At 46.2% G+C, this 287,710-nt stretch overlaps 8 protein-coding genes, 2 long non-coding RNA genes, 4 other non-coding genes and 3 pseudogenes across 17 annotated transcripts; 12 read left to right on the top strand and 5 right to left on the bottom strand.

The window, feature by feature from the left end:
* Positions 1-6,479: 6,479 nt before the first annotated feature.
* LOC144273198 (olfactory receptor 6B1-like) lies at positions 6,480-7,463 on the bottom strand. The gene has a single exon (XM_077831730.1). The coding sequence runs from the start codon at positions 7,461-7,463 to the stop codon at positions 6,480-6,482; it is 984 nt and encodes a 327-aa protein (XP_077687856.1).
* Positions 7,464-12,066: 4,603 nt separating this feature from the next.
* LOC144273197 (olfactory receptor 10A7-like) lies at positions 12,067-34,314 on the top strand. Its single transcript, XM_077831729.1, has 2 exons — positions 12,067-12,771; positions 34,213-34,314. Exons 1-2 carry the CDS (start codon positions 12,067-12,069, stop codon positions 34,312-34,314), a joined length of 807 nt encoding a protein of 268 aa, XP_077687855.1.
* A 3,067-nt stretch (positions 34,315-37,381) lies between these two features.
* On the top strand, positions 37,382-38,350 carry LOC144273196 (olfactory receptor 6N1-like). The gene has a single exon (XM_077831728.1). The coding sequence runs from the start codon at positions 37,382-37,384 to the stop codon at positions 38,348-38,350; it is 969 nt and encodes a 322-aa protein (XP_077687854.1).
* Positions 38,351-48,473: 10,123 nt separating this feature from the next.
* LOC144273195 (olfactory receptor 5A1-like) lies at positions 48,474-52,511 on the bottom strand (annotated as a pseudogene).
* A 16,901-nt stretch (positions 52,512-69,412) lies between these two features.
* On the bottom strand, positions 69,413-221,317 carry LOC144273194 (olfactory receptor 4M1-like; annotated as a pseudogene).
* LOC144273616 (uncharacterized) lies at positions 115,235-124,373 on the top strand. Of its 2 annotated transcripts, none has more exons than XR_013347777.1 (5): positions 115,235-115,321; positions 118,655-118,736; positions 121,172-121,303; positions 123,145-123,222; positions 124,185-124,373. It is a non-coding gene; the product is annotated as an uncharacterized LOC144273616 (long non-coding RNA). The 2 variants fall into 2 exon arrangements; XR_013347778.1 differs by lacking the exon at positions 115,235-115,321 and adding an exon at positions 115,990-116,633.
* Positions 122,786-122,863, top strand: LOC144273937 (small nucleolar RNA SNORD126). Its single transcript, XR_013347825.1, has one exon. It is a non-coding gene; the product is annotated as a small nucleolar RNA SNORD126 (small nucleolar RNA).
* On the top strand, positions 123,764-123,911 carry LOC144273935 (small nucleolar RNA SNORA79). The gene has a single exon (XR_013347823.1). It is a non-coding gene; the product is annotated as a small nucleolar RNA SNORA79 (small nucleolar RNA).
* On the top strand, positions 128,741-137,994 carry CCNB1IP1 (cyclin B1 interacting protein 1). Of its 2 annotated transcripts, XM_077832291.1 has the most exons (5): positions 128,741-128,774; positions 130,234-130,613; positions 131,819-132,152; positions 133,141-133,343; positions 137,773-137,994. In XM_077832291.1, exons 2-4 carry the CDS (start codon positions 130,317-130,319, stop codon positions 133,338-133,340), a joined length of 831 nt encoding a protein of 276 aa, XP_077688417.1. In that variant the 5' UTR covers positions 128,741-128,774; positions 130,234-130,316; the 3' UTR covers positions 133,341-133,343; positions 137,773-137,994. The 2 variants fall into 2 exon arrangements, with proteins under 2 accessions (XP_077688417.1, XP_077688418.1); XM_077832292.1 differs by lacking the exon at positions 128,741-128,774 and having other exon boundaries at positions 130,081-130,613.
* Positions 149,755-161,795, top strand: LOC144273421 (uncharacterized). Of its 2 annotated transcripts, none has more exons than XR_013347756.1 (5): positions 149,755-149,846; positions 156,230-156,311; positions 158,589-158,719; positions 160,567-160,644; positions 161,607-161,795. It is a non-coding gene; the product is annotated as an uncharacterized LOC144273421 (long non-coding RNA). The 2 variants fall into 2 exon arrangements; XR_013347757.1 differs by lacking the exon at positions 149,755-149,846 and adding an exon at positions 153,566-153,737.
* LOC144273936 (small nucleolar RNA SNORD126) lies at positions 160,218-160,295 on the top strand. The gene has a single exon (XR_013347824.1). It is a non-coding gene; the product is annotated as a small nucleolar RNA SNORD126 (small nucleolar RNA).
* LOC144273934 (small nucleolar RNA SNORA79) lies at positions 161,186-161,333 on the top strand. Its single transcript, XR_013347822.1, has one exon. It is a non-coding gene; the product is annotated as a small nucleolar RNA SNORA79 (small nucleolar RNA).
* TTC5 (tetratricopeptide repeat domain 5) lies at positions 175,973-183,327 on the top strand. Its single transcript, XM_077832261.1, has 10 exons — positions 175,973-176,102; positions 178,303-178,435; positions 178,681-178,892; positions 179,195-179,345; positions 179,846-179,937; positions 180,047-180,103; positions 180,569-180,715; positions 180,810-181,024; positions 181,289-181,433; positions 182,467-183,327. The coding sequence occupies exons 1-10, from the start codon at positions 176,052-176,054 to the stop codon at positions 182,584-182,586; spliced, it is 1,323 nt and encodes a 440-aa protein (XP_077688387.1). The 5' UTR covers positions 175,973-176,051; the 3' UTR covers positions 182,587-183,327.
* LOC144273390 (olfactory receptor 14A16-like) lies at positions 201,866-202,816 on the top strand. The gene has a single exon (XM_077831925.1). The coding sequence runs from the start codon at positions 201,866-201,868 to the stop codon at positions 202,814-202,816; it is 951 nt and encodes a 316-aa protein (XP_077688051.1).
* Positions 221,318-230,336: 9,019 nt separating the features above from the next.
* On the bottom strand, positions 230,337-231,268 carry LOC144273193 (olfactory receptor 11G2-like; annotated as a pseudogene).
* A 19,781-nt stretch (positions 231,269-251,049) lies between these two features.
* LOC144273508 (olfactory receptor 11L1-like) lies at positions 251,050-251,988 on the bottom strand. The gene has a single exon (XM_077832129.1). It carries the CDS (start codon positions 251,986-251,988, stop codon positions 251,050-251,052), a length of 939 nt encoding a protein of 312 aa, XP_077688255.1.
* A 16,668-nt stretch (positions 251,989-268,656) lies between these two features.
* LOC144273712 (olfactory receptor 5AR1-like) lies at positions 268,657-269,583 on the top strand. Its single transcript, XM_077832404.1, has one exon. The coding sequence runs from the start codon at positions 268,657-268,659 to the stop codon at positions 269,581-269,583; it is 927 nt and encodes a 308-aa protein (XP_077688530.1).
* Positions 269,584-287,710: the final 18,127 nt, after the last annotated feature.

The raw sequence follows: 287,710 nt of genomic DNA, 5'->3' as shown, positions 1-287,710 counted from the left end.
ATATCATATTGCCTCTATATAAATCCATGGGTATGCTCTCATCTTAAAGACTGTGTGCAGATCTGGTCACCCCATCTCAAAAAAGATAAAAGCTGGTTCAGGAAGCTCTGGCTATTTTTAAACAGCCAGGCTTCCCTGAAACAAACAAACAGACAGCCCCAATGCCCTCCCCCTGCAGGCTACCAGCCAATCAGGCACTCACTCAGGCTTTCACACTGCCCTCCAGCAAACACACACTTGGATACTTACTCAGCAAACACGCACTGGGATACTCACCAATCCCAGGCAAACTCCTGCTGTGTGCTGCTCTGCTGTTCCCCGCTGCTCAGCTGGTTCGCCGCCGCTCAGCTGGTTCGCGAACCTCTGGCTATTTTTAAACAGCCAGGCTTCCCTGAAACAAACAAACAGACAGCCCCCAATGCCCGCCCCCTGCAGGCTACCAGCCAATCAGGCGGGTGGTGGTGGTCGGGGACTCTCTCCTCCGGGGGACTGAGTCATCTATCTGCTGCCCTGACCGGGAAAACCGAGAACTCTGCTGCTTGCCAGGGGCTAAGATTTGCGATGTGACGGAGAGACTGCCGAGACTCATCAAGCCCTCGGATCGCTACCCCTTCCTGCTTCTCCATGTGGGCATCAATGATACTGCCAAGAATGACCTTGAGCAGATCACTGCGGACTACGTGGCTCTGGGAAGAAGGATAAAGGAGTTTGAGGGGCAAGTGGTGTTCTCGTCCATCCTCCCCGTGGAAGGAAAAGGCCTGGGTAGGGACCGTCGAATCGTGGAAGTCAACGAATGGCTACGCAGGTGGAGTCGGAGAGAAGGCTTTGAATTCTTTGACCATGGGATGGTGTTCCATGAAGGAGGAGTGCTGGGTAGAGATGGGCTCCACCTTACAAAGAGAGGGAAGAGCATCTTTGTGAGCAGGCTGGCTAACCTAGTGAGGAGGGCTTTAAACTAGGTTCACCGGGGGAAGGAGACCAAAGCCCTGAGGTAAGTGGGAAAGCGGGATACCGGGAGGAAGCACAGGCAGGAACGTCTGTGAGGGGAGGGCTCCTGCCTCATACTGAGAATGAGGGGCGATCAGCAGGTTATCTCAAGTGCTTATATATGAATGCACAAAGCCTTGGAAACAAGCAGGGAGATCTGGAGGTCCTGGTGATGTCAAGGAATTATGACGTGATTGGCATAACAGAGACTTGGTGGGATAACTCACATGACTGGAGTACTGTCATGGATGGTTATAAACTGTTCAGGAAGGACAGGCAGGGCAGAAAAGGTGGGGGAGTAGCACTGTATGTAAGGGAGCAGTATGACTGCTCAGAGCTCCGGTACGAAACTGCAGAAAAACCTGAGTGTCTCTGGATTAAGTTTAGAAGTGTGAGCAACAAGAGTGATGTAGTGGTTGGAGTCTGCTATAGACCACCGGACCAAGGGGATGAGGTGGATGAGGCTTTCTTCCCGCAACTCGCAAGAAGCTACTAGTTCGCACGCCCTGGGTTCTCGTGGGTGACTTTAATTTTCCTGATATCTGCTGGGAGAGCAATACAGCGGTGCATAGACAATCCAGGAAGTTTTTGGAAAGCATAGGGGACAATTTCCTGGTGCAAGTGCTAGAGGAGAAAACTGGGGGGGGAGCTTTTCTTGACCTGCTGCTCACAAACCGGGAAGAATTAGTGGGGGAAGCAAAAGTGGATGGGAATCTGGGAGGCAGTGACCATGAGTTGGCTGAGTTCAGGATCCTGACACAAGGAAGAAAGGTAAGCAGCAGGATACGGACCCTGGACTTCAGAAAAGCAGACTTCGACTCCCTCAGGGAACGGGTGGGTTAGTCCCCCTGGGGGACTAACATGAAGGGGAAAGGAGTCCAGGAGAGCTGGCTGTATTTCAAGGAATCCCTGTTGAGGTTACAGGGACAAACCATCCCGATGAATCGAAAGAATAGTAAATATGGCAGGCGATCAGCTTGGCTTAACGGTGAAATCCTAGTGGATCTTAAAAATAAAAAAGAAGCTTACAAGAAGTGGAAGGTTGGACATATGACCAGGGAAGAGTATAAAAATATTGCTCGGGCATGTAGGAATGAAATCAGGAGGGCCAAATGGCACCTGGAGCTGCAGCTAGCAAGAGATGTCAAGAGTAAAAAGAAGGGTTTCTTCAGGTATGTTGGCAACAAGAAGAAAGCCAAGGAAAGTGTGGGCCCCTTACTGAATGAGGGAGGCAACCTAGTGACAGAGGATGTGGAAAAAGCTAATGTACTCAATGCTTTTTTTGCCTCTGTCTTTACGAACAAGGTCAGCTTCCAGACTGCTGCGCTGGGCATCACAGCATGGGGAGTAGATGGCCAGCCCTCTGTGGAGAAAGAGGTGGTTAGGGACTATTTAGAAAAGTTGGATGTGCACAAGTCCATGGGGCCGGATGAGTTGCATCCGAGAGTGCTAACGGAATTGGCGGCTGTGATTCCAGAGCCATTGGCCATTATCTTTGAAAACTCGTGGCGAACAGGGGAAGTCCCAGATGACTGGAAAAAGGCTAATGTAGTGCCAATCTTTAAAAAAGGGAAGAAGGAGGATCCTGGGAACTACAGGCCAGTCAGCCTCACCTCAGTCCCCGGAAAAATGATGGAGCAGGTCCTCAAAGAATCAATCCTGAAGCACTTACATGAGAGAAAAGTTATCAGGAACAGTCAGCATGGATTCACCAAGGGAAGGTCATGCCTGACTAATCTAATCTCCTTCTATGATGAGATTACTGGTTCTGTGGATGAAGAGAAAGCAGTGGATGTATTGTTTCTTGACTTTAGCAAAGCTTTTGACACGGTATCCCACAGTATTCTTGTCAGCAAGTTAAAGAAGTATGGGCTGGATGAATGCACTATAAGGTGGGTAGAAAGTTGGCTAGATTGTCGGGCTCAACGGGTAGTGATCAATGGCTCCATGTCTAGTTGGCAGCCGGTGTCCAGTGGAGTGCCCCAGGGGTCGGTCCTGGGGCCGGTTTTCTTCAATATCTTCATAAATGATCTGGAGGATTGTGTGGATTGCACTATCAGCAAATTTGCAGATGATACTAAACTAGGAGGAGTGGTAGATACGCTGGAGGGCAGGGATAGGATACAGAGGGACCTAGACAAATTGGAGGAATGGGCCAAAAGAAATCTGATGAGGTTCAATAAGGATAAGTGCAGGGTCCTGCACTTAGGACGGAAGAACCCAATGCACAGCTACAGACTAGGGACCGAATGGCTAGGCAGCAGTTCTGCGGAAAAGGACCTAGGGGTGACAGTGGACGAGAAGCTGGATATGAGTCAGCAGTGTGCCCTTGTTGCCAAGAAGGCCAACGGTATTTTGGGATGTATAAGTAGGGGCATAGCGAGCAGATTGAGGGACGTGATCATTCCCCTCTATTCGACATTGGAGAGGCCTCATCTGGAGTACTGTGTCCAGTTTTGGGTCCCACACTACAAGAAGGATGTGGATAAATTGGAGAAAGTCCAGCGAAGGGCAACAAAAATGATTAGGGGTCTGGAACACATGACTTATGAGGAGAGGCTGAGGGAACTGGGATTGTTTAGTCTGCAGAAGAGAAGAATGAGGGGGGATTTGATAGCTGCTTTCAACTATCTGAGAGGTGGTTCCAGAGAGGATGGCTCTAGACTATTCTCAGTGGTAGAAGAGGACAGGACAAGGAGTAATGGTCTCAAGTTGCAGTGGGGGAGGTTTAGGTTGGATATTAGGAAAAACTTTTTCACTAGGAGGGTGGTGAAACCTGGAATGCGTTACCTAGGGAGGTGGTAGAATCTCCTTCCTTAGCAGTTTTTAAGGTCAGGCTTGACAAAGCCCTGGCTGGGATGATTTAATTGGGGATTGGTCCTGCTTTGAGCAGGGGGTTGGACTAGATGACCTCCTGAGGTCCCTTCCAACCCTGATATTCTATGATTCTATGATTCTATGAAAATGGAATTGGAAAAGGTACAGAAAAGGGCAACAAAAATTATTAGGGGTACGGAACAGCTTCCATATGAGGAGAGATTAATAAGACTGGGACTTTTCAGTTTGGAAAAGAGACGACTGAGGGAGGAATATGATAGGGGTCTATAAAATCATGAGTGGTGTGGAGAAAGTAAATAAGGAAGTGTTATTTACTCCTTCTCATAACACAAGGACCAGGAGTCACCAAATGAAATTAACAGGCAGCAGGTTTAAAACAAACAAAAGGAAGTCTTTCTTCACACAACACACAGTCAAGCTGTGGAACTCTTTGCCAGAGGATGTTGTGACGTCCAAGACACTAACAGGGCTCAAAAAAGAACTAGGTAAGTTCATGAAGGATAAGTCCATCAATGGCTATTAGCCAGGATGGGCAGGGATGGTGTTCCTAGCCTCTGTTTGCCAGAAGCTAGGAAGAGGGGATGGATCACTTGATGATTGCCTGTTCTGTTCATGCCCTCTGAAGCACTGGCATTGGCCACTGTCAGAAAAAAAGATAATGGGCTTGATGGACCTTTGGTCTCACCTAGTATGGCTGTTCTTATGTTCTCTTTGCTCCAAGAACTTGTCAAAGGTCAGATGTATTATTCAGGGTGGGTGTCAGAGACCCAAAAGTGAATATTATTGGTTTAAAATGAATGCTTATTGCTAAAATATTGAACAGCTCAGTCTGACCTGCCTTTCAGATCAAGTTAACATTGGTTTTTTTTATTCCCATTGTAACAAAGACCATTAACAATTATTTTATTTGATTATTATACAGACAGAAAAGGAAGGAGACAGTTAAAATATTTGAAACTTATAAAGTTAATGATCATTTCATTTCAACAATCCCCCTTTTCTCATTTTCTTTACTTTTTAGAGGGTCAGCGTTCTTCAAATGAAAAGTGTCTCACCTGAATTACAAATGGTCTTTTTTTAAATTAAAACTTTTAACAAAAACTTGCTGACTGTCAATTATTTTTGTTATTTCTGTCAAATATTTTATAAGATTTGTATTCACATTTTGGAAACAAGTCTTTTTAAAAATATATATATAGTTTTAATGAAAAACTATCACCAAGTTTGAAAACTTTAATTTCCTGCACAATTGATCCTATTTCAATCATTTTGAAGATTTCATAAATAAAAAAACTTTTATTCTTTATTCACTTACAACTCGATTTTTCTGTAAACAACAAAAACTTGAAAATTTTTATAACGTTTAAAATCTAAATATTGGGGTTTGTGTGTGAAAAAGTTCCAAAAATAAATGAAAATGGTGGCGGAGTAGGGAGTTATACTTTAGTTTTAATGGTCAAATCCCCAACTGGAGTAACCAACAAAGATTAATTAAAGTCATTTGTACATAAAATCATTTATAAAGGAAATCCCTGCAGTGACAGTCTCTGTAGATAATATTTAAAGCTCTTACAAGGGCAATTTTTGATACTAGATAGTATTGTAATAGATGATCTTGGATTGTTTTTTAAGCCCATGCTTTTAAAATTACAGCAGTTTTGTAATGGTGGAGTTGTCAGGGTAGCTGAAACAGATGAAGAGGGATTCATCACTGATATGAATAACAAGAAGATCCAAGTATTATGGTGGAGCTGGTTGTGATGCTATAGTTATGATGGTGGTATGGATTTCATTTTGGCAGAGGAAAGAATAATGGAGATCTGCCATTCCTGTGTTAATTAAAAATAAACAAATGTGTAAAATAAATTTGGAAGAATGCAGGAATGTTTGGTTTGTTGGTTTCATCATTTGAAGTTTAGGGATGTTCCTAATAAAAGTTCTAACAATTGCTGCATCATAAGATTCCAATGGGGCGTTAGGCTCGTAATTTGCTTAGCTGTTTTTAAAAAACCTGCCAGGTGCCTATCTGCATCCTTAGGTGCCTAACTACCTTTGAAAGTCTGGATCACAATTCTTATTAGTGTTCATGGGGAACAAGTCTCCTAACTCCCTTAGGCTCATTTGAAATCCCAGCCAGCATGCTTCTGGATCAGGATAAGTCACACCTAGTGATGTTGTGGAAGGGCTCAGTGTCTGAATAAATGGTGTGGACAACCTTGCTGATGAAGTTCACCACTTCTCCTCCCACCTCATCCATCAACCAGTTCATTCTTCAGACTTAAGCCAGTTGCCAAGTGACCCCAGAAAAGAAATGTCCAGAGACAGGTGGCAACATCACCACATCCAATTTAATTAACAAAAACAACTATCTAATGGTTCCACTTATTTGCAGTTGATGCAACTCACATTTTGGATACTTACTACAGTAACTTTACGACCTTCTCAGAAGTCATGAAAACCTCTAACCAAATCTACTAGGTCAAACACAGTATGTACCAGTTTCCTTGTCCCCAACTTTAATTGATTCCATACACATATTTATCTAACCAGTACAGCTATACTTTTATTATGTTACACCCGCTTTGAAAAACTTACAGTAAAGGACTCTGAAAACAGACCAGACAGATTCTGGTCCAGTGACTGAATGTCATACATCATACACTCCATTTCACGTCACCCTCCATAAATGAGCTCATGAAAGCCACAGCGTTCCTGACAGCTTTTCTCAGGGCCTCCATGACTTCTTTGTTTCTCAGGCTGTAGGTGAGGGGGTTGGCCAGGGGAGTCAGGACGGTGTAGAAGACAGAGAACACTTTGTTAAGCTCTAGCAGCATCTTGGTTTTTGGTAAAATATACACAATGATTAGCATGCCATAGAAAGTAGTAACCACAATAAGGTGAGAGGAGCAGGTGGAAAAGGCCTTTTGCCTTCCAGTGCTAGAAGGGATTCTCAGGATGGCAGTTATGATACAAACGTAGGATGTCAGGGTTAATAGAAATGGTGGTAAAGTGAATAGGAAGGAGCCCAAGAAGGTCACAAGTTCCATCTGATGGGTGACACTACAGGAGAGTTTTATCACTGGAGTGAGATCACAAAAGAAATGGTCCATTTCATTGGGGCCACAAAAAGTTAATTGTGACATTAAAAATATTATTATGGTAACAATCAAAAATGCACTTAGCCAAGACCCAGCTGCTAGGTGGAGGCAGAACCTGTCATTCATATGGGTTGAATAATGCAGTGGTTTACATATCGCTAAATACCGATCATAAGACATTGAAGCTAGCAGGTAACATTCTGTACCTACTAGAGAACCAAAGAAATATAATTGTACCAGGCAGCCTCTAACAGAAATGGTTCTGTCCCCTGTCAGGAGACTGGCCAGCATCCTGGGCAGGATGGTGGAGGTGTAGCAGGTCTCCAAGCAGGACAAGTTCCCCAGGAAGAAGTACATGGGGGTGTGAAGGTGCTGATTAGCCACAACTAGCACAATGACAAGGATGTTCCCAGCCAAGGTCACAATGTAGATCACTAGAAACAACAGGAAGAGAAGGATCTGCAATGCAGGTAGATCCCCAAATCCCAGGAGGATGAATTCTCTGATGGCCGTTTGGTTTCTCCACTCTGTGTTTGCCATTGTCATATCTAGGGAACACAAACAAATCCAAAAATTCAACTTGAAGAGAATAAACGTAAACCACATCTTCTTTTAAGTTCCTGAAATGTTCAAAACTCATCATTCCCTGCTAATTACCTTTCCAGCAATTGGATCAAAACCCCAGACCATGGCATTTCTTTGCCTGGTATCTCTCATTTTGGAACAAATCATGCATATTCTGCCATCCAAACTACACCAGTAAAAGATCAAATAATGGCTCAAGCTACCCAACTTAGAGGTGGTTGGGAAATTGCTCTTTTTTTTCCTCTGGAAAAAAAGGATGAAAAAAAAATGTTTTCATCTACAATTTTTGCTCATTGTTTTCAGTGTTTGGGGTTTTGGTTCTTCAAAAGGAAAAAAAAAACAGAAAATTTAGCAGAATATGGAAATTTTCACATAATATTCTATTTCATTTATAAGGCCATTTTGCTTCAAAAGATGCACCTCAGTGAAAAAATTTTCACTAGCATTATCATTGAATATCAGGGTTGGAAAGGACCTTAGGAGGTCATCTAGTCCAACCCCTTGCTCAAAGCAGGACCAATCCCCAATTTTTGTCTCAGACTGCTGCCTCAAGGATTGAACTCACAACACTGGGTTTAGCAGGCTAATGCTCAAACCACTGAGTTATCCATCCCCCCTCAGTGTTTAGAGATCTAAGTGTTGTCATAACAGTTCAGATTGTTTGATCACCTTCTGTCATGCACTAAATATAGGAGCAGAAAAATGCTTCCCTTCAGTGAAGAGCCCACTGCTGAGGATGTTCATTATTTGATATTTTGGGGGACTCCCTTATTGCTCTTTAGCGGGTTTTCACTCTTGTAGGTGCTGTGATATGATTGTGATTGGTGTGGGATAGAACAGAATTACCTGAATAGAAGTGACAAGGATAACACCAACATCCGTGTAATGCCATTGTCAGGGATCTAGTCCCGCTCCCCACGAGGGACACGTCTCAGAACGTTGTCAGGGGTTACAAATGCTGAATCACATATGCTCTTAGCTTTCTGGTGCTGGGCCGAGTGTAGGCACTGTCCCTGGCTTTGGGACTCCAGGTGCAGACCTTTTGTCTGACACCCGTCTGGCCAGTGAGGACCCCAGATCCCGTTGCCCAGGCTCTGAAACTAGCACCAGCTCCTCAGGCCTCCCAAGCAGCTCTTGTGCATTCCCCACAATGCCTCTAAAGGTATGAGCCCTCTGGTTTGCAGCGAGAGCCAGCAGATGCACAGACAGATTTTGTTCAGGATTCTAAAACCCCATTGCTCTTTACTTAACACCACGAGAGATACACAGAGTTACACAAAATATTCAACACACCCATCCACATTTCCCTGCCTCAGCTTTCTCCCCACTCTGGAGAGTTCTCTGGGCTTGGGAGACACCCTTTGGGTGTACAGGATCCTCTGCTGGCAGCTCATGACTTCTCTACCCCAGCCAGCCTTCTCTGACTTGGCTAGTCTGCAACTAAACAGGACCCCCCCCCACTACAAAAGTTTTTCTCTCTCTTCTCCTCTCCTACCCAAAGCTTCGTCTTCCTGTCTTAGCAAGTGTCTTCAGTGTATATGTCCCCCTACCAAAACCTGGTTCCTTTGTTCTGCTCCCAGTGTTTTTCCCAAATCCTCCATCACTAGCCCCTCCCCCACCCCGCGCAACAATCTGGAGAAAGTAGCTTCTCCAAGCACAGCCCACTTCCCCAGCATACCAATTGTTGAGTCAGAGTTCAGCCATCAGGGTTAACTGCCCTCCATTGCCTGGTAGGTACATCCTTCAGCCCGTGTCAGCAAGTGGTGGAGTCCACATCCACATAGAGGCATTCCTGGATACATCCATGTTATAGCAACTTCATAGCATCAAACAGAATTCATAAATTGCACAGATAAATTCCCCAAGTCTTCACAGCCATAAATCATGACAGTATCACAGTGAATGCAAATTTGGCCATATAAATATCTGTTTGTTTTGGAAATCCAGCTACATTTCACTTTCAGATGAGAAACTATTTCAAGCTGATACTGTATTGCACACAGAAGCATTTTCTTTTATTGGTGGGTGCCGCAGGAATTAATTTGGGGAAGTTCCAAAGGCCTGTGTTTTGTAGGAGGTCAGACTAGATGTTCACCATGGCCCCTTCTGGCCTTGGAATCTATGAATGGTTGTATTTTTATTTCCTGATCTATTTCTACCATTTCAAATAGGAAGAGGGGGACAAGATTGCTTTACCTTTAAGACTGATCTGCATGATCTTGAATCTCTGATATAACCTCTTCAGTCAGCATTTTGGAGAGCTGGATGCAGGTTGCACTCTCGACCATCAGTCACCATCTTTTTCACTTGTCTTTATTCTCTCAGCAATGGTCCCGATGGCCTGCTTGGTTTCCCGTGCCTTGTAAAAAAGCTTGTGTTTCTTTTGCTTCATTATTTATCCTTCATGTGAGAAGAAGGCATCTCCCTTGGCACTTCGGATGGTAGGTGCTTGAAATGAGCCAAAGGGGAAAAGCTAATCATATCTATACTCTCTAGACAGTATTAGCAGAGGTAGGAATGGAGTCAACTTCTAAACTCAAAAGGGAAAATTAAGGAGTAAGAAGAACTTCTAACTCAAAGGATGTCTTTGTTTTTATTAGATAGATAAGATGACAGCTCAGGTAACTTTGAAGCAATAACTCACCAGACCATGAAGATATGTTTAGTGGTGTGATCAGACATATTTTCTGACCATGCGTTGATTTCTGGGTAAATCTTTCCAGTCTTTCTTTGGAGATTTGCTTTCTTCTCTCCTTTATGCTTCCTTGGGCCAGGATGCACACTTGGCCGTCGCTTGGTATCGTGACCTTTTACTCTGACTGACTCCTCATAGAATTGATGTTATATTTTTCATTGTTAATTTCTTCCTCCAAAGATAGCAGACCTTTCCCTCCATCACATCATTGGATGTACAACCTCTCTACATCTTCCTTGATATTCATAATTGTATGCAGAACCATGGTTTTATATTGTTATTGTTGTTATTATTGTTAATAATAGTAATAATAATAATAATAATACTAACAATAATAATGTAATTATTATTGAATGCATTAGTGCAGGGGACTGGGCTAGATGATCTCTCAAGGTCCCTTCAAGTCCTATGATTCTATTTTCTGTGACCTAATTTACTTACCTTTAACACTTGGGATTGGCCATACTGCCAAAATCAAATATAAAGCAGCAGCAGATCCTACCCAAAGACAAACACACAAAGACACAGTCACATACACACAGAAAGAAACACAACCAAACACACACACACACACACACGGATTGCCAACCCCAGTCATTCAAAAATCATGAGTCAGGCCCCCAAAATCTCATAAGGTTGGTTGAAAATCATAAGATACACAAAAACCAAACAGAACTTTTGGGGGTCGGGGGTGCTTTTTATTTGCATTCTTGTTTCTGAACCTTTCAGTGCATAGAATCATAGAAGATTAGGGTTGGAAGAGACCTCAGGAGGTCCTCTAGTCCAATCCCCTGTTCAAAGCAGGACAAACCCCAGCTAAATCATCCCAGCCAGGGCTTTGTCAAGCCAGGCCTTAAAGACCTCTAAGGATGGAGATTCCACCACTCCACCTTTCTGTTGATGAAGTGACAGACTTTATATGAGCTTGTCTAGAAGGAGAGAGCTGGGCTGTACAAGACGCACGTTTCTGGGGGGAAGTCAGGGACCGGGAATTTGCTGGCGTTCTGCAGTGTAATTCAAGAGTGGCTGGTTATAGCACTCGTACAATATAGCTGGGAGTGATTTACATGCTGGAGATTGTGTGTGAACAGATTAGGTGTGGTGGCTTTCACAGTGAAGCAGTGTAAAAGGCACCCCAGATTGGAGAATGGAGGGGACACAGTTGTTCAACAGTCCAGATTGTACCCTGGGGAATGTCAAGGTAGTAAATATGTATACTGAATTTAGAATTTGGGATTGTAAAAATTGTCTAAGGCAGTTGGGTGCTCATATTCCACTGTGAGGAGATAGGACACCAAAGAAGATGAAAAAATTCTGATGGCACCAGCCAGGTGTGTGGATAAACAGAGAACCTGCTTGAACTCTCATAAGAGGAGATGGGTTACCAGAATTAAAATGAATTTGTATAGTGGGAATTTCAGACATTCAGACTGCTGGGAGCAAAATACATGGTTGGTTAAAATGTCAAGATACCGGAAAGTTCACCTTTCTGATCTGGGGTCTTGATCCACCTGTTGGGAAAGTAAATAGCCCAGCAGTTGAGTAAAGAACCCAGATCCCAGAAGAGAGGTGAGGATTTTGGTATTTCTGGGTTTAAATAAAAGATACTTGGCCAAAATTTAAAAGTATCTCCTTAAATTTAAATGGCTGAGTTTATTTTCTTTCCCCTAGATGCAATCAGTGGCAAACACTGAGTGGGGCAATCAATCGATAATCACAGAATTCATCTTCCTGGGATTTGAGAATATTCAGGATCTGAAGGTTCTTCTCTTCGTGGTATTTCTAGTGATCTACATTGTGACCATGACCGGGAACATGCTCATCATTGCTCTAGTTATGGCTGATCAGCACCTTCACACCCCCATGTACTTCTTCCTGGGGAACTTGGCCTGCTTGGAGAACTGCTACACCTCCACCATCCTGCCCAGGCTGCTGGCCGGTCTCCTGACGGGGGACAGAACCATCTCTTTCATGGGCTGTGTTACACAAATGTATTTTTTTGGTTCTTTGGCAGCGGCAGAATGTTACCTCCTCGCAGCAATGTCTGATGATCAGTATCTGGCAATATGTAAACCACTGCATTATGCAACCTTTATGACAGCCAGGTTCTTCCTTCAGCTCACAGCTGGGTCTTGGATAAGTGCATTTCTGGCTATTACCATAATAGTATCATTCATGTCACAGTTAACTTTCTGTGGCCCCAATGAAATTGACCATTTCTTTTGTGAGCTCACCCCAGTGATAAAACTCTCCTGCTGTGACACAATCGTGGTGGAATTTGTAGCATTCCTATTTGCCTCCATTTTCACTCTGCCCTCATTTCTATTAACCATTATCTCCTATGTTCTTATTATAGCCACCATCCTGAGACTCTCTTCCATCTTTGGAAAGCAAAAGGCATTTTCCACCTGCTCCTCTCACCTCGTAGCTGTTACAATTTTCTACCGGACACTAATGATTGTCTATGTGTTACCAAAAAACAACACACTCAGAGATTTAAACAAATTGTTTTCTGTCTTCTACACTGTCTTAACTCCTATGGTCAATCCCCTTATATATAGCCTGAGGGTATGTCTACACTGTGAAATTAGGTCGAATTTATAGAAGTTGTTTTATTAGAAATCGTTTTTATATAGTCGATTGTGTGTGTCCCCACACAAAATGCTCTAACTGCATTAAGTGCATTAACTCGGTGGAGTACTTCCACAGTACCAAAGCTAGCATCGATTTCCAGAGCATTGCACTGTGGGTAGCTATCCCACAGTTCCCGCAGTCTCTGCCACCCATTGGAATTCTGAGTTGAGATCCCAATGCCTAATGGGGCAAAAACATTGTCACGGGTGGTTCTGGGTACATGTCATCAAGCCCTCTCTCCCTCCCTCTGTGAAAGCAACGGCAGACAATCGTTTCATGCCTTTTTTCCTGAGTTACCTGTGCAGACGCCATACCACGGCAAGCATGGAGCCTACTCGGCTCGTACGTCTCCTGGGTGCTGGCAGACATGGTACTGCATTGCTACACAGCAGCAACCTATTACCTTGTGGCAGCAGATGGTACAATAGGCCTGATAACCATCGTCATCATGTCTGAGGTGCTCCTGGTCAGTCAGGAGCGCCTGGGCAGACATGGGCGCAAGAACTAAAATAGGAGTGACTCGACCAGGTCATTCTCTTTAGTCCTCCCAGCAGTCCTGTTGTATCGTCTTATGGCGAGCAGGCAGGAGATGAAGATGGCTAGCAGTCCTACTGCACCGTCTGCTGCCAGCCAAAGATGTAAAAGATAGATGGAGTGGATCAAAACAAGAAATACACCAGATTTGTTTTGTATTCATTTGCTCCCCCTCCCTCTCTCCGTGAAATCTATGGCTGACAATCATTTCAGTGAGGTCTGTCAGGGGCACCTTGAAAAGTTTAACAGAGATTCAGTCCTGTGTGAAATATCAGGGGGAGGGATAGCTCAGTGCATTGAGCATTGGGTTGCGCATTGTCCTGCTAAACCCAGGGTTTTGAGTTCAATCCTTGAGAGGGCCATTCTGTGTGACAGTTGTTTTTGTTTCTCCTTGATGTAAAGCCACCCCCTTTGTTGATTTTAATTCCCTGTAAGCCAACCCTGTAAGCCATGTTGTCAGTCACCCCGCCCTCCTTCAGAGCAAAGGCAGACAATCGTCCCGCACCTTTTTTCTGTGCAGACACCGTACCACGGCAAGCATGGAGCCTGCTCAGATCACTTTGGCAATTAGGAGCACATTAAACACCACATGCATTATCCAGTAGTATATGCAGCACCAGAAACTGGCAAAGGGAAACCGGGCAAGTGGGCGACGTCAGCGCGGAGACGAGAGTGACGAGGACATGGACACAGACTTCTCTCAAAGCACAGGCCCTGGCAATGTGGGCATCATGGTGCTAATGGGGCAGGTTCATGTGGTGGAACGCCGATTCTGGGCCCAGGAAACAAGCACAGACTAGTGGAACAGCATCGTGTTGCAGGTCTGGAACGATTCCCAGTGGCTGCGAAACTTTCGCATGCGTAAGGGCACTTTCATGCAACTTTGTGATTTGCTTTCCCCTGCCCTGAGGGGCAAGAATACCAAGATGAGAGCAGCCCTCACAGGTGAGAAGCGAGTGGCAATAGCCCTGTCAAGGTTCCTTCCCCACTCTGAACACTAGGGTACAGATGTGGGGACCTGCATGAAAACCTCCTAAGCTTACTTTTACCAGCTTAGGTTAAAACTTCCCCAAGGTACAAATTAATTTTACCCTTTGCCCTTGGATTTCCACTGCCACCACCAAACTTTATCTTGGTTTACTAGGAAATGTAGTTTGGACACGTCTTTCCCCCCAAAATCCTCCCAACCCTTGCACCCACTTCCTGGGGAAGGTTTGGCAAAAATCCTCACCAATTTGCATAGGTGACCACAGACCCAAACCCTTGGATCTTAGAACAATGAAAAAGCATTCCGTTTTCTTACAAGAAGACTTTTAATAGAAGTAAAGGAATCACCTCTGTAAAATCAGGATGGCAGATACCTTACAGGGTAATTAGATTCAAAACATAGAGAATCCCTCCAGGCAAAACCTTAAGTTACAAAAAAGACACACAGACAAGAATAAAGAAAAGGAGTACTTGTGGCACCTTAGAGACTAACCAATTTATTTGAGCATAAGCTTTCGTGAGCTACAGCTGCATCTGATGAAGTGAGCTTTTCTTTTCTTTTCTTTTTGCGAATACAGACTAATACGGCTGTTACTCTGAAACAGAGAAGAATAGTCATTCTATTCAGCACAACACTTTTCTCAGCCATTTAAAGAAATCATAATCTAACACATACCTAGCTAGATTACTTACTAAAAGTTCTAAGACTCCATTCCTGTTCTGTCCCTGGCAAAAGCAGCATACAGACAGACACAGACCCTTTGTTTTTCTCCTTCCTCCCAGCTTTTGAAAGTATCTTGTCTCCTCATTGGTCATTTTGGTCAGGTGCCAGCGAGGTTACCTTTAGCTTCTTAACCCTTGACAGGTGAGAGGACTTTTCCTCTGGCCAGGATGGATTTTAAAGGGGTTTACCCTTCCCTTTATATTTATGACAACCTTACAGGGTAATTAGATTCAAAACATAGAGAATCCCTCTAGGCAAAACCTTAAGTTACAAAAAAGACACACAGACAGGAATAGTCATTCTATTCAGCACAGTTCTTTTCTCAGCCATTTAAAGAAATCATAATCTAACACATACCTAGCTAGATTACTGACTAAAGTTCTAAGACTCCATTCCTGTTCTATCCCCGGCAAAAGCATCATACAGACAGACACAGAACCTTTGTTTTTCTCCTTCCTCCCAGATGTTGAAAGTATCTTGTCTCCTCATTGGTCATTTTGGTCAGGTGCCAGCGAGGTTACCTTTAGCTTCTTAACCCTTTACAGGTGAGAGGATTTTTCCTCTGGCCAGGAGGGATTTTAAAGGGGTTTACCCTGCCCTTTATATTTATGACACGCCACCCAAATCTCAGCTACGGTGAAACGCTGGCTGGGATTTCTTCCTGGAGCTCAGGAAAAAACAGAGTTAATAAGACACATGCACCTCTAAATATACTACCAAGTGCAAAAAGACTAACAATATTTTCCACATCTCAAGGACAATTTTAATCAGTTGATTCTGGGAAACTTTCAAGGGACAGTGCATCAGCCACTTTGTTAGAAGCTCCTGAGATGTGTTGGATGTCGAAATCAAAATCTTGGAGAGCTAAAACTCCTCCGAAGAATTTTTTTGTTATTTCCCATGGCGGTATGAAGCCACTGTAGCGCAGCATGGTTGGTTTGCAGGTGGAAACGCCGTTCCCAAAAATATGGGCGTAGCTTTTCCAGAGCATAGACAATGGTGTAACATTCTTTTTCACTGACTGAGCAGTTGCTTTCCCTCTCAGACAGTTTTTTGCTGAGAAACACTACAGGGTAGAATTCTTGATCAGGTCCTTTCTGCCTTGAAACTGCTCCCACACCACGCTCGGACACATCTGTGGTTACTAGGAGCGGTTTGTCAAAGTCTGGGGCCCTTAGTACAGGGTCAGACATGAGTGTCGCTTTAAGCTGGTTAAAGGCCTTCTGACACTCTTCGGTCCACTGAATGGCATTTGGCTGTTTCTTTTTGGTTAGGTTTGTCAGTGGGGCGGCGATTTGGCTGTATTGCGGTACAAATCGTCTGTAATAATCGACCAAGCCGAAGAAGGATTGAACCTGTTTCTTTGACTTTGGGACAGGCCACTTTTGGATAGCATCCACTTTGGCCTGTAGGGGGCTGTTAGTTCCATGACCCACCTGGTGTCCAAGGTAAGTCACTCTGTTGAGGCCTATTTGACACTTCTTAGTCTTAACAGTTAGTCCTGCCTCCCTTACGTGCTCAAGGACTTTTTGTAGATGTTCCAGGTGTTCTGCCCAGGAATCCGAAAATATAGCCACATCATCAAGGTAGGCGACTGCATATTCTCCTAATCCCGCTAGGAGACCATCTACCAATCTTTGGAAGGTGGAGGGTGCATTTCGCAGCCCGAATGGGAGTACATTAAATTTATACAGCCCGAGATGTGTGGTAAAGGCTGACCTTTCCTTGGCGGATTCATCTAGCGGTACCTGCCAGTACCCCTTGGTTAAGTCCAAGGTAGAGATGAACTGGGCCCGTCCCAGTTTCTCTAATAGTTCATCTGTGCGTGGCATTGGATAGTTGTCTGGGCGAGTTACAGCATTTAGCTTACGGTAGTCCACGCAAAAACGTATCTCCCCATCTGGTTTGGGAACTAGAACCACTGGAGATACCCATGCACTTCCAGAGGGGCGGATTACACCCATCTGTAACATATCCTGGATCTCCCAGTCTATAGCAGTTTTAGCTTGAGGATACACCCGGTAAGGTTGGACTTTAATTGGGTGAGCATTACCTGTGTCAATGGAGTGGTATGCCCGTTCAGTCAGTCCTGGGGTGGCTGAGAACATTGGCGCGTAGCTAGTGCACAGCTCCTTGATCTGCTGTCACTGCATACGCCCAAGTGTCATGGAGAGGTTCACCTCTTCCACACCACCAGCACTTTTCCCTTCGTAGTAGACACCTTCAGGCCACTCAGCGTCGTCTCCTCCCTGGGCTGTAAACTGACAAACCTTTAATTCTCTGGAATAAAAGGGCTTTAGAGAATTAATATGGTACACCTTAGGCTTTCGGTTGGAGGTGGGGAATGCTAGGAGGTATAATTAACAGCTCCCAGGCGCTCCTGGACTGTGAATGGCCACCATGCCATTTGTTTGATGGTGGTAAGGAGTGGCAACTAAGTGATTTACCCCATGAGCTTCCCAGAGATTTTCCATACTTCCTGCCAGGAAATTAGTCCCTGCATCTGTGAGGATGTCGGAGGGCCAACCTACCCTGGCAAAAATGTCTGCTAGTGCTTGGCACACACTTTTATCCCTGGTGTTGCTTAGAGCTATTGCTTCCGGTCATTGGGTGGCAAAATCCATGAAAGTCAGTATGTACTGCTTTCCTCTGGGTGTCTTTTTCGGAAAAGGACCCAGAATATCCACAGCTACTCGCTGAAATGGAACTTCAATGATGGGGAGTGGCTGGAGAGGGGCTTTGACCTGGTCTTGGGGTTTTCCCACTCTTTGGCATACTTCACAAGACCGGACATAGGTAGAAACATCCTTGCCCATTCCCTCCCAGTTGAATGACCCCCCCAAATGGTCTTTGGTCCTGTTCAACCCAGCGTGACCACTAGGATGATCGTGGGCTAAGCTCAAGAGCTTGGTCTGGTATTTAGCTGGAACTACCAACTGTCTCTGAGGATGCCAGTCTTCCTGGTCTCCACCAGAAAGAGTTTCCTTGTATAAAAGTCCTTTTTCTACAACCAACCTGGATCGATTAGAAGAGCTGAGAGGCGGTGGGTTGCTCTGTGCCGCCGTCCAAGCTCTCTGGAGGCTTTCATCTGCTTCCTGTTCGATCTGGAACTGTTGCCTTGATGCTGGAGGCATCAGTTCCTCATTGGATTGTGGACCTATGCTTGGTCCCTCTGGAAGCGATGTAGGGGGTCGGGCTGTTTCCGTTGACTGTGAACCGGTCTCCGCTGGGACACTATGTTGGGGTTCAGGCTCAGGCTGAGCCTCTTGTGTAGGGTTATGGGCTGCTGCCGGTTCAGGTTCGGTGGGGCCCTCTGGTGTTGAGGTTGCAAGTACTGGATTCAGTGCTGGCAATTGGTCTGGTACTGGTTGTTGCGCTGGTTCCGGTTCTGGGACTGGTTCCGTCTGGGTCTCTGGGAGTGGATCCACTACTGCTGTTGCAGATATTGGGCTGGGGTTGGGGTCCATCACCTCTGACTGGGTCCTGATAGAAGTTTCCGGAAGAGAGCTAGGCGTCACGGCTTGTTTAGCCTTGGCTGTGGGTGACCATTCCCACCCTCTTGGTCCGCTTCACATGATTGGCCAAGTCTTCCCCCAACAGCATGGGGATGGGATAATCATCATAGACTGCAAAAGTCCACGTTCCTGACCAGCCCTGGTACTGGACAGGCAACTTGGCTGTAGGCAAATTGAAGGAGTTGGACTTGAAGGGCTGAATCGTCACTTGGATCTCTGGGTTGATTAAATTGGGGTCCACTAAGGAAGCATGGATAGCTGACTCTTGTGCTTCGGTGTCCCTCCACGTGGTGACCTTCTTCCCACCCACACTCACAGTTACCCTCCGCTCCAAGGGTATCTGGGAGGTATTTGGGCCTGCAGATCTCTGGTGTGATTCCGGTGCAATGAACTGTAATCTGTTGGGGTTCTTGGGGCAGTTGGCCTTTACATGCCCCAGCTCGTTACATTGAAAACATCGTCCAGCTGACGGGTCACTGGGGCGAGGCGGGTGGCTGGAGACTGGGGTGGTGGGACGATAAGGGGTCTGGAGGGTTCTTTGGGAGGTAGGTGAGGCCCTGGGTCGCCCCCGGTAATAGGGTGTGGTCTGGTCTCCACTCCAACTGCGACCAGTTTTCTTCTTCTCTGCCACCTCTACCCATCTGGCTCCAATCTCTCCTGCTTCGATTACAGTTTTGGGCTTCCCATCTAGGATGTATCTTTCTGTTTCCTCAGGAACACCCTCTAAGAATTGTTCCATTTTCATCAGGAAGGGCAAATTTACTGGAGATTCAACACTTGCTCCTGATATCCAGGCATCCCAATGTTTCACAATGTGGTAGGCAAGGTCAGGTAAATGGCACGTCTGGTTTCCACCTTAGGGCTCTGAACCTCCGACGAGACTGCTCGGGTGTTATCCCCATTCTGACTCTCGCCTTGGATTTAAACAGTTCATACTTGTTCATGTGTTCTTTAGGCATTTCAGCCTCCACCTCAGCTAAGGGTCCACTGAGCTGCGGCCTCAGCTCTACCTCAGCTCTATGTATTGGTTGGTAGAGATGCTGTACCCAAGGCAGGCCCTTTTGAAGTTTTCTAAGAAGGCCTTAGTATCATCTCCTGCCTTGTAGGTGGGGAACTTTCTGGGATGGGAAGTGGTACCTGGAGAAGGATTGCTCGGGGTTGTTGGTATATTCTGCTGAGCCTTTACCTTCTCCATCTCCAGTTCATGCTGCCTCTCTTTTTCCTTCTCTTCCTCCACGCTTCCTCTCTTTTTTCTTCTCCTCCTCCACATGCTTCCTTGCCTCCATTTCTCTCCTGTGGGCAGCCTCCTGTACCTCCTTCTCCAGCCGCATGAGTTCTATCTGTCTTTCATGTTCCTTTTGTTTTTCAGCAGCCTCAAATCTGGCTAATTCCAGCTTTTGTTGAGCCGTGGAGTCTGTTATCCTAACCTCTCTGTTTTTAACTAACTTTACACCCGAGGTTTAGAAATAAAACAAACAAAACTTGGCTGGTAAAATTTTGCTGTGCTGGAATAGGATACCTATTCTCTGATAGTGATTGTCAGCCTATAGAAAAAGACAATTCCCTTTGTCTCTCTGGCCCCAAAGAAAGCAAAAAAAAAATAAATAAATCACCATCCAACTATTGCCAGTTGGAGACACAAAGCAGCACAAAGATTTATGAATCTAGGTTTAATTGGTCCTGCCTAAGCACAAGGGGTGGACTTGATCTCTTGAGGTCCCTTCCTGCCCAACATTTGTATGAATCTATGAAAAGGCTAGTAGGAACCACTGTGATCTTCTCTCATCTGACCTCCTGTGTCACACATTCCACAGGGCTTTCCTGAATTCATGTCTATAAAACAGCATATTTTTAAGACAGATGTCCAATCTTGTTTTAAAAAAATGTCCAGTGATGGAGAATCCACCACGACCCTTGATAAAGTGTTCCAATGGTTAATTACCTTCTCTGATAAAAATGTATTCCTTTAGTCTGTCACTGTAAGACAGGTTTTCCAATCCCTTAAACATTCTTGTGATGCTTCTCTGAACACTCTCCAATTTATTAACATCCTTCTTGAATTGTCGCCAACAGAATGAGACAAGTTATTCCAGTAGTGGTTACACCAGTGACAAATACAGAGGCAGTATATCCTACTTACTCTTACTCGAGATTCCCCTGTTTATACAGCCAAGGATCATATTATCCTTTAGGTCCCAGCACCACGCTGGGAGCTTATGTTTAGCTAATCCTCCAAGTCTTTTTCTGAGTCACTGCTTCCCAGGATGAAATCCCTCATGCTGTAAGTATGGCCTATGTTTTTGCTCCTAGATGTACCACTTTACATTTGACCTTATTTAAATGTATTTTTTAAAATTGTGCCTAGTTTACCAAGAGATACCAATTTCTCTGCATAGGTGATCTGTCCTTTTCATTATTTACCCACTCACCCAACCTTTGAGTTATCTGAAAACTTTACCAGTGAAGATTTTATGGGTTTTTCAAAGAAGGTTAAGGCTTGCAGGGCACCACTAGAAACACATGCACTAAGTGATGATTTCCCATTTACAATTACATTTTGAGACTTGTCAGTTAGCCAGTTTTTAATCCATTTAATGTGTGCCAGGTTAATTTTGTATCAGTCTCGGTTTTTAATTAAAACTGAGCTGCGAAGATATTATTTACAGGGGATCCTGCTCATTTATATGGCTCTTCTGCCAAGGCTGGGAAAAGACAGATCAAAAGGACAGAAACAGTTTAAAAAAAAAAAGAGAGAGAGAGTTGTCAGGGGCCCTTTGCAGGGAAACAGACTGACACATAGGGCTTGTCTATACTTATGGATAAATCAGCACTGTTGCGATCGATGCAGTAGTGTCGATTTAGCGGGTCTGGTGAAGACAAGCTAAGTTGATGGCAGAGTGCTCTCCTGTGGCTGTCTTTACTCCACCTCCCAGAGAGTTGGAAGGTAAGTGAGCAGGAGAGTGTCTCCCATCAACACAGTGTGGTGTAGACATCGCTTTAAGTCGACCTAAGTTACGTCAACATCAGTTACATAATTTACATAACTGAGGTAGCGTAACTTAGGCCAATTTACAGCTTTAGTGTAGAACAGCCCATAGACAGGCCATTCCAGATGGGGCTGTGTCATATATATAAAGGGAAGGGTAAACCCCTTTAAAATCCCTCCTGGCCAGAGGAAAAATCCTCTCACCTGTAAATGGTTAAGAAGCTAAAGGTAACCTCGCTGGCACCTGACCAAAATGACCAATGAGGAGACAAAATACTTTCAAAAACTGGGAGGAGGGAGAAAAACAAAGGGTCTGTGTCTGTCTGTATGCTGCTTTTGCCAGGGACAGAACAGCAGTGGAGTCTTAGAATTTAGTAAGTAATCTAGCTAGGTATGTGTTAGATTATGATTTCTTTAAATGGCTGAGAAAATAGCTGCGCTGAATAGAATGAATATTCCTGTCTGTGTGTCTTTTTTGTAACTTAAGGTTTTGCCTAGAGGGATTCTCTATGTTTTGAATCTAATTACCCTGTAATTATCTACCATCCTGATTTTACAGAGGTGATTCCTTTTCTACTTCTATTAAAAAAGTCTTCTTGTAAGAAAACTGAATGCTTTTTCATTGCCCTAAGACCCAAGGGTTTGGGTCTGTGGTCACCTATGCAAATTGGTGAAGATTTTTACCTAACCTTCCCCAGGAAGTGGGGTGCAAGGGTTCGGAGGATTTTGGGGGGAAAGACGTGTCCAAACTCCGTTTTTTCAGGAACCCAGATAAAGTTTGGTGGTGGCAGTGGAAGTCCAGGGGCAAAGGGTAAAACAGTCTGTACCCTGGGGCAGTTTTAACCTAAGCTGGTAAAAGTAAGCTTAGGAGGTTTTTATGCAGGTCCCCACATCTGTACCCTACAGTTCAGAGTGGGGAAGGAACCTTGACATGGTGGTAGAGTGATGGGATTAACGTGAAATCCTTTTGAGATCAATTTGAGATTTTTTGAACCAGAAAAACATATTTTAAAAAGGAAATTTTTTTTTCCTTTGGAGCTGCTGGAAAGGAGGTCCAACCGAAAGCAGCTAGTTTTTTCTCTGCTTTGGGGCCAGAGCACAGACAAAAGGGGATTATATTTGTGAATTGCACGTTTTCTTTGCCTGGAGGCAGAGTAGTTAACCTCCTGCAGGGAAATTCAGTCTTCACAAACCTGAGGTTTTTTTCCCCTAAAAGTAAATAGGAGAGTGTTCTACCCATTTGCCTGGAGACAAAAGTGGTAGGGTGTTTTTTTTAGGAGAAGGAGGTACAGGAGGCTGCCCACAGGAGAGAGAAGGAGGTACAGGAGGCTGCCCACAGGAGGGAAATGGAGGCAAGGAAGCATGTGGAGGAGGAGAAGGAAAAAGAAAGGAAGCATGTGGAGGAGGAGAAGGAAAAAGAGAGGAAGCATGAACTGGAGATGGAGAAGGTAAAGGCTCAGCAGAATATACCAACAAACCCTAGCAAACCTTCTCCAGGTACCACTTCCCATCCCAGAAAGTTCCCCACCTACAAGGCAGGAGACGATACTGAGGCCTTCTTAGAAAACTTCAAAAGGGCCTGCCTTGGGTACAGCATCTCTACCAACCAATACATGGTAGAGCTGAGGCCGCAGCTCAGTGGACCCTTAGCTGAGGTGGAGGCTGAAATGCCTAAAGAACACATGAACAAGTATGAACTGTTTAAATCCAAGGCGAGAGTCAGAATGGGGATAACACCTGAGCAGTCTCGTCGGAGGTTCAGAGCCCTAAGGAGGAAACCAGACATGTCATTTACCTGACCTTGCCTACCACCTTGTGAAACATTGGGATGCCTGGATATCAGGAGCAAGTGTTGAATCTCCAGTAAATTTCCCTTCCTAATGAAAATGGAACAATTCTTAGAAGCTGTTCCTGAAGGAATAGAAAGATACATCCTAGATGGGAAGCCCAAAACTGTAATCGAAGCAGGAGAGATTGGAGCCAGATGGGTAGAGGTGGCAGAGAAGAAGAAAACTGGTCGCAGTTGGAGTGGAGACCAGAAGGGACAACCCCAGACCACACCCTATTACCGGGGGCCACCCAGGACCTCACCTACCTCCCAAAAAATCCTCCAGACCCCTTATCATCCCACCACCCCATTCTCCAGCAACCCGCCTCGCCCCAGTGACCCGTCAGCTGGACGATGTTTTAAATGTAATGAGCTGGGGCATGTAAAGGCCAACTGCCCCAAGAACCCCAACAGATTACAGTTCATTGCACCGGAATCACACCAGAGATCTGCAGGCCCAGATACCTCCCAGGTTCCCTTGGAACAGAGGGTAACTGTGAGTGTGGGCGGGAAGAAGGTCACCGCGTGGAGGGACACCGAAGCACAAGTGTCAGCTATCCATGCTTCCTTAGTGGACCCCAATTTAATCAACCCAGAGATCCAAGTGACGATTCAACCCTTCAAGTCCAACTCCTTCAATTTGCCTACAGCCAAGTTGCCTGTCCAGTACCAGGGCTGGTCAGGAATGTGGACTTTTGCAGTCTATGATGATTATCCCATCCCCATGCTGTTGGGGGAAGACTTGGCCAATCATGTGAAGCGGACCAAGAGGGTGGGAATGGTCACTCACAGCCAAGGCTAAACAAGCCGTGACACCTAGCTCTGTTCCGGAAACTTCTATCAGGACCTGGGCAGAGGTGATGGACCAGGACCCCAGCCCAATGTCTGCAACAGCAGTAGTGGATCCAGTCCCAGAGACCCAGATGGAACCAGTCCCAGAACTGGAACCAGCGGAACAACCAGCACCAGACCCATTGCCAGCACTGAATCCAGTACTTGCAACCTCAACACCAGAGGGCCCCACCGAACCTGAACCGGCAGCAGCCGATAACCCTACACAAGAGGCTCAGCCTGAGCCTGAACCCCAACATAGTGTCCCAGTGGAGACCGGTTCACAGTCAACGGAAACAGCCCCATCCCCTACATCGCTTCCAGAGGGACCAAGCATAGGTCCACAATCCAATGAGGAACTGATGTCTCCAGCATCAAGGGAACAGTTCCAGACCAAACAGGAAGCAGATGAAAGCCTCCAGAAAGCTTGGACGGTGGCACGGAGCAACCCACCGCCTCTCAGCTCTTCTAATCGATCCAGGTTGGTTGTAGAAAAAGGACTTTTATACAAGGAAACTCTTTCTGGTGGAGACCAGGAAGACTGGCATCCTCAGAGACAGTTGGTAGTTCCAACTAAATACCAGGCCAAGCTCTTGAGCTTAGCCAACGATCATCCTAGTGGCCATGCTGGGTTGAACAGGACCAAAGACCGTTTAGGGGGGTCATTCCACTGGGAGGGAATGGGCAAGGATGTTTCTACCTATGTCCGGTCTTGTGAAGTATGCCAAAGAGTGGGAAAACCCCAAGACCAGGTCAAAGCCCCTCTCCAGCCACTCCCCATCATTGAAGTTCCATTTCAGCGAGTAGCTGTGGATATTCTGGGTCCTTTTCCGAAAAAGACACCCAGACGAAAGCAGTACATACTGACTTTCATGAATTTTGCCACCCAATGGCAGGAAGCAGTAGCTCTAAGCAACACTAGGGCTAAAAGTGTGTGCCAGGCACTAGCAGACATTTTTTGCCAGGGTAGGTTGGCCCTACAACATCCTCACAGATGCAGGGACTAATGTCCTGCCAGGAGAATATGGAAAACCTCTGGGAAGCTCATGGGGTAAATCGCTTGGTTGCCACTCCTTACCACCATCAAACAAATGGCATGGTGGAGAAGTTTAATGGAACTTTGGTGGCCATGATAAGTAAATTCGTAAATGAGCACTCCAATCATTGGGACCTAGTGTTGCAGCAGTTGCTCTTTGCCTACAGAGCTGTACCACATCCCAGTTTAGGGTTTTCGCCATTTGAACTTGTATATGGCCGTGAGGTTAAGGGGCCAAAACAGTTGGTGAAGCAGCAATGGGAGGGATTTACACCTTCTCCAGGAACTAACCTTCTGGACTTTGTAACCAACCTACAAAACACCCTCCGAACCTCTTTAGCTCTTGCTAAAGAAAACTTACAGGATGCTCAAAAAGAGCCAAAATGCCTGGTAGGATAAACATGCCAGAGAGCGTTCCTTCAAAGTAGGGGACCAGGTCATGGTCTTAAAGGCGCTCCAGGCCCATAAAATGGAAGCCTCGTGGGAAGGGCCATTCACGGTCCAGGAGTGTCTGGGAGCTGTTAATTATCTCCTAGCATTCCCCACCTCCAACTGAAAGCCTTAGGTGTACCATATTAATTCTCTAAAGCTCTTTTATTCCAGAGAATTAAAGGTTTGTCAGTTTACAGCCCAGGGAGGAGACGACGCTGAGTGGCCTGAAGGTGTCTACTACAAAGGGAAAAGTGCTGGTGGTGTGGAAGAGGTGAACCTCTCCATGACCCTTGGGCGTATGCAGTGACAGCAGATCAAGGAGCTGTGCACTAGCTATGCGCCGACGTTCTCAGCCACCCCAGGGCTGACTGAACGGGCATACCACTCCATTGACACAGGTAATGCTCACCCAATTAAAGTCCAACCTTACTGGGTGTCTCCTCAAGCTAAAACTGCTATAGACCGGAAGATCCAGGATATGTTACAGATGGGTGTAATCCACCCCTCTGGCAGTGCATGGGTATCTCCAGTGGTTCTAGTTCCCAAACCAGATGGGGAGATACGTTTTTGCGTGGACTACCGTAAGCTAAATGCTGTAACTCGCCCAGACAACTATCCAATGCCACGCACAGATGAACTATTAGAGAAACTGGGACGGGCCCAGTTCATCTCTACCTTGGACTTAACCAAGGGGTACTGGCAGGTACCGCTAGATGAATCCGCCAAGGAAAGGTCAGCCTTCACCACACATCTCGGGCTGTATGAATTTAATGTACTCCCTTTCGGGCTGCGAAATGCACCCGCCATCTTCCAAAGACTTGTAGATGGTCTCCTAGCGGGATTAGGAGAATATGCAGTCGCCTATCTTGACGATGTGACCATATTTTCGGATTCCTGGGCAGAACACCTGGAACATCTACAAAAAGTCCTTGAGCGCATAAGGGAGGCAGGACTAACTGTTAAGACTAAGAAGTGTCAAATAGGCCTCAACAGAGTGACTTACCTTGGACACCAGATGGGTCAAGGAACTAACAGCCCCCTACAGGCCAAAGTGGATGCTATCCAAAAGTGGCCTGTCCCAAAGTCAAAGAAACAGGTTCAATCCTTCTTCGGCTTGGCCGATTATTACAGACGATTTGTACCGCAATACAGCCAAATCGCCGCTGTTCAGTGGACCGAAGAGTGTCAGAAGGTCTTTAACCAGCTTAAAGCGAAACTCATGTCTGACCCTGTACTAAGGGCTCTAGACTTTGACAAACCGTTCCTAGTAACCACAGATGCATCCGAGCGTGGTGTGGGAGCAGTTTCAATGCAGAAAGGACCTGATCAAGAATTCCACCCTGTAGTTTTTCTCAGCAAAAAAACTGTCTGAGAGGGAAAGCAACTGCTCAGTCTGTGAAAAAGAATGTTACGCCATTGTCTACGCCCTAGAAAAGCTATGCCCGTATGTTTGTGGATGGCGTTTCCACCTGCAAACCGACCATGCTGCGCTACAGTGGCTTCATACTGCCATGGGAAATAACAAAAAACTTATTCGGTGGAGTTTAGGTCTCCAAGATTTTGATTTCGACATCCAACACATCTCAGGAGCTTCTAACAAAGTGGCTGATGCACTCTCCCGTGAAAGTTTCCCAGAATCAACTGATTAAAATCGTCCTTGAGATGTGGAAAATATTGTTAGTCTTTATGTACTTGGTAGTATATTTAGAGGTGCATGTGTCTTATTAACTCTGTTTTTTCCTAGAGCTCCAGGAAGAAATCCCAGCCAGCGTTTTACCCTAGCTGAGATTTGGGGGCGTGTCATAAATATAAAGGGAAGGGTAAAGCCCTCTAAAATCCCTCCTGGCCAGAGGAAAAATCCTCTTATCTGTAAAGGGTTAAGAAACTAAAGGTAACCTCGCTAGCACTTGACCAAAATGACCAATGAGGAGACAAAATACTTTCAACATCTGGGAGGGGGGAGAAAAACAAAGGGTCTGTGTCTGTCTGTAGGATGCTTTTGCCAGGGACAGAACAGGAATGGAGTCTTAGAATTTAGTAAATAATCTAGCTAGGTATGTGTTAGATTATGATTTCTTTAAATGGCTGAGAAAATAGCTGTGCTGAATAGAATGAATATTCCTGTCTGTGTGTCTTTTTTGTAACTTAAGGTTTTGCTTTGTGGGATTCTCTATGTTTTGAATCTAATTACCCTGTAAGGTATCTACCATCCTGATTTTATAGAGGTGATTCCTTTTTACTTCTATTAAAATTCTTCTTGTAAGAAAACTGAATGGTTTTTCATTGTTCTAAGATCCAAGGGTTTGGGTCTGTGGTCACCTATGCAAATTGGTGAGGATTTTTACCAAACCTTCCCCAGGAAGTGGGGTGCAAGGGTTAGGAGGATTTTGGGGGGAAAGATGTTTCCAAACTATGTTTTTTCATCCTCATCATTGCTCTAGTTGTGCCTGTCAGCACCTGCACACCCCCATGTACTTCTTTCTCGGGAACTTGTCCTGCATGGAGACCTGCTACAGCTCCACCATCCTGCCCAGGATGCTGGCCAGTCTCCTGACTGGGGACAGATACATTTCTGTCTGTGGCTGCATCATGCAGTTTTATTGTTTTGGTTTCTTGGCCTGTACAGAGTGTTATCTCCTAGCAGCAATGTCTTGTGACCGGTATTTAGCTATATGTAAACCTCTGCATTATGCAACCCTTATGAATGGCAGAACCTGGGTTCTAGCAGCTGGGTCATGGCTATGGGCGTTTGTGGCTAGTACCATAACTGTATATTTGATGTCACAATTAACATTCTGTGGCCCTAGTGAAATTGACCATTTCTTCTGTGATCTCATCCCATTGATTAAACATTCCTGTCATGACACCAACCTGATCACACTGCTGAGTTTCATACTCACCTCCATAGGTGTCCCTTTCCCATTTCTATTAACCGTGGCATCCTACAGTTTTATCATCACCACCATTTTAAGAATCCCTTCCACCACCAGAAAGAAAAAGGCATTTTCTACCTGCTCCTCTCACCTCATGGTGGTGACAATTTTCTATGGAACTATAATCATTGTCTATATTTTACCAGACACTGACACTCTTAGAGACCTCAACGATGTGTTCTCTGTCTTCTACACTGTCCTGACTCCCCTTATTCAGATATTATTCAGTTATTCAGATCAGATTTTTAAAGGTATTTTAGGCATTTAGTGGGATTTTCAAAAGCATTTAGGCACCTAAAACTCACTGATTTCAGTGGTTGTTAGGTGCCCGGGTGCTTCTGAAAATCCCACTGGATGCCTAAAATACCTTTAAAAATCTGGGCCTGAATAATTTAGGAGCAAGTCCCATGTCCTAAAAGTGACTTCAGGCCAGATTTTCCAAGGTATTTAGGCATCTAAAGATGCAGATAGGGGCATGCTGGGATTTACTAAAATGCCTAAGTGAGCTACACTCCTAAAATTTAGGCAGGTTTGAAAATGTTACTGCTGAATACGAGCATCTAAACTGCAGCTTGGTGCCTAACACTGATTGATTTAAATGGGAGTTAGTCACCTTTGTCACACTTAGGATCTCTGAGAATGTCACCAGGACATATTTGTATCTTTAGGCACCTAAATACCTTGGAAAATCTGGCTCTGAGTCACCTTTGACAATGGGATGGAGGCACTTTTGAAGTTTTTGTGCTAGGGAACTTGCCCAGGATCACATGTGGAGCTTGGCACAGAGCCAGGAACTGATGCCCTATGTCCTGAAACCTAGGGCAAGGTCCTGGCTCCTGGATAACCCTTACTCATCACAAAATCTTTGACCACTTGAGCCAAAGAACAATTTCAATGGTAATGAATAAAAGGGGGAACTCCTCACAGAGGATGCTGGATACAAAGAGACCTATTGGCCTATCCAGTAGTCCATCCCTCCAACCATAAACATTAAAGATGTGGAAAGGCTGTGATAGTGTTGTCTTGTTATTAGAGTACTGGATGGGAACTCAGGAGGTCTGGGTCCTATTCTGGTTTTGCTTCTTGCCTGATGAGGAATCTTGGGCAAGTCACTCTGTGCCTCAGTTTCCCTACCTGTGAAATGGGGATAATGACACTGCCTTAGGGACCTGTTGAAGGATTGGCCTTTTTGGAGCCTACAACGTGCCTGCACATCTGGTACATCACATAAACATGCACTGAATAAGTGAATGAAAAAGAGCTTGTTTGCACATCAAAACCCATTGTAGAGGGGCCTCTCTCTATGGCCATCTATCAGCTAAGATATATTGAAGGCACCTATCAAAATGTATGCAACCAGTGGTTGAACATGACCTTGGGCGACATTCTCATTTATACTGAGGACAAGGGACACTAAAGTGGGAGCAAATCCTATTTATGGCATAAAGAGGCCTTTGTGTGAATGACAGTCAGGCCCCTTATGCATTGACTTCACCTCTCAGCTTCATGTCTTGGTGTCTTGCACATTTCATTTCTGAAATATCTCTGTTTGTCTCTTGTTTCCCTTCATATCACCTAACAAGAAAAGTTAACATTCTGCATTGGCCAGTGGATTTCCCACATGCCTGGAGACCAGGAGACCTGTCTTCTGTTGCTGTCTCCGCCACTGATCTGCTGGCTGACCTTGGGCAAGTCACTTCCCCTTCCCAGGCCTCAGTTTCCCCATCTGTGAAACTGGCATTCACAGACATATAATCAGTACATTGAAAATGTATGGAATAAAATTATTGTACACTGTTTAAGTACAACTAGTAAAGTGATCGATGTTTATTTTTCAGTCACCCGGGCTCCTGACACACACAGGGCATGACAAAGAGGGAGGTTTCCCATGAGGTTGCACTGGCCTCCACATTCACACTGTTTTAACAAGCGACATGGGGTTAATTCCCCCAGGAGGTCCATTTAAAAGTGATCACAATCAGCAGTCTGGGAGGAGACCCGTCTAGCAGCAGAAGACTGTGTGAGGCTGCATTCCCTTACAAACTCTGTAAGAATCTACCCCAGGAAGCGCTGAGGTTCTGTGTAATCCGCACAAGCAAGAGCATCAAGCAAGAGCAGCCCAGGCCAGCAGCAAAATTAAGGTGTCTTTGCTGAGCGAAGGAGAGTGTGTGAGACAATGAGGACAGCGGGTGCCCTTGAGGGAGAGGTTGCCACTGGATGCTGAGAATTAACGGTAAATCAGATCATTCCGATTGACCTCCTGAGGTCTCCTCCAACCCTAATCTTCTGTGATTCTACAATTCTGTTGTTGCCGGCACCTAATGCCAAGATGCAAAACAACAGCAGGGGTTTGTTACGCGGTGTGTTTTACTTAATAATTACAACAGGGTGGAGAAGCAGAAAAATTTATTTGCAGCTGCAAACAAGGTACAAGGAGAATAGAATTTTAAATTCTGCACACCAGAGCAGGTTATTATACACACTTTTATATTTTTAATGCTATTGTACTACATATTAGCCAATTAAAACTTTGTATAAATATTTTGTTTTTTTATATGGGTTATAACAATGTTTATTTTTTGTAATTTTTAACAAGCATTTTTAGTAACTTAAATAACTAGCACATTTTGTTTGGCCTTGTAACTATTTTTTATTATTTTTAACTTGGCGTTAGCAAACTTTATATTATAAGGCATTATTTGCGGCTGCAACATTGTTTTAAGAGCAAAAGAGCTTATTTAAACCAGCCAGGCCTGAATTTTGTTAAGGGGGGTTAAGAAGAAGCCCTTAGGCTTTTAGCAGGGAGACCTTTTTGACCCTTATGGCCTTTTATTTCCTCGACTTAACTAGTGGCCATGCCCTGGGGTTTTTAACAATTTTTTTTGAGAATATTTATTTTTATTGCTTGAGTTTTTTTATTTTTATTTATTTATTAGCGGTCTATGCATAAAATTAAAATTTTTAAAACTATGTAAAATAAGCATTTTTATACAGGACTACATAGAACACAGTAAACATAACATGATTAATACAGGGAAAAAAACTTAAATAATAGGCTAAACAACCCACTTAGCCATGGGGAAAGGCCCCAACCAGAAAATAAAGAGCTTAGCTAATTTTTTTTAGTTTGCTGATGAATGCTTTTTACCAGCTGCTTTAGGCGTTGTAAATTAGCTTTTACAGATGGCCCTGCATTTGTTATATTAAAGCAACACTTGCCTGCAAACTTTTGGCATAGGTGACTATGGCGTAGAAGCAAATAGTTTACAGCTAGCTTGTTTTGTAGCATACTTTGACGTACTTTTTTTAACTTATGTGAGAGTTGGGCCAGGACTAAATTAATGGCTTTTGCCACCGTGCAGGCAAGGTGCTCTCCTGCGTGATAATTGTGCACCACAAGCCTAGGGATACCAACTAAGGAAAAGGCCAGAGCTGCTGCCTTACTTTTTGGTTACTTTAACTTTGGTTAACCTTACTTTAAGGTTACTTTTGACCTACAGGTGGAATCAAGGGGAATAGCATCCCTTTTATGATGGGCATACAACTGCGGAGGGTATGGAAAAATCAATGGAGCCATGCGACCAAGAGAGCAGGGACCCCCAGAACTATTGGCTGGGACATAGGAATACGCATGTCTGCCACATGTAAGGAACCACCCTGCTGGCAATTTTATGCTCCCGTAGGCAAAGGAGATTTTTACACTGTTATTATATTTAAGTTTTTTATTGGTGAGGTTTTTTTTAATGTGAGTAGCATTTACAAACCTCATACAAGAGGGGGCAAGGGTTGTATTGACTAGGTAATAAGAAAACATGGAGGCATTTAACTTATACTGGGCAGATTTAACGGTATATAAATCAGTATAAGTAAATGTTTTATTTATGGTTTTTAACAGGGAATAATGCTGAACCAGGGTTGGGGCTGCACATATACCAATAAAACAAGTTTTTATGATTGCACCCACTGAAAATGTATGTGGCAAACAAAACAACGTTGCGTTTTGCACTCTGGGCCAGTGCCAGCCAGGTATTTACGGGTACAATGCCTGAAACAGCAGTACAGTTAGGCACATGGCCAAGAGGGGGAATAAAATATACTTTTTTATTTATTTTTTTGCTTTTTTGGTGGGCTGCCATTTAAATAGTAATTTTAGTTTAAGACTTTTAGTGGAGGGGGCTAAATGCATGGTCTACCTTTTAGCCGGGGGGGGGGGGGGGGGGGGTTGACACCGCTTTCAGCCAGGTATAATGAATTTAATTTTTGTGTCTCTCGACCTTTGCTGCCGTGTGGGACACCAGCAGGATGGTATAGGGTCCCTTCCACCTTTTTTGGAGGGGCTTGTCTTTCCAGGTACGTACGAGCACTGAATTACCAGGCTGCAGGGAGTGGATGGGCGAATCTAAGGGTAGAGGCTGGGAATTTTTAGTATACCTGTGAAGAGACAAAAGAACAGCAGACAGGGAACACATATACTGAGACAAAAACCCATTCCCCAATTCCCACTCTCCCCCTGACACAACCGGTGTACCATTTATAGGCCATGCCCTTTTAAACATAATTTTAAAGGGACTGAGCCCTAATCTACCCTTTGGGAGAGCACGGATGCGGAGCAGAACTGGGGGCAGGGCATCAGGCCACCATAGGGAGGCCTCCTGGCATACTTTCGAGAGATGTTGCTTAAGGGTCTGATTGGTCCGCTCCACTACTCTACTGGCTTGCGGTCTCCAGGGTGTATGGAGTTTCCAGGGAATCTGTAAGGCGTCTGAGATGCTTTGGACGATTTTTGACGTGAAAAGTGTGTTTTATTGTCAGATTCCATCCACTGGGGAAGTCCAAAGCGAGTAATAATCTCCTTAACAAACAATGTCCTGGCAGTGCAATTGCGACATGGAAAGGCTTCTGGCCATCCGCTGAATCTATCCACTATGACAAGGAGATACTTGAACCCTTGGGTCCGGGGAAACTTAGTAAAGTTTATTTGCCACACCCGTCCGGGGCCTGGAGTGGGTTCCAGGGCTGCTGGTGGTACTGGGTGTTTTGGTCGGGGGTTATTTTTTTGACAAACTAAGCAGTCTGCTTGTACCTGGGCAGCCAGGGGTCGGAGTCTGGATGTTATGAAGTACTTTTTCATTAGTTGGATAAGTGCCTCCCTGCCAGCATGAGTGGTTTGATGTAATTTTTGTAATACTTGCAGAATTAGGCTCTTTGGTAAGAGGACTTTCCCTTCCAGGGAATGAAGCCATCCCTCCTTTTCCTGGAGACCAAGTTTGTCAGCTAGCTAGTTTTTTTTTTTAGAATACTGAGGGGTTGGGAGCTCCCCCACTGATGGGATAAGGGCATGCATATAGGTGTTTTTAGTGTGAGGGGACATTAGGGTGGCAGCATGCTTTGCTTCTTTATCTGCCCTGGCATTACCTCTGGTTACATTTTGATCCTCCCTCTGATGGGCCTTACAGTGTACCACTGCCACTTCCAAAGGGAGTTGCACTGCCTCCAGAAGCTGGAGAATTTGGGGCCCGTACTTGACTGGGGAGCCTTGGGCTGTCAGCATTCCCCTCTGCTTCCACAGGCCAGCATGAGCATGCAGCACCCCAAAAGCATATTTGGAATCAGTGAAAATATTGACCCGTTTTCCTTTGGACAGTTCGAGTGCACAGGTCAGGGCCACTAGCTCAGCCAACTGGGCAGAGGTCCCAGCGGGCAAACTTTTAGCTTCTACGGTGTCATTGAGTGTCACAATAGCATAACCTGCTCTTTTTTGTTTATTTATTACTATGCTGCTACTATTAGTGTACTACTTATAATCTGCATTTGGGAGGGGCACATTTCTTAAGTTTGGGCGGCTAGAATATTGGGCATTCATGATTTTTAAACAGTTATGTTTTTGTTTCTCAGTTTCTGGTAAGAGGGTGGCAGGGTTAAGAGATGAACAAGGCTGCAGCGTGACCTCAGGGTTTTTTAAGAGCTTTGCTTGGTATCTTGCTATACGTGCTTGTGTGAGCCAGAGGCCGCCCTTAACATCTAGTAAAGCGCGTACCATGTGTGGTGTAAAAACCTGTATTGTTCCCCCTAGTGTCAGTTTTTTTGCTTTCGCCAGGGTCAGGGCGGTGGCTGCCACTGCCCGCAGGCACGATGGCCAGCCCTTGGCTACTTGGTCCAGTTGTTTAGAAAAATATGCCACCGGTCGTTTTTATGCTTTTAGCAGCTGTGTGAGTTCTTTTAGGGCCACCCCCTTTTGTTTATATACATACAACTGAAATGGCTTGGAGAGATCTGGCAGACCGAGAGCCGGGGCTTTTATTAACCCCTTCAGTTGCCAGTAGCAGACTCCCTCACTGTGACAAGAGTCACAGGCAAAGATACCAAGTGCCTAGTGTATGCCCCAGCAAAATGTGCTTTGGGAAACAGAACCATACACCATAAGCTAATATACCTCCCTGAATGCCCAACACCGTTGCTGGGATGGGACCTGCTGTGTTGCCTAGGTGCCACCCTGCATTTTACTCAAGATGAAATAACCCTTACCTTACCCCCTGAAAATGCATGGATTATGGCCCTTGCAGTTGAACCCTCGGCTATGCAAGCCCCAAAATGGGACCAGTAAAAAGTCCAAGTGTATCCCCTTGTTCCTGGGACAAGTGCTGGGGGGTTCAGTTAGGAAGGAAAAGTCGGCATGTTGGGGAGCAGAGTGGCCGGAACGCTCACTCAGGCCTGCCCTGTAACCATGCACTTACTGCTCTGTGACACTGCCTGTTCCCTTCTTGACACGTCTCATCACAGCTCCTAATGCCGCTGATCTGAGACGCCGCAGAGCGCGGCTGGGGGGACGGCGTCGCGGCTGCTGTACTGCAGCAGGGACACAGCACCAACGTCCCCTTCAGTCCCCCCGTCCCTGACAGACACAGACGCATCTGCTGGGCTGCTGGGTGGAGCTGGAGGCAGAATTGTCCTGATTTTCGGTTTCCCTTCCCCTCCCCTCAGACAGGCCTGATGATCCCTCTGACATCTCCTCCACCTTCATCCCTTCTGGCCCAGCCCTTTCACATATGCCTCCCCAGATGTTTCCAAATGGAGGAGTGGAGATTTTTCATCCGCTCCTGGGCCCAATCCTTAAGGTCTAGGTGGCCTCCTATGCCAAGCCCTGGGAGAGCTCCGGGCTCTTCCCACCCTACACAGGAGCAGAGCACTGGGGTGACGATAAGTGGAAAGCTTTTCAGATCAGGGAACAGGGCAGCCCCCCTGTATGCCTGACACCCACTGTGAGTCTTCCCTGCCCGGTTCCATTTCTCATTCTCCCCCTGATACGTCTCCTCATGGCTCCTAACATGGCTGAGCTGAGACAGTGGCTGGGAGGACCGAGTTACAGACGCTGTATTGCTGCCCAGAATCCGCCTGTAATTGCACACCAACAGGTGTGCGCACGTTAGCTGGGCTGCAGGGTGCAGCTGGGGACAGAATGTGTGTGAGGGTTTCTAGCTGTCTCGCGGGGTTCCTAAGAGTGTGAGGGATCTGTGTCCGTGTCTTCTTGGGGTGTCCCTTGTGCATGAGGTACAGTGTGTAGGAGATAGATAAATAGATAGATAGATTTATTTGCCCAGGGCAATAACTTATAACTTCCTCAATTCATAGATTCCAAGGCCAGAAGGGACCATTGTGATCAGTTACGCTGAATATCTTTGCCAGTGGTTTTCAATCTGCGGTCCATGGACCCCAGGGGGGTCAGCCGACTATGTCTAAGGGGTCTCTGAAAGGTTGTTGTTACCACAGAAAGTGGCTTTTAACCTGTGTTCTGCAGATCCCTGGGGGGTCCACAGATTATGGCTAAAATTTCCAAAGGGGTCTGCACCTCCATTCAAAATTTTTAAGGCTTCACAAATGAAAACCACTGCTCTAGGCCATAGAACTCCCCCAAAGTAATTCCTGTGTGACCCTGGGGGACCGGGGATCATTTCTCTGCTCCATTACAAACGCCTGTGTAACCTTAGCAACTCACTTATGGCCACAGTTTCAAAGGTATTTAGCCACCTAAAGCAGCAGATACACAGCTAATGGGATTTTCAAAATAATCTAAGGTGTTTAGGCACCTAATCCCATTGACTTCAATGCAACTCTGGTACCTAAACTGCTCGTAGGCTTTTGAAACTCCAGTAAGCAACTACCTGCATCTTTAGTGCCTACATGCCTTTGAACATCTGGCCCTTTGTGTAAAACAGGCATAATGGCATGTTCCTACTTCCCAGGAGGTGGTGTGAGGGTAAGTACATTATAGAACATGAGGTGATCAGATACTTTGGTTATGGGGGCTGTATGAGGACCTAAGAATAAATGCATACACATAATTGCACCAGCTCAATTAAAAATGTACAAGATATACAAGCTTTCATAGTACTGGGCAGGAGGCCAACAATAAATTGCCTGGCCAAACAATTCCCCATGTAGATGCTGTTGCATCAATATCCATTATGGGATCTTACAGCTCCTCTGTAGAATCCGAGACTGCCTACTAATAAAGGCATATTATTAAAGAAACCAGATTAGATGGATTGTTCTGGTGTGGCAATGCCCATGTTCCTTACCAAGTCTCAAAGGTTTCAGCCTTAGAAGACAGTAAATGACCTTCTCGGAGTCCCATTGGTACTTTTCTGTAATCATATGGATGCTGCTTTATCGAGTTTAACAGGAGACAGAGAAAAAAACTCCAGTGTTTCTTGTTTCCTTCCTCCTACTAGATATGTCCCATGGGGAAAGGAGAAGGGGAAAATCAAACGTCCATCACTGAGTTCATCCTGCTAGGATTTGGGAATGTCCCAGAACTGCAGGTTCTTCTCCTCCTGCTGCTTCCAGTGATCTACGTGGTGACCGTGGCTGGGAACATCCTCATCATTGTGCTAGTTGCCTCTGATCAGCACCTTCACACCCCCATGTACTTCTTCCTGGGGAACTTGTCCTGCTTAGAGACCTGCTACATCTCCACCATCCTGCCCAGGCTGCTGGCCAGACTCCTGACGGGGAACAGAACCATCTCAGTCAATGGGTGCTTCATACAATTACATTTTTTTGGTTCTCTAGTAGGTGCAGAATGTTACCTCCTAGCTGCGATGTCCTATGATCGGTATTTAGCAATATGTAAACCTCTGCATTATGCAGCCCGTATGAAAGGGAGGTTCTGCCTCCAGCTAGCAGCTGGGTCATGGCTATGGCCATTTGTGGCTAGTACCCTACTTGTATGTTTAGTTTCACAATTAATATTCTGTGGCCGTAATGAAATTGACCATTTCTTTTGTGATTTCACCCCAATGACTAAGCTTTCTTGTAATGATACTAACTTGGTCATACTGGTGAGTTTCATACTCTGCTCCATAGAGGTGCTTTCCACATTTATATTAACAGTAACATCCTATATTTCAATCATCACCACCATCCTGAGAATCCCTTCCACCACCGGGAGGAAAAAAGCATTTTCCACCTGCTCCTCTCACCTCATGGTGGTGACAATTTTCTTTGGGACCCTGATCATTGTCTATATGCTCCCAGATGTTGCTGTACTGAGAGACCTGAACAAAGTGCTTTCTGTCTTCTACACTGTCCTGACTCCCCTGGCCAACCCCCTCATCTACAGCCTGAGAAACAGAGAGGTCAAGGAAGCCATGAGGAAAGTCATCCAAACTATGCGGCACTCACAAACATTCAGATGGATTGACCGATAGGGGAGTCAACCTGTGTGGTTTAGCCAGCAAGTGAGGTAGCATTGAGGTTGCCCCTAGATCATGTTAATCACATGATCTGTGAGTAATGAGGGGATAATACTAACAGCTACATATTTCCTCTGCTTCTGTGTTCTGACTCTCCACATTTTACAAGGCACCTGGAATTCTGCACACCTCTGTATCTGGGAAGATAATGATAGTTTAGATAATTTAGTCAAGATTGGACTATTTCTTAGTATCTCAAGACTTGATCAATTCTGTCACTGATTGTGTCATTATTCATTAATTATTAATTAATATTAATTATTATTATATCTGACCATGTTCTATAAGTATGTCTTGTATGTGCCCCCAACTAAAATGTGGAAGTTAAATACCTCTCTGCTGTTTGACACATCATTCGTTAACTCTTTCCAGCAGGAGTTAGAACTTTAAAAATAAAAAGATGTCTCCCCTCCTCCACTTCATCAGCTACCCCACTTCGGGGAACCTTTCAAGCCTTCATCAGAGGCCTCATAAGGGCTGACCACTGTTGTAAATATAACTCCTTTCATGCTACATTAACTCACATGGTTTGAGAATACCCCTATGTCAAAAATTTCTGGTCTGAGGTTGGTCAAGGGACCAATTTGATACTGGATGCTAAGCCTTCCCCCTTAAGTTTTATTCCTTCACCTGTTCCTGATACCTGGAGATTACCTGGCAACAAGGCAGTGTGGTTCCACAATGAAGCTTTAGTCGCTAAAAAGTTAATCCTGCAAAACTGGAAAAGTTTCTCCCCACTTGAGCACTGCCTGGCTCAGTGAGTTGGGAGAGGTAGCGAACGAGTGGTGTTCTGCAGAAAGGGAATGGCCGGAAAATTCAAAGCAGTTTGGGCTGACTTTTTAAAGGTCTGTGATTAACCTAGACCCTGAAGATAAATATGTTGCTTCCCCTCCCTTTATCCTAACCCTCTTGATTTACATTATGTGTTATGATGAATCTGGTATTTTGGAATATTTCTTATATTGGGAAAAGTTAATAAAAAATGATAAATACAAATGAGGAAATTTTGAAATGAACAATTAATAGTTTTTGTTCTGAAAATTTCAGACTATCCCATTCTGACATTCTTGAAATGTTTTTTTTAGTTTTCTTACATGAAATGGATATGATGTTTTAAAAACGGTTTAATCAACATGGCATTGTCTGATGGAAAGCATTAGTTTTCCACGCGGCTCTAGTGTTAGGCCATGTAGAGACAAATGATGAAAAGACAGTCTGTGCCTTGAAATGCTCACTGTCTAAGTAAGACAAGAGACAATAGGTGGTACAACAGACAGACAGAGGGAGGACAAGGTAAAATGAGACAGGACAGTTCAGCATGAAAAGATGTGACCACAGCACATCATCTGCCTCATTAGTGACCTCAGGGCCGGATCCTGCCATGGGCTGAGCATTGATAACCCTGAGGGCATCAGCACTGTGCCAGAGGAGACATTTAGAAAGCCCTCCTAAAGTCCTTTCTTACATCCTGAAAACACCTCCTTGTACAGGTAGCCTGGGATTGCCAAAAAAAGCTTAAAGGAGTTGGGCACCCATCTTCCTCTGAAAGTCAGTGGTACTTGGCATCTAAACCCCTTAGGTTCCTTTGAATATCTTAGATGCAGCTGTTACTTATCCCACCGAAGCCAGTGAGCATGCTCACATGAATCAAGGCTAGTAGGACTCGAAGATTCATAAATTTCAAGGCCAGGAGGGACTGTCAGACCATCTAGCCTGACCTGCAGAACACTATCCAGAGAGCTCCACCCACTGATTCCTGTAGCCAGTCCTATCATTTGGGTTTCACCTACAGCATATCATTTAGCACGTCACTCAACAAGACATTAAGGAATGGAGAATCCACCACATCACTTGGGGATCTGTGGGTGAGGCCCTTAGTCCTTTAAAAGCCCACTAAGTTTGTGGTGTACATTGCTGTGTAACCAAAGTTGGGTTAACAGAAGCTCCATGGGGCCTGGGTTCAGAGGGGTTTCATTGACGCAGCTATCTGGGATCCAGTGATCTATGGAGGGTCCCTACTGGGGTCTGCTAAGGGGCGATGGGGGCACCACATGCAGGGAATGGAAGCAGAAGAGGTGTGAAGCATGGGATTTAGAATCATTAGAATCATTAGAATATCAGCGTTGGAAGGGACCTCAGGAGGTCATCTAGTCCAACTCCCTGCTCAAAGCAGGACCAATCCCCAATTTTTGCCCCAAATCCCAAATGGCCCCCTCAAGGATTGAACTCACAACCCTGGGTTTAGCAGGCCAATGCTCAAACCACTGAGCTATCTCTCCCTCCCAAAGTGTCCCAAAGTGTGGACTTTGTTTGAGTTAGCCCGTATCTGTCTTACTCCACCAGCATCACCATTATTCTTTTGTTCTCCATGTGCTGCACCTTTACATGTCAAGAAGTCCATCATTCTGTGAGTGGCAGCTGCCATTTTCTCTTCGGTTCTGACATACATCCCGTGCTCTCCTCTCCTAGACATTCTCGGTGGCACTTTCCAAACCTGCTAAAGGATTTTGGCACCGTCTCCAAGGCAGCATTAACATTTCTTCCCAATAGTGCATCAGAGACTGGGATTTTCAAAGGGCGCAAGGGATTTAGGTGCCCAACTCCTATAGAAATTTAATTCACCCTCCTTAGTGGATGGGGCACTAGCCTAGGGGGAACCTAGGTTCAAGTCTCTGTTCCACCACAGACTTCCTATGTACTGGGCAAATCACTTAGGCCCAGACCCACAAAAGGATTTAGACACCTAACTGCCATGTGAGACCCCTAAGCCTGACCTTTAGAAGCCACTGAGATCCTCAGAACCCCTGCTCAGCTGACACCTAACTCTGGAGGCACCTAAAAGTCCCTAGACACCTAAATTTTGCCCACTAATGTCCCAAAGGTGCCTAAGTTTCTGTCACGGGGCTTGTGCCTTGTTACGTGAGCCCCAATGGCTGGTGCCTATCTCACAGCGAAGCCATAGCTGGATACCCCAGCTCGGCATTGTCCTGTCTTCCTCATCTGGGGGGCATACCCAGAGCATACCCACGGCCACACAAGACAGCTGGGGAGGGAAAGGGAATTAAACTGGGGTATCCTATGTCACATGACACAGGGAAGCACCCTAGTCATTGGGATAAGGGTGTGCTTCCCCCTTCATTCCGCCCCCCCTCCCAGAATTCCTTGCAAAATGGCATTGGCACCCAACTCCAGGAGAGGGGTCACAGCTGAGAACAACAAGCAGAGGGATGTGCCTCCCTCTGGCCGAACCCCTGAGAGGGGAGGGACTTAGGCCCCACCCTCCTCCTCAGCATCTCCCATTGCCTCACTTACGCGGCTCCCTGCCTAGTGTGCTTTCTTTGTGGATCCCATTCTTAGGTGCCCAAACTCTTACCATGCATTTTACAGGGCACCTAACCTGGGACTGGAGATGCCACTGGGTGGTCAGGTATCTAAAACACTCGCCATTGCCCAAGTCCCTTGGTGGATCTGTGCCCAAGTCTCTCTGTGCCTCAGTTTCTCATCGGTGCAATGGGAATAATACCTCTCTGTGGCATTATGAGCATAAACACTGCAGACTCGGAGATGTTCCAATGCTACAGTAATGTGGCCCATAAAAGTAATTTAGAGTGCTAGATTAGTAAAATTGAAAATTTTATCCTTAATGTAGGGTTTTAAATGGCATTTCCTAGGGATTTCTAAAAAGAATACACATATATCAATTGTTATATGTAACAGAAACAATTCCCCACATCTAACACCAGCAGGTTTTGAACCCAGGACTGTCCAATCCACTACACAGCCCTCTGCCACTTGAGCTAGTAGAGGAAGTTAGCACCTTATTGGTAGCCGTTAAACTCTAGTACGTCACTTGCTACCCATAGTAGTAGCTTATTATACCCATTGGCCCAGCCCCTAGAGGGGAATGGGTTTGATGTGCAGGAATTTCCATCTGAGAGGCAGGAGTCTCCCTTACTAAAGATCTGTTTTCTTTCCCAGCTCTGTCCGATGTGACTTTGTGAAACCTCAGCTGTGCAAGGTCTGTAAAAGGGCTAACTATTCACAGAAGTCGGCGGAGACCTGGCTGCATGCAATTGGGAATGTTGAGTGACAAGTTTTTGACATGTTCTTCTGGGCATGTCCAAACGGTGATGCTCTGTGGCTGATCTGACCTGGATGGATTTTGACTGGGACCATGGGCAACGGGTATAAGAGGCCAGGGGAGGCTAAGCCTCCCCAAACAGCCAGTCCACCACCTTTGGAGTGTCCCGTTGCTGAAAGGGCACCCTGGCTGTGGCCCCGCCCACGCTCCGCCCGAAGGCCCTGTTCCTATTCATTCTCCTCCCCCACGAGGTACCACCCTCCTTCTGCCTCTTCCCATCCCTGCTCCGCCCACATTAGAGCCTGGGGATGGGGGAGAAGAGGCGCGCAGGAGCAGTGAGTGGCTGGCGGGTGGGCAGGTGGGCGTTGCCGGGGGATGGGGCAAAGGGGTGTGCATGCAGTGGGCAGGAGGGGCTTCAGGGGAAGAGGTGGATGTGGGGACTGAGTGGAGCCGGGGGTGGAGCACGGGTGGGGGTGGGGCTTCAGGGGGAGGAGACCGAGAGGAGCTGGGCATTAGGGCGGGGCCACATTCCGGATGTGCCCAGCCTCCCCAAATGGACGAGTCACGCGCCACCTATGACTGAGAGCATTACAGACCTCATGCTGACCTCAGGACTGCCCATCTGCCAAGCTTCAACTTCCCAGAGCCAGAGCTGTTCAGAAAAGGGCAGAGGAAAGTGGCCCCACGCCCAGTTCTTGGGAAGGGCAGAATTGGTTTTGCTCAAACTTGGAAAGAACAAATTGAATTTGAGGCAAAGGGCAAACAGGGACAATTCCAACCCCAGCAGTTAACATTATACCACTACAACAATAGTAACCACAGGCGTTGCTGTACTCCACACATGGCCTAGCTCTTCTCTGTGCGCATGGGAGCTACGCTCCCTGTGCCCCAACTTCACATAACTGAGGGAGAATCAGGGGTAGGAGGGTCTCCCTCCACCACACTCGCTGCCATCCCTTTCCCGCCCTGATCCACCTGCTCTACGCCATCCCCTTCCTGGTGGGCAGCACAGCACTGTCAGAGGAGGAAGCAGCAGATGCGGCATATCCACCTCCTTACCCCTGCCAGAGATTTCGCTGCTTCAGAAGGAGTTCTCCAGCTAGCTCACACTTGCTTTGCTCTGTGTGAACTTTGCCTACGGGAGGATCGAGTCCCCCAAGCAGGGGCCCCACTGTATTAGGCGCTGTACAAACACAGATGGTCCCAGCCCCAGAGAGCTGGCAGTCTGCATAGCCCAGACAGATGCGGGGTGGGGGAAGGGGGAGAACACACTAGCAGCAAACCATGTCACAGCAGCAAGCAGCAGGTCAGAGACTTGATGTATTTTTTAAAGATGGCTTTAGCTAGGAGGCGATCAGCTAAGTGGAAAGAAAAGTGAAGGCAGAAGGGACATTCCAGGGAGAGGGGGACCATATGAGGAGAGATTAATAAGACTGGGACTTTTCAACTTGGAAAAGAGATGACTAAGAGTGATATGACAGAGGTCTATAAAATCAGGTGTGGTGTGGAGAAATTAAATAAGGAAGTGTTATTTACTCCTTCTCATAACAAAAGACCTTGGCATCACCCAATGAAATTAATAGGCAGCAGGTTTAAAACGAACACACAACAAACATTCAACCTGTGGAACTCTTTGCCAGAGGACGTTGTGAAGGCCAAGACTATAAAAGGGTTCCAAAAAGAATTAGATAAGTTCATGGCCATTCTTACATTCTTATGTTGGAGCCAACAGACCATCAGAGTGGGGAAAGTCCAGTCAAAACTGTGGAAAGTTCTCCAAATGGCCAGAGGTGCTGGCTTTTGAGGGCTTTGAGAACCGCACCCTACTTGTCCCTGAAGATGACTGAGATGCCCTCAGAACCTAACACCAATTGGTTACGAACACATAGATTCAAAGTCTCACCAAACTATACACTAGCAGAAAATCTGAGCAGTCAACTATCGACACGTCTCTGCTTCTTTATTACACGTTCAACATCATGGTGTTTGGGTTACCTGGGAGCCCGGTGGTTCTTTCCCCCCAGTAGTCTCCTCAGAGCTGCCTTCACCTCCTTTCAGAGTAACAGCCGTGTTAGTCTGTATTCGCAAAAAGAAAAGGAGTACTTGTGGCACCTTAGAGACTAACCATTTTATTTGAGCATGAGCTTTCGTGAGCTACAGCTCACTTCATCGGATGCATACCGTGGAAACTGCAGCAGACTTTATATACACACAGAGAATATGAAACAATACCTCCTTCCACCCCACTGTCCTGCTGGTAATAGCTTATCTAAAGTGATCATCAAGTTGGGTCATTTCCAGCACAAATCCAGGTTTTCTCACCCTCCACCCCCCCACACAAATTCACTCTCCTGCTGGTGATAGCCCATCCAAAGTGACAACTCTCTACACAATGTGCATGATAATCAAGTTGGGCCATTTCCTGCACAAATCCAGGTTCTCTCACCCCCTCACCCCCCTCCCAAAAACCACACACACAAACTCACTATCCTGCTGGTAATAGCTCATCCAAAGTGACCACTTTCCCTACAATGTGCATGATAATCAAGGTGAGCCATTTCCAGCACAAATCCAGGTTTTCTCACCCCCCCCCCAAACCCCCATATACACACAAACTCACTCTCCTGCTGGTAATAGCTCATCCAAACTGACCACTCTCCAAGTTTAAATCCAAGTTAAACCAGAACATCTTGGGGGGGGGTAGGAAAAAACAAGGGGAAATAGGCTACCTTGTATAATGACTTAGCCACTCCCAGTCTCTATTTAAGCCTAAATTAATAGTATCCAATTTGCAAATGAATTCCAATTCAGCAGTTTCTCGCTGGAGTCTGGATTTGAAGGTTTTTGTTTTAAGATAGCGACCTTCATTATCTGTGATTGCGTGACCAGAGAGATTGAAGTGTTCTCCGACTGGTTTATGAATGTTATAATTCTTGACATCTGATTTGTGTCCATTTATTCTTTTACGTAGAGACTGTCCAGTTTGACCAATGTAAATGGCAGAGGGGCATTGCTGGCACATGATGGCATATATCACATTGGTGGATGTGCAGGTGAACGAGCCTCTGATAGTGTGGCTGATGTTATTAGGCCCTGTGATGGTGTCCCCTGAATAGATATGTGGGCACAGTTGGCAACGGGCTTTGTTGCAAGGATAAGTTCCTGGGTTAGTGGTTCTGTTGTGTGGTATGTGGTTGTTGGTGAGTATTTGCTTCAGGTTGCGGGGCTGTCTGTAGGCAAGGACTGGCCTGTCTCCCAAGATTTGTGAGAGTGTTGGGTCATCCTTTAGGATAGGTTGTAGATCCTTAATAATGCGTTGGAGGGGTTTTAGTTGGGGGCTGAAGGTGACGGCTGGTGGCGTTCTGTTATTTTCTTTGTTAGGCCTGTCCTGTAGTAGGTAACTTCTGGGAACTCTTCTGGCTCTATCAATCTGTTTCTTTACTTCCGCAGGTGGGTATTGTAGTTGTAAGAAAGCTTGACAGAGATCTTGTAGGTGTTTGTCTCTGTCTGAGGGGTTGGAGCAGATGCGGTTGTATCGCAGAGCTTGGCTGTAGACGATGGATCGTGTGGTGTAGTCAGGGTGAAAGCTGGAGGCATGCAGGTAGGAATAGCGGTCAGTAGGTTTCCGGTATAGGGTGGTGTTTATGTGACCATTGTTTATTAGCACTGTAGTGTCCAGGAAGTGGATCTCTTGTGTGGACTGGACCAGGCTGAGGTTGATGGTGGGATGGAAATTGTTGAAATCATGGTGGAATTCCTCAAGGGCTTCTTTTCCATGGGTCCAGATGATGATGATGTCATCAATATAGCGCAAGTAGAGTAGGGGCTTTAGGGGACGAGAGCTGAGGAAGCGTTGTTCTAAATCAGCCATAAAAATGTTGGCATATTGTGGGGCCATGCGGGTACCCATAGCAGTGCCGCTGATCTGAAGGTATACATTGTCCCCAAATGTAAAATAGTTATGGGTAAGGACAAAGTCACAAAGTTCAGCCACCAGGTTAGCCATGACATTATCGGGGATAGTGTTCTTGACGGCTTGTAGTCCATCTTTGTGTGGAATGTTGGTGTAGAGGGCTTCTACATCCATAGTGTCCAGTATACCTTGTATACTGTATACCAATGTATACCTTCAGATCAGCGGCACTGCTATGGGTACCCGCATGGCCCCACAGTATGCCAACATTTTTATGGCTGATTTAGAACAACGCTTCCTCAGCTCTCGTCCCCTAAAGCCCCTACTCTACTTGCGCTATATTGATGACATCTTCATCATCTGGACCCATGGAAAAGAAGCCCTTGAGGAATTCCACCATGATTTCAACAATTTCCATCCCACCATCAACCTCAGCCTGGTCCAGTCCACTCAAGAGATCCACTTCCTGGACACTACAGTGCTAATAAACAATGGTCACATAAACACCACCCTATACCGGAAACCTACTGACCGCTATTCCTACCTGCATGCCTCCAGCTTTCACCCTGACCACACCACATGATCCATTGTCTACAGCCAAGCTCTGCGATACAACCGCATCAGCTCCAACCCCTCAGACAGAGACAAACACCTACAAGATCTCTGTCAAGCTTTCTTACAACTACAATACCCACCTGCGGAAGTAAAGAAACAGATTGATAGAGCCAGAAGAGTTCCCAGAAGTTACCTACTACAGGACAGGCCTAACAAAGAAAATAACAGAACGCCACCAGCCGTCACCTTCAGCCCCCAACTAAAACCCCTCCAACGCATTATTAAGGATCTACAACCTATCCTAAAGGATGACCCAACACTCTCACAAATCTTGGGAGACAGGCCTGTCCTTGCCTACAGACAGCCCCGCAACCTGAAGCAAATACTCACCAACAACCACATACCACACAACAGAACCACTAACCCAGGAACTTATCCTTGCAACAAAGCCCGTTGCCAACTGTGCCCACATATCTATTCAGGGGACACCATCACAGGGCCTAATAACATCAGCCACACTATCAGAGGCTCGTTCACCTGCACATCCACCAATGTGATATATGCCATCATGTGCCAGCAATGCCCCTCTGCCATTTACATTGGTCAAACTGGACAGTCTCTACGTAAAAGAATAAATGGACACAAATCAGATGTCAAGAATTATAACATTCATAAACCAGTCGGAGAACACTTCAATCTCTCTGGTCACGCAATCACAGACATGAAGGTCGCTATCTTAAAACAAAAACCTTCAAATCCAGACTCCAGCGAGAAACTGCTGAATTGGAATTCATTTGCAAATTGGATACTATTAATTTAGGCTTAAATAGAGACTGGGAGTGGCTAAGTCATTATACAAGGTAGCCTATTTCCCCTTGTTTTTTCCTACCACCCCCCCCCCAGTGTTCTGGTTTAACTTGGATTTAAACTTGGAGAGTGGTCAGTTTGGATGAGCTATTACCAGCAGGAGAGTGAGTTTGTGTGTGTGGTTTTTGGGAGGGGGGTGAGGGGGTGAGAGAACCTGGATTTGTGCAGGAAATGGCCCAACTTGATTATCATGCACATTGTGTAGAGAGTTGTCACTTTGGATGGGCTATCACAGCAGGAGAGTGAATTTGTGTGGGGGGGTGGAGGGTGAGAAAACCTGGATTTGTGCTGGAAATGGCCCAACTTGATGATCACTTTAGATAAGCTATTACCAGCAGGACAGTGGGGTGGGAGGAGGTATTGTTTCATATTCTCTGTGTGTATATAAAGTCTGCCGCAGTTTCCACGGTATGCATCCGATGAAGTGAGCTGTAGCTCACGAAAACTCATGCTCAAATAAATTGGTTAGTCTCTAAGGTGCCACAAGTACTCCTTTTCTTTTCACTTTAGATAAGCTATTACCAGCAGGAGAGTGGGGTGGGAGGAGGTATTGTTTCATGGTCTCTGTGTATATATAATGTCTTTTGCAGTTTCCACAGTATGCATCCGATGAAGTGAGCTGTAGCTCAGGAAAGCTCATGCTCAAATAAATTGGTTAGTCTCTAAGGTGCCACAAGTACTCCTTTTCTCTTCACCCCCTTGTTTTTCAGGCTGTAGATGAGGGGCTTTAACATGGGCATTAAGGTGCTGTACTGGATGGACACTGGATGGACCCAGAAACAAGGGTTTCTTCAGGTATGTTGGCAATAAGAAGAAAGCCAAGGAAAGTGTTGGCCCCTTACTAAATGAGGGATGCAACCTAGTGACAAAGGATGTGGAAAAAGCTAATGTACTCAATGCTTTTTTTGCCTCTGTCTTCACGAACAAGGTCAGCTCCCAGACTACTGCACTGGGCAGCACAGCATGGGGAGGAGGTGGCCAGCCCTCTGTGAAGAAAGAAGTGGTTTGGGACTATTTAGAAAAACTGGACGTGCACAAGTCCATGGGGCCAGATGCGTTGCATCCGAGAGTGCTAAAGGAATTGGCAGATGTGATTGCAGAGCCATTGGCCATTATCTTTGAAAACTCATGGCGATCGGGGGAAGTCCCGGAAGATTGGAAAAAGGCTAATGTAGTGCCCATCTTTTAAAAAGGGAAGAAGGACGATCCTGGGAACTACAGGCTGGTCAGCCTCACCTCAGTCCCTGGAAAAATCATGGAGCAGGTCCTCAAGGAATCAATCCTGAAGCACTTAGACGAGAGGAAAGTGATCAGGAACAGTCAGCATAGATTCACCAAAGGCAAGTCACGCCTGACTAATCTAATTGCCTTCTATGATGAGATAACTGGTTCTGTGGATGAAGGCAAAGCAGTGGACGTGTTATTCCTCGACTTTAGCAAAGCTTTTCACACGGTCTCCCACAGTATTCTTGTCAGCAAGTTAAAGAAGTATGGACTGGATGGATGCACTACAAGGTGGGTAGAAAGTTGGCTAGATTGTCGGGCTCAACGGGTAGTGATCAATGGCTCCATGTCTAGTTGGCAGCTGGTATCTAGCGGAGTGCCCCAAGGGTCGGTCCTGGGGCCGGTTTTGTTCAATATCTTCATTAATGATCTGGAGGATGGTGTGGATTGCACCCTCAGCAAGTTTGATACCGGCTGCCAACTAGACATGGAGCCATTGATCACTACCCGTTGAGCCCGACAATCTAGCCAGCTTTCTACCCACCTTATTCATCCAGCCCATACTTCCTTAACTTGCTGACAAGAATACTGTGGGAGACTGTGTCAAAAGCTTTGCTAAAGTCAAGAAACAATACATCCACTGCTTTCCCTTCATCCACAAAACCAGTAATCTCATCATAAAAGGCAATTAGATTAGTCAGGCATGTCCTTCCCTTGGTGAATCCATGCTGGCTGTTCCTGATCACTTTCCTCTCATGCAAGTGCATCAGGATTGATTCTTTGAGGACCTGCTCCATGATTTTTCCAGGGACTGAGGTGAGGCTGACTGGCCTGTAGTTTCCAGGATCCTCCTTCTTCCCTTTTTTAAAGATTGGCACTACATTAGCCTTTTTCCAGTCATCCGGGACTTCCCTGGTTCGCCACGAGTTTTCAAAGATAATGGCCAATGGCTCTGCAATCACAGCTGCCAATTCCTTCAGCACTCTCGGATGCAACTCATCCGGCCCCATGGACTTGTGCATGTCCAGCTTTTCTAAATAGTCCCTAACCACCTCTATCTCCACAGAGGGCTGGCCATCTCTTCCCCATTTTGTGATGCCCAGCGCAGCAGTCTGGGAGCTGACCTTGTTAGTGAAGACAGAGGCAAAAAAAGCATTGAGTACATTAGCTTTTTCCACATCCTCTGTCACTAGGTTGCCTCCCTCATTCAGTAAGGGGCCCACACTTTCCTTGGCTTTCTTCTTGTTGCCAACATACCTGAAGAAACCCTTCTTGTTACTCTTGACATCTCTTGCTAGCTGCAGCTCCAGGTGCCATTTGGCCCTCCTGATATCATTCCTACATGCCCGAGCAATATTTTTATACTCTTCCCTGGTCATATGTCCAACCTTCCACTTCTTGTAAGCTTCTTTTTTATGTTTAAGATCCGCTAGGATTTCACCATTAAGCCAAGCTGGTCGCCTGCCATATTTACTATTCTTTCGACACATCAGGATGGTTTGTCCCTGTAACCTCAACAGGGACTCCTTGAAATACAGCCAGCTCTCCTGGACTCCTTTCCCCTTCATGTTAGTCCCCCAGGGGATCCTGGCCATCCATTCCCTGAGGGAGTCGAAGTCTGCTTTCCTGAAGTCCAGGGTCCGTATCCTGCTGCTTACCTTTCTTCCCTGCGTCAGGATCCTGAACTCAACCAACTCATGGTCACTGCCTCCCAGATTCCCATCCACTTTTGCTTCCCCCACTAATTCTACCCGGTTTGTGAGCAGCAGGTCAAGAAAAGCGCCCCCCCTAGTTGGCTCCTCTAGCACTTGCGCCAGGAAATTGTCCCCTACGTTTTCCAAAAACTTCCTGGATTGTCTATGCATCGCAGTATTGCTCTCTCAGCAGATATCAGGAAAATTAAAGTCACCCATGAGAATCAGGGCATGCGATCTAGTAGCTTCCGTGAGCTGCCGGAAGAAAGCCTCATCCACCTCATCCCCCTGGTCTGGTGGTCTATAGCAGACTCCCACCACTACATCACTCTTGTTGCTCACACTTCTAAACTTAATCCAGAGACACTCAGGTTTTTCTATAGTTTCGTACCGGAGCTCTGAGCAGTCATACTGCTCCCTTACATACAGTGCTATTCCCTCATCTGGAGTACTGTGTCCAGTTTTGTGCCCCACACTACAAGAAGGATGTGGAGAAATTGGAGAGAGTCCAGCGAAGGGCAACAAAAATGATTAGGGGACTGGAACACGTGACTTATGAGGAGAGGCTGAGGGAACTGGGATTGTTTAGTCTACGGAAGAGAAGAATGAGGGGGGATTTGATAGCTGCTTTTAACTGCCTGAAAGGTGGATCCAAAGAGGATGGATCTAGACTATTCTCAGTGATAGCAGATGACAGGACAAGGAGTAATGGTCTCAAGTTGCAGTGGGGGAGGTTTAGGTTGCATATTAGGAAAATCTTTTTCACTAGGAGGGTGGTTAAACACTGGAATGCATTACCTAGGGAGGTGGTGGAATCCCCTTCCTTAGAAGTTTTTAAGGTCAGGCTTGACAAAGCCCTGGCTGGGATGATTTATTTGGGATTGGTCCTGCTCTGGGCAGGGGGCTGGACTAGATGGCCTCCAGAGGTCCCTTCCAACTCTGTTATTCTATGATTCTATGATTCTATGATCCAGCACCACAGAAGAGGCCAAATTGGGTCTGAAATACCTAAACAAGCCTGTCCCACAGCATAAACCCACCAAAATGAGGTAGGAGCTGCAGGTGGAGAAGGCTTTACTCCTGCCCTCTGCAGAGCATATCCTCAGGATGGTGGTGAGGATATGAATGTAGGAGCCCAGGGTAAGGGAGAATGAAACCAGACCTATTGTCAGAGCAGAGGTGAGAAACACCTTATTGCTAGTGAAAGTCTCAGAGCAGGACAGGGCCACCAGGGAGGGGAGCTCACAACTGAAATGGTTGATTGCGTTAGGCCCACAGAAATGTAAGGCCGACAGAGGGAGCATGTTGATGAGGGCATACAAAGATCCGATCAGCCATGCATCGGCCACCAGCTGACTGCAGACGTGTTTGCTCATTGTCCTCATATAACTCAGTGGGTTGCAGATGGCAGCGTATCAGTCATAAGCCATCGCTGAGAGAATGAAAACCTCAATGCACCCCAACAAGAGGAGGAAGAACATCTGGGCAAAGCAGCTGCTGACAGAAATGGTTTTCTGCTCTTATAGGAGGGTCTCCAGCATCTTAGCCACTGTTACTGAGGAGAAGCAGATATCTGAGAAGGATAAATGGAAGAGGAGGAAATACATGGGGGTGCCCAGGAGGGGATCAACCCCGTCTCACCAACATGATGGCCACATTGCCCCCTAGGGTGGTTAGGTAAATAACTAGGAACACCAGGAAGAGGAAAGTCTGGAGCTGCGGGTCACTGGAAAATCCCAGGAGAATAAACTTGGTCACCGTTGTCTGGTTTGCCACGGACATTTATTCAGCCAAAACTGTGACCTGTAAGAACAGAAAGAAATCATAGAATCATAGGACTGGAAGGGACCTCGAGGGGTCATTGGAGAACATAAATTTACACCATGTAGAGTTCAAGCATAAGAATTTATTACGTACAACGCTGACAGAGTGTCACCTCGTTTATTAGGCTCAGAGACACTGTCAATCGATTACAATGGAATATATGGATTTTTCATGGGCGGGGAAAGTGACAGGCTAGGCATTCCCACACCCCCGGATAGGTTTAGCTGCAAGACATGATAGCACAGTAACCAATGGTCAAAAGGTTACATAATGTCTCCGCCCATGGTCTTAAGTTAACAAATTGACATTTAGCATTTACTTAGTACTTTAATAAATGTATTAGTGTAGAATATATGTTGGATTCAATCTGGGGTCCATAGGAATGAAGTAGCTCCTTTGATTGTTCAACAGATACATATCTAGGGGTAAAAGCAAAGAAACAGTGCAAGTATATGGCAATAAAGATTGTCTTTTAAGTTGCTTATTTGTGTTTTAAGGCAGGCATTGGTTCTTGGGAAAGGGAGGTGGGATGAGGCCATATCGTATACTGACATGCTTGAACTTTTCATAAACTCAAGGTTGGATGTGTGGGAAGAACATCTCCCTACATAAGAAAATAACACAACAGAAACAGGGCTTCTTTGTTCCATTTGCAACTTTTAATAAGACACAATTATTGCCCCCAGCATTTGGCGTTTTGCTGACCAGGAATATCTTAGCAAAAGCAAGGTTATCTTTGGTTAATTTGCTTTCTCTCAGCTATTGCTAGGCCTCTGACCTCTTGACCAAACTCTGGACTTTGGGCCTGTACACAAATCCATATACCAGGTTATTACATCAGTGTGACGAAGTTCTTAATGTTTCCTCTGAATATTGTGGGAGTGCCTCAGTTTCCTCTATGCAGTTTTAAGTATCTAGGTGGTGGGATAAGGGTGTATGATTGTTGCAGAGCCCTAGAGGGCAGGTGTGTGTAGGGGTCTGGATACAGAGAATGGCCAACACCCTGTTTCATGGCACCTGATGGCCTGGCCCTTTCCCCCTGCAAGGTGAGAGCTAAAGGGTTGGAGAACAAAGGAATCAGGTGACCTCCTGGCCCGGGAAAAGGACAAAACCCAGAGGAGGAGGGGCTGGAGAGAGTTTCAGTTTGGGGCTGGCTGGGGACGAGGAGTGAAGTGCAGACATGGTTGTCTGGTTCACTGCCCCCCAAAATGGACCCAGCTGAGGGGTCCTGTTCTCTGTACCTACAAGCTCTGTTTTAGACCATGTTCCTGTCGTGTAATAAACCTTCTGTTTTACTGGCTGGCTGAGAGTCACGTCTGACTGTGAGGTTGGGGTGCAGAACCCTCTGGCTTCCCCAGGAGCCCGCCTGGGCGGACTCGCTGTGGGAAGCGCACGGAGGGGCGGAGGATGCTGAATGCTCCGAGGTCAGACCCAGGAAGGTGGAAGCTGTGTGAGCTGTGTGTCCTGAAGACAGTCTGATCATGGAAAGGAGACTTCCCCAGAGTCCTGCCTGGCTTCGTAGGGAGCAGCTCCAGAGCATCACCCAGGGACTCTGTGATAATCAGCAATGGATTTTAACCCTTCAGTCATCTAGTCCATTCCCCTGCACTCATGGCAGGACTAAGTATTATCTAGACCATCCCTGACAGGTGTTTGTCTAACCTGCTCTTAAAAATCTTCAATGATGGAGATTCCACAACCTCCCTCGGCAATTTATTCCAGTGCTTAACCACCCTGACAGTTAGGAAGTTTTTCCTAATGTCCAACCTGAACCTCCCTTGCTGCAATTTAAGCCCATTGTTTCTTGTCCTGTCCTCAGAGGTTAAGAAGAACAATTCTTCTCCCTTCTCCTTGTACCAACCTTGTATGTACTTGAAAACTGTTATCATGTCCCCACTCAGTCTTCTCTTTTCCAGACTAAACAAACCCCTGATTTTTTCAATCATCCCTCATAGGTCATGTTTTCTAGACCTTTAATCATTTTTGTTGCTCTTCTATGCACTTTCTCCAATTTGTCCACATCTTTCCTGAAATGTGGCACCCAGAACTGGACACAATGCTCCAGTTGAGGCCTAATCAGCGAGGAGTAGAGTGGGAGAATTACTTCTCGTGTCTTGCTTACAAGACTCCTGCTAATACATCCCAGAATGATGTTTGCTTTTTTTGCAACAGTGTTACACTGTTGACTCATATTTAGCTTGTGGGAAGCACTCTTTAATACCAACACTCTCTTCTCCACTCTTGTACCTCCTCAAGCCTGCATCATTTCCCCGTGGCAACATTGCCAAAGGGATTTAGCCACCTAAAGATGCAGATAGGTACCTAGGGCCACATTTTGAAAGCTCCTAGTGGGAGTTCAGTGGGAATTAGGCAATGAGACACTTTTGAAAATCCCATTAAGTGGCTGGACACCTCTAAAAATGTGGCCCCCGGCTCCCATTGAAATCAGTGACTCCTATCCTGCAGGGCGGGGCCCAGCTCTGGGCATTGCTATCTGTCACTCAGGGTCACAGCACAGCTTGCTAAATGTTTGGCCAGCCTACTGCTCCACCATGAAGATGGAGGGGCAGCTGGGCCAAACCTGAGCAGTTCTGTGAAAAAATGATAAAAGGCAGAAAGAATTTCATGCAGCTCTACCTATCTGTGTCTTTAGACACACCTCTGTCTATATACTTTTGAAAATCTGGTGCCTGGTGTACTGAGGTCCCTGAATGGGGCATGGATGAGAATGGAACCCATGACCTCTGGCTATAAAAGCATGGGCTGCTAAATCTTTAGCTCTAGAAGCAGGTGTATGGGACATAGGCTAGTGGACAACCTCTGTAGAGTCATAGAATCATAGAAGATTAGGGTTGGAAGGGACCTCAGGAGCTCATCTAGTCCGACCCCCTGCTCAAAGCAGGACCAACCCTAAATAAATCATTACAGCCAGGACTTTGTTGAGCCGGGCCTTAAAAACCTCTAAGGATGGATATTCCACCACCTCCCTAGGTAACCCATTCCAGTGCTTCATCAACCTTCTAGTAAAATAGTTTTTCCTGCTATCCAACCTAAACCTCCCCCACTTCAACTCAAGACCATTGCTTCTTGTTCTGTCATCTGCCACCACTGAGAATATCCGAGCTCCATCCTCTTTGGAAACCCCCTTCAGGTACTTGAAGGCTGCTATCAAATCCCCCCCACCTACTGTCATAAATATAAAGGGACGGGTAACCACATTTCTGTATAAAGTGCTATAAAATCCCTCCTGGCCAGAGGCAAAACCCTTTCACCTGCAAAGGGTTAAGAAGCTAGGATAACCTCGCTGGCACCTGACCCTGACCAATGAGGGGACAAGATACTTTCAAATCTGGAGGGGGGGGAAAGGGTTTGTCTGTCTGTGTGATGCTTTTGCCGGGAACAGATCAGGAATGCAGCCTTACAACTCCTGTTAAGTTAGTAAGTAATCTAGCTAGAACATGCATTAGATTTTCTTTTGTTTAATGGCTGGTAAAATAAGCTGTGTCTTTTTAACTTAAGGTTTTTGCCTGGAAGGATTCTCTGTGTTTTGAATCTGATTCCCTGTAAGGTATTTACCATCCTGATTTTACAGAGGTGATTCTTTTACCTTTTCTTTAAATAAAATTCTTCTTTTAAGAACCTGATTGTTCTTCATTGTTCTTAAGATCCAAGGGTTTGCGTCTGTGTTCACCTGTACCAACTGGTGAGGATTTGTATCAAGCCTTCCCCAGGAAAGGGGGTGTAGGGCTTGTGGGGAATATTTTGGGGGAAGACGTCTCCAAGTGGTCTCTTTCCCTGTTCTTTGTTTAAAACGCTTGGTGGTAGCAGCATAGTGTTCAAGGACAAGGCAAAATGTGTACCTTGGGGAAGTTTTCAACCTAAGCTGGTAAGAATAAGCTTAGGGGGTATTTCATGCAGGTCCCCACATCTGTACCCTAGACTTCAGAGTGGGGAAGGAACTTTGACACCCACACTCTTCTCTTCTGCAGACTAAACAAGCCCAGTTCCCTCAGCCTCTTCTCGTAAGTCATGTGCCCCAGCCCCCTAATCATTTTCGTTGCCCTTCGCTAGACTCTCTCCAATTTGTCCACATCTTTTCTGTAGTGGGGGGGATACAAACCTGTATGCAATACTCTAGATGTGGCCTCACCAATGCCAAATAGAGAGGAATAATCACGTCCCTCAATCTGCTGGCAATGCTCCTACTAATGCAGCCGAATATGCGGTTAGCCTTCTTGGCAACAAGGGCACACTGTTGACTCATATCCAGCTTCTTGTCCACTGTAATTCCCAGGTCCTTTTCTGCAGAACTGTCGCTTAACCAGTCAGTACCCAGCCTGTAGCAGTGCATGGGATTCTTCTGTCCTAAGTATCTACCTCTCCCCACAGCTTAGTGTCATCCGTGAACTTGGTAAGTTCTTCCACTGATCCACCATTGATGCAAAGGCAGCCAGGAGCTGCTGCTGTGTGGCCAAGGCAAAAGAGCAGGAGCCCTGGAGCTGTTACTTGTGGAATGTACAGCTGCAAGATTTCTTCACTAGCGACAAAGGACAGGAATATGATGCACCTAAAATCTAAAAAGGCCCGCACATTTCCCAGAGTCACTACCCTTGATAACAGAACATCAATGATTGCATTGGCTATTTGGATCACAACAGCCCCCACAGTAGACTTGCCCACAACAGCTGCGGTGACAGTGAGCTGAGTGGGCTCCCGCTTGCAGTGCTATGGCGTCTGCATGGCTAACCCAGGAAAAAAGCTGCGAAACGATTGTCTGCCGTTGCTTTCATGGAGGGAGGGAGGGGCAACTGACAACATGTACCCCAAACCACCCGCAACAATGTTTTTGCCCCATCAGGCATTGGGAGCTCAACCCAGAATTCCAATGGGCAGCGGAGACTGCGGGAACTGTGGGATAGCTACCCACAATGCACCACTCTGAAAGTCGACGCTAGCCACGGTACTGTGGATGCACTCCACTGACTTACTGTGCTTAGTGGGGACACACGCAATCGACTGTATAAAACCACTTCCAAAAAATCGACTTCTATAAAATCGACCTAGTTTCGTAGTGTAGACATACCCTGAGAGTGACAGGGCCAGCTTCCTTAGGGGTATGAAAGGACCCGATCTTTTCCTGAATGCTGCTTAATTCTTGGCTTCAATTTTATCATGTGGCAGTGAGTTCCACAGGCTAACTGCATTTGTGAACATCAAGTGAAAAAGAATCTCCTTTTGTGAGTGTCATTTTTTCTGCCATTTGCTCCCATTGAACAACTCTCTTCCTCGTGTTGAGACAGGGAGAACAGAAGTGTCTGAACTTTCTTCTCTGTGCCATTTAGTGTATTTTGTATATTTTAATCAAGTGCCTACTTATTCATCTCATCTCTAAGGAGAAGTGAGCTCTGTATTCCACATCAGAACATACCACATTGTTCCCTCCTGCGTGCATTATTTTGTGTCTTTCAATACTGAATTTCATCTGCCTTTTTGATGTCTCTTTATCTAGCTTGGTCAGGTCTCTCTGAAATTCCTAACAGCCTTCTCCGTCTTGACAATACAAAACAATTTTGTTTCATCTGCAAATTTTCCCAGCTCACTTGTTTAACCCCATTTCCAATCACCCATCTGTTTCGCTATCCCTATATGTAAGCGGGGGAAGCTATTGTGGGGAACTTTCCTGGAGTATACACTACCCCAGTGAATTGGGCTGCAAAAGGATCTGAGTCCTCGCTCCCACTTCCTTTACCCAGAGCCCTGCTTGACCTAGAGGCCTCCCCTTCCACTCTCCTGTGTGGCAGAGTCCTAGTAACCCCAACAAGGCTGGGCCCAGGATTCCTGTGGGGCTCGACCCCCAATCTTGTTTTGGTCACTTAGGACAGGGGCTAGGGTGTCCCCATTCCGGGGTGCTCTCTCTGCACTGGATGCTTCCCTGACCCACTGATCATTACATACAGTTCAAAGAAAATACAATTTATTAAACAGCAATCAATTTTAAAAAATAAGGAAAACATGGGAAAGGTTAAAGGAAAACACTTCACCCCGCTCTGTGGCACGGGGGCATCACAACCAGCATCTCTAGAACGTCAGGGCAGTTCAGTCTGTTCCTCACAAGTCCCAGGCCTCACGCCCAGGCCCTGGCTGTGCTGCAGGGATGCTGCGGGTCAGACCCTTGCTCTGGCGGTGGCCCCACGCTCTCAGGCTCTCGGTGGCAGAACCTTGCTTCCCAGCATCACCCCTGCCCCACTGGGGTTATGATCCCCTCCAAGTCTGACCTGCAAGACCTCTTGGCTGGGGATGTCTCCCTGCACTGAGCCCGCTGCCCAGGATCCCCCTCGCTCTCCCCAGCTGCTCACCGCAACCAGCTCCGGACTGCTCCAGCTCCACCCTGCCTCAGCTCCAGCCCCAGCTGCAGCTCCATCTCTCGCCCTCAGCTCCAGCTCCACCCTGCTGCTCTGCCTCCAGCTTCCTGGGCTGCTTCTCTGGTCCTCTAGGGCTGCAGCTCTGCTCCCAACACAGCTCTTCTCTGAGGGCTGCTTCTGTGACTCTGCTTTGAGCCGGGGCTTGGGCTAGATGACTTCCTGAAGCCCCTTCCAACACTGATATTCTATGATTCTATGATTCTAAACTCTGCTCCCAGCTCTGACCTGCTTCCTGGGCTGCTTCTCTGGCCCATCTGGCTGGCCCAGCTCTGCTCCCCAGCCCAGCTCGGGTCCCTGCTCTCTCCTCAGCTCGGTCCCACTCTGTCTGATCCAGGCAATTCTGGGTCACATGGAGGATGGGATCCCCCCTTCCCCCCAGCCTCCTGACTTCCTGATTAGCCGGCCCACCTGATCAATCAGGTTGACCTGGACCATTAGCCCCTCCCCATTGCTCCTGGGGACTGTCAGTCTCAGGGTCCTGATTTCCTATCGACCCTTCCCCTTCCTTTTAGTACTAGGTGCTAGCCAGCCAGAACAACCCCACTGAGTTTTAGTAAGGAGCCAACAGTCACCTTACACATACACACCCATCTCTCTGTCTAGCTCGCTATCCGCAACACTGATCCAGTGGCACCTGAAAAGTCTTTGTAGTGGGCATGCTGAGCTGCACCCCTCTTACCCCTCTCCATGCCCCCTCACTGCCCCCTAGAGCTGGGGCTGGGAGCAGGGCCATGGATCTGGGAGGGGGGATTCAGTCACAGGTAAGGCAGAGGAGGCTGGGGCCACAGCGAGGAGTGGGCGTGGAGACCCAGGCATGGGGCTGGCATGCAGGGCCGGCAACGGAGCCCCCGGGAGCAGGGCTGGTGGCCGGGCGTGTCAAGGTTCCTTCCCCACTCTGAACTCTAGGGTACAGATGTGGGGACCTGCATGAAAGACTCCCTAAGCTTATTCTTACCAGCTTAGGTTAAACGCTGCTACCACCAAAGTGTTATACAAAGAACAGGGGAAGTGCCCACTTGGAAACGTCTGCCCTCCACAAATATCCCTCCAAGCACTACACCCCCTTTCCTGGGGAAGGCTTGATAAAAATCCTTACCAATTTGCATAGGTGAACACAGACCCAAACCCTTGGATCTTAAGAACAAGGAAAAAGCAATCAGGATCTTAAAAGAGAATTTTAAATGAAGAAAAAGTAAAAGAATCACCTCTGTAAAATCAGGATGGTAAATACCTTACAGGGTAATCAGATTCAAAACATAGAGAATCCCTCTAGGCAAACCCTTAAGTTACGAAAAGACACAAAAACAGGAATATACATTCCATTCAGCACAACTTATTTTATCAGCCATTTAAACAAAAGAGAATCTAATGCATATCTAACTAGATTGCTTACTAACTCTTTACAGGAGCTCTGACCTGCATTCCTGCTCTGGTCCCGGCAAAAACCACACACACACACAGACAGAGAGAACCCTTTGTTTCCCCCCCACCAGCTCTGAAAGTATCTTGTCTCTTCATTGGTCATTTTGGTCAGGTGCCTGCAAGGTTATCTTAGCTTCTTAACCCTTTACAGGTGAAAGGGTTTTTCCTCTGGCCAGGAGGGATTTAAAGGTGTTTACCCTTCCCTTTATATTTATGACAAGACAGTACCCCTGGGACTGGTTGTGGAGCTTCCAGGGCCCCGGCTGGGCTGGACCCCGAGCCGGCGGCCAGGACACCACATCGAGCCAGCAGCCAGGACCCTGGAGCTAGCTGCTGGGTGGGACCCCATTTATGGACCAGCAGCCAGGAACCTGGGGCCGGCAGCGGAGTCCCTGGGCAGCAGCAAGAGCAGCAGCTGGGATCCCATGCAGCAGGGGCCAGTGGCTGGGACCCAGGGCGCAGGGCCGGTGCCAGAGATGCCGGGCGCAAAACCTGAGGGTGCTGCAGCACGCCCTGCATGCCTACTTCCCGCACCTATGCACTGGTCTGTGGCACATTGCTGGAATTTAATAAAATGCTTTATAGAATCATAGAAGACTAGGGTTGGAAGAGACCTCAGGTGGTCATCTAGTCCAATCCCCTGCTCAAAGCAGGACCAACCCCAACTAAATCTTCCCAGCCAGGGCTTTGTCAAGCCGGGTCTTAAAAACCTCTAAGGATGGAGATTCCACCACCTCCCTGGGTAACCCATTCCAGTGCTTCACCACCCTCCTAGTGAAATAGTTTTTTCCTAATATCTAACCTAGACCTCCTACCTGCTACTCTGCTGGTTCAGAATGTAATGACCAATGCTGGATTATTTATTTATAAATTAATTTAGTAGTAGTGGTCATACATTTGATTTAACTTCATGTACCAAAGGATGGCTATCCAAAGTTTGTAAACCTTTGAAAAACCTTAAAACACACACACACACAAAGAATTCATGTAAAAATGCCATTCCTCTACAGTTTGTTTTTAATACATATTTTTCTGTATTTCATAACAATTTGAAGAATTCATAAAACAGAGATTTTTATTTTAATTTGGTGTACTCCTGTTTTGAAATTCAGTGCTATGGATGGGGAATTGTGAGTCACTTATCCTGTATTTTTTTAAAATTAATTTTACTTTTTTTAGCTCACCCCTAAAAATCAACACTTCAAACTAAATCTGAAAATGATTGTTGGAGCAGAGTTTTTATGCTCCACTTAATATGTGGGCTGTAAATTTCTGCAATACTGATAGGGCCAGATTTTCAAAAAAACTCAGGGCCAGATTTTTAAAGGTATTTAGTTAGCGAAAGATGTAGATACATGCCTAACTCCTATTGATTTCAATGGGTGTTAGGTGCTTTATTGCTCTTTGAAAATCTCGCTATGTGTCTAAGCCCTGGTCTACACTAGGACTTTAGGTCAAATTTAGCAGCATTAAATCGATGTAAACCTGCACCCATCCACACGATGAAGCCCTTTATTTCGACTTAAAGGGCTCTTAAAATCGATTTCCTTACTCCACCCCTGACAAGTGGATTAGCACTTAAATCGGCCTTGCCGGGTCGAATTTGGGGTACTGTGGACACAATTCGACGGTATTGGCCTCTGGGAGCTATCCCAGAGTGCTCCATTGTGACCGCTCTGGACAGCACTCTCAACTCAGATGCACTGGCCAGGTAGACAGGAAAAGAACTGCGAACTTTTGAATCTCCTTTCCTGTTTGGCCAGCGTGGCAAGCTGCAGGTGACCATGCAGAGCTCATCAGCAGAGGTGACCATGATGGAGTCCCAGAATCGCAAAAGAGCTCCAGCATGGACTGAACGGGAGGTACGGGATCTGATCGCTGTATGGGGAGAGGAATCTGTGCTATCAGAACTCCGTTCCAGTTTTCGAAATGCCAAAACCTTTGTCAAAATCTCACAGGGCATAAAGGACAGAGGCCATAACACAGACCTGAAGCAGTGCCGCGTGAAACTTAAGGAGCTGAGGCAAGCCTACCAGAAAACCAGAGGGGCGAACGGCCACTCTGGGTCAGAGCCCCAAACATGCCGCTTCTATGATGAGCTGCATGCCATTTTAGGGGGTTCAGCCACCACTACCCCACCCGCGTTGTTTGACTCCTTCAATGGAGATGGAGGCAACACGGAAGCAGGTTTTGGGGATGAAGAAGATGATGATGATGATGATGAGGTAGTAGATAGCTCACAGCAAGCAAGCAGAGAAACTGGTTTTCCCGACAGCCAGGAACTGTTTCTCACCCTGGACCTGGAGCCAGTACCCCCCCGAACCTACCCAAGGCTGCCTCCTGGACCCAGCAGGTGGAGAAGGGATCTCCGGTGAGTGTACCTTTTAAAATACTATACATGGTTTAAAAGCAAGCATGTGAAAAAATTAATTTGCCCTGGCATTCGTGGCTCTCCTGGATGTAATCCCAAAGCCTTTGCAAAAGGTTTCTGGGGAGGGCAGCCTTATTGCATCCTTCATGGTAGGACACTTTACCACTCCAGGCCAGTAACACGTACTTGGGAATCATTGTACAACAAAGCATTGCAGTGTATGTTTGCTGGCATTCAGACAACATCCGTTCTTTATCTCTCTGTGTTATCCTCAGGAGAGTGAGATATCATTCATGGTCACCTGGTTGAAATAGGGCGCTTTTCTTCAGGGGACACTCAGAGGAGCCCGTTCCTGCTGGGCTGTTTGCCTGCGGCTGAACAGATATGTTCCCCGCTGTTAGCCACGGGGACGGGGGAGGGTTGAGGGGGTAGCCACGCGGTGGGGGGAGGCAAAATGCGACCTTGTAACGAAAGCACATGTGCTATGTATGTAATGTTAACAGCAAGGTTTACCCTGAAAGACCGTAGCCACTGTTTTATAAAATGTGTCTTTTTAAATACTGCTGTCCCTTTTTTTTTCTCCACCAGCTACATGTGTTTCAAGGATCACAGGATCTTCTCCTTCCCAGAGGCTAGTGAAGATTAGAAAGAAAAAAAAACGCACTCGTGATGAAATGTTCTCTGAGCTCATGCTGTCCTCCCACACTGACAGAGCACAGATGAATGCATGGAGGCAAATAATGTCAGAGTGCAGAAAAGCACAAAATGACTGGGAGGAGAGGTGGAGGGCTGAAGAGAGTAAGTGTCGGGCTGAAGAGAGTAAGTTGCGGGCTGAAGACAGGGCTGAAGCTCAAATGTGGCGGCAGCATGATGAGAGGAGGCAGGATTCAATGCTGAGGCTGCTGGAGGATCAAACCAGTATGCTCCAGTGTACGGTTGAGCTGCAGCAAAGGCAGCTGGAGCACAGACTGCCACTACAGCCCCTGTGTAACCAACCGCCCTCCTCCCCAAGTTCCATAGCCTCCACACCCAGATGCCCAAGAACGCGATGGGGGGGCCATCGGCCAACCAGCCACTCTGCCACAGAGGATTGCCCAAAAAAAAGAAGGCTGGCATTCAATAAATTTTAAAGTTGTAAACTTTTAAAGTGCTGTGCTTAAAGTGCTGTGTGGCATTTTCCTTCCCTCCTCCACCACCCCTCCTGGGCTACCTTGGTAGTCATCCCCCTATTTGTGTGACGAATGAGTAAAGAATGCATGAATGTGAAGCAACAATGACTTTATTGCCTCTGCAAGCGGTGATCGAAGGGAGGAGGGGAGGGTGGTTAGCTTACAGGGAAGTAGAGTGAACCAAGGGGTGGCGGGTTTCATCAAGGAGAAACAAACAGAACTTTCACACCGTAGCCTGGCCAGTCATGAAACTGGTTTTCAAAGCTTCTCTGATGCGTACCGCGCCCTCCTGTGCTCTTCTAACCGCCCTGGTGTCTGGCTGCGCGTAACCAGCAGCCAGGCGATTTGCCTCAACCTCCCACCCCACCATAAATGTCTCCCCCTTACTTTCACAGATATTGTGGAGCATACAGCAAGCAGTAATAACAGTGGGAATATTGGTTTCGCTGAGGTCTAACCGAGTCAGTAAACTGCGCCGGCGCGCTTTTAAACATCCAAATGCACATTCTACCACCATTCTGCACTTACACAGCCTGTAGTTGAACAGCTCCTAACTACTGTCCAGGCTGCCTGTGTATGGCTTCATAAGCCATGGCATTAAGGGGTAGGCTGGGTCCCCAAGGATACATATAGGCATTTCAACGTCCCCAACAGTTATTTTCTGCTCTGGGAATAAAGTCCCTTCCTGCAGCTTTTGAAACAGACCAGAGTTCCTGAAGATGCGAGCGTCATGTACCTTTCCCGGCCATCCCACGTTGATGTTGGTGAAACGTCCCTTGTGATCCACCAGAGCTTGCAGCACTATTGAGAAGTACCCCTTGAGGTTTATGTACTCGCCGGCTTGGTGCTCCTGTGCCAAGATAGGGATATGGGTTCTGTCTATGGCCCCACCACAGTTAGGGAACCCCATTGCAGCAAAGCCATCCACTATGACCTGCACATTTCCCAGGTTCACTACCCTTGATATCAGCAGATCTTTGATTGCGTGGGCTACTTGCATCACAGCAGCCCCCACAGTAGATTTGCCCACTCCAAACTGATTCCCAACTGACCGGTAGCTGTCTGGCGTTGCAAGCTTCCACAGGGCTATCGCCACTCGCTTCTCAACTGTGAGGGCTGCTCTCATCTTGGTATTCATGCGCTTCAGGGCAGGGGAAAGCAAGTCACAAAGTTCCATGAAAGTGCCCTTACGCATGCGAAAGTTTCGCAGCCACTGGGAATCGTCCCAGACCTGCAACACTATGCAGTCCCACCAGTCTGTGCTTGTTTCCCAAGCCCAGAATCGGCATTCCACAGCATGAACCTGCCCCATTAGCACCATGATGCATGCATTGGCAGGGCCCATGCTTTCAGAGAAATCTGTGTCCATGTCCTGATCACTCACGCGACCGCGCTGATGTCGCCTACTCGCCCGGTATCGCTCTGCCAGGTTCTGGTGCTGCATATACTGCTGGATAATGCGTGTGGTGTTTAATGTGCTCCTAATTGCCAAAGTGAGCTGAGCGGCCTCCATGCTTGCCTTGGTATGGCGTCCGCTCAGAAAAAAGGCGCGGAACGATTGTCTGCCATTGCTCTGATGGAGGGAGGGGTGACTGACGATACGGCTTACAGGGTTGGCTTCAGGGAGCTAAAATCAACAAAGGGGGTAGCTTTACATCAAGGAGTATTTCAGGCAGGACTTCACGGAGGGTTCCAATAAGAAATGGTGCACCTAAGTTATTGTTCTTATTGGAACAAGGAGGTTAGTCTGGCCTCTGATTGATACATGGCTAGATTTACCTCGCTGCACCTTCCCTGTGAGTGACTGCAGTGTGACCTAGAGGAATGAGTCCCCTAGATGGGGGAGGGGGGGAAGCAAATGAGTACAAAACAAATCTGGTCTATTTCTTGTTTTAATCCGCTCCATCTATCTTTTACATCTTTGGCTGGCAGCAGACGGTGCAGAAGGACTGCATGCCATCCACATCTCAGGGCTGCTAGGCAGAAGATGGTACAATACGACTGCTAGCCATCCTCATCTCTTGCCTGCCTGGCAGAAGATGGTAAAATATGACTGCTAGCAATCCATATTGCCTGCCTGCTCACCATAAGATGGTTCAATAGGACTGACTGCAGGACTAAAGAGAATGACTTGATCAAGTCACTCCAAATTTAGTCCCTGCGCCCATGTCTGCCCAGGCGCTCCTGGCCGACGTGGCCAGGAGCACCTCGGACATGACGATGACAGCTACCAGTCCTATTGCACCGTCTGCTGCCACAAGGCAATCGGTTGCTGCTACTGTGTAGCAATGCAGTACTGCGTCTGCCAGCACCCAGGAGACATACAGTGACGGTTACCTGAGCGGGCTCCATGCTTGCCATGGTATGGCGTCTGCACAGGTAACTCAGGAAAAAAGGCGTGAAACGATTGTCTGCCCTTGCTTTCACGGAGGGAGGGAGGGAACGGGGGTCTGACGATATGTACCCAGAACCACCCGGGACAATGTTTTAGTCCCATCAGGCAATGGGATCTCAACCCAGAATTCCAATGGGCAGCGGAGACTGCGGGAACTGTGGGATAGCTACCCATAGTGCAACACTCCGGAAGTCGACTCTAGCCTCGGTACTGTGGGGAAGTGCTCCGCCGAGTTAATTCACTTAATGCACTTAGAGCATTTTCTGTGGGGACACACACACTTGAATATATAAAACCGATTTCTAAAAAACCGACTTCTGTAAATTCAACCTAATTTCTTAGTGTAGACATACCCTAAATAACTTTAACAATGTGGCTCTTAGCTCCCACTTAGGCATCTACATGAAGTGATCAGATTTTCAAAAGAGCTTAACCTCCAGCAGGTCCCTTCTCCTGCCACTTCTTAGCAACAGGAAATGCTGGAAACTGTTTTTGAGCCTTGGAGAATCTAGACAAATCACTTAGGGGATCTGGGCTCATTTGAGCAGTGATCTTGAGATTGGAACAGACCAGGAATGTTTTCATGAAAGGTTTTTTCATCAGAAAATAGCAACGCATCAAAACCAGAACGTTTTGCTGGAAAGAGTTGGTTTCAATGAATTGCCCGACTCAAAATAATTTGGGGCGAAAATGAAAAATAAAAAAAGATTTTTTGTTTAGAAATTTAAGCAAATTATACTAAAATATAAAATTAAAACAATCAAAACTGAAATGACACATATTGAAATTATCGAAGCGAAACATTTTGATGGACCTGAACTGCTGTTCAGGGGGATTTTCAGTCTGTGAACATTTATGAGATTTTGACTTTTCATCCTGATTTGGAACGGGAAAAAATGTTGAAATCTCAAAAAATTTCACAGCATAGGAAAACTGTCATGAGCCCTCCTGGAAACAGGGGTGCTCAGAATACACGAAAAAAATGCTTTGAGGTGGCTCAGGTTTGGCACTCACTTATCTAAATTCAAGTCTAAGTCCCCCCCTCTACCCACTGGAACTTTATCCTCAGCTGATGTGAATAGTCCTATTAACTATACCAGCTGGGGATCTGGTCCCACTGACTCCAGTGCAGCTGTTGCTGATTCACACCTTCTGGGGATCTGAACCATTGACTGCTATGGCTGATTTACCCCAGCTGGGTATCTGGCCCTTTATCCTTCCCTCGTGTGCAAATTTTCCTCCATATCGCTGGATGATCTGATTTGTGTTTCAAAGTTTCTTGGTTCCAAACACTGACATTATTCAATTAGGGCCAGATTTTTAAAAGGAATTAGGTGCCTAGTGGGATTTTCAAATGCATCCAGGTGTCTGATTCTCAATGGGTTTTAGGTACCTAGATGTTTTGAAAATCCTACTAGATGCCTAAATACCTTTAAAAATCTGACGCACGTCGCATTTCTGGTCTGTTTTTCCCCTGCCGTGAACCTACTATCATCACTTACACTAGTGCAGAAGGAGTGGAAAATGCTGCTGGATCCCAATACCTGCACTCTGAGGTGGGTTTAATATGCACATATGGCATCAAACCACACAAAATCAGGTACTACCTCTTCAAAAGGAAAACAACAGGTGGAACAGGTGTAAAACAGAATGAAACTCACCTGCAATCCATATGCCCTTTGCACATAAAGTGTAGCGTACCCCCCCTCATGTCTGGGTCACAGATGCAAGAATAAATATATGAAATTTTCCATCTCCTAATTAATCGACAAAAACGGTAACTGAATAATCCAGACCTCAGACAGGCGCGCCCCCTGTAACTGGGAGGAGACAACCATGGTGAATGGAGCTTTAGTAGCACTCTGATCTGTCGCTAACCCCACTAAGGAACTGAAGCTATCTTCTCCATTGGATCTCGGATTTATGGCAGAAGACAGGATGAAGTGTGTCTCTGATTCCTTTGGGACCCAATCCCTGATGTTTCCCCAGCTTAACAACCCAATACTCATTATGGGTCAGAAATTCATTAACAGCTTTCAGAGTAGCAGCCGTGTTAGTCTGTATCCGCAAAAAGAAAAGGAGGACTTGTGGCACCTTAGAGACTAACAAATTTATTTGAGCATAAGCTTTCGTGAGCTACAGCTCACTTCATCGGATGCATGCAGTGGAAAATCATTCATTAACATTTTACTTCCCACACAGCTGACACCACTACATAAAGTTCAATGAGTCATCTGAGTTTACATTATTTTATTTATTGATGTATGTTTAAATGATGTGACTTTAGCTGCATTATAGGTCTGGCAATAGCAACACTGGTAGTAGGTTGTTTAACACTTTCCACTCCAACTCCTGTTTGCAATTGCTTAGTCATTTGCCAAAATTCTCCTACTTGGCCTCTGCCTTGGCTCCATTTTTCAGCTGTTTCCAAGAAGCAGGGTGGTGACACATGGGTGGAAGTTTGCTGTCTTTGACAATTACCCAGGACCAACATTTGAACAGCTCTAATACTTCAAAGGATTCAAGTAGGAAATTGAAATTTGAGGTGGTCTAGAACTTAGAGGTGGCCATAAAAGTGTGTCTTGATTTGGCTGAGTTCTAAGCCATGGAAAATCACCATTTATACTAGCTCAACCAATTTCATTCAACATTTGTCACTAACTGTCCTTAACATTCCAGCTGGGGTTTGTCAGAGGAAGCTAGGAGAGTAAACTACGCTCAACCCTTTGAATATATCAACTCCCAACCATGCTCCTAGGCCAGTGGTACCCAAACTGTGGGGCATGTGTGGAGGAATGTTCGCGGGCCGTGGTGGGGCCCAGGCCAGCCCCCATAGCGGGCGGGGAGGGAGCAGCAGCCAGACCCATTCCACCCCCAACTCTGCTCCAGCCCTGCCCCCTGCCTTGGACCCCAACCACAGCCCCCCAGCCCACCCCCGCTGAGCCATGACCCCGGTTGCCAGCCCTCACCATGGCCCAACCACGGCTCCACTTCCAGCCCCAGCCCGGTCCCCATCCCCTTCCCCATCCCTGGCCCTGGCTCCAGACCTGCCCCCAACTGCAGCCCCAGCCTCAGCCCCATTACCCCTGTCCATGCTCCCCCCTGCCAGGAGCCATGGCCCTGGCTCCTGTGGGAGGGATGCAGACAGGGGTAAGGGGAGGCATGACCCTGAAAAGTTTGGGGACCACTGTCGTAGGCCACACTGATCTTCATACATTGTTCTGAAGCAGACACATAGAACTGTACCTAGAAGATAAAAACCAATGACCATCAGCATCCTTTCCTTCACCAGATTACTCTTTGGCCCAGGGGAAGGTGCACTGAATTGAGAGCCAGGAGCCTATTCTCACTCCTCTGAATGATTGCTGTTAGGAAGTCTGTGCACTCCACATGCCTTATTAGCGAGTAAGATCTCAGAACTCTGCCCCAGAAGAGCGACAAGTATCAGCCACTCCATTTCCCAGATGAATGGAACCGCACTGATTTACAGCAAGTGGCAATCTGGTCCAGAGGACCCCAGAATGGACAGTGACTGGAATGGAGATCTGTAGTGGATAGGGATGAGGAGACCTTGCTAGAGCTGGCTGAAAATTTCCCAACAGACCCATGTTACTGATTCAACAGATCTGACGTGCTCCGTGGGAACAGGTGGATTCTGTCGCAGCTTTCGATGTAACCAGGCCAGGAAGCAGACCAGCTAACCTGCCCACCATTCAGCTAGCCTAGCAATTGGAAGGCCAGCTGACAGGCGACCAGGGCTGCACAGGTCCCAGGCAGCCTGCTCCGCTGTAGCCCACTTGCTGGGTAGACATTCTCCAATGCTCTGAGCAGCAGACTCCCTGGGCAGCCATCACCTCAACTCCTTGAGCAACCAACGCTCGGCAGCTAGCTCACTAGACAGGGAGCTTCCCATCTCCCTAAGCAGCCCAGAAAGTCAAGCGGCCCCATGAGCCTGTGAACAATTTTTAAGGTTTCACTTTTTGTCCCCAGGCTGTCAACTTGGGATGAAAATTTGTTCCAACACCCACAGGAAAGAAATTCTGTTTTCCAGGCAGCTCTACACCCCACCCTTGTTCATTGCAGAAGCTGGAAAGTGTGTAGCCAATGGGGCTCTTCCTAAGGGAAGAGAAGGGATGGTCTAGTTGCCTCAGGCCAAGGAAAATTGTCTTCTAGTCCTGGTTCTGCTACAGATTTCTGAAGCAATGTTTGGAGAGTCACTTCCATCAGGACTTTTGTGGGCGGCCACCAACTTGATAGGCCTGCAGTGTCATTTTCAGAAGCATTGAGTGCTCACAACAGCAGCAAAGGTCACTGGGAGAGCCCAGCCCACCTCATAAATCATGTCCAAGAAGTCTCAATTCAGTCACTAAGGCGGCCAAAACCAATACGCACTTCTGCCAGTTGTGCCCCCAGCAGTGTGCTTATTAGACAAGTCACATTCTCTGAGGACTAGACGTCACTGGGAATTTTTCATTGAAAATTTTTTTTTCCAGTGGAAAATTTCAATTTGTTGAAAAGGAAATTCTGGAGGGAAAGTTTTGGTTTTGATGAATGTTTCATTGGTCTAGAATGGGATCTGAACTAAAGAAAAGAGCCCACTCCAAGAGTCGACTGGGGTTAGGAGGCTAACCTCGGGTGTGTGGGGTCAGTCTACCAGTTGTGCTGGTGGGAGCTGTTCCACTTCGTATAAATAATTCCATATTTAAATCTCTACAGAGCTGGAGGCTATAGCTTGGTGCTTCAGGGGACATGGGTGAGCTGAGTTCGAAACCCTGCTCTCCCTGTTTTGAAGCAGGAAACCCAGACCTGAGCCCCCGCTGGCTTTAGGGGAGAGGGCAGGGACTTGGGGAAGAGCGTGGGTGGGGCCACAGACTGGGTTAGGGTAGGATTAGCCTCCCCGGCCTATTATACCCACTGCCCATGGCTCTAATGATCAGGCTATTCTGGGGTGGGTGAGTCTTGCTCTTGTTCTTTGTGAAAATTTTTAGTAGGCCTTAGATTCATCCTGAGGAAGAACAGGCTGGGAAATCTGTTTCCCACTCAGTGCTAGCGAGGAACCATTTTATGCCACGTATTTCTCTTCAGTGCTGTTTGGATATCCCTGTTCCTCAGGCTGTAGATAAAAGGGTTCAACATGGCAGGCAAAACAGTGTAAAACAGGGAGAGAAGTTTACCACTGTCTGGAAATTCACTAGACCTGGGTTGTAAATAAAGGAGGATGCCAGAACCATAGAATAAAGCCACAACAATGAGGTGGGAGGAGCAGGTGGAGAAGGTTTTCCTCTTACCCTCAGCTGATGGCATCATGAGGATGGTGGCAATGATCCGGATGTAGGACAACAGGATCAGAGCAAAGGGCACCATTCCAAAGAAAATGACCATAATGTAAGTCAAGGATTCATTCATGGAGGTATCAACACAGGCCAGCAACAGCAGAGGGGCCGGGTCACAGAAGAAATGGTTGATCTCTTTGGAGCTACAGAAGGGTAAGGTGAACACCAAACCGGTCTGCACTATCTGGGCCGGGATGCCGATTGTCCAGGAAGTGGCTGCCAGCAGGACACACACCTTCTTGTTCATAATCATGGGATAACACAGGGGGTTGCATATTGCCACGTAGCGGTCATATGCCATGATGGCCAGAAAGGAAGACTCTGTGCTCCCGAAGCAAAGGAAGAAGCACATTTGCATGGCACAGCCGGCAAAGGAGATGCGTTTGTCCCCTGAGATGAGGCTCACCAGCATTCTAGGGATAGTGACCGAGGTGTAACCGACCTCTAAGGCAGACAAATTAGAGAGGAAAAAGTACATGGAGGTGTGAAGGGTGGGATTCACCAAAGTTACAAGGATAATGAGGAGGTTTCCCACCACAGTGACCAGATAAATGGCTAACAGTACCACAAAGAGTAAAACCTCCCTCTCTGGAGAGGTAGAAAATCCCAAGAGAAGAAACTCAGTTACCACCGTTCGATTCAAATTCATCATTGCTTCATAAGTGTTCAACTGGAAGACAAGCAGAGACAGGTATTACATAGTGTATCCACCATCTACAGGTCTTCTATCAACCAAGATTGGATGCCTTTCTTCAAAGGTCTGTGGCTCTAGCAGCCACACAACTATGAAAATGGGATTCCATTCCCTTCCACAGAAGATGTCAAAAGTGGTGGTTTTCATTTGGAATGAAACCCCATTTCAAAATATGGAAATCTTTCATGAAACATTTCAGAGTAGCAGCCATGTTAGTCTGTATTTGCAAAAAGAAAAGGAGGACTTGTGGCACCTTAGAGACTAACAAATTTATTTGAGCATAAGCTTTCGTGAGCTACAGCTCACTTCATTGGATGCATTCAGTGGAAAATACAGTGGGGAGATTTATATATGTAGAGAACATGAAACAATGGGTGTTACCATACACACTGTAACGAGAGTGATAACTTAAGGTGAGCTATTACCAGCAGAAGAGTGGGGGGGAACCTTTTGTAGTGATAATCAAGGTGGGCCATTTCCAGCAGTTGACAAGAACGTCTCAGGAACAGTGGGGGGTGGGGAATAAACTTGGGGAAATAGTTTTACTTTGTGTAATGACACATCCACTCCCAGTCTTTATTCAAGCCTAAGTTAATTGTATCCAGTTTGCAAATTAATTCCAATTCAGCAGTATCTCCTTGGAGTCTGTTTCTGAAGTTTTTTTGTTGAAGTATTGCCACTTTTAGGTCTGTAATCGAGTGACCAGAGAGATTGAAGTGTTCTCCGACTGGTTTTTGAATGTTATAATTCTTGACATCTGATTTGTGTCCATTTATTCTTTTACGTAGAGACTGTCCAGTTTGGCCAATGTACATGACAGAGGGGCATTGCTGGCACATGATGGCATCTATCACGTTGGTAGATGTGCAGGTGAACGAGCCTCTGATAGTGTGGCTGATGTGATTAGGCCCTATAATGGTGTCCCCTGAATAGATATGTGGACACAGTTGCAAGGATAGATTCCTGGGTTAGTGGTTCTGTTGTGTGGTGTGTAGTTGCTGGTGAGTATTTGCTTCAGGATCGGGGGCTGTCTGTAAGTAAGGACTGGCCTGTCTCCCAAGAGCTGTGAGAGTGATGGGTTGTCCTTCAGGATAGGTTGTAGATCCTGGATGATGCGTTGGAGAGGTTTTAGTTGGGGGCTAAGGTGACGGCTAGTGGCGTTCTGTTGTTTTCTTTGTTGGGCCTGTCCTGTAGTAGGTGACTTCTGGGTACTCTTCTGGCTCTGTCAATCTGTTTCTTCACTTCAGCAGGTGGGTATTGTAGTTGTAAGAATGCTTGATAGAGATCTTGTAGGTGTTTGTCTCTGTCTGAGGGGTTGGAGCAAATGCGGTTGTATCGTAGAGCTCGGCTGTAGACAATGGATTGTGTGGTGTGATCTGGGTGAAAGCTGGAGGCATGTAGGTAGGAATAGCAGTCAGTAGATTTTCAGTATAGGGTGGTGTTTATGTGACCATCGCATATTAGTACCATAGTGTCCAGGAAGTGGATCTCTTGTGTGGACTGCTTTCAACTACCTGAAAGGTGGTTCCAAAGAGGATGGATCTAGACTATTCTCAGTGGTAGTGGATGACAGGACAAGGAGTAATGGTCTCAAGTTGCAGTGGGGGAGATTTAGGTTGGATATTAGGAAAAACTTTTTCACTAGGAGGGTGGTGAAACACTGGAATGCATTACCTAGGGAGGTGGTGGAATCTCCTTCCTTAGAAGTTTTTAAGGTCAGGCTTGACAAAGCCCTGGCTGGGATGATTTAGTTGGGGATCGGTCCTGCTTTGAGCAGGGGGTTGGACTAGATGACCTCCTGAGGTCCCTTCCAACCCTGATATTCTATAATTCTATGATTCTATGATTCTATGACTGGTCCAGGCTGAGGTTGATGGTGGGATGGAAATTGTTGAAATCATGGTGGAATTTCTCAAGGGCTTCTTTTCCATGGGTCCAGATGATGAAGATGTCATCAATATAGCACAAGTAGAGTAGGGGCATTAGGGGACGAGAGCTGAGGAAGCGTTGTTCTAAGTCAGCCATAAAAATGTTGGCATACTGTGGGGCCATGCGGGTACCCATAGCAGTGCCGCCGATTTGAAGGTATACATTGTCCCCAAATATGAAATAGTTATGGGTGAGGACAAAGTCACAAAGTTCAGCCACCAGGTTTGCCGTGACATTATTGGGGCTACTGTTCCTGACGGCTTGTAGTCCATCTTTGTGTGGAATGTTGGTGTAGAGGGCTTCTACATCCATAGTGGCCAGGATGGTGTTTTCAGGAAGATCACCGATGGATTGTAGTTTCCTCAGGAAGTCAGTGGTGTCTCGAAGATAGCTGGGAGTGCTGGTAGTGTAGGGCCTGAGGAGGGAGTCTACATAGCCAGACAATCCTGCTGTCAGGGTGCCAATGCCTGAGATGATGGGGCATCCAGGATTTCCAGGTTGATGGATCTTGGGTAGCAGATAGAATATCCCAGGTCAGGGTTCCAGGGGTGTGTCTGTGCAGATTTGTTCTTGTGCTTTTCCAGGGAGTTTCTTGAGCAAATGGTATAGTTTCTTTTGGTAACCCTCAGTGGGATCAGAGGGTATAAATGGACACAAATCAGATGTCAAGAATTATAACATTCATTAACCAGTCGGAGAACACTTCAATCTCTCTGGTCACTCGATTACAGACCTAAAAGTCGCAATATTACAACAAAAAGACTTCAAAAACAGACTCCAACGAGAGACTGCTGAATTAGAATTAATTTGCAAACTGGATACAATTAACTTAGGCTTGAATAGAGACTGGGAGTGGATGGGTCATTACACAAAGTAAAACTATTTCCCCATGTTTATTCTCTCCCCCCAACACACACACACACTCTGTTCCTGAGACGTTCTTGTCAACTGCTGGAAATGGCCCACTTTGATTATCACTACAAAAGGTTCCCCCCCCACCCCACTCTCCTGCTGGTAATAGCTTACCTTAAGTGATCACTCTGGTTACAGTGTGTATGGTAACACCCATTGTTTCATGTTCTCTATGTATATAAATCTCCCCACTGTATTTTCCACGGCATGCATCCGATGAGGTGAGCTGTAGCTCATGAAAGCTTATGCTCAAATAAATTGGTTAGTCTCTAAGGTGCCACAAGTACTCCTTTTCTTTTTGTGAATACAGACTAACACGGCCGCTACTCTGAAACCTACACAAAGTAAAACTATTTCCCCATGTTTATTCTCCACCCCCACCCCCCACTGTTCCTCAGACGTTCTTGTCAACTGCTGGAAATGGCCCACCTCGATTATCACTGCAAAGGTCCCCCCCCCACTCTCCTGCTGGTAATAGCTCACCTTAAGTTATCACTCTGGTTACAGTGTGTATGGTAATACCCATTGTTTCATGTTCTCTGTGCATATAAATCTCCCCACTGTATTTTCCACTGAATGTATCCGATGAGGTGAGCTGTAGCTCACGAAAGCTTATGCTCAAATAAATTTGTTAGTCTCTAAGGTGCCACAAGTCCTCCTTTTCTTTTCATGAAACAGAATCACTTTTCTCCCTCAACTCGACTCATAACTAGAGCTGGCCAAAGTATTTATTCTGAATCGCAAGTGGGCTTGAATGAAGAAGAAATAAAGGACTATGCATCAGATTCTACCCTTCTGGTCAATAATACCTTAGTCACCAATGAGTGCCACTGATTTCAAAAGAGAGGTTCTGTTACCCTCTCTCTCAGGCTGGGATCTTCAAAGGAACCTAAGAGATTTATGCTTCTTAATTTCAATGAGATTTGATCACCTTATTCCTTTATGCACTTGAAAATTCCAGTCTCACTGCTGATTTAAACATGACCATTCAAGCAGTGAGGTATTAATTCAACATGTGTAAGAATGTTGACCTTGTGTGATCAAGATTACTTGAGACAAAAATCCCATTCACTTGGATCATGATTTTCTTGAGTCTAATGCTGGAAAATCATAAATATTTCACATGGAATGTATTCACACTCCATTCCTCAGGCCCTGATTTTATAATCAGATTCATGTGGATTAACCTGTAGCCCATGTGTAGAGAACTGAAATCAATGTTTTGTCCCTTTCCCCTATGTTTTAGCTGACTTCTCTATTTAGATTAAAAGTTCTTTGGAAGAGAGATTTTCTTTTATTCTATGTTTATCCAGTACCTAGCCCTATAGGGCCCTTTCTTGGTTGGCCCCTAGGGAGTAGCACAACAAACATGGTAACTACTACTAACAAGAATGTTACTCTGCATAGGCATAAGGGAACATCTGCATGAATCATTTCAGAAGCAGGGTTATAGCTTCAGTTAGATGCTTTGATTGATGGCAATCATCTTGAAACAAATGACCAGTTAATCATGATTATCACAGTTCAGGGCTAGCAGCACCTCTGACCTCTCTCATGTCTCCCTGATTGCAATCTGTTCTGGTGACAGGCCTCTTGCCTTCACCTCTCTGGGGTGGAATCCTACAGTTCTCCCACTCTCAAACAAGGATACAGCCCATTGGGTACCAACTGTGTTTGCTCCACAGGCCCAGCTGGATTTGGGCTACCCTGCAAGGCTTCCCTTTGGGATCTGGGACTAGTGGTGAATCCAGTGACCACAAAACAGCCTTTTCAAAACAAAGTATTGTTTAATCTCAACAGCAGGAATCAAAGCATAACAATTGAACAACAGAAGGCCTACACGTACCTGTCTTACTTAAAGTTTATCCAAACACCCATGCTTCTAGGACTGGGATTCAGTCTGCTTTTCCCTTCTTCCTGCGTCTGTCTCTGCCAAGCTCCGAGGCTCCGGTTTTCATCGTCTGCAAAGTTGTTTGATTCAGTTTTCCCACCTGAATCTCTCCCCCCACCCTGATATCAAGCTGGAGGTTCGGACTCAGTCACAGGTAAACATCAAAGGAATTGATAGCTAAATTGTCCTGATAAGTATTGGTGAATGTTGCAATCTGAAAATTATACCTTTCTTCCTGCCTACCTGCTGTCCACTTGTGTGAGAGTTTACTTCTTTGTAACAATATAGCAACCAATACCAATACAAGCAAACAAATAAATGAATGAAGAATATTCATAAAATAATATAGACATTATCCATGTCCCTCACAATGATAATAACTTTCTTTACCGCTAAAAACTTTGGCAAATATCAACAATGGAAAATATTATCTTTATATATAAAAGAAATTTAAAAAACCCCAAGCTTTTATTGAATTGATAGCAACAGATTAACAATTACAGCAATCAAACCCATAGAGTTTTCCCATTTGTTTAATTTAATGATTAATGATTAACTAGACAACTAGATAGTCATTATGTCTTAGTGAATTTTCTTTTTCATGCTTTTTCTCCTAATTTTTTGCATTGAAAATAAAAACCAAACAAATATGATAATTTTCATCCTTTTAAATAGTTTTACAGTAATTATCCAAAACACGGCAGCTAATAATAGAGATACTGCAATACTTTTGGCTACTGTTACTAACAATTTAACCCTCATTCCTGATACTGTATCGTTAGCTTTCCATGCCTCCTTTTCACCTTTCCCATGTTATTGATGTTTATATATATCATGACCACAGCAGTCTCTAGAATCTCTCTAGTCTGTTGACTAGAGCTGGATCAAAGTTTTCCAACATAACAGTTTTCCATCAGAAAAGGATGATTCAATTAAATAAAAAAAGAGAATGTACGAATGTTGTTGTATTTTGACTGAAAATTATCAAAATGAATAATATAATATAATATAATATAATATAATATAATATAATATAATATAATATAATATAATATAATATAATAGTTGAAATGATAAAGTCAAAATAAAGGGCTTCAAACTTTAAAAAATGAAACATATCGACCTGATTGAAATACAATGTTTTGGTAAGGTTGTTGCAATATTTCCAAACTGAGGGGATTTTTGGCCTGTTAGTTTCATGGGAAATTTCAGAAATATGAGTTTTTCTTCCAGTTTTGGATGAATGAAAGTTTCAAAATGTAGAACTTCCTGTGGAATAGAAATTCCAAGATTTGACCTGCTCTGCTATCAACTTTATAACAGTCTGCACACAGAGCCATCCTCCATTTCAAATTAAACAAGCCGTGTCAGCAATAGGTAGCATTTTCTGTACGTTTATTTGGAGCCAGATCAAAAACATTCCCAAGGAAGAGTGGGTTACAATACATATGTTTACCCAAAGATCCTGGCCCCCTTCTTGGTTATTCATAGCACAAGAAGTAATTGCACTAGCACTGTAGCATATAGAGGCCTCAATCACCAGCCAGTTCCCTATTGTGCTGGGTGTTTCACACACATGTAGTAAAGAGACAGCACCTGCCCCAGAGAACTTACAAGCAGGATGCAACAGGTGGACAAGAAAAGAAAAGTTCAGTATCAATGAGTAAAGATAGGAAGAAGTCTGCATCTCCCTCACCCTTTTCCTTTGCAACCCCTCCCAGATACACCAGGTCTTTTACCAGCTAACACACACTAACTTTATGGGAAAACATATAAAATATTCCCAGCCCGTCAATCTCTCCTATTCCTTTTTTCCAACTCCTGGATGGACCCAGGTCTACATGGCCACACCACACACCCCTCATCAGATCCCTACCCCATTAATTCCACTTCTTTCCAGGCCCCCTTTATTCCCTTCTCTCACTAGTACCTTTGCACCTTCTCCCAGGCTGCCAGGCTGAGATTTTCAAAGCTGCCTGACAGTTTGGGCACCCCATTCCCATTACACTTCACTGGAAATGGTACCCAAATCCATGAGCTGCCTTCCCTGAACCACTTCTGCACAAACATCTCTGTCCTCCTTCATTTCAGTCTTTGGAACAATACCTAGAATCCTTCCAATAATACTTCCAAGAAAGAAAGAAAGAAAGAAAGAAAGAAAGAAAGAAAGAAAGAAAGAAAGAAAGAAAGAAAGAAAGAAAGAAAGAAAGAAAGAAAGAAACTAGGATGCCTGTGCTACTAGCCAAGCAACACTCATTGTCCAGTTGTGTGTGTTCTGTCCCACTTCATCCATCCATTGCCTGTTATCTCCCCTAGCATGTTGACTTGCCATGATCAGCTGAGTCAATAAGCTCTTAGGAGAAAAGACCAAGTCGTTATTTCCATTGTAAAGCACCGTGCACCCCACCTAGCTCTCAATACATGGCTTAAAGAACAACGTGAGACAATATCATTATTAGTTCTCTAATAAAATCAAGAAAGTCTCTCACCTGCCTTGAGAACAAAGGGCCATTTCTTCAGTGGCTCATCAGGCAGCTATAAGTATGAGCAAAGAACATGTCTGGGGATACGAGGCCCTGTGGATGATCTCACTGATCTCCACAAACAACTGCAGCCTCCCCAGGGCATTGTCTGCCTTGAACACCAGTGTGAATAGTGAGGATTTGTGAAGCTTAACATAACCAGCTAATATTTCAGCACTCAAGTGAGTAACTCTTCCCCTAGCAGTTAGTCCCAGAATTCTCCTGCCCCCCTCAGCAAATATCATTGCTTGTCCAAAAGAAGAAGGGTTGCAGGATTGGGTCCTTAAGGGAATGTCTATATCGTAGATGGGAGCTAGCTTGGTTCCAGCTAGGGCACTAAATCTAGCAGTGTGGACATTGCAGAGATGCAAGGAATCATCTGTGCTTGAGACGCAATGTCTACACTGCTAGTTTTAGCTCACCTGTGGCTAGTGCAAGTCTGTGTGCTCAGGCTGGGGGGCTCACGTCCACCTGCAGTGTTGATCTAGCCCTAAGGGTCTTCTTCAATCCACTGGGTTGTCCATTGAACTTTGCTTGCAAAAGTGGCATCCTCCTGAAGCCCTTACTCACACAGCTAGTAGTTACTCATGCAAGTGCTCATAGCAAAGCCAGCATGGTCACTAGAATGAGTCATGTTTACTCATGTAAGGGTGGCAGAATCAGGCCCACAGAGTGCAGAATTGGGCCCAGGTCAGTTACACAGAATGAATTTGGAGATGAGCCCTGGTTGTGAAGCCAGCAGGAGCTATGTGTGCTCAGCACCTCTCAGGAATGGGCGAACAAAGCTTGTGTTGAGTCTATGCATAAACTACCCCCTGGATTAATGTAATCTGGAGCTCTGCACTGGGCCAACTTGTCACCCACAAAGGGCCACATTAAATAGTTTGAAAACAGTGTGATTCATGCAAGACTTTTGTATCCAAGTGGTCAAGTTCCCATGGGCTGTGAGTGCCAGCACTTGGGAAACAGTGCATTCTCAGGTTTCAGAGTAACAGCCGTGTTAGTCTGTATTTGCAAAAAGAAAAGGAGTACTTGTGGCACCTTAGAGACTAACCAATTTATTTGAGCATAAGCTTTCGTGAGCTACAGTTCACTTCATCGGATGCATGCTGTGGAAACTGCAGAAGTCTTTTAAAATCTTCCGATCCAGACTGGCTGCCTTTCTGGAAGATGCTTTAGTCATAGAATCATAGAATCATAGAATATCAGGGTTGGAAGAGACCTCAGGAGCTCATCTAGTCCAAACCCCTGCTCAAAGCAGGACCAATCCCCAACTAAGTCATCCCAGCCAGGGCTTTGTCAAGCCTGCTTAAAAACCGCTAAGGAAGGAGATTCCACCACTTCCCTAGGTAACCCCTTCCAGTGCTTCACCACCCTCCTAGTGAAAAAGTTTTTCCTAATATCCAACCTAAACCTCCCCCACTGCAACTTGAGACCATTACTCCTCGTTCTGTCATCCGCTACGACTGAGAACAGTCTAGATCCACCCTCTTTGGAACCCCCTTTCAGGGAGTTGAAAGCAGCTATCAAATCCCCCCTCAATCTTCTCTTCTGTAGACTAAACAATCCCAGTTCCCTCAGCCTCTCCTCATAAGTCATGTGTTCCAGTCCCCTAATCATTTTTGTTGCCCTCCGCTGGACGTTTTCCAATTTTTTCACATCCTTCTTGTAGTATGGGGCCCAAAACTGGATACAGTACTCCAGATGAGGCCTCACCAATGTCTAATAGAGGGGAATGATCACGTCCCTCGATCTGCTGGCAATGCCCCTGCTTATACATCCCAAAATGCCACTGGGATAACATAAGTTACTGGGATCGGCTGAAATTATCTGTCCTTTGCTATTCAGGAGGTCAGGCTAGCTGATCTAATGGGTTTTTCTGGCCATCAAATCTATTAATCTATGAAAAAAGCAGGAACAACTAAAATCTTAGGCGATTATTTCCAAAAGTGGTTTCTGGTTTTGGGCCTAAATTCCAGTGTTGCTGACCACCCCCAGATCATACTAAAGCCAATGGGAGCTGAAGCTTCTCAGAAGTTCCAAAAATAATTCAAACCTGATGGCTAAACTTGTGCAGCCTATCCACTAATTTGGGGTTCCTCCATTTTTGGGTGCCTGGTTTGTGAGAACGGAGGCCTGGGTTTTCCGATGTGCTCAGCACTCTGAGGTTGCATGGATTTCTGTTGGGGTTGTGGGTGCGCAGCAATTTTGGGGAGAAAGCCCAGATTGGTTGACGTTAAATTGAGACACCCAAAGTTAGTGGCTATTTTGCAAAATTTGGCTTGCAAAGACCCATCACCTGCAGGGTCCAACTTTTGGTAGAATCAGACCTTTAGCACAATGTCCTTGTGTTGTTACTTAGGACCCTAGTACTTTCTTCATCCTTACCTTAATCTTGTGATTTGTACCATTGGAGCCAATCTTGGAACCATAGGGTTAGAAGGGACCACAACCCCCTTCCAAGATGCAGGATTTGTTGTGTCTAAACCATCCAAGACAGATGGCTATCCAGACTCCTTTTGAAAACCTCCAGTGAAGAAGCTTCCACAACTTCCCGAGGCGGTCTGTTTTATTGTCCTATGAACAGTGATCTGCAAAATCATAGATTAATAGATTTTAAAGGCAGGAGTGACCATTGTGGTCATCTGGTCTGAACTCCCACATAACACACGGCAGAGAATCAACCCAGTGTATCCTGCATCTAGCCCAGCAAATTATGGTTGAATTTGAATGCGTCGTTCAGAAAGTCACCTGTTCTTTGGATAGCCTGGGATTTTCAAAAGATCCTGAGGGATTGGGTTGTCTAACTAATTTAGATTCCAAGACTCCAAGATATGAAGAATGCAGCACTTGTCTTGTTGAGTTCTTGCTCAGGAAAAGGTACCACAATAGTTCTATCGTATATGGTTCTGCAACTAGGACTGAATTAAGGCAGGAGCCAGGGTGCAGCCCTTAGTCTGGAAGGTTGCTCCTGGACCCACAGAGCTATGGAGGTTGCCAACTACCAGAGAGTATTGGAATCTGCTGTGAGGACAACATTAGCAGACCATTGAGCTAGTGGTATCATAAGCATTTTGCTGAGTTGGTGGCCCTATGGCTGGATTTAATCCAGGCCTTACTCCACGTCACATCATCAGTGAATTTGCTTTCTGTGGCCTGTTCTTTACAGCCCCACTTCAGCAAGATATCCAAACATGTGCCTAGTTTTTAAGGATGTTTGTTGTCCCATGGAACTTTGGGAATTCTCTTGTGCTTAAAGTTAAGCATGTCCTCAAGTACTTTGTTGAATTGGGGTATAAACTGCTCAGACGCCGAGGGAACTTTTACCCTGAACACTTAGGCGCCTACAGGGTGAGGCCGCAGCCAAGCAGGAGTTTTGTGGATCACGGTGGAGCTTAAAACTGGGCCTTAAGTGCTGAAAGCTGGGGTTTAGGTGCCTAAATACCTTGTGGCTCTGCGCCTCAAGCCTCATTTACTACTGCGTCATCACTGAGTGAGCACCGTAGTGGGTTGCTTAGATTGTCAGCCATGGCCGGCGGGTATAATAGGCCAGGGAAGGCTTTGCCACCCCTGGCGCTGCTGCAGCCATGCCCACCGGACCCCAGTTCCTGGGTTTGGTGGCAAAGTTTTTGTTTTATTATGCTCCATGCAGGTTCCGGGGTGGCTGAGGAGGCACATACCACCTCTTCAGCCACACCGGAACCTGCATGGGGCATATCAAAAGCATCTTCTAACAGATGCTTTGGCTTTTCCCCGGGAGGGTTGGGTCCCTGGAGAGGAGGCACGGCTTGGCTTCTGCCAGCCCAGGGCTCCTGGTGGGAGGGGGGTACTCAGAGCTTCGGCCAGCCTGGATGGGGAGGGGAGGTGCTTCTGGCTCCGGCCGTCGGGGACCAGGGGGTCTCGGAGCTCTGGCCATAGGCAGAAGGGGCAGAGCCAGGGGCTAGCCTCCCCAGAGGGGGGCTCCACCCATCACCCATGTTGTCAGCACTTTGGGGCATGACTGTCCTTTTGTTCTGCCTTTTGCAGCGCCCTAGTCCATGACAGGGCCTCTGTGCACTATGGCAACAATAATACTCTTGCCTCTTTCCGACCCAAGCAGCTAGTCATAGTTCGTGACCCTGGGGGAGTTCCCTGCTGGAAGCAGAAGCCAGTGGAGGATAGTGTTGGCTCAGATGCAGTCTTGCTTATTTACAAGGGATGTACCAAGTCCTGCTTCTCCAAACACAGGAGAAGCTAGGAACAAAAGGAGCAGTTCCTCAGCCTCTCTCTCATAGAATCATAGAATATCAGGGTTGGAAGGTGATAAGGTTCCTTCCCCACTCTGAACTCTAGGGTAGAGATCTGGGGACCTGCATGAAAAACCCCCTAAGCTTATTTTTACCCGCTTAGGTTAAAACTTCCCCAAGGTACAAACTATTTTTCCTTTTCTCCCTGGACTTTATTGCTGCCACAACCAAGTGTCTAACAAATATAACAGGGAAAGAGCCCACTTGGAAACGTCCCCCCCAGAAAATATCCCCCCAAGCACTACACCCTCTTTCCTGGGGAAGGCTTAATAAAAATCCTCACCAATTTGCGTAGGTGAACACAGACCCAAACCCTTGGAACTTAAGAACAATGAAAAAGCAATCAGGGTTTTAAAAGAAGAATTTTAATTAAAGAAAAAGTAAAAGAATCACCTCTGTAAAATCAGGATGGTAAATACCTTACAGGGTAATCAGATTCAAAACAGAGAATCCCTCTAGGCAAAATCTTAAGTTACAAAAAGACACAAAAACAGGAATATACATTCCATTCAGCACAACTTATTTTATGAGCCATTTAAACAAAACAGAATCTAACGCATATCTAACTAGATTGCTTACTAACTCTTTACAGGAGTTCTGACCTGCATTCCTGCTCTGGTGCCGGCAAAAACCAACACACAGACAGAGAGAACCCTTTGTTTTCGCCCCCCCTCCAGCTTTGAAAGTATCTTGTCTCCGCATTGGTCATTTTGGTCAGCTGCCAGCGAGGTTATCTTTAGCTTCTTAACCCTTTACAGGTGAAAGGGTTTTTCCTCTGGCCAGGAGGGATTTAAAGGTGTTTACCCTTCCCTTTATATTTATGACACTGGGGTTAGCATAGCCTTGGGATAAAACCAAGAGACAGAGCTACTTTTGGACACAGGACGCAATGGAAAGGCAGACTTGGATTGCTGAATGAGGAAAGTGCCCTCTGCACATTCTTTGTAAATAAACAGGATTCCCTACAAACATCTCTGACTTTTATCATTGATCTCTGCTACCTGTGCAGGCCAAGGGACAATGGTGTTTACATTTATTTCCCCATGTTAACTGCTGAAGCCTCCCTGCCCCACTTGTGATAAAGATTTCCCCCTGTTGGGGTATGACCCTATGCCCAGTGAAGACCCTTCACATTGTAAACTGTCCAGGGAAAGGACTTAGTTCATCACTGTGTCTTGTACTTAATAAATAACAAAAGTGAGGTACAGAGAGGTTAAGGGACATACTCAAGGTCACCAGCAAGTCAGAGGTCATCTAGTCCAACCCCCTGCACAAAATAGGACCAATCCCAATTAAATCATCCCAGCCAGGGCTTTGTCAAGCCTGACCTTTAAAACCTCTAAGGATGGGTAACCCATGGGTACCTCCCTAGGTAACCCATTCCAGTGCTTCACCACCCTCCTAGTGAAAAAGTTTTTCCTAATATCCAACCTAAACCTCCCCCACTGCAACTTGAGACCATTACTCCTTGTTCTGTCACCTGGCACCACTGAGAACAGCCTAGATCCATCCTCTTTGGAACCCCCTTTGAGTTCGTTGAAAGCAGCTATCAAATCCACCCTCATTCTTCTCTATCCAACAGATCCACAAGCTTTCATCAGATTTTGCCAAGGTTTCACTGTGCTCACAGGCCACTGCTTGGCTTTGTTGCCTCTGCCTCTCTCTCTGTTCTTGTCTGGTCTCATTTTCTGTGTGTTCTCTCACAGGCCAGGTCACACTACCCAGTACAATCCTGAATGCCCACATGGTGCTACTTTCTGGGTAGAGCTTGTTGGCCTCTTGTCTCTTACAACTATCTTAAATGAAGGGCCCATTGACACATCAGTTTGAATGAGGTTTCACTCAACCTGTAACAAGTTTTCACCCAGCTCATAGCAATATAGTAGGAGTAACCATAGTTAGCAGGAATCATAGAATCATAGAATATCAGAGTTGGAAGGGACCTCTGGAGGTCATCTAATCCAACCCCCTGCCCAGAGCAGGACCAATCCCCAACTAAATCATCCCAGCCAGGGCTTTGTCAAGCCTGACCTTAAAAACTTCTAAGGAAGGGGATTCCACCACCTCCCTAGGTAACGCATTCCAGTGTTTCACCACCCTCCTAGTGAAAAAGTTTTTCCTAATATCCAACCTAAATCTTCCCCACTGCAGCTTGAGAACATTACTCCTTGTCCTGTCATCTGCTATCACTGAAAATAGTCTAGATTCATCCTCCTTGGATCCACCTTTCAGGTAGCTGAAAGCAGCTATCAAATCCCCCCTCATTCTTCTCTTCTGTAGACTAAACAATCCCAGGTCCCTCAGCCTCTCCTCATAAGTCATGTGTTCCATACCCCTAATCATTTTTGTTGCCCTTCGCTGGACTCTCTCCAATTTTACCACAGGAGTGCTGTTCTGCTGGATGTATCTTTTTGATGGATGTAAAATGAAGTCCTGGGCACTTGCTCTCATTAATAAGCTCAGTAATGGACAAAATACAAACATATAAAGGATTCTTTTTTAATGCTGGTCCCCCAAGACATGTACTTAAGTTCAAAAAAATGCTAAAAATGCACAATATTGTAATAATTCCCTTTGGAAGAGATTTTCACAAGATCACTCAGGGGAGGTTTGTGCCTCCTATAAAGAGAATAGGGAAAAGTTAACATAATTTCTAGTTTCAGAGTAACAGCCGTGTTAGTCTGTATTCGCAAAAAGAAAAGGAGTACTTGTGGCACCTTAGAGACTAACCAATTTATTTGAGCATGAGCTTTCGTGAGCTACAGCTCACTTCATCGGATGCATACCGTGGAAACTCCAGCGAGAAACTGCTGAATTGGAATTCATTTGCAAATTGGATACTATTAATTTAGGCTTAAATAGAGACTGGGAGTGGCTAAGTCATTATGCAAGGTAGCCTATTTCCTCTTGTTTTTTCCTACACCCCCCCCCCCAGATGTTCTGGTTTAACTTGGATTTAAACTTGGAGAGTGGTCACTTTGGATGAGCTATTACCAGCAGGAGAGTGAGTTTGTGTGTGTATGGGGGTGGGTTTTTGGAGGGGGGTGAGGGAGTGAGAGAACCTGGATTTGTGCAGGAAATGGCCCAACTTGATTATCATGCACATTGTGTAAAGAGTTGTCACTTTGGATGGGCTATCACCAGCAGGAGAGTGAATTTGTGTGGGGGGGTGGAGGGTGAGAAAACCTGGATTTGTGCTGGAAATGGCCTAACCTGATGATCACTTTAGATAAGCTATTACCAGCAGGACAGTGGGGTGGGAGGAGGTATTGTTTCATATTCTCTGTGTATATATAAAGTCTGCTGCAGTTTCCACGGTATGCATCCGATGAAGTGAGCTGTAGCTCACGAAAGCTTATGCTCAAATAAATTGGTTAGTCTCTAAGGTGCCACAAGTACTCCTTATAATTTCTAGTGCTGTTTTTCCAGAATGACACAGGTTCTGGCCAGTGGCTGGTCTCCTTCCAACCAAACTCTGGACCACTTGAAAAAAGACTTGATGAACTGAAGACAGAGATGAATTGACACGATCCCATCAGCTGCTATCTGCATCATGACGATCCTACATTCCTGGTGAAGGAAAAAGGTAACATTTATGGTATATTAAACTACAATCATTTCCTTCGCCCTTCAGGCTTCCACGGTGCACTGAAAATGCATAGTGAGACAGAGGGTAAAATGTTCAAAAGTGCCTAAGTCCCTTCATCGGGGGTTCCTAAGTGAATAAGGTGCTTTTGAAAATGGGACTTAGGAGCTTTAAAACATTTTAACCAGAACCCCTTACTACTCTATAGGTGACGGAATGGATCACTTGATGATTGCCTTTCTGTTCATTCCCTCTGAAGCACCTGGCATTGGCCACCATCAGAAGACAGGATACTAGGCTAGATGGACCTTTGGTCTGACCCAGTATGGCCTTATGTTCTTATCTGTATATGCAAAAAATATCAGTTGGATAAGGCCAAGATTTTCAGACTTAACTCGTGATTTTGTAAGCCTCCTTTTTTCAGTGCCCAACAGGAGACATTTTACAAGGGCTTGATTTTCAGAAAGTGCTGAGTACCTACCCTCTGAAAATCACTAGTCATTTGCTACTTGGCATAAATTATTCAGTGAAGAACAGCAACATTTGCTGAAGAATTTTTGTGATCAAAGAGCATCCAACCAACTCCGTTTCTAATTGTGGTTGCTGCATTTGCTGTACATTGTTGAGAGGTTTTTTCCCAATTTTCTGCTCTGTGTGGCTCCTTCAGGGAGCAGTATGGCTGGGGATTGTCGTGTGGCCATGTGGATAGTCTTTAAAGAAGAATGGATGCCAGTGATAGGAAAAAACCTACTGGACTATTATTTGTCAAATAAATATTTGCCAGGATTTTAGGGAGCCCATTTGGAGACACTTTAAAAGGGCCTGATTTCCAGAAAGAGCGTGAGAGGCAGAAAGAAGCAGAAAGCAAGAGAGGCAGGATGTCAAGGTTCCTTCCCCACTCTGAACTCTAGGGTACAGATGTGGGGACCTGCATGAAAGACCCCCTAAACTTATTCTTACCAGCTTAGGTTAAACGCTGCCACCACCAAAGTGTCTAACAATAATAACAGGGGAAGTGCCCACTTGGAAACATCTCCCCCAAAAAATATCCCTCTAGGCAAAACCTTAAGTTACAAAAAGACACAAAAACAGGAATATACATTCCATTCAGCACAACTTATTTTATCAGCTATTTAAACAAAACAGAATCTAATGCACATCTAACTAGATTGCTTACTAACTCTTTACAGGAGTTCTGACCTGCATTCCTGCTCTGGTGCCGGCAAAAGCATCACACAGACAGAGAGAACCCTTTGTTCCCCGCCCCCCTTCAGTTTTGAAAGCATCTTGTCTCCGCATTGGTCATTTTGGTCAGCTGCCAGCGAGGTTATCTTTAGCTTCTTAACCCTTTACAGGTGAAAGGGTTTTTCCTCTGGCCAGGAGGGATTTAGAGGTGTTTACCCTTCCCTTTATATTTATGACACTGGGGTTAGCATAGCCTTGGGATAAAACCAAGAGACAGAGCTACTTTTGGACACAGGACGCAATGGAAAGGCAGACTTGGATTGCTGAATGAGGAAAGTGCCCTCTGCACATTCTTTGTAAATAAACAGGATTCCCTACAAACATCTCTGACTTTTATCATTGATCTCTGCTACCTGTGCAGGCCAAGGGACAATGGTGTTTACATTTATTTCCCCATGTTAACTGCTGAAGCCTCCCTGCCCCACTTGTGATAAAGATTTCCCCCTGTTGGGGTATGACCCTATGCCCAGTGAAGACCCTTCACATTGTAAACTGTCCAGGGAAAGGACTTAGTTCATCACTGTGTCTTGTACTTAATAAATAACAAAAGTGAGGTACAGAGAGGTTAAGGGACATACTCAAGGTCACCAGCAAGTCAGAGGCAAAGGCCAAAATTGAGCCTTTTGATACGAGAGGCCTATCCTGGCACACAGTCCCATGCTTTTACCTTGACATAGTGCTACCTATCATCAGTTATTATCCACGGTGTCCCGAATCCTCAGGGTTCACAGCAAAGGTTGGGCCTGGAGTTGTTCCACAATTTGCTGAATGACCAGTTTTCCTCTCAGTTTGCTGATTCAACAAAATGTAAATGTTTCATGGGAACATACCGATTTTGGCACATTTTTTATGACAAATAAGTGCTGTATTTTATCTCTGTAACTTCAAAGCATGGAGATTCGACTATCATCTCAAGTTTAATAGACTAGATAGAACCGAGTAGAAATGATAAAGTAAAAAGGAAGTGCTCCCAACAAAGCACGTCAACATTTTGATAAGGTTCTTTAACTGTCTCTGAAATGAAATTTGTCAGAATTTTGTTGGAAATGTTGCTGTTTCATTATGATCTGGGATGAAAGGCAATTTCAGAATGTCAGGATTGCCCATGGAATGGAAATTCTGAGTTTTGACCAGGTCACATTGTTGAAAGAAGAGAAATAAATGAAGCAAGCTTCAAGATACTTCCTCTTATTCACAATAGGGGTGGAGGGCCAGTACTTTCCCTCTACCTTGCTAAACCCCATTGCCCTTCCAGACATAGGATAGAACCCAGGAGTCCTGATGCTAAGACCCCCTTCTCTAACCCACTAGATCTCAGGCCTTTCTCAGAGTTAAGATATAATCCAGGAGTCCTGACTCCTGGCCTCCATTGCTCTAACCACTAGACTGCACTCCTCTCCTTCACAGCTATAATCACTAGACAGCACTACTTCCCACAAAGACACATAGCTGCAGGTTTTATGGATAGTTTTCTCATTGTCTTATAATTATCTGCTGACTCTCTTTCCCCCAGACCCTCCCTATGCAGGAGATAGGCAGTGGAAACCTCACCACCATCTCCCACATCCTACTCCTGGGATTTGGGGACCTCAAGGAACTGTGGATCCTGCTCTTTACTGGCTTCCTAGCTGTCTATATCATATCCATGGCTGCCAACCTCCTCCTGGTGGTGCTGGTGCTACTGGACCCCCATCTCCAGACCCCTGTGTATTTCTTCCTCTCCAGCCTCTCCTGCCTGGAGATGGTCTCCACCTCCAACATCTCCCCTGTGATGCTCGCTGGTCTCCAGACAGGCAATGTGATGATATATCTGGGTGGTTGCCTTGCGCAGCTCTATCTCTTTGGCGCCCTGGCCACCGTGGAGTGCTTCCTGCTGGAAGCCATGTCTTATGTCTGGTATTTGGCTGTGTGCCGCCTGCTCCACTACCCTTCCCTCATGGACGGCAGGGTCTGCGGGCAGCTGGTGGTTGGGTCCTGGGTGGGCAGGTTCCTGTTTATGGGGATTGTGTAGCTGTTGCATATAGCCTTGAGCTTCTGCGGGCCCTGCGAGATAGACCACTACTTCTGTGATTTCCAGCCCCTCCTGGAGCTCTCCTGCACCGACACCTCCGTGGTCCAGATGATCACGTTCTTCCTGTCCTTCATCCCAGCCTCCCCATTCCTCCTGACAGTCACTTCTTATGTTTGCATCAGCTGGGCTGTGCTGAGGGTCCCCTCTGCCTCGGGGAGGCGCAAAGCCTTCTCCACCTGCTCCTCCCACCTCACTGTGGTGACGCTGTTCTATGGAATGCTGGTGGCTGTGTACATGTCCCCAGGGACGGCACGGGGCTGAACTCCAGCAAGGCGCTCTCCCTGCTCTACACAGTGCTCACCCCACTCCTCAATCTCCTCGTCTACAGCCTAAGGAACCAGGAGGTGAGCAAGGCCTGTGGGAGAGTTGCAAGGATAGTCTAATCGGGGGGATTATGCCACTGGCCAGTCTCCAGCTTTGGCCCACTCAATAGCTGCTACTGCATGAGGGAGGCTTGGGGACACCACTACTGGGAATTCTAACAGGCTGCATTATCCTTATTCCACTGCTCCCTGATCATCATCCTCTGGGCTCTTCTGACCCTGTAGGACTGTAATAGTCTCTGATGGTCTCTACTGCTCTGTGTTGGAGTCTTTTGGCCTTCTGGTCTCCCTCCACCCCTGCTGCTCTCTTTTGGCTGCAGTGGGGTTCTACCAGCCCCTGCCGGTCCTACTGCCCAGCACTGGGTTCTACTAGCCTTTGCTGATCTGTGCTCGCCCCTGCTTCTCTCCATTGTCCACTGCTGGGATCTTCTGGCCTCTGTTGGGCTCTGATTGCTTCTACCTGCCTATGTTTGTAGCACTGGAGCCACTAAGTTCACTAGATCCATTGCTCCCTGCCAAAATCTGGCTGCCAGCTGGAAGCAGTTGAATTTCTTCCACTTGGATGGGGAGAGGGTGAACAGAGTGCATTCCCATTCATAGTGCATCCAAGCAGGAAGCTACTGTAATCCACTGCTCATGCATCCATTATGAGGTGCTTCATAGCCCAAAAGGGGCATGTTTAGGTGTGCAGGAGGTATAGCTAGGACTCCCCCAGTCCTGCATATTCACAAGCAGTGGAAGGGAGGTCCCGTACAGGGCAAGCTGACCTTCTGCTGTAGTTGTAGAAATTGCTGCTGCACCTGATTATTTCCCCAATGCCCTTAGAAGGATTTGTCCTTCACAAGCACATGTCAAAATTTGAGCTGGTTGAAAAATTTCTGATGGGCCATTTCACTGAAATCCGCAGAAGTGTAAATTCTGATAAACATTTATTTAAAAAAAAAAAACGTTTTGCAATTTGTTTTATTTTCTATTCTACTCTAAATTCGCCTCTGTGTTCCATTGACCTGAAACAAAGTTATTTCAAAAATTTCATTTCCAGGAAATGTCAAGATTCGATGGTTTGTTCCAATGCGAAACAAAAGCAGATTCAAAATCACAGGACTTTACGCAAAATGGAAATGCCAGGCATAGCCGTCGACTATTATTTTTCCCTGTGGGTGCTCCACCCCCACTCCACCCTTTCCCCCAGGGCCCCTGCTCACCCATCGCTCGCTGTTCCCCCCTCCCCCAACCCCCTCCTCAAGCTGCCAAACAGCTGTTTGGTGGCGGCACCAATCAGGTGTTTGGTGGCACCACCAATTAGCTGTGATTTTTTTTCCATCAGTGCTCCAGCCCCGGAGTAACCATGGAGTCGGCACCTATAATTCCAGGTCCTGCACAGACTAGTCAGAATGCTTTAAATTGTCATCTGATTTTGGTTAACTTCTTTTTTTGAGTGCCGAAACTGTTGCACTGAAACTGTGCACGTTCACCATCTTTCAAAACCAGGCCTGACATTTTCCAGTTAGGGGCCTAAATTTAAAGCCCTAAATATAGGGCCTGATTTTCAGAGGGCCACTTCATTCAATGGGAGCGGTGGGTGCTCAGCACTTCTGAAAATCAGTATATACCTGGCCAATCAGTATTTAGCGCTCGGCACTGAAGTTAGATACTTCCTCACCAGAAGCCAAAATGTAGCCCTACATGAAGCCCCACAATGTGAACATAGGATCACGTTTGGGGCCTCCAGAGTTGAAAGTTCAAACCCCAAATATATGAACTCAGGTGTTGATGTAATAAATCCTCCAGAAGACTCCCAGACAGCTGCTACTGTGAAGAATGATCAGCCAGTGGCAGAGAGACTGAACAGGCATGTTAACGCTCTGAGTCATAGATACAGTGCTAGGGCAAGCTCCTTGTCTTCACTTTCATGGCCTAGCCCTGCCAGACCAGTTATCTTTAATTTGCTGTTGAGATGTTGACTCCCACCTCCGATTGGCCCAGGATGTCCGCCTCCATCACCTGCTTGTTACATCTTCAAATGAGACCCTTTGTGCTGTCTCTTGTGTTGCCACTCATGCTTGGGAGAAGCGCCTGGTAAACAGCTGAAAACTACCTCATTATCATCTTTCAAATCCCTCCTTGAAGCTCTTTTTTCCCGTGATATCTACAAAAAATGTGACAATGGTTAGGCCACTGGTTTGCCAAGACCACTGCCTGTCATGCTGACCAATACTGTCTCACAGTTGCCTTGCATTCTCCCATCTGTCTGTATCCATCTGTTCTCTCGTCTTATATTTAGATTGTAAGCTCTCTGGGACAGGGATCATTCTTTTGTTTTGTGTTTGTACAGTGCCTAACACCAGGGAGTCCTGGTCCATGAATGGGGCTCCTAGTTGCTACTGTAATACAAATAAATAATAGAATCATAGAATCATAGAATATCAGGGTTGGAAGGGACCCCTGAAGGTCATCTAGTCCAACCCCCTGCTCGAAGCAGGACCAATTCCCAGTTAAATCATCCCAGCCAGGGCTTTGTCAAGCCTGACCTTAAAAACTTCCAAGGAAGGAGATTCCACCACCTCCCTAGGCAACGCATTCCAGTGTTTCACCACCCTCTTAGTGAAAAAGTTTTTCCTAATATCCAATCTAAACCTCCCCCACTGCAACTTGAGGCCATTACTCCTCGTTCTGTCATCTGCTACCATTGAGAACAGTCTAGAGCCATCCTCTTTGGAACCCCCTTTCAGGTAGTTGAAAGCAGCTATCAAATCCCCCCTCATTCTTCTCTTCTGCAGGCTAAACAATCCCAGCTCCCTCAGCCTCTCCTCATAAGTCATGTGTTCTAGACCCCTAATCATTTTTGTTGCCCTTCGCTGGACTCTCTCCAATTTATCCACATCCTTCTTGTAGTGTGGGGCCCAAAACTGGACACAGTACTCCAGATGAGGCCTCACCAATGTCGAATAGAGGGGGACGATCACGTCCCTCGATCTGCTCGCTATGCCCCTACTTATACATCCCAAAATGCCATTGGCCTTCTTGGCAACAAGGGCACACTGCTGACTTATATCCAGCTTCTCGTCCACTGTCACCCCTAGGTCCTTTTCCGCAGAACTGCTGCCTAGCCATTCGGTCCCTAGTCTGTAGCGGTGCATTGGATTCTTCCGTCCTAAGTGCAGGACCCTGCACTTATCCTTATTGAACCTCATCAGATTTCTTTTGGCCCAATCCTCCAATTTGTCTAGGTCCTTCTGTATCCTATCCCTCCCCTCCAGCGTATCTACCACTCCTCCCAGTTTAGTATCGTCCGCAAATTTGCTGAGAGTGCAATCCACACCATCCTCCAGATCATTTATGAAGATATTGAACAAAACCGGCCCCAGGACTGACCCCTGGGGCACTCCACTTGACACCGGCTGCCAACTAGACATGGAGCCATTGATCACTACCCGTTGAGCCCGACAATCTAGCCAGCTTTCTACCCACCCTATAGTGCATTCATCCAGCCCATACTTCCTTAACTTGCTGACAAGAATACTGTGGGAGACCGTGTCAAAAGCTTTGCTAAAGTCAAGAAACAATACATCCACTGCTTTCCCTTCATCCACAGAACCAGTAATCTCATGATAAAAGGCGATTAGATTAGTCAGGCATGACCTTCCCTTGGTGAATCCATGCTGGCTGTTCCTGATCACTTTCCTCTCATGCAAGTACTTCAAGACTGATTCTTTGAGGACCTGCTCCATGATTTTTCCAGGGACTGAGGTGAGGCTGACTGGCCTGTAGTTCCCAGGATCCTCCTTCTTCCCTTTTTTAAAGATTGGCACTACATTAGCCTTTTTCCAGTCATCCGGGACTTCCCCGGTTCGCCACGAGTTTTCAAAGATAATGGCCAATGGCTCTGCAATCACAGCCGCCAATTCCTTCAGCACTCTCGGATGCAACTCGTCCGGCCCCATGGACTTGTGCACGTCCAGCTTTTCTAAATAGTCCCTAACCACCTCTATCTCCACAGAGGGCTGGCCATCTCTTCCCCATTTTGTGATGCCCAGCGCAGCAGTCTGGGAGCTGACCTTGTTAGTGAAAACAGAGGCAAAAAAAGCATTGAGTACATTAGCTTTTTCCACATCCTCTGTCACTAGGTTGCCTCCCTCATTCAGTAAGGGGCCCACACTTTAATACCTGATCAGGATTGTGTGACACAAAGAAAGAAGGACCTCTTGCGACTCTGAGTCCAGGGGGAATTCACACTTGGCATGGTCAGACGGAATAGCGTGTAAGGCCAACCTGAGAGGATCATTTATGGTGGATAAGTGACATTATGGAACCCGATGTGAAAACAAGAGAGAGACTCGCCTTTGGGAAACAGATGTGTTGGCATAATAGTTGTGATTTAGTGTCCAGGAACCTCCAAAGCCTGGGAGATCTTCAAAGAGACTTAGGCACCTAACTCCCATTGGTACTTTTGGCACCAGTGGTGTCCATATTTCTGGGGGCCCAAATTCAGATGACTTAGAGGCCAGATTTTCAGAGGTGTTGAGTGCCCGCAACTCCAGTTCAAGCCAATGGGAGCTGTAGGTGCTCATCACTTGACCAACGTCATAGAGTGAGTTAGGGACTGATCTGGGTATAAAACCCACAAACTGTGGTGCCAAGCACCTTCTGTACTCTCCAGACCTCCCATCCCTTCTGAGCCACAACCGGAACTCAGGAAACCTGCCCCTCAGTCCCATCCTGTAACCCAGTAGACTACGCTCAATTCTCCAAGCTGGAACAAACTCAAGTATCCTGACTCCCTAGTCCCTCACGCTAACCACTAGACTACATTCCTGTCACAGCCAGGAACATAACTCAGGAGAGTTGACTGTCAGTCCCCCTATTCAATAGGCAAATTCTCTTCCAAAATCACAATTAGAATCCAGAGCTATGTAGAAAGTTCAGTGAGCTTAGAGATGAAATGGAGGTGGGGAAAAAAGGACTGTTTGCTGGCAGGCTGAGAGACATAGGTATGAATGTCGTCTAGCTGTCTGAGCCTGAATGGGTCATTAAAAGGACGAACGGAGGCAAGCCCCATATCAATGAAAAATTGGAGGAGACAATATCAAAGCCAATCTCTCCAGGACATTGACACCTAGCAGGCAACAACCCAGAGGGAGGAGATTTCCTCACCTCTCAGCAGGGAAGCTGAGCAAAGATCCCAGCTGGCGAACAAAGGACTGGGAAGGGAAGAGGGTGGGAGAGTCATAAGAGTTGGCTATTGCAAGGAGTCTGGGCTTGAACTGATCAAGGAAGTCAGACTTAGGCTGTGTCTACACTGCCCCTTTCAGCACTAAAACTTTAGTTGTTCAGGAGTGTGAAAAAAACACTCCCCTGAGCAATAAAAGTTTTAGTGCTGAAAAGTGCCAGTATAGTCAGTGTTTAATCGCCAGGAGCCGTGCTCCTGGTGATAAGTGACTACCCCTCATTTGGGGTGGGTGTTTTTTACCGCTGGGAGAGTCTCCCTGTGACTACATTGCCCACGTCACAGCACTGCTGTGGCCGCGCTATATCATGGGCAGCGTAGACATACCCTGAGATAGACAGAGCCTGAACACCGGGTTTACTACAGCTTGGCTGGGCTCTGGGCTAGTGTCATAAATATAAACGGAAGGGTAACCACCTTTCTGTATACAGTGCTATAAAATCCCTCCTGGCCAGAGGCAAAATCCTTTCACCTGTAAAGGGTTAAGAAGATCATGTAACCTCACTGACACCTGACCCAAAATGACCAATGAGGGGACAAGATACTTTCAAATCTGGATGGGGGGACAAAGGGGTCTGGCTGTCTGTGTGATACCTTTGCCGGGAACAGATCAAGGATGCAAGCCTTCCAACTCCTGTAAAGTTAGTAAGTAATCTAGCTACAAAATGCATTAGATTTTCTTTTGTTTTTTGGCTTGTAAAATTCGCTGTGCTGGAGGGAATGTGTATTCCTGTTTTTATGTCTTTTTGTAACTTAAGGTTTTGCCTAGAGGGATTCTCTATGTTTTGAATCTGATTACCCTGTAAATTATTTACCATCCTGATTTTACAGAGGTGATTCTTTTATATTTTCTTTAAATTAAATTCTTCTTTTAAGAACCTGATTGATTTTTCATTGTTCTTAAGATCCAAGGGTTTGGGTCTGTGTTCACCTGTACCAATTGGTGAGGCTCTTATTACCAAGCCTTCCCCAGAAAAGGGGGTGTAGGGCTTGGGGGGATATTTTGGGGGAAGACATCTCCAAGTGGTCTCTTTCCCTGTTCTTTGTTTAAATCGCTTGGTGGTGGCAGCGTATCAGGTTTTTAACCTAAGCTGGTTCCCAAGGCAAGAAAGAAATCTGTGCCTTGGGGAAGTTTTTAACCTAAACTGGTAAGAATAAGCTTAGGGGGTCTTTCATGCAGGTCCCCACATCTGTACCCAAGAGTTCAGAGTGGGGAAGGAACCTTGACAGCTAGCTAGAATGGTCTTGGACTATGCTTTAACCTTCATATCTCTATGCCAACTCAAGGGCTCCCTGTGTACCAGGTAACTAATACACCTGACACTGAGGGCATGTCTACACTACGAAATTAGGTTGATTTTATAGAAGTCAATCTTTAGTAAGCGATTTTATACAGTCAATTGTGCATGTCCTCACTAAGTGCATTAGGTTGGCGGAGTGTGTCCTCAATACCGTGGCAAGCATCGACTCATGGAGTGGTGCACTGTGGGTAGCTATCCCACAGTCCCGCTGCCCAATGGAATTCTGGGTTAAGCTCCCAATGCCTGATGGGGCAAAAACATTGTTGTGGGTGGTCTTGGGTACGTGTCATCAGTCTCACCTCCCTCCCTCCCTGAAAGCAATGGCAAATAATCTTTTTGCACCTTTTTTCCTGGGTTATCTGTGGAGATGCCATAGCATGGCAAGCATGGAGCCTGCTCAGCTGCACACTGCTTTTGTGAGCATTGTAAACATCTCACACATTATCCTGCAGTATGTGCAGAGCCTGGCTAGGAGCTGCCAGCACCAGAAAGATTGTGAGGAGGACATGGACACAGATGTTCCTGAAAGCACAGGATGTGGCAATTGGGATATCATGGCGGCATCGGGGCATGTTGATACCGTGGAACTCCGATTCTGGGCCTGGCAAACAAGCACAGACTGGTGGGACTGCATAGTGTTGCAGGTATGGGATGATTCCCAGTGGCTGTGAAACTTTTGCATGTGTAAGGCCACTTTCATGGAACTTTGTGAGTTGCTTCCCCCTCCCTGAAGTGCAGGAATACCAAGATGAGACCTGCCCTGACAGCTGAGAAGCAAGTGGTAATAGCCCTGTGGAAGCTTGCAATGCCTGGCTGCTACCGGTCAGTCGGGAATGAATTCGCAGTGGGCAAATCTACCATGGGGGCTGCTGTGATCCAAGTAGCCAGGGCAATCAATACCCTTCTGCTAAGAAGGGTAGTGACTCTGGGAAATGTGCAGGTCATAGTGGATGGCTTTGCTGCAATGGGGTTCCCTAACTGGGGTGGGGCGATAGACGGAACGCATATCCCTATCTTTGGCACCTTGCAAAATAATACATAAACCACAAGGGGTACTTCTCAATGGTGTTGCAAGCACTGGTGGATCACAAGGGCCATTTCACCGACATCAGCGTGGGAGGGTCAGGAAAGGTGTATGATGCTCGCATCTTTAGGAACTCTGGGCTGTTCGGAAAGCTGCAAGAAGGGACTTTCTTCCCAGACCAGAAAATTACCCTTGGGGATGTTGAAATGCCAGTAGTTATCCTTGAGGACCCAGCCTACTCCTTGCTCCCACGGCTCATGAAGCCGTACACAGGCAGCCTGGACAGCAGTAAGGAGCAGTTCAACTATAGGCTGAGCAAGTGCAGAATGGTGGTAGAATGTGCCTTTGGATGTTTAAAGGGGCACTGGTGCAGTTTGCTGAGTAGCTTAGACCATTATTACTGCTTGCTGTGTGTTCCATAATATCTGTGAGAGTAAGGGGGAGACGTTTATGGTGGGGTGGGAGGTTGAGACAAATCGCCTGGTGGTCAATTTTGAACAGCCAGACACCAGGGCAATTAGAAGAGCACACTGCGGCGCGCTGCGCGTCAGAGAGGCTTTAAAAAAGTTTCATTACTGACCAGGCTATGGTGTGACAGTTGTGTGTGTTTGTCCTTGATGCAAACCAGCCCCCTCTGGTGAATGTACTTTCCTATAATCCAATCTCCCCTCCGCCCCGCCCGTGTTCTTGGGCATCTGGGTGAGAAGGATATGGAACTTGGCGAGGAGGGCAAACAGTTACACAATGGATGCAGCGGGGGTCTGTACTCTAGTTGCCTTTCCTGCAGCTTCACCAGACACCTCATCATGTCTGTTTGCTCCCCCATTAGCCTCATTAGCATCTCCTCCTGCATGTTCCAATCATGCTCACTGTATGCTTTCCTGACCTCTGCCACTGAATGCCTCCATGCATTCAGCTGTGCCCTATCAGTGCCGGAGGACTGAATGAGCTTGGAAAACATGTCATCGCGAATGCGTTTTTTTCGCCTTCTAATCTGCGATAACCTCAGGGACAGAGTTGATGCGGGGAGCATAGAAACATTTACAGCTGCAGGGGGGAAAAAAGGGAGAGTAGATTTTAAGAAGATACATTTCTGAGAGAAAAAGGAAGACTCTTTCACAGTCAATCAAGCAATTCACAGCAGACAGCACATGTGTTTTAGATACAAGTTCGCATTTTGCCTTTTATATTGAGTGCCTGCAGGTATGTGACCCATCACACATGACGAGCAACAGAATTTGGTTTCCAGGCAGCCATGGTAAGCCAAAAGTTACGCGGGGTTGGCTTCTTCTGCATTCATAATATATGGGAATGGTTTCAAACTGCAGCACCCTCCTTTCCCATAGGAACCAATGCCGGTTGGGTTTGCCATTTAAAAGGAGAGGCTGCGGTTGCCGTTTAAAAGAAGGGGCTGCAGTTTTGGTGTGAATGTGAGCACACCCCTCCTCCCCGCCCCCATGGCTATTCTCCAGGATGATCCCTTTTAGCCAAGTGCAAACAGCCCAGCATGACCAGGGTCTAATGTGTTGGGGATCACCAAACAGAGGGGATTACTGGTCCCTTACAAAAATTCTCCTATTTCAACCAGGTGACCATGAATGATATCACTCTCCTGAAGCTGACACAGAAAGATAAAGACCAAATGTTGCATGAATGTGACCAAAACCCAGGACCATTCACTGCCATGCTTTGTGCTGCAATGATCCCAGGCCACTTGCTACTGGCTTGGCATGGTAAAGTGTCCTCCATGGAGGACACAATAAGGCAGTCCCCCCGCAGAAACCTTCTGCAAAGGCTTTCAGGGTACCTCAGGAGAGCTTCCTGGAGATGTCCCTGGAGGATTCCCGCTCCATCCCCAGACACATTAACAGACTTTTCCAGTAGCACTGGCTGCGAATGCCTCCCAATTGTTCAGGGTCCAGGAACAATATGCCCTGGGAGGGTATTGCCTCCAGGGTGAGGAAAAGGTCCTGGCTGCTGGGGAGAATGGATTTGCCGGTTGCCTGCTGCGCATTCTCCTCCTCTTCCTCCTCCTCTTCCTCATCCACAAAATCCTCATCCATGTTGCAGGTATCCATGGAGAGTTGTGGGGTACCGGTAAGGACCCCTCCTAGAATGGCATCCAGCTGATCATAGAAGCGGCACGTCTCGGGCTCTGACCCGGAGCGATCGTTTGCCTCCTTTGTCTTTTGGTAGGTTTGCCTGAGCTCCTTAATTTTCATGTGGCACTGCTCTGTGTCCCTGGTGTAGCCTCTGTCCAGCATGCCCTGTGTGATTTTAGCATATATATCAGCATTTCATAAAATCATAGACTATCAGGGTTGGAAGGGACCTCAGGAGGTCATCTTGTCCAACCCCCTGCTCAACGCAGGACCAATCCCCAACTAAATCATCCCAGCCATGGCTTTGTCAAGCCTGTCCTTAAAAACCTCTAAGGATGGAGATTCCACCACCTCCCTAGGTAACCCATTCCAGTGCTTCACGACCCTCCTAGTGAAAAAGTTTTTCCTAATATCCAACCTAAATCTCCCCCACTGCAACTTGAGACCATTACTCCTTGTTCTGTCATCTGCTACGACTGAGAACAGTCTAGATCCATCCTCTTTGGAACCCCCTTTCAGGTAGTTGAAAACAGCTATCAAATCCCCCCTCATTCTTCTCTTCTGCTAACTAAATAATCACAGTTCCCTCAGCCTCTCCTCGTAAGTCATGTGATCCAGCCCCCTAACCATTTTTGTTGCCCTCTGTGGGACTCTTTCCAATTTTTCCACATCCTTCTTGTAGTGTGGAGCCCAAAACTGGACAGATTACTCCAGATGAGGCCTCACCAATGCCGAATAGAGGGGAATGATCACGTCCCTCGATCTGCTGGCAATGCTTCTACTTATACAGCCCAAAATGCCGTTAGCCTTCTTGGCAACAAGGGCACACTGTTGACTCATATCCACCTTCTCGTCCACTGTAACCCCTTGGTCCTTTTCTGCAGAACTGCTGCCTAGCCACTCGGTCCCTAGTCTGTAGCAGTGCATGGGATTCTTCTGTCCTAAGTGCAGGACTCTGCACTTGTCCTTGTTGAACCTCATCAGATTTCTTTTGGCCCAATCCTCCAATTTGTCTAGGTCCCTCTGTATCCTCCAGCGTATCTACCACTCCAGCGTATCTACCTCTCCTCCCAGTTTAGTGTCTTCTGCAAACCTGCTGAGGGTACAATTTACGCTACTCTCCAGATCATTAATAAAGATATTGAACAAAACCGGCCCCAGGACTGACCCTTGGGGCACTCCTCTTGATACTGGCTGCCAACTAGACATGGAGTCATTGATCACTACCCGTTGAGCCCAACGATCTAGCCAGCTTTCTATCCACCTTATAGTCCATTCATCCAGCCCATACTTCTTTAACTTGCTGGCAAGAATACTGTGGGAGACCATATCAAAAGCTTTGCAAAAGTCAAGGAATAACACATCCACTGCTTTCTCTTCATCCACAGAGCCAGTTATCTCATCATAGAAGGCAATTGGGTTCGTCAGGCATGACTTGTCCTTGGTGAATCCATGCTGACTGTTCCTGATCACTTTCCTCTCCTCTAAGTGCTTCAGAATTGATTCCTTGAGGACCTGCTCCATGATTTTTCCAGGGACTGAGGTGAAGCTGACTGGCCTGTATTTCCCCAGATCCTCCTTCTTCCCTTTTTTAAAGATGGGCACTACATTAGCCTTTTTCCAGTCATCCGGGACCTCCTCCGATCGCCATGAGTTTTCAAAGATAATGGCCAATGGCTCTGCAATCACATCCGCCAACGCCTTTAGCACTCTTGAATGCAGCACATCCGGCCCCATGAACTTGTGCTCGTCCAGCTTTTCTAAATAGTCCTGAACCACTTCTTTCTCCACAGAGGGCTGGTCACCTCCTCCCCATGCTGTGCTGCCCATTGCAGTAGTCTGGGAAGTGACCTTTTTCGTGAAGACAGAGACAAAAAAAGCATTGAGTATATTAGCTCTTTCCACATCCTCTGTCACTAGGTTGCCTCCCTCATTCAGTAAGGGGCCCACGCTTTCCTTGACCCTCTTCTTGTTGCTAACATACCTGAAGAAACCCTTCTTGTTACTCTTAACATTTCTTCTGCTGGAGCGGAGTTCTGCCTGCACAGATTCTTCTCCCCATACAGCAATCAGATCCAGTGTCTCCCGTTCGCTCCATGCTGGAGCTCATTTGCGATTCTGGGACTGCATGGTCACCTGTTCTGCTCAGCTCACCACGCTGACCAAACAGGAAATTAAATTCAAAAGTTCCCGGTGCTTTTCCTGTGTACCTGGCGAGTGCATCGGAGTTGAAAATGCTGTCCAGAGTGGTCGCATTGGAACTCTCTGGGATAGCTCCCAGAGGCCAATACCATCAAATTGCACAGTGCTGCGTCTACACTACCCCAAATTCAACCCAGGAAGGTCGATTTTAGCGCTACTCCCCTCGTCAGGGAGAAGTACAGCAGTCAATTTTAGGAGCCCATTAGGTTGGCGGAACGGGGTTGGTTGTGTAGACGCATTTATTATAAAATCGACCTAACATGGCTTAATTCCACCTAACTTCATAGTGTAGACCAGGCCCTGAGTGTCACTGCAAATACTGGGTGAGATGCTGAAGAGTGGACAAATCTCTAACAGGAGTCTGTCTCAGTTGAACTCGCTGAACAGAGCTCAGCAGGAGTGCTGAAGCCCTCAAGGTTCAGTCAAGGCTGCATGACCTACCCTGGAGGAGGAGTGAGACCCCGTGGGGGAGTGGCACACTGAAGGGATTCCTCCCAGAGACCATTCCAAAGGTGGGAGCATAGCACAATTCCTGTTCCTCCATGACAAATTGTGCAAAGAAGGTTAATAGGGAAGTGTTAATAACCCCTTCACATAACACAAGAACCAGGGGTCACCTGATAAAATGAATAGGCATCAGGTTTAAAACAAACATGTGGGAGCACTTCATTACACAATGCACAATAAACCTGTGAAACTCATTGCCAGGGGATGTTATTGTAACCCTTCTGCCTGTCAGAGTTGGCAGCAACAAGGGCCGGGTTCAATATCTAGGGGATTCATTCCAATAACACAATGCAAACCGGCTCGAGCCCCCACCCAGTGACCTGGGACAAATATATACCACCCCCGCTGGGCGCCTCCAAGAGGCAATACTTCCCCTCTCGCAAGCACATAGTCTGAGTGTAGCAAAAAGCCTTTTAATAACAGGGAGAAACAATGTGGCATTATGTTGGGGAAACACCACCAACAGGATTCGTAACACAACCCATGAGCAAAAAAAAACCACCCCAAGCAAATTGGGGCGTGTCCTTTCCCTTTGGTTCTTGAATCCAACAACCCCAAATCACCCAAAGTCCCAAAAGCCCAATGACCCAAAAGTCTCTGTCCCTGGTCAGAGCAGCCCCAGAGTTCAAAAGTTTATCTGCAGAGCTTTACCTCCCAACCTGGGTGGAGATGGGGGGTGGGGCGGGAAGAGGTAAGGGGCACCTTACATGATCTGAAGCTGACCACCCCACAGCTCCATAGGCCTTCGCTCCGCCCTGCCAGCCACCCCAAGAACTGCTTCGCTTTGCTTGGCTCCGCTGCTCCACCAGCCGTCCCACAAACTGCTCCACAATATATCTTCAGGCTCCCCCACTACTTAACACAATGCTCAGTGATTTCAGTTCTTAGTCAGTTCAGCTCTTTGGTGAATTCAGCTTGTAGTAGGGGAGCCTCAGTGCTGGGGCACCATTAGCCCAAAGTGAGCTCAGCAGCTTGTAACTAGACTCCTAATGGAATCAAAATTAGCTCTGATATTCCACAGTGGAGAAAGGAGGAATTGCAATTAGCATGTAAGACCCTCACCCAGGGGCCCATGCCACTAAGTATTAATACTTGTCCCTAGCCTCTCTCTCAATTCACAGGGTTTTGGAACCCATGACCCTTGCCTAGCAAGTGCTACTTAGTTGATGGTGAGTCCCTCTATCATAAGAAAAGGCCAAGTACAGTTCCAAGCACAGTTCCCATAATCAGGGTAATAACAATTTATTCTTCCTGCCCCAATAACAGAGACACTGGGGATCCCACAGCAGCCAAAGTGACCATTTGGGCAGCTATGGCCTCATTCTAGGTGGGGTGGGTGTGCCTATGCAAATGAGATCGGCCCCTGAAGTTCTTTTCCACAACTTGCCACACCTCACCACCAGATGTCAGGGTGGAGCTCATCCTGACACTGCCTACATTATGAAGGCCAAAAATACAAAAAAAGTTCAAAAACAAATTAGATCAATTCATGGAGGATAGGTCCATCAGTGCCTACTAGCCAAGATGGGCAAGGCTGCATGCAACCCCATGCTCCGGGTGTCCCTAAGCCTCTGACTGCCTGAAGCAGAAACTGGACCAGAGGCGATGGATCTCATGATAAGTGCCCTAGTTCTATTCATTCCCTCTAATGTATCTGGACACTGTCAGAAGACAGGATACTGGACTGGACGGATCATTGGTCTGATCCAGTATGGCCGTTCTTATGTTCTTATTGTGAGTGGAAATAGCAAAAGGAGAGTGAGAGGCAAAGGAGAAGAGTGTGGGAGGGGATAAGAGTGGGTGCGAGGGAGATCGAGGGATGGGATTACTAGGGCAAGTGGAGGGGTTAGAGGAGGATAGCAGACAAGAAACTTCTGCATTTATGATGGGAGAAGGAGGACAGAGTTGTGAGGGAGAGGGGGGAAAGGAAGGCAGGCCAAGCGGAGGGGGAATATCACCTCTCAGCTTGTCGATTTTTGCGGTTCACACACAGTCAACAAAACAGTTGTCAAGCTGTTGCCCTTCCCATATTGCTAATTGGTACAGGGTGGACCTGTCTAGATCTCAGCTAGTGAGGTGCCGGAGTGGTATTGATGCAGAACAGGAGATCACAGCGTGGAAAAGGAGAACCTATTGGTCCACAGCATATCTAATGTCTCCATCATTGTAGCATGTAGATGCCAGTCTGCAAGGCACCTCCCACTGCTCTGTCCTTCACTGGAGAGAGATGCTACCAAACTCCATCAGAACATCCTGGCCTCCCCATTTCATGGAAAGATCACTGATTCTCCAAGAGGAAGGCTGGGACCAAACTGCACCATCTGTTCAGAGGCCCCTGCAAGAAGAATCAGAAAACTCTTGGTGAATTCAGAGGGGAGCAGCAGCTGGTTACATAGCAGAGGAGAGAGAGGCTGCAGGCCAGTGCAAGGCAGATCCCGCACCCATCAGGAACGTTTCTAACCAATCCCTTGTCGCCACAAGCTGTCACTCAAGCTCCTAACTTTACATACCTGATCAAATAGTATTTTATAGTGACTTTTCTTTCCTAAGCTACAGCTATATTATGCAACTACTGAGGAGAGCTGTGGGACAGGTAACTTTTTTGGGGAAAACACCTCTTCTTAACAACAGAATAGAGATAGCCAGGCAGCCGCTGTGTGAGGGTCCTCTGAACTGCACACCTCTCGATGCACCTTGATCCTCAGCCTGCAGTCCCCCTGTAACTCCAAGCCTGTAGTGCGGTGTGTATGATTTGCACTAGTAGTATCTATCAGTCATCTATCAGTGGCTGGGAGTAGAAAGGGAGGGGGGTTATCCACACTATTCTTCTGGTCATGACCTCTGCCTCAACTTACCCAGCTCTGCACAAGGAATCAGCTTAGCCTGCAGCCCCCACTGCTATTCCTGTCGCTGACTCTCCATGCACACACCTCAGACCTGCCTCTCAGACCCCTACTATCTGAGACCTGGGCTCTCCTCCACCCCATAGCTCTGCTGACATCCCTGAACCATAGCAATGTAGGGCTGGAAGGGACCCCGAGAAGTCATCAGGCCCAGCCCTCTGTGCTGAGGCAGGATCAAGACAACCTGGACCATCCCTAACAGGGGTTTGTCCAGCCTGTTCTTAAAAACCTCCAATGATGGGGATTCAACAACCTCCCTTGGAAGCCTGTTTCTGAGCTTAACCACCCTTAGAGTTAGGGCTTCTCTACATATAAACTGCTGCAGCGGCATCCAGTGAAGATGCTACCTACGCCAATGGAAGGGCTTCTTCAGTTTTCTAAACTTTTGATCATTTATGTTGCTCTCCTCTGGCATCTCTCATTTTGTCCACATCTCTCTTAAAGTGCGGCGCCCAGAACTGGACACATGACTCCAGCTGAGGCCTCACCAATGCTGAGTAAAGCAGGACATATTACCTCCCACATCTTACATACCACACTCCTATTAATACACCCCAGAATGATATTGGCCTTCTTCGCAACTGCATCACATTGTTGGTTCCTATTCAATTTGCAAACCACTATAATAACCCCCAGATCAGTACTGCTGCCTAGCCAGTCATTCTCCAGTTTCATAGAACCATAGAATATTAGGGTTGGAAGAGACCTCAAAAGATCATCTAGTCCAACCCCCTGCTCAAAGCAGAACCAACACCAACTAAATCATCCCAGCCTGGGCCTTAAAAATCTCTAAGGATTGAGATTCCACCACCTCCTTAGGTAACCTATTCCAGTGCTTCACCACCCTCCCAGTGAAATAGTGTTTCCTAATATCTAACCTAGACCTCCCCCACTGCAACTTGAGACCATTGCTTCTTGATCTGTCATCTGCCACCACTGAGAACAGCCTAGCTCCATCTTCTTTGGAACCCCCCTTCAGGTAGTTGAAGGCTGTTATCAAATCCCCCCTCACTCTTCTCTTCTGCAGACTAAATAACCCCAGTTCCCTCAGCCTCTCCTCGTAAATCATGTGCCCCAGCCCCCTAATCATTTTCGTTACCCTCCGCTGGAATCTCTCCAATTTGTCCACATCCCTTCTATAGTGGGGGGACCAAAACTGGACGCAATACTCGAGGTGTGGCTTCTTCAGTGCCGAATAGAGAGGAATAATCACTTCCCTCGATCTGCGGGCCGGGGAGCTGATCCGGGGGCAAGGAAGCCCAGTTTGTAGCTGTATATTTAATTTTTCCTTCCTAAGTGAAGTACTTTGCACTTGTCTTTATTGAATTTCACCGCTCCATTCCCTGACCCCCGATCAGCCCCTCAGGCCAGCCAGCCTGGTCTTCCTGCTCCCTTCCCTGCCCCCAGATTAGCCCCTTGGCCCAGCCAGCCTGGTCTTCCTGCTCCTTTCCCTGCCCCAGATAAGCCCTTTGGCCCAGCCTAACTATTCTCCCCGCTCCCTGCCCTACCCCCGGATCAGCCCCTCGGCCCAGCCAGACCAGTCTCCCTGCTTCCTGCCCTACCCCAGCATCAACCCCTTTGTAGGAGCAGGACTTTATAATTGTACTATAAGAATTGATGTAAATTGATGTAAACTTTGTTTTATACTATCAGCCACCCTTTTTGAATAACAGAAAGGAATGACCCTTTAAGACTATGGAATCCTGTTTCCCATATGTATTACAATTAGGACCTGGTAGGCCCTTTTAGTTTTTGTTATAAAGTTTGGTTAGTAAGAGACAGGATTTTGTATTGTGTCTATGATAAATAGATTAGAGAAATGTCGAGGGCCTGAAGCCCCAATGTGGATTGTTTTAGTTATAAGATTTAGCAAGGCATGACGACCCTGAGGTGGAGGCTGGCACCCCTAAAGACAATTGATTAAATCAAGCCAGGACAGGATGACCCTCTCGGAGGTGTTTTGGAATGTTAACATCAAATGTTAACACCAGTTAAGGAGTAACCTGTCATAAACTGACAGAGCAAAATCTATAGACTTCAATGGAGAAAAAGAACTATAAGAACAGAGTGCTTTGCCATGAAACTTTGGGTTCAGTCCTGCAAAGCCTCGGAGCATTGGGTCGTGACTGACAGAGCCAAGCTCCTCACTCGTGCTCAATCTAACTGGCCATTGGATTGACTTGAGCTACAACAGACTGGTAACTATAAAGACCATCTGCAGGACTTGTGTGTGTGTGTGTGTGTGTGTGTGTGTGTTGTGTAATTGAATGCATATGCTAACTGCTGTATTCTCAATAAATGCGGCATGCCCCTGGATCAGACCTTCGGCCCAGCCAGCCTAGTCTCCCCGCTCCCTGCCCTGCTCCCAGATCAGCCCCTCGGCCCAGGTAGCCTGGTCTCCCCACTTCCTTCCCTCAGGGCCAGCCCACAACATTTTGGAGCTCAAATGACGCCCCCATACCCCCTTGCTTGGGCCAAAACTTTCAAAGGTCTCAATTCTGCCTTCTTTCTGTTCTATTCCTCTCATGGTGTTGCTCTGTTACCTATCCCAATAAAGGAGAACTAACAATTTAAAATGCCTTGTTCAAAAATGTTAAGTAACACTCAACTTTCAAACGCCTGAACAGCAAATGTAACTTTTCTTGTCTTCATAGCAAACACTGGCATTTTTATCTGTTTGAATAATCAAAGTGATGCTTTCCGTGCCTTCTTGGTTGCAAAGATTTGAACTGCTTCCTGAAGGTCCACTGGCTGGGCCAGCTCATGCTCTATTGAGATGGTTGCAAGGCCAACCAGCTCTCCTGTGTCACTGTGAAGCATAGATGTGTTTTTATCAACTTCAGCTTGGAGAAGCTGTGTTCTCCACTGGCAACTGTTACAGGAAGAGTTAGAAGTATGCGCAGAGCAACAAAAGCATTTGGAAAGAGGGTGGTCATCTTATTTGTGTACGTACATTCCAGAACAGCCTTTGGAGTTGATCCTGCTGAAATGTATCTTGAAAGGGCTTTCAGTTCATCACCGAAATCACTCGCATCAATATTGCGCATGTCATTATGTGTCAACACTGTCTCTAGTGCCCTGCATTGCTGGTGTAGGTCTTCTTCAGGTATAGTGAGGAGTTTTGGAATATCATACAACATCCCAAATATACTGCTGTGTTCCTTGAGCTGCATGAAACGTTCTTCAACTGACTGTATTGCACAGTCTAGCACCTGGTTAAAAAATTCAACTTTGAATTGTTGTTTGGGGTCTCGTATGGGATTATCCCGTGCCTCGTAATCAAAATGCCTTCTTCTTCAATGACTCTTGTATTCTTGAATGGGTGGGAAAATAGCTTCAGTGTGAAGTTCCTCTGCCAACTTCTGTGCACTCTTCAGAATGTTTTGAAATCCCTAATCTGAGTGGTAAAAATGTAGGTATGACTTTGCATTGTCCAGTTGGTCCATTGCTCCAGATATATCAAGGTCAACACCTTGGAGTTGCTTGCTTACAACATTTATTTCAAATGGTATGTCAGGCCACAACACTAAGCCACACAGAAATTTGAAGTTATGTATGTTTCTGGTGATTCCATTTCCCTCTGCCACTGTTCTCCCATGAACACTTCCTGTCATAGCATTGTTCTCCATAATGGCAACTATGGCATCATCTATCTTCCCAATTTGGGTTTGATAGGCTTTATCGCTCCACTCAAATTTCCCATTGTGTGGCACTCAGTGGTTTCAGTGTCAGAGAGGATGTTCCCAGTTGTTGCTTCAAAATTTGCCATTGATGAGTTGAGGCAGAGAAAAATGCATAGATGCTTTGAATTACATTAAAAAATTCAGCAGCCTCACTAGAAGCTGATGCTGCATCACTGACCACCAAGTTCAATGAATGAGAACTGCATGGTACAAAAAAAGCGCGAGGGTTTAACTGTTGGGTCCGTGTCTGCACTCCTCTGTTCTTTCCTCTCATGTGAGCACCATTATCGTAGCCCTGACCTCTCGTGTCAGCTATCGCAATTCCCGTATCTTCCAGCTTTTTAAGAAGCACATTTGTCATACCAGTTCCTGTAGTATCATCAATGTCAATAAATTCTAGAAAATGCTCTCTGACAGTCACCATCGCAGAGACATTTTCACTAGGTTCTGTTGTTGTTACAAAACGCACTATTAAAGTCATTTGTTCCGTATGGCTGATGTCAGGTGTGCAGTCCAGAATAACAGAGTAATATCTTGCTGACTTCAGATCTGCCACAATCTTCTGTTTGACTTTTGTTGCCAGTAACTGTATGATCTCATTTTGAATTGTTTTTCCAAGGTAGTGATGTGTGTACATTTCTTGGGTGGTGACTCTTCTTAGATGCTCCGGGAGCACAGCATCAAACTCAGCCATCAGCTCCACAATTTTAAGGACGTTTCCACTGTTTGGCACATACAGCTGATCTGAAGTGCCATGCAGTGCTAGGTGTTGGGTAGCAGCATTCTCACAATGGCAATGAACCTTTTCAGAACATTTTACCAGTAAAGAGACTCTGATGCAATCTTCTCTTGATGCTGATCATCTGTGGTGGCCTTTAACCTTAGTCTCATCTCAACTATGGAATACTTGCCACTATGGAATGCTCTCTGGTGATTTGCTGCCTTCTCATGGCTCCTCCTCCTCTCTCTCCCTGAAGCTCCTGCTGCTTTCTGTTATTCCCTCTCACCTTTTCTCCTGTCTACCTGTTATGTCTCTTGTGCCCTCTTTCCTCCAGCACAGCACTCCACCATCTCTGTGCATCTAGAGCAGAGAGAATACATATGCACCAGCAGCAGCCACAATTTTCTACACTCTGGGTCCTAGTGGCGCCCCACACAGTCTGGCACCTAAGGCGGCCGCCTCAGTTCATCTCATGGTAAGGCCAGCCGTGCCTTCCCTGCCCCTGATCAGTCCCTCGGCCCACGCAGCCTGGTCTCCCTGCTCCCTTCCCTACCCCAGGATCAGCCCCTCAGCCCATCCAGCCTGGTCTTCCCACCTCCTTCCATGCCCCACAGATCAACTAGCTGGGCTGAGGGCCTGATTTGGAGGCAGGGAATGGATGAGGGGGACCAGGGTGGCTGTGCCGAGGCGCTGATCTGGGGCAGGGGGCTGGATGACAATTGTTTTTCCTTACCTCTCCACTCCCTCCTGCGCAGGACAGAAAACCCAGGCCTTTTCACTCTCACCCACTCCTCTGTTAGCCCCTGTGATAAATGAAGAGGCGGTGAGTAGCTCCCTTTTATGGACTCTCAACCAGCCAGTTAGCTGTATAATCTCTCTTGGTAGCTGTTCTCTGCTTGTTTTACCTGTAAAGGGTTAAAAAAGTCCCCCAGGTAAAGAAAAGGGGCACGTGACCAAAAGAACCAATGAGAAGGCTAGAACTTTTTAAAATTGGGAAGGAAGCTTTCCCTTTGTGTAGAACTGGTCAATGAAATTGTTTTTAATGGTTCACTTTATTAATATAACTTCATAAGTAAAATGAATGAAACTACATTCATTCATAAAACCAGGTACCCCAATAACTGGCTAATTGAGTTTCACTTTCAATCCAATTGCTGCTTAAATCACTGAAACTTGCACTATTTCAACATTGTAACTTCTGTTCTCTATTTGCCATTCCTTACACTTGTCCATATTGTAACCCAAACTCCATTTTAACTTGTCCCAAACTCCATTTTGAAATGCTCACTCCATTTTGTAAAAGCTTGTTGCAATCTTCATTTTTGCAAAACCCTGCTGTAATCTTATTAGTTTAGTTTAAACGTGTGAATGAGGTATGTAGGGATGATGGAATCAACCTCCAGCCCCAGCCTGTCCTGATGAAATAAAGTTCAAACACCAACGGCTGAAGATGCAGACAACAGCCCTAACCAAGTAAGAAGGGTCCACCCTAAAAAGAAAAGAACAAAACAAGTACAATGGAAGGAAGATCAAAGTCAGGTTTCAGGCTGAAAGTCATGTCTGCAATTGACGGGTGATCAATCACACCGAACCCAGAGGCAGCGTGACACAGCAAAACCTATAGACTTTGGATTCAAACTAAAAATCTATAAAAAAGATGGGTGAGAGTGAAGACTTTGGGTAACATTCTGCCTCCAGCATCAAGGGGCATCGGTGTGCGCCCGACAGAGACCCAGCCCTTCCTCGTGCCTGGCTTTCCTGGCCAGTTAGCCACCACGAGCTACGATCCCAAGCTGCGAAACCAAGCCACACACTCAAGCTACATTCAGGACTGGTAACTATCTAGCAGCTGCAGAACATTTGATGTGTGATGTGTGTGTGTGTATACATAGGTATTAGATATTAGTTATTCGTCTTAAATCAGATTGTGTTATTATAATAAACACGACATCTTGTCTTGTCCCCTGAAACGATCCTGTGTAATTTTATCTGTGTAACATTTGTGTCTGTGGCTGTTCACTGGAGAGCGGGGAACAGAGCAAAGCAAGGGCATAACTACGCTATAATCAGCTTTAAACCACGTTTGAGAAATCATCAGATTATACCTAAAATTACTTATTTGAAACCTCCCAAATATGTAAGTAAATTAGGAATGTTTAGAAAGACGTGATTAGGTTTATTTCTGTTTACTTTTTTAAGGCTTATGGACTTCTCTGTGCTAACCCCAGATGCTTTTTGTTTGTTTGTGACCTTTAAACTGAACCCCCAAGAAAGCTATTTTGGGTGGTTAATTTTTGGAATAGCTCTTTTAAAAATCTAGAAAAAGCCTAAGTTCCAGATGTATTTTCTTTCTTTTTATTTTTAATAAAATTTACCTTTTTAAAGAACAGAATTGGCTATTTGGTGTCCTAAGAGGTTTGTGCATATTGTTTGATTAGCTGGTAGCAACAGCTAATTTTCTTTGTTTTCTTTCTCAGCTCTTCCCCATTGGGGAACAGGAGGACCTGGGAGTCAGGACCCCTGGGTTATATACTGGGCTTTGGAAGGTGAGTGAGCAAGTGGTTACTACAAGGGAGCAGGAATCAGGACACCTGGGTTCTATTCTCAACTGGGCCAGGGACTCAGACAAGTCACTTGGGCCCAGATCTCACAGATATTTAGGTGCTTAATTCCCAGTGGGAGTTATATGCCTCATTACCTTTAAGGATCTGCACCTTCACCTCTTTCTGAGCCTGTTTCTCCACCTGTAAAATGGCGACAATGATGCCTACCTTTGGGCTACCCATGGAAAGGAAAATTCTGCTGTGGAATACACCAGTTTAAACCTGGAGCAACTCCACTGAAGTTAACGGGGTTATGTCAGTGTAAGTGAGAGCACAGTCTGGTAGGAAGCATAGTACACAATGGATTTTATTATTTTCCTTTGCAGATTTTGCCAAAATTTCCCACATTTATGTTACCCATAAATGTTATCCAAGTCCTGCATTGCTGATGCCTCCCACAGCCTTTGTTGACTCTGACTCTGGATCTAGATTAGGATTGTCAAAGGCATGTGAGGGAATTAGGTGCCTATGGAAGTTAGGGTGCCTAGGTATTTTTGAAATCCCACTAGGTCAGTGGTTCCCAAACTTTAACAACCTGTGAACCCCTTTCACTAAAATGTCAAGTCTCACAAACCCCCTCCTAAAAATGAATATTTCCAGGGATTTTCTCCTTTACCTGAATATAAATTACAAAAGTAGTGATCTTGGAAATATAAAAATTGTTTTTATGACATGCTTATTACACACTATTTATTATTATCATTACAGTATTTTTATTATGTTATGAAAATGGCAACACTCTTCCAAGATCTCACTTTCGTTGCTTGTATCACTTTGAATAAGCCTGTTATAAGACAAGGCTCCTATGTTTCATCAAGGACTATCAGATGTGAAATAGCATGAAGGTATTTAAGAAGGCAACTCAGAGAGTTCCTCCTACACAAGCATTCACGTCTCGAGCAATCCAGAAAAACAACGGATGTTACAACAAAGCTTAAACTTGTTCTTCATAATCATTTTAAAAACAATACTAGCTGTCTATTTAATTTTAAACATAGCAGAAAATATCCACCCCCCTTTCCATTTCTTATAAGGAGTCTTGAAATTTAAATCTCCTCAGTGTGATAGATATGCTTGCTTTGATCTGGTTAGCTCTGGGAAGTCCAGGGGCTCAGGGCGGCTGGTCCTGTGCTGTCCAGGGTCCCTAGAGACAGCTCTGTCTGCCATTAGGGAATATTTTCTTGAGAACCCCCTGTAACATTTTGCGAACCCCCAGGGGTTCACGAACCCGTTTGGGAACCACTGCACTAGGTGATTTTCAGCACCTTAGGCTCCTAAACAACCTTTAGAAACTTGGCTCTCTCCTCCCAGTATCTTTCTGTATTTTCCAGTCCTGGAATTCAGAATGAGGAAAATGAGGAAAATCCAAAGTGCTATATAAATGTGAAATAGGTTTATTGATATTACACTATTTGTAAGGGATTTGGGGATCAAAATGACCCCAAAATTCCAAAGCTAAATTTTCAAAACCAGAAGCCTAAATTTAGATTCTGAAATCCTGATTTAGCCTCCTAAATAAGTGGGCTGACTTCTAGAAATGGTAAACATGTCTGCTAGGCAGTTTTGAATATCATAAAATATCAGGGTTGGAAGGGAGGTCATCTAGTCTAACCCCTTGCTCAAAGCAGGACCAACCCCCATAGTTGCCCCACATCCCTAAATGGCCCCCTCAAGGATTGAATTCACAACCCTGGGTTTAGCAGGCCAATGCACAAACCACTGAACTATCCCTCTCCACCATTTAGCCTGCATCTGGTCTTGATTCAGGGAAATGAGAGACGGACTGGCGTATGCTCTCAGCCAATTGCAAAAGCTGCTTTCTTTCCTGTCCCACCTACCACATCCTCTCATTTTGTTTCTGTCTCTTTCATCATCACTCACCCACAGTGCTTGCTGTTCCTATACTCCCAGACCCGCATGCTTGGTAAGTTGCAAGATCTTTAGCTCGTTTTGAATCCTTTGCTAATCTGAATTTAATTTTTGCCATCCACCCATGTGTTAGGTTTGGAATAAATGTTAAACTATATGTGGTGCAGAAAGGCTTTTCCTTAGGCCCTGGGGCTGTTGAATTCATAATCCATAGGCCACTCTTTTAGCTGGGGCCAAAGGCAGAGCATTAGTGGTCTGTTAAAACTGTGAGATTGTACCATTGAATTCACAGTATGTGGCCGAAACAGATTTGTTCCCTGCGTTTTAATAAATTACTATGTGTCTGTCTGCAGTGTCCTCTTCAGGCCTGCACGAAGGCACGAATGCGGTGGAAAGAGTTGGTTATATCTCTCCCCCCCCCCCCCCCCACACCCCCCCGCATGATTTGGTGACTTGTTTCAGGGCAGGCAGGGAGTGTGCTGCAGAGCTCGGAAGCGACCCCGGGAGTTCTGACGCTTAGTTTTGCCCTTTAATCCAGTAGACTCTACTCCCAGCTCCGGGAGGGAGAGCAAAGTCCTGAGACCCGCTCCTCCTGCTATAACCAAACCATAATAAACAGCAGGAGTTTTATGTACAAGTGTGTGTCCCTTTAAGAGGAAAAAGCACATGGTGGGGGAGCCGGTGAAGGCTGAACAAAGGACGTCCTTGCTGCGGCGGGGGCAGGGTTCGGAAGGTGCCTTCCGCTGCGTGTTCTAGGACTAGCAGCCTCTTTCGGGGTGCGGAATGAGCTGGGAGCGGGTTTGACTTGGGGTTCAGAAATGCTGCTGCTGGCAATGGTGAAGTTGACCACTCCGTGTGTGGCGGATGTGTTGGGGGAAAGGGTGGGAGTTGAACGTCGCTCCAGGCCTCAATTTTGCTCTGGCTTTTCTCCCCACTTTATAATTTGCGGATGAAACTCCACTGAAGGAAGTATATGGAAGTTTAGTTACAAGAGAAGAAAGTTGAGTGGGCTCTGCTGGCTTTGAAACACACCGTGCAATTCAGAGGCTATCTTGAGCCCAATGTGGCTCCCGTGGTAAAACGCCTGTCTGCTTGTATAGTGCCTTTGCTGAAGCCAGGGTGCTCTCCAGACCCCATTTTAAAAATGGGTTTCATGATGGATGGGCTGGGAGTCAGGACTCCTGGGTTCTACCCCAGCACTGGGAGGGTAGAGGGGCCTTATGGTAGGTGAGCTGGGAGTCAGGACTCCTATTACTGGCTCTGAAGATGACCCAGGGGTGACCTTGAGCAAGCCACTTTGCCTGTGCCTCTCTGTACCTCAGTTTCCCCAACTGTACAATGTGAATAGTACTTCATGAGGAAGCATGGTGAGTCTTGATTCATTAATGATTATGCTCATAAAAAAACACTCCAATCTGGAATGGGAGTTACTAGAAAAAGAGAAAATTATTAAATATTGTTGTTTCTGCATCTGATTTGACCCCTTATTAGCTACAGGTGGTTGGGTACTTCATAGCCTTTGAGCCATCCCTGTCAGCAACCTTTACCTGATCTGTAGCATCTTAAGACTCTTTGCATCTACCAAGGTAAAGGAAGCCAATCACTTTTATACAGGTCAGAAAGATACTCCTTGAGCCCAGGATCTATGAAGCCTCAAAGGATGTCAGATACAGAATGCAAACACCATAGGCTGCAAGCAGCCAGGCTTTCCCAGAAAGATTCTGTGCCTTGCTCTGGGGGGTTGGATCTGCAAATGAGGCAGTGGGATAAAGTCTGGAGGCTGATTCAGGGCAGCAATGGGTTCAATTAAGGATTATTCTAACACAGAAGATTGGAGCTACATAGGATGGGTGGCCTAACAGGCCTGTTTTCTTGGGGTCAATGTAGGATTGTTCTCTATAGTCTGCTTTCTGTCCCTTTGTTCACTCTGGTTTTAAAAGCCATAAAGTCAGTCAGGAAGAGCTGAGACTCGAAGTGTAAATGCGGAAGAGGCTGAGAGGAAGGAGGACTCAGCAGTTAGGGTGCAAGCCTGGGACTTGAGAGACATGGGCTTAATTTCTGGCTCCACCACAAATTTCTTGTGTGACCATGTGCCAGTCTTAGTCTCTCTGTGCCAGATTTTTACAGGTACTTGGGCACTAAAGATACAGATAGATATGTAGTGGAATGTTCAGAAACATGTAGGTTCCTAACACCTACTGATTTCATTCTGTGTCTTTAGGTGCCCACAGACATTTTAAAAACTGGCCCAATGCCTCAATTCTTTAGCTGTAAAATTTGGAGAATAGCAGTGCCCTACATCACCAGGAAGAGATTGTGAGGTGGCGCCATGTAAGACTGACCTTCATTTGGTTATATTCATGGCTCTGCCACTTGCTGGTGACCTGAGGGTAGTCATTTGCCACTCTGTGCCTCAGTTTCCCCATCTATACAATGGGGATGATATTGACTTCGCAGGGCGAATGAGAATTAATATTTGTAAAGCACTTGGCATTGGATTGTTGGAGCCTAAGGGGGGGTAAGGTACCTAACTTCCTTAGGGTCCTCTGAAAGCCTCACTGTTCAACATTTTTGGAAGGAAGGAGCTAGAGAAGGACAAACAATTGTCGGGGACTTGAACCCCAGACGGCACGGTTTGTTGTCTGACCGCAGAGAGACAGGCAACACCAGCAAAGTCCAAGTATAAGCTCTTCATTGAAGAGTGCACACAACAATAGAGAGCAGCCCATCTCCAAAGAGAACCAGCTACCTCTTAAGCAAAACTAATAGGTTTTTATAGACAGGTCTGTGGTGGCACAGATTATTCATGAAATAGCCCAAACTCCGCTCCCCTTTGTTAGTTAAAAGTTCTTTATCATGCACACATACCTATCCCCTATTGTATATAGCTTTTTGCAAGTCGTTATGCCTCCCCAACTTTCTTATCAATCCAGTTGTCAAACAGGGGACAAGGAGTTAAGAACATACATGAAACAGAAACAGGGAGTGGAGACAGTGTGTCTCCTTCTCATTCTCAGAACGTCTGGCACGAGAATGCAGGTCTCCTCCTTAATTCATTCCTTGCAACTTAACAAGCATTCTTTCATCCTGCCTATCTCATTCAGGAACTTTCCTAGCATTCCTGCATTGGCCTAACTTTGGTTCGGTTGACATAACTGCTTCGTGTTAAAATTTTCCTAACACCCCTCATTACTGTATTAATTTTAGAGAGTGTAGCTTCTGCATTATTGGGACTTGCTGCTTCTTACCCCTAAAGGTGGGAACATCCTGTTGTAGAAGCTTTTACACTCTTGTCTCTAATGTAACCTCTTTTCTGACATAGCTATGGTGGAGTTGCCAGGTTTTGGTCTGTGTATCCTAAACCACTGTTTGTATCCCTTCATTTTAGGCTGAAAATTGAACTGATGAGCTGGGAGGAAACAATTGCTTTGGACCAGTGCCATGTTCCAGATACGGGGAGCAATGAGCTGGTATGAGATAGGCTTTTTACAGAGGAAGGGAAATCCCTTTCCCAGGGAACTAAACTCAACATAACAGCAAAACTGTCGAAATCTAGGGGCAACTATAGTGGGTTAGGACAGGGGGGCTGGGAGTCAGGACCCCAGAGGTCTATTCCCAACTCTGGGGGAGTGTGAACTAGTGGTTAGAGCAGGGGTGGCCAACCTGAGCCTGAGAAGGAGCCAGAATTTACCAGTGTACATTGCCAAAGAGCCACAGTAATAGGTCAGCAGTCCCCCATCAGCTCCCCCCCCCCCGCCCCGCCCGCTCGGGCCTCCCAACCACTGGCAGCCCTGCAGCGCCTGCCTCTCCCCTTCCCCCCCCCCCAGCCAAATCAGCTGTTTCATGGCATGCAGGAAGCTCTGGGGGGGGAGGAGCGAGGGCACGGCAGGCTCGGGAAGGGGTGGAGTCGGGACAGGGCCTGGGGCAGAGCCAGGGGTTGAGCAGTGAGCACCCCCAAACATGCTGGAAAGTTGGCGCCTGTAGCTCCAGCCCTAGAGTCGGTGCCTAGACAAGGAGCCGCATAGTAACTTCTGAAGAGCCGCATCTGGCTCCCGAGCCCCAGATTGGCCACCCCTGGGTGAGAGCAAGGGAGTCCAGTCTAGCTGTAGAGAAGGGGGACTGGGAGTCCTGGGTTTTATTTGCCTACCTCTCTTTAAGGGCTGTACCAAGACTATAATTTCCAACCTGGAGAGAGGATTCCAGAGTATTCCTGTTAGGTAGATCAGAGCATGATTAGGCCTGTGTCACAGAGTCCCCGGGCAATGCTCTGGAACTGCTCCCTACAAAGCCAGTCAGGACTCTGGCGGAGCCTCCTCTCTCTGAGCATACTGTCTCCAGGGCAAGAAGCTTACACAGCTTCAACCTTCCTGGGTCTGACCTAGGAGCATTCAGCATCCCCTTCCACAGCATGTGCTTCCCGCAGCGAGTCCGCCAGGCGGGGCTCCTGGGAAAACCAGAGGGCCCTGCACCCCAACTCCGCAGTCAGACATGACTCTCAGCCAGCCGGTAACACAGAAGGTTTATTCGTCGACAGGAACACAGCGTAGAACAGAACTTGTTAGCACACAAATCAATGACTTTCAGCCAAGTCCATCTCCTGTGCCCCAAGCCAGCAGAGAGCAACTAGCTTCCAGCTGCCTGGCCCCTGCACTGCCCGTTGCTCCTCCTCCAGCCTTTGTCTCCTTCCCAGTCCAAGAGTCACCTGGTCGCATCCCCCTCCTGGGTCCCAGGTTATGAAGGGGTGGCCATAGCATCCGTGCAGGCAGCTGGAGCAACCCCCACAAAAGTCTCACATGCTTATACCCACCACCTAGACATGGGTGCAATACAAAGGGAAAGTGAGGCGCGCACAGCATTCATGCAAAACAGTAAGACTCACATACAACATAACAAGGGGAAATCTCCACTTCATCACAGCCTGCCAGACTGTCTCCCTTCCCCCAATTAGTGCAGGCTGAGCCGTGTCAAATCTTCAGTTCTGGCCTTTGGATTGTAGCAGATGTATTTCAGCTCTGACTTTATCCAAGTGTCTGTTACGAGTTGTGTTGACGGATCCAGCGTTCAGCTACGATCATGGAGTGTAGTAGGAATGACTTGTGGCTTTTGGGCCTTGCTAACCTACTAGCCTGTGCGAGTCTCCAAACCTTCACACTGGTGTTGCCTTAGTGATGTAAACATCAGGTTTTAAATCCTCAGTGTCCAGGATTAGTTCATCTCTTTCCCCTTCCACTGCAGATAAATTAACGCTATTGGTCTGAAGCTGTTCAGGCCTCTTGCTTGAGGCCTTAACAAAATTTGAGATCCTGTCTGCTGACTGTGGACATTAAAAGGGCCATGGGATCTTTTGTTAGCATAGGTGCATAGGGAGCTTGGCCAGTTGTCTGCTAAAAAAGGATTCTCAACCTTTTTTTTTTTTCTTTTGAGGTCCCCACAACATGTTATAAAAACTCCAGGGCCCAGCAGGGGTTGGGGGGCTGGGCTTCAGTGGAGCGGGAGTGGCTTCTGCCCAGCAGGGCGTTAGCTCTGTGGGGCTTGAGGCTCCGAGTTTTCTGTCCTGGGTCCCAGCCAGCCTAGTGCCAGCCCTGCTTCATGGACCAGCCGCGGGCCCCCAGTTGAGAACCATTGTGCTAAAATATTCCCCTCCCTTCTCCTGTTGCACTTTGCTCTGACTGTCTCTCTTCACCCTAGAAGTGACTTCGTTTTAGTCCTGCTGTCTTCCTCTCCATGTATAGTGCTAGCTCTTCCTGCCTAGATGTGCCCAGGTAGAACTGGCCTGTGGTGTGCTGAGGAATTCAGTTTAGATGGGTCCAGAAGCAACTCTGATCTTTGGTATAGCTGCAGCAGCAGGGCAGAGGAAGAGGCTTTGTGGATCATGGTCTTATTAATGTTCCTTTGCCTGTTTCAGATGGTGGAGAGGCTGGAGACTGACACCCCAACCCCACGAAACGATTGGGGCTGAAGTGGACAAATGAAGTTACTGAATCTTGAAAATGGGCTGAAATGAAACACCCCGGAACTGAGCACCCAGGATGGTTGGGTAAGGGTCTCCCTCTGAGTAGGGACTTAAAGACTGAGTGCTTTTACAGCCTACATGAGCTGAGATAAGGATAATCAGCTCCTGTGCTTTCAGGGTTTGCTCTGATCTCTGTGGGGGTTAGTAAGGAGTAGCCAGAGGTGTGTTGCTGGAGGCAGGATGCTTGCCTTGTTTTATTATTAGTTATATTACACTGTTTCCTAGAGGCCCTACTGTGTTGGGGGTTCTAGAGACACTTATAGACCATCCCTGTCCCAAAGATTTTTGTTGGCTTTGTCTGCTTAGGTTATAAAGGATGGAAGATAGGAAGTATCAGCATTACAGATGGGGAACTGAGGTACAGAGAGCTGACGGCTGAGATTTTTCAAAGGAGCCCAGTGGAGTTAGGCACCAAAATCAGAGATTTAAAAGGACTTGTTTGAAGTTCCCAGGGAGTCTGTGGCGGAGCTGAGAACTGATCCCAGATGTCCTAGTCCAGAACTTTAACCACACAACTATCTTGAGGGTGGGTGTTGAGGGCCGGCTCTCCCCTCAAGGTATTTCTTCTCGGACCCATGAGACCGCTCTGTGCTTTGCCATTGGCGGTGTCACAGCTGGGTTTGAGGGCATGGGTGGAGTCTGCCATGAGTATGTTAAGTCCATCTTTCACCTGATGACACGTGCCCTGAACAGACCCCATTTCATCAAGGATGGAGAGAAGCATTAATTCCCTCTCCCATTTTGTGCCTGCAATGAAATCTAGTAGATGGGGGTCAATATTTAAGGCCAGGAGGGAACATTATGACTATCTAGACTGACTTCCTGCATCGCAGGGGGCATAGAAAGTCACCTAGTAATTCCAGTATAACTCCCTGACTCCTTCCCATTTCTAAAACTCAACCATTAGCCCCCCGTCTCCACGTATGCTGCTTTAAAATAGTTCCCTGCATGAGCCCTTCTCACCCCACTGTGTCTCGAGTTAACTTCACTGCGCCATTTCCCTGGCTGGAACGGCTATGCCCTTAGAAGCTGCTCGTATGGCCTTATTGAAAAGCCAGATCTTCATAGGCCAGATGGAACCTCTAGATTGCCTAGTCTGATCTCCAGTTTAATACCAGCTGGAGAATTTCACCTAGCAATCCCACTGATTGTGTTTGCGTAAAGCATCCCTCCTAGAAAGGTATCCGTCTCCAGTTTTTCAGCATCCTTATTAAAATTGGGACAACAGAACTGGATTCGGTATTCCAGAATTGGACTCACCAGTGCCATATACATGGGTAAAATCACCTTCCTGCTTCTACTGGCTGCTCCGCTGTTTATGCATGCGGGGATTTTCTCTGTTGTCTTCTTGAGGGTGAAGTTGGGAAGCCTGGGAGCCCATGCTGGAACACGAGGAAGTTGGGTGAGGAAGCAGCTAAAATTCTCAACCACTTGAGGTTTCAGAGTCCTGGGTGGTGGTTTGTGTGTGGGAGGGGCAACCACATCGCCACTTGTAGGACTAGGAGGGGTCTGCTGTGATGAACCGCATGTTCAGTCCGTGTTTCACCTGATCTACCCTGATTGCACACATGCCCTGAGCAGACTAATGAAACAAACACCTGCAGCTGACATCTGATTTGGGGGAAAGCTGATGTTCTAATGGTCTCCAGTGGGTGAAGTCCCAGACAGTGAGAAGAATAAGTAGCAGATCCATGCAAACTCTTCAGAAACATGGATCTGTTTTTTGTGCAAATGAAGGAGGGGCATAGATGCAAGGAAAAGTTTTCCATGCAGTTGGTAGCTCTTCCCCCTCCCCCTTCTTCTTCTCTCTCTCTCTCTCTCTCTCTCTCCGTTGACCTGGAAACATTTCCTCCTTGTATCTGTAGGGGCAGGAACTCTGAAAACAAAATTGGCTGGTTTCTCTTCTCCCTCCTCGCTCTGGATCCCTTATAGGAATCACAGATGTAAGTGCTGTTGGAAGTTCGTATCCATCCAGTTGGTTAGCATGGCCCCATATTGGCACCCCCCGCCAATGTCACCATGGGGGCAGGTATGGGGCAAGAAAGAGGTACTGTGGCAGACACAGCAGTTAACAAATGTCTTGCATAGAGTACAACATGCGTTCCGCATTCAGTGACAGTCTCTGAACTAAAAAGAAAAGGAGTACTTGTGGCACCTTAGAGATATAAATAAATACATTTTGTTAGTCTCTAAGGTACCACAAGTCCTCCTTTTCTTTTTGCGGATACAGACTAACATGGCTGCTACTCTGAAACCAGTCTCTGAACTGATCTTCCAAACATTGCCAGGCCGTCTTTCAGTACCTGAAGCTGCAGATGCTTTCAGAAAGCTGTATCTTTCTGCACACATGAACAGGAACTCCTTTTTGCAGGATTTTAGTAAGAAAACTGCTTAGTAAAGGTTTGCTCTTTAGAGAAATTCATGGTGTATCTCTCTAGAGAATCCTGTTGCTTTCAGAGCTGCTCATTTAAGGGAGAGTGGCCGCGATGACCGTTCCTCTTGCTGCCATGAGCCATGGGCAGTGGGATTTTGTGTCATCGCAGATTAAACTTGGCCTTTCTTCACCCAGAGTGCTCTTGGATGGGTTTGGCCGTCCATTGGCACCTTCTGAATTTTGCGGGGTCAGACACTCAAAGAGGCAGAAGGGGACTGGACTTTTAGGGAAAGAAATGGGGTTGAAAAACCACCTGCTCTGTACCTATTTCTCTGTAAACTTTAGGCAGTGGGCTACAGTAACCAGACTGTAAAATTACTATGTGAGCTGAAAGATTGCCTGAGCTGAAGCAGTAGGAGCTATGCTGGCCTCAGCTGGGAGGAGTTAGTACAGTTAAGCTATTTAGTTTTCTCAGAGGCAATTGTGTGCTGCATTCTGCATCTTTAATGCTGAGATTCCTTATCTTTACAGGGATGATTTGAGATGAACCTTCAAGGAAAATGTATCTTTCTCTCCACCAGCATCAACTGTAAGAGAGAATTTGGGGCCTGAAGATTAAAAGATTTGCCCCGTCTCTGATCTGTATTACAAGGACTCTTTGAAGTTATGTCCAGGAAAGATTACTAAAAACAGGATAATTAAACTAGAATGGATGTGTAAGAGTTGGGTATTTTTTGTACAAACGGACAGTGGTAGAACTGAGGGGGAAATGGAGCTTTCTCAACTCTAATCCACTGGTCTGAATTCAGCCCAGGTCAGTCGTGGCTGTGGTTGGGATTTTCAAAGGAGGCTTAAGGGAGTTAGAAGATATGCTATGCTTTAGGCTCCTTTTGAAAATCCCATTGCTAACTGAAGGCTTTTCAGTTGCCCTTTCTGTGAAGTGAGTTAGGGTTTGACCTCATGTCTGAAATACAATATCTGCCCAGATATTTTTAAAGTTCCTAGTCATTGTAATATCCATGGGCTTGTACAAAATTGAGGATCCGGATGATTATCAACATCGGTCTATTTACTGCTGGGTCCAAAATTACTTTCCACTCTTCTGTGAATTTACTCTCCCGTGTCCACTGTCTGTTTTCTACTACCAACACCGTTTAGGTTACACTGAGATTTTCAAATGTGCTCAGGATTTGGACACTCGGTTCCCATTCAAAAAATTAATGGGAATTTAACAGGCAAATGCCATAGATTTGAAAATCCTTAACTTAAGCGTATTTAAACTATGTCTTCCTCACCCTATAGGTGCAGACTCGTCTGACACTAGCTCAGACCCTTATTTTGTGCTCCCAATGTTGGCTTCCTCTATCATTCTTTTTTCTCTCCACCCCAAATAAACAGATGTAGATCCTTTCCCACTGAGTGGGCAGCCACCACTGCAGGTCTTCTACATATTACAGTTCTTGTGCTGAACAGCTGGGAGGCAGTGAGAGAGATGGAGTTGAGCGCTAGGGCTGTGTGAATTGAATTCAGCAACGTGTGGTTTTGAGTTTAGACGGTCCTGGGTTATATGCGAGTTAGGACAGATTCTCAATGTCATGAGCAGAGATGCCATGCTGGACCCTCAAAACCAGGGCCATCCCAGAAAACGTGAGTCATTTGATCCTCAAGAGTTTGAACTAGCTTGTGGGGATTCAGCTGAACACAAGAAACAAGCTTTTCCCCAAAATCATGTCTTTAAATTTAAACCAGGATGAATCTAAAAATTTTGTAATTCTCCAAAAAAATTTTGAACTCCTTATTATGGCAGAAGTTGCAGTTTTATTCTTCTAACGAGATTGCCTTTTTACTGTGTGTGACAGTCTCGCTCAATTTGATAGCATTTCCGTGTATTTGTCTGTACATGTGTAATGTGATCACTTTTGAACACTGTGCACGCCTTTCCAATTTTTCAGGGAATGTTTGAGTTTCTGAGGGCTAAGAACCTGTTTATTTGGGAGAAAATTGGAAAACAGAAAGGGAAAATGCAGGGGAGAGAGAGATGGGTAGACACATGGAGCCCTTGCCAGCTGTGTAGCACAACTGCAGATTCAGGCAACTCTGCAATTGACGATAGACTCAAGAATTGGTTGATGGCAGCCATTAACCTCTTCCCCCATGTCAGGGTTCCTTCCCCACTCTGAACTCTGGAGTACAGATGTGGGGATCCGCATGCATGATACCCCCTAAGCTTATTTTTACCAGTTTAGGTTAAAAACTTTCCCAAGGCACAAATTCCACCTTGTCCTTGAACAGTATGCTGCCACCACCAAGTGATTTATACTATCAGGGAAAGGACCACTTGGAGTTCCTCTTCCCCCAAAATATCCCCCCAAACGCTTACACCCCCTTTCCTGCGGAGGCTTGAGAATAATATCCTAACCAATTGGTTACAAAGTGAACACAGACCCAAATTCCTGAATCTTTGGACACTGAAATAAAATCAATCAGTTCTTAAAAGAAGAATTTTATTTTTAAAAAAAGAAAAGGTAAAAATCCCCTCTGTAAAATCAGGTTAGAAGATAACTGTACAGGGTAACAAAAGATGCAGAAAACAGAGGAACCCCCTCTAGCCTTAGTTTCAAAGTTACAACAAAACAGGGATAAACCTCCCTCGAGGAAAGGGAAAATTCACAAGTTGAGAAAACAAAGATAAACTAATTCGCCTTGCCTGGCTGTACTTCCAATTTCTGTAATATGAGAGACTGGTTAAGAATGGTTTGGAGGACATGGATTGATGCCCCGTCCCTCTTAGTCCCAAGAGCGAACGAACACAGAAACAAAGAACCCAAAACAAAGCCTCTCCTCCCGCCCCCAGATTTGAAAGTATCTTTTGTCCCCATTGGTTCCTTTGGTCAGGTGCCAACCAGGTTATTTGAGCTTCTTAACCCCTTACAGGTAAGGAGGAATTTTAGGCTATCCTTATGGTTATGACACCCCATAACAATGTCCCTGTCTAATTTGTGTGTCCTACCAACAGAATTTAACATTTGGCACCCTGAATAGCACACAGCCCACAGTATGGGGAGGAAGGGAGAAGAACTGGGAGTGCACAGAATCTAGGGAGCAGCTGCTGGCATCGTGGGAGGTGAAGGGAGCCCCTGAATTAGAGGGAGATGGGAGGGTGGCATACAGGGTGCTCATGGAGAAATGCGGAGTCCCTGATGTGTACAATAAGCTCAGCCTACAGAAGCAATGAAATGTGCAAACCAGCAAATTAAATCCAAATTAACAAAATAGTCCAATATAACAGCATCGAACCCTCCAAACCAGATGGTAAGGTTTGCAGTTATCAGGTTGTGTGGCTGATTGAATCCACGTGGAGTTATTTTATGACCTGGTCATTTTTGGGGCGGGGAATGGGGGAGGTGAGACCAGGACAAATGGGGATGTCTTGTAGCATCCTGGGAAATTAAATCTGAAATCACCCGCTGTCACATGTTCAAACCTGGCCCCTTCCAGCAGCAGCAACTCCATCCAAAAGTTGGAGGCAGGGTCCCATTGTTTCATGTTCTCTATGTATATAGAGATCTCCCCACTGTATTTTCCACTGAATACATCCGATGAAGTGAGCTGTAGCTCACGAAAGCTTATGCTCAAATAAATTTGTTAGTCTCTAAGGTGCCACAAGTCCTCCTTTTCTTTTTGCGAATGCAGACTAACGCAGCTGCTACTCTGAAACCTGTCAATAAAGAAATGGTTGCTCATGTATTGCCCATATCATGCAGAAGAGCACCATTTTGACATGGCTCTTAGTAGGATCCTATAGGTGCTGTTTTGATGGTTGAGAGGGCAGCGTGTGGCTGGGTGCCATTTTGATAAGGTTTTTATGGGGGACCATGGATGCAGTTTTGATGTGGGTTCGGGGGGGCGCTCTCTGTGAGTGCTATTTTGATATGCATTTCGGCTCTATGTGCCATTTTGATGTGGGTTAGGGAGCGGACGTATGTGTGCTGTTTTCACTGGGATCCCATTTTGATGTGGGTCAGGAGCTGGCATGTGGTGCCCTGTTGACGTGGAATGGGGAGTAGGTGTGGGGGGCCATTTACACTGGGAACCCATGGATGCCATTTTCATGTGGATCACGAGTGGGTGGGCGGGTGCCCTGTTGACGTTGTTGGGGACACTGGGGCATGGCCACTAGGTAACTCGAGGGGATGGAAGACCACGAGTGTCGATGAAGCCCCCTCGCACTAGGCCAGGTGTCCTTGGCCCCCCCTCCTGCCTGGAGGCACTCGCAGCAGCTCTGCGTACTAGGCCCAAGTGTCCTTAGTCTCCACTCCTGGAGGCACACACAGCAGTTATGCTGAGAATCTGCAACAATATGTTGCAGAGTCAGACTGCCTAAAACTAAGCAAGGCCAAACAGGGGAGATATGGAAGAACAATGCTGAATAAAGCAGCTTTATGTATAGTTTAACAAATGATACAGAGAATCAGGGAACTAGCTGGGAACTGGATTGGCTAGCTATATGGATACTTGGGGCAGCTTGCTATTGGATAAGTATGCTGGGAAAAAGGATGTATAAAAGCCTGTGTAACTTCCTGCTCTGTGTGCAGGATTTGAGATTTTATTCTCCCTGTACCTTTTTGCAGCTGCAAATAAACTTTTCTGCTTCTCCACCCCGTTGTGATTATTGGGTGTAGCACACCGGGTAACGAACCAACCTCAGCTGTTGTTCAGCCTCTCGGCACTGGGTGCCGGCAACAACGTGGAAGGGGAGCAAGCATGTAGGTGCTCTGTTGAAGTGGGGCTTGGGTGCCAGCTCAGCAGCACTCTCTGCACAGGGGCTGCCTGTCTGTGCTTGTCAGCAGGGAAGGTTGCACGCTGCTGGGGCTCAGTTTGCCATATCATGCCCCCTCCCCCGCACCTGTCACCCTCTTCCCACAGTGACTGGGCAGAAGCCATGGAGGAACTTTCGGACCAAACCATTTCCGTAGAAGGGGATTATTTTGTTTAAACAGCAAACTGAGACACTTTGGCACGTTTTGGGATACCAGCCTCTAGCTAAAGTATTTTGCAGCAAATTCTGAAGAGCTAGATGGATTTTGCGCACCTGCTCCTCTTCCCCCCTTCTCTACAATGGTACGTCCCACTCCTCCGCCCCCTCCCGTCCTCCTACAAAGGACATTTTGGGCAGCTGACGGAAGGAGCTGCCATTGGCGGGTGCGAGGGGGAGGGAGTGGGGGTGGGGCCGCAATGCTCCTGGGCGAGGGGGAAGTGCAGTGAAGCAGAGGCGCACGCGCAGAGGCCTTACCCGCCAAGGGCAGTTGCTCGTTTTCCCGCCACTTCCTGCCTCCAACCGCTTTTAACTGCTGCGTGGTTTAAAAAAGCCGGTTTAATGAGAGACTAGCCCCCATATTATTTGGGGTGATACTAACTCTGCCCCATGCCCCATGTCAGTCTTGCCACCAAATATCAACGTGTGTGAAATTCACCTCACGCGGCGCCAAGGTACAGCCACCATTTTGTGAGGGGCCATTTGTGACTCAGTGGCGCTGTCAAACCCAATGGAGCAACTCCCCCATCTACCCTATACACACACACGCTCCTAAAATCACCAGGGGGCTTACCCACAAACCCCCATTGTGTCAAATCAAGAATGAGCAAGGTACCCGTTTTGGTGCATGGCATGCTTATACTATGCCAAATTTGGCGATGTTGGCTCATGCCAAGCCATTGTAGATGGATACCCTAAAGAGGCCACTTCATGGACCAAGAAAGACACTGGTGTCAGCCACTGGTGTCACATTAACAGACACAAGTCCCAATATTGCCATGGGATGAAACCCTGTTGGACATATAAAAATCCACCATATGGACTCATGCCTGTAGTCCACTGGCAAACACCAAATGCTCAACAGGAGGAAAACATTGTCTCCCAGCCCCCTTGACCCTGCCGCCTTCACAGAAGAGGGGATAGAAACTAAGAGTCCTTACCCCTAAGCTCCATTTCTCTCCCACACTTGGAACGGAACCCAGGAGTCCTAACTGAGCCCCACCCTCCTCTAACACCTTGGTATTAGTACAGGCTAAACCTGCATTGGTACACTACAGCAAGGGCTCTCAACCTTTGCAGATTACTGTACCCCTTTCAGGAGTCTGATTTGTCCTGCATATCCTCAAGTGTCACCGCACTTATAAACTCCTTGTGTACAAAATCAACTAAAAATACAAAAGTGTCACAGCATGCTATTACTGAAAAAATGGGGAGGAGAATTGACGCTTAGGTTAGTTCAAAGGCTATTTGGGGAAACTCTGTGCCCATTTTAGTGGCCAAATGGGGGATTTTGGTTGCCACCACTTTTGAAAATTGGGTCATTTTCTCATCACAGAGGCAAGAGGCTTCTGAAGAAAATATCTAACTGGTTATTTTGATGTTGCATAAAAGTGTCAGTGTTTCCTCTTCAGACTATAGAGTGGAATTTTCAAAGCAGCCTAAGGGAATTAGATGCCTGAATCCCATAATTTCATGGGAGTTGGACACCTAACTCTCTTAAGCCCCTTTGAGAATCCCAGCCTGCATATTTATTTTGCTCTATAGGTTTGCCGTGTTGAGTGGCAGATTCTTGTCCACCAGGTGGTGTATGTTTTGGAGGCAAGACCGTTGCTGTTGGCTCCATTAAAATGTCCATGTGTGAGGACATGTTGCTGTGCAATTACCGCAAGTGCCGTGTCAAGCTCTCCGGCTACGCCTGGGTCACAGCTTGTTCACACATCTTCTGCGACCAGCACGGCAGTGGGGAATTCAGCCGTTCACCAGCAGTCTGTCCCGCTTGCAACAGCACCCTCTCTGGCAAGCTGGACATTGTTCGCACTGAGCTAAGTCCCTCTGAGGAATACAAGGCCATGGTGTTGGCTGGACTGCGGCCAGAGATTGTGCTGGACATCAGCTCCCGCGCATTGGCCTTCTGGACATACCAGGTAAACCCATCTCAGATGATGTCGTAAATTAGGTAGATACCTTCAAATCTGTCTTTGAAAATATAATTGGGAAGAGATTTTGTTTACTAAAGAAATGAAAGAGCCAATAATCAGTCTTTATGGATATCTATATATCATATGTGGAGGGCAGAATTGACACCTAGGTGATTCCAAAGGGCCACCATGTTATATTTTTTGGCCTGAAAATGTGGAAAGAAACCAAAGGGAATGGAATAGGATTAAGGAATCATAAAATATCAGTATTGGAAGGGACCTCAGAAGGTCATCTAGTCCAACCCCCTGCTCAAAGCAGGACTGATCCCCAATTTTTGGCCCAGATCCCTAAATGGCCCCCTCAAGAATTGAACTCACAACCCTGAGTTTAGTAGGCTAATACTCAAACCACTGAGCTATCCCTTCCTGACCCCCTGCATTGTTTGATTTTGTCATGTGGCCTACGGACCACTGAGACGGTTGCCACTCACCCTCTGGTTCAGAATCACCAATGTGGCATTTGCACTTCTCCCTCCCTCCTTCTCTATTCAACAGTCAGTATAAAACGTTATTGCTCTGTTAGCCATGCCATTCTTTCTCATCTGTCACTGTGGAAGGTTCCCTCCATGTTTGCTGATGATTTTTGTTACACGTTCCTCCTTTCTTTCCTCTCACCACAACAGTGTAAAAGCACCTCACAAGCATTCATGAATTATCCTCAACCCCTATGAGCAGTAGGCCAGTATTACTATCTCCATTTCACATGTAGGGAACTGAGGTATAGACATTAAAGCAACATAAGTGTCCACTCATTTTTAGGTGCCTCACATTTGAATACTCAACATGAGAGCCATATGACCTGATTTTCTGAGATGCTCTGCACCCCACAGCTCTTATCAACTTCAGCTGGTGTGTGGAGTGCTCAGTACATCTGAAAATCAGTCTATAGGTGTCTTATGTTGGCCACCTTAATTAGTGGTCCCTATTGAGAATATTGACTTAAGTGACTTATCCAAAGTCACTAGTCTGGAGCAGCAGTGGGAACTGAACCCAGATTTCCTAAGTCCCAGTCCAGTGCCTTAACTCCAGACAATCCTTCCTTTGTTGCACTGTAGTCATGCCACTATATCTCAAATAGAGTGACTTGACTTTCCTCTGACAATCAGTGGTCAAAGAAGCCTGTCACACCTGCCATAATCTCCGCATTGCAGGTTCACCAGGAGCGCCTGTACCAGGAATACACCTACAGCAAGGCCGAGGGACACCTGAAGCAGATGGAGAAGGTGTACACTCAGCAGCTGCAGAGCAAGGACATGGAACTGACTTCTATGAGGAGTGAGGTCTCCTCCCTGAAGAAGGTGCTGGAGGAATACAAGAAGAAGTTCAGCGAGCTCTCGGAGAAGCTCATGGAGCGCAACCGCCAATACCAGAAGCTCCAGGGCCTCTATGACAGCCTCCGCCTGCGCAACATTGCCGTGGCTAATCAGGAGGCTGCCCACGAGCCTCCCATGATGCCTCAGCCTGTGGTCTTTGGCTTCCCATTGGGTAAGACCTGTGGGGAGGTTCTCATTCCACTACTCACAGAGAACGCAAAAGCTGGCATAAGGAGTCACTACACTGACACTGTTAGTGGAGGGGACAAGGATTTAGTGGGCTAGAAAGACTGAACTTTTCTTCCATGCCATAGGGCTGGAGGAGGCACATATGTGTGTGTATGTGTTTGGAGGAGGAGGACTTCACACAGAGCAGTCAGTCTCCAAATGCTACCATATCAGCAACTTCCAAATGCTGTGAAATATTTGATTAGACACTTTTGTGTGAGACAAGTTGATAGGGTCCCAGCTGGGACAGTTGTCCACCTTACAAACCTCTCTCACACTAACAGGCCCCCTCGGCAGCCTCTGCAGAGATGCCAAGGACTGAATGGGCCATGGAGATTAAGCTCCTTTTCTGCCCCCTTAGAGAGATTTCTCCAGAAAATGGGTTAATTCATGTTCTGAATCCCAAAGCTTTGAACATCCCTTGTAACTTCTCCAACCTTAGCTAGCTGTGTGGTGTCACCAACCCATAAACTTTACTGTGAGTCTCTGGATATTTGATGTGTTTTAAAAAAAGGATAAGTTTCTCATGGTTGCACAGAAAAGAGGGAAATTGTGACCAATAAATGCTACAGAACCAGAAGGAAAATTTCTATAGAACCTCATGATTTTGTAAGCAAATCTCATGAATTTTGGGGACTGGACTCTTGAGCATTGGCATTTGTCTCTCTCTAGTGGCTGCTATCTTACCATCAAAAGGTTTACAAATCCAGGCTAGTGAATTAAGGCTTAAGTGAGTCAGGCCTACAAATCCCACCATTTTCTGTGACAATCCCAACCTTCGCCCCTGCACTTAAATCAAGCTGTGGCCACTCATGGTCTTAGATTTGGAGATTCTATGTTCAATCCCCAGATTGTCTCACTAGTGTAGTCACTAATGTGTATCCTAATAGAGAATCCAGCATCTAACTGACCTTGTAACTCCCCTTTCCTAGGTAATGCTGCCAGGTTCCCCGGGGACACCACGCCGGTCCGGGGCAGGTGTGGGGAGGGAGACTTCCACTTCAAACCCTTCTTTGCCACATCCCCACCTGCGGACGAATCTGGCAACAGCTTCTTCACCTTCTCCTCTCCCAGCAATGAGCTGGAGCCTCACCCTGGAGCCAGCAGGACCTACAAGATGAAGAGGATGTAACTGGTAATGCACCTTTCACACCTGCCTCTTGGAAATTTAGCCCATATGTTGGTGGGGGAAAGAGCAAAAATGCTTATTGTCTGGGGCTGGGATTCTCCTCAGACTTGGGCTATTTCTTTTAGGTATTGTAATGTAATCACCCTCTGATTGTCACCTGCAGATTGTCTTGCCCTCTCATCCTAGTCTGTAATGTCATGTCACTTCTGATTGTCAATTTCATTGTCACAACCTCTCACCAACAGACTGTCGCCCTCAGACTGTAAACCTCTCTCACCCTTGGATTATCCCTCTCAGACTGTAAAATTGACACCCTCTGACAGTAGTATCCCATCACTCTTGGACCAAGATGATCCTCAAAGACACCTAACTACCTTTGAGGATCTGGGCCTGCTTCCATTGTACTCTGCTTCATGGCTTACACATTTATCACTGTTGTCTCTGTGTGTGAGAGAATGTATTTGTGTGTGTGAGTTTGTCTCTAAGTGTGTACTCTGTTGTGTGTGTTTGCCTCCATGTATGTATGTGGGTCAAACTATTCATGGATGTGTTTGTACAAGTCTAGATAGTTGTGTGTTGTCAGTGTGTATAAATCAATATGTGTGTTTAAATCTGTGTGTACACAGCTGTGTCTTTTGCTTTTGTGTGTGCGTGCAGACATACATGTGGGTAGGTGCCTCTTGCTGTGTGTGTATCTCTGAATGTCATAGAGTGCATAGCTCTATGGATGTGTACATGCATAGCTTTGTGTAGGTGTGTTTTTGCTTCTATATCTATGCTTGTGTTTCTCCTATGTGTGTGTGTTTCTTGGTGTTATCCAGTGTGTTCCACTGGGTACATTCCATTCCATCCTACCTTTGCAGTTATTTCTCCCCCACTTAAAGTTCATCCGTGTTAATTTCACATTCATTATTTACTCCAGGATTTACTCCATTACTTTCACCAGGATTTAAAATCTTTCAGCCCCGCAATGGGAGAAGCAGGGTCAGTTTTGACATCTCACAGCCAATGGATTTGTGCACTGTATAAAGTCACCTCTGTAAATAGGTTGTTCACCCTCTTAAAAATAAGATTAGCAAAAAAAGAAAGGGGAAAAAAATGATGTTTTGCATCTTGGTTTCTAGTTGGATCAAGGATCTCTGCAGCAGGGGTGGCGGGTAGCACGGGTAGGGTGGGTTGTGTGAGATCAGGGAAGGATCACAGGAAGGAGGGAGGTGGGTGGCTTGGGGAGCACATGCCAGGTTACAGGGGAGTGGATGTAAATCAGGGGGAGGTGAATGGCAGGGTGTGCACAACCTGGGGTTACCAGGTGTCCAGTGTTCGACCAGAAAATCTGTTCTGACAGTGTCCAGTCTGAAAACACAGATCAGACTCCAAGAGTCCAGTTACCACCTGCAGGGGCACCAGAACAGCTGGGGCCAAGGAGGCGGGCTGGTGGGCAGGGAGGCGCTGCAAGGGGATTGAGGCACAGAGCCAGCAGCGGGGAGCAGCAGCCAGCAGCCATGCCCCCCATTACTTCCCACAGTGCATGCCCATGACAGAGTCTCCCTCTCCAGCAGGCCACATCCTCTAGTGGCAGCACCATCAGCCCCGCTGCCAGATCCTGCCTTGCACAGGCGAGTGGCCGGGGCAGGACGCGTTTCCCCCCCTTCCCCCCCCCCAGCCTCCATGGCGCTCAGGGGAGGCTGCAGGGAAGGGGGTTCCCGCTCAGCCCCAGTGGGAGGATCCCTGCTCCCCAAGGTGGAGGGGCTCTGCTGGCCCCCCTGGTGGTGGGAGAGGGCTGCAAGTAGCATTTCACTTTGCTGCCAACCCCCTCCCACCCTCCGCATACACAGCCCAGAACAAAGGTGTACCCAGCCAGCCCCTTCAGCGGCTGGCTCTGAGCCTAACTCTCCTTCTTGGGCATGTACCCTGCCCCCTCCCTGCAGGACCTAGAGCCAACTCCCCTCCCAGGAGAAACACGGAGACCATAATCCGCCCCCACCTCCGGATTCCAACACTGTGGAATTACTATATGCTGCATCCTCACCTCTCATGTATATGTGTGTTGGGGGTGGGGGGGAGGGGGCGCTGGAGGTTTAGCTCCGTAGAGTCAGTATCTCTATTTCTCCCTACATTTTTCCCCACAATCATGTCTTAAAGAGGGTCCTCAATACCCCCTGCTTTGTTGGGGTTATTATGGGAATTGCCTAGTTGAGCTGTGGAACTTTTTCTCTGTACAGCACAGAGATCTCTGTGGAGAGGAATGTTTCACCTAATCTAAATGTGATTTTGGTGAAGGTAAGGTTAAGATTGAAAGAGGGGGTAGGAAACATGCCACTTTCTGCAATAATTCCTGCTTTGGGGTTTAGGTGTTTTTGTTTTGATTGGAGAGGAGAGGAGTGGGGGGGGGTAGAACCTTGGGGAGGAGGTAGAGCCTTAGGGGGAGTGGGCGGAGGCAGGGGTGTACTGTTTTCAGAAATTGGAAAGTTGGCAGCCCTAGGTGGGCAGCGCAGCCTGGGGTAGGGTCATGTCAGAGAGCTTATTCCTTTACTCTCCCACTTCCCTCGTCCTTCTCGCATGAACAGAGAGCAACAATACCCGAAGTCTGAAGGTGCAAACAATTCAATGTTTATTGTGGTGAACTTCCAGCAAGCTTAAATCCAAGTTCCTTTTTCCTCATTTTCGAATCCCAACTTACTTCCTGTTTGCCCCTAATTTATATATTAATATTCTTAGCTATACCTTAACCAATCATTCTACTGAAATTTACCTAACCAATCCTAACATATAACATGATTATGTAACCAATTATATCCCACCACCTTAATTAGTTTACACCCAGCAAAATTAATTATACAGCAGACAGAAACAATCACAGAACCAGACAGAGACCATGCAAACAAACAGTAGCAAAGTGGGAACTATAATGACAAAACAATACAGAAGTGAGGATTTCACAACTACATCCCAGCTGTGTCTGTTGATAAGTGAATTCTTACCAGACAGAAAACTATCAACCTAAATTTCCTTTTACATGTTCTAGGCTCTTCCCTTTCTCTGGAGGTGATAGATTGGATCACCTTCCGAACAGCCCTATATTGACTAGTTTGGAATGTGAGGATGTGATGAAATGCTTCCCAGCTTATGGCTGCCTCTGCTGGTTGGCTAAAGGCCTTAGCCTAAGAACAGGGCCTCAGACTGTCACAGTGAGAGAAGGCCCTTACACAGATTCTTTGTATACCTCTATTACTAGCTAAATGATAAACATATACCTAAATTCTTAAAGTATAGGCCTTTACAGGCAGGTCTGAATATCTATATCCTAACACATCATACCTGCTAATATTTCAAGTGGCTGAAGTTGGATGGGTGCTGCTTGCAGGGGAAAGGAGGCCTGGGGATGTGGGGGCTAGGTGCTGCCTGGGGGTGGCAGCTGCCGCCAGAGTGGGTGGGTGGCTGGTGGGGTGGGGTGGGGAGGTTGCAGGGGAACTGCATACTTCCCTACAGTGACAACTCCTGTCCTATGGGGGATGGCTGGGCTAGGCTCCTCGGTCCAGGTGTTGTGCTCTGCTGTATGGAGTCACAGCAATGTTCATGTTTGGCCTGGCTGTGTCCCCACTCCGCCGTCGACGGGGCCAGGCTAAATATGAGCATTGGTTCCATGACACTACACCCCATATTCATCATGAGGGGATGATTATCATATAAAATGACATAATTACGATCTTGGCTGTAGCCTCTCTGTTGTTGTTGGTTCATGCAGCGGTTGGTCAGCCTGCATGTAACTGAGTGTCCCTGCCTGTTCAAATGCTGGTGAGAGTGTAAATCTGGGAGTGGTCTACAGCTTGTCATAGCAGCATAGTGTAAGAGGGAGCCCAGGCTGGTGGGTCAGAGGGCTCAGTGGCACCCCAGGGGGAACTCATCACAGCTTCAACCCCATGCACCAGGAGTTAGGGCACAATGCCTGGAGCAGGAAACTGAGCCCAGCAAGCCCCACAGGACAGGAGCTGCTTCAAATGGGACATGGGGGTAGGTGTCAAAGCAGGACAGTCCCACAAAACCCAGGACTGTTGGGAGGTCTGTAGGGCTGCCACCTCTGAGATACAAAAACATGGGACAGCCGCAATGGTCCTGAGACCGTCACACTGGACAGCTGGCAGCACGTACCAGGCTCCCAGACCGTTGGCGCTGACCACAAGTTACCTTGGCCTATTGTCACAGAATAGTTCAGGGGGAGCTAGTCGTGAACTGACTTTTACAGGCCAGGCTGGCTTGCAGCCACTCAACTGGATAAACAAGTAAAGAGAGAAGGAAGGCCAGAGAGTGTTGAGTGTGGGAATAGAGTGCAATAGTGTTTCCTGCCAGAGCTTGCTTGTGGGTGAATACAACACCCACCCCACCCACCCCCCCGAGAAAGAGGTGGTGATAAAAATGACTATGTAAATTGCTTTAGATGAACAGTCTCACCTGCAGACCCTGGTCTTGTGGGTGCCCAGGAATTCCCCACGTTGGAGCAGCGCTTGCTACGAGCCCTCAAGGACAAGGCTGGAAGGTCCGGGACAGTCCATAGCAGACGGGGCGTAAGCATTGATTCTTGCTTGCTTGGTGGAAAGCACGTATTTAGTAACACATGAAGGCTTATTATACTTTGGCAATAAAACCGGTTATACTTACACACCTGGTGTGGCTTCATTGAGTGTATCTGAACACCACCCCCCCCCCATATTTTGGCTCGACATAGAGAGACTTCCCAGGGGAGCTATGAAGGGATGATCCTGGGAAAAAATGGGCAGGTAGCAACCCTAGCAGGGTATGGAATTAAAAAGGGATCCCAGGAGGGGTTGTGTGTGTATGGGGGGAAGGAATGCAGGGGCTGTGTAGGATGTTCCAATACAGGAGCTGTTGGGGGGATGGAGAAATCAGGGCTGTGTGTGTGTGCGCGCAGAGCAACGCAGGGACTGTGTGGGGAGTGCAGGAGCTGTGTGTGTTCAGAGCAATGCAGGGGTTGTGGGGGAATGCAGTGCAGGAGCTCGCTCTGCGTGCAGAGCAATGAAGGGACTGTGGAGGGGGTGTGTGCAGTGCAGGAGCTGGGTGCATGTGTGCAAAACAGTGCAGGGGCTGTATTTGTGTGTGTGGGGGGGGTGTTCTGCCCTCAGACACCAGAGTCCTTGGGAGTCACTGACAACAAAGTTTGCAGCATAAACAAGTTTCCAGGTGCTGTTCATTAGTTGAGGCTCCTAAGGGCACCCAGACAAGCAGCCATCAAAGGTGGGGGAGGGAATTGCGGTCAAGTATTGGCACCATCAGCATGGCTGGCTGAGCTCCTCTGCAAGGCTTTTCTTTCACAGGTTCAAAGGCAGGAGTGTGTTGCCATCCCCAGATTACAAACTGGGAAACAGAACTCTTTCTAATAGCCATTTACTAGCAGGTGGTGTGTGTGAGATGGAGGCTTTACGGAGTAGAAAGCTACTTCACTGCCTTGCCCTGTTTGCTTTTCTTTTTCAATAGCCTTCTCCCTAGGCAAAGCATGCAGATGCTCTGCAAGGACAGAAAATCGCTTGTTTCATAGTAAATCTACAAATATGTGGCCAGAAATCCTCCTTATTTAGTATAATATGGAAACTGACCCTTGAAATTAAAATGAAGACACTGGGTTTGATTGTCAGTTATTTCTGCCTCCAGTAATATAGCTTCTAGGTGGTTAAAAAAGCCCCACCCCCGCGAAAGACAAAAGTTTTGCCAATGCAAGAGGCAATGTGAACGCGGCTTTGTCGCGCCTGCCAACAGAGCTTATGTCACTCGCAGGGCTGACAAAATACCGCAAAAAAGCGTTCACACACGCTGACTTTTAGCGACAAGGCTGTGTCGACACAGCCGTGTCACTAAAAGCTGCATAGTGTAGAAAAGTCCTCAGTGTCTCTTTGGGTGGGGGAAGCAGAGGAGAACCTCGATGATGTCACTCCCCTGCCTTATATAGTTCTTGTGTATGGCAGGAACCCTTTGTCTCCCAGTGGAAGAACACTGGCATTCCAAGTGGTGGGTCCAGTACCAGGTGACTCAGACCCATGTTTCTGCAGGGCTGTGGCAGCCATAGTTCGCAGGCTTTCTGGAGAGTCCACAGGAAGACTGAACTCTTTCAAAAAGAAAAGGAGGACTTGTGGCACCTTAGAGACTAACCAATTTATTTGAGCATAAGCTCACGAAAGCTTATGCTCAAATAAATTGGTTAGTCTCTAAGGTGCCACAAGTACTCCTTTTCTTTTTGCGAATACAGACTAACATGGCTGCTACTCTGAAACCTGAACTCTTTCACAGTCCACTGTCATTGCTAATGGCCCATTAGCCCTGTCTGGCTTTTCTATTGTTGTACCTGAAGGGCTGGTTGCGGTGACACCCAAAGTAACATATTTGAAATACAGATAAATAGTTTATATTCCTAAACTTTGGATACAGAAATGATACAGGCATACATATTGGATAATAATATTCAGTAAATCATAACCTTTCCAATGATACCTCACATGAGCCAGCTTGCATGAAGTATATCTCAGTTATGTCATTCATATCATAAGCATATTTTCACAAAGAATCTGGAGTAAAATGTCACAGCCTCCATCACACACACCACCTGCTAGTAAACGGCTATTAGAAAAAATGAGGAGTCCTTGTGGCACACTAACAAATGTATTTGGGCATAAGCTTTCGTGAGCTAGAAGCTTATGCTCAAATAAATTTGTTAGTCTCTAAACTGCCACAAGGACTCCTTGTTTTTGCTGATACAGATTAACACAGCTACCACTCTGAAGGCTATTAGAAAGAGTTCTCGGTTTCCCAGTTTCTAATCCAGGGATGACAACACACTCCTGCCTTTGAACCTGTGAAGGAAAAGCCCCGCAGAGGAACTCAGCGAGCCATGCTGATGCCAACACTTGACCCCAATTCCCCACCACGCCTTTGAGGACTGCTTGTCTTGGTGCAATTAGGAGCTGTCATAAATATAAAGGGGAGGGTAACAACCTTTATGTATGCAGTAATATAAAATCCCTCTTGGCCAGAGGTACAGAATCACTTACCTGGAATCAGTTAATCAGTTCAATTAACCTAGTTGGCATCTGACCAGAAGGACCAATGAGGAAAGAAGATACTTTCAAATCTGGAGGGGGGGGGGGGTTGTTTTGTGCTCTTTTGTGTGTGTTCCTTCTTGAGACAGAGAGAGTCCAAGCAGGTAATCCAGATCCTACTAAAATGATACCTCTAAAATTCCAGAAATTGTAAGTAATACAAGGAAATATGTTAGATTATCTTTTGTTTTAGCTTGTGAATTTTACCTATGCTAAGAGGGAGTTTTATTCTTGTTTTGTCACTTTAAAGTTAAGCCTAGAGGGGAATCCTTTGTGTTTTAAGTCTTTTTATTACTCTGTAAAATTACCTTCCGTCCTGATTTTACAGAGGTGCTTCTTTTACTTTTTTTTTTTTTTAATATAATAAAATTCTTCTTTTAAGAACCTGATGGGTTTTTAGTGTCCTAAAAACCCAAGGGTCTGGTCTGTGCTCACCTTGTTAACCTGTTTGGTTGGTATATTATTCTCAAGCCTCCCCAGAAAAGGGGGTAAGGGGCTTGGGGCGGGGGGAGATAGGGCTCCAAATGGCTCCTCCCTGAATGTTTGTCTAAATCATTTGGTGGTGGCAGCAATACCATCCAAGGACAAGGAATTTGTGCCTTGGGGAAGTTTTTAACCTAAGCTGGGGGAATATAAATTTAGGGGGTCTTTCGTGCGGGTCCCCACATCTGTACCCCAGAGTGGGGAGGGAACCCTGACAGGAGCCTCAACTGCTAATTAACAGCGCCTCGATACTTGTTTATGCTGCAGACTTTGTTGTCAGGGATTCCCAAGGACTCTGGTGTCTGAGGACAGAACACCCACCCACCCACACACAGCCCCTGCATTTTTCTGCACACACACACCCCCACAGCTCCTGCATTGCTCTGCACACACACAGCCCCTGTATTGCACACCCCCTCCCCCCAATAACTCCTGTGTCCGGTGTCTAAGGGCAGAACTGTGGCCTTTACATGATTTGCTGGGCTGGTGCAAATCCTGGTGCACTTGAGCAGTGCTACCCACAGGCGCTGGGTGTTCCCAGGCCAGGATGTGCCCTAGCCCCTGGGGAACAGGCAGCAGAGGCATTACAGCTGGATGGGCCCCCGGATTGCTCCCTGGTGGGGCTGGGCAGCAGCTGTGGGGTCTAGGGCAACCCTCAGGCCCTGCCCAGATTATGCCAATCCCTCAAGACCACCAAACCCGCTCTCCTGGCAGAGCAGCACCTGCCAGTGGCAGTGTGGGCATCTCCCTTTCCTGGCTGCCCCCAGGCTTGCAGTGGGAGATGCCTGATGGGGAACAGGGAGCGGAAGTTAATTTGACCTCATGCCACCATAATAAGGTCCTATGGGGGCACAATGACCGGAAGTTATATCGCCCTGGTGAGCGCGGTATTAGAATCCATCCAGAAACAGTGACCAGAAGTTTTATTGCCCCAGTGCGCGCTCCATTAGAGTCCGAACGGGATAGTGACTGAAATTGACATCACCCAATAATCTCTCTAATGGATTTCCACCAGGAACAGTGGGTGGAGGTTGCCCCACTTCCATAACAGGGGAATGAGAAGCTAGTGGAGAATGGAAGAGCTGGCCAGGGCTGGAGGCTTTGAGACGAGGGGCACTTGGCAGCTATTGGGGAGTGGGGGAGGGGGAGGGAGGAGGGGCAGGGCTGTGGGGGTCCCTGCTGCAGTGCAGCAAGCTGGAGCCTACACTCCCGCAGTGCACTGGGGCTGGTGCAGAGAGGCCCACAGGGCGGGGCAGGGAGACAACATCTCCCATAGGGAGAGGGCCCTTCCAAGCAAGGTTGGCACCTCCCGAAGCAGCACAGACCCTTTCCCAGCAGCTTCTGCTTCCGGCCTCGCACCACCGACCCCTTGTCCTAGAAATGAGATGGTGGGGCCAGACTGGCAGCGGCTAATGGAAGATGGAGACAGGGGAGACACTATATCTACCATAATGCTCCAGGGCTAGGATTGCCAACTTTCTATTCCCACAAAATTAAACACCCTTGTCCCACCCCCTGCCTCCATCTCCCATTAGCCTGGTCAGTTCGTATCTCTGATGTTCATAACTCTGAGGTTCCACTGTATCCCCCTATTGACTGGGTACATGTCACCTCAGGTCATGATGCTGAGATAAAGTTTCTAGACACCATGAATAACTGCTTCTTGGAGTAGCTAGTCCTGGAGCGCGCAAGTGGGGAGGCCACCCTTGATTTAGTCCAAAGTGAAGCAAAAGATGTGGTCCAGAAGATGAATATAGCTGAAACACTCAGTAATAGCAACCATGATATAATTAAATGTTAACATCCTTGGCTGGTGGGGTAGGGGGGAAAAAGGGGGAATGACACCAAAGAAACCCACCACAGTAGCATTTAATTTCAGAAAGGGAAAACTACAAAAAAATGAGAAAGCTAGTTAAATGGAAATTAAAAGGTATAGTCACAAAAATGAAATGCCTACAAGCTGCATGGAAACTTTTAAAAAACATCATAGTAGAGGTTCAAATTAAATGTATACCCCAAGTTAAAAAAAACATAGTAAGAGGACCATTAAAGTGCCACCATGGTTAAACAACAAAATTAAAGAGGCAGTTAGAGGCATTAAGGTATCTTTTAAAAATTGGAAGTTAAATCTTATTGAGGAAAATAGAAAGAAACAAACACCGGCAGGTCAAGGGTAAAAGTTTAATTAGGCAGGTCAAAAAAGAATTTGAAGAGCAACTTGTGTGGCAAAATACCTTGTTTGCCTCAGTCCTTTTTAGCCTTGGACACTCAGGGTTGGGGCAAAGCAAATCCTTATAGGTGGCACAGGGTCCTGCTACTCCTCTCCTCAGTTAGCCCCTTGTGCTTATTTTCCTTCCCTCCTGGGGAGCAAATGTAGCCTCCCTACTGGGAAGGTTTGGTTTCTGGCTGCAAACAGCCTACTAACAGTTTCCCTACTCCTTCACTCTCCCCTTCCTACCACCCAGGGGAGGGTTTAAAAAGGTCCCAAGTAGTTGGAGTCAGCTGAACCTAATTGATTCCCTAGCAACCCCTTTTCCAGCTGAACCTTATTGCCCCCTGGTTCTCTCTCCTCAGTGGATAGGGAGGGGCCTTTTAAACCCCTGGGACTAATTACTACCCCCTTTTTGTAGCTGTTTGTCCTGGGTTTACCACACTAGCCAAAGTCTCAAAAACCAACAGCAAAAAAATGTTTAAGTACATCTGAAGCAGGATCTTCAAGTACATTTGTTCAAGTTTAAGTACATCTGAAGCAGGATCTTGTGTTTAAGTACATCTTTAGCCTGCCAAACAATCAGTGGAGTCACTAGACAATCAAGGTGCTGAAGGAGCAGTCAAGGAAGACTAGGCCATTGCAGAGAAGCCAAATAAATTCTTTGCATCTGGCTTTACTGCTGAGGATGAAAGGGAGGTTGAAAATCCAGACTCCTAGGTTTTATTCCCAATTTTGGGAGAAGAATGAATCAGGACACCTGGGTTCTATTCTCAGCTGGGCCAGTGACTCAGACAAGTCACTTGGGCCCAGATCTCATAGATATGTAGGGCTCTGTGAATTAAACCAGCCCTTGGAGAGCACAGTAGGGAAAGCTCTGCAGTGTATTCACACTGTCAGCTGCAAGTGCACTGGCGTGGCCACATTTGCAGCACTTGCAGCAGCATTGTGAGTGGTGCATTATGGGCAGCTATCCCACAGAGCACCTCTTCCCATTCTGGTGCTGTGGCTTGTGGGAAGGGGGTGGAGGGCTGCAGGGCATCTGGGTCCTGTCCCAATGCCCCGAGATGCATCACTTCGCATCCCAGAAATCTCCCTGCTTCCATCCACATTTGGCACCATCTTTCAACCTTTTTTGTACTGTGCACTCTGTATTCCCTTTTGGTCTGCGGGAATGGAACCCAAAGTGCTAAGGAATATGCTGATGAGTCTCGCCAGCACATCTGTCATAAATATAAAGGGAAGGGTAACCACCTTTCTGTACACAGTGCTATAAAATCCCTCCTGGCCAGAGGCAAAGTCCTTTTACCTGTAAAGGGTTAAGAAGCTCAGGTAGCCTGGCTGGCACCTGACCCAAAATGACCAATGAGGGGACAAGATACTTTCAAATCTGGAGTGGGGGGAAAGGCTTTTGTCTGTCTGTGTGATACCTTTGCCAGGAACAGATCAAGGATACAAGCCCTCCAACTCCTGTAAAGTTAGTAAGTAATCTAGCTAGAAAATGCATTAGGTTTTCTTTGTTTTGGCTTGTGAAATTCGCTGTGCTGGAGGGAATGTGTATTCCTGTTTTTGTGTCTTTCTGTAACTTAAGGTTTTGCCTACAGGGATTCTTTGTTTGGAATCTGACTGCCTGTAAGATTATCTTCCATTCTGATCTTACAGAGGTGATTCTTTCACCTTTTCTTTAAATGAAATTCTTCTTTTAAGAACCTGATTGATTTTTCATTGTTCTTAAGATCCAAGGGTTGGGGTCTGTGTTCACCTGTACCAGTTGGTGAGGATATTATTATCAAGCCTTCCCCAGGAAAGGGGGTGTAGGCTTGGGGGAATATTTGCAGGGAATAGGACTCCAAGTGGTCCTTTCCCTGTTCTTTGTCTAAATCACTTGGTGGTGGCGGCAGCATACTGTTCAAAGACAAGACGGAATTTGTGCCTTGGGAAAGTTTTTAACCTAAGCCGGTAAGAATAAGCTTAGGGGGTCTTTCATGCAGGTCCCCACATCTGTACCCTAGAGTTCAGAGTGGGGAGGGAACCCTGACAACATCACATTTGGCAGTCAGTTACTCCTTAAGCTACAAACTGACAGTAAGGAGTCCGACAATGTCGACTCGCTTAACGCATATGACAGGAGATTGCTTGTGGCATTTATGGACATGCTCACTGCCATGGAACACCGCTTTTGGGCTCAGGAAACACGCACTGAGTGGTGGGATCACATCGTCATGCAAGTCTGGGGTGACGAGCAGTGGCTGCAGAACTTTCGGTTGAGAAAAGCCATTTTCATGGGACTGTGTGATGACCTCGCCCCCACCCTGCGGCGCAAGTACACGAGATTGAGAGCTGCCCTGCCGGTGGAGAAGTGGGTGGCTATTGTAATCTGGAAGCCAGTTTGAAGTGGGAAAGTCGACCGTTGGAATCATGTTGATGGAAGTTTGCAGGGCCATTAATCGCATCCTGCTCAGAAGAACCGTGACTCTGGGTAACGTGCATGACATTGTGGCTGGCTTTGCACAAATGGGTTTCCCTAACTGCGGAGGGGCGATAGATAGGACGCATATTCCAATTCTGACACCAGCCCACCTAGCCTCCGAGTACGTTAATCAGAAGGGGTATTTCTCTATGGTTCTCCAGGCACTTGTGGATCACTGTGGACATTTCATTGACATTAATGCAGGCTGGCCCGGAAAGGTGCATGATGCACGCATCTTTCGGAACACTGGCCTGTTCAGGAAGCTGCAAGCCAGGACTTTCTTCCCAGACCAGAAGATCACCATATGGGAAGTTGCCCATTGTGATCCTTGGAGACCCCACTTACCCTTTAATGCCATGGCTCATGAAACCCTACACGGGGAGCCTTGACAGCAGCAAGGAGCGGTTCAACAGCAGGCTGAGTCAGTGCAGAATGACTGTGGACTGTGCTTTTGGCCATTTAAATGGCTGCTGGCACTGTCTGTATGGGAAGCTGGACCTGGCCGATGACAACATCCTTGTGATCATATACGTGTGCTGTACCCTCCATAACATTTGTGAAGGGAAGGGTGAAAGATTCACTCAGGCATGGAACTCGGAGGTTCAACACCTGGAAACTGAATTTGAACAGCCAGAGAGCAGGGCTATTAGAGGAGCTCAGTGCGGGACTGCAAGGATTGGGGATGCCTTGAGGGAGCAGTTTGAGGCTGAAAGTCACCAGTAATGTTTGGTGCCCTGCACGGGAGTGAAAGGTGGTGGTTCCAGTGTTAGTAGGAATCTGTGTTTGCTACACTGACTTGCAGTGCCTGTTGCTTTCCTGGGCTAAGGTATCTTTTACTTAATGCAATAATAAAGAATGTTTTCAAAGCCAGAAAATCCATTTATTGAAAAGAAAATTCATTTATTGAAAAGAAACACAACCGCTTGGGAAACAGAAAGGGCAAAGAGGTGGGGTGGTGAATGGTTCAATCACAGATTTGTGTATGTCCTGTTATCATACTCTGCCTTCCTGTCTGGAGTGCTGTGCAATGAGTGCTGCACTTCAGGATGGCTAAAATGCATGGTGTTGGGGGTTGAGTGCAGTGGGTAAGGGTCGTAGTTTTCAGGGCTGGGTGGTGAAGCTACAGGTGTTGGAGGCAGCTGGTGTCGATAAGAACTCGGATGTGGGGAAAGTGGGTTGGAGGTGACATGGGGGCACAAGGGAAAGAGTTTTGGGACAAGGGCTGCAGTGGGGGGGGCGGGCACGGTAGTGCTCCACCTGCGTGGCTACGAGCGCCTGTATCGGGTCCTCTTGGTGCTCCATAATGCTTAGCAGCCGCTCCATGCTTTGGTGCCAGCGATCCACATTCTGCCGGCAGACCCTCCTTTCGCTCTCCCGCCACTCCTGCACTTTTTGATTTTCATTATGGGACTGCTGCATTACTTCATGCAGCATGTTGTCTTTGCTTCTACATGGCCTCTTCCTAATTCTTTGGAGTCTTTCAGCCAGTGATAACACGGACTGCTGACATCTCAAGGTTGCACCTGTAAAGGCAAAATGCAACACTTAACAGAGGCAGCATTGTTCACATCAGACAGAGCAATGATTCGCCCATACTTAAAGACAAGCACAGGCTATATAATAGCAGAATTTGCCCATCCCTAAATGAGCGCATATAACCCACAGGAGCCCCAAAATGGTGAGTAAGCACAGAGACAAGGGGGACGGATTGTTTCACGGCCATACCGTCCTCTGGGTTTCTGTGCCTTGGGGAGAGCTAACAGCTGCAAGAGGTCCCTATACTGAACACTGTCCCCACATTTTCCACAGGAGTTCATCCTGGAAGATATCTCACTGATGAGGGTGACCTGGGAAGCAAGGGAGGGTCTTCTACTATAATGTGGCTTCTCCCCTGGTCCATATGCAGTTTGCCTCTGTGCAGCAATGGTCCCCCCGCTCCTCATGGCACAGTGGCATGGACATGTTAGCCTTACTGGGACAAGAAATACAGTAGCTCTCCCAAGGAACCTGCGCAAGTGCATTGCCCAGCTTCTGCATGAGACCTTTGAAGAGATCACTGAGATATATTACCGCGATGCGAGAGAGCATATCAACACCCTATTCTGCATCTAGGCATGCTTGCAGCCCTAGCCCTCCTCGCCCCAAGAACCCGCACAGAAAAACATTCCTCCTAAAATAAAAGCCGCTTACCAAGCACCTCCTTTGGTGTTTGTCCTTCCCCAAGCACTGGCCACTGCGATTGGCTACCTTCTTCCTGGCTTGAGAACAGCTCCTGGCTGCATGCATCTAGGGGTGTCTCCCTCCTCCTCAGCACCCTCACTCCCCTTTCCTCCTCCTCCTCCTGCCTTGTTAAACTGGGCTCTGAAGTATCCATGGTGGTCTTCAGAGTGGAGGTAGGGTCACCCCCAAGTATTGCGTCCAGCTCTTTGTAGAAATGGTACGTCCCGGGGGCAGCACTGGAGTGGCATTCCAGAGCTCCTTCACTTTAACCCTGCACTGCTGTGCGTCTTGGTCATGGCCCCTTTCCATCATGTCCCTTGATATCTACCCGAAGGTATCGTAATTCCTACGGTTGGAGCACAGCTGGGACTGGACAGCTTCCTCCCCACAAACACTGATGAAGTCCAGCACCTCTCCATTTCTCCATACTGGGGATCACCTGGTGCGTGGAAGCATGGTCACCTGGAAAGATTTGCTAAGAGCACTCCACGCCTTGCTGAGCAAACAGGAAAGGGATTTTCAAAATTCCCAGAGAATTTAAAGGGTGGGTCTGATGGTTGGTCACCTGAGGGCAGGGCAGTAGAGTTCAAAGTGATGACCAGAGTGGCTAGAACAGGCATTGTGGGATACTTCTGGAGGCCGATCAGAGCGCAATAACAGACCAGGGTGTCCACACTGGCACCGTGGCCCTCCAGCCGGGACACAGCAAGTGTAATGCCTCTCGTCGAGGTGGATTACCAGAAGCGCTCCAGCCGCAGAGTCCAAGCGCTGTACGTGCCTTGCCAGTGTGGACACTTCATGAGTTAGTGTGCCCGGGGATGCTTTAATGCACTCTAATTCACAAGTGTAGCCAAACTCTTAGGTGCTTAATTCCCAGTGCGAGTTATATGCCTCTATACCTTTGGGGATCTGCGCCTTCACCTCTTTCTGAGCCTGTTTCTCCACCTGTAAAATGGCGACAGTGGTGGCTACCTTTGGACTACACACAGAAAGGAAAATTCTGCTGTGAAATACACCAGTTTAAACCTGGAGCAAGCAACTCCACTGAAGTTAACGGGGTTATGTCACTGTAAGTGAGAGCACAGTCTGGTAGGAAGCATGGTACACAAGGGATTTTATTATTTTCCTTTGCAGATTTTGCCAAGATTTCCCACATTTATTTTACCCACAAATGTTATTGAAGTCCTGCATTGCAGATGCCTCCTGCAGCCTTTGACTCTGAATCTGGATATATATTACGATTGTCAAAGGCATTTAAATGAATTAGGTGCCTAACTCCTACGGAAGTTAGGGTGCCTAGGTACTTTTGAAATACTTTAGATACTTTCCAGCATCTTTAGGTGCCTAAACAACCTTTAGAAATTTGGCTCTCTACTGCCAGTACCTTTCTGTATTTTCCAGTCCTGGGACTTCAGAATGAGGAAAATCCAAAGTGCTATATAAATGTGAAATATGTTTATTGATATTACATTATTTGTAAGGGGTTTGGAGATCAAAATGATCCCAAAATTCCAGGGCTACATTTTTCAAAACTAGGACCCTAAATTCAGATTCCTAAACTCTGATTTAGTCTCCTAAATAAGTGACTTTCAGAAATGTTGAGCAGGGTTGCTCTGTACTTTTGAATATCAGCCCAATCTACTCCCCACATAAGGATTTCTGGACAGTGCCTCCAAAAACTCCAGGCTAGTTTTTCAAATTTTGGCCCAAGATTGCATTCTTATAACAGACTGAAAAATCTTTGAGATTTCACAGAAAACCATGAATTTCTGTCACACGAATTTTCCTAAAAGCAGCTCTGTAAAAATCTTTAGACACATGCTTTGAAGCCATGGGTTAAAGTTTCTGCATCTCATTCACCTCATTCAGAGAAATAACACTGACTGCTTTATGTTCTCAGCCAATTGCAAAGCCGCTCTCTTCCCTGTCCCACCTACCACTTCCTCTTATCTGTCTCTCTTTCATCATCACTATACTTCCTGTATCCTTGTTTCTATACTCCGAGTCCTAGGCCAGTGTGGTTGGTAAGTTGCAAGATCTCTAATTCGGTTTGAATCCTTTGCCATTCTGGGTTTAATTTTTGCCATCCACCCATGTGTTAAGATTAGAATACGTGTCCTTAAGACTTTATGTGGGGAGAGCAGTGTTCCCATGGATGGAATTTGGCACTGGGACTGGTGAATTCAGAATGTGTAGGTCAGCCCGTTAAGTGGGGCCAAAGGCAGGAGGTTATTGGGAAAGTGGTCTGTTAAACTGTGAGATTGTGCTGTGTGATCTTCAGCGACACCCCTGAAATTCCCACTGAATTCGCAGTATCTGGGCGAAACAGATGACATGATTTGTCCCTGCGTTTTAATAAATTACTATGTGTCTGTCTGCAGTGTCCTCTTCAGGCCTGCACGAAGGCACGCATGCGGTGGAAAGAGTTGGTTATATCTCTCCCCCCCCCCCCCACACCCCCCCGCATGATTTGGTGACTTGTTTCAGGGCAGGCAGGGAGTGTGCTGCAGAGCTCGGAAGCGACCCCGGGAGTTCTGACGCTTAGTTTTGCCCTTTAATCCAGTAGACTCTACTCCCAGCTCCGGGAGGGAGAGCAAAGTCCTGAGACCCGCTCCTCCTGCTATAACCAAACCATAATAAACAGCAGGAGTTTTATGTACAAGTGTGTGTCCCTTTAAGAGGAAAAAGCACATGGTGGGGGAGCCGGTGAAGGCTGAACAAAGGACGTCCTTGCTGCGGCGGGGGCAGGGTTCGGAAGGTGCCTTCCGCTGCGTGTTCTAGGACTAGCAGCCTCTTTCGGGGTGCGGAATGAGCTGGGAGCGGGTTTGACTTGGGGTTCAGAAATGCTGCTGCTGGCAATGGTGAAGTTGACCACTCCGTGTGTGGCGGATGTGTTGTGGGAAAGGGTGGGAGTTGAACGTCGCTCCAGGCCTCAATTTTGCCCTGGCTTTTCTCCCCACTTTATAATTTGCGGATGAAACTCCACTGAAGGAAGTATATGGAAGTTTAGTTACAAGAGAAGAAAGTTGAGTGGGCTCTGCTGGCTTTGAAACACACCGTGCAATTCAGAGGCTATCTTGAGCCCAATGTGGCTCCCGTGGTAAAACGCCTGTCTGCTTGTATAGTGCCTTTGCTGAAGCCAGGGTGCTCTCCAGACCCCATTTTAAAAATGGGTTTCATGATGGATGGGCTGGGAGTCAAGACTCCTGGGTTCTACCCCAGCACTGGGAGGGTAGAGGGGCCTTATGGTAGGTGAGCTGGGAGTCAGGACTCCTATTACTGGCTCTGAAGATGACCCAGGGGTGACCTTGAGCAAGCCACTTTGCCTGTGCCTCTCTGTACCTCAGTTTCCCCAACTGTACAATGTGAATAGTACTTCATGAGGAAGCATGGTGAGTCTTGATTCATTAATGATTATGCTTATAAAAAACACTTCAATCTGGAATGGGAGTTACTAGAAAAAGAGAAAATTATTAAATATTGTTGTTTCTGCATCTGTTTTGACCCCTTATTAGCTACAAATGGTTGGGTACTTCATAGCCTTTGAGCCATCCCTGTCAGCAACCTTTACCTGATCTGTAGCATCTTAAGACTCTTTGCATCTACCAAGGTAAAGGAAGCCAATCACTTTTATACAGGTCAGAAAGAAAAGGAGTACTTGTGGCACCTTAGAGACTAACCAATTTATTTGAGCATGAGCTTTCGTGAGCCACAGCTCACTTCATCAGATGCATACCGTGGAAACTGCAGCAGACTTTATATATACACAGAGAATATGAAACAATACCTCCTCCCACCCCACTGTCTTGCTGGTAATAGCTTATCTAAAGTAATCGTCAGGTTAGGCCATTTCCAGCACAAATCCAGGTTTTCTCACCCTCCACCCCCCCACACAAATTCACTCTCCTGCTGGTGATAGCCCATCCAAAGTGACAACTCTTTACACAATGTGCATGATAATCAAGTTAGGCCATTTCCTGCACAAATCCAGGTTCTCTCACTCCCTCACCCCCCTCCAAAAACCACCCCCATACACACACAAACTCACTCTCCTGCTGGTAATAGCTCATCCAAACTGACCACTCTCCAAGTTTAAATCCAAGTTAAACCAGAACATCTGGGGGGGGGGGTAGGAAAAAACAAGAGGAAATAGGCTACCTTGCATAATGACTTAGCCACTCCCAGTCTCTATTTAAGCCTAAATTAATAGTATCCAATTTGCAAATGAATTCCAATTCAGCAGTTTCTCGCTGGAGTCTGGATTTGAAGTTTTTTTGTTTTAAGATAGCGACCTTCATGTCTGTGATTGCGTGACCAGAGAGATTGAAGTGTTCTCCGACTGGTTTATGAATGTTATAATTCTTGACATCTGATTTGTGTCCATTTATTCTTTTACGTAGAGACTGTCCAGTTTGACCAATGTACATGGCAGAGGGGCATTGCTGGCACATGATGGCATAAATCACATTGGTGGATGTGCAGGTGGATGTGCAGGTGAACTTCCTGAGGAAACTTCAATCCATCGGTGATCTTCCTGATAACACCATCCTGGCCACTATGGATGTAGAAGCCCTCTACACCAACATTCCACACAAAGATGGACTACAAGCCGTCAGGAACACTATCCCCGATAATGTCACGGCTAACCTGGTGGCTGAACTTTGTGACTTTGTCCTTACCCATAACTATTTCACATTTGGGGACAATGTATACCTTCAGATCAGCGGCACTGCTATGGGTACCCGCATGGCCCCACAATATGCCAACATTTTTATGGCTGATTTAGAACAACGCTTCCTCAGCTCTCGTCCCCTAAAGCCCCTACTCTACTTGCGCTATATTGATGACATCTTCATCATCTGGACCCATGGAAAAGAAGCCCTTGAGGAATTCCACCATGATTTCAACAATTTCCATCCCACCACCAACCTCAGCCTGGTCCAGTCCACACAAGAGATCCACTTCCTGGACACTACAGTGCTAATAAACAATGGTCACATAAACACCACCCTATACCGGAAACCTACTGACCGCTATTCCTACCTGCATGCCTCCAGCTTTCACCCTGACCACACCACACGATCCATCGTCTACAGCCAAGCTCTGCGATACAACCGCATTTGCTCCAACCCCTCAGACAGAGACAAACACCTACAAGATCTCTGTCAAGCTTTCTTACAACTACAATACCCACCTGCGGAAGTAAAGAAACAGATTGATAGAGCCAGAAGAGTTCCCAGAAGTTACCTACTACAGGACAGGCCTAACAAAGAAAATAACAGAACGCCACTAGCCGTCACCTTCAGCCCCCAACTAAAACCCCTCCAACGCATTATTAAGGATCTACAACCTATCCTAAAGGATGACCCAACACTCTCACAAATCTTGGGAGACAGGCCAGTCCTTGCCTACAGACAGCCCCGCAACCTGAAGCAAATACTCACCAACAACCACATACCACCCAACAGAACCACTAACCCAGGAACTTATCCTTGCAACAAAGCCCGTTGCCAATTGTGCCCACATATCTATTCAGGGGACACCATCACAGGGCCTAATAACATCAGCCACACTATCAGAGGCTCGTTCACCTGCACATCCACCAATGTGATTTATGCCATCATGTGCCAGCAATGCCCCTCTGCCATGTACATTGGTCAAACTGGACAGTCTCTACGTAAAAGAATAAATGGACACAAATCAGATGTCAAGAATTATAACATTCATAAACCAGTCGGAGAACACTTCAATCTCTCTGGTCACGCAATCACAGACATGAAGGTCGCTATCTTAAAACAAAAAAACTTCAAATCCAGACTCCAGCGAGAAACTGCTGAATTGGAATTCATTTGCAAATTGGATACTATTAATTTAGGCTTAAATAGAGACTGGGAGTGGCTAAGTCATTATGCAAGGTAGCCTATTTCCTCTTGTTTTTTCCTACCCCCCCCCCCCCCAGATGTTCTGGTTTAACTTGGATTTAAACTTGGAGAGTGGTCAGTTTGGATGAGCTATTACCAGCAGGAGAGTGAGTTTGTGTGTGTATGGGGGTGGTTTTTGGAGGGGGGTGAGGGAGTGAGAGAACCTGGATTTGTGCAGGAAATGGCCTAACTTGATTATCATGCACATTGTGTAAAGAGTTGTCACTTTGGATGGGCTATCACCAGCAGGAGAGTGAATTTGTGTGGGGGGGTGGAGGGTGAGAAAACCTGGATTTGTGCTGGAAATGGCCTAACCTGACGATTACTTTAGATAAGCTATTACCAGCAAGACAGTGGGGTGGGAGGAGGTATTGTTTCATATTCTCTGTGTATATATAAAGTCTGCTGCAGTTTCCACGGTATGCATCTGATGAAGTGAGCTGTGGCTCACGAAAGCTCATGCTCAAATAAATTGGTTAGTCTCTAAGGTGCCACAAGTACTCCTTTTCTTTTTGCGAATACAGACTAACACGGCTGTTACTCTGAAACAGGTCAGAAAGATACTCCTTGAGCCCAGGATCTATGAAGCCTCAAAGGATGTCAGATACAGAATGCAAACACCATAGGCTGCAAGTAGCCAGGCTTTCCCAGAAAGATTTTGTGCCTTGCTCTGGGGGTTGGATCTGCAAATGAGGCAGTGGGATAAAGTCTGGAGGCTGATTCAGGGCAGCAATGGGTTCAATTAAGGATTATTCTAACACAGAAGATTGGAGCTACATAGGATGGGTGGCCTAACAGGCCTGTTTTCTTGGGGTCAATGTAGGATTGTTCCCTATAGTCTGCTTTCTGTCCCTTTGTTCACTCTGGTTTTAAAAGCCATAAAGTCAGTCAGGAAGAGCTGAGACTCGAAGTGTAAATGCGGAAGAGGCTGAGAGGAAGGAGGACTCAGCAGTTAGGGTGCAAGCCTGGGACTTGAGAGACATGGGCTTAATTTCTGGCTCCACCACAAATTTCTTGTGTGACCATGTGCCAGTCTTAGTCTCTCTGTGCCAGATTTTTACAGGTACTTGGGCACTAAAGATACAGATAGATATGTAGTGGAATGTTCAGAAACATGTAGGTTCCTAACACCTACTGATTTCATTCTGTGTCTTTAGGTGCCCACAGACATTTTAAAAACTGGCCCAATGCCTCAATTCTTTAACTGTAAAATTTGGAGAATAGCAGTGCCCTACATCACCAGGAAGAGATTGTGAGGTGGCGCCATGTAAGACTGACCTTCATTTGGTTATATTCATGGCTCTGCCACTTGCTGGTGATCTGGGGCAAGTCATTTGCCTCTCTGTGCCTCAGTTTCCCCATCTATACAATGGAGATGATATTGACTTCACAGGGCGGATGAGAATTAATGTTTGTAAAGCAGTCGGACTGGGATTGTTGGAGCAGCCTAAGAGGGGGTAAGGTACCTAACTCCCCTAGGCTCCTCTGAAAGCCTCAGTGTTGAAGACGTTCGGAAGAAAGGAGCTAGAGAAGGCCAAACCCTTGTTACTGTATTAATTTTAGTGAGTGTAGCTTCTGCATTATTGGTAAGTTGCTACTTACCCCTGTAGGCGGGAACGTCCTTGTGTCACGGAGTCCCCGGGCGATGCTCTGGAACTGTTCCCTACAAAGCCAGTCAGGACTCTGGGGAAGTCTCTTCTCTCTGAGCAGACTGTCTTCAGGGGACACAGCTTCCACCTTCCTGGGTCTGACCTTGGAGCATTCAGCATCCTCCGCCCCTCAGTGCACTTCCCACAGTGAGTCCGCCCAGGCAGGCTCCTGGGGAAGCCAGAGGGTCCTGCACCCCAACTTTACAGTCAGACGTGACTCTCAGCCAGCCAGTAAAACAGAAGGTTTATTAGACGACAGGAACATGTTCTAAAACAGAGCTTGTAGGTGCAGAGAACAGGACCCCTCAGCTGGGTCCATTTTGGGGGGCAGTGAGGCAGACAACCAAGTCTGCACTTCACTCCATGTCCCCAGCCAGCCCCAAACTGAAACTCTCTCCCGCCCCTTCTCCTCTGGGCTTTGTCCCTTTCTTGGGACAGGAGGTCACCTGATTCCTTTGTTGTCCAACCCTTTAGCTCTCACCTTGCAGGAGGGAAGGGCCAGGCCATCAGTTGCCAGGAAACAGGGTGTTGGCTATTCTCTGTGTCCAGACCCCTACACACACCTGCCCTCTAGGGCTCTGCAATGATCATACACCCTTATCCCATCACCTAGATACTTAAGAACTGCATAGGGGAAACTGAGGCACCCCCACAATATTCAGAGGAAACATTAAGAACAGTCCCGCTTTGTCACACCTTGTAGTGGCTTTTACACTCCAGTCTCTATTGTAATCTTTAAAAACCTCTTTTCTAACATAGCTGTGGTGATGTTGGATTCTGTTCTGCCAGGTTTTGGTCTGTGTATCCTAAACCACTGTTTGTATCCCTTCATTTTAGGCTGAAAATGGAATTGATGAGCTGGGAGGAAACAATTGCTTTGGACCAATGCCATATTCCAGATATGGGGAGCAATGAGCTGGTATGAGATTGGCTTCTTACAGAGGAAATCCCTTGCCTAGGGAACTAAACTCGCCCTAGAGTTCAATGGTTTTGCTGTTATGTCAACTGTAGTGTATTAGAACGGGGGGGCTGGGAGTCAGGACCCCTGAGTTTTATTCCCAACTCTGGGGGAGTGTGAACTAGTGGTTAGAGCAAGGGAGTCCAGTCTAGTTGTAGAGAAGGGGGACTGAGAGTCAGGACTCCTGGGTTTTATTTGCCTACCTCTCTTTAAGGGCTTTACCAAGACCTGTAATTTCCAACCTGGAGAGAGGACTCCAGAGTATTCCTGTTAGATCATGGTCCCACCTGCCAGATCACCTATCTCCCTTCCCCCAATTAGTGCAGGCTGAGGTGTGTCAAACCTTCAGCTCTGGCTTTTGGATTGTAGCAGATGTTTTTCAGCTCTGACTTTATTCAAGTGTCTGTTACGAGTTGTGTTGACCGATCCAGCGTTCAGCTACGATCATGGAGTGTAGTAGGAATGACTTGTGGCTTTTGGGCCTTGCTAACCTACTAGCCTGTGTGTCTTGAGGCCTTCAGGCTGGTGTTGCCTTAGTGATGTAAACATCAGATTTTAAATCCTCAGTGTCCAGGATTGGTTCGTCTCTTCCCCCTTCTACTGCAGATAAATTAATGCTATTGGTCTGAAGCTGTTTGGGTCTCTTGCTTGAGGGTCTCTTGCTTGAGGTCTTAACAAAATTTGAGATCCTGTCTGCTCACTGTGGACATTAAAAGGGCCATGGGATCTTTTGTTAGCATAGCAGAGAGCTTGGCCAGTTGTCCGCTAAAAAAGGATTCTCAACCTTGTTCTTTGAGGTCACCACAACATGCTATTAAAACTCCAGGGTCCAGCAGGGCTGGGGAGGTCTGGGCTTCAGGGGAGCTGGAGGGGCTTCTGCCCGGCAGGGCTGCGGTGGTTAGGTCTGCGGGGCTCGAGGCTCCAAGTCTTCTGTCCTGGGCCCCTTTCAAGGCTGATTCCCCACTCTGGCACTTTGAATGCAGAAGGTGGGGGCCCACAAGGATTCTAAATATTAATATTGGCCACTTCAGGCTTGTATTAAAGTCCCACGGTTACAGTTTTTCTCTGACCTTGGATTGGTAGGTGCTGCCACCACCCAAGTGCAGAACCCCTTTGAGGCCCAGGAAGGTGCACTTGGGGATTCCTTCCTGTGGGGTGCCCTTTAGCCCCCCTACTCCCTTCCGGGGAAGAGCTGGGGGGAGGGAGGAAGGGAAATCAGCTGTTGCCACCATGTAATTAAACAACATGCACAAACCTCTTAAGACACACAAATCCAATTCTACTCTTAAAAAAGGTAATTTTTTTTAATTTTAAAAAGAGAGAAATTATATCTGTGAATTTAGGCTTTTGCTAGATGTAAAAAAAACAAACAAACAAAAAAATACAAGGATTAAGCATCAAGAATATCTTTCTTGAGATCCAGCTTAAAGGTTACAAGCAAAACAAAAGCACCTGGGGTTAGCACAGAGGAGTCCACAAGCCATAAACAAATAAAAAGAGATAAACCTAAATGCTTCTTCCTCAACATTTCCTAATCTACTTACATACCTGGGGTTTAAAATGAGTAGTTTCAAGGTATAATACTGAGGATTTTTCATACCTGGCCCCAAGCTTCTTATACCATAACTCTGCCCTGCCCCCTCTCTCTGGGAGAACAGCCACAGAGGGAGAAAAGGGGAATCTTTGTTTCAAAATTAAAAATTCTAGCCTTCCCATTGGTTCTTTTGGTCAGGTGCCCACTCAGTTCCTTTTACCTATGCATAGCAGTGAGACTTTTTAACCCTTTACAGGTAGAGCAATTAGAGAACAGCTACTAAGAGGGATTTTATAGCTACTGGCTGGGTGTCCATAAAAGGGAGCTCTTCCCCCCCCCCCCCCTTCATTTATCACAGCCCCAACCAGCCTAATGCTGGCCCTACTTCATGGACCAGCCGCAGGCCCCCAGTTGAGAATCGTTGTGCTAAAATATTCCCCTCCCTTCTCCTGTTGCACTTTGCTCTGGCTGTCTCTCTCCACCCCAGAAGTGACTTCATTTTAGTCCTGCTGTCTTCCCCTCCATGTATAGTGCTAGCTCTTCCTGCCTAGATGTGCCCAGGTAGAACTGGCCTGTGGTGTGCTGGGGAATTCAGTTTAGATGGGTCCAGAAGCAACTCTGATCTCTGGTATAGCTGCAGCAGCAGGGCAGAGGAAGAGGCTTTGTGGGTTATAGTTTTATGAATGTTTCTTTGCCTGTTTCAGGTGGTGGAGAGGCTGGAGACTGACTCCCCAACCCCATGAAACGGTTGGGGTGAAGTGGACAAATGAAGTAACTGAATCTTGAAAATGGGCTGAAATGAAACACCCCGGATCTGAGCACCAAGTACAGTAGGGTAAGGGTTTCCTGCTGAGTAGGGCCTTAAAGAAAAGGGACTGAGTGCTTTTACAGCCTACATGAGCTGAGATAGGGATAATCAGCTCCTGTGCTTTCAGGGCTTGCTCTGATCTCTGTGAGGGGTAGCGGGGAGTAGCCAGAGGTGTGTTGCTGGAGGCAGGATGCTTCACTTGATAGGACCCATCCACTGTTTTATTATTAGTTATGTTACGCTGTTGCCTAGAGGCCCTACTGTGTTGGGGGTTGTACAGACGCTTAGCAACCATCCCTGTTCCAAAGATTTTTGTTGACTTTGTCTGCTTAGGTTATAAAGGATGGAAGACAGGAAGTATCAGCATTACAGATGGGGAACTGAGGTACAGAGAGCTGACGGCTGAGATTTTTTCAAAGGAGCCCAGTGGACTTAGGCACCGAAATCAGAGATTTAAAAGGACTTGTTTGAGGTCACGCAGGGAGTCTGTGGCGGAGCTGAGAACTGATCACAGATGTCCCAGTCCAGAGCCTTAACCACACAACTATCTTGAGGGTGGGTGTTGAGGGGAGACCCGGCCCACAAGTAATTTCTTCTCAGACCCACAAGACCCCCTCTGTGCTTTGCCATTGGTGGTGTCGCAGCTGGGTTTGAGGGCATGGGTGGAGTCTCCTATGAGTATATTCAGTCCATCTTTCACCTGATGACACGTGCCCTGAGCAGACCCCATTTCATCAAGGATGGAGAGAAGCATTAACTCCCTCTCCATTTTGTGCCTGCAATGAAATCTAGTAGATGTGGTCAACGTTTAAGGCCAGGAGGGAACATTATGACTATCTAGACTGACCTCCTGCATCGTAGGGGGCAAAGAAAGTAACCTAGTAATGCCCACTATGACTCCCTGACTCCTTCCCATTTCTAAAACTCAACTATTATCTCCCCTCTCCACACATGCTGCTTTTAAATAGTACCCTGCACTAGCCCTTCTCATCCCACTGCATCTCCGGTTAACTTCACTGTGCCATTTCCCTGGCTGGAACTGCTGTGACCTTAGAAGCTGCTCGTATGGCTTTATTGAAAAGACAGATTTTGAAGGCTAGACGGAACCGTTAGATTGCCTAGTCTGATCTCCAGTTTAATACCAGCTGGAGAATTTCACCTAGCGATCCTGCTGATTGTGTTTGAGCAAAGCATCCCTCCTAGAAAGGTATCCGTCTCCAATTTTTCAGCATCCGTATTAAAATTGGGACACCAGAACTGGATGCGGTATTCCAGTATTAGACTCACCAGTGCCATATACATGGGTAAAATCACCTCCCTGCTTCTACTGGATACTCCCCTGTTTATGCATGCAGGGATTTTATCCGTCTTCTTTTTGTAGGTAGAGTTGGGGAGCTCATGTTGGAACACGAGGAAGTTGGGTGAGGAAGCAGCTAAAATTCTCAACCACTTGAGGTTTCAGAGTCCTGGGTGGTGGTTTGTGTGTGGGAGGGGCAACCACATCGCCACTTGTAGGACTAGGAAGGGTCTGCTGTGATGAACCGCATGTTCAGTCCGTGTTTCACCTGATCTACCCTGATTGCACACATGCCCTGAGCAGACTAATGAAACAAACACCTGCAGCTGACATCTGATTTGGGGGAAAGCTGATGTTCTAATGGTCTCCAGTGGGTGAAGTCCCAGACAGTGAGAAGAATAAGTAGCAGATCCATGCAAACTCTTCAGAAACATGGATCTGTTTTTTGTGCAAATGAAGGAGGGGCATAGATGCAAGGAAAAGTTTTCCATGCAGTTGGTAGCTCTTCCCCCTCCCCCTTCTTCTTCTCTCTCTCTCTCTCCGTTGACCTGGAAACATTTCCTCCTTGTATCTGTAGGGGCAGGAACTCTGAAAACAAAATTGGCTGGTTTCTCTTCTCCCTCCTCGCTCTGGATCCCTTATAGGAATCACAGATGTAAGTGCTGTTGGAAGTTCGTATCCATCCAGTTGGTTAGCATGGCCCCATATTGGCACCCCCCGCCAATGTCACCATGGGGGCAGGTATGGGGCAAGAAAGAGGTACTGTGGCAGACACAGCAGTTAACAAATGTCTTGCATAGAGTATAACATGCGTTCCGCATTCAGTGACAGTCTCTGAACTAAAAAGAAAAGGAGTACTTGTGGCACCTTAGAGATATAAATAAATACATTTTGTTAGTCTCTAAGGTACCACAAGTCCTCCTTTTCTTTTTGCGGATACAGACTAACATGGCTGCTACTCTGAAACCAGTCTCTGAACTGATCTTCCAAACATTGCCAGGCCGTCTTTCAGTACCTGAAGCTGCAGATGCTTTCAGAAAGCTGTATCTTTCTGCACACATGAACAGGAACTCCTTTCTGCAGGATTTTAGTAAGGAAACTGCTTAGTAAAGGTTTGCTCTTTAGAGAAATTCATGGTGTATCTCTCTAGAGAATCCTGTTGCTTTCAGAGCTGCTCATTTAAGGGAGAGTGGCCGCGATGACCGTTCCTCTGGCTGCCATGAGCCATGGGCAGTGGGATTTTGTGTCATCGCAGATTAAACTTGGCCTTTCTTCACTCAGAGTGCTCTTGGATGGGTTTGGCCATCCGTTGGCACCTTCTGAATTTTGCGGGGTCAGACACTCAAAGAGGCAGAAGGGGACTGGACTTTTAGGGAAATAAATGGGGTTGAAAAACCACCTGCTCTGTACCTATTTCTCTGTAAACTTTAGGCAGTGGGCTACAGTAACCAGACTGTAAAATTACTATGTGAGCTGAAAGATTGCCTGAGCTGAAGCAGTAGGAGCTATGCTGGCCTCAGCTGGGAGGAGTTAGTACAGTTAAGCTATTTAGTTTTCTCAGAGGCAATTGTGTGCTGCATTCTGCATCTTTAATGCTGAGATTCCTTATCTTTACAGGGATGATTTGAGATGAACCTTCAAGGAAAATGTATCTTTCTCTCCACCAGCATCAACTGTAAGAGAGAATTTGGGGCCTGAAGATTAAAAGATTTGCCCCGTCTCTGATCTGTATTACAAGGACTCTTTGAAGTTATGTCCAGGAAAGATTACTAAAAACAGGATAATTAAACTAGAATGGATGTGTAAGAGTTGGGTGTTTTTTGTACAAACGGATAGTGGTAGAACTGAGGGGGAAATGGAGCTTTCTCAACTCTAATCCACTGGTCTGAATTCAGCCCAGGTCAGTCGTGGCTGTGGTTGGGATTTTCAAAGGAGGCTTAAGGGAGTTAGAAGATATGCTATGCTTTAGGCTCCTTTTGAAAATCCCATTGCTATCTGAAGGCTTTTCAGTTGCCCTTTCTGTGAAGTGAGTTAGGGTTTGACCTCATGTCTGAAATACAATATCTGCCCAGATATTTTTAAAGTTCCTAGTCATTGTAATATCCATGGGCTTGTACAAAATTGAGGATCCGGATGATTATCAACATCGGTCTATTTACTGCTGGGTCCAAAATTACTTTCCACTCTTCTGTGAATTTACTCTCCCGTGTCCACTGTCTGTTTTCTACTACCAACACCGTTTAGGTTACACTGAGATTTTCAAATGTGCTCAGGATTTGGACACTCGGTTCCCATTCAAAAAATTAATGGGAATTTAACAGGCAAATGCCATAGATTTGAAAATCCTTAACTTAAGCGTATTTAAACTATGTCTCCCTCACCCTATAGGTGCAGACTCGTCTGACACTAGCTCAGACCCTTATTTTGTGCTCCCAATGTTGGCTTCCTCTATCATTCTTTTTTCTCTCCACCCCAAATAAACAGATGTAGATCCTTTCCCACTGAGTGGGCAGCCACCACTGCAGGTCTTCTACATATTACAGTTCTTGTGCTGAACAGCTGGGAGGCAGTGAGAGAGATGGAGTTGAGCGCTAGGGCTGTGTGAACTGAATTCAGCAACGTGTGGTTTTGAGTTTAGACGGTCCTGGGTTATATGGGAGTCAGGACAGATTCTCAATGTCATGAGCAGAGATGCCATGCTGGACCCTCAAAACCAGGGCCATCCCAGAAAACGTGAGTCATTTGATCCTCAAGAGTTTGAACTAGCTTGTGGGGATTCAGCTGAACACAAGAAACAAGCATTTCCTCAAAATCATGTCTTTAAATTTAAACCAGGATGAATCTAAAAATTTTGTAATTCTCCAAAAAAATTTTGAACTCCTTATTATGGCAGAAGTTGCAGTTTTATTCTTCTAACGAGATTGCCTTTTTACTGTGTGTGACAGTCTCGCTCAATTTGATAGCATTTCCATGTATTTGTCTGTACATGTGTAATGTGATCACTTTTGAACACTGTGCACGCCTTTCCAATTTTTCAGGGAATGTTTGAGTTTCTGAGGGCTAAGAACCTGTTTATTTGGGAGAAAATTGGAAAACAGAAAGGGAAAATGCAGGGGAGAGAGAGATGGGTGGACACATGGAGCCCTTGCCAGCTGTGTAGCACAACTGCAGATTCAGGCAACTCTGCAATTGACGATGGACTCAAGAATTGGTTGATGGCAGCCATTAACCTCTTCCCCTATAACAGTGCCCCTATCTAATTTGTGTGTCCTACCAACAGAATTTAACATTTGGCACCCTGAATAGCTTCTAGACCAATAATGGGGTGAGGAAGAGGGGGACATGCACATCTCCCCTCCTCCCCCTTCGCCATGCTGGGGCAAAGAACTGGGAGTGCACAGACTCTGGTGGGGGAAATAGTTTCGGGGAAGGAGGCACACAGCTCCTGGCCTAGAGAAGAATAGAGTGCAGAAAGAGCCCTTGACATGAGGGGAGGGAAAGAATGGGGAATTGGGGCACACACACACACAGCTCCTGCCATTGAAGGGGGAGACTGGGGGACTCTGATGTAGACGGATGTGGGAATGGGGCATACCGAGCACCTGCCACAGCATAATTTAGTATCCCATCGCACTTGGACCAAGATGATCCTCAAAGGCACTTTAATACTTCTGAGGATCTGGGCCTGGTTCCGTTGTACTCTGCTCAATGGGTTACACTTACATCATTGTCTCTGTGTGTGAGAATGTATTTGTGTGTGTGTGTTTGTCTCTATGTATGCATGCAAATCTATGCAAGTGTGTACCCTGTTGTGTATTGCCTCTGTGTATGTATGTGGGTCAAGTTATTCATGGGTGCGTTTGTATAAATCTAGATAGTTGTGTGTTTGTGTGTGTGTAAGACAATGTGTGTTTAAATCTGTGTGTATACTGGTGTGTCTTTTTGCTTTTGTGTGTGCACACACATGGGCAGGTGTCTTTTGCTGTGTGTGTTTATCTCTGAATGTCATAGAGTGCGTAGCTCTATGGGTGTGTACGTGCATAGCTTTGTGTAGGTGTGTTTTTGCTTCTATATCTATGCTTGTGTTCCTCCTGTGTGTGTGTTTCTTGGTGTTATCCAGCATGTTCCTCTGGGTACATTCCATTTGCAGTTATTTCTCCCCCACTTAAAGTTCATCTGTGTTAATTTCACATTCATTATTTACCCTTCACTTTCACCAGGATTTAAAATCTTTCAGCCCCAGAATGGTAGAAGCAGGGTCAGTTTTGACATCTCACAGCCGATGGATTTGTGCACTGTATAAAGTCACCTTTGTAAATAGGTTGTTCACCCTCTTAGAAATAAGATTAGCAAAAATAGAAAGGGAAAAAAATTGATCTTTTGCATCTTCGTTTCTAATTGGATCAAGGGTCTCTGCAGTGCGGGAGGCGGGCAGCACAGGTAGGGTGGGGTGGGCGTGGGTGTGTGAGATCAAGGAAGGATCACGGGAGGGAGGGAGGTGGGTGGCTTGGGGAGCACAGGCCAGGTTGCAGGGGAGTGGATGTAAATCATCGGAGGTGAATGGCAGGGTGTGCACAACATGGGGAGGGGGGTAGGGTTACCAGGTGTCCAGTGTTCAACCAGAAAATCTGGTCTGACAGTGTCCAGTCTGAAACACAAATCAGACACCAAAAGACCGGTTGCCACCTGCAGGGGCACCGGAACATCTGGGGCCAAGGAGACGGGCTGGTGGGCAGGAGGCGCTGCAAGGGGATCATGGCACAGAGCCGGCAGCCATGCCCCCTCCATTGCTTCCCCCAGCACGTGCCCATGACAGAGTCTCCCTTGCCACCAGGCCACAGCCTCCAGCGGAAGCAGCATCAGCAACGGGTAGCAACAGCTGCGGTGATAGGCAGTGAGAGCGCACCCAGAGCAGTGTGGGCTCTGCCACTCCTCCCGTTCCCACTGCTGCTCCTGTCCTGCCCCACCCCACCCTGGGCAGGAACCCTCCAGCTCCCGTCTTGCACAGGTGAGTGGCCGGGATAGGACGCGTTCCCCACCCTCCGCCTATCAGCAAGCTCCTGCCCAGCGCCCGGGGCAGACCACAGGGAAGGATCCCTGCTTCCGAAGACGGAGGGGCTCCGCTGGCCCCCTAGTGTGGGGAGAGGGCTGCAAGTAGCATTTCACTTCGCTGCCAACCCCCCTCCCACACCCCGCGCACACAGCCCAGAACCAACATGTCCCCAGCCAGCCCCTTCAGCTGCTGGCTCTGAGGCTCACTCCCCTTCTCGAGCATGGACCCTGCCCCCTCCCCGCAGGACCTAGAGTCAGCTCCCCTCGCAGGAGAAACACAGAGACCACAATCTGACCCGGATCCCAACACCCTGGAATTACTATATGCTGCATCCTCGCCTCCAGTGTGTATGTGTGTGTTTGGGGCGGCGGGGGAGGGGGGGTGTGTCATTGTGTCAGTATTAGAGCTTATTTAAAGGTCTTTAACTTTTTTAGGAACCTTTTTTTTGGAGGGGGGGGTGTGCTGGAGGTTCAGCTCAGTAGAGTCAGTATCTCTCCTTCTCCCTACATTTTTTCCTTAGTGATGTGTTTTAAAGAGGGTCCTAAATACCCACTGCCTGTTTGTGGTTATTACAGGACTTGCGTATCATAGAATCATAGAATATCAGGGTTGGAAGGGACCCCAGAAGGTCATCTAGTCCAACCCCCTGCTCAAAGCAGGACCAATTCCCAGTTAAATCATCCCAGCCAGGGCTTTGTCAAGCCTGACCTTAAAAACCTCTAAGGAAGGAGATTCTACCACCTCCCTAGGTAACGCATTCCAGTGTTTCACCACCCTCATAGTGAAAAAGTTTTTCCTAATATCCAATCTAAACCTCCCCCCCTACAACTTGAGACCATTACTCCTCGTTCTGTCATCTGCTACCATTGAGAACAGTCTAGATCCATCCTCTTTGGAACCCCCTTTCAGGTAGTTGAAAGCAGCTGTCAAATCCCCCCTCATTCTTCTCTTCTGCAGACTAAACAATCCCAGTTCCCTCAGCCTCTCCTCATAAGTCATGTGTTCTACACCCCTAATCATTTTTGTTGCCCTTCGCTGGACTCTTTCCAATTTATCCACATCCTTCTTGTAGTGTGGGGCCCAAAACTGGACACAGTACTCCAGATGAGGCCTCACCAATGTCGAATAGAGGGGAACGATCACGTCCCTCGATCTGCTCGCTATACCCCTACTTATACATCCCAAAATGCCATTGGCCTTCTTGGCAACAAGGGCACACTGCTGACTCGTATCCAGCTTCTCATCCACTGTCACTCCTAGGTCCTTTTCCACAGAACTGCTGCCTAGCCATTCGGCCCCTAGTCTGTAGCGGTGCATTGGATTCTTCCGTCCTAAGTGCAGGACCCTGCACTTATCCTTATTGAACCTCATCAGATTTCTTTTGGCCCAATCCTCCAATTTGTCTAGGTCCTTCTGTATCCTATCCCTCCCCTCCAGCGTATCTACCACTCCTCCCAGTTCAGTATCATCCGCAAATTTGCTGAGAGTGCAATCTACACCATCCTCCAGATCATTTATGAAGATATTGAACAAAACCGGCCCCAGGACCGACCCCTGGGGCACTCCACTTGACACCGGCTGCCAACTAGACATGGAGCCATTGATCACTACCCGTTGAGCCCGACAATCTAGCCAGCTTTCTACCCACCTTATAGTGCATTCATCCAGCCCATACTTCCTTAACTTGCTGACAAGAATACTGTGGCAGACCATGTCAAAAGCTTTGCTAAAGTCAAGAAACAATACATCCACTGCTTTCCCTTCATCCACAGAACCAGTAATCTCATCATAAAAGGCGATTAGATTAGTCAGGCATGACCTTCCCTTGGTGAATCCATGCTGGCTGTTCCTGATCACTTTCCTCTCATGCAAGTGCTTCAGGATTGATTCTTTGAGGACCTGCTCCATGATTTTTCCAGGGACTGAGGTGAGGCTGACTGGCCTGTAGTTCCCAGGATCCTCCTTCTTCCCTTTTTTAAAGATTGGCACTACATTAGCCTTTTTCCAGTCATCCGGGACTTCCCCCGTTCGCCACGAGTTTTCAAAGATAATGGCCAATGGCTCTGCAATCACAGCCGCCAATTCCTTCAGCACTCTTGGATGCAACTCGTCCGGCCCCATGGACTTGTGCACGTCCAGCTTTTCTAAATAGTCCCTAACCACCTCTATCTCCACAGAGGGCTGGCCATCTCTTCCCCATTTTGTGATGCCCAGCACAACAGTCTGGGAGCTGACCTTGTTAGTGAAGACAGAGGCAAAAAAAGCATTGAGTACATTAGCTTTTTCCACATCCTCTGTCACTAGGTTGCCTCCCTCATTCAGTAAGGGGCCCACACTTTCCACTTTCCACGGCGTAGTTGAGCCGTGGAACTTTTTCTGTGTATAGCACAGAGATCTCTGTAGAGAGGAATGTTTCACCTAATCTAAATATGATTTTGGTGAAGGTAAGGCTAGGGTGCTGTCTCTTTGGACAGAGGAGAGGGCAAGAATTAACTTTTCAGCCAAAATGAAAATACAGCAAGCAAAAGTCCATGTTTTGCTTTCATTGTACAGAGGAGAGAGGGAGAATCATAGCAGGTTTCTGTTGCTGAAATGCATTTTCTTTTTTTATATTTCATGTTGATACACAGTACCTTGTGTAGTAACTATCAGTATCCCAGCTGTTTCTCTGTTGAAGGGTTATTATGGCAGCAGTCTTTTCCCTCTTCTTTTCTATAGCATCTCTGGTTCGGTGCAGTGTTAGGGATATAGGTAATGGTACCTATTGCAAGAGTAATGAGCAACTCCTTGACACTTCCCAGAGCACCCTGACAAATATGAATATAAGTATTGTAGCAAATTTTCAAACACCCCCTTTTCCTCAGAACATGTGATAAAGGTTAAGATTGAAAGAGGGGGTAGGAAACATGCCATTTTCTGCAATAATTCCTGCTTTGGGATTTCGGTGTTTTTGTTTTGTTTGGAGGGGAGAGGAGTGAGTTTGGGGGAGAGCCTTGGGGAGGGGGCGGAGCAGGGGACAGGGCCTCAAGGAAGAGGGTGGAGCAGGGGTGTCCTGTTTTCAGAAATCGGAAAGTCAGCAACCCTAGGTGAGCAGCACAGGCTGGGGTAGGGTCATATTTCCAATATGCCAATATTTCAAGTGGCTAAAGTTGGATGGGTGCTGCCTCCAGGGGAAAGGAGGCCTGGGGATGTGAGGGGCTAGGTGCTGCCTGGGGGTGGGAGGCCTCTGGGGGGGTCAGGTGCTGCCCCCAGGATGGGTGGCTGGCGGGGTGGCAGGGGGAGTTGCAGAGCAAGCCTGTTCCATGCTCGCCCTACAGTGGCAACTCCTGTCCTGCGGGGATGGCTGGGCTAGGCTCCCCGGTCCAGGTGTTGTGCTCTGTCTCCTGGTGTACAGAGTCACAGCAATGTCCATGTATGGCCTGGCTGTGTCCCCACTCAATGGGGCCAGGCTAAATACAAGCATTGCTTCTGTGACGCTGCACCCCATATTCATCATGGGGGGACGATTATGATCATTATGACATAATTATAATGCAATTTGTACAAGATGAATCCTGTGAGGTGTCATTGGAAAAGTTATGATTTGCTGAATATTATTATCCTATGTGTCCTATATTATTATCCTATGTGTATTTGCTGAATATTATTATCCTATGTGAATATTATTATCCTATCCTATTACCATTTTTGTGTCTAAAGTTATGGATATTGACTATGTATCTGTATTTCAAATGTAGTTACACCTGGGTGACACCCACTCAGGAAGATGCTTCCAGTCTAGATAGTTGGGAAGGGCCTATTCAGGGTAATGGGCCATTAGGAAAAACAACAGGCCTTAGGAGAAGTTTATTTCCCACCTGGTGAGCCTTCCTGAGAAGGCTCCAGACAACCTGTAAGTAATGGCTGCTATGACTCTGCAAGGGTATGTGACCAGGCCACATGACTCTGACCTCCATTTGGGTACCTGTATTTTTCCACAAACTGGTCTGAGACCCAAGTTTGAAACAAAGGGTTCCCGCTATATGGAAAATCTATATAAGACAGGGAGTGACATCATCTATTGTTCTTCACTCCCCCACAACTCAACACCTGAGAGAAGCTCTGGAAGAAAAGGACTTGGAGTGGGGTTCGGGAGCCCAAGCTGCAAAGCAAGTGCAGCTTGTGCCTTGACAACCTGCAAGCCTGCTTGTATCATCAGTCATGGTGAGAAATAGCTAATTCATATCCAGTCTTTCTAGTATCTTAGGATCAGTTTGCATTTTTGTTTATTTACTAGGTAATCTGCTTTGATCTTTTGCTATCCCTTATAATCACTCAATCTATCTTTTTGTAGTTAATAAACTTGTTTTATGTTTTAATCTAAACCAATGAGCCTTTAACTAAATGTCTGGGGAAAAATTTCAACTTGGTTAACACAAGTTTGTTGCATATTCCTCTCCACATCCTCTCCAGGTAATAAATTCATACTGGTCGGAGTTTTGACCAGGGCACAGCAGTACAGCTCTGGCGTCCTAAGTTGGGAAGCTGAGGGTACCTTGGCTGTAGCCTCTCTATTGTTTGGTCAGCCTGCATGTAACTGCAGCTGGATGTGTCCCTGCCTATGCAAATACTGGTAAGAGTGTAAGTCTGAGAGTTACTCACCAACAACCACATACCACACAACAGAACCACTAACCCAGGAACTTATCCTTGCAACAAAGCCCGTTGCCAATTGTGCCCACATATCTATTCAGGGGACACTATCACAGGGCCTAATAACATCAGCCACACTATCAGAGGCTCGTTCACCTGCACATCCACCAATGTGATTTATGCCATCATGTGCCAGCAATGCCCCTCTGCCATGTACATTGGTCAAACTGGACAGTCTCTACGTAAAAGAATAAATGGACACAAATCAGATGTCAAGAATTATAACATTCATAAACCAGTCGGACAACACTTCAATCTCTCTGGGCACGCAATCACAGACATGAAGGTCGCTATCTTAAAACAAAGAAACTTCAAATCCAGACTCCAGCGAGAAACTGCTGAATTGGAATTCATTTGCAAATTGGATACTATTAATTTAGGCTTAAATAGAGACTGGGAGTGGCTAAGTCATTATGCAAGGTAGCCTATTTCCTCTTGTTTTTTCCTAACCCCCCCCCCAGATGTTCTGGTTTAACTTGGTTTTAAACTTGGAGAGTGGTCAGTTTGGATGAGCTATTACCAGCAGGAGAGTGAGTCTGTGTGTGTATGGGGGTGGGTTTTTGGAGGGGGGTGAGGGAGTGAGAGAACCTGGATTTGTGCAGGAAATGGCCTAACTTGATTATCATGCACATTGTGTAAAGAGTTGTCACTTTGGATGGGCTATCACCAGCAGGAGAGTGAATTTGTGTGGGGGGGTGGAGGGTGAGAAAACCTGGATTTGTGCTGGAAATGGCCTAACCTGTTGCTCACTTTAGATAAGCTATTACCAGCAGGACAGTGGGGTGGGAGGAGGTATTGTTTCATATTCTCTGTGTATATATAAAGTCTGCTGCAGTTTCCACGGTATGCATCTGATGAAGTGAGCTGTAGCTCACGAAAGCTCATGCTCAAATAAATTGGTTAGTCTCTAAGGTGCCACAAGGACTCCTTTTCTTTTTGCGAATACAGACTAACACGGCTGTTACTCTGAAACCAGTCTGAGAGTGGTCTACAGTTTATCACAGCAGCACAGTGTGAGAGGGAGCCCAGGCTGGTGGGTCAGAGGGTGCAGTGGAACCCCAATTCCAGGTGGCACCACAGGGGGAACCAGTCACAACTTCAACCCCACGCACCAGGAGTCAGGGCACAATGCCTGGAGCAGGGAACCGAGCCCAGCCAGCCCCAGGACAGGAGCTGCTTCAACTGGGACATGGGGCTTGGCATCAAAGCAGGACAGTCCCACAAAACCTAAGACTATTGGGAGGTTTGTAGGGCTGCCACCTCTGAGATGCAAAAACATGGGACAGCCGCAATGGTCCTGAGACCGTCACACTGGACAGCTGGCAGCACGTACCAGGCTCCCAGACCGACTTCCCAGGGCAGCTACGAAGGGATGATCCTGGAGAAACATGGATATTGGCAACCCTAGCAGGGCATGGAATTAAAAAGAGATCCCTGCAGTGGGCGAGGTGGGCAGTGTGGAGACCCCAGGCTCGGCTGTAGAGGGCTGGTAAATGGGGGGAGACGTGGGGACCAATGCCAGAACTGTGTGTGAGTGTGTGTGTGTGAATGTAGGGGTTGTGTGTGGAAGGGGGGGAGGAATACAGGAGCCGTGGGGGGAGGGAGCAATCGGCTGTGTATGTTTGTGCAGAGCAATACAGGGGTAGTGGCGGTGGTGGTGTGCAGTACAGGAGCCCTCTGTGTGCAGAGCAATGCAGGGGTTGGGGGGAGTGCAGTGCAAGAGCTGGGTGTGTGCAGAGCAATGCAAGGGCTCTGGGCGGAGGGTACAGAACAGAGACTGGGGGTGTGTGCGCAGTGCAGGAACTGTGTGTGCAGAGTAATGCAGGGGCTGTGTGTGTGGGGGGGTGTAGTGCAGGAGCTATGTGAGTGCAGATGAATGTAGGGGCTGTGGGGGGTGCAGGAGCTGTGTGTGTGTGTGTGTGCAGATCAACGTGGGTCTGTGGGGGGTGCAGTGCAGGAGCTGGGTGTGTGTTTGTGCAGATCAATGCGGGTCTGTGGGGGGTGCAGTGTAAAAACTGTGTGTGTGCAGATCAATTTAGGAGCTGTGGGGGGGGGGTGCAGGAGCTGTGTGTGTGTGTGCAGAGCAATGCGGGTCTGTGGGGGGTGCAGAGCAATGCAGGGGCTGTGGGGGGTGCAGTGTAAGAGCTGGGTGTGGAGGGGTGCAGGAGCTGTGTGTGTGTGCAGAGCAATGCGGGTCTGTGGGGGGTGCAGTGTAAGAGCTGGGTGTGGAGGGGTGCAGGAGCTGTGTGTGTGTGTGCAGAGCAATGCAGGGACTGGGGGGGTGCAGAGCAATGCAGGGACTGGGGGGGTGCAGGGTAAGAGCTGGGTGTGGAGGGGTGCAGGAGCTGTGTGTGTGTGTGCAGAGCAATGCAGGGACTGGGGGGGTGCAGTGTAAGAGCTGGGTGTGGAGGGGTGCAGGAGCTGTGTGTGTGTGTGCAGAGCAATGCAGGGACTGGGGGGGTCCAGTGTAAGAGCTGGGTGTGGAGGGGTGCAGGAGCTGTGTGTGTGTGTGCAGAGCAATGCAGGGACTGGGGGGGTGCAGTGTAAGAGCTGGGTGTGGAGGGGTGCAGGAGCTGTGTGTGTGTGTGCAGAGCAATGCAGGGACTGGGGGGGTGCAGAGCAATGCAGGGGCTGTGGGGGGTGCAGTGTAAGAGCTGGGTGTGGAGGGGTGCAGGAGCTGTGTGTGTGTGTGTGCAGAGCAATGCAGGGGCTGGGGGGGATGCAGTGTAAGAGCTGGGTGTGGAGGGGTGCAGGAGCTGTGTGTGTGTGTGTGTGTGTGTGCAGAGCAATGCAGGGACTGGGGGGGTGCAGTGTAAGAGCTGGGTGTGGAGGGGTGCAGGAGCTGTGTGTGTGTGTGCAGAGCAATGCAGGGGCTGTGGGGGGTGCAGTGTAAGAGCTGGGTGTGGAGGGGTGCAGGAGCTGTGTGTGTGCAGAGCAATGCAGGGGCTGGGAGGGTGCAGTGTAAGAGCTGGGTGTGGAGGGGTGCAGGAGCTGTGTGTGTGTGTGTGCAGAGCAATGCAGGGACTGGGGGGGTGCAGTGTAAGAGCTGGGTGTGGAGGGGTGCAGGAGCTGTGTGTGTGTGCAGAGCAATGCAGGGGCTGGGGGGTGCAGTGTAAGAGCTGTGTGTGTGTGTGCAGAGCAATGCAGGGGCTGGGGGGGATGCAGTGTAAGAGCTGGGTGTGGAGGGGTGCAGGAGCTGTGTGTGTGTGTGTGTGCAGAGCAATGCAGGGGCTGGGGGGGGTGCAGTGTAAGAGCTGGGTGTGGAGGGGTGCAGGAGCTGTGTGTGTGTGCAGAGCAATGCAGGGGCTGGGGGGGTGCAGTGTAAGAGCTGTGTGTGTGTGTGCAGAGCAATGCAGGGGCTGGGGGGGTGCAGTGTAAGAGCTGGGTGTGGAGGGGGCAGGAGCTGTGTGTGTGTGTGTGTGCAGAGCAATGCAGGGGCTGGGGGGGGTGCAGTGTAAGAGCTGGGTGTGGAGGGGTGCAGGAGCTGTGTGTGTGTGCAGAGCAATGCAGGGGCTGGGGGGGTGCAGTGTAAGAGCTGGGTGTGGAGGGGTGCAGGAGCTGTGTGTGTGTGTGTGTGTGCAGAGCAATGCAGGGGCTAGGGGGGGTGCAGTGTAAGAGCTGGGTGTGGAGGGGTGCAGGAGCTGTGTGTGTGTGTGCAGAGCAATGCAGGGACTGGGGGGGTGCAGTGTAAGAGCTGGGTGTGGAGGGGTGCAGTGTAAGAGCTGTGTGTGTGTGTGCAGAGCAATGCAGGGACTGGGGGGGTGCAGTGTAAGAGCTGGGTGTGGAGGGGTGCAGGAGCTGTGTGTGTGTGTGTGTGCAGAGCAATGCAGGGGCTGGGGGGGTGCAGTGTAAGAGCTGGGTGTGGAGGGGTGCAGGAGCTGTGTGTGTGTGTGCAGAGCAATGCAGGGGCTGGGGGGGTGCAGTGTAAGAGCTGGGTGTGGAGGGGTGCAGGAGCTGTGTGTGTGTGTGTGTGCAGAACAATGCAGGGGCTGGGGGGGTGCAGTGTAAGAGCTGGGTGTGGAGGGGTGCAGGAGCTGTGTGTGTGTGTGCAGAGCAATGCAGGGGCTGGGGGGGTGCAGTGTAAGAGCTGGGTGTGGAGGGGTGCAGAAGCTGTGTGTGTGTGCAGAGCAATGCAGGGGCTGGGGGGGTGCAGTGTAAGAGCTGGGTGTGGAGGGGTGCAGGAGCTGTGTGTGTGTGTGTGTGCAGAGCAATGCAGGGGCTGTGGGGGGTGCAGTGTAAGAGCTGGGTGTGGAGGGGTGCAGGAGCTGTGTGTGTGTGTGCAGAGCAATGCAGGGGCTGGGGGGGATGCAGTGTAAGAGCTGGGTGTGGAGGGGTGCAGGAGCTGTGTGTGTGTGCAGAGCAATGCAGGGACTGGGGGGGTGCAGTGTAAGAGCTGGGTGTGGAGGGGTGCAGGAGCTGTGTGTGTGCAGAGCAATGCAGGGGCTGGGGGGGTGCAGTGTAAGAGCTGGGTGTGGAGGGGTGCAGGAGCTGTGTGTGTGCAGAGCAATGCAGGGGCTGGGGGGGATGCAGTGTAAGAGCTGGGTGTGGAGGGGTGCAGGAGCTGTGTGTGTGTGTGTGTGCAGAGCAATGCAGGGGCTGGGGGGGGTGCAGTGTAAGAGCTGGGTGTGGAGGGGTGCAGGAGCTGTGTGTGTGTGTGTGCAGAGCAATGCAGGGGCTGGGGGGGTGCAGTGTAAGAGCTGGGTGTGGAGGGGTGCAGGAGCTGTGTGTGTGCAGAGCAATGCAGGGTCTGTGGGGGGTGCAGTGTAAGAGCTGGGTGTGGAGGGGTGCAGGAGCTGTGTGTGTGTGTGCAGAGCAATGCAGGGGCTGGGGGGGTGCAGTGTAAGAGCTGGGTGTGGAGGGGTGCAGGAGCTGTGTGTGTGTGCAGAGCAATGCAGGGGCTGGGGGGGTGCAGTGTAAGAGCTGGGTGTGGAGGGGTGCAGGAGCTGTGTGTGTGTGTGCAGAGCAATGCAGGGGCTGGGGGGGTGCAGTGTAAGAGCTGGGTGTGGAGGGGTGCAGGAGCTGTGTGTGTGTGTGTGCAGAGCAATGCAGGGGCTGGGGGGGGTGCAGTGTAAGAGCTGGGTGTGGAGGGGTGCAGGAGCTGTGTGTGTGTGTGTGTGTGCAGAGCAATGCAGGGACTGGGGGGGTGCAGTGTAAGAGCTGGGTGTGGAGGGGTGCAGGAGCTGTGTGTGTGCAGAGCAATGCAGGGGCTGGGGGGGTGCAGTGTAAGAGCTGGGTGTGGAGGGGTGCAGGAGCTGTGTGTGTGTGTGCAGAGCAATGCAGGGGCTGGGGGGGTGCAGTGTAAGAGCTGGGTGTGGAGGGGTGCAGGAGCTGTGTGTGTGTGTGCAGAGCAATGCAGGGGCTGGGGGGGTGCAGTGTAAGAGCTGGGTGTGGAGGGGTGCAGGAGCTGTGTGTGTGTGTGCAGAGCAATGCAGGGGCTGGGGGGGTGCAGTGTAAGAGCTGGGTGTGGAGGGGTGCAGGAGCTGTGTGTGTGTGTGCAGAGCAATGCAGGGGCTGGGGGGGTGCAGTGTAAGAGCTGGGTGTGGAGGGGTGCAGGAGCTGTGTGTGTGTGTGCAGAGCAATGCAGGGGCTGGGGGGGTGCAGTGTAAGAGCTGGGTGTGGAGGGGTGCAGGAGCTGTGTGTGTGTGCAGAGCAATGCAGGGGCTGGGGGGGTGAAGTGTAAGAGCTGGGTGTGGAGGGGTGCAGGAGCTGTGTGTGTGTGCAGAGCAATGCAGGGACTGGGGGGGTGCAGTGTAAGAGCTGGGCGTGGAGGGGTGCAGGAGCTGTGTGTGTGTGTGTGTGCAGAGCAATGCAGGGACTGGGGGGGTGCAGTGTAAGAGCTGGGCGTGGAGGGGTGCAGGAGCTGTGTGTGTGTGTGTGTGCAGAGCAATGCAGGGACTGGGGGGGTGCAGTGTAAGAGCTGGGTGTGGAGGGGTGCAGGAGCTGTGTGTGTGTGCAGAGCAATGCAGGGACTGGGGGGGTGCAGTGTAAGAGCTGGGTGTGGAGGGGTGCAGGAGCTGTGTGTGTGTGCAGAGCAATGCAGGGACTGGGGGGGTGCAGTGTAAGAGCTGGGTGTGGAGGGGTGCAGGAGCTGTGTGTGTGTGCAGAGCAATGCAGGGGCTGTGTGTCTGGGGGGTGTGCGATGCAGGGGCTGGTGGGGGGGGTGTGGCAAGGGCGTGGTTGCGGGCGCGGGGGGAGGGAGAGCCAGCGGCGCTGTGCAGCATTCCCCCGCCGACCCTGTAGATGTCCCTGCTCGGTCCGCAGCCCAGCCCGGAGCGCGCGGAGGCGCCGAGGCGGAGGGAGGGGCGGAGCTCGCAATCATGGCTGAGGAGGGAGCAGGAGGAAGCCGCCAGGCCTTGCAAACCCTGCAGGTACCGGGGGGGGCTGCTGCCTGGCTGAGTGGCCACGGCCGGGGGGGCGAACTCTGCGTCTGCCGGCTCCTGCGGGCTGTGAGACACACACACAGCAAGGCACAGACACACCGATCGCCCGATACGCACACAGATATGCACACACATACAGACACACAAAGCAGTGTGCACACACGAGCAAAGCACAGACACACACCGATGCACGTGCACTGATCCCTGCGTGCACACACACACACACACAATGAAACACGACACACATTCTGATCCCTGCACAAAAACACACACTGTTCCCTGAACACACACACACACACCCCGTCACTCATCCCTGCGCACACACTCATCCCTGCTCGCACACGATGCACCCACACAATGACACACACACTGATCACTGCGCATCCACTCGGATACACACACTGATTCCTGCACAAACACAGAGAGGTGCACACACACAAATCCTTTTGTTACATGCACAGACACACACACAGAGCCTTGCCCTATATCTCCCTTACAGTGCCTTCTGCTTTTGCAATCCCTGTGTGTGAATTAACCTCTTCCCTTTGTCATGTGTTTTTCCCTGCACCCTCTCTCTCAGCATCTGGGTGGGTTTAGCCATTTTCCTTTTGCTCTTTAAAGTCCCCAGCCCAAGATGGGTGCAAATAACAGGCCTGTAATGGGAAACAGCCTGTAAAATGCCCTGGGATGTAACATTTGTACACTGCCTTTATCAACTGTGTATTGGGTTTGTAATTAAAATCATTAGCAGATGGAGGGGGGAGGAATCTGACTGTGTTAGGTCACTGAGATTTGGGGCTTTAAGAGGACATCTGGGGCACTAGACTTGGGTCCCATTTCCACTTCCACCATTGAGCTTGGGGAGGTCACTTCCCCCTCTGTGCCTCACTTTCCCTGTTTATAAAATGGGGAGATGGTCATTCCTTTGCCTGTTTAGACAGGGGAGCTTTTCAGAGCAGGGTCTGTCTCCCACTGTGTCTGTGCAGTGCCCAGCACAATAGGAGGCCTCTGTCAGGGTCTGTGCAGCGCCCGGCACAGTGGGGGCCCTGATCTCGGTCGGGGTCTGTGCGGCGCCCGGCACAGTGGGGGCCCTGATCTCGGTCGGGGTCTGTGCGGCGCCCGGCACAGTGGGGGCCCTGATCTCGGTCGGGGTCTATGCGGCGCCCGGCACAGTGGGGGCCCTGATCTCGGTCGGGGTCTGTGCGGCGCCCGGCACAGTGGGGGCCCTGATCTCGGTCGGGGTCTGTGCGGCGCCCGGCACAATGTGCGCTCTGACGTTGGACAAGAGCTACCATAAGACATATTATTAATAATAACCGTGGTGAAAGCCATGAGAGGCTGCAGTGTGCGAGGCCTGTACATCAGGTGATAGGGCTCATATCTACAGATTGATCCTCTGGGCACTTAGAATGATACCCAGGTGTGATCATGGCCTCGCTGTGCCGGTACCGCACAGACCTCTAATAAGATCGGAATCCTGTTGTGCCAGGTTCTGCCAAGACCCTGACTGAAGTGAGGGCCCATTGTGCCGGATGCTGCACAGACCCACAGTGAGACAGTGCCTCCCTGAAGAGCTTGTCATCTAAAATTGATGAGATCAGAACAGTGTGTTGGATTGGGAAGCCCAGTTCCCAGGAATTAGCTCTCTGGAGCTGGGACAGCCATTTTGTTCTGTGTTTGTACAGGTTTCAGAATGCTCAAATAAATTGGTTAGTCTCTAAGGTGCCACAAGTACTCCTTTTCTTTTTTGTGTTTGTATAGCATTTAGCACAAAGGAGCCCTGGGCCATGACTGGGCTCCTAGGCGCTATGGTAATACATATAATAATGGGAACTGATTTCCAGATTCCTTAGCCAGCTTTGAAAATCCCAACCTAGGCATGGAGAGATTCAGTTACAGGGATTTGCAAATGAGGCCAAAGGAGTTAGGAGCTCAGTTGGCTTTCAGTGTCATTTGGGGGCCTCATTCCTTTAGGCTCCTTTGAAATTCCTAGCCTAATGACTTACCCAAGGTTACAGGCATAGTCTCCCGTAAAACTGGGCTTTGAACGCAGGTTTCTTGAGTGCTAGTCCAGTGCCTTAACTGCCAGGCTACATGCCCCCTTAGGCAGCTGCTGCTAGGGTGTAGTTTACCGATGGGCTCCTTCCCACTCCTGCCTCTCTCATCCACCTGTCCCTCATCCTCACAGGAATTGGTCGATGGCCTGTACTATTTCCGGGATCACTACTTTGAAAGCCACAGCATGGAGGATGCTGGGAGAAAGCAGCAGGACGTGGTGGAGGAAATGGAGAAAACACTACAGCAGATGGGCGAGATAGATGGTAACCGGGTATAAGAGGGAAATGCAAGCCCTCCCCTAGAGGGGAAAACCTGGTATCCCATTCCCCACCCCCATGAGCCAGCCAGACCTAGGGCCCCCTGGGGCTGGATTGGAGCTGGCACTCCCTAGAAGGGAAAGGCCTCATGCCACATTCCTCACTCCCTGACCCAGCCAGCCCAATGCCCTGGGGCCGGAGGGGATTTGAGCCCCAGGCTATGCCCTCCCTTTGCGGCTCTATCTCTTCAGGCTGTTCCCAGGGCCGGGCTCAGGCGTTGATGCTGAAGGGGAAGGCTCTGAACATTACACCTGACTACAATCCCGAGGCTGAGGAGCTGCTGGTCAAGGCTGTGAAGCTGGATCCGGAGCTGGTGGAGGCCTGGAACCAGCTGGGCGAGGCCTACTGGAAAAAGGGTGACATCACAGCAGCCCACACCTGCTTCTCTGGGGCCCTGGGGCATGTGAGTTCCACCTCCAGGCATACCGGTGGGCTGGGGTAGCCAATACCAGGGGTAGAAAGGGGAGAGACCCAGCTGCCCATTGGAGGGCTGGGTAGCTGGGGCCAAGGGGCCGATCTGGGGGGAGAGGTGGGGACTGGGCTGAGGGACTGATCCTGGGAAGGGGAGACAGGGCTGGCTGGGCCGAAGGGCCGATTGAGGGGTGCGGAGGGAAGGAGAGACAAGGCTGGCTGATCTGAAGGCAGAGGAGGGGAGGCGAGAAGCCGGGCTGAGTCGTTGACCCTGGCTCCGTGTCTCCTTCACAGCGGAAGAACAAGGTCTCGTTGCAGAATCTGTCGATGGTGCTGCGGCAGCTGCGAGCCGAGAGCACAGAGCAGCACGCCCAGAATGTCATGGACAGTGTCCGGCAGGCCAAGCTGGCTGTCCAGATGGACATGCGGGATGGCCGCTCGTGGTGTGAGTGACAGCCCCTTTCCCGCCCCCAGGCATCGCTCCTGTTAACTCCCTGCTTCAAGGGACACTGGGACCCAACATTGTACCTGTTGGGAAGGGCTCAGGCTTCTCAGTATGCTCTGCAACTTCCTGCCCTTCACCTGACTCTTGGGGGGGGGATAATGTGCCCCAGCGATATCCCTACATTCAATCCTCCATTTTCAGCTATGTCTCACCATCCCTCCATTCAACCCACCATCCTCAGCTATATCTATCCCTCCATCCATTCAACCTCCATCCTCAATGTCCCGCCATCCCTCCATCCTTAGCTGTAGCCATCCATTCCCCTCAGCTATATGCCTCAGTCTGTCCATCCTCAGCTATAACCATCTCTCCATCCATCCTCAGCTGTAGTCATCCATTTAATCCTCTATTCACAGCTATATGCCTCCAACCAGCCAGCTGTTCATCTTCTTTGATGTCCGTGTGTTCTCCGTGCTAACCTCTGTGTCTCTCTGCCGCAGACATCTTGGGAAATGCCTACCTCTCGCTGTTTTTCAACACCGGCCAGAACCCCAGTATCTCCCAGCAGGCCCTAAGTGCCTATGCCCAGGCGGTAGGTACTGCCCTGTCTTCTGCTGGTTGCAAGGGAGCCCTGTGCTGCAGGGAGCAGGGAAGAAGGCTCAGCAGGGGGCGCTCTGATGTTGATTTCCTCTCCACACTAGGAAAAGGTGGATCCTACAGCATCCTGTAACCCGGACCTGCACCTCAACAGAGCTACGGTGAGAAGGTGGGAGGGAGGGGAGTGGAAGGTGTGACTGAAAGGTGTCAGGGGTTCAGGAGGGGCACTCTCCCCTGGGAGGCAGTGCCAGCATCAGTGTCCCAGTGTGGTTTTAGGGGGCTCTGTGTCCCTGTGCCTGCTGCCCCCTGCTGGAAGGAATGAGCCCTGCTCAGTGTGTGTGTGCGTCACTGCTACTTTCTGGCTAACCACTAGACCCCACTCCCCTCCCAGAGCCAGGAATTGAACCCAGGAATCCTGATTCCCTGCACACGCTGCTCTAACCCAGTAGGGGCTTCTCCCTACTCCCCTCACACTTTGAGCCAGGAATGGAAACCAGGAGTCCTTGCTCCCAGCCCCCTCACTCTAACCCACTAGACCCCCTCAGGCCTGCAACAGAACCCAGGAGTCCTGGTGCCAAGCCCCACTGTTGTAAAAGTAGCACTACGCTGTGTTTCACTTGGGTTAGCTGCATAAATATGAGGAGAATTACACGGAGGCCCTGGAGGGGTTTTCCCATGCTGCAGTCCTTGATCCAACCTGGCCCGAACCCCAGCAGCGCCACCAGCAGCTTCTGGATTTCCTGGAGCGACTCACCAGTCTCCTGGAGAACAAGGTAGAGCATCTCCCCTGCTCCCTGCCCTTCCCTGGCTGGCCTACAGGGAGACATGTCTCAGTCAGTGACCCTGCTCCCCTTCCTCCCCCTGCAGGGCAAAGTGAAGGTTAAGAAGCTGCAGAGCATGTTGGGAAGCCTGCGCCCATCCCAGCTGGGCCCCTGTGGGGATGGGCGGTACCAGGGGTCCTCAGGCCAGAAGGTGGCACTGGAGCATCGGCTTCTGAGTGCCCTACAGCCAGGTGTGAACACGGGGGCCGTAGTGCTGGGAAGGGTGATCTTCAGCCTCACCACGGATGAGAAGGTGCCCTTGTGAGTACCATCTGTCCATCCCTCCAACTTTAGTGCTTTCTGTTGATGTTGCCTATTCTCCTGCTACACATCTGTCAGTCCTGAGCTCTGTCCATCTGTGTGTCCTGAACTCCATCCATCCGTTTCCTCAGTTCCGTACACCCATCCAGCCATTCTCATAGCCATCCATGTGGCTTTCCATCTATGCATCCTCAGCACCATCCATCCATCCCCTCACCTCCTGTCCCATCACCTTACTCACACTCTCGCCTGGTTTTCTGGCAGCACATTCGGCCTGGCTGACTCCAAGGGCCCCTGTTTTGCTGTTACTGTTTATAACATGGTCCAGAGCTGGGGTGTGCTCATCGGCGACTCAGTGGCCATCCCTGAGCCGCATCTCCGGCATCACCACGTCCAGCACCAGGGCAAGGTGAGTGTGGCTCGGTCCTCCCTGCCCCTGGCTTAGTGCTGGTGGGATTCCTAGCCCTGGCCCTGTGGGTGGAGGGATATGGGAAGACACCAGAGATAGCAGGTTGATATAGGACTGTAGCTCTTCGTCAGTTTAAAGGTTAATCCCCACCCTTTCCTCATGCCCCTCCCTCCACCTGTTGTGTCTTCCCACCCCCACTGTGGTGGCGGAAGGCATGAATGAACTCGAGACTTCCTGTCTGCTACGTGCATCGCTTCCTATGTGAGCTGTTAGACCTCAGTTACAGGGCCACAGACGCCAGAGTGATGGGGCCTTTGTCACAGTACGATGGGGGCGATCTGTCTTTCCCAGCCCCCTTGTTATGGGGTAGAGGAAATGCCTTTGAATTGGGGGAGGGGGGTTGCAATTCCCTACCCCAATAATCACTCCCACGTCCAGGGAAGCAGAAGCCCACTAACTGCCCAGCAAGGAAAGAGTTAATTTTCACACCGTTGCTGGGAGACTGGGCACCTCCTCCCTCACCAGAACACATCTCAGTCTTCTGCAGGAAGGTGGGGGGACGACACACTGGCTCTTCAGGTTTTTTACAGCTGCCTAGGGAATTTGGGCTCTTGACACTTGTTAAATTTGGGCACCCAGATCCCTTAGGCAGGTTTAAAAACCTCAGCACATGAAATGAAAATCACCATCAGTAGGAGTTAACAGTGGAATTTGCCCTGCCTCATAGATGGGTGGGGAATTTTTCAACCCATAATGTGCAAACAGAAAAGGAGTACTTGTGGCACCTTAGAGACTAACCAATTTATTTGAGCATGAGCTTTCGTGAGCTACAGCATCCGATGAAGTGAGCTGTAGCTCACGAAAGCTCATGCTCAAATAAATTGGTTAGTCTCTAAGGTGCCACAAGTACTCCTTTTCTTTTTGCGAATACAGACTAACACGGCTGTTACTCTGAAATGTGCGAACAGTCATCAGTAGGATTCAGAGTTAACCACCCTTCTGACTGACTTCTCTGTCTTCACGGTACCCCCAGAGCTTCTCCTTCCCTGGGATCCGTCTGGATACCCCACTCCTGCTGGTGGTGAACGGCAAGATGCAGGGACCTGGCAACCAGGCGGCAGCTACTGTGGCATACCGAGCACAGAGCGAATGATGCTGTGGGGAGGGAATGTGCAAAGATAGCTCCTTGCCCTCCATGCTGCTGCTGGAGGGGTCGGACTTGTCCTGTTTTCTGCTGCCCCCTAGTGGGTCCCATGAGTATAATGGCTTTGAGAGGCTTGTGGGGCAGCAGGGGATTTACAACTGGGTATGGAGGCAAAGGATGGGGACTGAGTGATTTCCCCCCCCCAAAAGAGGGACAGAGGTCCCTCTTTTCCCACTCTCTCTCCACTCAACATTGTCCAATCTCCCATAGCAATGAGCTCTACCCAGGCTCTGCCCCTGGTACCCCAATAAATCACTCCAATGAGCTGATCCCAGGTGTGAAGAAATTGCACTGGGACTAGGAGACCTCTACCAAGGCCACCAATGGCTCTTCCATCTGCACCTGTGCCCTGCCTTTTCTCCTTTTCCACACTCCCCCTTCCTGTTTCCTTCCCATGGGCTGGAATCACTGGCCCTGACCCCCCTTGGTTTGTCTGGCTTATGACATGGGGACGTTCAAAGGTTATTAAGGGGTGTTGTAGCTGCCTAGTCCCTGTAGGTTTGGGGGTCGGACTTCCTTAGGGCCCTTTCACAGTGGGTGTGGCCCAGGGCCCTGCTCTGTGTGTGTGTGTGTGTGTACAGAGCGGTGGTATATTTCTTTTGGAAGGTTCTTTTTGTTTTATCATATGTTTAAAGGTTGTTGTTTTTCTTTTGTAATAAATAAATAATGAATAAAATCTGTTATCGATGAGGTCCATGGTCGGTGAGTGGTGTCAGTCGGTCCCTCCTCCTACACAACCACCTGTCTGTCTGTCTCTTTAACTACTGTTCGATGGTCACAATGTGTCGAGTATTTCTCTCAGGAATGCAAATGGAGATGCAGCCCTGGTCAGCTCTGACTCTGAGCAGCTGATCAGTCCCCCGGGACTAAGGCAGCCCCACAGTGCAGAGGGAAAATTACTCAGATAGCAGAGGTGACTCGGGCAGATCCATTGAGAGTTTACACAGTGAGTAGGCACCAGCAGCTGGCCCGTGTCAGTCGACTCAGGCTTCTGGGGCTCAGGCTGAGGAGCTGTTTCACTGCTGTGTAGATGTCAGGGCTCTAGGACCCTGCGAAGTTGGAGGTTCCCAGCTATCTAGTTGCTGTGTAGACATACACTTATCCTCCAAATCCCACTCAGCTGCTGCCTAACCTGGTGCGTTCCTAAATTACGGTCAGTGGGCCAGCGCCAGCCCCCTCAGCCCTGACCCCTGGCTCAGTCTAAGCCCTGGAGGAGGAGGGGACACTTCTGCATACTCCAGAGCAGCGGTTCTCAACCTTTTTTCATTGGCGGGCTCCTAAAAAGTTTTGAATGGCGATGCAGACTTCTTTGGAAATTTTGAGTGGCAGCATGGAGCCATTGGAAATCTACGTCTCTACATATAGCCGGATTCTGGTCAGTCCGTTTTCAGTCTGAGTCTTTCGCAGACCCTGGAGCACCGCTTGAGAACCACTGCTCTAGAGCTCTGTGGTTGGAGCACTTACCTGGGATGGAGGAGACCCCAGTTGAGATCCTTATTATAGGGTCCTGCCTGGTGGGAGGACACATTCTGATCCAGGTCTTTTCTAAGCCTCATATGGGTGTCAGATAACCAAACAGCCACGAGCTGGTGGGACTTGACTGTGGGCCAGTGGTCAGGGCACCTAGCCGGGAGGGGGAATGTCAGGCTCAAGTCTCTGAGCCAAGGACAGCATCATACGAAGTGGAACAACAGAGACCAAGGGCCAGCCCCGCTGCAAGTCCCAGGGCCCCTGCACGGTAGGAGACCTGCGGACAAATATCCTGGAAGTTCCCCCTTATTGGGCTGGCCCCAGGGATCCACCCAGTTCCACAGGGCCAGGCTTCCCCATCTTGGCCTGGGGGCACCAGTGATCCCTGTCTCTCTCTGGGGTTCCCCGGCTGGGCCAAACTCCTGGAGGACACTTGTTCCATCCCTGCAGGGCGCAGTGTCCCCAGGCCGGATCTGCAGCAACACCAAACAGCCTTTTCAACCCAAGGGGACCCTCTATCAGTCCTCTGGCTGCAGGCTGCCAGGCTTTGGGTTGGTAGGAGGGAGGCAGACTTGGGTTACAGTTCCTGTTGGTGAGAGCTGGGGCCTGTCCATGCCCTGCTCCCCCACGCCCCATTCTGCTGCCTTTGGCCCTCAGTCCCCAGCACGCAAGTTACCTGGGTGAACCCAGCTCTCATTGACAGAGTTACCTCCCCCCCCCCGCCCCCGCCATGTCTTTGTCCTCCAGATACAGCCACCGACACGTTCAGCTGGCTCTGCAGCTAGGGGTTTGTCTTCGGTCCCTGAGGTTCCCCGCATCTCTCTAGGGTCTTCCATCCCAACGTGCAATCCAGAAGGTCCTAGTGGCTCTGTGAATACCTGGCCTGGTCTGTCGTGGCCTAGGGAGAGATCCGATTCCTTCCCCCAGGGGGCAAGGGCCGCCAAGGGGATCAGCCCAGAGCCGTACGGATGGTTCATAAAAGTATTTAGGGAAATTCACAGGTTCATCCTAGGTCCCACAGAGGGGTCCCAGTTGTGATAGGTGCCTGCGACCCTTTGAAGGGTCAGACTTTGGCCCCACCCCTCCCTCAGCACTTCCCTTTGGTTAGTTTCGGTGGCTCTGGGCTGTAGTTACCCGTCTATCCCTATGCATGGTCTGTGGAGCCTGGGCACCTACCTAGTGGCTCTGGATTGCACTGGGCAGCAGGAACCTAAACGTTACACTGGGTGTAAGTTCCCTGTGTGGATCTAGCCCCTTATGTCTTCGGACGTGGGAGGGAGCCTGGTAACTAGAGGGGTGGGGTGTGCATAAATGACAACGGGTGCATGGGAACTTTTCAAGTGATTTCCCCCCCTGCTCCTCTCCGTGGGCTGTCAGGTGCAGAGTTCATCCCCCCTGGAGCTCCCATTCATTTCTGCACTAGGTCTGTTCTACCGTGCCTGAGTGTGGATCGTGGTCCTAGGACAGGGGTCTCTCATCCCAACCACCTTGTGTTGGACCGTGATGAACTAGACCCCCTTTCAGTAGTGACACCCGCCTGCTCTGTGCAGTGGAGTCCATGTGTAATGAGTGGGCTTGTTCCCAGCATTGCATGGGTCCATGTGAACCTGAGACTGAATAGCTCTGCTCATTGCCAGAGACCAAGAGCTGAATGGACCCTGGAGACACAGCTCCCTTTTCCGCCTGGGACGCCCAGTCCTGACCCACAGCCCCAACCCCTCTCCCAGGACTTGGATCTCCCCTCAGCTCTCTCAGGAAATCAGGTAACTTTTCCTTTTAATTGCCTGGCTCCAACTTTTCAAGCAGGAACCAGCAGCAAATTCAGCTCAGTTCTTTAATTGACTCCGCCAGCAGCCCAAATCATCAATACCCAGAGCGAGAAGAGTTCAGACATCAAAACAAGCTAATTACGCCAAGGGATTTGCAGTCTGGTCCGTGTGATTTATTAAGTGGCTCAAACTCCCATGAAAGATAACGGATGGACGCCCCTCAGAGACGGACAGCCTCCGTTAATGCCTAAAATTGATACGGTGTGTGGGTCTAGTGGTCAGGACTGGGAGCCAGGACTCTGGGGTTCTTTTACCAGTTCTCAGAGGGCAGTGGGTCCAGCGGCTTACAGCGGGGAGTGAAGGGTAGTCAGCACTCTTGGGATCTATTCATCATTCTTGGAGAGGAGTGGGAAAATGGGATCCAGTGGGTTAGAGCAGAGTCTGGAAGTCTGGACTCCTGGGTTAGAGTTTAAGGCTACAAGGGACCACCAGGTCACCTTGTCTGACCCTCTGTAGATCACAGGCCACCAAGACCACCCCGTGGCTGAAATTAGACCAAAGTAGGAGAGCCCTCAGGAAGCTAAACTGTTTTGTGCCACAGGCAGAGAATAGAAGGGACTGATGGGCACCAGAGCCCCAGCAATAGCAGGGAAAGGGTTAAGTGAGATACACCCAGATAACCCTGATGAATGAGATACATCCCACGCTGCAGAAGAAGGAGCAAAACCCCCAAGGTCACTGCCAATCTGATCTGGGGGGAAATTCCTTCCCCACCCCACACAGAGCGATCAGTTAGACCCAGAGCATGTGAGCAAGAACCAGCCAGCTGAGCATCCGAGACAGAGAATGCTGGGTGCCACCTCAGAGCCCTGGTCCACCCCACCCAATGTCCCATCTCCAGCACTGGCCATCCCTGATGCTTTGAGGAAGAGACAACAACACAAACAACCCCTCCCATAAAAAAACCCAAACTCAAACCAAACCAAAACTTTTTTTGGGGGGTGGATTTCCCTTCCTGACCCCCACAGGTGACTAGCTGAAACCTGGAAGCATGAGCTTCTAGGAACATCAGACATGAACCAGAAAGGAGCTTCAGGGCTGCCAAGCCCTGCCCTCCTCCCCATCACAAGCAATCCCACTCATCTATTTGCCTAGTTCTCCCTTAAAATTAATGGTTTACCCCACCCACTCCCATTGGAAAGCTGTTCCTGATGGTTAGAGACCTTCTCATTTCTGTCCAATGCAATGTGATGGGAGTGAGGACTAATGGGTTAGACGAGGGGGGCTTGGACTCCTAGGTTCTATCCCTGGCTGTGGGAGGCGATTGGGGTTGAGTGGGTTAGATCAGTGGCTCTCAACCTTTCCAGACTACTATACCCCTTTCAGGAGTCTGATTTGTCTTGCGTACTCTCAAGTTTCACCTCACTTAAAAACTACTTGCTTACAAAATCAGACATAAAAATAAAAAAGTGTGCCAGCACACTATTGCTGGAAAATTGCTGACTCTCATTTTTACCGTATAGTTATAAAATAAATCAATTGGATTATAAATTTTGTGCTTACATTTCAGTGCATAGTATATAGAGCAGTATAAACAAGTCATTGACTGACATTTTAGGTTGTACCGACTTTGTAAGTGCTTTTTTATGTAGCTTGTTGTAAAACTAGGTAAATATTTAGATGAGTTGATGTACCCCCAGAAGACCTCTCCATACCCCCAGGGGTACACATACCCCTGGTTGAAAACTACTCAGTTAGATCAGGGTGCTAGGACTCCTGGGTTGTATCCCTGGCTATGAGTGGCAAGTGGGGTTGAGTGGGTTAGATTGGGGTGTCACCATGTGGAGGGACACCAGAGCACAAGTGTCAGCTATCCATGCTTCCTTAGTGGACCGCAATTTAATCGACCCAGAGATCCAAGTGATGATTCAACCCTTCAAGTCCAACTCTTTCAATTTGCCTACAGCCAAGTTGCCTGTCCAGTACAAGGGCTGGTCAGGAACGGGGACTTTTACTGGCTATGATGATTATCCCATCCCCACGCTGTTGGGGGAAGACTTGGCCAATTATGTGAAGTGGGCCAAGAGGGTGGGAATGGTCACCTGCAGCCAGGCTAAGCAAGCTGTGACGCCTAGCTCTATTCCGGAAACTTCTACCAGGACCCGGTCAGAGGTGATGAAACCGGACCCCATGCCAACATCAGCAACAGCAGTAGTGAATCCAGTCCCAGAGACCCAGACAGAGCCAGCCCCAGAACCGAAACTGGCAGAACAACCAGCACCAGACCCATTGCCAGCACTGAATCCAGTACTTGAAACCCCAACACCAGAGGGCCCCACCGAACCTGAACCGGCAGCAGCCGATAACCCTACACAAGAGGCTCAGCCGGAGCCTGAACCCCAACATAGTGTCCCAGTGGAGAGCGGTTCACAGTCAACGGAAACAGCCCCATCCCCTACATCGCTTCCAGAGGGACCAAGCATAGGTCCACAATCCAATGAGGAACTGATATCTCCAGCATCAAGAGAACAGTTCCAGACCAAACAGGAAGCAGATGAAAGCCTCCAGAGAGCTTGGATGACAGCACGGAGCAACCCACCGCCTCTCAGATCTTCTAATCGATCCAGGTTTCTTGTAGAAAGAGGACTTTTGTACAAGGAAACTCTTTTCAGTGAACACCAGGACAACTGGCATCCTCAGAGACAGTTGGTAGTTCCAACTAAATACCGGGTCAAGCTCTTGAACTTAGCCCACGATCATCCTAGTGGCCATGCTGGGGTGAACAGGACCAAAGACTGTTTGGGGGGGTCATTCCACTGGGAGGGAATGGGCAAGGATGTTTCTACCTATGTCCGGTCTTGTGAAGTATGCCAAAGAGTGGGAAAACTCCAAGACCAGGTCAAAGCCCCTCTCCAGCCACTCCCCATCATTGAAGTTCCATTTCAGCGAGTAGCTGTGGATATTCTGGGTCCTTTTCCGAAAAAGACACCCTGACGGAAGCAGTACATCCTGACTTTCATGGATTTTGCCACCCGATGGCCGGAAGTAGTAGCTCTAAGCAACACCAGGGCTAAAAGTGTGTGCCAGGCACTAGCAGACATTTTTGCCAGGGTAGGTTGGCCCTCTGACATCCTCACAGATGCAGGGACTAATTTCCTGGCAGGAACTATGGAAAGCCTTTCGGAAGCTCATGGGGTGAATCACTTGGTTGCCACTCCTTACCACCATCAAACAAATGGCATGGTGGAGAAGTTTAATGGAACTTTGGGGGCCATGATATGTAAATTTGTAAATGAGCACTCCAGTGATTGGGACCTAGTGTTGCAGCAGTTGCTTTTTGCCTACAGAGCTGTACCACATCCTAGTTTAGGGTTTTCACCATTTGAACTTGTATATGGCCGCGATGTTAAGGGGCCATTACAGTTGGTGAAGCGGCAATGGGAGGGATTTACACCTTCTCCAGGAACTAATGTTCTGGACTTTGTAACCAACCTACAAAACACCCTCCGAACCTCTCCAGCCCTTGTGAAAGAAAACCTACAGGATGCTCAAAAAGAGCAAAAAGCCTGGTATGATAAACATGCCAGAGAGCGTTCCTTCAAAGTAGGGGACCAGGTCATGGTCCTAAAGGCGCTCCAGGCCCATAAAATGGAAGCGTCATGGGAATGGCCATTCATGGTCCAGGAGCGCCTGGGAGCTGTTAATTATCTCCTAGCATTCCCCACCTCCAACCGAAAGCCTAAGGCGTACCTGTCATAAATATAAAGGGATGGGTAAACCCCTTTAAAATCCCTCCTGGCCAGAGGAAAAAATCCTCTCACATGTAAAGGGTTAAGAAGCTAAAGGTAACCTTGTTGGCACCTGACCAAAATGACCAATGAGGAGACAAGATACTTTCAAAAGCTGGGAGGAGGGAGAAAAACAAAGGGTCTGGGTCTGTCTGTATGCTGCTTTTGCTGGGGACAGAACAGGAATGGAGTCTTAGAACTTTTATGATTAGATTATGATTTCTTTAAATGGCTGAGAAAAGAACTGTGCTGAATAGAATGAATATTCCTTTCTGTGTGTCTTTTTTGTAACTTAAGGTTTTGCCTAGAGGGATTCTCTATGTTTTGAATCTAATTACCCTGTAAGGTATCTACCATCCTGATTTTACAGAGGTGATTCCTTTACTTCTATTAAAAGTCTTCTTGTAAGAAAACTGAATGCTTTTTTCATTGTTCTAAGATCCAAGGGTTTGGGTCTGTGGTCACCTATGCAAATTGGTGAGGATTTTTACCAAACCTTTCCCAGGAAGTGGGGTGCAAGGTTTGGGAGGATTTTTGGGGGAAAGACGTGTCCAAACTACGTTTTCCCAGTAAACCCAGTTAAAGTTTGGTGGTGGCAGTGGAAATCCAGGGGCAAAGGATAAAATTAATTTGTACCTTGGGGAAGTTTTAACCTAAGCTGGTAAAAATAAGCTTAGGAGGTTTTCATGCAGGTCCCCACATCTGTACCCTAGAGTTCAGAGTTGGGGAGGAACCTTGACAGTACCATATTAATTCTCTAAAGCCCTTTTATTCCAGAGAATTAAAGGTTTGTCAGTTTACAGCCCAGGGAGGAGATGACACTGAGTGGCCTGAAGGTGTCTACTACGAAGGGAAAAGTGCTGGTGGTGTGGAAGAGGTGAACCTCTCCATGACCCTTGGGCGTATGCAGCGACAGCAGATCTAGGAGTTGTGCGCCAATGTTCTCAGCCACCCCAGGACTGACTGTACGGGCATACCACTCCACTGACACAGGTAATGCTCACCCAATTAAAGTCCAATCTTACCAGGTGTCTCCTCAAGCTAAAACTGCTATAGAACGGGAGATCCAGGATATGCTACAGATGGGGGTAATCCGCCCCTCTGGAAGTGCATGGGCCTCTCCAGTGGTTCTGGTTCCCAAACCAGATGGGGAGATACGTTTTTGCATGGACTACCGTAAGCTAAATGCTGTAACTCGCCCAGACAACTATCCAATGCCACACACAGATGAACTATTAGAGAAACTGGGATGGGCCCAGTTCATCTCTACCTTGGACTTAACCAAGGGGTACTGGCAGGTACCGCTAGATGAATCCGCCAAGGAAAGGTCAGCCTTCACCACCCATGTCGGGCTGTCTGAATTTAATGTACTCCCTTTCGGGCTGCGGAATGCACCCGCCACCTTCCAAAGACTTGTAGATGGTCTCCTAGTGGGATTAGGAGAATATGCAGTCGCCTACCTTGACGATGTGGCCATATTTTTGGATTCCTGGGCAGAACACCTGGAACATCTACAAAAAGTCTTTGAGCGCATAAGGGAGGCAGGACTAACTGTTAAGGCTAAGAAGTGTCAAATAGGCGTCAACAGAGTGACTTACCTTGGACACCAGCTGGGTCAAGGAACTATCAGCCCCCTACAGGCCAAAGTGGATGTTATCCAAAAGTGACTTGTCCCAAGGTCAAAGAAACAGGTCCAATCCTTCTTAGGTTTGGCCAGTTATTACAGGCGATTTGTACCGCAATACAGCCAAATCGCCGCCCCACTGACACACCTAACCAAAAAAATTCATAGATTCATAGATTCATAGATATTTAGGTCAGAAGGGACCATTATGATCATCTAGTCTGACCTCCTGCACAACGCAGGCCACAGAATTTCACCCACCACTCTTACAAAAAAAACCTCACACCTATATCTGTGCTATTGAAGTCCTCAAATTGTAGTTTAAAGACCTCAAGGAGCAGAGAATCCTCCAGCAAGTGACCCGTGCCCCATGCTACAGAGGAAGGCGAAAAACCTCCAGGGCCTCTTCCAATCTGCCCTGGAGGAAAATTCCTTCCCGACCCCAAATATGGCGATCAGCTAAACCCTGAGCATATGGGCAAGATTCATCAGCCAGATACTACAGAAAATTCTTTCCCAGGTAACTTGGACCTTACCCCATCTAAAACCCATCACAGGCCATTGGGCCTATTTACCATGAATATTTAATTACCAAAACCATGTTATCCCATCATACCATCTCCTCCATAAACTTATCGAGTTTAATCTTAAAGCAAGATAGATCTTTTGCCCCCACTACTTCCCTCGGAAGGCTATTCCAAAACTTCACTCCTCTGATTGTTAGAAACCTTCGTCTAATTTCTAATCTAAATTTCCTAGTGGCCAGTTTATATCCATTTGTTCTTGTGTCCACATTGGTACTGAGTTTAAATAATTCCTCTCCCTCTCTGGTATTTGTCCCTCTGATATATTTATAGAGAGCAATCATATCTCCCCTCAGCCTTCTTTTAGTTAGGCTAAACAAGCCAAGCTCCCTGAGTCTCCTTTCATAAGACAAGTTTTCCATTCCTCGGATCATCCTAGTAGCCCTTCTCTGTACCTGTTCCAGTTTGAATTCATCCTTCTTAAACATGGGAGACCAGAACTGCACACAGTACTCCAGGTGAGGTCTCACCAGTGCCTTATATAACGGTACTAAAACCTCCTTATCCCTACTGGAAATACCTCTCCTGATGCATCCCAAGACGACATTAGCTTTTTTCACAGCCATATCACATTGGCAGCTCATAGATACTAAGGTCAAGAAGGGACCATTATGATCATCTAGTCTGACCTTCTGCACAATGCAGGCCACAGAATTTCACCCCCAGTCCTGCGAAAAACCTCTCACCTATGTCTGAGCTATTGAAGTCCTCAAATCGTGGTTTAAAGACTTCAAGGAGCAGAGAATCCTCCAGTAAGTGACCCGTGCCCCCATGCTACAGAGGAAGGCGAAAAACCTCCAGGGCCTCTTCCAATCTGCCCTGGAGGAAAATTCCTTCCCGACCCCAAATATGGTGATCAGCTAAACCCTGAGCATATGGGCAAGATTCACCAGCCAGATACTATAGAAAATTCTTTCCTGGGTAACTCAGATCGCACCCCATCTAATATCCCATCACAGGCCATTGGGCCTATTTACCATGAATATTTAATTACCAAAACCATGTTATCCCATCATACCATCTCCTTCATAAACTTATCAAGTTTAATCTTAAAGCCAGATAGATCTTTTGCCCCACTGCTTCCCTTGGAAGGCTATTCCAAAACTTCACTCCTCTGATGGTTAGAAACCTTCATCTAATTTCAAGTCTAAACTTCCTGGTGGCCAGTTTATATCCATTTGTTCTTGTGTCCACATTGACACTGAGCTTAAATAATTCCTCTCCCTCCCTGGTATTTATCCCTGTGATATATTTATAGAGAGCAATCATATCTCCCCTCAACCTTCTTTTGGTTTGGCTAAACAAGCCAAGCTCCTTGAGTCTCCTTTCATAAGACAGGTTTTCCATTCCTCAGATCATCCTAGTAGCCCTTCTCTGTACCTGTTCCAGTTTGAATTCATTCTTCTTAAACATGGTAGACCAGAACTGCACACAGTATTCCAGGTGAGGTCTCACCAGTGCCTTGTATAACGATACTAAAACCTCCTTATCCCTACTGGAAATACCTCTCCTGATGCATCCCAAGACCGCATTAGCTTTTTTCACAGCCATATCACATTGGCAGCTCATAGTCATTCTATGATCAACCAATACTCCAAGGTCCTTCTCCTCCTCCGTTACTTCTAATTGATGCATCCCCAGCTTATAACTAAAATTCTTGTTATAAATCCCTAAATGCATGACCTTACACTTCTCACTAATAAATTTCATCCTATTACTATTACTCCAGTTTTCAAGGTCATCCAGGTCATCCTGTATGATATCCCTGTCTTTCTCTAAATTGGCAATACCTCCTAGCTTTGTATCATCCGCAAACTTTATTAGCACACTCCCACTTTTTGTGCCGAGGTCAGTAATAAAAGGATTAAATAAGATTGGTCCCAAAACCGATCCTTGAAGAACTCCACTGGTAACCTCCCTCCAGCTTGACAGTTCACCTTTCAGTAGGACCCATTGTAGTCTCCCCTTTAACCAATTCCTTATCCACCTTTCAATTTTCATATTGATCCCCATCTTTTCCAATTTAACTAATAATTCCCCATGTGGCACGGTATCAAATGCCTTACTGAAATCTAGGTAAATTAGATCCACTGAGTTTCCTTTGTCTAAAAAATCTGTTACTTTCTCAAAGAAGGAGATCAGGTTGGTTTGGCACGATCTACCTTTTGTAAAACCATGTTGTATTTTGTCCCATTTACCATTGACCTCAAATATCCTTAACCATCTTCTCCTTCAAAATTTTTTCCAAGACCTTGCATACTACAGATGTCAAACTAACAGGCCTATAGTTACCTGGATCACCTTTTCCCCCCTCTCTTAAAAATAGGAACTATGTTAGCAATTCTCCAATCATACGGTACAGCCCCTGAGTTTACAGATTCATTAAAAATTCTTGCTAATGGGCTTGCAATTTCATGTGCCAATTCCTTTAATATTCTTGGATGAAGATTATCTGGGCCCCCTGATTTAGTCCCATTCAGCTGTTTGAGTTTTGCTTCTACCTCAGATATGGTAATATATACCTCCATATCCTCATTCCCATTTGTCATGCTACCATTATACCTAAGATCCTCTTTAGCCTTATTAAAGACTGAGGCAAAGTATTTGTTTAGATATTGGGCCATGCCTAGATTATCCTTGACCTCCACTCCATCCTCAGTATTTAGCGGTCCCACTTCTTCTTTCTTTGTTTTCTTCTTATTTGTATGGCTATAGAACCTTTTACTGTTGGTTTTAATTCCCTTTGCAAGGTCCAACTCAACTTGACTTTTAGCCTTTCTCACTTTATCCCTACATGTTCTCACCTCAATAAGGTAGCTTTCCTTGCTGATCCCTCCCATCTTCCACTCCCTGTATGCTTTCTGCTTTTTCTTAATCACCTCTCTGAGATGCTTGCTCATCCAGCTTGGTCTACAACTCCTGCCTATGAATTTTTTCCCCTTTCTTGGGCTGCAGGCTTCCGATAGCTTCTGCAGCTTTGATTTAAAATAATCCCAGGCCTCTACTACCTTTAGATCCTTAAGTTCTTCAGTCCAATCCACTTCCCTAACTAATTTCCTTAATTTTTGAAAGTCAGCCCTTTTGAAATCAAAAACCCTAGTTGCAGATTTATTTTTGTTAATCCTTCCATTCAGTTTGAACTGAATTAGCTCATGATCAGTTGAACCAAGATTATCCTCTACAACCATTTCTTCTATGAGGTCCTCACTACTCACCAAAACCAAATCTAAAATGGCATCCCCTGTAGTCGGTTCAGCAACTACTTGATGAAGGAATCCATCAGCTATTGCATCTAGGAAAATCTGAGCCCTATTATTATTACTAGCACTCGTCCTCCAGTCTATATCTGGGAGGCTAAAGTCTCCCATGATCACACAGTTTCCATTAGTATTTACTTTATTAAAAACATTAAAAAGGGCTCTATCCATATCCAAATTAGACCCCGGCGGTCTATAGCATACCCCAAGCACTATCCCAGGGGAGGCTCTAATAGTTTTCTTCCCCAGTGTAAGTTTTGCCCAGACAGACTCTGTCTTATCCATTCCATTGCTTCTTATTTCTTTACATTCTACCTCATCATTGATATACAGTGCTACTCCACCACCTTTACCTTTATTTCAATCTTTCCTAAACAGCACATACCCTTCAATACCTGTAGTTCAGTCATGACTACTATTCCACCATGTTTCTGTTATCCCTATAATATCTGGTTTCACTTCCTGCACCAGTAGCTCTAGTTCCTCCATTTTGTTACCTAGGCTCCTCGCATTGCTGTACAAACATCTTAATTTTTGCTGTTTGGTCTCACTCACATTCTGTACCTGATTAGGCACGGTCATTCTACAGCCAGTATAACCTATTAGACTGGAATCCACACTGCCCTTCCTCCTTATATACATTCTCCTACCCATGGCTGTATCCTTTCTTACTTCGTTTTCTTCCCTCTCAATGCTAAAATCCGGCATGGAGATTACCTGGACATCTCCCAAACATCTCCCGCAAATTCCTAGTTTAAAGCTCTCTTAATCAGTTGTGCCAGCCTCCATAGAAATCTGTTTCCTTCCCTACTCAGATGAAGTCCATCCCGAGAGAACTGTCCTCTGTCCATGAATGCCTCCCAGTGGCCATACATCCCAAAGCCCTCCTTATAGCACAACTGCCTAAGCCATCTGTTGATAGTCATAATCTTGTCACACCTTTGTTGCCCTTCTCTAGGAACAGGCAGGATCCCACTAAAGATTACCTGAGCCTCAATTTCCTTAAGCATCTTCCCCAGCCTAGCATAGTCTCCCTTAATACTTTCCAGCGAGAATCTAGCCGTATCATTTGTTCCCACATGAAGGATAATTAGGGGATTCTTTCCTGCTCCCTTTAGGATCCTTTTCAACCTCAGGTCTACATCCTGTATCTTAGCACCTGGAAGGCAGCATACCCTTCTATTCTCTGGATCAGCTCTGGTTACAGGCCTGACTATTCTTCTCAGTAAAGAGTCCCCGATCACATAGACCTGCCTTTTCCTAGTGACGGTGCTATTCTCCAGTCTATCCCCTGTTCCCTCTGGCTGCAAGTTCTTTCCAGTCCTATTCTCCCTTGTAATCCTCTTCAACCCATCCTGTATCCTCCTGGGGCTCATATTTGGTGTAGTCTCCATTAACTCTTCCCCGTTTCCTATAGGACTAGCCGCTCTTTTCTTCTTCCTTGCCTTTCCACCTTCAGTGATTACCTGCTGAGCCCCTTCTTCATTTTCCAACTCTGCAAACCTATTCTTGAGCTCTGTTTCTCCTTCACTAGCCCGTCTTTTCTTCTGCCTGGTTCTTTTAGTCACATGCTTCCACTGACCACTTTCCTCACCCAGTCTCCCCTCAGAATTCCCCAGCCCTGATTCCATCTGCAAGTCTGAGCTTTTCCCTTCAGATACCTCATGTCTTTGCTCCATAATCTGCTCAAACCCCTTCCTAAAATCAAACAGACTTTCCACCTGCATCTCCAAACCTCAGATCTTTTCCTCCATCAGCTGTATCAGAGGGCATTTCATCAGACAAAACTCTTTCCAGGTGCCTCCTCCAGGATCATGGACATACCGCAGCTGCCACATCCAGTCATCTTCATTGTGTCTTCCACGACATGGGTCACTCCTACTGCTGCCTCTGTGTCTGTCACAGCCTTCCCACCTAAACCCTGTTAATCTGGGAAACAAACCACACCAAAACACCACCCCCCACAGCAAAAACAAACCCCAAACAAGCACCACAAGACAAACTCCCCTTTCAAACTCCCCTGTTTACAGCTGTTTGCTGGCTCCTGTGCCGTTGCAGCTGTCTGTGAAGAAACAGCCAAATGCCGTTCAGTGGACAGAAGAGTGTCAGAAGGCCTTTAACCAGCTTAAAGCGACACTCATGTCTGACCCTGTGCTAAAGGCCCCAGACTTTGACAAACCGTTCCTAGTAACCACAGATGTGTCCGAGTGTGGTGTGGGAGCAGTTTTAATGCAGGAAGGACCGGATCAAGAATTCCACCCTGTTGTGTTTCTCAGCAAGAAGCTGTCTGAGAGGGAAAGCCACTGGTCAGCCATTGAAAAAGAATGTTACGCCATTGTCTACGCTCTGGAAAAGCTACACCCATATGTTTGGGGACGGCGTTTCCACCTGCAAATCGACCATGCTGCGCTATGGTGGCTTCATACCGCCATGGGAAATAACAAAAAACTTATTCGGTGGAGTTTAGCTCTCCAAGATTTTGATTTCCACATCCAACACATCTCAGAAGCTTATAACAAAGTCGCTGATGCACTCTCCCATGAAAGTTTCCCAGAATCAACTGGTTAAAATCGTCCTTGAGATGTGGGAAAATATTGTTAGTCTTTATATACTTGGTAGTATATTTAGAGGTGCATGTGTCTTATTAACTCTGTTTTTTCCTAGAGCTCCAGGAAGAAATCACAGCCAGCGTTTCACCCTATCTATGATTTGGGGGGCGTGTCATAAATATAAAGGGAAGGGTAAACACTTTTAAAATCCCTCCCGGCCGGAGGAAAAACCCTTTCACCTGTAAAGGTGTAAGAAGCTAGGATAACCTTGCTGGCACCTGACCAAAATGACCAATAAGGAGACAAGATACTTTCAAAACTGGAGGGGGGGAGAAACAAAGGTTCTCTCTGTCTGTGTGATGCTTTTGCTGGGAACAGAAAAGGAATGGAGTCTTAGAACTTAGTAAGTAATCTAGCTAGATATGCATTAGATTCTGTTTTGTTTAAATGACTGATAAAATAAGCTGTGCTGAATGGAATGTATATTCCTGTTTTTGTGTCTTTTTGTAACTTAAAGTTTTGCCTAGAGGGATTCTCTATGTTTTGAATCTGATTACCCTGTAAGGTATTTACCATCCTGATTTTACAGAGGTGATTCTTTTACTTTTTCTTCAATTAAAATTCTTTTTTTTAGAACCTGATTGCTTTTTCCTTGTTCTTAAGATCCAAGGGTTTGGTTCTGTGTTCACCTATGCAAATTGGTGAGGATTTTTATGAAGCCTTCCCCAGGAAAGGGGGTGTAGAGTTTGGGGAGGATTTTGGGGAGAAAGATGTTTCCAAGCGGGCTCTTTCCCTGTTATATATTTGTTACACGCTTGGTGGTGGCAGCAATAAAGTCCAAGGGCAAAAGTTAAAATAGTCTGTACCTTGGGGAAGTTTTAACCTAAGCTGGTAAAAATAAGCTTAGGGGGTTTTCATGCAGGTCCCCACATCTGTACCCTAGAGTTCAGAGTGGGGAAGGAACCTTGACAGCAAGTCATGCCTGACCAACCTGATTGCCTTCTGTGATGAAATAACTGGCTCTGTGGATATAGGGAAAGCAGTGGATGTGATATATATCTTGACTTTAGCAAAGCTTTCGATATGGTCTCCCACAGTTTTCTTGCCAGCAAGTTAAAAAAGTATGGATTGGATGAATGGACTATATGGTGGATAGAAAGTTGGCTAGATTGTTGGGCTCAACAGGTAGTGATCAATGGCTCAATGTCTGGTTGGCAGCCGATATCAAGCGGAATGCCCCAGGGCTCAGTCCTGGGGCTGATTTTGTTCAACATCCTTTTTTCAATGATCTGAATGATGGGATGAATTGCACCCTCAGGAAGTTTGCAGATGACACTAAGCTGGGGGAAGAGGTAGATACGCTGGAGGGTAGTGATAGGGTCCAGAGTGACCTAGACAAATTGGAGATCTGATGAGGTTCAACAAGGACAAGGACTCCACTGTGCTAACCCCAAATGCTTTTGTTTTGCTTTTAACCTTTAAGCTGGACCTCAAGAAGGTTATTCCTGATGCTTAATCTTTAGAAGTGTTTTTTTAAATCTATCAGTAGCCTGAGTTCCCAGATGTATTTTCTTTCTTTTTGTTTTTAATAACATTTACCTTTTTAAGAACAGGATTGGATTTTTTTTGTCCTAAGAGGTTTGTGCATATGTTGTTTAGTTAGCTGGTGGCAACAGCTGATTTCCTTTGTTTTTCTCTCTCAGCTCTTCCCCAAAGTGGTGGTGAAAGGGCTTGAGGGTACCCCACCAGAAGGAATATCCAAGTGCACCTTCCTGGATCCTCAAAGGGGTTTTGCACTTGGGTTGTGGCAGCATCTACCCATCCAAGGTCAGAGAAAAACTGTAACCTCTGGAGTTTAATACCAGCCTGGAGTGGCCAGTATTAATTTTTAGAATCCTTTTGGCCCCCCAACTTACGCACTCAAAGTGCCAGAGTGGGGAATCCGCTTTGACAATCCCATTGACTCCAAGGGAGCTACAATTGATTTGCACCAGATGGGGATCTGACCCTTCATATTTGTTCAGTCTCTCTGACATACCTACAATTAGTGTGAATTAAACAGCTAGAAGATATCATGTGGCTTTGCACCTGCAGCCTCATGAGCCTTTTATTTTAGTGTTGTCTGCAGGAAGAAAACATTTAATGGCTGAAAAAGAAAGAAAGAAAGAAAGAAAGAAAGAAAGAAAGAAAGAAAGAAAGAAAGAAAGAAAGAAAGAAAGAAAGAAAGAAAGAAAGAAAGAAAGTTGGTTCATTCATCCTAATAGAAATTGAAAATCAGATACAGAAAATCTTAGCAATACTGAATTCCTCCAAAGTTCTGTCCCCAGTGGGAATGAATCTCTCTGTAGCCATTAAAAGTTACACTCAATCCCATTGGGCAGATTACTAAGAAAGTGCAGACTGGTTTGGAACTTTTGTCTCATCTTCAGTTCAGATTCAGAGGCAAAGAATATGGATCAGAAAGTGTGTAATGGACTAGATTCCCAGTTGGTGTAAATCAGACATAGCTCCATTGGAGTTAATGAGGCCAGATTTCCAGCTGGTCATAACTGACATGGCTCTATGGCAGTTTTAGGGTCAGATCACCAGCTAATGGAAATCCAAGTTGCGCCAATGAAATCAAAGAGCCAAAACTCCACTTGGTGTAAACAGCCCTAATTACTCAGAACTGAATGGAACTGTATCAATTTACACCAGCTTAGGACGTTGCACTGAGCTTTTAGTGTTTGCCTCTGGCTGCTTCTTAGTGACCAACATCAAACAGCCAGAGCAGCCTGGGCTGTGGGTTCCTCTGGTGGCTGTATCTCAAGAGCTGCTGGTGCAACACAGGGGAAAAAAATCTCTGCTCTCTCAGAGCTGATTATATGATGTTAATGAAGAAACCAGCTCTGGTCACATTGGACTCCAAGCTACTGTAGGTCACATGTCTGTGCTACAAATATATAGTTCATTCTGTAGTTTCCTTCACACACACTTTGGGCCTCAGCCCTTGCCTTGTTTTTAGCCACTCATCCATCCATGGTTGCTGCCATTGTGTGAGAGCAGGGGCAAATGCTGATTCCGCACTGTAGAATTAGGGTCAGCTAGGGCAGGTGTCAGGGTGGTTTGCTCCAGAAGTGAGATCAGAGCTGTGACCCTGTCTTGAAGCCTGCACAAGCCAGGATATGTTTCAGAGCTGGGAGTGGCTTTCTGCCCCAATCCTATTTAGTTCTTCACTTCTCACAAGCCTGCCTGAAGAAGGGAGCGCCTATCTCTGGAATGGATCCCTGTCTGCAAGGAACTGCAGAGAGACCCAGCAACTCAGAAAATATGATGAAGAGGCAGGGAAATGGATGTTGGATAATACAGAGATGGGAGCATTATTGACAGATCTATAGATAGACAATGGCTGAAGGGATCTGGCAGTGGACTGTCAAATGCATCACAGGCTGGGAAACATTTTACAAAGACCAACTTTGTAAGTTTGCTATTTCAGTTAAATATTTTGGGGTATTATTATGTTGCAGAAATTTAATTCTAGAACTACAAATTACAACTGAAACTCTTTAAATCTTTTACTATCATTTAATCCCACATCTAGAGCTCCTCTTTTTTTCTGCAGCAGAAAAAAAACACAATTTTCATAGAAATTGTGAAAACCAAACATTTTTTGTTTTTAACTGAGAACCAAACAATTGCTGGTAAAAATTGTGTGAAACTGGAAAATTTTCACTGAAGTAATTAAATTTTTTTTCCAATATATAATGCTATTTTTAATGATAGCAGAGAATGCCTATGAAAACATCTTCAGCTGAAATCCCAGTTTTCCTGGAAAGTGGAAATCAGGCAACATTAGCTTTTTAGTATTTTAGCTTCATCCCCAAGTTTGCAGTCTGGTGTCTCGACCAATAGGGGAATTATCTTGTCTAGATCATTGGGGATGAATGTGCTTTGCTCCATCCTTCATACTGTATTTTATCAATCCACATCCTGAGCCAGATCTTCAGATGGTGTCAACAGATGCAGCTCCGTGAGTTAACACTCGTGAGTTAACTCACCACTTCTTGTTAATGGCAATGACGAGTGCTGGGCACAATTGACACTTTTATCAAGAGATATTAATGAGGGGAATCAGGACCATTTTCTCTGTAGCTCTAATCCTGATGTCCTTCCTTCCACAACCATCACACAATGAACTGAGAAAGAAAATGTCCAAGCAAACCATCCTGACCGAGTTCCTTCTCCTGGGATTCTCTGATGTTCAGGAGCTGCAGATTTTGCACTTTGTGGTGTTTCTGCTGATTTTCCTGGCAGCCCTGATGGGGAATCTTCTCATTCTCATGGTTGTAGCCCTGAACCACCACCTTCACACCCCCATGTACTTCTTCCTGATGAATCTGTCTATCCTAGACCTTGGCTCCATCTCTGTCACCATCCCCAAATCCATGGCCAATTCCCTCACAAACACCAGGGTGATTTCTTATCCTGGATGTGTCGCCCAAGTGTTTCTCTTTTTCCTCTTCACTGCAGCTGATTTTGCCTTACTCACTATCATGGCATATGACAGATATGTCGCCATCTGCCAACCACTGCACTACGAGAGCATAATGAACAGGGGAGCTTGTGTCCAAATGGCAGCCAGTGCCTGGATTACTGGTATTGTCTACAGTTCACTGCACACTGGGAACACCTTCAGGTTACACTTCTGCCAGTCCAATGTCATCAACCAGTTCTTCTGTGAAATCCCGCAGCTACTCAAGCTCGCCTGCTCTGACTCATACCTCAGTGAAATTGGGCTTCTTGCCTTTAGTGTGTTTTTAAGTTTAAACTGCTTTGTTTTTATAATTGTGTCTTATGTTCAGAACTTCAAAACCGTGCTGAGAATCCCCTCTGAGCAGGGCCGGCATAAAGCCTTCTCCACCTGCCTCCCTCACCTCACTGTGGTCTCTTTGTTACTTTCCACTGGCTTCTTTGCCTACCTGAAATCCACCTCCAACTCAGCATCAGGGCTGGATCTCATGGTGGCTGTTCTCTATTCTGTGGTGCCTCCAGTGATGAATCCGATCATCTACAGCATGAGGAATATGGAGATCAAAGCTGCATTAAAGAAACTGATTGTGTGGAGGTTATTCACCAACAAAAAAGTTGTCTGTCATTGATCCTTGGCTGTGATTTCATTCTGGGCTTCTTTATAGTAATAATCAATTGCTTCCTTGAGAAATAAGGTGCAATCTGTTTATGATGTCATAAAATCTGCACTAATTCCATGGAAGTCAAATGAGTAAGTTTAGGATTACACCATGTACATAATATCAGAATCTATATGTCTATCCATAAATCTACATAGACACGTATCTATCTGTCTTGGGGATTTATACTGTGACCATCACCATGCTGCACAGAATATCTATAGCTATTGCTAACTCACTAGTGGGCTTTGTGATGTCTCTTCCACTTCTCTCTTTTTGGGATGAAAACTCTGCTTGGGTATGAGAGGTTTGACTTGTGTGTTTGCTTGATTTTTTTCTTTTTCATGTTGCTGATTCATTGGTTGACTTGTTTCTTTGTTCAAAGTGGCTTTTTGGGGTAGGAATTTGCAGGGTGGATCATGTTGGATGAAATGGGGGTATGTTACATGGTGGCGGGGGGGAGGAAGCTCCCTTTTATGGACACCCAGCCAGCCAGTTAGCTATAGAATCCCTCTTGGTAGCTGTTCTCGACTTGCTTTACCTGTAAAGAGTTAAAAAGTCTGACTGCATGCATAGGTAAAGGGAAGAGAGAGGGAACCTGACCAAAAGAGCCAATGGGAGGACTAGAACGTTTTAAAATTGGGAAAAAAAACCTTTCCCTTTGTCTGTCTATTGTTGTTCTCTGGAGAGAGGAGACACATAGCAGCAATGTTATAAGAAGCTTTAAGCCAGGTATGGAAAATCATCAGATCATATCTAGAACTACTTATTTGAACCCCAGATATGTAAGTAAATCAGGGAATGTCTAGGAAGACGTGATTAGAATTATTTCTTTTATTTCTTATTGATTTGTGGACTTGTCATAAATATAAAGGGATAAATTTCAACCAGTATGTTCCACCCTGCAAAACCATCTTCCTCTATACAATACTATGAAATCCCTGAGGCTGGCACCTGACCCAAAGGACCAATAAGGGGACAAGATACTTTCAAATCTCGGAGGGGGGAAGGCTTTTTTGTTTGTGCTCTTTGTTTACACAGTTATTCTCTCTTGCGACTGAGAGAGGCCAGACATAAATCCATCTTCTCCAACCCATCCTAATCCAAGTCTCCAATATTGCAACCAGTATAGGTAAGCCAGGCAAGGCGGATCAGTTTATCTTTTGTTTTATGTGAATTTTCCCTGTGTTAAGAGGGAGGTTTGTTCCTGTTTTCTGTAAACTTTAAGGTTTTGCCCAGTGGCGGATCCTCTGTGTTTTGAATCTGAATACCCTGTAAAGTATTTTCCAACCTGATTTTACAGAGATGATTTTTACCTTTCTTTTTTTTTAAATAAAATCCTTCTTTTAAGAACCTGACTGATTTTTCCATTGTTCCAAGACCCAGGGTTTTTTGGGTCTTTGATCATTTTGTAACCAATTGGTTAGGATATTATTCTCAACTCTCCCCAGGAAAGGGGGTGTAGGGCTTGGGGGGATATTCTGGGGGAAGATGTCTCCAAGTGGGCTCTTCCCTGATTCCCTGTTAAATCTCTTGGTGGTGGCAGCATACCAGGTTTTAACCTAAGCTGGTCGCAATAAGCTTTCGGGGCTTTCATGCAGGTCCCCACATCTGTACCCCAGAGTTCAGAGTGGGGAAGGAACCCTGACAGACTCCTCTGTGCTAAGCCCAAATGCTTTAGTTTTGCTTGTAACCTTTAAGCTGAATCTCAAGAGAGCGAACTTGAGGCTTAAATTTTGTAATTGTTTTTTTTAAGATCTAGCAAAAAGCCTAAGTTCCTGATGTATTTTCTTTCTTTTTGTTTTTAATAAAATTAACCTTTTTTAAGAACAGGATTGGATTTTTTGTGTCCTAAGAGGTTTGGGCATATGTTGTTTAAATTGGTGGCAACAGCTGATTTCCTTTGTTTTTCTTTCTCAGCTCTTCCCCGGGGGTAAAAGGGGTTGATGGTACCCCACAGGAAGGAATTCCCAAGTGCTCCTTCCTGGATTCTCAAAACGGGGGATGGGGGATTGAACTTGGGTGGTGGCAGCATCTACCCATCCAAGGTCAGAGAAAAGCTGTAACCTTGGGAAGTTTCATACCAGCCTGGAGTGGCCAGTATTAATTTTTAGAATCCTTTTGGGCCCCCACCTTCTGCACTCAAAGTGACAGAGTGGGAAATCAGCCTTGACAGGGGGTATCAGTTCATTTTGTCACTTATTCAAGGTGTCAATGTCATAATCTCTTTGAAGGGGTTTTCTGAGAGACATGAAGCTTCTCTTTCCCAAATGATAAAGAATTGAAAAAAAAGTTTTTTCAGGTGTCTGAATATCTGAGTTCCTGTTCAAATGATTATTTTAATTCAAATGGGATTTTCTTGTCTTATTTATGATGTGGTAGGGCATGTAGAGCCTTATATAGTTATATATATTATTATTTTTTATTTTAAAAAAATTACTTGCTGTGGTGGAAAAGTATTTTGGAAGGGAAAGCTATTGCAATGTTTCAAAAAGACAAACTGAGTCAGAGTAATAAAGCCAACTTTTTATCCTGCCAAACTACTGCAGTGATTGATCTAGAATTGCTCATATTTTCTCTTATGTTATGCTTTGTTCCTACAGTGGTAAATAAATCATACTTTGTATGGTGAAGGTTGGCTAGTCACTCAACTTACTACGGGTCACAACTCCTGTGGGAAGAACTGCAGGTACCAAACATGGTTGGAGAACTCATTTGTTGGTGCACAAGTTGCTAGAGCCTGGGACCCAGCTGGAGAGTGGGAGAATCACATGATTCCACCCTAAGAGAGGGACAGGCACAAAGCTGAGACATGAGGTTTTCCACTAAGAGACCAGACCAAGGAGAAGAGGTTCAGCTACCCTTGTAACCATAATAACTGAGATATAGTCATTCACTTCAAAGGTGGATTTGGCCAATGATCTCTCATCCACACAAGGATCCAAATGTGTCTAGATCATAGAAGTTGGCTGTTGTCATTATTTATTATTATTAATTTATGATTATTATTAAACCATGTTTGTGCATGGTTGTGTATATTACATATACAATAGATAAAAGAAGAGCATGTGGATAGATAGATAGATCATGAATAATCAATGTCAATTTATTTTGCCTCTTTTTCTGTCTATGACTCTTGATTTCCAAATCATGATTTTCCTCAGAGTATGTATTATTCATTGTTATTTCTGTGAAGATTTCTTACTCCGTAGTTTTTTAACAAGAATTTCATCGCATGCATTGTCTGTGAGCTTTGAGCCATTTTGACTAGATATATTTTAATGTGCTCTGTTTCTTTTGCCTTATTGGATACATTGGATTATTATAATAGGAATTTTCTTAAAAACAAAAGGAGTACTTGTGGCACCTTAGAGACTAACAAATTTATTAACAAAGGAACAACTCCTCATATGGTGTAAAGCATCATTGCTTCTTGTCCAAACACTCAGTGATTATGAATTTAAAACTCAATTCCTTTCAATATTCTGAACCAAGACACTGATCTGGAAAAACAATTAAGCCAGAAGTCCCATTAAAGTTTTACAGCTGATTAATGCTTAAGTGCTTTCACTCCCCCTTTGCATTGGGGGGGGGGAAGGATGTGATTTTCAGCTGGACCTACAGCAATTAGTCATCCAACTCTTATTGACTTTCGGTGACAGTTGAACACTCAAATCCCTTGGGCCCCATTTGCAAAAATCCTATCCCAATTGGTTCAAATTCACTGTTACCATGTATTTGACTAGGAGGGTGGTGAAGCACTGGAATGGGTTACCTAGGGAGAATCATAGAATATCAGGGTTGGAAGGGACCTCAGGAGGTCATCTAGTCCAACCCCCTGCTCAAAGTAGGACCGATCCCCAATTAAATCATCCCAGCCAGGGCTTTGTCAAGCTTGACCTTAAAAATATTTAAGGAAGGAGATTCCACCACCTCCATAGGTAACGCATTCCATTGTTTCATCACCCTCCTAGTGAAAAAGTTTTTCCTAATATCCAACCTAAATCTCCCCCACTGCAACTTGAGACCATTACTCCTTGTTCTGTCATCTGCTACCCCTGAGAACAGTCTAGAGCCATCCTCTTTGGAACCCCCTTTCAGGTAGTTGAAAGCAGCTATCAAATCACCCCTCATTCTTCTCTTCCGTAGAAATGACCAGGGATGAGTATAAAAATATTGCTCGGGCATGCAGGAGTGAAATCAGGAAGGCTAAATCACACCTGGTGTTGCAGCTAGCAAGAGATGTTAAGAGTAACAAGAAGGGTTTCTTCAGGTATGTTAGCAACAGGAAGAAAGTCAAGGAAAGTGTGGGCCTCTTACTGAATGAGGGAGGCAATCTAGTGAGAGAGGATGTGGAAAAAGCTAATGTACTCAATGCTTTTTTTGCCTCTGTCTTCACGAACAAGGTCAGCTCCCAGACTAGTGCCCTGGGCAGCACAGCATGGGGAGAAGGTGACCAGCCCTCTGTGGAGAAAGAAGTTGTTCGGGACTATTTAGAAAAGCTGGACGTGCACAAGTCCATGGGGCCGGATGCGTTGCATCCGAAAGTGCTAAAGAAGTTGGCGGATGTGATTGCAGAGCCATTGGCCATTATCTTTGAAAATGCATGGTGATCAGGGGAAGTCTCGGACGAGTGGAAAAAGGCTAATGTAGTGCTCATCTTTAAAAAAGGGAAGAAGGAGGATCCGGGGAACTACAGGCCAGTCAGCCTCACCTCAGTCCCTGGAAAAATCATGGAGCAGGTCCTCAAGGAATCAATTTTTAAGCACTTAGGGGAGAGGAAAGGGATCAGGAACAGTCAGCATGGATTCACCAAGGGCAAGTCATGCCTGACTAATCTAATTGCCTTCTATGACGAGATAACTGGTTCTGTGGATGAAGGGAAAGCAGTGGACGTGGTGTTCCTTGACGTTAGCATAGGTTTTGAAACTGTCTCCCACAGTATTCTTGCCAGCAAGTTAAAGAAGTATGGGGTGGATGAATGGACTATAAGGTGGATAGAAAGTTGGCTAGATTGTCAGGCTCAACGTGTAGTGATCAATGGCTCCATGTCTAGTTGGCAACCGGTATCAAGTGGAGTGCCTCAAGGACCGGTCCTGGGGCCGGTTTTGTTCAATATCTTCATAAATGATCTGGAGGATGGTGTGGATTTCACCCTCAGCAAGTTTGCAGATGAGACTAACCTGGGAGGAGAGGTAGATATGCTGGAGGGTAGGGATAGGATACAGAGGGACCTAGACAAATTGGAGGATTGGTCCAAAAGAAATCTGATGAGGTTCAACAAGGACAAGCTCAGAGTCCTGCACTTAGGATGGAAGAATCCAAGGCACCGCTACAGACTAGGGACCGAATGGCTCGGCAGCAGTTCTACAGAAAAGGACCTAGGGGTTACAGTGGACGAGAAGCTGGATCTGAGTCAACAGTGTGCACTTGTTGCCAAGAAGGCCAATGGCATTTTGGGATGTATAAGTAGGGGCATTGCCAGCAGATCGAGGGATGTGATCGTTCCCCTCTATTCAACACTGGTGAGGCCTCATCTGGAGTACTGTGTCCAGTTTTGGGCCCCACACTACAAGAAGGATGCGGAAAAATTGGAAAGAGTCTAGCGGAGGGCAACAAAAATGATTAGGGGACTGGAACACATGACTTATGAGGAGAGGCTGAGGGAACTGGGGATGTTTAGCCTACGGAAGAGAAGAATGAGGGGTGATTTGATAGCTGCTTTCAACTACCTGAAAGGGGGTTCCAAAGAGGATGGCTCTAGACTGTTCTCAGGGGTAGCAGATGACAGAACAAGGAGTAATGGTCTCAAGTTGCAGTGGGGGAGATTTAGGTTGGATATTAGGAAAAACTTTTTTCGCTAGGAGGGTGGTGAAACAATGGAATGCGTTACCTATGGAGGTGGTGGAATCTCCTTCCTTAAATATTTTTAAGGTCAAGCTTGACAAAGCCCTGGCTGGGATGATTTAATTGGGGATCGGTCCTACTTCGAGCAGGGGGTTGGACTAGATGACCTTCTGGGGTCCCTTCCAACCCTGATATTCTATGATTCTATGATTCTATGATTCAGATTAGGACTGGTCCTTGGTCTCTGCTGAGGCTGCTCACATGGGTTTGATTGGGTCCAGTTTGGATGGTTGGGATGTTTGTTGAGTACGCGCATGACATGTCCAAGGAGTTGAGTCACAACACCAATCTTTTTATTTGTATTTCTAGTTCTTCCTTTTTATTCCCCTTACCTCTTGCATTAAGAAACATGCATCTAAGGCCTTGTCTCACCACACGGTTTTGTCAACAAAAGTCTAATTTCATCAATAAAACAGTGGAGGTGTACACACTACAATTAACCTTTGGCCAACTGCTTTGCTGACAAAATAAAACCGCCTCAACAAGAGGTGTAGAGCTCTTGGGGGTAAAAGTTATATTGACAAAGTGCCATTATAGACACCATGCTTGGTTATGTTGCTGTTAATGGCCTCCAGGATGTGTCCCACAATGCCCATCTTGAGTGCTCTGGTGAGAAGTTTGAACTCTGCATCCCTGCACCCAGGTAAACAGACATCCGCCCCTTCCCCTTTAAAGGCCAAGGAATTTTTGAATTTCCAGTTCCTATTTTCTCAGTGTGGAGAGCTCACATTGCATCTTCCCAGCATGGAGCAAACGTTCTCCCACTTGGAGCTCACCTGAGTTGTTGGATCTGCTGGCACTGTGGGCAGAGGAGGCTGTCCAGTCCCAGCTCTGCTCCAGCAGTAGAAACTTCAGTACCTACAGTCAGATTTTTCGTGGCTTGTTGGAGAAGGGTTACGAACAGGACCCACAGCAGTGCTGAGCTGCGATAGGCATACAATAAGGCAAAGGAGGCACACTGTCACTCTGGTGCTGTGCCAAAGAGCTGCCTCTTCTACAAGGCGCTGGACACTATCCTCAGCAATGACACCACCTCCACTGTCAAGAGCCCCAGGCATACTTTGGCAGGACTGGTGGTGGCAGACAGGAGACTCGACCCCAAGGACAAAGTTGTGGATGAGGAGGTTGAGTTGGAGGATGGTGCGGAGCACATGGCAGTGTCATCTAGTGGTGAGGTGAGTCAGGAACTCTTCCACTGCGGAGAGGTCTAGCCAGTAGCAGAAGCCCGTCTCTGCCACACATGATGCAGGAGAGGAGAGCCCTGGTAAGTGATCTTTTTGAGTTGATGCTCCTCAGTGATATGAGGTAGAGCTGTCCTTTGTATATTGTAGAAGTGGGTGAAGGGATAGAAATGTATATGACTAGCTGTGTTTGCATGTGTTCCATATTCCCTTGTGAAGCTATGCAGTGCAGTGGAACAGTGTGTTAATGCACACTGAGATTTCATGGGAATCCTCTTGAGAGACCTCTAGGAAGCTTTCGTGGAGGTACTTGCCAATCCTCTGCTGAAGATTCCTTGGCAGAGCTGCTCTGTTCCTTCCTTCACTGTAGAAAACTTTCCTGTGCCAATCAGCAATCACTTGTGCAGGGACCAAAGCAGCACACAGGGGAGCAATGTAGGGACTGGGTCTGAAGCTGCACACGTGCAGCAGATGCACCCTCAGAAGTACCCAGAAGTCACCTACTACAGGACAGGCCCAACAAGGAAAATAACAGAACACCACTGGCCACCACATACAGCCCCCAGCTAAAACCTCTCCAGTGCATCATCAGCGATCTACAACCTATCCTGGAAAACAATCCCCCACTCTCACAGGCCTTCGGAGGCAGGCCAATCCTCGCTTACAGACAAACCCCACCAACCTGAAGCAAATACTCACCAGCAACTACACACTACACCACAGAAACAATAACCCAGGAACCAATCCCTGTAACAAACCTCATTCATAGAATCATAGAATGATCAGGGTTGGAAGGGACCTCAGGAGGTCATCTAGTCCAACGCCCTACTCAAAGTAGGACCAATCCCCAATTTTTGCCCCAGATCCCAAATGGCCCCCTCAAGGATTGAACTCACAACCCTGGGTTTAGCAGGCCAATGCTCAAACCACTGAGCTATTCCACCCCCTCATTGCCTTCTCTGTCCCAACATCTACTCTAGCGACACCATCATCAGACCCAACCACACCAGCCACTCCATCAGGGGCTCATTCACCTGCACATCTACTAACGTGATATAAGCCATCATGTGCCAGCAATGCCCCTCTGCCATGTACATTGGCCAAACCAGATAGTCTCTACGTAAAAGGATAAATGGACACAAATCAGACATCAGGAATGGTAACACACAAAAGCCAGTAGGAGAACACTTCAATCTTCCCGGACACTCAACAACAGATTTAAAAGTAGCTGTTCTTCAACAAAATAACTTCAAAAACAGACTTCAAAGAGAAACTGCTGAGCTACAATTCTTTTGCAAACTTAACACCATCAATTTGGGCTTGAATAGGGACTGGGAGTGACTGGCTCACCTCAAAAGCAATTTTCCCTCTCTTGGTATTGACACCTCCTCATCAATTATTGGGAGTGGACAACATCCACCCTGATTAAATTGGCATTCAACATTGGTTCTCCACTTGTAAGGTAACTCCCTTCCCTGCCAATATATATTTATGCCTGTATCTGTAATTTTCACTCCGTGCATCTGAAGTGGGTTTTTTACCCACAAAAGCTTATGCTCAAATAAATCTGTTAGTCTTTAAGGTGCCACCGGACTCCTCTTTGTTTTTGTGAAATATAAATAAAGACAATAATTAACCATGCAGTCTTTAAGTGGCATGAATTTAGCAGTAGACAATTGACCCATGGCCAAAATTCCTTCCTTGTTTTAGCACAACTAATACAAGTGATGATCATCCCCTGAGTATTAATTATTCTTAACCAGGACTAGCACCATATTCAGATATAAAATAGAATGAGTTAATTTCTTCTCTCAGTTATAGCAGTGTAAACTCTGGAGTTACTCCATAGATAGTCCACAGATCTCCTATTGATACTACACATTCATTATATAGTTACTCCATAGAAAGTACGGAGTAAACCCATACACTCTGTAAAATGACTGCATTTAATCACAGGCTCCCTCCACAGCTACTGGAGACTTACTCATGCAAGTTACTGCATAGATGCTACAGATTTACTAATTACTCAACAGACTGTACAGGGATTTCAATATATACTTGTCAAGGTTCCTTCCCCACTCTGAACTCTAGGGTACAGATGTGGGGACCTGCATGAAAACCTAAGCTTATTTTTACCAGCTTAGGTTAAAACTTCCCCAAGGTACAAACTATTTTACCCTTTGCCTTTGGACTTCCACTGCCACCACCAAACATTTATCTGGGTTTATTGGGAAAACGTTGTTTGGAAACGTCTTTCCCCCCAAAATTCTCCCAACCCTTGCACCCCATGTCCTGGGGAAGGTTTGGTAAAAATCCTTACCAATTTGCATAGGTGACCACAGACCCAAACCCTTGGATCTGAGAACAATGAAAAAGCATTCAGTTTTCTTACAAGAAGACTTTTAATAGAAGTAAAAAAAAAGAATCACCTCTTTAAAATCAGGATAGTAAATACCTTACAGGGTAATTAGATTCAAAACATAGAGAATCCCTCTAGGCAAAACCTTAAGTTATAAAAAAGACACACAGACAGGAATAGTCATTCTATTCAACACAGCTTATTTTCTCAGCCATTTAAAGAAATCATAATCTAACACATACCTAGATATATTACTTACTAAAATTTCTAAGACTCCATTCCTGTTCTGTCCCTGGCAAAAGCACCACACAGACAGCCCCAGACCCTTTGTTTTTCTCCCTCCTCCCAGCTTTTGAAAGTATCTTGTCTCCACATTGCTCATTTTGGTCAGGAGCCAGCGAAGTTATCTTTAGCTTCTTAACCCTTTACAGGTGAAAGGATTTTTCCTCTGGCCAGGAGGGATTTTAAAGGTGATTACCCTTCCCTTTATATTTATGACAATACTACAGAAATATTCCATAGATACTACAGATTTAGTATAAAGTTATTTAACAGTTTCAAGTTGCTCCATGTCTAGTTGGCACAATGGCTTCATATCTAGTTGGCAGCCGGTATCAAGTGGAGTGCCCTAAGGCTCGGTCCTCGGGCCGGTTTTGTTCAATATCTTCGTTAATGATCTGGAGGATTCTGTGGATTGAACCCTCAGCAAGTTTGCAGATGACACTAAACTGGGAGGAGAGGTAGATACGCTGGAGGGTAGGGATAGGATACAGAGGGCCCTAGACAAATTAGAGGATTGGACCAAAAGAAATCTGATGAGGTTCAACAAGGACAAGTGCAGAATCCTGCACTTAAGATGGAAAAATCCCAGGCACAGCTACAGCCTAGGGACCGAATGGCTAGGCAGCAGTTCTGCAGAAAAGGACCTAGGGGTTACAGTGGATGAGAAGCTGGATATAAGTCAACAGTGTGCCCTTGTTGCCAAGAAGGCCAATGGCATTTTGGGCTGTATAAGTAGGGGCATTGCCAGCAGATCGAGGGACATGATTGTTCCCCTCTATTTGACATTGGTGAGGCCTCGTCTGGAGTACTGTGTGCAGTTTTGGGCCCCACACTACAAAATTGGGAAGAGTCCAGCGGAGGGCAACAAAAATGATTAGGGGACTGGAACACATGAGTTATGAGGAGAGGCTGAGGGAACTGGGATTGTTTAGTGTGTGGAAGAGAAGAATGAGGGGGGATTTGATAGCTGCTTTCAACTACCTGAAAGGGGGTTCCAAAGAGGATGGCTCTAGACTGTTCTCAGGGGTAGCAGATGACAGAACAAGGAGTAATGGTCTCAAGTTGCAGTGGGGGAGGTTTAGGTTGGATATTAGAAAAACCTTTTTTACGAGGAGGGTGGTGAAACACTGGAATGTGTTACCTAGGGAGGTGGTGGAATCTCCTTCCTTAGAAGTTTTTAAGGTCAGGCTTGACAAATCCCTGGCTGGGATGATTTAGTTGGGGATTGGTCCTGCTTTGAGCAGGGGGTTGGACTAGATGACCTCCTGAGGTCCCTTCCAACCCTGATATTCTATGATTCTATGCTCAATAGATACTACAGCAAAACTACAGAGTTTCTCCAATCCTGCACATAGAAAAATATTTTGCAGCCTGACACTTCTTTATTCTGGCTTCCATTTACTTCCCACACCTGGACTATGGAGTGCACGAAGCCCCCCACCCACGCAGCCCCCACCAGGGCACAGCAGACCCCACTGCTCACAATGCTGGCATAGTGCAGGGGTTTACAAATGGCTACATAATGTTCATAGGCCATAATCATCAGCAGGAAGATCTCAGCTGCCCCCAGGAACTGGATGAAGAAGAACTGGGCTATGCAGCCCCCGGAGGAGATGGTCTTGCGGCGGGAGAAGAAGTCAGCCAGCATCTTTGGTGGGGAGGGATGGTAACAGAGCAATAGCAGATGTCCAGAAGGCCATGTTGGCCAGCAGGAAGTACATGGGGGAGCCCAGACGGGGGTCACTCCAGATGGTGAGGATGATGAGGACATTGCCTGGGAGAATGATTATGTAGAAGAGCAGGAAGAGGAAGAAGAGGAAGAGCTGGAGCTTGTGGGTCTGGGGTAGCCCCAGCAGCATGAATTCCGTCACCCGTGTGAAGTTCCCATGCTCTATCCCATCAGTGTGGATCCCTGTAGCACACACAGGATGGAGAGAGAGGAGGAGATTATAGTGGCCACCATGAATGAGCACTTCCACGTACAATAGCACCATGCGCCAAGCCGAGACATGTGGGCCAGGCACGGAGGAGCCTCAATATGGGGAAGGGAGGAGAATGGAGCCTCCACTGAGTTAACTTACACACGCAGAGATAGTCTCTGCTTTCAGGTGCTTGGCTGCAGGTTCTACTGGGTTGCCCATATGCAGATCTGCAATATAGATGACCAGACTTAACTGAATGGACTGCTGCCAATTCACACACTGACTCCAATGGTGCTACTGCCAATTGACGCTAGCTGGGGATCTGGAGATGGTGGTAGAACATATATACTCATGGTAGCATTCAGATTTTCACTTCAAATATGGAGTTTTGCACTGTGTGAAGAATATAGTGTAATCTCCTCAAATTCACAGCATGTAATTGATGAATAAAGACTGAATTTTCAGATTCTCTCATTTTCTAGTCCAGCTTGTGAATCAATTGATTTACAAATTGGCCCCTTCTAAAATTTGAAATGTAGAGTGTGTTGATGTTTGGGGGGCACCCTCCAGCAAATTTTTTACTGATTTTTGAGATTAGCAAAATCATTCACCTTTGGTGCTTTTATTGTAGGTGACTTTTCAAGTTTCATAATCTGTCACTTTTAAGACTGAAAATTAGCCATCAAATCTCTCTCTTTTTTTTTTTTTAGAGAGAGAATTGGGTTGTTTGTTTTTTTCAATATGGGAAGGGTTTTCTTTCCAATATTTTTTTTTAAAATTAGACTAGAAAACTGAAAACCAAAAATATTTCAAGTTTCTGATGTTTTTGTCTGGATTTTTTTTAACAGTTTTTGCCATTTTTTTGGTTTGTTAGTGGCTATTTGTGTTTGAATTTTTTAAAAAGTTTTAATTGGCCAAAAAGAAAAAAAATCTTTTGTTTCTTGACAAAAACGTCAAGTTTTCACCCCCCCACCAAAAAAACCAAACAAAAACAAACAAAAAACAAAAACAAACAAACAAAAAGAACAGAAAAAAGTCTGACCACCTGTAGTCATTTAAAATATATATTTACAATGATATAGAATAACATTCTGTGCTGAAAGGAAGTTATTTATGTTTTAAAGCCAAGCACTTAAAATTTCAGAAATGCCAGAATGTAGGTTGCCCAAGTAACCACATTTCTTACTCATTTATTGATTCATAGATTCCAAGTCCAGAAGAGACCATTCTGATCATACAGTCTGACCTCCCGTGTAACACAGGCCACAGAATAGCCTCAAAATAATCCCTGTTTGAGCTAAAACATATCTTTCAGAAACCCTAAAAACCAAAAAAAAATCTAATCTTAATTTTAAAATTTCCAGACATGGCGAATCCGCCATGACTCTTGGTAAATTATTCCAGTGGTTAATTGCCCTAATTGTTAAAAAAACCTACACCTTATTTCCAGGCTGAATTTGTCTAGTTTCAACTTCCAGCCATTGGATTGTGTTATCATAGCTTTGTCTGTGCGATTACAGAGCCAATTGTGAAATATTTGTGCCCAGTGTAGGTACTTATAAGACTGAGATCAAGTTTTCCCTTGCCCTTCTCTTTATTAAACTAAACAGATTGAGCTCCTTAAATCTATCACTGTAAGGCATGTTTTCTAATCATTCTTGTGGCTCTTCCTTCAATCCTCTTTAATATACCAACATCCTCCTTGAATTGCGGACACTGGAACTGGAGACAAGATTCCAGCAGCAGTAGCACCCTTGCCAAATACACAGGTAATGTAACCTCTCCACTCCCGCTCTAGGTTCCCCTGTTTATGCATTTCAGGATAATAGCAATAGCTCTTTTTCTCCCCACAGTGTCACACTGGGAGCTCATGTTCAGCTGATTATCCACCATGACCCCCACCCAATCCTGCCTCCCAGGATAGAGGCCCCCATCCTGTGAGTATGGTGCGTTTACATTTAGCTGTATTAAAATGTGTATTGTTTGCTTTTGCCTAGTTTACCAAGCAACCCAGGGCCAAAACGTAGGGTCAAAAAATGATCCCTGTGGGACCCATAGGTGTAGTTTGATTCCATGTATGCCCAAGGCTTGCAGTTGGGGGAGGGGGTGCAATGCTTCCCCGCTGCCTCCTCCAAACTACACTCATGGAGTAGAATCACACCCACTCAATAATGATTCCCTATTTGCATACAGTTTGGGTATAACTACACTGCAATTGGGATATCTGATTGCAATTTAGACATACCCTTTGAAACCTAGACAGTTTTTACATCATTTAATTTGTCATGTTAATTTTGCAACTTTCTAATTTCTTAATAAAAATATAGTGTGGTTTCTTCTGTCCTGTTCTCTCTTCATTAGAAAGGCAAGGCTCATAACTTTTATTGGACTAACTTCTGTTGTTCAAAGAGACAAGCTTTCAAGCTACACAGAGCTCTTCTTCAGGTCCTTGGACCAATACAACTATAACAATACTGCAAACATTCTTAGGCATTGGCATTATGATACACTATAATTACATGATCACAAAGGATATTTTCCTGCTTTATTCAGTGCACAGGATGGACAAGAGTATAAATCCCTCTGCTCAGAGCTGTTACCCCCGGTGTTTAAAATTAATGAAATTCCTCTTATCTCTCAGCTGTTCAGCCAGGCCCTAGTGCTGCCTGATGATTGTCTAGGACACAGAAGAAAAACCCAAATTTAGAGCTGCTCAGAAAATGGGATTTCCATCCCATGGAAAATTCCAAAATGTCAACAATAGCTTCCATCATGAATTGGGATGAAAAGTGAAAAGGAAAAGCTCAGAAAGGTTTCAATTCAGAAAGGTCAAAACAAAACATAATACAACATTAAAATGTTGAAGCAATAGTGCAGATTAGTTGAAGGATACCAGGCCTTTTGCGCTTGCTGAGCATCCTGTAGGTTTTCTCAAGCAAGGGGTACAGAGTCTTTGAGGGTGTTTTGCAGGTTGGTTACAAAGTCCAAAAAGTTAGTTCCTGGAGAAGATGTAACCCCCTCCCATTGCTGCTTCACCAACTGTAATTCACCCTTAACTTCATGGCCATAAAAGAGTTAAAAGGGTAAAAATCCCAAACTGGGATGTGGTACAGCCCTGCAGGCAAAGAGCAACTGCTGCAACACTAGGTCCTAATCACTGGAGTGCTCATTTATGAATTTACACAACATGGCCCCCAAAGTTCCATTAAACTTTTCCACCAGGCCATTTGTTTGATGGTGGTAAAGGGTGGCAACCAAGTGGTTCACCCCATGAGCTTCCCACAGGATTTTCATGGTTTCTGCCAGGAAGTTAGTTCCTGAATCTGTAAGGATGTCGGAGGGCCAACCTACACTGGCAAAAATGTCTGTTAATGCCTGATTCATGCTTTTAGCCCTGGTGTTCCTTAGAGCTACTGCTTCCTGCCATCGGGTGGCAAAATCCATGAAGGTCAGTATGTACAGCTTTCCTCTGGCTGTCTTCTTAGGGAAAGGACCCAGAATATCCACAGCTACATGCTGAAATGGAACCTCAATGATGGGGAGTGGCTGGAAAGGGGACTTGCCCTGGTCTTGGGGCACACCTCACAAGACTGGACAGAGGTAGAAACATCCTTGCCCATTCCCTCCCAGTGGAATGACTTCCCCAAACAGTCTTTGGTCCTGTTCACCCCAGCCTGGCCATTAGGGTGACTGTGGGCTAAGCTCAAGAGCTTTCCCCATACTTAGTTGGAACTACCAACTGTCTTTGAGGGTGCCAGTCCTCCTTGTGCACACCAGAAAGGGTCTCCTTGTATAAGAGTCCTTCTTTAACAAACCTGGACCTATTAGAAGAGCTAAGCGGTAGTGGGTCACTCCGTGCCACCATCCAAGCTACCTTGAGCTCCCTTTCATTCACTTCCTGCTCTGCCTGGAACTGCTCCCTTGATGCTGAAGACATTAGTTTCTCGCTGGGTGGTGGACTTGAACTTGGTCTCACTGGAAGTGATGCAGGTGATGGGGTTGTTTCTGTGGCCTGTGAACTGCTCTCCACTGGTGCACTAGGTTGTATTTCAGGCTCTGGTTGAGCCTCTTGTGCCGGCTTAGCTGCTGCTGCAGGTGCAGGCTCTGTGGCACCCTTTGGTACTGGTGTGACATTATTGACTTGAACTGGGACCGTATAGAACATTGTTGCAACCAAGGTCCTGTAGTGGCACCAAATCTTGTATAAAGGGGGTCAAATAAGGTGTCTAAGATGAGGTTATGGTTTGCTGGTTATGATTATGCTATCTGTTTGCATGTATCATTTTTGTATTTAAAGATATAAGTATTGGCTCTATACTGTGTGTATTTCAAACTTATGGTATGCTTCTGGGTGACACCCCAGATAAGTTGGTGTCAGCTCTGCCTAGCCTGCTGGATGGCCCATTAAGGACCATCAGCTATACAAGTGACCCATTGAGAGAAGGCAGACATGCCTTGGGACTCAGCAAGGTGTGCGGGGACCTGCCTATGGACAGAACTCTGAGGTTTTTCCAGGCCATGTGAGGAACAGCTTGTCTTTGGGACAAAGGAAGCAGAGACCACATGGCAAGAGACTATAAAAAGCTGCTGCAGCTTCTCCATCAGGTCTTCAATACTGCTTCATACCTCTGGAGGGACTTTGCCACACTGAAGCTTTGAACAAAGGACTGAAAGACCCATCCTGATGCTTTGAGAAGGGGGTTGGACTAGATGACCTCCTGAGGTCCCTTCCAACCCTGATATTCTATGATTCTGCGATCCCAGCAGTGGATGTGCTCCAGAGACTTGATTTGAACCTGCAGTTTATTCTATCACTGCTGCAAGCCTGAACCAAGAACTTTGCCATGACTGTATGTAATTGTTTCCATTTAACCAATTCTAGCTCTCATCTATATCTTTTTCCTTTTCAGATTTTAGATTCTAAAGGATTGGCAACAGCGTGATTTGTGGGTAAGATCTGATTTGTATATTGACCTGGGTCTGGGGCTTGGTTCTTTGGGATCGAGAGAACCTCTTTCCTTTTACTGGGGTATTGGTTTTCATAACCATCTGTCCCATAACAAGGGGCATTGGTGGTGATACTGGGAAACTGGAGTGTCTAAGGGAATTGCTTGTGTGACTTGTGGTTAGCCAGTGGGGTAAAACCAAAGTCTTCTCTGTTTGGCTGGTTTGGTTTGCCTTGGAGTGCATAGAAACCCCAGCCGTGGGCTGTAACTGCCCTGCTGTAAGCAATTTGTCCTGAATTGGCACTCTCAGTTGGGTCCTGCCAGAACCAGCATCGTTACAGCTGGCTCCCCTCACTCTGGAGGGTTTGCAAGCACGGGCTCTGGTGCTGACAGCTCTGCCAGTTTCAATTGTTGGGATGGTTATGACTGGGTCCCAGGAACTGGATCCACAACTGATGCCATAGACTTTGGTTTGGGGTCGGGTTCCCCCACTTCTGGCTGGGTCCCTGTAGGAGGCTCAGGAATGGAGTTAGGTGTGGAGGCCTGTTTAGCCTGGCTGTGGGTGACCGTCCTCACCCTTTCTGTTAGCCCTATATGGTTGGCTAAGTCGTCTCCCAGCAGCATGGGAATGGGATAATCGTCATAGACTGCAAAAGTCCATATTCCTGACCAGCCCTTGTACTGGACAGGAAAACTAGCTGTACGCAAGTTAAAAGAGTTGGCCTTAAAGGGTTGCACCATCACTTGGGCATTTGGGTAGATGAATTTGGAGTCTACCAGGGATTGGTGCATAGCTGACACCTGTGCTCCAGTGCCTCTCCAAGCAGTAATCTTCCTCCCACCCACACTCACAGTTTCCCTTCGTTCTGGGGGTATTTGTGAGGCATCTGGGCCTGAAGGCTCTTGGTGGAATTACAGGGTGATGAGATGCAGTCGGCTGGTGCTCTTGGGGAAGTTGGCCTTCACATGCCCCAGCTTATTACATTTAAAGCATCTCCCAGCTGACTGTGTCCTGCGGCGAGGTGGGTGGTTGGAGAGTGGCGTGGTGCGATGAGAGGGCATCTGGGGTCTCCCTGGCTGTGTAGAGGGCTCCTCCTTGTGAGGTGGGGCTTTGGGCTGACCCCAATGGTGGGGTGTCATCTCAGGTTGCCCCTTCTGGTATTCGCTCCAACTGCTATTAGCTTTCTTCTTCTCCGCCACCTCCAACCATTTGGTTTCGATCTCCCCTGCCTCATTACAGTTTTGGGCTTCCCATCTAGGATGTACCTTTCTATTTCCTCAGGGACACCCGCTAAGAACTGCTCCATTTGCATTAGGAGAGATAGATCTTCCCGAGATTTAACGCTTGCTCCTGATATCCAGGCATCCCAATTTTTCACAATGTGGTCGGCGTGTTGGGAAAATGCCACGTCTGGTTTCCACCTTAGAGCTCTGAACCGCCAACAGGCATGCTCGAGTGTTAGCCTCACTCTAATTCTGGCCTTTTGTTTAAAAAGTCGTACTCATTCATGTGTTCTTTAGGCACCAACTGCCACTTCTGTTAAGGGTCCACTGAGTTGCAGCCTCAGCCTCACCATATACTGATCTGTAGGGGTACTGTACCCAAGGCAGGCCCTTTCAAAATTTTCTAAGAAGGCCTCTGTATCATCACTTACCTTCTATGTGGGGAATTTCTTGGAATGGGGAGCGGTACCTGGAGAAGCACTGTAAGGGTTACCTCGTAGACCCAGCTTAGCCCTTTCCAGCCCTAAGCGCTTCAGCTCTAACTCCACCTCCAAGCGCTTCACCTCTCTTCTCTCCTCCGCTTCTGCCTCCAAGCATTTTGCCTGCATTTCCGCCTCCAAGCGCTTGTCCTCCGCTTCCAAGCGCATCATCTCTAGGTAGAAATTCCTTTCTGCCTCAGTTAGAACTCGACCGGAGTTAAAGGCAGCCCTCCATCCTGGCACTGGGAGCTCCTGGGAAGTCCCCATTCCCCCATCCTCTCCCTTCATTTCCGTCATGGAGCTGGATATCTAGGATTGATCTGTGTCTGACTTTTCCATGGTGTGCCTGTCATAAATATAAAGGGAAGTGATTAAGAAGCTCTGATATAGTACTATAAAATCCTCTTACCTGTAAAGGGTTAAGAAGCTCAAGTAACCTGGCTGGCACCTGACCAAAATCATAGAATCATAGTATCATGGAATATCAGGGGTGGAAGGGACCTCAGGAGGTCATCTAATCCAAACCACTGCTCAAAGCAGGACCAATCCCCAACTAAATCATCCCAGCCAGGGCTTTGTCAAGCCTGACCTTAAAAATATCTAAGGAATGAGATTCCACCACCTCCCTAGGTAACGCATTCCAGTGTTTCACCACCCTCCTAGCGAAAAAAGTTTTTCTAATATCCAACCTATACCTCCCCCACTGCAACTTGAGATCATTACTCCCTGTTCTGTCATCTGCTACCATTGAGAACAGTCTAGATCCATCCTCTTTGGAACCCCCTTTCAGGTAGTTGAAAGCAGCTATCAAATCCCCTCTCATTCTTCTCTTCCGCACACTAAACAATCCCAGTTCCCTCAGCCTCTCCTCATAAGTCATGTGTTCCAGTCCCCTAATTTTGTTGCCCTCCGCTGGACTCTTTCCAATTTTTCCACATCCTTCTTGTAGTGTGGGGCCCAAAACTGGACACAGTACTCCAGATGAGGCCTCACCAATGTTGAATAGAGGGGAACGATCACATCCCTCGATCTGCTGGCAATGCCCCTACTTATACATCCCAAAATGCCATTGGCCTTCTTGGCAACAAGGGCACACTGTTGACTCATATTCAGCTTCTCATCCACTGTAACCCCTAGGTCCTTTTATGCAGAACTGCTGCCGAGCCATTCGGTCCCTAGTCTGTAGCGGTGCATGGGATTCTTCCGTCCTAAGTGCAGGACTCTGCACTTGTCCTTGTTGAACCTCATCAGATTTCTTTTGGCCCAATCCTCTAATTTATCTAGGTCCCTCTGTATCCTATCCCTACCTTCCAGCATATCTACCTCTCCTCCCAGTTCAGTGTCACCTGCAAACTTGCTGAGAGTGCAATCCACACCATCCTCCAGATCAAAATGACCAATAAGGGGACAAGATACTTTCAAATCTGGGCGGGGGGGGGGCGGCGAGGTCTCTTTGTCTGTCTGTCTGTGTGATGCCTCTGCCAGGGACAGATCAAGAAAGCAAGCAATCCAACTCCTTTAGAGTTAGTAAGTAATCTAGCTAGAAAATGCGTTAGATTTTCTTTTGTTTTTGGCTTGTGAAAGTCGCTGTGCTGGAGGGAATGTGTGTCCCTGTTTTTGTGTCTTTTTGTAACTTAAGGTTTTGCCTAGAGGGATTCTCTATGTTTTGAATCTGACTGCCTGTAAGATTATCTTCCATTCTAATCTTACAGAGTTGTTCTTTTATCTTTTTTTGTTTTTCTAATAAAGTTCTGTTTTTTAAGAATCTGATTGGGTTTTTAGGGTCCTAAAAACCTAAGGCTGGTCTGTGCTCATCTGGTTTATTCTCAAGCCTCCCCAGGAAAGGGGGTGTAAGGCTTGGGGAGGTATTTTGGGGGAAGATGTCTCCAAGTGGTCTCTTCCCTGATTCTTTGTTAAACCGCTTGGTGGTGGCAGCATACTGAACCCCAGATATGGGGAATTTTGTCTCTTGGGAAAGATTTAACCTAGGATGGTAGAAATAAGCTTGGGGGGGGTCTTTCATGTGGGTCCCCACATCTGTACCCCAGAGTTCAGAGTGGGGAAGGAACCCTGACGTGGTGGTAGCCATGGGATCATTATGAACCAAAGATCATTTTGAAAAAGCACAGAATGAAAAGGATTTTTCTGTTAGCTGGGAACAGCTTCAGGCAAAGGTACCAAAGGCAAAGGTATCAGATTACAGCACAGCGAATTGGGAATCACAAGCAGGTTTTTTCTTTCTTTCCCGCTCTCGGGTAAGCTAGGTAAGCAGGAGCTAGGATGGCAAAATGCAGTATCCAACAGCAACTAGAATTACCTATCTTAAAATGTTTGGAGTTGGAAGCAGAGGCGAGGAAAGAGGCAAAAAGCTTGGCGGTGGAGGTGGAGAACCAACGGTTGGAGACGGAGTTAGCGCTGAAGCGCTTAGATCTGGAAAAGGCTAAGATGAATCTACCGGATAACCCTAACAATCCTTCCCCAACAATCCACAAATGGGAACGACTATGTCCACAGTATGATGAATCCAGAGATATTGCTGAATATTTTCTCACCTTTGAGAGACTGTGCAGACTCCATCAAATTCCTGAAGCTCACAAGATGACCACATTGGTCACAAAATTGACTGGAAGAGCTCTGGACATATTCAATAAGATGCCTATTGAGGAGGCTTCTGACTATAATAAATTCAAGGATTTGGTTTTAAAACAATTTCAAGTTACACCTGAAACTTACAGAGTAAAATTTTGAACCCTTAAGAGAGGGCCCGGACTAAGTAATGTGGCTTATGTAAACCAAATGACCGACCTGTTTGATAAATGGCTCAACGGACGAGCTGTAACTAACTTAGGAGGAATGCAGGATTTGATGATACAGGAGCAATTCCTGAATATGTCCAAGGATGATATAAAACAGTGTTTATGGGATAAGAAAATGGACTCAGCAGAAAGTCTTGCTTCTTATGCTGATCAATACGAGCAGTCCCAGACTGCCAGAGAGGCAGGGCAAACCGGAAGAAAACGGGTGGAGGGAGGAGAGAGGAACAACTCTGTCGCAGTTTGAGTGGATACCAGAAGGGGCACCCTCAGACCATACCCTACTACCGGGGGCAGCCCAAGGCCCCAACTATACCCCAAGGAAAACCCCAGACACTTTATCATCCCACCACACCGTTCTCCAGCAACCCACCTCGCCCCAGTGACCCATCAGGTGGGCGATGTTTTAAATGTAACGAGCCAGGGCATGTAAAGGCCAACTGCCCCAAGAACCCCAACAGATTACAGTTCATTGCACTGGGGTCACACCGAAGGTCCTCAGGCCCAGATGCCTCCAGATACTCTCAGAGCAGAGGGAAACTGTGAGTGTGGGTGGGAAAAAGGTTACAGCGTGGAGGGACACCGGAGCACAAGTGTCGGCTATTCACCAATCCTTAGTGGACCCCAACTTAATCGACCCAGAGGTCCAAGTGATGATTCAACCCTTTCAGTCAAACTCTTTTGACTTGCCTACAGCCAGGTTGCCGGTCCAGTACAAGGGCTGGTCAGGAATGTGGACTTTTGAAGTCTATGATGATTATCCCATCCCCATGTTGCTGGAGGAAAACTTGGCCTGACGGTGCCGTTTTGGAAAGACTGGATTTTCTAAGGTTTCGGTGCCTGGCCTCAGCCTCATGCACAGGGTTAGCTTTGCCACTGCTGCTGTTGTTTGTGCAGTTCTTGCCCAAATGTCTGCCTTGGATCCTTCATCAGTGATGATTGCCCCTGTCAAGGCTGAATCCCTACTCTGTCACGCTGAGTGCAGAAGTGGGGGCCCGCAAGGATTTGAAAAATGAATACTTGCCACTCCAGGCTTGTATTACATTCCCAAGGTTACACCTTTTTTCTGAGCTTGGCTTGGTAAACACTGCCATGATCCAAATGCAAAAAAAAAACAAAAAACCAAAACCCTTAGAACCCTCAAGCCCTTTCACACACACACAAACACCCCCCCCCCCCCCCCCCGGAAGAGCTGAGAAAGAAAACAGAGAAAATTAGCTGTTGCTATCAGCTAATCAAACAACATTCACAAACCTCTTAGGACACCAAAAATCCAATCCTGTTCTTAAAAAATATAAATGTTATTAGAAACAAAAAGGAAGAAAATACATCTGGAACTTAGGCTTTTGCTAGATATTAAAAGAGCAATTCCAAAAATTAAGTATCAAGAATAACTTTCTTGGGGTTCAGCTTAAAAGTTACAAGCAAATAAAAGCACCTGGGGTTTAGAACGGAGGAGAGCCACAAGCCAAAATAAAGAAATAAACCTGATCGTGTGTATTTAAACATTCCCTGCCTTCTAGGTATGGAAGATGAAGTTTACACAGCATTCCTGCTTACAGCATTGCTGTTCTGTGTCTCCTTCTCTGGAGAACAACAGACAAAGGGGAAGTTTTTCTTCCCATTTTAAAAAGTGCTAGCCTTCCCATTGACTCTTTTGGTCAGGTGCCCACTCCTTTTCTTTTACCTGTTGGTTTGTTAACCCTTTACAGGTAAAGCAAGCAGAGAACAGACACCAAGAGGGATTTTACAGCTAACTGGCTGGCTGGGCATCCATAAAAGGGAGCTACCCTTCCCCTCTCCCTTTATCACAGGGACCTTGATCTCCATGTGTACAGAGTGGGTCTGGCCTGGGGCCCCGCTCTCTGTGCGTGTAGAGAGTGGGTCCGGCCCGGATTCCTGCTCTCTGTTTATATAAAGTGTGTCTGGCCCGTAGACCTGCTCCTCAATGCTCCATTGTCTTTGGCCCTCTGTCCCCAGCACACACGTTGTGTCTGTGTGAGTCCAGCTCTCATTGACAGCCATCTGCCCCCCAGTGTCTTTGTCCTTCGGACATAGCCAGGCTGCGGTCACATGTTCAGCTACCTCTGCAGCTAAGGGTTTGTCTTCAGTCCCTGGGGTTCTCAGTGTCTTGTTAGGGACTTCCATCCCAATGGGTTGGTTCCAGCCCAGATGGTCCTAGTGGCTCTGTGTCTGCAATACCTGGCTTGATCTGTCATGTCCCAGGGAGAGAACTGATTCCTTCCCCAGGGGCAAGCGCTGCCAAGGGGATCGGTACAGAGCCATACAGATCATTCACAGAAGGATTAAGGCAAATTTGCACATTCGGCCCAGATGCCTTACTCCCGGAGAGCGGTCCCGGCTGCAAATCCTGATTACAGATGCCTGCAACCCTTTGAAGGATGGGGCTTTGGCCCCACCCCTCTCCTTGGCATTTCCCTATGGCTAGTTTGGGTAGCTCCCGACCATAGGTGCCTCTTTATCCCCATGTGTGGTCTATGGAGCCTGGGCACCTACCTGGGGGCTCTGGATTGCACTGGGCAGCAGGAACCTAAACGTCAGATGCTGCACCACTGGGTGCAAGTTCCTGTGTGGATCTAGCCCCTTATGTCTCTGGACACAGGAGGGAGCCTGGTAACTGCGATCGGCGGGGGTTGGGGGTGGGGTGTGCAGGAATGACAATAGGGTCATGTGAACTTTTCAAGCGCTCCGCCCCCCACTCCCTCCATGGGCTGTCAGGTGCTGGGTTCATCCTCCCTGGAACTCCGATATCAGTTGGGAAGTGGGAGGCTTCCTGCTGCTCAGGACAGTAGCTGAACGTTCATTTCTATGCTGGGTCTGTTCTACAGTGCCTGAGTGTGGAGCGTGGTCAAAGGACAGGGGTCTCTCATCCCACCCGCCATGTGTTGAATCCTAATGAACTAGACCCCCTTTCAGTAGTGATGCCCACCTGCTCTGTGCAGTGGGGCCCATGTGTAATGAGTGGGCTCGTTCCCAGCAGAGCAGGGGTCCATGTGAACCTGAGACTGAATAGCTCTGCTCATTGCCAGAGACCAAGAGCTGAATGGACCCTGGAGACACAGCTGCCCTCTCCACCAGGTGGGGACCCAGTCCTGACCCACCCAGTCCTGACCCACAGCCCCCACCCTTCTCCTAGCACTTGGTTCTGCCCTCAGCTCTCTCAGGAGATCAGATAACTTTTCCTTTTAATTGCCTGACTTCAACTTTTCAAGCAGGAACCAGCGGTAACTTCAGCTCAGCTCTTAAATTGGCTCTGCCAGTGACCCAAATCATCAATACCCAGACCAAGAAATGTTCAGACATTAAAACAAGCTAATTATGCCAAGGGATTTACAGTCTGGTCTGCATGATTTATTAATCGGGTCTAACTCCCATGAAAGATAACAGATGGACACCCCTCAGGGATGGACAGCCTCCGTTAATGCCTAGAACTGACACAGCACAGGCAGTGGGTATGTGGTGCAGTGCTCAGAGGACTGGACTGGGAGCCAGGACTCTGGATTCTTTTACCAGCTCTCAGAGGGCAGTGGGGTCCAGTGGCTTACAGCAGGGAGGGATGAGTAGTCACCACTCCTGGGATCTATCCATAGCTCTGGGAGGGCAGTGGGCTCTAGTGGGTTAGAGCAGGGGATCTGGGAGTGGGGACTCATTGGTTAGAGTTTAAGCCAGCCCACCAGGGATCGCCACCGCACCTCACCTGACCTTCTGTAAATCACAAGCCACCAACACCACCCAGCAGACCAAAATTTAGACCAAAATAGGACAGTCCATTGGTGACTAAATTATTATTTGCCACAGGCAGAGAATAGCAGGGACTGATGTGAACCAAGAGCCTCACAATAGCAGGGAAAGGGTTAAGTGAGATAAACCCAGATAATCCTGATGAGCGAGCTGCATCCCACGCAGCAGAGGAAGGTGCAAAACCCCCAAGGTCACTGCCAATCTGACCGGGGGGCTAATTCCTTCCCCACCCCACATATGGTGACCAGTTAGACCCAGAGCATGTGAGCAAAAATCAGCAAGCCAAGCACCTGCAACAGAGAATGCTCAGTGCCACCTCTGAGCCATGCCCACCCCCATTCATTTCCCTTCTCCAGCAGTGGCCATCCCTGATGCTTTGGAGGAAGAAGACAAGAACACAAACAACCCTTCTCATAAAAAAAATAGAATATTTTTTGGTGCTGAGGGGGAGGGGAAATCCCTCATCACCCCTTGCAGGTGTCCAGCTGAAACCGTGAAGCATGAGCTTCTAGGAACATCAGAAATGAACCAGAAAGGACCTTCAGGATTGCTAAACCCTGTCCCCCTCCCCATCACAAGAAACCCCATCATACAACCCCACTCATATATTTGTCCAGCTCTCCCTTAAAAGTAATTGTTTTAACTCGTAGTTTTAACTCAACTCATATTGGGAATCTGTTCCAGAACCTCACACCTCTGATGGTTAGAAGCCTTCTCATTTCTGTCCCTAGCCCTGAGTTAGTCTCGGGGTGCTGGGATTCCTGGGTTCTATCTCTGGCTGTGGGATGGGTGTGTGATCCATAATGTACAAACATAATGTCACCATGATTTTGGTCCCAGTTGCACTGGTGTCAGTCTCTGCAAATCACTGGGGTTGCTTTTGATTGACAGCAGAGAAAAGGAGAGCAGAACTTTGCTCTTTGGCTCTAAGTGTGATAACACTTTTATCCAGGTATCCGCTTTTAAATACAGCTGCACAGAAAGGGCAGTGATGCGAGCCAGCCTCCCTGCACACACACTCAGTTTGCACTCCTAGCCCCTGCAAACACACACATATACTCTGCACAGCTTATTTCCTCCATCAAGGACACATATACCCCCCACCTTCCCCTGCCCCTGCCCCTGCCCCCCCCCATTTTCCAGTTGTATCATCATACAGGCATTATTTATGTAACCCTTCTGCCAGGCCAAGTTGATAGCAGCAAGGGCCGGGTTCAGTACACAGGGGTTCCCTCTCATCAAAGCAAATGCAAAACTGGCTCGAGCCCCCACCCAGTGACCTGGGAAAATCTTACACACCCCCTGGGCGCCTCAAAGAGGCAATACTTCCCCTCTCGCAAGCACAGAGTCTCGGTGTAGTAGAGAATCTTTAATAACATGAGGTAAACAACATCAGCATTAAATTGGGGAAACACCACAACTATTGTTCATTAACCAAACCATGAGCAACGACCCACCCCAGAAAAATTGGGCCACATCCTTTCCCTCAGGTTCTTGAGTCCCAGAACCCAAACATCTCTTGAGTCCAGCAATCCACAAATCACCCAAAGTCCAAAAAGTCCAGCCCCAGAGTTCAAAAGTTCATCTGCAGAGTGTTACTCCCCAGTCTGGCTAAAATGTGCCTGGGTGTGGGGGAAAGAGGTAAGGGGCACCTTACGTGTCCTGAAGCTGACTGCCCCACAGGGCTCTGCTCCGCTCCACCACGACCGGCTCCGCTCTGCTCAGCTCGCCGTCTCACGACCGGCTCTGCTCAGCTCGCCGTCTCACGAACACACCGCTGTCTCACGACCGGCTCTGCTCAGCTCGCCGTCTCACGAACACACCGCTGTCTCACAAACAGCTCTGCTCACCCCACCGTCTCACAAATAGCTCCGCTGCACACTAGATCTTCTGGCTCCCCACTACTTGACACAGCTCTCAGTGATTTCAGCTCATAGTAGTGGGAGCCTTAGTGCTGGTGCACCATAAGGCTGAAGTGAATTCAGCACAGTACCTGTAACAAAACTCTTAATAGACCCAAAATTAGCTCTGACATTCCACAGTGGAGAGAGACAGACGTACAATTGGTGCTTCAGGCCTTCACAATGGGGGCCTACACCACCAGGCACTAATACCTGTCTCAAGTCTCTCTCAATTCACAGAGTTTTGGAACCCATGTCCCTTGCCTAGTGAGTGCTACTCAGTTGATGGTGAATCCTCCATCATAACAAAAAGGCCAAGTACAGTTCCAAGCACAGTTCCCATAATCAGGGTAATAACAATTTATTCTTCCCGCCCCAATAACAGAGACACTGGGGATCCCACAACAGCCAAAGTGACCATTTGGGCAGTTATGGCCTCATTCTAGGTGGGGTGGGTGTGCCTATGCAAATGAGATCAGCCCCTGAAGTTCTTTTCCACAACTTTCCACACCTCACCACCAGATGTCAGGGTGGAGCCCACCCTGACTCTGCTTACATTTATACTATGAGTAGCCCCTAGAGGTCATGAAAAATGCTGTGTGTGTTCCCCCTGCTGCATTGGAGCCTGCACTACCCAGAAGGAAAAGGCCCATATCCCATTGCCCAACCCCCTGACTGTCCAGTGCCTGCAGGCTGGGGCCAGAGCAGAACCCCTTACCGCTTCCCCAGCAGGGTCCTCCTCTCAGCCTCCTTCATCTCCTTGTTCCTCAAGTTGTAGATCAGTGGGTTGAGCAGCGGGGTCCCCACTGTGTAGAAGAGAGTCACCACTTTCCCACTGCTCCCTGAGGCAGCTGGGTTGACATAGGTGACCATGGCAGAGCCATAGAACAGGCCCACCATGGCCAGATGAGAGGTGCAGGTGGAGAAGGCCTTGTGCCTCCCAGCCCCTGCGTGCAGCCACAGCACAGCCCTGATGACTAGCCCGTAGGAGGCCAAGATGAAGAGGATGGTGACAAAGATGATGAGGGAGCTCAGGGCATAGCAGGCCTGTTCAGTCTGGGGAGCTGGGGTACAGGAGGCAGCCACCAATGGGGCTGGGTCAAAGAGAAAATGATCCAGGGTGTTGGAACCGCAGAAGGAGAGCTGAGAGATGCGGACGGTGGGCACTACAAACCAAAGGAAGCCACAGAGCCAGCAAGAGGCCACCAGGGCCCAGCAGAGCTGGTGGGATATGAGGATGTGGTAGCGCAGGGGGTGGCAGATGGCAGGTAGCTATCCAAGGCCATGGCCAAGAGGAAGAGGCACTCGGTGGCCCCCATGGAAAAGAAGAATTAAAACTGCACAAAGCAGGCCTGGAAGGAGATGGGGACGCTGGGGGACACCAGGTCAGAGAGCATCCATGGCAGCGTGGTCGTGACGTAGCAGATCTCCAGCCAGGTGAAGTTTCCCAGCAGGATGTACATGGGCAGGTGTTGGAGGTGGGGATCCCGCCGCACAGCCCACACAATGCACAGGTTTCCTGCCAGCGTCCCATCATAGGCCAGGGAGAGGAGGGCACAGAGGAAGGTGTGACTCAGCCAACCCAGGGAGGGGAAATCCAGCAGGATGAACTTGGTCACCGGGATGGTATTGTTGATCATATTCATCAGGGGGCCCTGGAGCTGAAATAATCAACAGGACACCAACGTTCTAGCTAGAGATCTGGGAGGGGAGGAGTCATTAGAGTAGTAGGGTAGTAGTAGCACACACACACATACACACACACACAGAGTCACTGTCAGTATCTCTCTCATACATATCACATTTCAAACTCTGCTTGGGATCGGACACTCAAGCTGGGTTTATTCTGCCTTTGGAAACCCTCAGCACCAGACAAAGATCCTGCATTCTGGCATTTGGCTAGCTGTCCTGCCTCTGAAACAAACTCTTGCTCCTCCTTCTACAGCTGGATCAGCTCCTCTGGACCAGTCTAAGATCACAAACCCCATCTATGCTGGTCAACGCAACAGAGGATACTCAGAGTAGCACGGGAAACTGATTTCAAGTTCTCTGCTCCCTACTCTTCGAGCCAAAAGTGACATTGACTGGGCTAAGGCTGCATCTTTAGGTGACTTTTTAAAATTCCTTACCTTGAGTTTGGATAGATCCAAAAATGACATCAATCATGGATTGACCCTCGCAGCTCTGCAGAAGAAAAATCTATATTAATACATCAATATGATTAAACTCTGGAATCCATTTTTATTTGTGAACTGAATGTATATTATATGTGAAATTAAGGTATAGTCACTTGATAATTATACTATTTACTAATTACTTAGTTTTTAATTATTACTGAGGTAGCACCTAGGAACCCCAGTCAATGACCAGGATTAAAAGTTACAGGTTATAATAATTTCTTGATTTGATTATTTGATTCACTGCATATTATATCAATTCCTATTTTTGATTAAAATAAATGAAAACCGATATATGCTCTCAATTTCTGTATTCAATTTAAATAATAAATGAAGAATTGTTTTATATTAATTACTGTTTTGATTAAAATAATACATTGAGAATTATATATCATATTCATTCCCAGATTCAATGAAAATTTAAACTCATTAAGTCCATACTGTACTAATTGCTAGATTCAGTTCACATGTTAAATTAATATTTACATATCATGTTAATTCCTAGACTTGATTAAATTTAAGATTATTGGGATGATTTCCAGATTTGTTAAGCATGTTGCATTATATCTGCATTATATCTGCAATGAATTCTATTTTGATTAAAGTAATTAATCATATAGGCTCATTTTTAATTAAAATAGTAAATTAACAATTATATATTACATTTGACTAGTTTTGTACTCATTTCCAGATTTTATTAAAATATTTTATTAAATATTAATAATGATATATTGTATATTGTATTTTTTTAGCCTCTAGAGCTAATTAAAATATTGCATTAATATTTCCATATAGGACACATTTCTAGAATCAGTTGAAATATTAGGTCAAGAACTGTATATTACATTAATTTACAAGTTAAAGTCAAATATTAAAGTAGTAAATATATATTATATGAATTCATAGATTTGATTCATAAGATTCCAATAGAGATTGGAAATGTTAAACCAATAAATATATTTTATACGTATGTCTAGATTTGATTAAAATGGCTTTACATAAATTCTGGGTTCCAGACAAACCCAAAAATGTATCTACTCTGATCATCTGACTACAAAGAATACCAAACAGAACAGAAGTTCTTTTTAAAGGCGATCTACAAAGGAATTGTAAAATACTTTTTTTCTTTTCTTGTTCCTTTATGAAAGAGAAAATAAGTCTACCTGAAATGTTTTAAAGCCTTTATTTTATTTCTTTTAAACTTGGATGTATCTATTCTCAACTTTTCTATTTTCTGGCTGTCTGCCTATCATTCTGGAATGTAAATCTGCTCTTTTCTGGAGAACTACTGGGCAGTTGAAGGATGTTTTTTATTGGGCTCTTGTAACAATGTAGGCCTTAGCGGCTGGTATAACATGAATTGACTTTTAAACTGACATAGTTAAACCAATATTTGGACACACTTATTTTGGTCTCAAAGAAGCTGATTGCAGGTTAGCTTAAACCTATTCCTAATTGATTTTAAACAAACCAGAATAATCTGGTTTAAACTGAATTAAGAACATCCACACAGCCTTTTCCACTCATTTAATTATATCAGTTTAAATTCATAGCTAGAATTATAATGTGGCAATGGGTGGGCCTCTAAAATATGGTCTTCCCTGGTTTTACTGGATAATTACTGAGACACCTGGGGGCTGTTTGTTCCGAGCGCTAACACCTGCACTGACGAGGGGAAGGGGTTAGAATTTTAAATCAGAGTACCTTTCTCCACCATGTTAATTAGGCATTGGACTTAAATGTGTAGTAGTGGAAAAACAATGGCCCAGATCCCCAGCTACTGAAAATCAGCAGAGCTGTATGGAAGGAGAGGAGTCAGGTCTGGGAAAAGAATGAGGCCTAGTAGGCAGATTGGGTTAGGCTGAGAGTCAAAACTCTGGGGTTCTAAACCCAGCTGTGGGAGAGTACTGGGGCAGTGAGTTAGGCAGGCGGGCTGGGAAACAAGATTCCTGAATTCTAGTCATGGGCCTGAGAGAGGACGTGACTTTGGTTTAGATCACAAGCCACTGAGATTCAGAACTTGTGTGTTTTACCCCCAGTTCTATGGAGGCAGTCAGGGGAATAGAATTATACAATTTAAGGCCCGATCATCTAGTATAGCACAGGCCACTAACAGCACCCACACACTAACCCAACAGCCAAAGTGATGCCAAAGTATCACAGCCTCAGGCAGAGAACAGGAGGGAGAGGGGTGTGCTAGTGCCCAAGGCCCCTGCCATGGCAGGGAAATTGTTAAGTGAGATCCACCCAAATAATTCTGGCAAATGACCTGTAACCACACATGGCAGAGGGACACAAAATTCCCCTCCTAGGTCACTACCGATGTTGCCGGGGGAAAATTCTTTCCTGACCCCACATATGTCAATCAGTGGGACCCTGAGCATGTGACGAGAACCAGCCAGCCAAGTGCTGGGAAAAGAGAATGCTCGGTGCCACCTCATCTCCCTCTCCATCCCCATCCAATGTCCCATCTCCAGCTGTGGGCATCTTCTGGTGCTTCAGAGGAAGGAGGTAAAACAAAACAAAAAAACTCCCAAACAAAAAAATCTCTCAGAATACATTTCAGGGGGGAAAATCCCTTCCTGACCCCTGCCAGTGGCCGGCTGAACCCCTGAAGCATGAGCATTGGGAACACAGGACATTAACTGGAAGTGATCCCTGGGGCTCCTGAGCCATGCCCCCATCACAAGCAACCCATTATACAATCGCACTGTCAAGGTTCCTTCCCCACTCTGAACTCTAGGGTTCAGATGTGGGGACCTGCATGAAAGACCCTCTAAGCTTATTCTTACCAGTTTCGGTTAACAATTTCCCCAAGGTACAAACTTTGCCTTGTCCTTGAACCCTATGCTGCCACCATCAAGCATCTTAAACAAAGAACAGGGAAAGAGCCCACTTGGAGACGTCTTCCCCCCAAAATATCCTCCCAAGCCCTACACCCCCTTTCCTGGGGAAGGCTTGATAAAAATCCTCACCAATTTGCATAGGTGAACACAGACCCAAACCCTTGGATCTTAAGAACAATGAAAAAGCAATCAGGTTCTTAAAAGAAGAATTTTAATGAAAGAAAAAGTAAAAGAATCACCTCTATAAAATCAGGATGGTAAATACTTTACAGGGTAATCAGATTCAAAACATAGAGAATCCCTCTTGGAAAACCTTAAGTTACAAAAAGACACAAAAACAGGAATATACATTCCATCCAGCACAGCTTATTTTACCAGCCATTAAACAACAGGAAATCTAATGCATTTCTAGCTAGATTACTTACTAACTTAATGAAAAGGAGTACTTGTGGCACCTTAGAGACTAACAAATTTATTTGAGCATAAGCTTTCGTGAGCTACAGCTCACTTCATTGGATGCATTCAGTGGAAAATACAGTGGGGAGATTTATACATAGAGAACATGAAACAATGGGTGATACCGTACACACTGTAAGGAGAGTGATCACTTAAGATGAGCTATTACCAGCAGGAGAGCAGGGAAGGGCCAGGGGGGAGGGGAAGAAAACCTTTTGTAGTGATAATCAAGGTGGGCCATTTCCAGCAGTTGACAAGAACGTCTGAGGAACAGTGGGGGGTGGGGGTGGGGAAATAAACATGGGGAAATAGTTTTACTTTGTGTAATGACCCATCCACTCCCAGTGTCTATTCAACTTAAGGAGTTCTGAAGAGCATTCCTGATCTGTTCCCAGCAAAAGCATCACACAGACAGACAGACCCCTTGTTCCCCCCCTCCAGCTTTGAAAGTAACTTGTCTCCTCATTGGTCATTTTGGTCAGGTGCCATCGAGGTTATCTTAGCTTCTTAACCCTTTACAGGTGAAAGGGTTTTGCCTCTGGCCAGGAGGGATTTTATAGTTCTGTATACAGAAAGGTGGTTACCCTTCCCTTTATATTTATGACACGCACTCATACATTTCTCTATCTGTCCCTTAAAACTAACCAAGTTGTGTGCCTCCCACAACTCCTATTGGGGTCCTGCTTCAGAACTTCCTCCCTCTGATGGTTAGAAACCTCTTGCTGATTGGCAGCCTGAATTTGCGCCTGGCTGGGTTAGTGGTTAGAGCAGGGAGGGGCAGGTGGCAGAACAGAGCAGCAGCCACAGAAGAATAGAAGCAAGAAGGACTGTGTGTGTAAAAACTCATCTGGCTGTGAGATCTCAGCCTCCTCCTCTCTCCGTCTCTGCTGTGAAGGGAGCTGGGTGAGAAGGGGCTGATATCTGCTCTCTGAGCCACTGGGTCCCTGGGACTTGGTCTCCGGAGTGGATGGGAGCAGCCAGATCTGGATTTGATCCCTGAATAATGTGCGGACACCCAGAGCATTGCCAGGGAGAGACCGCCCATACTTACACCCCCACACACACACACATTGCCCCTGCACACACACAACCCCACACACTTTCAGCACCTGTCACCCTCTCAGACAGGACTTGATGAGTCCACATTGAAAGCCCCCAGTGCCAGCCCCTTGGGCACATGGTGAATCCCAGCCAGTGGCTGGAAGTACTAAGGTAGTGCTCTGTCTTCTAGGAGAGCATAAGAACATAGGAACATAAGAATGGTCATACTGGGTCAGACCAAGGGTTCCTCAAGCCCAGTATCCTGTCCTCTGACAGTGGCCAGTGCCAGATGCCCCAAAGGGAATTAACAGACAGGTTATCAGCAACTGATCCATGCCCTGGCAATCATGCTTCTGGCGAAGAGAGGCTAGGGACACCATTCCAACCCATTTTGTTCCGATTTCCCCTGCCTGGATTACAGTTTTGGGCTTCCCATCTAGGATGTACCTTTCTATTTCCTCAGGAACACCCTGTAAGAACTGCTGCATTTGCATTAGGAAACACAGATCTTCCAGTAATTTAACACTTGCTCCTGATATCCAGGCACCCCAATTTTTTACAATGTGATAGGTGTGTAGGGAAAATGCCACTTTTGTTTTCCACCTTAGGGCTCTGAACTGCTGAACGGCATGCTCGGGTGTTAGCCCCATTTTAATTCTGGCCTGTTTTTAAAAAAGTTCATAGCTGTTCTTCAGCCATTTCAGCTGCCACCTCTGCTAAGGGTCCACTGAGCTGCGGCCTCAGCTCTACCATGTATTGGTCTGCAGAGATGCTGTATCCAAGGCACGCCCTTTCGAAATTTTCTAAGAAGGCCTCTGTATCATCACCTACATTGTAGGTGGGGAATTTTTTGGAATGGGGAGCGGTACCTGGAGAAAGACTGTCAGGGTTATATGGTAGACCCAACTTAGCCCTTTCCAGATCTAAGTGTTTCAGCTCTAAATCCGTATCCAAGCGTTTCCCCTCTCTCCTCTTCTCCACTTCCAACTCCAAGCACTTTGAGGCCATTTGTCTTTCATGTTCCTTCTGTCTCTCTTCAGCTTCCAATCTCGCTAATTCCAGTTTTTTTTTGGACCTCACTTTCCGTCACCCTTGCTAGCCTTTTTGCCCTTAGCCTAGCCTAGTCTGAGAGCTAGAAAAAAAAAAACCAACCCAACAGCTTGTGAATTCCCTTGCTGTAACTTAACTACTCTGCCCTCACGCAAAGAAAAAAAAAACCCTCCAGATGCTCTCAACTTTAAAAAAAAAAGGGTCCTTTAAAAAAAAAACCAACCTCCCTCGTTTTCAAGCAGACAAAAAAAAAGTGTCCTTTTAAAATCCTGAGTTCTGTGCTTCTGGTTCAAAATGATCCCATTACGCTGCCACCATGTCAGGGTTCCTTCCCCACTCTGAACTCTGGGGTACAGATGTGGGGACCCGCATGAAAGACCTCCTAAGCTTATTTCTATCAGCTTAGGTTAAAACTTCCCCATGATTTTTAGGACACTGAAGATCAATCAGGTTCTTAAAAGAAGAATTTTATTTAAAAAAAAGTAAAAGAATCACACCTGCAAAATTAGGATGGAAGATAATTTTACAGGGTACATAAAAAGATTTAAAACACAGAGGTATTCCACTCTGACTCTGCTTCCCAGTTACAAAACAGGAATGAAATTACCTCTTAGCATAGGGAAAGTTCACAAGCTAAAACAAAATATAATCTAACACATTTCCTTGCCCTTTACTTACAATTTTTGTAATCTTAGATTAATCATTTCAGGTATGGTTTTAGGAGATGTTTTACCTGCCTGGTCTCTCTCTCCATCCAGAGAGGGAACAACAAAAAGAGCACAAACAAAACCTCCCCTCCCCACAAGATTTAAAGTTTCTTTTTTCCTTATTGGTCCTTTTGGTCAGGTGCCAAACAGGTTATTTGAGCTTCTTAGGGTATGTCTACACTACCCGCCAGATTGGCAAGCAGCGATCGATCCAGTGGGGTCGATTTATCGTGTCTAGTCTAGACACAATAAATCTACCCCCAAGTGCTCTCCTGTTGACTCCTGAACTCCACCTCTGCGAGAGGTGCAGGCAGAGTCGATGGGGGAGCGGCAGCAGTCGTCTCACTGCAGTGAAGACACCGTGGTGAGTAGGTCTAAGTATAGGTTTCAGAGTAGCAGCCGTGTTAGTCTGTATTCGCAAAAAGAAAAGGAGTACTTGTGGCACCTTAGAGACTAACCAATTTATTTGAGCATGAGATTTCGTGAGCTACAGCTCACTTCAGCTACGTTATTCATGTAGCTGAGGTTGCATAACTTAGATCGATTCCCCCTCCCCTCCAGTGTAGACCAAGCCTTAGCCCCTTACAGGTCAGGATTCAGTACAGCTGCTCAGGAGGGATTTTATGCTACCCCATAGTTCTATGTGTATGACAACGTGTTAGACTGAAACTGAAAGAATAAAGGAAAATGTGTTGGGCTCCTTTTGACTCCATTTCTCAATAAGTATAAGAACTACTTCAAATACTCACAGTTGGTCATTACACAGTAGAGCTGCCCCTTCCCCACGCCTCACCAATTGTTACCCCTAGTGTTCATGATAAGTATAGCTGCCCCATCCCCACCCCAACCCTCTGCTGCTTCAAGTGTCCATTATACAGTATAGCTGCCACTTCTCTGCCCCTCACCCTCTGCTGCCCCAGTACCCATTATACAGGATAGCGGCCCCTTCTCCACCCACTCTGTCTGCTACCCCTAGTGCCCATTATACAGTATAGCCGCCCCTTCCCCACCCCTACCCTCTGCTGCCCCCTAGTGCCCATTATACAGTATAGCCACCCCTTCCCCACCCCCACCCTCTGCTACCCCTAGTGCCCATTATACAGTATAGCCGCCCCTTCCCCACCCCCGCCCTCTGCTGCCCCTAGTGCCCATTATACAGTATAATGACCTTTTTCGCACCCCCACCGCCTTCTGCCCCAGTATCAAATATACAGTATTGCCTTCCCTTTCCCAACGCTAATTTCTGCTGCCCCAGTGCCCATAATATGGCATAGCTGCCCTTCCCCACCCCTCAGCCTCTGCTACCCCAGTGCCCATTGTACAATAGAGTCACTGCTTCCCCACCCCCGACCCTCTGCTTCCCCAGTGCCCCTTTGTCACCCCCACCTTCTGCTGCCCCTAGTGCCCATTATATGACATAGCCTCCCCTTCCCCGCCCTCAACTTCTGCTTCCCCTAGTGCACATTATACTGTATAGGTGCCCTTTCCCCACCTCCACCCTCTGCTGCCCCCTGTTGTTAGTGCTGGTAAATGTTGATAAGGCTGCTAAGTACTGCTGTTTCTGGTTCTGTGGAGGACGCAGCTTGCTGATTCATCAGACCTCAATGTTGTTCATAAAGAAAGACCACAGACTTGTTTCGGTGGCAAGGTGCTCTACCAGATTTATTTTTGATGAAGCATGGTCCTAGTGCCCCATCTCAATGTTTACATGTGCGCTAACCCACGTGTACTTGCGACAATGGTACCGACTCAAGCAGCGTACCAGGATGCTGTCCCCAAGACTAGCACAAAGATTGCCCTCCCATGACCTCCCCTTTTATACGTTGATACAAACATTGCATATTACACTCGAGATGTTGTTAGTTACCACCCTTATCATTGTACAAAACATCCTTATCCGTTATCCTGTCATCCCTTATTTTTATGAAGTGTTGGTGTGTTCCTGTGCTATCTCTCAGGAGTGTGTTTGCTTTTAAGTCAATTGTTTTCAGACGCTAATGGATTATGCAGCCAAAACCCCATGAAATTATGTAGTGGATGACTGATTGCTATTATTAGTTAGGCTTGGCAGAATTTGATTATATACAATTTTGATGGATAATATTGACCTTAATTTTAAGAATTTTTTCTATTTTTTATCAGGTTACATTTTCAAAGTTGCACCAAGTTATTGAAGGATCAGACAATAATTATTTAATAATAGTAGATGCTTAGATTCAAAGGTTCAAGCTTTATAACTATCAGCATCATTTGTCAAAATATACAAGTAAATATTTGCCATGGACAGGTTATGGGCCTCCAGACTTTGTATTCAGAGCCAAAATCCTCAGTCACAAGACAGGAGTTAGGATACCAGGAGGTCAGAAGCAGGAGACAAACTGAAGATCAGAACCATGATTCCGGAGCCACAGTCAGGATCCCAGGACGTCCAAGTCAGGAGACAGATTGGAGGTCAGAATCGCAAAACAGATGCAGGAGTCACACTGAGGCAGGAGTAGGCAGTGCACAGTCCAAAACAGGGTGAAGTCCTATTGTTCAGAGAGCTTTTTGTTCCTGCTGTTGGCTTAAGTAGGGCAAGCAGGCCAATCAGCTGTTCCAGGACTCTGCCAATAGGACTGTAGGGGTGGAGCCTTAAACTGGGGCTGGCCTTCATGGGTCCCAGGTAAGCAAACACCAGCAGGCTGCCAGCTGGAGGGTTGGTGTGTGGCTGCTCCTATAAACCTTGCAGACCCAGGTTTTTGACCTGTGGATCAATGCTATGTCCTTAAATTAGACTCTAATAAGTTTTCAAGCAGCATTTTTCTTACTTTGCCTATCTGTACATTTCAATTATTATCACTGGAAAAATTTTTTATCAGTTTTTACGTGCATGGCAAAATGGATTGTTGCCAATAAAAATCTAATCCTTCCAAGGCTATTGGCTAATCCATCCAAGCCAATTCAGCAGTACCCAGAAACCACAACAGAGCCCACTGCATAATGTACCCAGCATAGGTCCCCAGAAAGAATAAGGGACTTCCTAAGAGAAGATGGGATTGGCCTGGGATTTTGGAATTGAAGGGTGAAGGCTCTGCATTCATCCCTGTTCCTCTAGCTAGTATGTGGTGCCACTTATGATTAATACAGGAGATAAATATTTCTAGCACCATTTTGTAGGGGGAAACTGAGGGACAGAGAGACAAAGGGACATAACAATGGTCAAACACACAAAGTCAGGAGTCCTCTTGGATTCCTTGCTGATGCTGGACTCTTGCATAACAACAGCCATGAGTAACACTCCCTGTCATCTCTAGTTGTCCAGAAGACTCTGTCACATGGTGACAGACAAAGACCTGGCCTCAGTCATTCACACTTTTGTCACTTCTTGGCTGGACTACAGTAATGCAATATACCCGGGCATGAAACATTCAGAGTTTAGGAAACTCCAGCTATTATAAAATGCTGCCGTGTGTCTCCTCAGCAATACAGGCCACCCTGCACACATAAGACCTATCCTCTGCTCTGGCTTCCCATAGAATTTCAACTTGAGCTCAAGGTCTCGGTCTTTATCTTCAAAGTGCTCCATGGCCTGGGCCCAGGACACTTGAATATGGTTTAACACTCTGGGACAAAGATGGTTGCCAACAACTGTGCTCCTCTGGCACAATGGAACTCTCAATACTAAGCTCTTGTCTACACTAATGCTACAAGTCAGTGAAAGTTATGCTACTTAAGTTGCATAAGTTACGTAACTTAAGTGGATGTAACTTACATCAGCTTAACACGGTATCTACACCACACTGTGTCTACGGGAGATGATCTCTCATTGACATAGCTTCTCCCTCTCATTAAGGTGGATTAATTAAGTCAATGGGAGGGCGCTCTCCCATTGACTTATCACGTCTACACCAGACCCACTAAACTGACGCCACTGCACCAATTTAGCGTGTAATGTAAACAAGGCCGAAGAGTAAAACTCATCAGAGCAGTAGATGAAACTTTCTTCAGGGGGCCGGCTAAAGGCTGTGGAATGGACAGACCCAGGAACTAAAGACCATCACAAACCTCATCAACTTCTGCTCCAAGTTCAAAGCATGTTTATTTGACTTTGTTAAACATAAACATGTAGCTACAGGCATATTTATATACTGTAAATAAATAAATAATAAAAGAAAAAAAACCCGAACCCTTCCAAAACAAGACTCTCCACTGCACAGGTTTCTCTCTCTGGGGAGAAGATGAGAGAACCACACATGACAGATGTGTAAGTCATGTTGCTTACATCATGAGTGGAAAGCCCTCAGATATGGCCGTTATGAATGGGATATAAGAACCTATATAGAACAGAACAGAATAGAAGTTGCAGGCAGGAATCTTGATTCTTTGTCCCTTTGATTAAACCATCCTGCAGCTGATGATAGAACCCAGGAGTACTGATTTAGACCACCCCCCCCCCAAAAGAAACCCCTCATCAGTAGACCCCCCATGCCCTCCTGGAACTAGGAGTAGCTCACAGGAATCCTGATTCCCAGTTCATAGAATCATAGATTCATAGAATATTAAGGTTGGAAGAGACCTCAGGAGGTCACCTAGTACAATCCCCTGCACAAAGCAGGACCAACCCCAACTAAATCAAAGCAAGTGCTGCTTGTGCCTTAAGAATCTGCAAGCCTGCTTGTATCATCAGTCAGGGTGAGAAATTACTAATTCATATCCAGTCTTTCTAGTATTTTTTAGTATCTTTACTATTACTAGTAAACTATTACTTTACTATCTTTATTATTTAGTATCTTTCTAGGCTTAGTTTGCAGTTTTGTTTATTTACTAGGTCATCTGCATTGATCTGTTTGCTATTGCTTATAATCACTTAAAATCGATCTTTTTGTAGTTAATAAACTTGTTTTATGCTTCACTCTAAGACAGTGTACCTTTGACTGAAGTGTTTGGGGAAAATCTCATCTTGGTTAACACAAGTGTGCATTGTCCTCTCCACATTGAGGGAGGGACAAACTGTTTATGAGCTTACAAATCCCTTTGCAGTGCAAGACGGCATAATTTTGGGTTTATACTCCAGAGGGGGGTGCATGCCTGAGGAGCTTGGAAATTGGCTGGTGTCTGCTGTTTACACTCAGGTAGGCCAGTTTGGGTTAGTGGCGCCACCTGTTAAGTTGAATGATAACAGGGCCTGGGGGAGGCTGGCTGTGTCCCCAACACAGCTGTGTGTCTTAGGGAGGCACAGCAATTCCCACAGCTCCCAGACAGCACCCCAGGAATGACAACCCATCACAACACCAATCTGGGTGGGATAGCAAGCCCTTTAGAGGACAGGATTAGAATTCAAAACAACCTTGACAGATTGGACAACTTGTCTGAAATCAACAAGATGAAATTCAATAAAGGAAGTGCTAAGTACTACACTTAGGAAGGGGGGAAAAAAATAAATGCAAAACTACAGAAATGGGAAAATGGGTTAGGCAGTAGTACTGCTGAAAAGAATCTGGGTGTGATAGTGGATCACAAATTGAATATGACTCAACAAAATAATGGAGTTACAAAAAAGGCTAATATCTTTCCGGGGTGTATTAACAGGAGAGTCATGTGAAAGACATGGGAAGCAACTGTCATGTTATATTTGGCACTGGGGAGGCCTTGGCTGGAGTACTGTGTCAAATTCTTGGTTCCGTGCTTTTTAGGACTGAAGGCCTGGCCTGACATAAGTAATTAAACATGGGAGAGGCCTCATTTCTTAGAAGACAGGAGTAGGGAGATAAATTGATTGGCAAGCTTAAAAAGGAATATCTGTGCTAAAAAAGAAAGTAAATGGGTCAGTAAGCTAAAAGACAAAATGTCTAAGATAGCCAAGATAAGAGGGAGAACACCCAGGAAGCCATTTATCATGAACAAGATAACAATGGACAGGAAAAGTCAGGAAAGTAAAGAAGAGGTAAAGAGTAGTTTGAGCATGGAAAGTGCACGAGCAAAACATGCCATATAGAGATTGGTTCCTGCAAACTAACCAAGCTAATCCAAAAATATGTGATGCAATGTATAGTAATTACAATGTAATATGTAAATGTGAATGAAGGAAGAGGTTTGCTGTGCCACTTTGGATTTGTGGTACTCCCTATTCCCACCCTCTTTGCTTGAGTGTGATGGGCTCAACATGGCATTGCTGTATGCCAAATAAAGGAACCTGAGTGAGGAGACTGGAGTCAAACTGAGTTCTTGGGGAACTGAATGGAAAAGGTCTTGGGATAACCCCAACACACTTTAGAAAACGTGGATTAATTGGAGAAAGTCTGGAGGAGAGTAACAAAAATGATAAAAAGTTTAAAAAACCCTGACTTATGAGGAAAGGTTAAAAAACTGGGCATGATTGCTCTTGAGAAATTAAGACTGGGGAAGGGGGAGATCTGACAAAAGTCTTCAGATATGTTGAGGATGGTGATCAATTGTTCTTCATGTCCACTGAAGGTGGGACAAGAAGGAATGAGCTTGAGCTGTGGCAAGGGAGATTTAGGTCAGATGTTAGGAAAGCCTTTATAATTATAAGGATAATTAAGCCCTGGAACAGGCTTCTAAGTGAGGTTCTGGAATCTCCATCATTGGAGGTTTTTAAGAACAAGTTGGAAAAACACTTATCAGGGATGCTCTAGGTTTATTTCGTCCTCCTCAGAACAAGGGGCTGGTCTAGATGACCTCTTGGGGTCCCTTCCAGCCCTGCATTTCTAGAATTGTATTATTGTAATACTCTTAGCCCCCTTTCAAAATCCTAACAATACCTGACCTGTTTGAGGAACAGGTTAGGGACTGAATTGTGACTTAGAGTACCAGTGTGGTATTTAGTTCCCTTCTTGCTCTGTGAAGGGACTAATCTGCACCAGTCCTATGCTTGGCCAATCCACAACAGTTTCTCTGTGCCAGTTAGCATTGTCTCTATGGAGGATGTTATCCCACCTTCGCTACAGTCCATGCTCTGGATAGCTCATTCAGGGTAATAAAGGAGTATCTGACAGTCTCATAGTTCCCATGCACGCTCATGTAGCATGTGTCCCTGTTGTGCTCTCCACCAAACTGGACAGACTTGTCTCTTTTAATGTCTCCTACTTCAGCAGAACCCCCCTTAACACAGATGGTGTTTCATGACCCTTCTGGGAACCCCCCTAAACTGTGTCTATGTCATTCTGGTAAGGCAGCATGCGGACTTGTTACAAATGATAAACTGAGGCAAAGAAATATGAATTTACATGCTACCAGGCCCTACAGGGAGTTAGTGATGGAGCAGGGAATTGAAGTGATCTCTTCTGAGAGCCATCCTAGTGCATGACCCACAAGACCATTTTAGTTTTCCCACACTAAAAGAAGGAATCACATATCATTTTAGGTTTCTTGCATGAGTGATATTTTTTGTCTCCCTCATTTTGTGGCTTTGTCACACACTGCATCCCATGCTTTGACTTGGGGAGGTACAAGATGTGCTACTGGATTCAGCAATTAATGGAACTACCCCATACATCATTGCAAGTGGTGTGTGTGTGCATGTTTGAAATGCTCCATGGCCTTGCAGATGTTGTTAGTGCTGAGGAATGTTGTTAGGGCCACAAAATTGTTACGGCTGCTCAATGCTGCTGTTCTTGGAGCTCCAGTGTTGGCTGCAAGAGCAGAGGATGCAGCTTGCTGATTGAGCAGACCTCGATGTTACTCATCGAGACAGACCATGGGCTCGGTTTGGGGGTGAAAGAGTTCAGACAGGTTTATTATCAGCAGTGCACGGTACTCCACCCTGTCCGACGGGTCACAGGGATACTAACACATGTCTGCCCCTGACAAGGGAAAGGCTCAGTCAGGACACCAGGGGCCTGTCCCATTTGCTGATACAAAGTTGCCCCTCCTATAACTACTCCTTTTAGACCTTGATACAAACAAGTCAAGTATGACACTCCAGGTGTTGTTAGTTACCACCCTTATACCTGCTCGTTCAATAAAAACATCCTACTTCCTCATCCCTGATCCTGTCACGCCATCCTTTTCTTACATGGGGTCGGTGTGTGTCCATGTGCCATCTCTTAGGAATGTGTTTCCATAGCTACCTGTGAGCTCTGGGTGTTCTTTTACCGTCAGGAATGTGCTTACTTGGTCAGCCAATACCTGGTATGTTACTGTTCTGCCATGACCAGGCCTACTCTGATTCACAGCCTTTGGTTCACACTGCTAATTGTACGTGCTCCGGCAAGGCCAACAGCAGCATTTCCTGACCACGGCTTTAAAAAATATGCTGTATGCTTCACTGCTTCCAACAATGGAAAACGCTTTAAGATAGCAGTGTTGTTATCACACCAACCCTCAGCTCATTCAAATGCTGAGGCAAATACTTTCAATCTGATGGTTGTATTTCTGTCATGATGGGCAGATAAATAAAATCCATTGCAATGACTTGCAACTTTCCCAGAACATAAGAATGGCCACACTGGGTCAGACCGATGGTCCATCTAGCCCAGTATCCTGTATTGTGACAGTGGCCAGATGCTCCAGAGGGAATGAACAGAATAAGCCAATTATTGACTGATCTATCCCCTGTCATCCAGTCCTAGCTTCTGGCAGTCAGAGTCTTAGGGACACCCAGAGCATGGGGTTGTTTTCCTGATCATTTTGGCTAAAATTCACTAAAGGACCATTAACTTATCTTATTCTTTTCTGAACCCAATTATATTTGTGGCCTTCAAAACATCTCCCAGCAATGAGTTCCATAAGTTGACTGTGTGTTATGTGTAATGTTTGTTTTAGACCTGCTGCTTATTAATTTGGTTCAGTGACTCCTGGTTCATGTGTTATGTGAAGGGGGTAAATAACACATCCTTATTCATTTTCTCCACATCATTAATTACTTTATAGATCTCTATCATATTCCCTGTCAGTCATCTCTTCTGTAAGATGAACAGTTCCAGTCATTTTAATGTCTCCTCATACAGAATTGTTGCCTTTTTCTGTACCTTTTCCAATTCTAATATATCTTTTTTGAGATGGGCTGACCATAAGTACATTCAAGGTTCAGGCACATCATCTATCTATATAGTGGCATTTTGATATTTTCTGTCTGATTTTCTATCCATTTCCTAATGGATCCTACCATTCTGTTAGCTTTTTTGACTGAACGGTGTGTTGAGTGGATGTTTTCAGAGAACTATCCACAATGACTCCAAGATCTCTTTCCTGAGCAGTATCAGCTAATTTAGACTCCATTATTTTGTATGCATAGATGAGATTCTGTTTTACAATGTGCATTTGTTTGCATTTATCAACATTGAATTTCATCTGCCATTTTCTTACTCAGCCACCCAGTTTAATGAGATCCCTTTGAAACTCTTCACAGTCAGCTTTGGATGTAACTATCTTGAGTAATTTTGTATCATCTGCAAACTTGGTCATCTCACTGTTTACCTTTTCTTTCCAGATTATTTATGAATATGTTGCACTGCACTGGTTCCAGTACAGATCCTTGGGGTGCCCCATTATTTACCTCTCTTCACTGTGAAAGCTGACAATGTATGCCAACCTTTTATTTCCGATCTTTTAATCAGTTACTGATCCATGAAAGGATTTTCCCTCTCATCCCACGTCTGCTTACTTTGCTTAAGAGCCTTTGATGTGGGACCCTTTGAAAGGCTTTCTGAATTTCCAAGTACACTATATCAACTGGGTCACCCTTTTCCATGTTTGTTGACCCACTCACATAATTCAATTGAACTATAAGGCATGATTTTCCTTTTTTAAAAAATGTTTTCTTCCCCTGCAAATCAAGTTCATTTATATATGTCTGCGAATTCTATTCTTTACTATAGCTTCAACCAATTTTCCTGATACTGAAGTTAGGGTTTACAGGCCTGCAGTTCTCAGATTTGCCTCTGGACCTTTTTTTTTTTTTTTTTTTTTTAAAAAGAAAAGAACTGCATGGTATAAAAGCTCCATTGTGTCATCTAAAACTGTCACATTAAGATGAGAGACTTTCCTAACTCTTGTCATTTTATGTCTGAGAAGCTATATTGACTCGATGAGTTGTTTCTTTCCTCCTTCAATTACTTGTTTAATTTTTGTCAGTTAGATGTCAGGATAAATACATATATATAAACAATTGTGAAGGAAAATTTAATAGGCCTCAGACTTTGGTCAAGCCTGTCTAGGCCTTAGACAATGGTCAAGCTTGTTTCTGTGTATAAGGCGCAGGAGGGAAGGCAAAAGAAAAGTTTTAAGCAGAACAATTTGTAACAGACAGGCATGTTAAAGTGTAACCACAACAGTAGTGTTAGAAAGGATGTTAAACCACACAAGAAACACCTGTGAATAACAGGAAAAAGCTTGTTTTTCTATACCCCAAATAAGGAAGCTTGTTTTGATAGATTCCTAACAAGGCAAAAGATCGATGCAAAAGTATGTGTAACCAGTTGTGGTTTTAAGCTATATAAGCTCCTGTATTTCTGTATTCAGCAGAGCAGCCCTGCCTGTCTCTCCTTGCAATGCGCATTACTTGAAATAAAGGGTCTCAGGCTGGTTCTGATCCAAACACAACACGTGGACATTTTTTCTGCCACACAGTTATATTTCTCTTTATTTGTACTTTGAATTATGATGACATTTTGTTTATGGACAGTAGTTTCTCCAAGCATTGTCTAAGAACAGTCATCATTATTATGAAGATATATTTGCTCAACATTGGTCCCTCAGGGACATGATCACCTATGTAAATTTCTCAGTAACAAGGACCCAAAGGAAGTGTAATAATGATGCTTGGGATTTTTCAAAAAGGCCTAAGAGAAGTAGTTACCCCAATTCCATTAATAGACAATGGGATTTTTGCACCTAGTTCTCTCAGGCTCACTTAAAATCTCAGCCATAATTATTGCATCATTAATTGTACATATCAAAGAATCAAGGAATGTGGTCTGAGAACCAACTGCTAGTCATTTTTGCTGTGAGGAGCTTTGACCCTGGGTGAGCTAGGGCTTTTCCTAGTCTATTGCCCAGGGGGATTTGATGTCTACATCACATCATCAGTGTCACATCTGACACTGATTGTTCTCTTTTTTGGTGGTCTTAGAGAAAGTCTAGAACTAAATGAACCATGGGTAATTAATAAAGCTAGTTGGAATTTTTCTGTGGAAAATGCATTTTCCATAAAATTGATTTTTTTTTTGCAGACAACTTCAATTTTGCTGATTTTTTTTTCTGTTTTCCATTAGAAAACTCAAAACAAAATATGCTATTCAGTGCAAATCAAAATGTTTTGATTTGTGGAAGTGAACTAAAAATGGTTTGTTTTGAATCTGCTAAAAATAAATTGATTTAACATTAACCTTTATTGAAGCGAGACAAATTTCAGACTGGAAATTAAGCATGCAATTTAAGAGTGAGAACAATTAACCCACAATTTAACAAAGGTTATGTTGGATTTTCCATCACTGGAATTTTAAAATCAAGCTCAGATTTATTTACTTATTAAATATATGTTCCAGTTCAAAGAGAAATTATGTTTGGGGAAATAATATCTTGTGTTATACGTCAGACTAGATAATAACATTGGTCACAGCTGGCCTTGAAAGCCATGAACTGTATTTCCTTGTCGTTCCACTTGCCTGATGGGAGTTGTAATTCACGTGTCCATTCTCCCTTATATACCAGGGTCCTTGGCCTGACTACATTTCCCTTTGTGCACTCCTGCAGTCTGGCCAGGAATCCAAGCCCATAGCAAAGAAGGCAGGCATGAGATATTGCACTGGAATAAATTGTCTGAGGAGATTGTGAAATCTCTGTCAATATAAGGGATGGTCTAGATCATCCTTAGCCATGCCTTGAGTGCAGGGGACTGGACTAGAAGTCCTCTCAAGGTCCCTTCCAGTCCTGCCATTCTATGATTCTATGACTGGAGATATAAGTCCCATAAGACAGCATGAATCAATAGGAAGATGTTATTCATATTGCAGTGACTTAAGACAAAACATTGCAGTTCTGGTCAAATTAAATGTTTCTTTTCTGTAACAATGAAATGTTTTGTCATTTCTGAATCAAAAATTGTGGGAACGTCTTGTCCACCTCCCTCCTCCCCACTCCCAAAAATGGCATTTTTTGAAGCATCAAAATATCAGAATTTCCCTATGTAGCAGCTAGACAGCCTGGAGCACTGGGCCTGGCACAAGATCTAAGGCCTGAACTAGAGGCTGGGAACCACAGTCAGGCCACATATTGAAGCAGATGCTTATAATTTCACTGTCCAGTACATGAACTTGGCAAAGTTGTTGCTCACGTTGCTAAAACATAGGTATTCCTAAGAATTATTAGGCATTAGATATTCATGTAAATATATTTCAGAAGGCTTGTACAGGTATGCTCCAATCTATTATAAGATAAGATGGTTTGACAGAACAAGGAAGAGGGATGTTGTGTCCAAGATGTAAGGAGCAAGTGAAGGTAACAAACAGATGTCATGAAACATGTAAAGTGGTATGTAAGCTGTGCATCCTAGTCGTTTGACTCAGTCTATAAATGTTGGGGGAACCTCACCTTAACCCTTTGTGTGCCGAGGGGACAGCAGAGATTCCCAGGGCTGACTGAGCCGCTCCTTGTCACAGAGCACTCATTTTTCAATGTATTTGTGCAAGTTGTCAGAGTCATTAGGACTGCGCCTTCTGGGCAATAAACCTGGCCAAATGCCTTTGTCACCAAACTGTGCCTGTGGTCTTTCTCTGTGTATGTTTCTTTCTCTATGTATCAGTGTCAAGCAGTTACTCCTTCACACTTAGGATAAAATATCACACATAAAAGAAGTATGGTTTATTGGTGAAGTATTTCAAGGTGCTCAGACTGCATGATAACGAAATAAACCAAGAAAAATTAGACAACACATTAAATCAAAAATCAGGTAGGTAAATCACCACAGCAAATGTTCAAATTGTGTGTGCCTTTATTTGGGTAAACTTTATACAAAAGGATTCAATTTTTTATCAATAGAGGGGTTTGTGAGAGGATAGCTAGATAATCACTGAGGCCCTTTTACAATATTCTGGCAGTGTACAAGAAAGTGAAAGTGGATGTAGTTGTAACTTGCACTCACTTTTATACACCCAGTTTGGTATAAAGGCCCCTCGGCGTAAGCCAGAATCCAACCTCCAGCCCCTTATATTTACACTCTGTGCAGACTGCACTGCCTGCTGATTACTTTCTTTAAAGCATCCCTGAAGTCCTTGTTCCTCAGGCTGTAGATGATGGGGTTCAGAAGGGGGGTGATGATGGTGTAGAACACAGAGATAATCTTATTGAGCTCCGAAGGCAGGCTGGAGGTGGGGCGGACGTACATGAAGATCATGGTGCCATAGTAGATGGCCACCACGGCCAGGTGTGAGCCACAGGTGGAGAAGGTCTTCCTCTTCCCAGAGGAGGAGGGGATCTTTAGGATTGTGAGAATGATGAAGAGGTAAGACACTAGGGTCAGCAGCAGGCAGCTGATGAGGACCAGGAGGGAGAGAATGAATATGACAACCTCGGTAGTGGAGGTGTCTGAGCAGGCGAGCTTGAGCAATGGAGAGATATCACAGAAGAAGTGTTTAATCTGGTTGGAGCCACAGAAACTGAGCCTGGAGATTAGCAAGCAGGGTAAGAGACCTGTGAAGATGCCAGTCACCCAGGAGCCCATGGCCAGGCGGGTACAAGATGCATCACTCATGGCCACTGTGTAGTGTAATGGGTAACATATGGCAAGGTACCTGTCATAAGCCATCACTGCCAGGAGGAAGCACTCAGTGGCCCCCAGGAAGACAAAGCAATAGAGCTGTGCCATGCATCCAGCAAACGAGATGGTCTTCCTCTCTACCAGTAGGTTGGCCAACATCTTGGGCATGATGGTGCTGGTGTAGCAGATCTCCAGAAAGGAGAGGTTCTGGAGGAAGGAGTACATGGGCGAGTGGAGCTGGGGTTCCAGCCTCACCACTGAGATGATGACAATGTTCCCTGTGATAGTTAGGATGTAGATGACCAAGAACACAGTGAAGAGCAGGGTCTGCCAGCCAGGAAGGCTATGGAACCCGAGCAGCCAGAACTCCACCAGTGTGGTGCTGTTGGTCATCTTCTTGGGAGAGCTAGAATTTGCCTGCAGATGGTAGAATCACCATCATCACCACCAACATAACAAACAACAATTACAGCTGGGATTCTCAAAGGAGCCTAAGGGAACACTATCAGCATCACCACAGTGCTTCTACTTCCTTCCTTTCTTTCCTAGAACTCTCCATCCATTTAACATCTCATTTTTTTTTCAAGGTAGTAATTAAATCAGATTTAATGTATTTCTTTTGGTACACATTTCAGGTATCATGGAAAAGTTCATATTTAGACAATGAAATGCAAACATACACAAACATTCACACAAATGCTCACAAAGACTCTTGCATACACACACAGTTACTCAAACCTTCACACACACAAATACTCTGTGACACATGTATTAACAAACACACTTGCTTTTTCATACACATAAGTGCCCGCCTAAGAAACAACACAACACATATAAATACACCTCAGGCATCTCACAGCAATATATACAAAATCACACAAAATCTTACTCATACATGCACACTCTCTCACACACACATAAAGGAAAGGACACATCCTCACAGTAACATTCACACATATAAACATGCACGCTAACACACACATACACCCTCACAATCCCATATTGACACAAACATACACTCACATTCACAAATGCTCTGCAAATTTCATTCTAGGATCCGAGAGTTATGAGGAATTTTTCTGCTCAGGCATTGTCTGAAGTAACAAAACGTCGTAATTGTACAGCTGATGTATAAAACAGAATAGATTTCCTCTCCTTTTATAGTTGTGTTGGCATTGAATATCTATCTATCTATTAGTAAATATAATCAGCATATACACTTCTGAATATGGACATCTGTTCAATAAGATCTATTTTTGCATAACCTTTTCCATAACCACATTTTAAAGTGCTCATGGCTGAAAACTGCTCAGACCCAAGTATAGGACAGATTGTCCTAGTAACTTACTTGATTACCTTTGAGCAACAAATGAGGACATAATCCAAGAATCAGTAGTTCCCTCCAAATTAATCACATTTAGGATTGTGGTTGGACTCCAAACCACCTATTCTCATATTCTAAATCACATAGCAAAGAGAGTAGCTAGCATCCACCCACTGCTGATCAGTGTTTAGCTTTCTGGAGGCTGACACAGCCAAATAATGACTCTTAATTGGACTGTATCTTTATTTCAACCCTCGCTTGGCATCTCTGGGACCCAGTATCTGTAACCCCACTGGAATTCCTGAACCAGAGATACACAAAGCAAGACCCCAGCTGTTCTGTTTTAATGACTAAGGTGTTATCTAAAGCATGTAACATATCAGAGAAAGGGTGGAAATTCATATGGGGCCAGATACAAATGCCCAAATACATTGTCTTTAGCTGTTTTTGGATCAGGCTCAATTCAAGAACTTTTAGGGTCAGATTTTACATTGAAGAAGGCCAATTAGATCAATAGATAGATAGATGGATTTGTATGGAGATTAGCCATTTACTCTTCTGTAGTCTGAACTGTGGGGTAGTGTAGCCATAGCCTTAATGTTTCATTAGCAATACTTGATGCAGCAGACAGGCAGAGCTGTAGGAAAGAGATCTTTATGAAGTGAGCTGAGTGGCCCCTATATTAGGCTGAGACTATGGGTTCTGTTTGGAAGCAGCCTGGCACTGGGTTGCATTTCTAAGCCTCTGAATTCACATGGAACTAAATCCCTCCTGAAACCTGACCAAGTTTCTCCAGTTTCAGTCATCATACCACACGTAACTCAGGAAGCCTCTACTAATGATTCCTCAATGTCTGGTTCTCCTGTGAAAAGTGAATTTCTGCAATTGATGCTGTGGAGTTCTAAGCTTAGAACTCTGCAGTTTCACTTGCAGAAAGTCACTTCTCTTAGCTACTTCAGAGAAAACTTGCTTAGAATTTTTTTTTAAAAGGCTGTTGATTCTGACACAAACTCCTTTCCCCTCCTCATACACTATCCCTAAAATCTCATTTTAGGATTTCATAGACTTTATGACCAAATAGACAGAAATGAACAGGCTCCTGAATATCTGGCTTTAACATTAGTGCTTGTCTGTAGACCACTGAAAATGACTTGACTACATTTCTTATGGGAAATCACAGGACAGTCCAAAACTATAACACACACACACCCCTGGTGCTTTAAAAGGGCTGATTAACAAATGCTGATATAAAAACTGGAGAAAAAGTTATTGGGATGAAGAATATAGACAGAAAAATGTGAAGTAAAACTAGGAGTTGTTTAAAAAGGTTTACTAGGTTGCCAAAAAAGCCACCATTCCCCATTTTTGAAAGAAGAAAACATTGGTCAAAACCCATCTTGGTTAAGAGGGGAAGTGAAAGTAGCTGTGTCAAGGTTCCTCCCCCACTCTGAACTCTAGGGTACAGATGTGGGGACCTGCATGAAAACCTCCTAAGCTTACTTTTACCACCTTAGGTTAAAACTTCCCCAAGGTACAAATTAATTTTGCCCTTGGAATTTCCACTGCCACCACCAAACTTTAACTGGGTTTACTGGGAAACATAGTTTGGACACATCTTTCCCCCCAAAATCCTCCCAACCCTTGCACCCCACTTCCTGGGAAAGGTTTGGTAAAAATCCTCACCAATTTACATAGGTGACCACAGACCCAAACCCTTGGATCTGAGAACAATGAAAAAGCATTCAGTTTTCTTACAAGAAGACTTTTAATAGAAATAAAGGAATCACCTCTGTAAAATCAGGCTGGTAGATACCTTACAGGGTAATTAGATTCAAAACATAGAGAATCCCTCTAGGCAAAACCTTAAGTTACAAAAAAGACACACAGACAGGAATATTCATTCTATTCAGCACAGTTCTTTTCTCAGCCATTTAAAGAAATCATAATCTAACACATACCTAGCTAGATTACTTACTAAAAGTTCTAAGACTCTATTCCTGTTCTGTCCCTGGCAAAAGCAGCATACAGACAGCCCCAGACCCTTTGTTTTTCTCCCTCCTCCCAGCTTTTGAAAGTATCTTGTCTCCTCATTGGTCATTTTGGTCAGGTGCCAGTGAGGTTACCGTTAGCTTCTTAACCCTTTACAGGTGAGAGGATTTTTCCTCTGGCCAGGAGGGATTTTAAAGGGGTTTACCCTTCCCTTTATATTTAGGACAAGCTGTTAAAACAGAAACAAAAATATAAGCACAACAAATGAAAACAGGGAAGTAGATAATGATGAATACATATTAGAAGCTATGAAAATTCATAAGGAAAGCTAAAAACATGAGAGCAAATCCAGCAATGGCAGGGCTAAGATAATAAGAAAGACATTTTCAACGATATCTGGAAAAAAGGAATCATAACAATGGTATAGGCCTGTCACCAGATGAAGACGGTAACGTTGTTGATGATGTAGAAGAAGCAAATATATTCAATAAATATTTATGTTGTCTATTTGAAAAGAAGCAGGATGATGTTTTTATATCTCATGAGGATTCTGAAGTACTTTTGAGTCGTTAGGTAACTAAGGAGGATATTAATATAGCATTAACCAAAGGGTAAATATTTTTAATTCAGAAAGTCCAAATAATTTGTGCCCAAAAGTACCAAAAAATGTTGGCTGAAGAGATTTCTGCTGTTAATTTATAATAAATCTTGGGATACTGGGGAAATTCAAGAAGGCTGGGCAAGTGCTAATGTGCTAATTGCCACAAAAGGCAAGCAGAGTGACCCAGGTAATTATAGACCAATTAGCCTAACTTCAGTCTTGTAGGAAATAATGGAAAAGCTAATATGGATTCAATCAATAAATAATTAAAGAATGGGAATCTAATCAATGGCAATTAACATTGTTTTATGGATATTAGGTCTTGTCAAACAAACCTAGATGTACCTTTGTAGATAGAACACATTTAGACTTTTGTAAGGGGTTTAACTTAGGACCACACCATAGGCAACACGTGGGGAGGAGGGGCAAGCAGGGTCACATGCCTCTCCCCCAGATTTCTGCCAAGATGGGAGTCAAGCTGAGCATGGCTGAAAGGACTTGCCTGGGAAAGGAACCAGCAGTGAGCACTCCCACTCATCCCGATTAGGTGGTGCTCAGAAGTGAGACTGGGCTGGCAGCACAGCTCTCTGCCAGATGGAGCGTGGAGAAGCCCGCTGAGTCCCATCCCTTCCTCACAAGCCAGCAGCTGCAGTTACCTGCCTGGGGCTTGGGGAGTCACCTGGGACAATGGGGGGGAGGCAGTGGGGCCCAGGGGATCTGGGGGGTGGGAAGTCCAGGGAGGCAGTGGAGGGATCAGGGGAAATGGGGGGCTGGGGAGTCTGGGGAGGCAGTGGGGGATGGGGCATTGGGGGCATGGGGGAGGCAGCATGGGCCAGGAGCAATGGGGAGGGCCTGGGGAAGCAGTGTGGGAGCCAGAGGCACTGGGGGGTGAGTGGGGAATCTTTGGAAGCAGTGGGGGTAAGGGAGGATTTGTGGGGGGCCAGGGGATGCAGTGGGGGTGGGGATCCCAGGGAGGCAGTGGGGGCCAGGCATGATGAGTAGAGGTCAGGAACAATGGGGGGAGGGAGTGTAATGCAGGGCTGGCTCTTCACACTGGTCTAGCAAGCAGGTGCCTGGGGTGGAAAATGGGAAAGAGAGGCACTGCGGCGGCTTTTGGCAGCATGCCGGGAGCAGCTCCTCCTCCCATTTCCTCTTTGGCGGCATTTTCCTTTGCCACTTGGGGCGGCAAAAAAGGTAGAGCCGGTGTAACGATGCTGCCTTTGGTGGGACACAACAGAGAGTATCAATTCAGGACAAATTGCTTAGAGCAGGGCAGTTACAGCCCAAAGCTGGAGTTCCTTTACTATTAAGGCACACCAAACCAGCCAAACAGAGAGGACTTCTATCTCACCCCAATAGCTAACTATAAGTCATATAAGCAATTCCCTTAGACACTCCAGTTTCCCAGTATCACCACCAGTGCCACTCATTATGGGGATGAATGATTATGAAAACCAATACCCCAGTAAGAGAAAAAAAGTTCTCCCAATCCCAAAGGACACTCAGACCCAGGTCAATATATGTCAGATCTTACCCACAAATCACACTATTGCCAATCCTTTAGAATATAAAATCTAAAGGTTTATTCATAAAAAGAAAGAATTATAGATGAGAGGTAAAATTGTTAAATGGAATCAATTACATACAGTAATGGCAAAGTTCTTGGTTCAGGCTTGTAGTAGTGATGGAATAAACTGCAGCTTCAAATCAAGTCTCTGGAGAACATCCACAGCTGGGATGGATCATTCAGTCCTTTGTTCAGAGCTTCAGTTTGTAGCAAGGTTCTTCCAAAAGTAAGAAGCAGGATTGAAGACAAGATGGAGGAGGTGCAGCAGCCTTTTATAGTCTCTTGCCACGTGGCTTATGCTTTCTTTGTTCCAACCACAAGTAACCCAGCACAAGGCATGGAAAAATCGTAGAGTTCTGTTCATAGGAATGTCCCTGCATGCCTTGCTCAGTCACCAGGTGTATCTGCCTTTTCTATGGGTTAATTGTATAGCTGATGGTCCTTAATGGACCATCAAGCAGGCTAGGCAGTGCTGAACCACATTGTCTGGGGTGTCACCCAGATGCATAGCACAAGTTTGAACTACAGACAGTATAAAGCCAATACTTATAACTTTAAATACAAAAAGTATACATGCATACAGACAGCATAATCATAACCAGCAAATTATGACCTGTTCATAGACACCTCATACGATAAGCTTTGTACAATATTTGCTCCAAATATATAACAGTGGTTGCAAAAATGATTTATTCAGTTACAGCCTATGTCAATAATGTCATGGCGGGGTGGGTGGGTGTGGGGGGAGAATCTTGGGGAAGCAGTGGGGGGTGAATGGGGAGTCTGGCGAGGCAGTGGGGGCCAGGAGCAATTGAGGAGCTGGGGGAGACAGTAGGGGTCAGGGAGGTTTGGGGACAGTGGAAGCAATGTGGGCGATGGGTGATGGGGAGGGGTGAGAGTTCCGGGGAGGCATCAGGGGCCGGGGCACTGGGTTGGGGGCCAGGGAAGTCAGCGGGGCCAGGTCACCAAAATACAAGTTTGCCTAGGGCACTATTTTCCCTAAGGCTGGCCCTGGCAAGGCTGGAGACTCTCCATCTCTTGAAGCAGTGGAATGGGTTACCTAGTGTGAAAGTAGAATGAATTATATTGAAAATTATAATTCATTAAAGAAATGCTGCTTGAAGAGTTTGTTGAAATATAGTTGTCAGGAAGAGAAACATTAAGGAGTGTGAGACAATGGGTCCTCAAACTAATTAACTTAGAGCTCCTACTGAGCTAGGAGATCGGTAAACGTTAGTATGCAAATAAGATATGTATGTATATTTGTCAGTTTCTGCTTCCTTTTGTCTCCTATGTTAAATTGGCTTTGGCTTCTGTATAAATAAGTTAGATTGAGCTTTTGTAGGGGGCTCACATATATCTGGGTGCATTGGCAAAGCGCTTTGCTAACAAAAAGAGTGGTCTGACAAATTATGTGAGTCCTGAATCTGACTTTGACACTAGGGAGGTGGTGGAATCTCTTTCCTTAGAGGTTTTTAAGGTCAGGCTTGACAAAGCCCTGTCTGGAATGATTTAGTTGGGGATTGGTCCTGCTTTGAGAAGAGGGTTGGACTAGATGACCTCCTGAGGTCCCTTCCAACCCTGATATTCTATGATTCTATGAAGCCTTCATATCCAGGCTGGATGTCTTTCTGTGAGATGCTTTAGCCAAACACTAATTATCGGGAGCAGCTTGACTCAACTCTATGGCCTGTGTTACACAGGATGTCCGATTTCATGGTGCAACGGACCTTTCTCTGATTCCTACATCAAAGCCAATAGCTTTGTGGTGGAACACAGCACATCACTTGGAAAGACATTGTTAAGGTTCCTTCCCCACTCTGAACTCTAGGGTACAGATGTGGGGACCTGCATGAAAACCTCCTAAGCTTACTTTTACCAGCTTAGGTTAAACTTCCCCAAGGTACAAACTATTTTACCCTTTGCCCTTGGACTTCCACTGCCACCACCAAACGTCTGACCAGGTTTATTTTATTAGGAAAGAGCCCATTTGGAAACTTCTTTCCCCCCAAAATCCTCCCAACCCTTGCACTCCACTTCTTGGGGAAGGTTTGGTAAAAATCCTCACCAATTTGCATAGGTGACCACAGACCCAAACCCTTGGATCTTAAGAACAATGAAAAAAGCATTCAGTTCTTAAAAGAAGAATTTTAATAGAAGAAACAGTAAAAAAGAATCACCTCTGTAAAATCAGGATGGTAAATACCTTACAGGGTAATTAGATTCAAAACAGAGAATCCCTCTAGGCAAAACCTTAAGTTACAAAAAGACACACAGACAGGAATATCCATTCTATTCAGCACAGCTTATTTTCTCAACCATTTAAAGAAATCATAATCTAACGCATATCTAGCTAGATTACTTACTAAGTTCTAAGACTCCATTCCTGTTCTGTCCCCAGAAAAAGCATCACACAGACAGACAGAGAGAGCTTTATTTTTTCCCTCCCCCCAGCTTCTGAAAGTATCTTGTCTCCTCATTGGTCCTTTTGGTCAGGTGCCAGTGAGGTTATCCTAGCTTCTTAACCCTTTACAGGTGAAAGGATTTTTCCTCTGACCAGGAGGGATTTTAAAGGTGTTTACCCTTCCCTTTATATTTATGACGGACATCCAATCCTCACTCACTCTGGCCTTTTCAAAGAAGCCTAAGGGAGCTAGGCACCCAGTCACAATGAAATGGGATTTGGACATCCAATCTCAATAGCTTCCTTTGAAAACCTCAGCCCTAATTATTCCTAGCACTTAACAAAGATGCACTGTCCAGAGCTATTCAAAGCAGGAACAACACTGGGATCCACAAAGCCAAGTTAGGTACCTAGGCTTCTATACAATGAATGAGAAGAGATAGGTGCCTACAAATGCAGGGTGTAATTAGGAATGCCAAAACACAATTGGGGTTGCAGCTACCAAGGGATGTGAAGGGTAACAAGAAGGGTTTCTACAAGTATGTTAGCAACAAGAAAAAGGTTAGGGAAAGTGTGGGACCCTTAATTAATGGGGGATGCAATCTACTGACAGATGATGTGGAAAAAAGCTGAAGTACTCAATGTTTTTTTGCCTTGGTCTTCACAGACAAGGTCAGCTCCCACACTGCTGTCCTGGGCAACACAGTATGGGGAGTAGGTGAGCAGCCCTCAGTGGTGAAAGAACAGGTTAGTGACTACTTAGAAAAGCTGGACATGCACAAGTCCATGGGTCCAGATTTAATGCATCCGAGGATGCTGAGGGGATTGGTTGATGTGATTGCAGAGCCATTGGCCATTACCTTGGAAAACTCGTGGTGATTGGGGGAGTTCCCGGACAAGTGGAAAAAGGCTAATATAGTGCCCATATTTAAAAAAGGGAAGGAGAACCCGGGGAACTACAGACCGGTCAGCCTCACTTCAGTCCCTGGCAAAATCACGGAGCAGATCCTCAAGGAAACCATTCTGAAGCACTTGGAGGAGAGGAAGGTGCTCAGGAACAGTCAACACAGATATCCCAAGGGAAAGTCATACCTGACCAACCTGATTCCCTTCTATGATGAGATAACTGGCTCTGTGGATATGGGGAAAGCAGTGGACATGTTATATCTGGACTTTAGCAAAGCTTTTGATACGTCTCCCACAATATTCTTGCCAGCAAGTTAAAAAAGTATAGATTGGATGAATGGACTATAAGGTGAATAGAAAGCTGGCTAGATTGGTGGGCTCAACAGGTAATGATTAATGGCTCTATGTCTAGTAGGCAGCTGGTATTAAGCAGAGTACCCCAGGGGTCGGTCCTGGGGTTGGTTTTGTTCAACATCTTTATTAATGATATGGATGATGGGATGGATTGCACCCTCAGCAAATTCACAGATGACACTAAGACTGGGGCGGGGAGTAGATATGCTGGAGGGTAGGGATAGGGTCCAGAGTGACCTAGACAAATTGGAGAATTGGGCCAAAAGAAATCTGATGCAGTTCAACAAGGACAAGTGCAGAGTCCTGCACTTAGGAAGGAAGAATCCCATGCACCGCTACAGGCTGGGGAAAGACTAGCAAAGCAGCAGTTCTGCAGAAAAGGATCTGGGGATTGCAGTGGATGAGAAGCTGGATATGAGCCAGCAGTGTGCCCTTGTTGCCAAGAAGGATAATGGCATATTGGGCTGCATTAGTAGGAACATTGCCAGCAGATCGAGGGAAGTGATTATTCCCCTTTATGCTGCATTGGTGAGGCCTCATCTGGAGTACTGTGTCCAGTTTTGGGCCCCCCACTACAGAAAGGATGTGGACAAATTGGAGAGAGTCCAGCAGAGGGCAATGAAAATGATCAGGGGGCTGAGGCACATGACTTACGAGGAGAGGCTGAGGGAACTGGGCTTACTTAGTCTGCAGAAGAGAAGAGTGAGGGGGGATTTGATAGCAGCCTTCAACTACCTGAAGGGATATTACAAAGAGGATGAAGCTCGGCTGTTCTCAGTGGTGACAGATGACAGAACAAGGAGCAATGGTTTCAAGTTGCAGTGGGGGAGGTCTAGGTTGGATATTAGGAAACACTATTTCACTAGGAGGGTGGTGAACCATTGGAATGGGTTCCCGAGGGAGCTGGTGGAATCTCCATCCTTAGAGGTTTTTAAAGCCCAGCTTGACAAAGCCCTGGCTGGGATGATTTAGTTGGTGTTGGTCCTGCCTTGAGCAGTGGGTTGGACTAGATGACCTCCTGAGGTCTCTTCCAACCCTAATTTTCTATGGTTCTATCATTGAAATCTCCAAAAGGCAGCACACTGGATAGCTCCCTACTTAAGCTAGCCAACGGAAGATGCAGACAGCAGGGGTATGTCCTAGGCCCCAGTCCTCTCACAGAGACAGGTTCCTAAGTCCGGACACCAGGGAGGAGCGTAGCACAGCTTGTGATCCACTGCCAGGGACTCAGACATCTGTTTCTTGTGAGAATGAGTAAGGTACCTGCCTCACCCCACACAAAATGGCTGATCCTCACCTTATAGCTTTTAGTCCAACATTAGGCATACACTCACCTTGGATGTGGGAGACTCAAGTTCAATGTTCCTGTGATGGGTCCCCCCTCGGAGTGCCATCTGGAACAGGGGTACAGCTGAGCCCTCTGTCTCATCAGTCGGTGTTGCCCCTTGCACTGTGACATTGTGACAAGCTGCAAATCACTCCAAGCTTGCACTCACATCAACATCCACAGGCAGGGGCCACACCCAGCTGTGTTCATGAATGCTCTGCCAGCCACTGCATGAACCAACAGTAGAGATGCTCCAGCCAAAATATCCCCAGCTCCCCAGCCTAGGACCCCAGAGCTGTACCATCCTCCCCTGGTCAAAAGTCTGACCATTATGAATGAATTACAACCCAGTTTGCCCTTCCATCTATGTTGAGAGGAATATGCACAAAACCTTTGTTAAATGAGCTGAGATGTTTCCCAAACACTTCACTCAAACTGCACTGTTTCAGGTTAAAAAATATAAAACAGATTTATTGTATACAGAAAGATAGATTTTAAGTGATTATAAGTAATATTAAACAGATCAAAGATGATTACCCAAGAAATAAACAAAATCACAGTCTAAGTCTTTTACACAAAAGAGGATTTGAATCAAGCAGTGTCTCACCTTGTTAGATAGTACAAACAGTGCATCAAGCTTCCATACACAGGCTAAAAATCCCTTTAGCCTGGGACCAGCACTTCCCCCAGTCCAGTCTTTGTTCCTCATGTGTTTCCAAGTGTTCTCTTGTGTGGGGAGTGGGCCCCTGTGGTGATGTCACTTCCCTCCTTTATAGTTTATTCCATATGGAAGGAACCCCTTGGTTTCAAACCCCAGCCCAGTTTGTGGAAAAATAGAGGTACCAAAATGGAGTTCAGTATCACGTGATCTGGTCTCAAGCCCTTGCCTGCTGCCAATGAGTCATGGCAGCCATTGTCCATAAGCTGACTGAAGCTGTCCTGAAAGGTGTGAGAAACCCCAGCTCAGATCTTTGCTTTTCCTTTCAGGAAGAGCAGGGAGTTGAACCTGCATCTTGTTATGATAACTGGGGCTAAACATTTATCCTAAGTTTGAACACAACTGTAAAAATTATGTGAAAGTTCATAAGATATCACTATAACCTGTAATAACAAACTCTGATGGGAGAAGGTTTGAAAGGGAGACAGAAGGCCTGAATTAGTTTAAACAAAAAGCTCTTGTTGATGTAATTCATGGACTGCTGAAATCATGCTTGCTAAAAACAAGAGATGTGGAGCCGTAAATTAGTGAACCAAAATTGGTGTGTTGGATATTAGGCCCAATTATTGAATAAAATAATAAGGGGATGGGCTATTCCACCCATCACTCCCCTTTCTGAGTCCTTAAGGAAAGAAGTGGGGAGCGGGGAAGGAAGAATGGACTGAGGCTACTGGAGCAAGCTTCATCATCATAGCTGCCACCTCTACCGTCTCCTGGGAACTTGGGCTTCCTTTGTCCTCATCCTGAGAGATGTCTGGACCAGATTAGGCCAGAGAAAGAGACACAGATGAGTCCACCACCTCAGCCAGCTCCAGCTGAATCCCACAGGCTGCCTGCAACAAAAGGACATTAACAGAGCAGCAACAACAATACCTCCAGATCATCTCAACCAACTTCTTTTCTTTTATCCAAAAGGACAGTTATGGCCACCTTTGATACCATCTGCAAGACTGTCAAACAAGAGGTGTTTTTTTCTTCTTCTATAAACTCTCTTCAGCTAAAGGGAAAGGGAACAAGGGATGCTGTTAAAATGAAAGCTTTATTTAATACTTTATACTGAGCACGCCTATTGGATCAGGTCCTGCACACTAAATAGGTCTTTGTCTTCCTATCTTATGCCTGTTCACCTATCATACTGGGGCTTATGTGGGAGTTAGGTGTCTAGACTCCTAGAGTGAGCCAGGACTGCCCATACCCAGAGGCAAAAATAGAGGTGCCGAGGCAAATTTGACCCTGAAAACATAGGTTGCAAGTTTTTAACCGGAGTTTTGTGCGTTCACTTTGAGATCAGAAATCGAGTGACCAGAGAGATTGAAGTGTTCTCCGACTGGTTTATGAATGTTATAATTCTTGACATCTGATTTGTGTCCATTTATTCTTTTCCGTAGAGACTGTCCAGTTTGACCAATGTACATGGCAGAGGGGCATTGCTGGCACATGATGGCATCTATCACATTGGTAGATGTGCAGGTGAATGAGCCTCTGACAGTGTGGCTGATGTGATTAGACCCTGTGATGGTGTCCCCTGAATAGATATGTGGGCACAGTTGGCAACGGGCTTTGTTGCAAGGATAGGTTCCTGGGTTAGTGGTTCTGTTGTGTGGTATGTGGCTGCTGGTGAGTATTCGCTTCAGGTTGGGGGGCTGTTTGTAGGCAAGGACTGGCCTGTCTCTCAAGATTTGTGAGAGTGTTGGGTCATCCTTCAGGATAGGTTGTAGATCCTTGATAATGCGTTGGAGGGGTTTTAGTTGGGGGCTGAATGTGACGGCTAGCGGCGTTCTGTTATTTTCTTTGTTAGGCCTGTCCTGTAGTAGGTGACTTCTGGGAACTCTTCTGGCTCTATCAATCTGTTTCTTCACTTCCACAGGTGGGTATTGTAGTTGTAAGAATGCTTGACAGAGATCTTGTAGGTGTTTGTCTCTGTCTGAGGGGTTGGAGCAAATGCAGTTGTATCGTAGAGCTTGGCTGTAGACAATGGATCGTGTGGTGTGGTCAGGGTGAAAGCTGGAGGCATGTAGGTAGGAATAGCGGTCAGTAGGTTTCCGGTATAGGGTGGTGTTTATGTGACCATCGCTTATTAGCACTGTAGTGTCCAGGAAGTGGATCTCTTGTGTGTGGGGTGGTGGGAGGGGAGAAAACCTGGATTTGTGCTGGAAATGGCCCACCTTGATTATCATACGCATTGTAAGGAAAGTGATCACTTTAGATAAGCTATTACCAACAGGAGAGTGGGGGGGGGGAAGAAAACCTTCTGTAGCGATAAACACCCATTTTTTCATGGTTTGTGTGTATAAAAACATCTTCTGTATTTTCCACAGTATGCATCCGATGAAGTGAGCTGTAGCTCACGAAAGCTTATGCTCAAATAAATTGGTTAGTCTCTAAGGTGCCACAAGTACTCCTTTTCTTTTTGCGAATACAGACTAACACGGCTGTTACTCTGAAAACTGAGTCACATTGTGAGTCACTTAAACACCTGGGTGCTTAACTGTAGATCTTCATGTCTGGAAATTTTAGCCTAAGTAAATTTCCCCAGATAGCAAAAAGAATCCATCTCAAGTATTCCTGACTCACTGACTTGTGATCAAAGAATGTAGCCACCATCTGTTGGCATATATAGAGATCTGCTGCCAGAGAAATAAACAACTAGTGAAAGAAACTTATATTGTTTACTATATATACTTAAAAGTCCCAAATGAGGTCAGGAGTCCATTCTCCTAGTCATTGTATATACATATTTTATATACACCAAAAAACTTCTAATCTAAGCCTTTCAAAGAAGCTTAGGGCAGTTAAGTGCCCAACTGCTACTGAAAATAAATTAGATTTTGTAGGGACAGAAGGATTCATTAAAATCATCTACTTCTGACCATCTGCATAGTCCAGGCTAGAGATTTTCACCCAGAAATTCCGTCACTGACCTTGTTACTTGTGGTTAAGATAAAGCACATAACTGTAGAAAGAGCTGAGTGCTTAACTCCCTTAGGGTCCTTTAAAAATACCAGTCTAAATAAATCAGAAATAAAGGAAAGATGATTGTCTCCATTTTACAGATGGGTAAACCAATACACAGAAAGCCAGATTTGTAAAGGTATTTGAGTACTTGGAGGGATTTTCAATAGCATCCAGGTGCCTAAAACTCATTGGTTTCACTGGGTGTTTGGAACCTAGTTACTTTTGAAAATCCCACTAGGTGCCTAAATGCCTTTAAAAATCTGCCTGAGTGACTTGTGCAAAGACACAAAGGGGATCTGCAGTAGATGGATAGAACTTGAGCTCAGGTTTTCTGAGCTCCACTCCACTGATTTAACCACAACCCCAGGAATGTTCCTTCTCAGGTTCGAAGCATTGCAAGATATGCTGGAGACTTCAGTGAGAGGAAAAATGATGAAATACCACTAACTTTTTAACAATGCCCACTGGGAAACCTTAGAAAGTTATATGATCAATGTTGTTGACATTTAAAATTAGATAGGAGAAAGCACATGAGGATTCTGTAGGAAACAGTCCTTCTACTGAGTCAAGAGGATGGGCAAGACATTCAAGAGGGTCTTAACCATCACTTACATCTGTGGGTCTATAATTTATAAATGCTCCTTGAATCAACTCTTTGCATATTAAGCAGAACAACTATCCTGCAGCAATATGTATCATCAGAAAGGTGAGGAGACCACACAATTAGAACATCTCCAAGGCTTGTGAGAAAGGAAAATCAGCAGAAGGTTTTCAGAAACTGTGTTTTTCAAGGTCTGTTTTCTTCTGGACATCTGCTGCTTCATGGAAAGCACATGGTGACTGGAGCATGTAGGTAAGTGCCTGACAGAAAGAAATGATTTGTTTAATATCTGAATATGTGATCCCCTGCATGAAAACACCTAGGTGCAGAATGTTGTCTATCCTTTCTCTCTGTGAAAAGAACAGACCTAGTTAACATTTCATTTACAGTTTCATTGGCAAGAAAAGTAATGAGGGGTGAAAAATAATAGATTTGAATAAGGAGTAGAAGTGCAGTTCATAATTTTGCAGATAATATGCATTTAAGACCCCAGTCATTCAAAGACAAATAGGTGCTTAGCTTTATGAACTGTGAAAAGTCCATTGATTTATCTAAACATATTTAAAATATTTTATGAAGTCATTAGAGCTTATCAAAAAATAGAAAATATTTTGAGGAAATGGAAAATTTGAAAGATTTTTGTTAATGCATTTCTTTCTGGTGATTTTCCATTTTTACATTTCTAGTGTAATTAAAAATATTCTGCTCATGTGTGAGTATTTGAAAGGATTTTAAAAATATTTTTAAAAGACCAAAGAAGAAAATAAATCTCCCTTTCTCAAAAGTAAGATGGAAAAATATTTCACATAGAAAGGAATTAAAATTGTTCCACTTGAAACAACCAGTGAACTTTTATAAAATAAATATAAATAAAAATATCCATATAAAATTATGTTTAAAAATGTGAATTTCAAAAATAAAACAAGTTTTGTTTTAGAATTTCAACTAGCATTTAGATTTATTCCTGCAAGGTGCGAAATGGTAAACCCCCATTGTACAGATGGCAAAGTGAGGCACCAATGCTGAGCAATTTTCAAAGGGGACTAAGGGCATCAGGCACTCATCCATCCATACTGAGGAAAACACTTAAACATTTGATTAATTTTAAGCATGAACTTTCTCTCCTGAATCAAGATGGATTCCAATATGTGCTTGTATGTTTTTTTGGGCAGAAAAATTTTCCACCAGCCCTGATAAGAAGTTACCATCTTAATAGGAGCTTTAAAACTTTATTTTAAAAGAATCTGTCATTAAGATGGAAAAAAATAGAATATAAACTTTGAAACCAGCAAAGAGTCCTGTGGCACCGTATAGACTAACAGACGTATTGGAGCAGAAGCTTTCATGGGTGAATACCCACTTCGTCGCATGCATGTAGTGGAAATTTCCAGAGGCAGGTAAAAATATGCAAGAATCAGGCTAGGGATAATGAGGTTAGTTCAATCAGGGAGGATGAGGCCCTCTTCTAGCAGTGGAGGTGTGAACACCAAGGGAGGAGAAACTGCTTTTGTCGTTGGTGAGCCAGTCACAGTCTGTGTTTAACCCTGAGCTGATGGTGTCCACTTTACAAATGAACTGAAGCTCGCAGGTTCTCTTTGAAGTCTGGTCCTGAAGTTTTTTTTGTTGTAGGATGGCTACCTTGAAATCTGCTATTGTGTGCCCAGGGAGGCTGAAGTGTTCTCCTACAGGTTTTTGTATATTGCCATTCCTAATATCTGGACACAAATTGCATATTTATACCGCCTCTGGAAATTTCCACTACATGCATGTGACAAAATGGGTATTCACCCACGAAAGCTTATGCTCCAATATGTCTGTTCGTCTATAAGGTGCCACAGGACTCTTTTCTGCTTTTACAGATCCAGACTAACACGGCTACCCCTCTGATATAAACTTTGAGGGACTGCTGAATTGCCATGGCGGATTGATATAAATTAAGACTGTGCAGTCAGAATAAGAACAGTTCCAGAACTGTCCCTTGTTAGTAAACAATGTTTTTGTGTGATTATTTTTACATAAATATTGAACATCAAGAGGTATTATTTAGGTTGTTACATGCAAATATATCTAGAAGTAATAATAATAATAAGTAATAATAAATGTAAGTGCTTAAGGCTTAATTATGTTTGAAAGAGATTGACGGACAGAAATGCTTCCCAAACTACAGAAAGTGGTCCGAAAAGGAAGAGACAGTGGACCATGTGTTTAGCATACATATCCCTTCTCTCCGTTCCAGTGTCTTGTATTATCCGCATGTTGTTTTCAACTGAGTATATTCACCTTATTTGTTCCCGCATGCAGGTAAAGTGACAGACATGGACAATCAAAGCACAGTGACAGAATTCAGACTCCTGGGCCTCTCGAGCTTCCCAGAAATGCAGCCTTTACTCTTCATGAGCTTCCTGATCATCTATCTGCTGACCTTGGCTGGCAACCTCTCTATTTGCCTGGCTATCTGGGCAGATACCACTCTCCACACTCCTATGTACTTTTTTCTGGTCAACTTGTCTCTCTTAGACATCTTGTACTCTTCCGTCACTCTCCCGAATATGCTAGCGACGTTGGTTGCCAAGATTAAATCTCTTTCTTTCTCCAGTTGCATGGCCCAGCTGTACTTTCTCATCTCCTTTGCTGGATCTGAATCTTTCCTTCTTGCCCTAATGGCATATGACCGCTACATGGCAATATGCCAGCCTTTGTACTACGCAACCATCATGAACCAGAGGACTTGTATGTGCTCTGCCATTGCTATATGGATATGTGGTTTTGTCTACTCAATGTTACATACATTCTTCATAGCCAGGCTACCTTTCTGTGGTCCCAATGAAATCAATCACTTCTTCTGTGAGATCCCTCCTTTGATCAAATTGGCCTGCACAGACACCTATAACAATGAGGTGCTGGTTTTTCTGCTCAGCGGAGCAGTAGGTGGAAGTTGCTTCCTGCTGATTTCCACATCATATGCTTACATACTATCCACCATCATGAAAATCCGCTCGGCCCAGGGCAGACACAAAGCCTTCTCAACTTGTGCTTCCCATCTCCTCACCGTCCTGCTCTTCTATGGCCCGGGTTTCTTCACCCACCTTCGCCCCTCCTCCAGCTACTCCATGGACATTGGGAAAGTGGTCTCTGTGTTTTACACCATGGTCACACCCATGCTGAACCCAATGATCTACAGCCTCAGGAACAAGGATGTGCAAGCCGCCTTCAAGAAAGCCATAGGAAGGAGTAGGAAATAGCCATGAAGAGGGGGCCAGTTCTTTCTTTGAATGCAACAACATGTTGCCAAAAAAGGGCTCCCTAAATTATTTGGCAGTTGATTGAGCACCAGGGTTCAGATTAGGAGTGGAGAGAAATTGACTTTTTCTTAAGTTACCTCAGCCCCAAGTCTGGTACATTCTCTTTAGCATGGATACCAACCAAAGACATTCCCATCCATTATGGCAGTCTATCTGGGCATTCCCACTCGCCAAAGACATTGCTTTATTATAATAATCCCACTAACCCCATCTAAGGGTTTAAAATATTCCCAGCCACCACATCCATAAGAGAGGCACCATTCCATCCATGACTCTGGTCTTGTGACATCATTCTAGACTCATGAGCCATTGCTGTGAAAGTTTAGTAGCATTTATCTCATGTGCTTTGTATTGAAAAAAAAACATTACTAACCCCCTAGGCACTTTACAATTGTTTAATTATTTCAGCAATTCATTAATTTGTTTTGTTTGGTCTGAGCATGTGCACTGCTGCCTCACTCCTTGTGGCTAGACACCTAAGCCCCAGTCTGATTTATGAACTGGGGGAAGATAGGAGTGTTAGAGGGCTTTCCCTTCATCTCTTCCCCTGGTTCTTGTCACAGACAGAAAGCAGAAGTCCGAAGTGCAGGCAATGCAATGTTTATTGAAGTTAGTTCCAAGCAAGCAGATCCATAGCTCTACATACCGGCAGAGTCTGTTCCCCAGTGCTCGGTTCCGAGCTCTGACACCGCTGAGCATTTACCCATGTCCCCCTTCCCAGCTCTGATGCCACAGAGCATTGCATGTGTCCCCGTTCCCCGTTCCCTATTCCCCATTCCCACCACCTCCTTCTTAGCAGGCCCAAATATACCTGCAATGCACGCCTACAGCCCCACCCCTTTTGTACCCCCGGGAAGGGTAACGAGTGAGGTTGTGCTATGGTCAGAGACAGGCATTTTTGGGAAATAGGGAATGGGGAATAGTGAATGGGGAATGGGGCCATAGATGTTAGAGGGCCTTCCCTTCACCCCTCCCCTGGTTCTTGTCACACAGACAGAAAGCAGTGTTTATGTCTATTTTAAAATATGTACATGCATACCTATAATTGGGGGGTGGGGAGAAACAACAAAATGCCTCCAACTGAATAACTCAACCCCACCACTCTCTTCAGCACAAAGCTTCCAATATGTAAAGTGAGGCACTGGAGTCAAACTTAATGGATGTTTGTCACTTATGAAGTCCTCTGCTGAGTCAGTGCTGAACTCATTTCCCCAACATGTTACTAAGGGATGAATGTATTCTGATTCAGAGCAAAACCCCCACCAAATGTGAAATTTACCATAAAACATTTTGTTTTTAAATTAAATTAGTTCTGGGTCAAATAACACACACACACACACACACACACATATCTAATAAAATAAATTGATATATACACAACAAAATAAAAAATCTAAAATAAAATTATAAAATAATATAATATACAATGAAGAAATATAAAGTTAAAATAATATAAAATGTAACATTGTATAATTAAACAATTAAAAAATTAAAATATAAATTATATAAATATGAAAATTTTTAATGAAAAGATGTTTTAAAATGAAATATCTAAAGATTACTCTCCTATAAGGATGGCCTTAAAGAATTTTTTTTGTCAATATTATTCCAATAAGTAAATAAATAAATAAATTAAATAAAATTGGTTGAAATCATTCCCACATAATATTTCAATGTTTATGAATCAACATTTTCCACAGGAAAAAATTTCTCTTGGAAAATTTTTGTACAGCATTGTTTACCATAATTTCACTTTTTAAAAAGCACCAAACACTAAGCTATCTGTGCATCATAGTTTATTCATCCACTATATTTCATTTGATTTTGATTTTTCAATTCCTTTTATCTTTTCGCTTCTAATTTTCATTTTTTAATTTTATATTATTTCACATTATTGTATACTATAATGTGATATAAAATAAAAATATAAATGAAATTTTATAAAATGGAATTAAAATCATATAAAAAGATAAATTAAATTATACATATAAAACAATGTAAAAATAATCTAAAACAAAATAATAAAATTAAAATATAAAATAATTAAAATAATATAAAATGTAAACATAAGCAAAATAGCACAAAACATATTATAACATAAAACTATTTTTAAATGTTACATAAATGGAATTTCAAACAAAAAAAAATGGTTTCCAATGAAAAATTGAAATATTCCTGCCCAATAAAGGCCAGCCATGCTGAAACTCTTTGGTTCATTTTTTTTCAATTGACACTTTTCTGTGGAATGTTTCAATTTTGAAGAATCCTCATTTTTCCAGCAGAAAAACTTTCCATTGGAAAAGTGTTGACCGGTTCTAGTCACCATAATTAACTTTTCTTCAAGCACCTAAAGCTATTCTATGTACACATCTCAGTTTCTTCACCCACCACTGGATGCAAATGACTCCCATTGACTTCCCAAAACCTATGGGGATCCTCCTGGAAGAAATGAAGGTGGCAAACTGGCGTGCGGAAAGTGGTGATATGCCCCTGAAACTCCACCAACTGTGCCCTCCCTTCAGACTCACTGTTGACCCCAGCATGGTGCTGCCAGGAGAGGGATGATGATGTCAAGAGGAGGTATCCCATTGGAGTCAGAAATGACCCTAAAGCTGAAAGCACTGCTATTGGGGTGCTGTATTGCAGAGAATGGGGTGGGTAGGTCTGTCTTGTCTTACTGTTGTCCCCAGCGTCCCAGTGTGATTCTGCACGGAGAAGAGTTTGGGGTCTCAATAGGGGTGCAATTCTCCCGTCTGAGTGAAAGCTGATTTCAGAGTTCCAGTGATTTCTCTTTCAAGAGTGTACTCCTTTTCTTTTTGAGAATACAGACTAACACGGCTGCTACTCTGAAACCTGTCATAATGGGAGCTAGATACCTAACCCACTTAGGTACTTTTGAAAATCCTACTTTGCATCTTTGAGTTCCTAGATAACTTTGGAAATCTAGCCTATTGTGTCCATCTATATCATGTTGGTTAACACACTCGTTTATCACACGTCGGATCAAGGAATTCTTAAAGGATTTAGAAACATGGGGATTGCCATAATGGATCAGACCTGCGGTCCATCTAATCCCGTGTGCTGTCTCTCTGAATTTAATACTGCTTATAACATCCTTTAGGGATCCTTATCTAGTCTCTTGCTCTAGATGTCTTCATAGATGTTGGAAGGAATAGCAAGTACTGACGGTGCTCAGAAATATATGCAATATCATTGCATCTCTGTTGGTCCCAGGATATTATAGAGAGACAAGGTGCGTGAGGTAATATCTTTTATTGGACTGACTTCTGTTCGTGAGAGAGACAAGCTTTGGAGCATAGAGCTCTTCTTCAGGTCTGGGGAATGTACTCAGAGCATCACAGCTAAATACAAGGTCCAATAAAAGATATCTCCACTACCCACTTTGTCTCTCTAATATTGTGGGAGGGACACAGCTACAACAGCACTGCATAACAATAATGGAAGATATCAAATTTTGCCATCCAAAATGGAAACTCCACAACATGCAGAAAAAGAAGCAAAACTTAACAGCGACATCTGCTTCCAGAGCAAATGCAAGAAATAAAACATCATCCCCCAGAGATGTCACCCATCTATAATGCTCTGACCACTCACCTTGAATGGGCCCTTGAAAAATGTGTTAGCTACTTATGCTAAACTATCTGTTTCACCTTGTATTTACATACCATGCCCAAAGTAACCTTAACTGCCTTCTTTGAGCAATGACCCAATAATATATATATCCATAACACACATAACACTCACAGATTCTGCTTTTTCTATGTAATGGGCAGGCTCTACCTGCCTGCGGGGGCTGGCCAGAGTGGGGGTCAAGTTAGGCCCATTTGGAGGGTTGTCTGGAGGCGGGATTCAAGGGTCTTCCAGCTGCTTGATTTTCACTATAACGTCAGGCCCATAGGAAGAACTCCAGTACCCTAGTCAGATGAGGAGAGGTAGATATGCTGGAGGGTAGGGATAGGATACAGAGGGACCTAGACAAATGAGAGGATTGGGCCAAAAGAAATCTGATGAGGTTCAACAAGGACAAGTGCAGAGTCCTGCACTTAGGACGGAAGAATCCCATGCACTGCTACAGACTAGGGACCGAATGGCTAGGCAGCAGTTCTGCAGAAAAGGACCTAGGGGTTACAGTGGACGAGAAGCTGGATATGAGTCAACAGTGTGCCCTTGTTGCCAAGAAGGCCAATGGCAGTTTGGGATGTATACGTAGGGCATTGCCAGCAGATCAAGGGACGTGATTATTCCCCTCTATTCAGCACTGGTGAGGTCACACCTGGAGTATTGCATCCAGTTTTGGTCCCCCCACTACAGAAGGTTTTGGACAAATTGGAGAGAGTCCAGCAGAGGGCCACAAAAGTGATTAGGGGGCTGGGGCACATGACTTACAAGGCGAGGCTGGGGGAACTGGGGTTATTTAGTCCACAGAAGAGAAGAGTGAGGGGAGATTTGATAGCAGCCTTCAACTACCTGAAAGGAGGTTCCAAAGAGGATGGAGCTCGGCTGTTCTCAGTGGTGGCAGATGACAGAACAAGAAGTAATGGTCTCAAGTTGCAGTGGGGGAGGTTTAGGTTGGATATTAGGAAAAACTTTTTCACTAGGAGGGTGGTGAAACACTGGAATGTGTTACCTAGGGAAGTGGTGGAATCTCCTTCCTTAGAAGTTTTTAAGGTCAGGCTTGACAAAGCTCTGGCTGGGATGATTTAGTTGGTGTTGGTCCTGCGTTGAGCAGGGGGTTGGACTAGAGGACCTCCTGAGGTCCCTTCCAACCCTGATATTCTATGATTCTATGAAGCCCTCTGCCATCCTAAAACCCTAAATCCCCCCTTCCTAGCCCCCAAGAGGTCACTGCCCCACCTCTGTATCCAGAGGCTATGTAATCAGACTGATTAAATTAGTGGAAATTAGAGCTGGTCATTTTTTTGCCCCAACAGAACACTTTTCCATCAGAAAATTGCATCCAAAAGATCATGTCAATTTCAGGGAAATTTCATTTTGAAATTGAAATTACAAAATAAAGTAAAACAAATGTATAATACAATAAAATAATATAAAGGAAACTAAAATGAAAATTATACAAAAAAGTATAAAATAAAATGAGTATAAAAAGAAAAATGTTATAAATGAAAAAAATAAAAAAGTAAAATAAAAATAACATGTTCAAAAAAATTAAAAATGAACATTGAAATTGAAACCACAGATGTGACTTTTGCTCTCTGTCAACACTTCTGGGAATACTCCTAAGATTAGCACAGGATATTTTGTCTTAGAATAACAAAGAATTTGAATCCATGCTTTACAGGCAAAACGGATCTCAGTCTTATGATTGACCTCAATCAGGGCCTCCATAGACAGATAGATAGATAGAGGGGGTGGATAGGGAGAAAGAGAGGGGGGTGTATGGGGATACATAGATAGTATGGCTGTCAATTAATCACAGTAAACTCACGTGATTAACTAAAAAAAAATTAATTGCTATTAAAAAAATAATAGTGATTAATTGCAGTTTTAATCGCACTGTTAAACAATAGAAAAACAACTGAAATTTATTAAATATTTTGCATGTTTCTCTACATTTTCATATATATCGTGTATTCTGTGTTGTAATTGAAATCAAAGTGTATATTTTGATTACAAATATTTGCACTGTGAAAATGATGAACAAAAGAAATAGTATTTTTCCATTCACCTCAAATAAGTACTGTAGTGCAATCTCTTTATCGTGAAATTGCAACTTACAAAGGTAGATTTTTTTTGTTACATATCTGCACTCAAAAACATAACAACGTAAAACTTCAGAGTTTACAAGTCCACTCAGTCCTAGTTGTTCAGCCAATCGCTAAGACAAACAAGTTTGTTTACATTTATGGGAGATAATGCTGCCTGCTTCTTATTTACAGTGTCACCAGAAAGTGAGAACAGGCATTTGCATGGCACTTTTATAGCCAGCATTGCAGATATATTAAACATTCGTATGCCCCTTCATGCTTCGGCCACCATTCCAGAGGACATGTTTCCATGCTCATGTCACTCGTTAAAAAAAAATGTGCTAATTAAAATTGTGACTGAACCCCTTGGGGGAGAATTGTATGTCCCATGCTCTGTTTTACCCACCTTCTGCCATATATTTCATGTTATAACAGCCTCGTATGATGACCCAGCACATGTTGTTCATTTTAAGAACACTTTCACTGCAGATCTGACAAAATGCAAAGAAGGTACCAATGTGAGATTTCTAAAGATAGCTACAGCACTCAACCCAAGGTTTAAGAACCTGAAGTGCCTTCCAAAATCTGAGAGGGACAAGGTAAGGCGCATGCTTTCAGAAGTCTTAAAAGAACTCTGATGCAGAAATTACAGAACCCAAACCACCAAAAAAGAAAATCAACCTTCCGCTGGGGGCATCTGACTCATATAATGAAAATGAACATGCGTCGGTCAGCATTGCTTTGGATGGTTATCGAGCAGAACCCATCATCAGCATGGATGCATGTCCCATGGAATCGTGGTTGAGGAATGCCGGGAAATATGAATCTTTAGTGCATCTGGCACGTAAATATCTTGCAACACCAACTACAACAGTGCCACGAGAAGGCCTGTTCTCACTTTCAGGTGACATTGTAAACAAGAAGCAAGCAGCTTTATCTCCTGCAAATGTAAACAAACTTGTTTGTCTGAGCGATTGGCTGAACAAGAAGTAGGACTGAGTGGAGTTGCAAGCTCTAAAATTTTACATTGTTTTATTTTTGCATGCAGGGGTTTTTTTTTGTACAATATCATGAAAGTTGAACTTACAAATATAGAATTAAGAGACTGCACTACAGTACTTGTGTTAGATGAACTGAAAAATATTATTTCTTTTGTTTTTTACAGTGCAAATACTTATAATAAAATTAATATAAAATGAGCACTGTACACTTTTTATTCTGTGTTGTAATTGAAATCAATATATTTGAAAATTTAGAAAACATCCAAAATATTTAAATAAATGGTATTCTATTATTGTTTAACACTACGATTAATCATGATTATTTTTTTAATCTCTTGACAGCCCTAATAGATAGATAGATAGATAGATAGATAGATAGATAGATAGATAGGGGCAGGTGAATGTTAAAACCATTAGACAAGTGGACAGAGAGATGATTAGACAGATGAACATATGACATGGCAGATTGATAAAAGTGTAGATGGGGAATTGGAAATACAGACAAAATTTTAGGGCCAGTTTTCCTGATAATATCTGGTTGTTTTGGGTGGGTCCTGAGTGGTATAAAGAAGCCAGAGCAGAATTTCCAATTAAACTGGGATAACATTATTTGTAAAATCCTTGGGAAAGGGACCATCTTTCTGTTCCTTGTATGATGTCTAGAACAATGGGTTCCCTGTCCATGGGGTCCCTAAGGAGCTATAATAATAATAATAATAATACTTAATAAATACTTAATAATTAATACTTAGTCATTAATAATAATTAATAAAATAGAAGAAGAAGGAGGAGGTTTTGCACTGCCAGAGAAGTACCTAGAGTGTACTCTTTGATCTGTTTCTTCCTTTGCAGGTGACTGACTGGTTTAGTTATCCAGGTTACTGTGTACTGGAAATGTGGCTCCTTGGTATTCCACAGCCAGATCCCATGATAGACTATGAAGTGGATAAGGACAATATACCACCCACGTCCTCTGAGTCATAACTGATAAGCCACCCACTTGGTCTGTCTGCCTGAATGCAAGCCTTGTACGCAATCGGGCACCTTTGGATTCTGTTGGGATAACTCTCAAATGTGTGAGATCTGTTAGTACCTGTTAGGAAATGGTAATGCTTTTAGTTCTTTCATTATCTATATTTGATTTATATATATTAACTATTACTTAGATTTTTTATCTTCAACAAAGAGTATGTCTGAAGTCTAAGGCCTAGAACACTGGTCTTGACCAATAAGTAACCCTATTTAGGAATTCATTCATTATGCTGTATTTAGTAACTCTGTCTAGGGTGCCTTCATGTCTATAAAACTCCTGATATGCTTGAAACCATCTCCTTAACATAGGTATAAAATGCGGACATACGCATATACAGACTTGAGAAACTAATATTGTTATAGCAGATGTTTTCTGTTGCGAAAATCAACATGGAAGAATGATTGTGGAGTAAGAAAGACCCACTGAGAGATATTAACTTGAAGAATTGTTAGTCCTCTCAGTTGTAAATAATCATGCCTTCTCACATGAGTCAGGGAAATTGAGACTGTTGTGACAAAGTTCCTCCTCTGCCTTGGTGGGTCCTGTGCTTATTGGCAGATTTTCTCGCCTCATAGGTTCACGGCAGCCCTCAGTTTGGCCACTTTTGTGGCTCAAATCTGCTATTCAGTCAGTTAGCCTCATCACTGGCCAGCTAGAATCATAGAATCATAGACTATCAGGGTTAGAAGGGACCTCAGGAGGTCATCTAGTCCAACCCCCTGCTCAAAGCAGGACCAATCCCCAACTAAATCATCCCAGCCAGGGCTTTGTCAAGCCTGACCTTAAAAATATCTAAGGAAGGAAATTCCACTATCTCCCTAGGTAACTCATTCCAGTGTTTCACCAACCTCCGAGTGAAAAAGTTTTTCCTAATATCCAATCTAAACCTCCCCCACTGCAACTTGAGACCATTACGCCCCGTTCTGTCATCAGCTACCACTGAGAACAGTCTAGAGCCATCCTCTTTGGAACCCCCTTTCAGGTAGTTGAAAGCAGCTATCAAATCCCCCCTCATTCTTCTCTTCCACACACTAAACAATCCCAGTTCCCTCAGCCTCTCCTCATAAGTCATGTGTTCCAGTCCCCTAATCATTTTTCAGAGTAACAGCCGTGTTAGTCTGTATTCGCAAAAAGAAAAGGAGTACTTGTGGCACCTTAGAGACTAACCAATTTATTTGAAAGCTCATGCTCAAATAAATTGGTTAGTCTCTAAGGTGCCACAAGTACTCCTTTTCTTTTTTCTAATCATTTTTGTTGCCCTCCGCTGGACTCTTTCCAATTTTTCCATATCCTTCTTGTAGTGTGGGCCCAAACTGGACACAGCACTCCAGATGAGGCCTCACCAATGTCGAATAGAGGGGAACGATCATGTCCCTCGATCTGCTGGCAATGCCCCTACTTATACACCCCAAAATGCCATTGGCCTTCTTGGCAACAAGGGCACACTGTTGACTCATATCCAGCTTCTCGTCCACTGTAACCCCTAGGTCCTTTTCTGCAGAACTGCTGCCGAGCCATTCGGTCCCTAGTCTGTAGCAGTGCATGGGATTCTTCCGTCCTAAGTGCAAGACTCTGCACTTGTCCTTGTTGAACCTCATCAGATTTCTTTTGGTCCAATCCTCTCATTTTTCTAGGTCCCTCTGTATCCTATCCCTACCCTCCAGCATATCTACCTTTCCTCCCAGTTTAGTCTCATCTGCAAACTTGCTGAGGGTGCAATCCACACCATCCTCCAGATCATTTATGAAGATATTGAACAAAACCGGCCCCAGGACCGACCCTTGGGGCACTCCACTTGATACCGGCTGCCAACTAGACATTGAGCCATTGATCACTACCCGTTGAGCCTGACAATCTAGCCAACTTTCTATTCACCTTATAGTCCGTACATCAAGCCCATACATCTTTAACTTGCTGGCAAGAATACTGTGGGAGACCATGTCAAAAGCTTTGCTAAAGTCAAGGAACAACACATCCACTGCTTTCCCCTCATCCACAGAACCAGTTATCTCGTCATAGAAGGCAATTAGATTAGTCAGGCATGACTTGCCCTTGGTGAATCCATGCTGACTGTTCCTGATCACTTTCCTCTCCCCTAAGTGCTTAAGAATTGATTCCTTGAGGACCTGCTCCATGATTTTTCCAGGGACTGAGGTGAGGCTGACTGGCCTGTAGTTCCCCAGATCCTCCTTCTTCCCTTTTTTAAAGATGGGCACTACATTAGCCTTTTTCCACTCGTCCGGGACTTCCCCCGTCACCATGAGTTTTCAAAGATAAAGGCCAATGGCTCTGCAATCACATCCGCCAACTCCTTTAGCACTCTCGGATGCAACGCATCCGTCCCCATGGACTTGTGCACGTCCAGCTTTTCAAAATAGTCCTGAACTACTTCTTTCTCCACAGAGGGCTGGTCATCTCTTCCCCATGCTCTGCTGCCCAGTGCAGCAGTTTGGGAGCTGACCTTGTTCGTAAAGACAGAGGCAAAAAAAGCATTGAGTACATTAGCTTTTTCCACATCCTCTCTCACTAGGTTGCCTCCCTCATTCAGTAAGGGGCCCACACTTTCCTTGACTTTCTTCTTGTTCCTAACATACCTGAAGAAACCCTTCTTGTTACTCTTAACATCTCTTGCTAGCTGCAACTCCAGGTGTGATTTGGCCTTCCTCATTTCTCTCCTGCATGCCCGAGCAATATTTTTATACTCATCCCTGGTCATTTGTCCAATCTTTCACTTCTTGTAAGCTTCTTTTTTGTATTTAAGATCAGCAAGGATTTCACTGTTAAGCCAAGCTGGCCGTCTGCCATATTTACTATTCTTTCTACACATCGGGATGGTTTGTCCCTGTAATCTCAATAAGGATTCTTTAAAATATAGCCTGCTCTCCTGGACTCCTTATTCTCCCAGGGGATCTTGCCCATCAGTTCCCTGAGGGAGTCAAAGTCTGCTTTTCTGAAGTCCAGGGTCCATATTCTGCTGCTTTCCTTTCTTCTTTGTGTCAGAATCCTGAACTTGACCATCTCATGGTCACTGCCTCCCAGGTTCCCATCCACTTTTGCTTCCCCTCCTAATTCTTCCCGGTTTGTGAGCAGCAGGTCAAGAAGAGCTCTGCCCCTAGTTGGTTCCTCCAGCACTTGCACCAGGAAATTGCCCCCTACTCTTTCCAAAAACTTCCTGGATTGTCTGTGCACTGCTATATTGCTCTCCCAGCAGATATCAGGGTGATTGAAGTCTCCCAGGAGAACCAGGGCCTGTGATCTAGTAACTTCTGCAAGTTGCCGGAAGAAAGCCTCGTCCACCTCATCCCCCTGGTCCGGTGGTCTGTAGCAGATTCCCGCCACGACATCACCCTTGTTGCTCATACTTCTAAACTTAATGCAGAGACACTCAGGTTTTTCTGCAGTTTCATACTTGAGCTCTGAGGAGTCATACTGCTCCCTTGCACACAGTGCAATTCCCCCACCTTTTCTGCCCTGTCTGTCCTTCATGAACAGTTTATATCCATCCATGACAGTACTCCAGTCATGTGAGTTATCCCACCAAGTCTCTGTTATTCCAATCATATCATAATTCCTTGGCTGGGCCAGGACTTCCAGTTCTCCCTGCTTGTTTCCCAGGCTTCGTGCATTGATGTATAGGCACGTGAGATAACCTGCTGATCGCCCCTCTTTCTCAGTATGAGGCAGGAGCCCTCCACTCTCACACGCTCCTGCTTGTGCTTCCTCCCGGTATCCCACTTCCCCACTTACCTCAGGGCTTTCGTCTCCTTCCCCTGGTGAACCTAGTTTAAAGCCCTCCTCACTAGGTTAGCCAGCCTGCTTGCGAAGATGCTCTTCCCTCTCTTCGTTAGGTGGAGCCCGTCTCTGCCTAGCACTCCTCCTTCTTGGAACACCATCCCATGGTCAAAGAATCCAAAGCCTTCTCTCCGACACCACCTGCATAGCCATTCGTTGACTTCCACGATTTCACGGTCTCTACCCAGGCCTTTTCCTTCCACGGGGAGGATGGACGAGAACACCACTCGCTCCTGAAACTCCTTTATCCTTCTTCCCAGAGCCGTGTAGTCCACAGTGACTTCTACTATCAGTGATCCTTAGTCCACATTGAATCAGCTGAGCTGACTCTCCCTGGTAGAATGCCTCCGTTGTCTTCACCAATACTATTTATAGGCCAGGTTCTGATAACTCTTGAGTAGTATCTTACTTCTCCATTGGTCCTGTGAAGTCAATGAGACACATCTCAAGCTGCTGTGAATCAGCATATCTCCCTCACAGTCAAGTAAATATTTCCAGAGCTAGTGTAAATCAAATTCATTCTATCAAAATCAGTGGACCAGGTTCAAAGGCAAGGGGTAAACGAGCAGAGCTCCATTGATTTTGCTCTGTTTAACTGCAGGTGACTGAATGGAACTACACAGTAGTCATGGCATGCAAACTCTGAAGGTAGTGCCATTGTTGGGAAGTTAATGAGAGCCAGATTTGATTTCTAGAATAATACTATGTAGGAATGAAAACCCAGGTGGAATTTCAGATCAGAGAGAGATTTTTCAGGGGTAGGAATTACAAAGCTTGCATAGACCTCTTTACAGCCAAGCACTTAAGCGCATACTTGGCTCTGAGCATAAGAGTCATCTCATTGATTTCACTGGACCACTTGGCTTAGAAGAAAAGCAGAAAAACTCTTAAATCAGGTCCATTGATGTGATCCAACATTGGGGTGTCATCAGACTTATGGAAACTTGTTGTCTCAATTAAGCAAAATGGAGCTTTGGAAGAAAATGCCATCGCCTTTCTTCAATTTTTTTGAAACCGAAGTCCATGACTGTCCCTAGGTCATACTGGCTATTTCGCTTATTGATTGCACCTGTTAGTTGTAGGAGAAAGAGAAAGCCTAACCTCTGGGCCTTGTGGAAGATCTGATGCCTGAACCAGAGGCTGTGAATCAAAGTTCGGCCATGTGTTAATGTCGATATTAACAACTTCACTCTATGACCTTGGCAAAAGTATTGCTAGTGTTGCTAAAACACAGACACTCCTAAGAAGCAACAGATACTGGATATGTGCGAGAACACAGTACCTCTTGGTAAAAAAGACATCTTGGTCTAACATCAGATAAGTGGGTTTGACAGAAGTGATGAATAGGGACGCTGTGCCAGAGACACCTGGGGCATGATACAAGTGGAGGTAATGAGCCGATGTCATGAAACACACAAGATAGTATGAGAGTTGTTTATCTCAGTCTATAAAAATTGGGGTGCCTCGCCTTAATCCTTTGTGTGACCTGAGGAAAGCAAAAAGTCCCTCTACTGACTGTGCTGCTCTTTGCCATTGGGCACTCATGTGTTAGTGTACCTGTAGCCACAGAGCCAGGGCACTAGGACTGTGTCTTGAGTGCAATAAATCTGGTCGAATGTCTTTGTCACTGAACCGTGCTGGTGGTTGTTCTTTCTGGGTAGTACTATCGAGGTCTGCTGAACCAACTATCTGTGCAGGGCTGGGACAGCATATGGAGAGAGCACACACACACCTAACTGACAACAGTAGTTGTCATAGTTCATTGATTGTAAAAGGTAGTATATCATCTCTAATGAGGGCTGCAATAATTTGGGGTGCCCTTCAGAGTTATTTTGAATAAGTAGGGATGCCTTTTCTTTATCATTCCTTTACAAAAAATCCATGCTTTGCTCATACATTGCTATAGAGTCAGAGGCACAGGCCTGCAATTATGGTTCTAATAATTGATTTGTAGATGGATTAATACATTCCAAGTCTTGAGTGGGCCACTGTGATCTTCTAGTCTGAGATATCATATAGCAGAGGCCAGAAAACGTCACCAAAATTATTCCTAGAGCACATCTTTTAGGGAAAATATATATCAAATCTTGAGTTAAAAATTCTCAGTGACAGAGAATACACCATGTCATAAATATAAAGGGAAGGGTAAACCCCTTTAAAATCCCTCCTGGCCAGAGGAAAAATCCTCTCACCTGTAAAGGGTTAAGAAGCTAAAGGTAACCTCGCTGGCACCTGACCAAAATGACCAATGAGGAAAAAGATACTTTCAAAAGCTGGGAGGAGGGAGAGAAACAAAAGGTCTGTGTCTGTCTATATGCTGCTTTTGCCGGGGATAGACCAGAAATGGAGTCTTAGAACTTTTAGTAAGTAATCTAGCTAGGTATGTGTTAGATTATGATTTCTTTAAATGGCTGAGAAAAGAACTGTGCTGAATAGAATGACTATTTCTGTCTGCGTGTCTTTTTTATAACTTAAGGTTTTGCCTAGAGGGATTCTCTATGTTTTGAATCTAATTACCCTGTAAGGTATCTACCAGCCTAATTTTACAGGAGTGATTCCTTTACTTCTATTTACTTCTATTTCTATTAAAAGTCTTCTTGTAAGAAAACTGAATACTTTTTCATTGTTCTCAGATCCAAGGGTTTGAGTCTGTGGTCACCTATGTAAATTGGTGAGGATTTTTACCAAACCTTTCCCAGGAAGTGGGGTGCAAGGGTTGGGAGGATTTTGGGGGGAAAGACGTGTCGAAACTACGTTTCCCAGTAAATCCAGTTAGAGTTTGGTGGTGGCAGTGGATATTCCAAGGACAAAGGATAAAATTAATTTGTATCTTGGGGAAGTTTTAACCTAAGCTGGTAAAAGTAAGCTTAGGAGGTTTTCATGCAGGTCCCCACATCTGTACCCTAGAGTTCAGAGTGGGGGAGGAATCTTGACATAGTGGCAGAGTGGTGGGATTAACCTGAAATCATTTTGAGATCAATTTGAGATTTTTTGAACTAGAAATACAGATTTTAAAAAAAGAAAAGGGGTACTTGTGGCACCTTAAAGACTAACCAATTTATTTGAGCATAAGCTTTCGTGAGCGAGCTGTAGCTCACGAAAGCTTATGCTCAAATAAATTGGTTAGTCTCTAAGGTGCCACAAGTACCCCTTTTCTTTTTGCGAATACAGACTAATACGGCTGTTACTCTGAAACCAGATTTTAAAAAGGAAATTTTTTTTCCTTTGGAGCTGCTGGAAAGCAGCTTGTTTTTTCTCTGCTTTGAGGCCAGAGGAGAGACAAAAGGGGATTATCTTTGTGAATTACAGGTTTTCTTTGCCTGGAGGCAGGGTACTTAACCTCCTGCAGGGAAATTCACAGTCTTGGTAAACCAGAATTTTTTTTCCCTAAAAGTAAATGGGGGGGGGCTTTTCTACCCATTTGCCTGGAGACAAAAGTGGCAGGGGCTTTTTTTTAGGATTTTGATTTTTTTACAAGGAGCACCGGTTTGAAAAGGAATTTTCTTTCCTTTAGGCTTCTGGTAAGCAGGTATCCAAGTAGTTGGAGGTTTTTTGCTTTGATTTGGGGCCAGAGCAGAGACAAAGGGAATTGTCTTTTTCTGTGGGCTGACAATCACTATCAGAGAATAGGTATTCTATTCCAGCACAGCAAAATTTTACAGCCAAGTTTTGTTTGTTTATTTCTAAACCTTGGGTGTAAAGTTAGTTAAAAACAGAGAGGTTAGGATGACAAAATCCATGGCTCGATAAAAGCTGGAATTAGCCAGATTTCAGGCTCAGGAAAAACAAAAGGAACATGACAGATAGAACTCATGCGGCTGGAGAAGGAGGAGAAGGAAAAAGAGAGGAAACATGTGGAGGAGGAGAGGGAAAAAGAGAGGAAGCATGCACTGGAGATGGAGAAGGTAAAGGCTCAGCAGAATATACCAACAAACCCTAGCAATCCTTCTCCAGGTACACTCCCCATCCCAGAAAGTTCCCCACCTACAAGGCAGGTGATGATACTGAGGCCTTCCTAGAAAACTTTGAAAGGGCCTGCCTTGGGTACAACATCTCTACTGACCAATACATGGTAGAGCTGAGGCCGCAGCTCAGTGGACCCTTAGCTGAGGTGGCAGCTGAAATGCCTAAAGAACACATAAACAAGTATGAACTGTTTAAATCCAAGGCGAGAGTCAGAATGGGGATAACACCCGAGCAGTCTCGTCGGAGGTTCAGAGCCCTAAGGTGGAAACCAGACGTGTCATTTACCCGACATGCCTACCACATTGTAAAACATTGGGATGCCTGGATATCAGGAACAAGTGTTGAATCTTCAGTAAATTTACCGTTCCTAATGCAAATGGAACAATTCTTAGAGGGTGTTCCTGAGGAAATAGAAAGATACATCCTAGATGGGAAGCCCAAAACTGTAATCGAGGCAGGAGAGATTGGAGCCAGATGGGTGGAGGTGGCAGAGAAGAAGAAAACTGGTTGCAGTTGGAGTGGAGACCAGAAGGGACAACCCCAGACCACACCCTATTACCGGGGGCCGCCCAAGGCCCCACCTACCTCCCAAAGAACCCTCCAGACCCCTTATCGTCCCTCCATCCCATTCTCCAGCAACCCACCTCGCCCCAGTGACCCATCAGCTGGACGATGTTTTCAATGTAACGAGCTGGGGCATGTAAAGGCCAACTCCCCCAAGAACCCCAACAGATTACAGTTCATTGCACTGGAATCACACCAGAGATCCTCAGGCCCAGATACCTCTCAGATACCCTTGGAGCGGAGGGAAACTGTGAGTGTGGGCGGGAAGAAGGTCACCGCGTGGAGGGACACCGGAGCACAAGTGTCAGCTATCCATGCTTCCTTAGTGGACCCCAATTTAAATAACCCAGAGATCCAAGTGACGATTCAACCCTTCAAGTCCAACTCTTTCAATTTGCCTACAGCCAAGTTGCCTATCCAGTACCAGGGCTGGTCAGGAATGTGGACTTTTGCAGTCTATGATGATTATCCCATCCCCATGCTGTTGGGGGAAGACTTGGCCAATCATGTGAAGCGGGCCGAGAGGGTGGGAATGGTCACCCGCAGCCAGGCTAAACAAGCCATGAGGCCTAGTTCTGTTCCGGAAACTTCTATCAGGACCTGGTCAGAGGTGATGGACCTGGACCCCAGGCCAATGTCTGCAACAGCAGTAGTGGATCCAGTCCCAGAGACCGAGACGGAACCAGTCCCAGAACCAGAACCAGCGGAACAACCAACACCAGACCCATTGCCAGCACTGAATCCAATACTTGCAACCTCAACACCAGAGGGCCCCACCGAACCTGAACCGGCAGCAGCCCATAACCCTACACAAAAGGCTCAGCCAGAGCCTGAACCCCAACATAGTGTCCCAGTGGAAAGCGGTTCACAGTCAACGGAAACAGCCCCATCCCCTACATCACTTCCAGAGGGACCAAGCATAGGTCCACAATCCAATGAGGAACTGATATCTCCAGCATCAAGGGAACAGTTCCAGACCGAACAGGAAGCAGATGAAAGCAACCCACCACCTCTCAGCTCTTCTAATTGATCCAGGTTTGTTGTAGAAAGAGGACTTTTATACAAGGAAACTCTTTCTGGGGGACACCAGAAAGACTGGCATCCTCAGAGACAGTTGGTAGTTCCAACTAAGTACCGGGTAAAGCTCTTAAGCTTAGCCCATGATCATCCTAGTGGCCATGCTGGGGAGAAGAGAACGAAAGACCATTTGGGAAAGTCATTCCACTGGGAGGGAATGGGCAAGGATGTTTCTACCTATGTCCGGTCTTGTGAGGTGTGCCAAAGAATGGGAATACCTCAAGACCAGGTCAAAGCCCCTCTCCAGTCACTCCCCATCATTGAGGTTACATTTCAGCGAGTAGCTGTGGATATTCTGGGCCCTTTTCCAAAAAAGACACCCAGAGGAAAGCAGTATATCCTGACTTTCATGGATTTTGCCACCCGATGGCCGGAAGCAGTAGCTCTAAGCAACACCAGGGCTAAAAACGTGTACCAGGCACTAACAGATATTTTTGCCAGGTTAGGTTGGCCCTCTGACATCCTCACAGATGCAGGAACTAATTTTCTGGCAGGAACTATGGAAAACCTTTGGGAAGCTCATGGGGTGAATCACTTGTTTGCAATCTCTTACCACCATCAAATGAATGGCCTGGTGGAGAAATTTAATGGAACTTTGGGGGCCATGATATGTAAATTCGTAAATGAGCTCTCCAATGATTGGGACCGAGTGTTGTAGCAGTTGCTCTTTGCCTACAGAGCTGTACCCCATCCCAGTTAAGGGTTTTCACCAGTTGAACTTGTGTACAGCCACAAAGTAAGGGGGCCATTACAGTTGGTGAAGCAGCAATGGGAGGGGTTTATGCCCTCTCCAGGAACTAACTTTTGGACTTTGTAACCAATCTACAAAACACCCTCCGAACCTCTTTAGCCCTTGCTGGAGAAAACCTAAATGATGCTCAGGAAGAGCAAAAAACCTGGTGTGATAA

The sequence above is a fragment of the Eretmochelys imbricata genome, chromosome 13 (assembly GCF_965152235.1).
Source record: "Eretmochelys imbricata isolate rEreImb1 chromosome 13, rEreImb1.hap1, whole genome shotgun sequence".
In the NCBI taxonomy this organism is placed as follows: domain Eukaryota; kingdom Metazoa; phylum Chordata; order Testudines; family Cheloniidae; genus Eretmochelys; species Eretmochelys imbricata.
This window is presented reverse-complemented; position numbering and strand designations above follow the sequence as displayed.

What these genes read in the sequence shown, in the direction of transcription:
- LOC144273390 (XM_077831925.1), top strand. Translation starts at nt 201,866, where the DNA reads ATGTCCAAGCAAACCATCCTGACCGAGTTCCTTCTCCTGGGATTCTCT.
- LOC144273196 (XM_077831728.1), top strand. Translation starts at nt 37,382, where the DNA reads ATGGGGAAAGGAGAAGGGGAAAATCAAACGTCCATCACTGAGTTCATC.
- TTC5 (XM_077832261.1), top strand. Translation starts at nt 176,052, where the DNA reads ATGGCTGAGGAGGGAGCAGGAGGAAGCCGCCAGGCCTTGCAAACCCTG. An exon ending in GCGGGATGGCCGCTCGTGGT is followed by an intron (nt 179,346 to 179,845) that starts GTGAGTGACAGC and finishes TCTCTGCCGCAG; the next exon opens with ACATCTTGGGAAATGCCTAC. An exon ending in ACGTCCAGCACCAGGGCAAG is followed by an intron (nt 181,434 to 182,466) that starts GTGAGTGTGGCT and finishes CGGTACCCCCAG; the next exon opens with AGCTTCTCCTTCCCTGGGAT.
- LOC144273712 (XM_077832404.1), top strand. Translation starts at nt 268,657, where the DNA reads ATGGACAATCAAAGCACAGTGACAGAATTCAGACTCCTGGGCCTCTCG.
- LOC144273508 (XM_077832129.1), bottom strand. Translation starts at nt 251,988, where the DNA reads ATGACCAACAGCACCACACTGGTGGAGTTCTGGCTGCTCGGGTTCCAT.
- CCNB1IP1 (XM_077832291.1), top strand. Translation starts at nt 130,317, where the DNA reads ATGTCCATGTGTGAGGACATGTTGCTGTGCAATTACCGCAAGTGCCGT. An exon ending in TGGCCTTCTGGACATACCAG is followed by an intron (nt 130,614 to 131,818) that starts GTAAACCCATCT and finishes TCCGCATTGCAG; the next exon opens with GTTCACCAGGAGCGCCTGTA. An exon ending in GGTCTTTGGCTTCCCATTGG is followed by an intron (nt 132,153 to 133,140) that starts GTAAGACCTGTG and finishes CCCCTTTCCTAG; the next exon opens with GTAATGCTGCCAGGTTCCCC.
- LOC144273197 (XM_077831729.1), top strand. Translation starts at nt 12,067, where the DNA reads ATGTACTTCTTCCTGGGGAACTTGGCCTGCTTGGAGAACTGCTACACC. An exon ending in CCCTTATATATAGCCTGAGG is followed by an intron (nt 12,772 to 34,212) that starts GTATGTCTACAC and finishes CTGCTTCCACAG; the next exon opens with GCCAGCATGAGCATGCAGCA.
- LOC144273198 (XM_077831730.1), bottom strand. Translation starts at nt 7,463, where the DNA reads ATGGCAAACACAGAGTGGAGAAACCAAACGGCCATCAGAGAATTCATC.